Genomic DNA, 217,980 nt, shown 5'->3' on the forward strand with positions numbered 1-217,980 from the left:
ATTTTTTAAAAAATTAGCTGAGTGTGGTGGCGCACACCTGTGGTCCCAACTATTCAGGAGGCAGAGGCAAGAGGATCACTTGGGTCCAGGAGGTCGAGGCTGCAGTGAGCTGTGACTGCACCACTGCACTCCAGACTGGGTGGCAGAGTGAGAAGTGAGACCCTGTCTCAAAACAAACAAACAAACAAAAGTAACAGAAACCCATTTGAACTGGCTTAAGCAAAAAAAAAAAAAAAGTGATTTATCAAGGGGAATCTGTGGTATGTCATGAAATCCAAGGAGGAGCTCAGCTGAAGAAGGCTCAGCAATCCACAACACTACCTCCTGAGAATGAGGGAAGGTAGGGGTGCTACACAGAACAGGCTTATATCAGGGCCTGGCACACAGTCGGTCCTTACATGTTGGCTGGTATGATTTCTAAGTGACTGGCACCCTACCCCAGTGTCTCTATCTGAAAAGCAAGGTTTCAGATCTAGATACAAAGAGATTTCACCACATTTGTGAACTTTATGTCTGCTCTGTTAGCATCCTTAGCATTTCTAATTAGCCAGCGGAATTTTCCAGGCATACTTAGGGATTTGTTCTATCTCATTTGTTTAATTTTTCCAGCCAGAGCCTAACTTCTTTCTGCCTTGCTCTGCGGCAGAAGCAGAGGCACTGGGGCTGGGCTGCAGACAGGAGCCTAGGGCCGGCGGGGTCCCCTTCTGCTCCCCTCTGCGGTCATGGAGCAATGCAGATGTGAGCCCATGCTCATCATTATCACCATCTCCGTGCTCACCTCACATCTCATCATCCCCATGGTTTCTGTCGAGTTCCTCAGGCTCTTCCTGGAGGTCCCCTGCTCTCTTTCTGCATGTAGCATCACCCGTATCTGTAGGTGGCTGCTTTCCAGGGACCTCAGGGCCATGTGCCACACACACAGCCACCTCGGTGGCAAAATATTTAATCAAGCCACCTGTGAGCCACACAAACAGACACAATGCACCGTGTGTCCAGCATAGCTTTGGAATCGGAAAAACCTGACTTTAAATCCTAACTCCATTGTTAACTAGTCCATGACAAAGCAAATCATGTACTATCCGTATTTTACCCCAACTTCTTATTTTGAAAAAAAAATTACATGAAAGTTACCATCTTACCCACTGTTAAGTGGACAGTTCTGTGGCATTAAGTACATTCGCATTATTGTGCAACCATCACTACCACCCATCTCCAGAACTCTCTCCACCTTGCAAAACTAAAACTCTACAGCCATTAAACCACTCCTCAGCCTCTCCTCCCTCCAGTTCCTGGCAGCCTCCATTCTATTCTCTCTTCTATGAATCTGACTACTCTAGGTTCTTCATACAAGTGGAGTAATTTAGTCTTTGTCCTTTCTTGACTGGCTTATTTCACTTACCATAATGTCCTCAGGGTTCATGATGTTGTAACCCATGCCAGAATTTCTTTCCTTTTTAAGTCTGAGTAATATTTCATTGTGTGCATATGCCACATTTTGAATTTTGAATGAATTTTATCCATTCATTCATTGTTGAGCACTTGGATTGGTTGCTTCCATGTTTTAGGTATTGTGAATAATGCTACTATGAACATGGGTGTACAAATATCTCTTTAAGACCCTGCTTTGAGAATATACCCAGAAGTAGGATTTTTGAATCATATAGTGGTTCTATTTTTCATTGTTTGAGAAACCTCCATACCGTTTTCCACAGCAGCTGCACCATTTTCCATTCCCACCAACACTGTACAAAGTTTCCAAGTTCTCCAAATGATCACCAACACTTGTTATTTTCTGTTTTTTGTGTTGTTTTGTTTTGTTTTGTTAGTAGTCATCCCAACAGGTGTGTGGTTTTATCTCATTATCATTTTTATTTGCATTCTTCTTATGATTAGAGGTATTGAACACTTTTCATGTGCTTATTGGCCATCTGTATATCTTCTTTAGTGAAATATCTATTCAAGTCCTTTAGATGTTTTTGCATTGAGTGTTGACTTTTTTGTTGTTGAGTTTTAGGAGTTCTCTATATATTTTGGATATTAATCCCTTATCAGGTATGTAATTTGCAAATATTTTCTCCCACTCTGTAAGTTGTCACTTTACAGTATTTATAGTATCTTTTGATGCACAAAAGTATTTAATGGTCATGAAGTCCAGTTTATTTATTTTTTTAACCTGTGCCTTTGGTGTTATACAAAGGAAATCATTAGCAAATCCAATATCATGAAGTTTTCCCTATGTTTTCTTATAAGAGTTTTATAGTAATAGCTCTTACGTTTAGGTCTTTGATTGATTTTGAGTTAATTTTTGTATATGATGTTAAGTAAGGCTGCAACATTATTCTTTTGCATGTGAATATCCAGTTTCCCCAGCACAGTTTGTTGAAAAGACTGCCCTTTCCCCATTGAATGGTCTTGACACCCTTGTTGAAATCATTCAACCATATATGACAAATCAACCAAAAATGGTTTATTGGGCTCTCTATTTCATTCCATCTGTCTATATGTCTCTCTTTATGCCACTGCCACACAGTTTTGATTAGTGTAGCTCTGTAATAAGTTTTGAAATCAGGGAGCATGTGTCCTCCAACTTTGTTCTTTTTCAAGATTTTCTTGGCTGTGGTATTTTTAGCTTTAATTTCACCATCTGCAAAATGGGGATGATATTTGCACCTGCCTCACTGGATCACGTGTGTGTGTGTGTGTGTGTGTGTGTATTAAATGAGGTAAGATGCGCAAAGCACTTAGCATTTTGCCTGGAATATAGTAAGTTATATATTTAAAATATTTAAAATTTCTATTAACATAAAATGATACAAAAATTCTTTAAGGATTTATTGCCTCTTCCAAACTGTGGAATTCCCACAACTGTGATGTATCTTTTGTGACACGTACATCTCTGAGAAGACTCATTTAGAATCTATTACTAAATACTAGGGTACATGTCAGCTTCCCTGTGTTTACTGGTCCCATCTCAGCATGAACAACTCTAGACTAGGGAAGTCACACCAGTGTTCAAACCAAGCTTTGCCACATCATAACCAAACCCCAGGATGAGACAGTCTCTCTGTGCTTTTGGTTTTTTAATATTTTTTAAATGGGCATAATAATACTTTCTTCAGAGTCTTTTAGGGTGGGGGCAGGTGAGGGTGAGTTTATGTAATGTGTATGGAAAGCCTTAGCTCTGCACCTTGCACAGTCAGCACAAAATAAATTCCTCCTGCCTGCCCATCTCTCCCTGTCCCCTTTCAATTCTGCTTCAGACAGCTTGTTTCATAGCTTTTCTGCATCTCCCATGAAAGAGGCGCATGCCACGGTCTCTGACATGAGAGAATTCACTATCTCTTTAAGGAAACAAGAATAACCTCCTAAAACAGAAGCAAAACAACCCCACATCCTGCCCTTGAGGAAGCGCCACGTCCCTAAGGGTTTGAGGAGTTGACCACTGGTTCAGCAGTCACCAGGCCCTGCTCAGCCAGGCATCTGAAGACCATGGTGTTCTATGTTCTAAAACACGTCCCAAGGGCTCATTTACATATTCATCAGGAAGTAGCAATTGAGGGTCTGCCACCCAGATTTGGACCCACCTGTCCCCCTGTCTCATACGAAGGCAGATCAGCACAAAAATACAATCCAGAATGATGAGTGCAGTGGGGTTAGAGCTGGATCTAACACCAGCCTCCATCTGCTTCTGTTTCCTGAGCTTCTTCAAGGAAAAAAAAAAAAAAAAAAGCTAGAAACACAGAATTTTCTCTCTCTCTCCTTTTTTTTTTTTTTTTTTTTTAGGCATCTGGTCCTGGCTGGAGTGCAGTGGCAAGATCTTGGCTCGCTGCAACCTCCATCTCCTGGGTTCGAGCAATTCTCCTGCCTCAGCCTCCCTAGTAGCAGAGACTACAGGCATGCGCCACTATGTCCAGCTAATTTTTGTATTCTTGCAGAGACAGGGTTTCACCATGTTGGCGAGGCTGGTCTCAAACTCCTGACCTCAAGTGATCCACTCATCTCGGCCTCTCAAAGTGCTGGGATAACAGGCATGAGCCACCACGCCCAGCTGAAACACAGAATTTTCCTAGTGAGTTAGGTCCAAGTGACAGAGCAACCCACAAGTTTTCCAGGTACCGTGTTATTGTGTGGATGCCCCCAGCTTGAGGTGCAGATTGTCTGGGAAAGCCCTGAACCCTCTCCCCTCAGGCACGAGCATGAGGCTACCTGAGGAGGGACCGGAGAGGTGGGTCAGCAGTTCCCTCCTCTCTGCTGCCCAGAAGTTCGACAGGAAAAACAACATCCTAAGGCACCAGCAGTCGTGCAAGAACAAAGCTTCCAGCCCAAGGTTCTTCGCACTTCCTCTTCCCTTGCTCCACCTAAGTCTTCGTCTCTGTGAAGTGATGTGCAGTTGCTGTGCTGGGAAACAAATCTCCTGACTCTGACATAAAAGGACGTGTTTTGTGCCTTGCTTAGTTTCAAAGGTGAAGTCAATAAAACATCGATGATGCTGGCACCATGGACAGGAATAATGCCCCCAGGGCCCCTTCTAATTATTGGCTGTAAAATTTTGTATTCCGCCTTGAAAGAATGTGAACAGTTACTCTGTTAAATTAATGGGAAAACTGTCCAAAGTATGAGATAATTAATAGTTTATCTTCTATAATATTCTATAATACAAGACAATGAGATGATTTAAAAAAAAAAACTTCAAATTTTAAAAAATAACGGCAAATGTCCTCACCATGGAGGTTCATGAACCGGGCGTCCTTGTTCACCTCCACGGCGGTGAGATTCATTATTCCCTGGGACTGTGACACAAGGTCCTCCCAGGACATGCTGGTACCAGAGAGGAAGCCAGGAAAACAGAAAGAGCAGGGAAGAGTTCATTTCGGGAGGAAAAAATACAGCCTGGAAGCATTTATTAAAACCTGGGCTTTATGTTATTCAAAATTTGAGAGGAGAAAAGATATTTACAGACTCTGCAGCAACTATATTTTTCATCAGACACCTCAAAGTATTATTCAGATGTTTCAGATGTACTGAGGTATCAAAATTCTCAAAGATATAATTTTTTTACTCACCAAACATGAAACAATGTCTATTGATCATTCAGAAATTTTGAGGACACACAAGGACTATGGGTTTACAACAAAATATGGAGACTACAACTTATAAATTGCTAGTAAAACACAGTCTCTCTCTCTCTCTCTCACACACACACACACATATGCGCAAACACACAGAACCCACAACCCATGCCAACACCACTGCCCCTTAAAAGATGTTTAATCCATGTTCTTAACCACGTTATACAGTTTCACAAACTTGGTCACAGCTCTGAATAATGGAAATAACTCCAATAACCTTTGGAAGCTTTAGATAATTCTGCAAAACATGGCGGGACTTTAACTCTAGTAAGCGCAGGACAGCTCTGGCTCTGTTCTTTTACTACTTACATGGCAGCTTCCACCCAACCAGGATGCCACACATGGCCCATCCAATCACCCCAGCACACGTGGCGGTGAACTTGGTCTTCCTGACAAAGAGAGGCAGCCAGCTCACAGAGCAGCAGAGTGTGACCCAGTCGGGGACCCAGGGCATGCTCATTCTGCCCTTGGGAAGATGGCCAGGCCCCTTCCTGTATCTCAGCTGCTTCTCTCAGACCCTAGGTTGATGATTCCGCATCTGAGTTGCTGCTTGGGTAAAAAGAGTAGGATTGTGGGGGCATACGGACCACACCATCAGATATGGGCAACAAATATCTTAAAATGAAAAAGCAGTTTGTGACCTCATGGAGTGTGGATTCATTTCTGCATAATGCTTGTGTGTGTGTGTATTATACTCTAGTATATCTGTATATTTAGAATAAATATACAGATCTGTATATTTAGAATAAATTCTGGAGGAATATTACCAAAATGTAATTAATGGTTATGGCTTTGAGGCACAATTTTAGGATGCTTTAAGTTTTTGTTTTACTTTGATATTTAATTTTTTAATGAGCATGCATTAGTTCTGAAGAAAAAATGTTTTTAAAAAATTTTAAAGAGCAAGTATGCAAAATAAGAAGTTCAAACACATCATTTTTACATATGATCAGACGTGGTTTTATTAATGGCAAAGCGAGTTACTAAAAATAAGATTTGCCCAAAGAAGCAGAAATGAGGCCCTGTGTGTTTCCTGCCATCCCATCTTTTACTCCAAAATGAATAAAGGATAGTTCATAGGATCCCAATGTTTAAGGATGCTAATTTTTCTTTAGCTTTGACCTGAAGTTATTTATTTAATGAATGAGAAGAACTAATACATTTAATGTGGAAAATCTGATCACAATTTATACATGATTTTTTGTTTTTGTGAGTTCAACACTGGACTCTCATTTTTCTGTTCTTTTTTCATGTAATATTCCATAAACGGTTGTATTCTACCATGTCATTCAATGTCAGATCATAAGCATTTTCCCACATTGTCACAAAGTCTTCAGAGACATTTTAACAGCTGTGTAATAAACAACTGTGTCTTGGGTGATTTGGCCACTTGCTTATCATTGGCCTTTTAGGTCTTTCATCAGCTATTAGAAATAATCATTTATTCCTCAACTCATTCATCCACAAATCCAACGAATACCTCTTCAGCACTTGCTCTGCCCGAGGCCCTGTGCTAAGCACTGGGGGATCATCCAACACAGTCTCCCTAGCTGAGGACAAATGTTAACCAACCAGCAGCTGCACCGTCGCACACCGAATTGACTGCTTTGACGAAGAAGCAGAGTTTGAGGAGAAGTTAGACCTTGAGAACCTGGCTGTTAGAGGATAAACTGTGTGCATCCTCCCAAACTCATAGGGTGAAGTCCTAACCCCCAGCACCTGACAGTGGAATTGGACTTGTAAGTAGGGTCATGGCAGATTGACTCAGTTAAATGAGGTCATCAGGGCAGGCCCTAATCCAATAAGACTGGTGTCCTTATAAAAGGGGGAAATTTGGACACACACAGAAAGAAAGCCGTGTGGACGTGAAGTTGGCCTTCTAAAAGCCCAGGAGAGTAGCTGGGAATAGATCCTTCCCTCAGAGCCTCAGAAGGAACCACCACTGCTGACACCTTGACCTTGGACTTTCAGCCTCTGGAACTGGGAGAAAACTCGTACCTGTTGTTGGTGCCACCCGGTCTGTGGGGCTTGGTTTTGGCAATCGTAGAATGAGGCTTCTCTGGGGAAGTGACATTAGGCTGTGATCTGGATGATGAGGGGGAGTCACTAGAAGAGAAAAGGGAGTGATGTGTGCCCAAAGGAGGCAAGGGTCTAAGTCATCGAGGGACAGTAGGCACATGAAGGATGTTGGGTATCATTCTATGGTCAATGAGCTGGAAAGTGACTTGATCAGCGTGGCCTTTTGTATTCAGAGTTCAACAAAACATGAAAGAAGTCACTCTTGCTTTTTTGAGAAGAAAAGCACCTAATACAGAGAATTATCTGCTCACAAGTCATTAGATGGGCTGGAGGAGCAGGTCATGGCCTGGGTCTTGAGGAGGAATTCGCAGAGTGTCACTGCAGAGCTCACTCACCAGGGGAGCCGTTACCTCTACTTCAGTGAGGAAGCTGGGGAATCAGAAGATGAGCTGCACCTGCTGGCCTCAGAACACAACGTACAGGCAGCAGTCCAGTGTCCACAGGCCACAGCTGCAACTACAACTGCAGAGCTACACTGCACCTGCTAAACACATACCTGCTGGAGCTACGTCTGCCAGACCCACACCTGCTGAAGCCACACCTCCTAGACCCACGTCTACTGGAGCCAAACTCGTTAGACCAACACCTGCTGGAGCCACGACCCCTAGACCCACACCTGCTGGACCCAGCTGCAGAAGTGAACACCTGCCCCCTGCCACCACTCTCCCTGCCTCACTCTGCACTAGCTCAGGTCACCTACATTTGACTTAAGCAGAGCCTAAGTTGGAATCTACATTTCATGGAGTCTAGGAAATACAGTCCTCACCTTTCCAGCTTCTGCAGGAGAGAAAGGCACACTGGGAGGAGGTTGGAAAAGATGTTGAATACACCAAAGTACTGCATCCTCTTCAAAAGATCACTTTGGTTTTTCTATGGAAACTGTGTCAGAGGAAGCAAAGGTGGAGGAGGGAGTCTGGGTAGAAGACAGCTGCAATAGTCCAAGTGAGAGATGGTGGTTGGTCAGGCTGAAAGGGCAGAAGGGAGATGGAGTTGAGAGATTAAAGCTTACATCCTGAAAGTAACATTCAAAGTCCTTGCTCGGGTCTCCCAGGCCCTAGGAGACTCCTCTCCTACCTCCTCTGGCCTCATCTCACTCTTCCCTGTGAGCTCCAGCCACATTCACCCTCTCCTGTTATTTGAAACACACAGGCTTATTCCTATTTTAGAGCTTTTGCCCAAGCTGTTTCCCCAACCTTGGCTGCACTGCCTGGAAACTTTTGCATGACTGATTCCTTCTTATCAAATCCCAGATTAAATGTTACATCCTCAAAGAGACCTCCCCTGACCACAAAATTTAAAGTAACCTCCAGCAAGTCTATACATCACACTGCCTGGTTTTTTAAGAGCACTGTATACTAAGTGATATTATCTTATTTGCCCTCCAAGCAGAGACCCCATATGTCTGTTCATCTCTTTGTCTTCTGAGCCTAGATGAGTGCCTGGCACACAGTAGACACTCAGCAAACATTCACAGATGGCTACAGGGTGTGGGAGGTGAGAGACGAGGTGCTGAAGATGACACTCAAGTTGCTGGGCTAGACAACTGTGTGGATGATGAGGCCACAGAAATTCCATGGAAAAATGGGGACAAATAGTGTTTGGAGAGGACAGGAATAAGGGATTTAAGTTTTTGACAAGTTAAGTTTGAAATACCTGTGCGGTAGTTGGAATAACGGCCCCCAAAGATGTCCCCCTCCTACTCTCCGGAACCTGTGAATATGTCACCTTACATGGCAAAGGGGATTCTGCAGATGTGATTGAGTTTAGGTCCTTGACATGGGGCATTATCCAGGTGAGCCCAATGTAATCACAGAGTCCTTATATGAGGAGGCAGGAAACTCAGAAATAGAGAAAAGAGACGTGATGGAAGCAGGGTTGGGAGTGATGAGAGGAAGGGGCCACAAGCCAACAAATGTGGGCAGCTGCTGTCTCCTGTGTCTTTCCCAAAGCCTCAGAATCCTCCTCAAGTTAGTTGTGTCCGGGGACATGTGCCCAGGGATGCATGTCCATATCATAGCTGCAAGGGAAGCTCCATGACTTCCTGGCATTTCTCTGCCTCTATTTTGGGAGCAGCCTCTATTTTGGGAGCAGCCTCTCCCAGCCTGGAAGAGGCGTTCCCATACATCCTGTGCACAGGTCCTGCTGTAGCCTCAGTATTTTTCTTACCTGTTCACATGAGCTTTATAGAGTAAGGATACTAACTCTTCATCTGTCATCGTGTGGCAAGTATTGTTTCATTTTTTGCTTTTTCATTTTCTTTATGCCTTTTCTGCTTTTCTGGTTTTTGCCTTTTCTGCTTTTAAGGTGTTGAATGGACTCAGTGATTCCTTAGAAGATGAAAAAAAGCTCGTCCGCTCCTCCTCCTCTCAGAAAACCCTGAGAAAAATCCACCTCAGGACAGGATGGGCACCTGTGCTGCGCTATACGGTACCATCCCATACTAGCGCACGACTCTACAGGATCCGTTACTATTCTCCAAGGTCTTAATGGCTTGAGCCCATCTGGGGCAGGAGACTCAACCTCAGCTCTTGAGACGCTACTCAGGGGGAGGAACGTGGTGTTGAGAAGGACAAGAGCTCATCAGAAGGCGGAGTACTCTGCTCTGGGGCTCAGCCCTTCCCAGTTGCCTTCTCCGCACCACCCAAGGGGATCTGCCCTCACTTCACATAGCTTTGACTTTTATGGCTATGGCTTGAATCCTTCATACAGTGTTTATTCTGCCTCCGAAGTATCTGAAGGACCTTCGCATATGCCTGGTCACCTCCACAGTCTGGAAGCTCTTGGGAATAAGGATCACATCTTCTCCCTTGGGATTTCTCAACCACCTAACATCTATGAGGCTCTCCTGCAGCAGCCCTTTCGCTACTGCAGTAAAATCTCATGATCACCTCCCCTGCAACACATGCACACACACACGCACACGCAAACACACACAGGCACACACACGCACACACACACGCACACACACACACACATATGCATGCATGTTCTTTAATCTTTCAGTTGTCAGGACCTGGATGTGGGATCCAAGGGCTCTCCCCTACACCTAACCCCCTTTCAGGGCCAGACAATTCCCACGGCCCTTTCAGAACTGGCTCAGAACATAAACCCCGCCTTTCGGGCCCACTTCTGTTCCCTGGTCCTCAACCAGCACAAGATGCTTTCTTCTGTTCATCTGTCATTTTTGGCCTGTCTGAACTTTGAATGTTTGTGATTCCAGAATATTGGATGCCTGCCCGATCAATCTCAGATTTCAAATCAAAACCCATTTTTAAATGCTTCATCACAGTTATTCCACTTCTAAACCCAAGCTTTCCCAGGTCCTTTGACATGGGAGGTGGTAACTTTTCTTAAGGGACACCGAAAAACAGCATCTTTGAATTCCCTAAGGGGAGATCTTGACATATAAAAGGTGCTTGTTCTTTATCACGTGGTTGTTTGCAGTTAGGCCTTTGGTTAAATTTTTGAGGGTTGTTTAACAATAACCAATTACAAAAGATAAATGAGGTTAGCACTGTTATATAAAAGGACAAGTCTCACACAGAACTGGAATCCTCTACTGTAATCTGCTTTTCTGAGCCCTGGATTCAAAGATCTGAAAGTCTTGTGGCTCCCATCATGAGAATGGGGTGTTCCAAGGCAGTCAGCCCAGCTGGTCCCATCTCAGTGAGCCGCCACCACCAATGCACTGGCTCACCAAACTCCGCCTCCTCCCCATCACCCCACCTCCTCATTAAACCAGCACCTCACCTGCACCATCGTGTCTCCTCAAGGCAGACCTGTCTCCTCTGCCCCATTCCCACCAATCGTGCCTCAGTTCCATCTCTTCTTGTCCCACTGAGATTACGATAAAGGGGCCCTGTCTCTCTTTGTCTCTCTGTCTCTGTCAATCTCTCTCTCTCTCTCTCTCTCTCTCTCTCTCTCTCTCTCTCTCTCATCTGTGTGTGTTGTTCCTGGTGGATTGCTCTATAACACAAACCTGCTTCACATCCTCAGGAGCCCCCTAAGCACCTTCAGGATGCAAGGCTGATCCAGGGACCCCACTGGCCTCTGCCCACCCTCCCAGGTCCCCACCTCACAAACAGCTCACAGGATGTACACGACTCGCTCCTGTTGGAGCCACACCAGCAACTCCCTCTGCTTGTGTTTTAAAATATAGGTCATATTATTTTTCAGGTATGGTGAAGCCAATAGATCAGGAGACAACTGCTACTGAAAAGATAGCTGTGACAGATCCCGGCGGGGTGGAGATTGGGCACGCCACGCCACACAGGAAGCACCGGGGTTGCCTGGTGGCAGAGGCAGCAGGGAATACGTGGGCCAAGAGCCTTTCCTGTGGTTTCCATGGGAAGGAATGGGTGAGGGGGAGTGAGCAGGCTCAGGATTGGCTGGCTTGAGTGATTGCAGTGAGCTCTAGGGCACAGGCGCTGTCCCCAGCTGCTCGGTGCCTGGCTCTGGGGTGATCAGGGCAGGGGACTAAGGCCCTGGAATGGGAAAGCTCACACTAGCTCCTGGCCGCATCATTTGCTTTCTCTAGGAATCAGCTAACCCTGGTAGGAGCAGTCCCTTCCAGGTCAGCAAGTCCCCAGATGTCAAAGCATCCAATACGGAGATTAGAAAACATAGTTCACACAGCCTAGAGCATCTTTCCTTCGGCCCTGGCAAAAGGTGGGCAGAGTGGCACAGCGGAGGCTCGGGCGGCTCCCATGGCAGGCCAGCTAGGTACCCTCTCTGAACCTTGGTTCCCCTTCTATAGAGGAGGTCATGAGACAAGAGGAGGGGGAAGTGCCCAGCACAGTGCTTGGCACATGGCACTGAGTGAGTGCCAGTGTCCCCCCTTCCACCTGCGTCCTTCTGAGAAACAGCTGAGCTGCTCCTTCCCTGGGGATGTGCTTCTGCCCCTCGGTCTGGGTTCTTTGCTCCCCTCAGGCCCGGCGCTTGCCTCTGTTGCAGATTGAATGTGGCTGTGTGTCTGTCTATCTCCCCCACTGGACAAGGAGAGGGCAGGAACAGGTCATCCAGATCTGAATCCCAAGGGCCCATCACAGAGCCTGGCTCCTGGTTAAAGAGGCTTGCTCAGCTAACATTTGCAAATTTTCACTGTCTCCCAAAAGAATGTTACCTGTGGGCCCCCCTGGGGACAGGCCTCCTCTTTCCCCCCACCCCCACCCCCCGGGGCCTCCCTACTTTCCTCTGCGGGAAGTCACACCAAGCCATTAGCAGCGCGCCGCCTCCCGGGGCGGCACCAGCTGGAGAGGCCGCCTTTCAGCTCAGGAATTGATTTCCCAAGCACACCCCAGCATGTGTGCACACCAGAGACGCCTGGAGTGCTCCTGCTAAGGAGGAAAGCCGCCGTGCCGCACCTGCTGGGAAACGAGGACCTTTCTTGTCACCTCTGCCTCCCCTAGCAGCATCCCAGGCGCAGACCTGGACAGCTGGCTCCCGCACCTGCCCTGGGAGTGCTCCCGGCAGCAACGGCCCATGCTTTTCCAGGCTGAAGCCAACCAGGTTTCACTGAAGATCTCAGTGCATAGAAACGGATGGCATAGCACCTAGCAAGGAAGAACTACCCCATTTTTAATAACTGCTTAATGAGAAAGTGCCATTAACTGCACATAGTCTCCGTTGGTTTAACCAGCCGAGTGCCGAGTGCTGAGTGCCGAGCGCTGAGTGCCGAGCGCTGAGTGCCGCCCAGCCCCGCCCTCCTTAGGCTTGCTTACCACTCCTCCCTGCCCCTCACCCCATGGCCAGCGCCTGGGCTGCTCTGGGGGCATTCACAGGTGGGCTCCGGTTATGGAGAAGGCTGGTGCGGGGCTTCCAGCTCCAGGGACTTGTAGTTGTGGGGTCTTCTCTTTGCCACAGATTCCCTCCTCTGCTGTTGTGGGGCTTGTGACATTTATTCATGGGAAAGAGAGAGGAGATAGGAGGAGGTGGGGAGGGGACCGTGCAGCTGCTTCTGAAATGTGTGCTCTCTGGAGGGCGAGGAGCTGGGACGGAGGGAGAGACAGCTGCCGAGACAGCAGGCGTTCTAATTCCCTGATCCCACACCTGGCTTCCCGCCACATCAGTGCCTCCGATGCCTGGAGCCCTCGTGGGGGAGGCCACGGCAGCAAGGAGCAGGTTGGCAAAGCGACATTCATTCTGTCTTCTAAAAACACTCGTTCAGCTCTTTACATGGGCTGGACAGTGAGGATACAAAGAGCAAAAATAGATTTTCCTCACTGCACTTGGGTGCTAGCTGAAGAGTCAAATAAGTAATGATGCAAATAAAATGTGACACAGCATGCCTGATTCAACCTGGAGGGGACAGGGAGGCTTCCTGATGGAGGTGATGCCTTACCTCAGTCTTGAAGGAGACATGCGTTAGCCACATGAAAAAGAGAGGAAGGAGAGAACTGACCATCCAAAGGAACAAGACAAAAGGATACTGCATAACAAGAAAACTACTATACCTACGCCAAATATTTACAAAGCTTAGTCTGTAGATCCAAAGCAAGTCACATCAATTATATTAAGGTGCTCCCCAATGCAAAAAACAGAACGCCCAGCTAAATGTCACTCAAACTGGTGCTTTTCAAACTTCAGTGTGCACGCGAATCACCAGGAATCTTGATGAAGTAAAGACTCTGATTGGGAAGACCAGGGGTGGGGCCTGAGATTTTGCACGAGTTTGTTAGAAATGCAGAATCTAATTAATAACATAATTGGCCAGTACAACTGATGATACGACTGATGTGAGCTGTGGACCACACTTTGGGAAGCAAGGATCAAACATCAAGAAGTCTGATCTCTGGCCTGGCGTGGTGGCTCACGCCTGTAATCCCAGCATTTTGGGAAGCCTAGGTGGGTGGATCACCTTAGATCAGGAGTTTGAGACCACCCTGGCCAACATGGTGAAACCCCGTCTCTACTAAAAATACAAAAATTAGCCATATGGTGGAGCGCACCTGTGATCCCAGCTACTCAGGAGGCTGAGGCAAGACAAATGCTTGAACCAGGGAAGAGGACATTGCAGTGAGCTGAGATCACACCACTGCACTCCAGCCTGGGTGACAGAGTGAGAATTTGTCTCCAAAATAAATAAATAAATAAATAAATAAAGTCTGTTCGAGACCAGCCTGGCCAACATGGTGAAACCCTGACTTGAACCCCTGACCTCAAGGGATCTGCCCACCTTGGCCTCCCAAAGTGCTAGGATTGCAGGCGTGAGCCACCACACCTGGTCTCAATAATATTATTTAAAATCTTCAGGTTAAACATGTTTAGCAAGAGTACTTCAGAGGTGATACACGGCCTCGCATCAGCAGGTACATAATATCAGGTTGCCCCTGTTTCAGTGATGCTGTGTTTTGATAACTTGGTAAAGTGGTGACTGCCAAAACTTTCCATTATAAAAATGCATTTTTCCTTTTGCAATTAGTGAGCAATTTACAGGGTGATACATTGGCATCATACAAATATCCTCTTCTTTTCACCACGTGGTTTATAGCTGGGTCAGTAAAGTATTTTTGTAAAGTTCCAGATACTAGATAATTTAGGCTTTGTGGCCCATTGTCATCTCTAGCTCAGTCGCTCAAAGCTGCCATTGTAGCACAAACACAGTCATGGACAATTCGTAAATGAGTGAGCATGGCTGTGTTCCAGTAAAACCTATTTATGACACTGAAATCTGAATTTTATATAAATATCACATGTCATGAAATATTGTGCTCCTTTTGATTTTTTCAAGTATTTGAAAATATTTTTAAAAATTTAGCTTATGGAATATACAAAAACAGGCAATGGGCTAGATTTGACTAGTGGGCTATAGCTTGTAACCTCCTGGTTTATAGAATCATTTATGATACTTGCCTGAATCAATGTTTTATTGAGGTTTGCAAAATGGTAATTTTCTAATTCTACCAATCTCTCCATATATATTAGCTGACATTCTTCTGTAAAGAGTTGTTCTCATCAATTAGGAAAAAGCTGCACTTTCTCCTTAAAAGGCAAGGTAAATGTCTGATTTTTTCTCTTTAATTGCAAAATTTCAGAGACAAATTAGCATAACTCATATCTCATTATGGTAGATGATATTTTCTGTCTTTCTCTCTCAATAAAACTATGGATCCATGGATTTTTATTTAATTATTTGTAGTCAATTATAGTCACTTTAATGCTTGAATTGTCCCAAGTATGGCCAGTAGGAGACCCGTCAAGTTGGCTCTGTGTCTTTTATTTTATTTTATTTTATTTTGAGACAGTCACCCAGGCTGGAGTGCAGTGGCGCAATCTCAGCTCACTGCAACTTCCACCTCCCAAGTTCAAGCGATCCTCCACCTCAGCCTCCCGAGTAGCTGGAATTACAGGCATGTGCCACCAGGCCTGACTAATTTTTGTATTTTTGGTAGAGATGGGGTTTCACCATGTAGGCCAGGCTGGTCTCAAACTCCTGGCCCGTCTCAGCCTCCCAAAGTGCTGGGATTATAGGCATAAGCCACTACACTGGCTGGCTCTGTCTTTTTCATGCAGCCCATTGATCTCTGATAGCTTCCTTGCTTTTTGGCCCATGAAACCAGAATCATTTTATACTTTCTCTGGCTAGATCTGGAGACAGTCATTTCTCCAAAAGCCCTGGTTCCTAGGTGAGGAACAATATTACACTTACTATACAAAATCGCTGACATTCAGCCATCTTTGACATACAAAAATAGTAATCTTTGTAGTAATGTTTCAACCTAAAACAAGAAACCAAGGCCCAGATTCTAAGCATGCTCCTTACCACAGTCATGTCACTATGTCTAGCTCTTTCAGTGGATGGAGCTAGGAAATACAAGTTTTCTATTTTTATTTATTTTTGAGATAGAGTCTCACTCTGTTGCCCAGGCTGAAGTGCAGTGGTGTGATCTCGGCTCACTTCAACCTCCACCTCCTGGGTTGAGTGATTCTCATGCCTCAGTCTCCCAAGTAGCTGGGACTATAGGCCACTACACCTGGCTAATTTTTTAATTTTTTGTAGAGCCAGGATCTCACTGTGTTGTCCAGGCTGGTCTTGAACTCCTGAACTCAAGTGATCCACCAGCCTTGGTCTCCCAAAGTGCTGGGATTATAGGTATGAGCCACTGCGACCAGCTGGAAATACGTTTGTTTTTTTTTTTAAATCATGCTTGACATCAGTATTATCAACTCAACATGAGAGGTTTGTTTTCTTCTTTAATGTTATATTTATATCTCGCTTTTCTTACCTTGAAAACCCTGGTTCATATTATATCAACAAATTTACCTATTTATTTTATCTTACAATATACGTTCATCTCAAAATTACTATAATATTACTACAATTAATAAAACTGAACAGGCCAGGCGCGGTGGCTCACACCTGTAATGGTAATCCTAGCACTTTGGGAGGCTGAGGCGGGTGGATCATGAGGTCAGGAGATCGAGACCATCCCGGCTAACATGGTGAAACACCATCTCTACTAAAAATACAAAAAATTATCCAGGCGTGGTGGCAGACGCCTGTAGTCCCAGCTACTCGGGAGGCTGAGGCAGGAGAATGGCATGAACACGGGAGGCAGAGCTTGCAGTAAGCCGAGATCACGCCACTGCACCCCAGCCTGGGCGACAGAGCAAGACTCCATCTCAAAAAAAAAAAAAAAAAAAAACTGAACAAGATTAAAAATTTCTTTGCTGTTATTTTTGATCTTAGGATATATCCCACAGTCGCGGTTTTTGTTTTGTTTTGTTTTGCTCAAAGTCACTTGAAATAAATCTTTTTATCTGTGCAGTTATGTTTGTAGCTGGATTTGGAGGTGGGAGAGGAATTCTACATACTCACTCTGAAATTTATATGAAAGAATAAGGGTGTGCAAGTAGCAAGTTACATTTGAAAACGAAGAGAGAGACAGAGAGCATATTAATATATCAGATTTTCCAGTTACCGTTACTGTGTAAAGAATTACCCAAAGGCTTTCCTGTGTGAAATACAAGGTGGAAAAGTTCAGTTTTATTCATCAATGGCTTATGATAAAGACATGTCTGATAGGCAGACAAGTCAGCTTGTTTGTTTCAAAGGGTAGATAGGAGATAATTATTTTATCATATGAAATGTTGGAGGGGAAGTGATAGGAAAGTTTGCCTTATCACACAATCCTCCTAACAATTTGATGAGGTAGGTACATTTATCTCTAGTTTACAGAAGGAGAAACTGGGAGAGATTAAGGACCTTGATCACAATTCAGACTCTTGGCCTGGCTGATTCCAGTGCCAAATAATGTATATTTTACCCCAAACAAGGCAATCTACATACCTGCATTGACCGTTCAACGCATTGACCTTTCAACCGGCCCCACTCTGCTGTCAGGTGCACTGGGCTGTGAGCTGAACTAGGCATGCTCAGGGGCTAGGCTGTTACCCCTCAGGGCTTCTGTGTCTCTCTAGTCATGCTGTGTACTGGGGTCCACCAGCTTGACAAGCAGCAAGCAGAAATGAATGCACCACGCAGCAAACCCACATTGGTCTCTCTGTAGTTAAAGGACCCAGGAACCCAGAGAACAACCACCTGCACTTGTGCCTGGGAGGAAGGTGGCTGATGAGTGACAAGGTACAGCTGAGCCAGTTTCCCCGGTGGAGAGGAGGACAGGAGTAATCACTGCCCCATCTGGGGGAAATGCAGCATTTCCAGCCATGAGGTACCAGCCTCACTCAGACTTTAAGGCTGAAGGAGAGTGAAGTGAATGGAGGTGGAAACACACTAGAGGAAATTTTGCTTTCTGTCTTCTCTTAGCTGAGAAGGTACTAGCTGCTGGCTTTCCTACTGCAATTGATGTATGACTATACAATGCTTTGACTGAATTTTTTTAATGCACACACCAAACATGTGTTCACTCAATACACATGTATTGTGAGTCTACTCCCTGTTAGTCAAAAGAGAAAAAAACATTACCCGAAACAGTGGTGATGAACTCCCATGTTCATTGCAACCATATTCACAATAGCCAAGATATGGAATCGGCCTATGTTCATGAATGAGTAGGTAAAGGAATTTTTATATACATATAATAGAATACTACTCAGCCATGAAAAAGAATGGAATCCTATCATTTGTGACAAAAAAGATGAACCCAAAGGACACTATGCTAAGTGAAATAAGCCAGACATGGAAAGACAAATACTGCATAATCTCACTTATATGTGGAAACCTTTTTTTTAAAAAAAAATCAAATATATAGAAGCAGAGAGTAGAATGGCGGTTACCAGGAATGGGGGAATCGGCAAGAAGCAGGTCAAAGAATCCTAAGTTATAGCTATGTAGGATGAGTCAGTCTAGAGGTCTAAAGCACAGCGTGAGGACTATGGTTAATTTGCATTGTAGACTGAAAATTTGCAGAGAGAAGATTTTAGGTACTCTTACTACCAACAAAAAAAGGTAACTATGTGATAGATATGTTAATTGCTTGACTGTAATCACTTCAATGTGCATTTTAAACATCATATCGTACAACTTAAATTTATACAATAAAAAGATAGAGGGCAAAAATGGTAAATAAATAGGTGAAAGGCTCCTCAAAATCTTGAAACAGGCTCAAACTCCCCTGTTCCCATCCCTTCCCCACACCTCATGAGTCACTCAGGGCCATGTGGCAAGATTACTAAGCCTAATTAAGTAATGCAGCTGACAAACCATTTCCAAATACAAATGTGACGTACGTGTTCCTAAAAATTCCACACACCACAAAATCACTCGGTAAGCAGCATGGGGCTTCTGGGAGTAAATGGGGTTGGGGGAAAAACTCTAACCATCACCAGCAACATATTAAAAATGAATGAAGACAGTAGCACAGTTTTGCACATGTTACATGGTTAAGAAATACAAAAATACTACAATGCATATGGCACTGTACCTTGAAAAAGGCTGCAGTTTGCTTGTAGAGGTGGGCTGGGAAGCACTGGGGATGGTGTCCCATTGTAAACGGTGGGAGGAGCATGATCTGAACTCATACAGAAAGTTGTAATACCTGCATGGATGGATGGGGCTTATTGCTGTTGGTTTGCGTTGGTGCCGAACATCACAGGGGATCAATCTTTTACACCCTTAAATCCTAGAGCATGCTTTCCTGCCTTTGAGATGTAGGTCCTTTGAGACATGTGTTTATTAAAAAGTTTAAAACGGCCGGGTGTGGTGGCTCACACCTGTAATCTCAGCACTTTGGGAGGCCGAGGCGGGCAGATCACTTGAGGTCAGGAGTTCAAGACCAGCTGGGCCAACATGGTGAAACCCCATCTCTACTAAAAATACAAAAATTAGCCAGGTGTTGTGGCAGGCGCCTGTAATCCCAGCTGCTCAGGAGGCTGAGGCAGGAGAATCGCTTGAACCAGGGAGGCGGAGGTTGCAGTGAGCTGAGATTGTGCCACTGCACTCCAGCCTGGACAAGAGTGAAACTCTGTCTCAAAGAAAAAAAAAAAAAACAAAAGGAAAAGGAAAAGTTGAAAATGTGATCAAATATATAGACATCTTAATTAACTTCTGCATCACTTCTAGAAATTCATTTGGACTTTCTCATCTACACTTATGGCTTTGGAAATTGCAGCAATGCTTAGAACCACTAAACCAGTCATTCCCAGTACTGAGAGGAGTCGGTTCTGTAGGATTTGGCAGCTTCCATTTAAGGTCTTCACATAGAGATAATGCTTTCTTCATTAAACTCATTGTTTGGCATTTTGAACTAGGAGGATTAGATGTGTTTGGGATATTGAATGACTGGGTTTTTAATATAGAAAAGCTCATATTTGCAAAAGCATAGCAAAACATAGCCTTCCGGGATAATGCACGAGGTGAACCGAGGTAGCTGGTAAATGTTTGAGGTGTGCATTGTGCGCGTGTCTTAGCACATCAGAGCCTAATGCCAGGGAGTTGACAGGAGCTTGAAAAATGCTCCTTAATATAAAAAGAACACGATAAAAATATTGAAGACTGCATTACTGGTATCTGGATTCCATTCTTTTCCATGAAACTAAAGATTCTTCTAAAGTCATATTCAATTGCAGCCCTAATAGTTACCACCTCAACAATGCTAGGATGTCAAGACAAAATCGCAGTGGCTCCAGATAAAAACCACCCGCCCAGGATGGAATACAGCATTTGGGAAATGCTGGCTGGTTTGTGCGGTAGCCACACATAGAGGCTGAGAGCTCCATCATCCACCACCACACCGCGGGCGCACAGATGGCGGCCACGCTCCCAGCTTTTCTCTCACAGCTTTCTTGCGCCAAGGACAGCACCTGCTGCCCTCAGAGTGCACCAGGCCAGAGTGCAAGGCTGCCGACCTCTTCTTCCATGAGGAGCCTTCCTCGCTGACTCACTTCCCATAACCAGCCCCTCTCATAAGAAAGCACTTCCAAACGGCCATTTGAATTAGGGCAGTTCTACACACTGCCCATTTGAGGATAGAGAAAAAAGTCAGTGTGGATGGATTGGTCTCCAGAGTCCCATGATGGTCACAGCAGCAAGGAGGGCAACAGAGAGGAAGACAGAGCAAGAGGGAGAGTAGCACTGCCCTAGGGAGAGAGTCGGAGACATCGGGAGAGGGCAGAGAGGGAGAACCCACGCGCACCGAGTGCGCTCTGCATGCTGGCCCGCTCCCCTCCCAGCACTGGGAGCCTCCCCCACGGGCCCTGCGCCCTGGCCGGGAAAGCCTGGGAAACACAAGTGAGGGGATTGGGCAGATGAGGGACGGATTCCAGGACCTCAGCAAAGTGGGCTAGGCCCGAACTGTGTGTGGGAGTCTCCTTCCTACCCCAGGCCCCCCAGCGAGGCTCCACAGAGAGGGGACTTGAGGAGGTGGAAACAAGGTGGGCCCTTCCTCACCTCCGCCACTCTGCTCCCCAATTTCAGAATTCACAGATCTGCCGCTTTGGGCGGCCTGGGGGCCGTCAGTACGAAATCCCCCTGGGTGCCCCCGCCAGCTCCAGGACCTGCTGGAAGGAGCCAGGGGGAGCCTGCGGGAAGAGGCCCAAACAGAGCAAAATCACTTGGCAATACAAGCGCCTGATGACCAGATAGGGCTGGCCACTCACCTCCACACCATGCCGCGGGGCACTAAACGGTCCTTACAGACATTATGGAGCAGGGGGAGGGTTTTGTTTTGTTTTGTTTGTTTTTGTGCTTGTTTTTTGAGACACAGTCTGCTCTGTTGGCCAGGCTGGTGTGCAGTGGCAAGATCTCAGCGCACTGCAACCTCTGTCTCCTGGGCTCAAGCAATTCTCCTGCCTCAGCCTCCCGAGTAGCTGGGATTACAGGCATGTGCCCCCACGCCCAGCTAATTTTTGTATTTTTAGTAGAGACGGGTTTTCACCATGTTGGCCAGGCCAGTCTCAAACTCCTGACCTCAGGTGATTCGCCCCCCTCGGCCTCCCAAATTGCTGGGATTACAGGCGTGAGCCACCAATCCCGGCTGGGAGGTTTTATGATGTAACATTTAGAAGTCAAGATATAAAATCATATTATAGTCACATTCGCACATAAATATAAACAAGAAAAGTAGTTTTCTTTGTGTAGTGACTTTTTAAAAATGTGTATTCTATAATTTACATGTGATCTGTATGATAAATAATAAAAATTTTAATATCTATATATTAACTATTAAAATATATACCTCAAAATGATTAGAAAAAAATATAAAATGTAAACAATGGCTGCCTCTGGATAGGAGAGTTAAAGGTATTTTTTATTTCTTGCTGTATAATCTTCATTTTTCAAATTTTCTAAAATAATATTAATAACAACAATAATATTAATAGCAACCTCCCATTCAACATTTGCTATGTGCCAACCACTATCTAAACACTTAAATTACAGTAATTAATTCTAACCAAACAATCACCCTAAAAGGTGTTCACTAAAAAAAAAATCACAAGACTGGGGCCAGGCTCGGTGGCTCACGCTTGTAATCCCAGCACTTTAGGAGGCCGAGGTGGGCAGATTGCCTGATTTCAGGAGTTCAAGACCAGCGTGGGCAACACAGTGAAATCCCGTCTCTATTAAAATACAAAAAAGTAGCCGGGTGTGGTGGCATGCACCTGTATTCCCAGCTACTCGGGAGGCTGAGGCAGGAGAATCGCTTGAACCTGGGAGGCAGAGGTTGCAGCAAAGTCTTGTGCTCTCACAAAGTCAGCACACAAAAATCAGCTGTATTTCTATACACCATCAGTGAAAAATCAAAAAAAAATAGGAAAGCAAGTTGAATCCCATCAGCATCTAAAAGAATTAAATGGGGGCCAGGTGCAGTGGTTCATGCCTGTAATCACAGCACTTTGGGAGGCTGAGGCAGGCTGATCACTTGAGGCCAGGAGTTTGAGACCAGCCTGGCCAACATGGTGAAACCCTGTCTCTACTGAAAATACAAAAATTAGCTGGGTATGGTGATGTGCGCCTGTAGTCCCAGCTACTTGGGTGGCTGAGGCACAAGAATCGCTTGAACCCAGGAGGTGGAGGTTGCAGTGCGCAGCCTCCCTAAACTGGCCAGAATCAGTCCACAGTCAGTGATCTTCTCAGGAGAAAGTTACAGAAGTTAGTCTCTTGTCCAATCAAAGCTGTAGTTATGGCTGGTGGCACAGGGGCTGAGGGTCAGTTTGTCAGCATCTGATGACTGGTAGGCTGAAAATTGTTTTATTATTGCTTATCTCAAGACCAGCACTTGTTTAGCTGCTAGAGAAAAATAAAACCCTTGTGGCAGCAAGGGCATAGTTTATTGCTGAAGCGCAGGCGTGTGTGACTTAACCCTTGCCTGGCATGGCTTTAGGTCTTATTTATAGTCTGGTATCTTATTGCCACCATCTGTTCTGTCAGCTTTATGATCTCTACTTTAACATGAATGCCCGTCAGTTGTGTCTAAACTGCAAAAGGGAGCAGGTATAATGAGGCGTGTCTGACCTCTCATCCCATCATGACTGGGAACTCAGTTTTCAAGCTTTTTCTGGGGTCCCCTTGGCTAAGACGGGGGGTCTGTTCAGCCAGTGCGGGGAGTGAGAGGGCTTAGGATTTTATGTTTAGTTTACAAAGGTAAGGGTGCTCAGATCCCCATTTCAGAGTTGAGGAAACAAGAGTATGGAAAAGTGAAGTAACTTGCCCAGTGTCACAGACCAGTAAAGTGGCTGAGTCTATTCTTTTTTAAAAAACTAGTAACCAATTTATTAAAATAGTTGACTTAAGCATCTGCAATGATGGCATCCACCTCAACTCCTGGCTCAATATTAATGGAAGTAATCTGCTTAACAATCTCAGAAAGGCTCTGCAAGTCAATGAGTCGCTTGTGGATTCTCATCCAAAAACAATCCCACGTCTTAGAACCTTCATCACAAGGAGTTTTTCTTATAGTGATTCTCAAAGTCTTGGTAGGCATCCGAACCAGTCCTTTCACTTTGGGATTCTTTTCCTTTGCTCCTCTGACCAAGTCAGCACACATCTTCTCCAGGGATTTTATGTGGCGGCCCATTAGAGTGATTAGAATTCAGTGAATCACCACCTCCAGCTCCATGGGTGATTTTCTGGGTCTTTAAAAGCCATGGCTGCAGCGTGGCCCCTGACGGACTCATTCCTTGGTGAGAGCCAACAGTGGTGAATTGGGAGCAGAAGCGGGCGGACCACAGCTCCACAGCACCTGCCACCGTGTCTTCCTCAAAAAGCTATTCTTAAGATTTTTTAGGGCTGGGTGCAGTGGCTCACGCCCGTAATCCCAGCACTTTGGGAGGCAGAGGCGGGTGGATCACGAGGTCAGGAGATCGAGACCATCCTGGCTAACATGGTGAAACCCCGCCTCTACTAAAAATACAAAAAATTAGCCAGGCGTGGTGGCAGGCGCCTGTAGTCCCAGCTACTCGGGAGGCTGAGACAGGAGAATGGCGTGAACCCAAGAGGCAGCACTTGCAGTGAGCCGAGATCGTGCCACTGCACTCTAGCCTGAGCGACAGAGCGAAACTCTGTCTTAAAAAAAAAAAAGATTTAAAAATAAATATTTAAAATAAGATGTGGGTGTGAGGGTTGGTCATGATGATTAACTGTGAAGGTCAAGTCTCTGCCCACCAGGCTGTTTCCATCAACCACGCTCAGATGAGTGGCCTTGGGCAAGTTATTTAACCTCTCTGAGACCTGTTTCATAATCTGTAAAAATCACAAGAAAACCAACATTGGGTTGTTGGGGAGATTAAACGAAGTAAAGCTCTTCTCCCAGTGCCTGTTTCAAAGTGAACTCCGGGTGAATGGCAGCTACAGGGTAGTACTATTGCCCTTGTCATGCTGTGACCTCTGCTGCAGTGGTGAGGTTTGGGGAGCGTGTGGCATTCACCGGGTGAGTTGGGAACACCATTGCATGAGCAGAAGTTGGCAAACTACTAGGTGAAACTTAGCTGTGGCTTGTTTTGTAAATAAAGTTTTCCTGGAACACAGCCAGGCCCATTGGTTTATGTACGGTCGGTCGATGGCTGCTTTTGCACCAAACAGCAGTGGAGTGGTTGTGACAGAGGCCGTATGGCCCGCAAAGCCTAAAATATTTACTATCTGTCCCTTTACTGAAAATATCTGCCAACCCTGCAAATACAGTGGCCAGACCAGGCTTCACCTGAAACACGAAGGAGACCAGGGTGGTCAGCACTCCGCAGACCATTCCAAAGAAGCACCGGTTTCCCTAGGTCCTGGAAAATTCCCCTCCCCCACGATCTCCTCCAGGATTCCTCTGGCTGCCTGCGGTGCAGCAGGGCCTTTCTTTCTTTTTCTTTTCTTTTCTCCTTCTTTCTTCTTCCTTCCTTCCTTCCTTCCTTCTTTCTTTCTTTCTTTCTTTTTCTTTCTTTCTTTCATTCTTCCTTTCTTTCTTTCTTTTTTGACAGAGTTCTGCTCTTGTTGCCCAGGCTGGAGAGCAATGGTGCAATCTTGGCTCACCACAACCCCTGCCTCCTGGATTAAAGCGATTCTCCTGCCTCAGCCTCCTGAGTAGCTGGGATTACAGGCATGCACCACCACGCCTGGCTAATTTTTTGTATTTTTTTTAGTAGAGATGGGGTTTCTCCATGTTGGTCAGGCTGGTCTCGACCCCCTGACCCCAGGTGATCTGCCCACCTTGGCCTCCCAAAGTGCTGGGATTACAGGCGTGAGCCACCATGTCCGGCCAGCAGGGCCTTCCTTTCTAACAGACTCTGGCTCAAGACTCTCTTCCTCACCAAGGTTTTCCAAGCACCCCTCAAATCCCACTACCTTCCACCTGTCCCATTCCCCAAATTCTGGAGGCACCACTTCCACCGGCACACCCAGTATCTCAAAAATACCTACAAACCTGAAAGCACAGAAGAAAACCTTCCCAGGTAAGCAGTCATGTTGCACCTGTATACACCTGTGCACAGCTGAAGGCTGAGGGAAGCGTGAGAATGTGGGTCAATCTGCCAAGCAGGAAACAACCAGAAAGCTACTATTGACAGAGTGTGGCTGTCCGGGCCAAGCTTTTCTAACACAAAAGCCATCAAGCATAGCAGCAGTAAGGAAAAAAAGGCAGAGAGAAAAGAGGAAAGTTGGCCAGCCACGGTGGTTCATGCTTGTAATTCCAGCAGTTTGGGAGGCCAAGGCGGGCAGATCACCTGAGGTCAGGAGTTCGAGACCAGCCTGGCCAACATGGTGAAACCCCGTCCGTCTCTACTAAAAATACAAAAAAATTAGCAGGGCATGGTGGCAGGTGCCTGTAATCCCAGCTACTTGGGAGGCTGAGGCAGGAGAATCGCTCGTACCCGGGAGGCGGAGGTTGCAGTGAGCTGAGACTATGCCATAGCAAAACTCCATAAAAAAAAGAAAGAAAGAAAAGAGGAAAGCAATAATTAAGCATGTCACGGAGAGAGGTGCCTGGCAGGTGTGGCCAGCAAGGTCAGACGCAATGGGAGCAGCAGTCGGGGGCAGAGAGCAGGGCTGTGACAGTGCTGAGCGCGCTGAGTGAGGCCAGAGTGGAGGGAACTGATGCAAGGGAAAGTGAGGTGGCGGAGAGGAAGGAGGGCAGCCACGGCTCAGTGCAGGGCAAGCAGCCCTCCCGAGGCCTGAAGGGATTCATGGAGAAGATGTGAGGGCACGAGGCAAAGTTGCTTTTTGTATTCTAGAATAATTCAAAGGAAATCTGAAATCTGAAATCAGTTTTAGAAAGGTGTTCATAAAAATGTTTAATGTCATCTAAAACAGGGGTCCCAGCCCCAGGGCCACAGACTGGGTGGAGCATGGCCTGTTAGGAACCGGGCTACCCAGAAAGACGTGAGGGGCCTGTGAGCTAGAGAGCTAGGGAAGCTTCTTCTGTATTTACAGCGGCTCCCCATCGCTTGCATCACTGCCTGAACTCCGCCTCCTGTCAGATCAGCCACATCATTAGATTCTCACAGGAGCGTGAACCCTATTGTGGACTACACATGTGAGGGATCTAGGTTGCAAGGGATCTAGGTGTGCGCTCCTTATGAGAATCTAATGCCCGATGATCTGAGGTGGAACAGTTTCATCCCAAAACCGTCTCCCACCCCTGTTCCCCAGACCCTGGAAAAAATGTCTTTCATGAAACCGGTCCCTGCTTCCAAAAAGGTTGGGGACTGCTGATCTAAAGTGAATCCAGCCGGGTGCAGTGGCTCAGGCTTATAATCCCAGCTACTAGGGAGGCTGAGGCAGGAGAATCGCTTGAACCCAGGGGGTGGAGGTTTCAGTGAGCAAATATCACGCCACTGCACTCCAGCCTGGGTGACAGAGTGAGACTCCGTCTAAAACAAAAAACAAAAACAAAAACAAAAAACAAAATTAAACTCAATCCAGGACAGGCATTTCCTCTCCTGGGAATGATTTTTCCTTTCCTGGATCTGCCTGATGACGCTTGCGTTAAGCTCCCTCTGGAAACTTCCCTGACTCTTCTAGCGAGTGGAGTTTAACTCCATTCTAGCATGGACCACACTAGTTACAATGATGCGTTTTTGTGTTTTTCTCCTTAACTAGATCAATGCTCCCTAGCTGGAAACCAAGGGGCTGCATCCTACTCCTCATGGCCTCGCTAGGTAAGACTGTGTTGGCTGCGTGACCTGTGATGAAGCTGAGGCTCAGAGAGGTGCTTAGGTTCCCAAGAGCACCCTGCTGGGAACTAAAGGGGCCTGGACGCAAACCCAGGATGATCCCAGGACTTGAGCTCATTCCACTCCTTTGTGCTGCTACCAAAATATGTTTAAAGAAAGTGCTTAGTATATTAAATGCTGGTGAATAAATAAATGAAGGGATGGGTGGGTGAGTGGATAAAGCCATGTCTTTGTAAAGCCCTTCTTTGTTCATTGTCATCGGGCTGTATGGTTTAGTGGAAGGGACCCCACCCATTCCACCATCAATTATCTAACTAAATTTATTAATATGGCCTCTGGGCCTCAGTGCCTTCATCTTTGAGAGGAGCAATAACACCGACCTCACAGGTCAGGGGTGAAGGTCAAGTGTGATAATTTAATTGAAAGCATTCTGTAAATTGTAAGGCCAGGTGAGGTGGCTCACTCCCGTAATCCCAACACTTTGCGGGGCCGAGGTGAGCGGATCACTTGAAGTCAGGAGTTTGAGACCAGCCTGGCCAACATGGTGAAACCCCATCTCTACTAATAATACAAAAATTAGCCAGGCATGGTGGCGGGCACCTGTAATCCCAGCTACTCGGGAGGCTGAGGCAGGAGAATCGCTTGAACCTGGGAGGCAGAGGTTGCAGTGAGCCGAGATCGCAGCACTGCGCTCCAGCCTGGGTGACAGAGTGAGACTCTGTCTCAAAAAAATAAAATAAAATAATAAAATAAAATAAAATAAATAAGAACATGATCTATAAATCGTAAACTATAAAGTGCAAAATAAATACACAGTCATATTAAGGCCAATGATTATTGTGAATTCTTTTCATGACATCTGAGCCATTCATCCATTTACTCATTCTTAAACGTCTATTAGGCTTTTGGCATTAGGGACACAAGAGTGTAGTTTCTGCCCTCAAGGAGCTCGCACTCTGATGAGAGAGACAGGAAAGCTAACAGGCAATTATAACACAGCTGGCATGTGCTAACAGGAATCAGATAAGAATGAGTTCTTGCATTTTAGATGTGTGGAAACCTAAGTTCTCCCTTTTGCCAACCATAGTTCCCGGCTTTGTACTCAGTAGGTGCTCTACCCAATGGCTCTGGTCACCTCAGGCCAGGCTAAAGGTTCAGGGCATTTGGACATCTAGGAGCTGTGAGGAGGCAGCCCCCGGCCAGCTCTACAGATAGCACCTGCAGTGGTGAGTCAGTAGCTGCCACGTAGGCCTGGCCTGGCTCTGTGCACAGTGCCATGGGCTCTGCCTGTCACAGCAGCAGTGCTTAGGGAGGATTCATTTTGTCAGCCGGAGACGCAGTTGGTGAGGGGTCTGCACGGGAAAGCAGTGAACACATCCTCTTACACCGAGGTCCTGTTTACACTTCAATCTCCACTCTCCCTGGCTGCTCTGAGCTGAGCTCTCTTGCCCTGGGCCCTGACCAGCACTTGTCAGGAGGGGAGGGAGTGTGTTTGAACATCCACAGATGTGTTTACATTTTGGAGACATTTACCAGCAGAAACAAGCCTCGGTACTCTGCCCAAGTTCCATGCGTTGACAGTAGCAACCACACAAATGTTGCTTTCAAAGGGCTTATTATTCCTGGTGATTATAATACTAACAGTGGCAGCCCTCTTGTTTGAGGCACATCCTACATCTTAGGGCCAAAGATAAGGCCACAACCCCATGAACCAAGTGTTACTATCATCCTGACTCAACAGATAAACAAACAGACTTGGAATGATTAATTACATTACTTCCCTGAAGACACACAGTAGGAGGTAGAGCTGGGGTTTTTTTAGTTTGTTTTCTTGAGACAGAGTCTTGTTCTGTCACCAGGCTAGAGTGCAGTGGCACGATCATAGCTCACTGAAGCCTCCAACTCTGGGCTCAAGCAATCCTCCCTCATTTTTAAAATTTATGTCTATTTTTTTGTAGAGATGAGGTCTTGCTCTGTTGCCCAGGCTGGTCTCTAACTCCTGGCCTCAAGTGATTCTCCCGCCTCAGCCTCCCAAAGTATTGGGATTATAGGCGAGAGCTACTCTGCCTGGCCAAAACTGGGCTTTGATGCCATAGCCGGTGGGTTTAATCCACCTTCTATGTCAACGCCAGACCTTGTCCTTTATAAGCTAATTAGTCACAGTGATGCACCTGTTGCGTGCTGCACCCTCTGTCTAGAATGCTCTCCCTCCAATATCTGCATAGCTCCCTCTGGTGCCCTACCTGAAAGAGCACCTCTCGTCTAGCCTCCTTTGTCCCTTTTCATGCTTTACTTTTATTCACAGAACTTACCCTTAGCTGACATCACATTATGTATCTATTATTTGTTTATTTTCAGTCTCTCCGTTAGACTATAAAGTCCTCGGGGGTGAGGGCTTTGTTTTGTTCACTGCTGAATCTCCAGCACCTACAAAATAGGGCCTGGGGCCCAGAAGGTGCTGCAAAAAGATTGGATGACTAAAAGGATACATTTCATGCTAATGTGAATCATGCAAAGTTGAGATGGTGCCACATAAAACATGAATAAAGCCTCACTTGGTTTGCAAAATCTGATAATTCAATGTTTCCAGGTTGTAAGAATTCATCAAAATCACACCATTTCAAAGCTGGTGGGAAGGTGATTATAAGTAGTGCATATGCTGTTATCCAAGGTGGCCCCGTTTTAGCTGAAATCCCTGGGCTTATCTCACCCTGAGCCAGGCTGTGCTTGAACCTCAGAAGCCCTTAGAGCAATCTGGATGATGAGTGTGCTATTATTTTATCATTCACTAACATTATAATTTAAAGTATTTTCAGAACCTATAAAAATGTCATCCAAGTATTCACTATGTGCAAGTGGTATAAACTTTGCTTGGAATCATTAACTTTGGAGCAGAAATTAGATGTGACCAAATATGCTATAAAAGAAGAACTTGAAACCTCACCCTGTTAATTTTGGAAAGAGGACTCTGCAAACTCTAAGGCAAAATATGCAATAATGGTTAAAGACGTATGTGTTTTAAGAAATCATTGCCTTGATACTTTGTGCTTATTTCTATGTTTTAATTTACTTCGTATATAATATGAATTCTGAGAGTCAAACATCACCTCTAGAACATGACCACCTTGTACTACAGGGTTCGAGGCCCTCCCTTGTTTGCAGTTTCTGACTCTCCCCATAGCAGGTTTGCTGCTGGAGGGTAAACCCAGCCCAGACAGTCATAAGGGAGGTTCTCTGGCCGGTCAGCCCAGAGATCCAGAGGGCTGCTCCCCAGTCATCCATTGCCAGCCCCTCGCCTTGTGTTTATTCTCACCTTGGCTACTGGGGCTCCCATCAGCTACCCAGACTAAGCTCAGCAGACCTCTTGGGCAAAGACCTGCCCTTATGCAAATAAATGTCTATCCTACACAACAGAACCATACATCAGGCTGGAAGTGCTGAATAGACCACGTCTTCTTCCTTTGTTCTGAAACTGCCAGCCATGGGCTTGTGCTAACCTTTAGCTACCTCTTTTAACATAGAACAAACTGCCGCCCGATATGGAACAGCAGCTGACACAAATGCTAACTTCCCCTACCATCTGGGGCCTCGGCAGAGGTCTGCGTTGAAGAAACCAAAGTTAGGTTTGAAACCTCGAGACGGGTCTGTTCTGTGTTCACCAGAAGGCCACGGGTCCTGATGCCTGTTCTCCCTCCTTCTGTAAGTCCTGGGGTGGTCCTGGAAGATTTCATCTACCACTTGGGTGGCCCATCTCACAGGCTGCCCCAGAGCTCTTTACCCCCTTTCTTCTCAGCTGCGGACATCACAAGCAGACCCAGGCCCCTGGCTCATCACCCCGAGCTCTGGCAATTCTGGAACTTTAACTCTGTCATTCCAGCAACAGCCACTATACTTGCTCTTTGACAGCTCCGAGATGGCCAGTCCCTTAGTCAGTCTGGACTCCTCCCTGTATTTCCTACCGTCCTGTGCAGCCTAAACCATTGCTGTGCCATCATTTAAACCATACTTGCTCCAGCACCCTTGATCCTGCTGTATCCTCCCTGCAAACCTGCCCTGCTAAACCGGGACTCAGAATAGAGTCAGCTCTCTGCCTTATGTTCACACACACATGCACACCCAGGTTGCTTAAACTATCAGAGAATGTCTCCCTAGCATGGGTTTGGTGCCACCACCAATCCATGGCCTCCAGCTACAAGTGGCCCTCGCACTGCCTGGAAGTTCTCCTCCCCATCAACAGTCACTTCTAATTCTCTCAGAAGTTATTTCATGGCCGGGCACGGTGGCTCACGCCTGTAATCCTAGCACTTTGGGAGGCCGAGGCGGACAGATCACCTGAGGTCAGGAGTTCAAGACCAGCCTGGCCAACTTGGTGAAACCCCATCTCTACTAAAAAAATACAAAATGTATCCGGGCACAGTGGTGCATGCCTGTAATCCCAGCTACTCGGGAGGCTGAGGCTGGAGAATCGCTTGGACCCGGGAGGCGGAGGTTGCAGTGAGCCAAGATCTTGCCACTGCACTCCAGCCTGGGTGACAGAGCGAGACTCTGTCCAAAAAAAAAAGTGATTTCGCACAGTCTTAAATCTTCTTCTGAGCCCTTTCCTACCAGTTCTCCCCGCCAACTCTGCACCCCCAGCTCCTGTTCTGAACTTGTCTGCATTTCCACCCATCCTTGCAACTCCTCTTCTAACAGTGGACAGGGTCCCTCCTCCTGCCCAGCTCCACGCTTCCACCCACATGGAGGATCCCACCCCTCGCCTCCCTTCTTCACAGTGGTAACAGACTGAATAACAGCCCCCAGGACTGCAGGTCCGAATCGCGGGAAACTTTAAATGTTACCTTAGTTGGAGAAAAGTTCTTTGCAGGTGTGTGATCAAGTTAAGGACCTTGCAATAAGGAGATCATCCTGGGTTATCCAGTGGGCCCTAAATGTCATCACAAGCATCCTTATAAGAAGGAGGTTACCAGATGTAGTGGTGCGTACCTGTAGTCCTCAGGTACCTCCACTCAGGAGGCTGAGGCAGGAGAATCGCTTGAGTCCAGGAGTTCGAGACCAGCCTGGGCAACGCAGCAAAATCCTGTCTCTAAAAAAAGAAAAAGTGAGGTACAGGGAGCGTTAACAGGAAGAGGAGAAGGTGATGTGGCCACAGAGGCAGCCCTTCAGAGGGAGTGCAGCCAACCAACACCTCGATTGCAGACTTCTGGCCTCCAGAACTGCAAGCAAAGACGTTTCTGCTGTTTTGTGGTCATTTGTTACAACAGCCACAAGAAACTAATGCAGCACATTCATTTCACCAAGAATCCATCCTCCTCTACACTTCAGTCTCCCCTATGATATCTTTTCTCTGCCACCTTTTAAATGTGGTCAAATCTCCCATTGTTAATAACAATGAAAGCAGTAACAGCTTTAATCGATCACTGCTTTTACTTCCCCTGCCTCTGGCTCCCCCGACAAGCTCTCCAATCCCTGCCTCAGTGCCAAGCTCATCAACAGCTATGCCCACCTTCACTGCCTTCATGCCCGTCTGCCCATGACTCATGGTCCTCTGCAAGACCACCCATCCTCACCTGCCACAAGTGACCATGGTACTGCTGAAACAAGGGACACTTTCCATCCTTTTCATACTGTTTGTCTTGGCAACAAAAGAATCAAGTTTTAATCAACTCTAATCTAACAGCCCAGGAGCTCCTGAAGACAAGAATTACTTCCCATTCACGGTTGCATTCCCAGGGCTTTGCCTACTGCTGGGCATGGGGTACTTTCTGAGTGCTCACTGTCCTCAGGGTCATGGTTCTAGTAGTGGGAAATGCAGAGAAGAAATGTGGTGTTGTCTGAGCACAGTCTGCATCAGGGCACTGGAGCACAGAGGCCTTGCACCCCAAATGTGTGGGACGGAGGGCAGGAGAGGCTTCAGGTGCCTTCAAAGACCTGGCAGTCAGAGACAGTGCAGAGTACTGAAGAAAGCCAGGTAGGGTACTATGAAGCATGGTCAGGAGCTGAGAGGTGGGCAGAAGGACTGTCGGGAATAGTGGGAGCTGAGGGAGGGAGGCTCTGTCCATACTGAGCACTTACAGTATCCCAGCTGGGGCCCAACCCTGAATTCAAAGACAATGACATGCAGACTCTGCCAACCAGCAGAGCACAGACTAGGCCATGATGCAGGTGCAGACAGGAGGTGAGGGAGAGGTCAAAGGCACCTAAGGGGACCTTAAAGTGCAGGAATATTTGGCAGGTGTTCCAGGACTTCCAAGAAAGCAAAGTCTCCAAGCAAACGAGAGTCTCCTCTTGATAGTTTGTCTGAGAGTAACAGAGTGAAAAAGACGAAAACAGTCATGAAAAAGATGTTGGGTGGAGTTGTGGAGCAATCACCTGCCTTGAGCCAGAAATACCAGGGCTAACTGTGTAGCATGGAGCCTTGGCAGAATTCTTTAGGCTCAGATTTCCTTAGCCATAAAAAGGATCTGCTTGATTAGGAGTAAGCCTCATGTGCAAAGAGCCTGATTCTGAAAAGAAACACATTGAGGGGAGCTGTTACAAGAGTCGTGGAGACACTAGAGTTCTGCTTCTGCGTAGCTCAAAAGGGATGATGAACACTCCACGAACTCATCAACTTCAAACTTAAAAAGTATCCAATGTCAATGCCTCCTTGGCATTATTTCCAACAAAGACGTGCTCAACTTGCTTAGTCACATAGGTAAGAACTCAGAAGAAATCCCAAGCAGACAGTAGACGTTTGGACTGTGGGCATTTTCCCTTTTATCCCTAGAGTTCCTCTCAAAATTAAAGAAAGAATTTCAGTCTTATATATGCCTCGTGGAGTTGTGTCACTCTGATTAGCACCAATATGCATCACAGCCATTTTTAATGTGATAATTTAGCTGTGGGCAGTGTCTTGCACTTAATAATGCTTAATAAGGGTTTTTGGGGAAAGGAGGGTATGCTCCACACACTACATTTTGGAAGTAGATGCCTACTAGAGCTGGTGCTCCTGCATTTCTGAAAAAGCAGGAACTGCTGCTGCTGATGCAGGGTTATGCCACAGACAGCCATCCTGGAGGTGAGCACTGGCACCTCCCCGGGGTCCTTCCACACCTGCCTTGTGTCCCAGGTGAAGCCCATGGCTCGTGGAGGAAAACCTAGTTCTATGTCCCTGGGAAAACAACATAAGGAATGAGATGAAATGTTCTACTTAATTGGCCTATGAACTCTCACAACCTGTTTTTCTGTTCTTTTCTTTTTTATAAGCGTCTGTCAAAACTGTCTCCGGCTGTCACCACCAGCAGCCGTCAGGCCTGGACATGCCTTCCAACACTCCCACTACCCTGTTTATAAACGTTCCTGCAAACTGGTCTCGGGTCACCCTAAAAGCTAAAACAGGTTGTTGTTTTATGTCAGCCTGAAGGAATTTAGAGACTTTATCTACAAATTCAAGACAGAATAAAGCCTAGGGCTAACTGTTAACCTGTCACATAAAAAGAGACATCCAGGTTTATTCTCTTCCCTAATAATTCTACCCTTCAAATATCAGTCAGTGACAGTAAGGGGAAGGATGGAGAGAGAGGGAATAAAGACACAGTGGACACAGTGAAAGGGAATCCAGGTCCTTGGGTGGAGATGTGGTTTTGAAGTTGGGTCTGTAAGCTTAGGAGGAGTATCTGTTTACTCCCTTCTTTCTCAAAGTTAGTTTACTGAACCTACAAGAATTGGGACCGGAGTACAGATGACCTACTTGAGGTAGTGCATTTGAGGGGTTTAGGCTCCATACTAGATTTAAGATAAGTGATGATTAAAAGCAGCCAATAACAGTAAGACAGTATTGGCTGATCTCACACTGAGCAAACATATTACCTAAGGGGCAACAATGATTCAATTGACCGGGTTTCTCATTAAAAAACCACGAGAGCAAAAAGGGGATGTGTATATCTTCAAAGCGCTGAAAGAAAAAACAGTGTCAACCTACGATTCTATATTTACTGAAAATATCCATCAGTAAGACATTAAAATAAAGACATTCTCAGATAAAGAAAAAACAAGAGAATTCATTGCCAGCAGACATGTTCTAGAACAATTGCTAAAGGGAGTTCAGCAGACAGAAGGGAAGTGATTCCACAAGGAAGCCTGAAACATCAGGAATGAAGGGAGCAACAGAAATGGTACATATCAAGGTCAATATCAGAGACTTTGCTTTTCCTGTTGAGTTATTTAACCCATATTTGACAGTTAAAAGACAAAATTATAACATTGTCTGATGGAATTTTCAATGTATATAGATGTAAGACAAGAGTAATAAGAGGCGTGGGGTGGTAAAGATTCCAATATGGTGGTAAGATTTCCACACTCCACTTAAGTGGTAAAATACTGATTTTAAGTAAACTGTGAGAAGTTAAGCCTCTACATTGTAATCCCTAGAGCAATAAGTAAAAACTGCACAAGGAGATAAATAATAATTAAAAGGACTAAAAATAATTAAATAACCTAGCAAAAGGCAGGAATGAGGAAACAGAAGAATGAAACAAGAATGAGAAAAGAAATAGAATACGAATAATAAAATGGTAGGACTAAATCTAAAATACCACTAATTACATTAAATATAAATATTCTATATTATGATATTAGTAAAAATAAAAAGATGAAAAGAGATATGTTCTACAAACACAAACCAAAGAAAGCTAAGTGTCAATATCAGAGTAGACTTCACAGCAAAGAAAATAGTCAGAAATAAAGAAAAACTATGTAATGATAAAAGGGTCAGTTAATCAAGAAGCCAAAACAATCCTATATGTGTAGGCACCTAAAAATAGAGCTTCAAAATACAAGAAGCATGCCAGGTGGGAGGACCACTTGAGCCCAGGAGTTACAGACCAGCCTAGGCAATACAGCAAGTCCCCTTCTCTGCAAAAAATTAAAAAATTAGCCAGGTATGGTGGTACACGCCTATAGCCCTCGCTACTTGGGAGGCTGAGGGAGGAGGATCCCTTGAGTCCAGCAGCTCAGGCTGCAGTGAGCTATGATTGTACCACTGTACTCCAGCCTGGGCAACAGAGCAAGACCTCATCTCTTTAAAAAAATAAAATAAAATAAAATAATAATAAAAGCAAAAACTGGCAAAACTAAATGGAAAAATAAACCAATCTGCAAATCTAGTTAGATTTTCCACAGTCATCTCTTGTTCATAAATAGAATTAGTAGAAAACCAGCTGGGATGTAGATGAACTAAACAATCCATACATCAACTGTATCCAATTGACATTTATAAAATAGTATACAAAACGACAGCAAATTATAACTACTTTTAAAGTGCAAATGTAACATTCACCAAGATAGATTATGTACTAGATCATAAAACAAACCTTAACAGAAGTAAAAGAATTAAAATCATACCAAGTATGGAATATAATGGAATTAAACTATAAATAACAGAAAGATAACAGAACAATCTCCAAATTCGTGAAAATGAAGCAACACATTTCTAAATAATGGTTCAAAAAAGAAGTTTCAGGGGGAATTAGAAAGTATTTTGAATTGAAACAACATGAAAATACAGCATATCAAAATGGGTGGGGAGGCCGGGCGTGGTGGCTCATGCCTGTAATCCCAGTACTTTGGGAGGCCGAGGCAGGCTGATCACCTGATGTCAGGAGTTCGAGACCACCTTGGCCAACATGGTGAAACCCTGTCTCTACTAAAAATACAAAAATTAGCTGGGCATGGTGGCATGCACCTGTAATCCCAGCTACTTGGGAGGCTGAGACAGGAGGATTGCTTGAACCCAGGAGGCGGAGGTTGCAGTGAGGTGAGATCACACCACTGCACCCCAGCCTAGGTGACAGAGCAAGACTCCATCTCAAAAAAAAAAAAAAAAAAAGTGTGGGATGCAGCTAAAGCAGTGTTGAGCATTGAAATGCTTAGACTAGAAGAGAAGAAAGTTCTCAACAAAATAATCTAAGCTGAACCCTTAAGAAACTAGAAAAAGAGAGGAAAATAAACCCAAAGCAAGAAGAAGGGAGGAAACAGAAAAACAATATGCTTATAAATGTAGAAGAAAATCAACAATATTCAACATCCATTCGTGATAACAACTCTCAACAAACTAGGAACAGAAAGAAATTAGCTCAGCCTTATACAGAGTATCTACAAAAATCCTACAACTAACATCATCTAAAGGAAAAACTGAATGCTTGCCTCCTAAGGTGGCAAATAGGCAAGGACCTCACCTTCCCTGCTCCTATTTAATATCACACTAGAAATCCTAGTCAGTGCAATAACGCAAGAACAAAAAACAGAAAGGAAGAAACAAAACAGTCATCCTTCAAAGACAACATGGAAATCCCAAGGAATTTTTAAAATAAAATAAAAAATTTAAAGCCTCCTAGAACCAATAAGTAAATTCAGAAATATCAGAGGCTACATGGTCAACACACAGAAATCAAGCATATTTCCCTATACCAATAATGGACAATGAAAAACCAAAATTATGAAAAACACCATTTGTCATAGCTTCCCCCAAAATGAAATAATTAATATTACCATATTTAGTAAATAAAAGTGTAAGATACCCCATTAAATTCAAAATTCAGATAAAGAATGACTAATTTTTTAGTGTAAGCATGTCCCAAGTATTGCATGGGACATACTTATTCTAAAAAAAATTACTCATTTTTTTTTCTTTTTAATTGAGATTGAGTCTCACCATTTTGTCCAGGCTGGGCTCAAAGAAGATCTAAGGAGATGAAAGAAAAACAGTCATGCTTATGAACTAGAAGACACAGCATAGTAGAGTTGTCATTCTCCCAAAATTGATGTATAAATTTTATACAATTCCAGTAGATACATTCCAGCAGACTTTTAAAAATAGATATAGACAAGCTGATTTTAAAATATATCTGGGAAAGCAAGGGAACTAAAATAGCTAAAGCAATGTTGAAAAAGAAGAATGAAGTTGGAGGAATCACGCTGCCTGATTCAAAGACTTATAAAGCTACAGTAAACACACAATCCAGTCATGGTGAAGGGACAGACACATAGATCAATGGAACAGAAGAGAGCATTCAGAAACAGACCCACATAAATGGCCAACTGACTTTTTTAAAAGGTGCGAAAGCAATTCAGTGGAGAAGGCAATCTTTTCAGCAAACAGAACAGTAGGCCATCCATATGCAAAATAAATGAACCTTGACCTACACTTCATACTTTACACAAAAATTAACTCAAAAATGATGAGGATCATTCCATGGGAACCATTCCATGGTGACTATTATGGCCTACCAATTATAACTTTATATATTCTGGTTCTTGAATTATATACATCCTAAAAGTCAACCATCAAGAAAATGGCCGAGTAACGTGAATGAAAAGATATTTACTCTGTGTGTTCAAGTTTGTAGTTTGTTCATTCATTTGTTAAAACACTTTCTGAATGCCTATTATGGGTTAGGTAGAAGAATAAGACACAATCTGTACCCCCAAATTTTCCTACAGATGTCTTGCCATGAGGCATTGCCCATCTGAACACTAAGAGAGCACAGAGGGGTTTCAAGACCAGAGGGATCACCAAGACCTTAGAGTCAGACAACCTAGAGAAATAACACAGCTCTGTCTTGTCCAGGTCAGAATATTAAACCCAGTAACAACAACAACAAATACAGAAATATTCATTTGGTGATATTTATTCAATAAATATGTATTGGGCCAAGCTGTGTCCTAGGTGCTATGGATACAGTTATGAGCAAGACAAAGTACATATCTTAAGGGTTTACATTCTGGGGCAGGGGCAGGTGGGGCAATCCAGAGAGAGACAAACATTGGCCCATAATTAATAAAGAAATCAAACGGGGAAGATAGAGAGGGACTGAGGCAGGAGACTGGAAGGAAACTAAGCAGTGTGGTAAGGTAAGGCACCTCTTATCTTACCAGTGTGTGATGGTAAAGTCCTGAGGCTCAAGGCCTGGGGTGGCCAAATGGAAAAAATGCCAAATGCAAAAAAATAATGAAAAACAAAACAAAAACCAGGCACAAATAGAAGAAATGCCAGTTCAGCCAGCTTGGAGTCAGTATAGCACGGGGAACTAAGCCCATTTCCTGCAGTGTAACGGGTAAGAAAAATTGAGCACTTGCCTTTCTGACCAGAGAGAAGAGACCCCATTTTAGCAGTGTGATGCAATGTAGAGACAAAAATGGTTGAAAGATTTTTTAAAATAACCACAGCAGTGGAGGTAAAAGCCTTAACTTTAGGGTCAGAGGAAGTCCGAGGTGCCCAGGGCACATCCCTGCTGTGATGACCCTAGGATGTGAGTAGGACTCATGGTGCTGGGTGCAGAGGACCAGAAAGGGGATCTTATTTCATTCTTATTTATTTTTTATTTTTATCTTCATTTTTTTTTAAGAGACAGGTGTTTTGCTCTGTCACCCAGGCTAGAATGCAATGGCACGATCGTAGCTCACTGGAGCCCCAAACTCTTGGGCTCAAGTAAATTATTCTGCTTCAGCCTCCCAAGTAGCTGGGACCACAGATGTGCGCCATCACAGATGGCTAATGTTTTAAAATTTTTTTGTAAAGACGAGGTCTCGCTATGTTGCCCAGGCTGGTCTTGAACTTGTGGCCTCAAATGATGCTCCCACCTCCGCCTTCCAAAGTGCTGAGATTACAGGTGTAAGCCACTGTGTCTAGCCTTCAGGGAGGGAATCTTTAGCTTTCTGCATCTGGATGGCAGTCCCCATGGATGGCATCCCCATCAGCAGGGGCTGAATGGACGGTGGATGAGAATCACTCATGGTCATATGTATTATGCTTGGTTCTCTGTGTCTTCAAGTTTGTAGTTTGTTCATTCATTTGTTCAAACGCTTGCTGAGCACCTATTATGGCTTAGGTAGATGAATAAGATGCAATCTGTGCCCTCAAGGATGTTATTAGGCTTATGACAATGTGACACAAATTCTGTTATCACAGACATGGGGTTACAGGAGCAAGGAGAAGTGAAGAGTGCTCCGAGACACCAGCACTGTGGAAGGGTGCATTATTCAGGGTTATCCAGAGAAATAACCCATAGATTATATATAAATACATATATAAAGAGATTTATTATAAGGAATTGGCTCACACAGTCGTGAAGACTGAAGTCCCAAGATCTGCCATCAGGAAGCTGGAGACCCAGTTCCAGTCTGAGTCCAAAGGCCTGAAAAGCAAGAGAGCTGATGGTGTAAGTTCTAGTCCAAGTTCGACAGCGGGAGACTGCGGTTCCAGCTCCAGAAGAGTCCGGCAGAGAGGGTAAATTCTCCTTTCCCTCGCCTGGTGTTCTATTCAGGCCGGCAGCAGATTGGCCGAGGCCCACACACCCACTGGGGAGGGCCATCTGCCTTGCTCCACCCACCCATTCAAATGCTCCTGGTCCAAAAGCACCCTCATAGACAAACCTAGGATATGTGGGCACTCCGCGCCCCAGTCAAGCTGACACCTAAAATTCAGCCTCACGAGTGGGCAGGAAGAGGAGCATCTGTAAAGCAAACTGGGAAGGAGCGGCTGGGGGAAGAGAGGGAGAATCAGGAGGAGGTGTCGTGAGGAAAGGGAGAGAGGGGAGCGCTGCAGCCAGGAAGGAGTGGCCGCTCTCGAATCCTCCGAGAAGGCGAGCGGGACAGGGACAGAGGCGGACGCTGGGTTCAGTTATGAGCTGATGGGTGACCGGGCCGTGCTGATGGGGGCAGAATGCAAATGGCAGCGGGCTGTGAAGTGGACGCACCCAAGTTCTTGCTAGAAATTTAGTGGCACAGGAAGGAAGCACAGAGAAGAGGGAGGAAGCCCCCCAGGAAGAGAGCTTTTGTCTGTTTCTTTTTCACGGGAGACGTGAGACAGTAAGTGCTGATGGGAGGACCCGATGGGGAATAAGAAAAGCTGGAGCAGAGAGAGGAGAAGGGCCCCTCAGTATGCCCAAGCCTGGGACAGGCAGGGCCACCTTTGCCTTCCTCACGATTTAGAAAGGGGAAAGAATAGAGAGAAACACAGGGGAAGCTGTGGGATTTGATAGTGGGAGCCCAAGGACATTCTTGTCTGGCCAATTGTCATTGTCCCTGTGTCCCACATGAACCAGGACAGCTCCCACACTGGCGCCACTTCCCAGCAGTGCGATGTCAGGCAAGCAAGCAATTCAGCCTCTCTCTGCCTCTGTTTCTCCAGCTCAAATATGGAGCTAATGATACCAACCTCAGCGGGTCCTTGTGAGGATTAGTTGAAATGCTGAATTTAAGAATGTTTGCTACTGCATCTAGTAATTATTATCGTTAGCACTATTATTAGTTTAATTATCCTTCCTTGTTAAGAATCAATTATAAACCATTCTTTCAGTCTTCCTGTTTTTTTTTTCTTTTGTAGAACCAAAAAAGGCATGGAAAATCTTTCCCGGTTGTCATCGCCTCAGCCTGGAGGGTCAGCTAGTGCCTGTCCATCCCTGCAGGGCAGCTGCCTCTCACTAGGAGGAGAATGCTGGGTTTTGCACCTGGGAAGTCTCAGAAGGTGGGACATTCGTTGGCTAAGTAGAAAGCTGAGCAGATCTCAGCTCTCTCTCTGTTGAGTGCCCAAGCACACATAGAACTACACACGTGGTATCTCAGCAGTAAGGCCTGACAGCAAGGCAAGGGGGGACAGGCGGGAGGTGAGTCATGATCCTGCGTGTGCGTTGGTGCTCATTCTGACCCGCGCACCGAGATGGAAGCTGTGACACAGGAGGCTGTGTCAGCGCCATCCCAGCTCTGCAAGTACATCCAAATTCCAGGTTCCCGCCTCACCTCTCTGGTCTACCTAAGAGTTCACAGCGCAGTTGCAGTGCTCTGGGTTCCTGCCTGCTTCATGGTACCAGCCCATGCCCTTCTGTGATCCACACGCGTCCGGGACCTCATGCCCAGCCCCCAAGACATCCAGTGCAGAGGCACAGCCAATGAATCACCCTGCTGTCATACCTGCCTTCCCATTTTCAAAGATCCTTTTCTAAAAATACTATCAATGAATGCACTGTGGCATGGAAACAGAAGACAGCCGACTTAAAAACTGAATCTCCGGGCTTGGAACTTCCCCTAAATCATATTCTGGCAAAACATCTACAAAGCCCAAACACATTCTTGACCTTTGAAGAAAATGTCAGTGTGGAGCAAAGGCCTGTGTTCTGACCCCACCCAGCTACAAGAATTTCCTCCCTCCTGCCCGCACATCTTCAAAGAGTCCCTGAGATTCCAGGCTGGTTGCTACTTCCCCAGGGGAGCATTGCATGCATCTTTTCCATGTCCTGGAGGTCCAGAGGGGCTTTATAAAGTGGCCCCAACCCAGCAGCATCTGGGGCTGTGCTCCTGTTCTGTGCTCTAGGGGAAATGGAAGCAGGAGTCAGATTTGTCTTGGAGGATTCCTGTTCATCAGCAGGAGTTCTGAGTTACATGCCGAAAAGCAGACTACATTTTTTGCATTGCAGAGTGCTTCTGAAAAACACCATTCTAGAAAGGGGGATCATACATCCCAGTTTGCCTAAGACAGTTCTGGTTTACAGCTGTTATTCCTGTATACGTATTAATAGCACCTCTTTTACTCTCAAAAGCATCCCACTTTGGCAATAAAATTCCACTTCCCAGTCCTAGTCTTCCCATGACTGGATGGTGGCTGTTAAAGCCTTGGCCTCTAGAAGCGCCCCGGCAACTGGCACTTAGCTTATCTCTGAATTGTCTGCCGGAGTGAAGCTTAATTAAGATCTTGTTAGTTTGGGGAGAAAGAATCAAGGACATTTGGCAGCACATCCCTCACTTTATGTCACCCCTAAGTGAGATCCCCAGCCAGCTTCAGGGGGGCATTTTCCTGTCACCAGCCTTCTTGGTTCTCAGGAGCAGAGTTATCCTGTAGCAAGAAATGTTCACATCAGAGGTTTCCGACTTGCACAGAGAAGAGTCCGAGGAAGTGGGGAGACCTCCCTTGCTCACCCTCCCCTACTAACTGGCCAAAGCCTTCCTGGCCACCGCAGGACCTCAGAGTGCATCTCTGGCCTTTCAAACACAGTGTTATCTACTGTCCATAAACAGCGACCAAGAAACTCAAAAAGAAGAACCAGAACAGCCCAATGCCTGCACAGAGCAGTGCTCAATTAATACTTGTTGACTGATTGACTAATACATACATGAATGAAAGAACAACAAAATTGACAAATATCTGGCCCTCTGTGTGAGCTGAGAGGAAGCACATCATTCTAACACAGCACCTGAGAGCATTCTCACACCCAGAGCTCAAGGAAAATCAACACGCAAGGAAAAAATTCAGGGAGGGAGGCACCAGCCACCAACTCCCCTGGGGTGGCGGGTGAGCATGTGGAGAGGCCACAGCTGTGCACAGCTGGGTCTCTGTTGCTCAGCTTCTGGGAACCGGCAGGTGCACGTGGCTGTCCTCAAGGTTTTGCTCCACCTCCTGTGCCTCATTCCAGTTCCCTTGAGGGAGAGAACTGAGGACACTTCTGTATCCCTGAGCCTGGAGGAATTATAATAAGATGCCATCTCCGAAGAGAAGGGAGAGGGGCCAAGACCTCACTGGGGAGCAACCTTGCTCCTCTCTCCAACCTTCTATGGCTCACACTTACCAACTTTGCTCTTCTGTGGTCTCTTTTTCCCAAGATCCTGTTACAAATACAACATAGGCTTAAAAGCAAAAGGCATTAGCAGAGATCATTTGGGTCACTTCTTAATGATACGAAGATACCATTTGGTGAGTTTTCTACACGGGGCTCTTGCTCAGTGTTGGCAGTGCACAGTGCTCTTAGGGACATTTTTGAATGTAAGCCAAAAGTGTTTTTGAATATGCTCAATTCACCAAAAGATATAATTTTATGTATTAATAACATAGCTTCAAAATATATAAAGCAAAAAAATGACAAAACTAAAATGATAAATAGACAAACCCATGAAGATTTGGACAACCCAATTTATCCCTTTGGAAAAGAGTGGCATTATGTTTAAAATTATGGATATGGAAATCCAGAACTTCCAATTCTAGGTGCAGACTATAGAGAAACTTGAGCACGTGTGCACAGTGACTCACCCTCAGAAATATTCATCACAGCCTTGTCCACTGCTAACAACCCATTCCACAGCCAATTTTCCATTTACAGGGAAGTGAATAAGTAGTTGTGGCAGATTCATACAAGAAAATGCTATACCGCAATGAAAACTCAGTGAACTTAAGCCACACATATAGATGCATCTCAAAAAGCAATGTTGAAGGAAAGAAGCAAGATAAAAGCACCCAGGCCGGGCACGGTGGCTCACGCCTGTAATCCCAACACTTTGGGAGGCCAAGGTGGGTGGATTATTTGAGGTCAGGAGTTCGAGATCAGCCTGGCCAACATGGTGAAACCCCACCTCTACTAAAAATACAAAAATTAGCCAGGCATGGTGGCGGGCGTCTATAATCCCAGCTTCTCAGGAGTCTGAGGCAGGAGAATTGCTTGAACCCAGGAGGTGGACGTTATAATGAGCCAAGATTGCGCCACTGCACTCCAGCCTGGGAGACAGAGTGAGACTCCATCTCAAAAAAAAAAAAAAAAAAAAAAAAAAAAAAAGAATCCATAGAGTATGATTCCGTTTCTATAGAGCTGAAAAACAGCCAAAGCTAAAGTGCATTGTTTAAGAATACATACATAAGCGATCAGACTATAAAGGAAAGAAAAGAGATGACCATCCTAAAAGCTAGGAGGATGATGACTCTGCAAGGAGGAAGGGTTTGGCCGGGGAGACACACCCAGGGGCTTCCAGGGTGCAAGTTCTAGTCTAGTTCCTGACCTAAGGAGTATTACCCAGGTGTCCACATCATAATTCTTCATTCAACTGGACACACACTTTTACGCAAGTTTATGTATGTGAGGCGTATTTACCAATAAAAACAATGTTATCAAAAATGTGGGAAAGGCTGGGGCCAACGGGGTCGAGTGCCCCTGGCTGGGACTGTCCTGCCCAGAGAAGCTCTGCCTCTCTTCTCTCCCTCCACCTGCTGAGAGGCAAGGGAGCCTCCGGTCTCCCCATCTATGGGGGTCTCCCCTACCCCCAGGTGGTCTAGGTAGCAGCTGGTCCAGACCTGCCATGTCTCAGGTCCTGGGGTGAAGGCTCCCAGCCCCTGGCTCTTCCTGGTGGGCAGCTTCTTCCCAGATAGGCTTTTCCTCCCACGGAAAGATGTATGCGTGGGCTTGGGGGAACAGCCACGTGACTTGGTCCTGGGCCCCCAGCCTGCCCAATAAAGAGGCATTCTCAACACGGTCCACATTAGCTTATCAGGATCCAAAGCAGACATTTGCCTTGACCTCCATGTCTTGAGGACATCAAGGGGAGAGAGGGCTGTAACAGGGCAAGATTCAGACACTCAGGCTCTTCAACCCTGTGGCATTGTCTGTTCCCAAAGCCCAGTCCCAAAGGTGGAGGCAAACAGGGCAAAATATTAGAGCCAGGCCTTTGGGGTAAAATCCCCCGACCATGCTCCTTCCATTCCTCAGCCAGAACTATTTGGTCCCTAAAAGTGAGCTGGAGCTGAGGCATTTCCCGTCCACCCGGGGGTCCCAGCCATGTTCCTAGGCTTCCAGGAAACACTTTTTCTCCAGATAGATTGCTGACACCTGTACATAAAATAGACTCCCATAAACAGGCATTTTCCAAAAGCTTTTAAACCGCAGAGCGTTTACTTAAAGCCTGAGAAAATAAGCCTTAGGCTCATTTTCCTCCAACAAGGAGCTCAGCTGCTGCATTCTCCAACAGTGACTGCCAAAATTGGGCAGGAGAGGCCCAGGGCGCAGGCCCGTGCTCCCTGACGCTCCGCAGGCCCGACCACAGGCTCCCCAGAGCTCCCTGGCCCGAGTCAGGTCTGCCCCAGAGACTAACAAAAAGCAGGCTTCGGCCAGGCGCGGTGGCTGATGCCTGTAACCCTAGCACTTTGGGAGCTACTCAGGAGGCTGCGGCAGAAAAATTGCTTGAACCCGGGAGGCGGAGCTTGCGGTGAGCCAAGATCGCACCACCGCACTCCAGCCTGGGCGACAGAGCGAGACGCCGTCTCCAAAAAAAAAAAAAAAAAAAAAAAAAAAAAAAAAAAAAAAAAAAAAAAAAAAATCTCCTTACTCTGCTCTCCTCACTAGAGGGAAAAGAAAGCCACAGGGCAGAAGACAGGAAGGAGACAGCGCCCAACACTTCTCAGGTCGGGAAAATGGCTTTTAACAGTGAAATCAAGCTCTGCTTTCTCTTGTGGAAGTAAATGGAGCTAACTCCACCTTCAACTTCCGTGTAGGAGAGGTGGCCAGGCCTGTGTCCAGCGGGGTGCAGCTAGCTGGGCCCAACAGCGGGGAGGCGGGTCCCTCTCCCCAGTCACAACTAGGGCCTCCCTCCTCCCTGATAACATCCTCCCTGCGCCCCATTTCGTCCCTCCTGCCTTTCCATTCCAGCTACTGCAAAGGGCGAGGACTGTGGGTCTCACCTCCTTTCCTTCCCGCCTCCTCCAGCCCTGCAGCCTCCTTCTGTCTGCATGGTCCTTGGAAGCTTCTGCCTCCAGGGCACCTTTTGGGGTTGGATGCTCCCACCCACACTCCGCACCTGGACAGTCTCCCACTGTCCTTTCCAGGAAGTCCTGGACCCTACACTGGTCCTTCTCTGTTCCCTTTGTGACTTTTTGCTTCCACTCTTGCCCCGCTCCAGTCAGTTCTCCATACAGCATCCTGGGTGACCTTTGAAAATAAAACAGACCTGACCTGGCCAGTCTCCTCCGCAGAACACCCCAGGGCTCTCCATGGCTTTCAGGATGACAGCCAAAGTCCTCGCCAGGATCCCCAAGGCCTGAGCCATCTGCCCTGCAGTCTCCCTGCTCTCAACCCTGCTCTTGACCTCCCATCGGCCCCTCCAGGCAGGCTGCCCCCTGGCTCTTCCTGAAATGCATCAGCCCAGGCCCAACTCGGGGCTTCCCCTCAGAGGTCCTTCTGCCCCATATCTCGGCCTAGCTCCCCAGCCCTCACTTGATTTCCATCTCTGCTCCAATGCTTCCTCTTTAGAGAGATGCTCACCACATCAGCCTCTTCACCCATCACTGTCTCTCCACCTACCTGCACAGGGCATCCACGTGCATGATGCAATGTATCACATATGACAGAGTACATATTTGTCTGCTGCGGGCTCCTTCCCTAGAATGGAAATCCTAAGAGGGCAGGGGCCTTGTTGGTTTCATTCATTTCTGCATTCCCAGAACGTAGAATACCAACACATAGCAGACACCCAATAAAATAGGCATCGGATGAATGAATCAATGATAAAAAAATTATATAAATAGTTTAAACATTTTATTTTAACTTAAAACACACATATGGAAATTCACTTGCCAGTATTTTGAGTGGGGCCAAAGCCTTTCTTTGAGTGTGGTGCCTCCACTAGGGAGCTTGCCCCCTTTTTTGCATAAATTCCACCTAGAAAGCATTCGCCACAATTTCAAATGTTAATGTCTTTTTTTTTTTTTTTTTTTTTTTTGAGATGGAGTCTCACTCTGTCGACCAGGCTGGAGCTCAGTGGCATGATCTTGGCTCACTGCAACTTCCACCTCCTGGGTTCAAGCGATTCTCCTGCCTCAGCCTCCCGAGTAGCTGGGACTGCAGGCACGCACCACTACACCTGGCTAATTTTTGTGTTTTTAGTAGAGACGGGGTTTCACCATGTCTCGAACTCCTGACCTTAGGTGATCCACACACCTCAGTCTCCCAAAGTGCTGGGATTACAGGCATGAACCACTGCCAAATGTAAATTTCTTTTCTTTTCTTTTCTTTTCTTTTTTTTTTTTTTGAGATGGAGTCTCACTCTGTCGCCCAGGCTGGAGTGCAGTGGCACGATCTCGGCTCACTGCAACCTCCACCTCCTGGGTTCAAGTGATTCTCCTGCCTCAGCCTCCTGAGTAGCTGGTACTACAGGCACGCACCACTACACCTGGCTAATTTTTGTATTTTTGGTAAAGACGGGGTTTCACCATGTCTCAAACTCCTGACCTTAGGTGATCCGCACACCTCAGCCTGGCAAAGTGCTGGGATTACAGGCATGACGGCATGAACCACTGCCAAATGCTAATTTCTTTTTTCTTTTTCTTTTCTTTTTTTTTTTTTTTTTTTTTTTGAGATGGAGTCTCGCTCTGTTGCCCAGGCTGGAGTGCAGTGGCACAATCTCGGCCCACTACAACCTCTGCCTCCCGGGTTCAAGCGATTCTTCTGCCTCAGCCTCCCGAGTAGTTGGGATCACAGGTACGCGCCACCACACCCGGCTAATTTTTGTATTTTTAGTAGAGATGGGGTTTCACCATATTGGCCAGGCTGGTTTCGAACTCCTGATCTTGTGATCCGTCTGCCTTAGTCTCCCAAAGTGCTGGGATTACAGGCGTGAGCCACCGTGCCCAGCCCAAATGTTAATTTCTTTAAAGAAGCATCATAAGATCTTAAAGACTCATGAAAAGCAATTTCAGCACAGAGGCCTTCCTTATTTTCATTATATTCCCCTAATCTTCCGTACACTTAATTGAAAGCAAATGTTTAAGTCAATTTGCCCTTAGTGAGTCTTTCTAAATCATTCAACTTAGTTTTCAAGAAACAACTTTCTTTTTGTGCTCATTATATTGGTTTACATAATTTGCTTACATAATCTGTAATTAAATGACTGAATCACAATAACATGTATTACAGGCATAAGCTGATGTAGGGACAAACACCACTCAACTCAAAAGCGTGCAGCTGAGCAGGAAAACTGCCTGTGGTCACCGGGCCATGGGGATCTGCTGGCACATTTGCTCCATGAGTCAGCTTAGAAGAGGTTGGATGACAGAGCTGGTTCTGTAGTATGCAAATCCTGGATACAGGCACATGCTCATTCTGATGCGGACTGGCATGCCACCCACAGAAAAGAATAGGAAAAGCAAAATTAGAGCGCGAAATGCGACAAGGATCCAAACAAGAAATTTCCCTCAGCCTTTCCCAGCCAAGGAAAATTCCTGCATGAGAAGGAACTGAAGTAAATATAAGGAAGGAAGGAACTGAAGTAAATATAAGGAAGGAAGGAACTGAAGTAAATATAAGGAGGGAAGGAACTGAAGTAAATATAAGGAGGGAAGGAACTGAAGTAAATATAAGGAAGGAACTGAGTAAATATAAGGAAGGAAGGAACTGAAGTAAATATAAGGAAGGAACTGAAGTAAATATAAGGAAGGAAGGAACTGAAGTAAATATAAGAGCCACAGTGAATGTCGGGTTTCTAGACATAGAATTGGCCTGTATCATTAGTAAGCTGAACTTGGTTTTCATTTTTTTTTTTTTCTGTCCCCCAGGCTGGAGTGCAGTGGCATGATCTCGGCTCACTGCAACCTCCGCCTCCTGGGTTCAGGCAGTTTTCCTGCCTCAGCCTCCCAAGTAGCTGAGATTACAGGCATGCACCACCACACCCGGGTAATTTTTGTATTTTTAGTAGAGATGGGGTTTCGCCATGTTGCAGAGGCTGGGCTGGAACTGCTGACCTCAGGTGATCCGCCCACCTTGGCCTCCCAAAGTGCTGGGATTACAGGTGTGAGCCACCACGCCTGGCCTGGTTTTCATTCTTGAGTAAGAATGACTGTAATGTCATTCTCAATTTCTCTGTGGTCCTTTCAATCCTGCACAAATTAATACCTCCAGGTATTTTTACAAACAGGCTTCTGAACCCAGAGTGAGTCCTCACTTTTAATTCTTGTTTTCCTGACTTAGTAACTTTATCCAGCCCAGGTGTCACCATCATGGGTTCTTCTGTTCATTTGTCCATCAGACCCCCATGGAAAACATTGGCCCACCTGTGGATCTCAACAACGCTCCCTCCTGTCTCTCAAGGACACCCTCTTCTAAGGTCTTCACTGCTGGGGTCCTGACCTTCACACACACATTTGCCACAGGGCATTGTCATTGTCATCATCATCCTCCCTCCGTCCCTCCCAGATGCACGGGCTCCAGAAGCCCGGCAACTCCTCCCTGCTGCACCCTGGTCAGACAGGCAAGGGCGGGATCAGGTCGCAGGTGCTAAAGGCAAAGCCAAATGTTCATGATCCTGCAGACATTTTAGTTACAGCCTTCAAGGCCACAATGCCCCCTGGAACGAAACAGGTGACGGTCAAGGCCAAGTCCCTTCCTCTTGGGCATGCACATGAAAACTTGTGACACCTGCCTTTCATCCAAGCCCAGCTAAGGCTCACAGCACCCCGCTTTCTGGCACACTAGCAAGTTGTTTTGTAAGATGCAGATTTGGGCGGGGCCTATTGTTTGGACTCACAGTATGGGATCCATTTCTAAATGGCCTGATGATAGCAGAACCACAAAACCAAGAGTGAAGGGATCACTGGAAAGCGTCAATCACTCTAAGGGGGAAAAGGTTTTCCAGGCCTGAGAGTTGTGGCTGACTTGAATGAAGCTCCTGACATGACATAACGTGACCGTGGTGGGCAGAAAGGGGGACGGACAGGGAGACCCGGAGCACATGGAAAGGGTTGCCCTAGCAGCAAAACCCGGATCTGCCCATGTGGACTCCGTTCATGGGTGAGAAAGGACCCCCATGGGAGCAAAGGAGCACCCAGCCTGCCTGAAGGCACACCCCCTTTATGGGCCGTCAAACCAGATGCCAGATAACATGCAAACCATACAACCACTTCCTCTGCTCTGTCATTGTGATCATCTTCCTTTGGAGTCTGCTTTAAGAGAGAATATGCTGTTCAGGCCAATGCAAATACTTAGTCTGTGGGACAGCTATATTTTTCATGATAAATTACCAAGATGACACTCACTCTCAGCATGAATTACCTCGAGGGCTCTGATGAGATGCTTTCTGGACTGGGCAGTGCAAAAGCCAGACCCCAGACCTTTGTAACCCCCACCCCCAGGGTAAATACCTCTGCGAGACTTCATGAAGGCTGGCCAGCTAGTCCCAGCTGAGGATCCGCGGCAGTGCTGCTCAGCCCTGGCTGTGCACAACATCCGTGCGTAAGAGGATGTGGACACCCAGCCTCACCCCAGCCCAGTTAAAATCAGAGTCTTTAAGAAGTGAGCCGGAACAACAGCTTTTCTTAAAAGCTTCCCAGAAGATTCTAGTGAGCAGCAAAAGTCGAGAACCATGGGCTTAGTGTACCTAACTGATGGAGCCCTCAGATGCTGGAACCTATGTGAACAGTCTTCGGTTTTGTATTAGGCTAATAAGCACTTGTAACATTATTAGTTACCATATACTGAGGGCCTAATATGTGCTAAGCACTGTTATATACTTTCACATTCAGTATGTGAAGACATAAAAACAACTCTGTACAGTGGCTATTGTTACCCCATTTCAAAATGTTTTATTTTAAGAAAACAGGCTCAGAAAGATTAAGTAACTTGAAACAAAATTTGCACAGCTGATTAAGCAGAGAAACTAGTATCTAAATCCAGCCTCCGATTCCAAAAGTCTAAGCTTTTCCATTATGTGTGTTGTCTTTTAGCCTTTAATAATTGCAGAAACTATGAGTGAGATGTTGGGATCAGTACTACATCTTCCTAAACTTTCATCCGTAGGAAATCCGGATTGGGAAGCCTGCTCCTCCAGAGGCTATCAGCGTGTGGACACCTGCCTGTGCTTAAGAGGTCCAATCATTTATTATCGTAATCTAATTTTGTAGAACATCAAACTAGAGAATAATTTCGGGCTAAATTGCATTTGTGTTTTAATCAAGAGGCCGACGTTATTGATTATGTAATAAGGCATTCTCTCTGTTTATTTTCATCCTTAAGAAAACAATAACTTCTTCATTAAACTCACTCTGACCCTATTTTGGAGACTTATTGCTGTGCCTGAATCCGACAAGACTCATGCATAGAAAAGCAGAATTAGATGCATAAAATACCAAGAGAGAGAGAGAACCTCTAATTGCAAAAGTAACTCCTGAGGTACAAAGAATCTACGGCATCACCCCGAAAGCACTTGCGGGGAGAAGCCTCCTCTCCTCACACCCCCAAGTGGATGACCCTGTGACTGAGTCATTAGAGGGCTGGCCAAGCGAGCTCCTGATTCCATCACTGCTGGAGACTGAAGAGCTTGGCTGAATTATCCAGACACGCTTCGTGTGGAACCCTGTGAAAGTCCTACATTGCTTATGAAGTTACCATCCTGTTATAAACTGAAGAAGGAGCCCTCAGCAGTCAATGATGAACAGTGTTGAGGGAAGGTGTCATCTGTCATATCAGTGCAGTGAGAGTCCTCATAAAAACACAGCTGGACATTTTCCTCAGCTTTACAAATCATCTTTCCATTTTGGTGCTCTTGGGGTTCTCCTCCACTGAACCTTGAAATGCTATTCCCTAGGAGCAATTGAGAAATCCAATGTTTAGCACTGTTTTTTAAGTGTCATAGGAGGTTCATAAAGATGTGTTGAGTTAAAGAGATGGGGGAAGGAAGTGCTATAACCTCAGCACCTCGGTAGGGACTTTTTATACCTTCAGTGCATTCATCTTACATAAATCTCACAATTCCCAAACAAGGAAATTGAGCTCCAGAGGGTACACAGCTAATAAGTGATGTGGCCAATTTTCAATTCAGCTCTAACCTCAGCCTCATATGATTTCTCTGTACCACTTAAGAGTATCCCAAGAGAGGACCTCTTGTCTCTCCATAATGACAGGCCCAACCTTCGACCACTCCTCTCCCCGTGTAAGGTCTTGGGTTTGGCCCCTCCAGAGTCAATTTGACATTCAGCAAATATCCGTTCTGTTTTAGGGCACTGTGCCACATATCTCTGGGGCTGCCAGAGATATGCCCCAGTGTGGCCCGCCCTCAAGGAGGCTGAGCTCCATAGAGCAGCCCGGCTAGCCAAGCGCCAAGCCCAGCAGATCATGGGCGAGGGAAGAAAGCAACAGCTGCATCTCTGACATGACAGAGAGGCCTCGAAGTATGCATAGAACCTAAATACATGGAAACGAGGGCAGGGAAATGGCACGCTCTAAGGCTCGGCAAGCAGAAGAGCTTGGGCAGTCTGTGCAGGCTCTACACTCCGAGCCTGCGTTCTCCTGGGTCCAGATCCTAGCTTCACCACTTTGTTAACAAGTAAGTTAACCCCTCCACACCTCTATGGCCTCATCCATGAAATAAGAACCAATTCGGTCTAACTGCAAGGTGCAGGCCCTTTCCTCTATACCACTTACGAAAGCCTGGAGTTAAGGTGTACCCACAAGAGAGCGCACTGTTGTTGTGAGGGTAAGACGAGATCATTCACGTTCAGTGACAAGCCTGATTCCTGGCACTCAGAAAGCTCTCCATCAATATGCTATTATTTTGACTATTTGGGGGTACATCAAGCAGTCCAATTTGACCGGAGGATAGAACATGTGTAGAAGTAACTGCCCATCTCCAGCACGTAGCATGTCACTTGGTACATGTTGGGCGCTCGCTGTAACACAGTCACTTAACCTCTGGAGGAAGGGTTAAGTGAGACGATGCACTCGAAAGCATCTGGTATGATGCCTGGCACGTGGCGGGTGGTCAGTAAATGCTCTGTGAATCTGAGTTCCTCTAGGGTCAACCCCAAGCCTTCTAGTCTTTTGGAAGCAAGACAGTACAAGTTTAGTGTTTCCCAAACTGGAATCTAACAAACATGTATATTCCCTGGGATGCTACTAGTGTTCCATAGCAATAACAACAAAAATCAGTGCCTAAATATACTCCCTTCCAAAACATAATACCAGTAATCCAAGAAAACACTCAACATGCCTACATAGTCATCCTTATTACTTTTCAATAAAGTGAGTTAAGACATGAAAAATCATAGCAGATAAAATAGTATGGTCCCAAGAACAGAATCAGACAGACCGATAAAACTGAAGAGAGGGCTGGGTGCGGTGGCTCACGCCTGTAATCCCAGCACTTTGGGAGGCCGAGGCGGGCAGATCACCTGAGGTTGGGAGTTCAAGACCAGCCTGACCAACATGGAGAAACCCCATCTCTACTAAAAAAAAATACAAAATTAGCCGGGCATGGTGGCACGTGCCTGTAATCTCAGCTACTCAGGAGGCTGAGGCAGGAGAATCACTTGAACCCAGGAGGCAAAGGTTGCGGTGAGCTGAGATCACACCATTGCACTCCAGCCTGAGCAACAAGAGCAAAACTCCATCTAAAAAAAAAATAAAAACAAACAAAACAAACAAACTGAAGAGAGGGCCCCGTCGTTACAAATCATATGGGATTTCAGTACATGACAGAGATAGCATTTCACACCAGTGGGGGAGAGGTTTTATTTGATGAATGACATTGGAACAACTGGCTAGCTGTTTGATTTCCTCTTTCACTCCTTTCATCAAATTTTCTGTGAGGTGCACACAAAACAGATGTAATAATTTTTAAGTCACTTAAAAAACAAACCCAATGACTATTCAATTTTGCATTCAACAAAAAACTCGCGATGTTGAAGTCATAGAAGTAAAGCGACTCGTGTTTGGGATTCCCACTGAAGCAGCCCCCGCCTCATTCTCCACCTCCAACTCATTCCCACTTCAGGACTTCTCCACCTCCAACTCATTCCCACTTCAGGACTTCTCCACCTCCAACTCATTCCCACTTCAGGACTTCTCCACCTCCAACTCATTCCCACTTCAGGACTTCTCCACCTCCAACTCATTCCCACTTCAGGGCTTGTGCACTTGCACCCCTGTGCCCAGGACAATCCCCGCCTAGCTCCTGCACGCTCACGCTTTCTCATTCTGCAAGTCCCACCCAAGGGTTGCCTCTTCAGAGAGGCCTTCCCTGGTCACCCAGTCTATAGCAGGCCTCCCCAGCATGGCCATCCTAGCACGTGGCCTTGTTCATTCCCTTCATACCTACCACGCCACCTAGTAAATTCATCATTTGCCCCAGTAGGTCAGTTCCATGAGGGCAGGTGTCTCATTCCCTTCCTTATTGCCTGCAATAATGCTGAGCACAAATTAGGTGCCCAATAAATATTTATTCAATGAATCAATGAATTAATGGCCTTCTTATTTTAAATATCTGCCCTGAACGTGACACTCTTTTTCAAGGAAGCTGACATTTTTTTTCTTTTAACCACAATAGAAGGCTCACGGATAATTCTGTTTTATTTTCAAATATCTACCCACCTGTGCTTGGTTTCTATCTTTTTTTTTTTTTTTTTTTTTGAGACGAAGTCTAGCTCTGTCGCCCAGGCTGGAGTGCAGTGGTGCGATCTTGGCTCACTGCAACCTCCGCCTCCCAGGTTCAAACAATTCTCCTGCTTCAGCCTCCCAAGTAGCTGGGATTACAGGCACCCGCCACTACGCCTGGCTAATTTTTGTATTTTTCATAGACATGGGGTTTCACTGTGTTGTCCAGGCTGGTCTCAAACTCCTGACCTCGCGATTTGCCCACCTCAGCCTCCCAAAGTGCTGAGATTACAAGCGTGAGCCACCACACCCGGCCATTTATATCTTAAGTTAAAAAAATTTTGCTGGAGCACTACATTCATGTCTCTTTGGAAATGCACTGATTTGTAACTTCAGCAACTAATATGTTGGCTGATTCTATTTAATACTTCGACACCAAAAGATGACAGAGATTGCTTCCAAACCGCACTTTCTTTACTGACTCTCATGTATCCCTAACCTGCCAGTCCCACATTCAGGAGTTCATGGTGAAAGCCACAGGCAAGGGAGCCTCCCAACCAGTGTTCTGTCTAGAAAAGTTGCAGTGCTCATGTGTGCATGCGTGCACGTGTGTGTGTGTATTGCTTACTATATGCAAGGTAATGCACCCTCTCCCTGCTTCTATTTTCTGTGCCCATTGCAGCATCAGACCCAGGGACACTTACCTGCAGGTAGAATAATGGCATATGACCGTGAAACATCCTTACACAATGTGACCAAGGCCAGCATCTAAACCTGCTCCCAACACCTTTGACTGGTGGCACCTCCACAGCCTGGAATCCCTTCCCCGGTCTTTACTTCTTTCCTCAGTGCATTCTGTCCTGGCCCTTTTTATAACAGATATGCCCGAAAAGCTTTTACTAAATAAATATCCTCACGTGCTCTTTAGATCACAGGTCTCCTCCACGAGGTCCACTAGAGAAGAAATGTGGCACTGAGTGTGGCAGCAGCAATCTTTCTTCCAGGCCACCTGTTCTTGCAGTGACCCTGACATCCCTTCCACCATGTCATGGCATACTTGTCCTTGGGTCTGGGCAGACCTTTGGGGCTGCCTTGACCAACCTACTGTGACAGATGTACTGCTATGTGACTTTGGAGGGGAGATCATAAAAGTGCCTTGCGCTTCTGCCTTGCTCATGCAGGATTCCAGCCGCCATACTGTGAGGAAGCCCAAGTTATCCCATGTGGACAGATCACATGGAGAGGTATGTGTGAGACCACAGGCATAGGTAGTCTAGCCAACAGCTCAGACGAGATCCCAGCTGACAACCCACATCAACCTTCAGATGACCTGGACCCTAGCTATCGGGCTGTTCCCAGCCTTCGAGTCTTCTTACTTGGGGCCATGGATATTGAGGAGCGGAGACAAGCTGTTCCTGCTGTGTCCTGAACCAGAAAATTTATGAACATAGTAAAATGGTTATCATACACCATTAAATTTTAGTTTTTTAGGCAGCAATATTATGTGGAAAAATGATTTCAGTTCACAATCCCAGTTCCTAATTTCAAGATGCAGTCTAGATGTCCTATGAAACATCATGCTTTTATTTTTTTCTTTTAAATATTTATTTTTATTTTTCCATAAGTTATTGGGGTACAGGTGGTATTTGGTTATATAAGTTCTTCAGTGGTGATTTGTGAGATTTTGGTGTACCCATCACCCAAGCAGTATACACTGCATCATATTTGTAGTCTTTTATCCCTTGGCCTCTCCCACTCTTCCCCACAAGTCCCCAAAGTCCATTGTATCATTCTTATGCCTTTGTGCCCTCATAGCTTAGCTCCCACATATCGGTGAGAACATAGGACATTTGGTTTTCCATTCCTGAGTTACTTCACTTAGAATAATAGTCTCCAATCTCATCCAGGTCACTGCAAATGCTGTTAATTCATTCCTTTTTATGGCTGAGTAGTATTCCATCATATATATGGATATATATGGATGAGATTGGAGACTATTATTCCAAGTGAAGTAACTCAGGAATGGAAAACCAAATGTCCTATATTCTCACTGATACATGGGAGCTAAGCTATGAGGACACAAAGGCATAAGAATGATACAATGGGCTTTGAGGACTTGTGGGGAAGAGTGAGAGGGAGCAAGGGATAAAAGACTACAAATATGGTGCAGTGTATACTGCTTGGGTGATGGGTACACCAAAATATATATATATATGATGGATATATATATATATATGATGGATATATATATATATATGATGGATATATATATATATATATGATGGATATATATATATGATGGATATATATATGATGGATATATATATGATGGATATATATATGATGGATATATATATATGATGGATATATATATATGATGGATATATATATGTGTGTGTGTGTATATGACGGATATATATGTGTATATATATGATGGATTATATATATGTATATACATGTTGGAGATATATATATGGAGATATATATATATATACACATACACACATATATATGGATATATATATACACACATATATATATATATGGATATATGGAATAAACCATAGCCATGGGCTATTATACATTTTCCCCTCCAAAATTAAGGTATCAAGTTAATCCCCAATGTGGCAGTATCGAGAGGTGGGGCCTTTTAAGAGGTGATCAGATCATGAGAGCTCTGCCCTCACGAAAGGGTTAATCCATTCATGGGTTAATGGGTTATCACAGGAGTGGGACTGGTGGCTTAGTAAGAAGAGGAAGAGCGACCTGAGCTAGCATGTGAGCACCCACAGCCCCCCACCAAGTAAGTGCCCCTCACCAGGTGGTGCCCTTTGCTGCCTCAGGACCTGAGTCCCTGCCAGCAAGAAGGCTCTCACCAGAGGTACCCCCTTGACCTTGGACTTCCCAGCCTCCAGCCCCGTAAGAAACAAATTTCATTTCTTACAAATTACCCCTTTCAGATATTCTATTCTAAGGAATAGAAAATGGACTCATATGTCCACCAAATAAATAACCAATGTATGGAAAATTATACATCCATTAAGATGGATTCTAATGACATGGGGATGTAGTCATGCATTTACTTAATGTATTTTCCCCGAGCAACCCTCCATGTATGAGGAAAAAAAGCACAGTGGCTTTGGGAGTCAGAGGGCTTCCTGGGGCTGATTAGGAGGGAGCGGCTCACTGCTACATGGCTGGAACACACAGGACAGATGGAGGGAATGCAAATAAGAAGGCTTGCATTTCCTCCACACAAAAGTGATTTTTAAAAGGCAGCAAATTTAGAAAATCTGAAAAAGAAAAAAAAAATGATTAGGAGGAAACCTCATCACCTCCCCAACCAGCAAGAATCCCCAGAGATAATGTGTGTGGAAGAAGGAGGTGCTGGCAGTGGGGCCAGACTTCCCACCCGAGTGGGATGGGTTTGAGCCCTTTCTATGCATATGTCACAGGCCTGGTGCTTTCATCAGGACGGAGGGCTGGGGACACCCGGACACACACACTCGAGGGAAATTTACCAGCATGTCAGCACTGGCTGTCTGAGTTAATTACAGTTGCATTTTTTTTCTTTATATCTTGTGTGTTCTAAATTATCTCTAATGAGATGTTTCTACCACACCAGGGAGAAAAAAGCAATGACAGGGACTGTAAAATAAAATTTAAATACCAGACCCTACAAACATGGAATGTGCAAAGGGCTGCAACTCCCTGCCTTCCCTCCCTTCACTTGCTCCCTGCTCCCCTTCCCAGGCAGCTCCTGGAAGGAGTGGTCAGCCCAGCCCTCCATTTCCTCTTGCCCACGCAGTCACATCTCTGCAATCTAGCTTGCGCTTCGCACCCCCACCCCCAGATCAACTGTGACCTCATTGTCAAATCCAAGGGACATGTTTTTATCCTTATCCTGCGTGGCTGTCCATCATCTGACCCTGTGGGCTACTCTCTTCCGGGTCTCTCCCTGCTGCCTTTTCTGTCTGCCTTGTGGGTTTCCTACTTGCACCTCCTCCGTGTTCCCCAGGACACCATCAGGGCCCCCTGTACACCTTAATCTACACACACTTCCTCTTCTAAATTAATGGTTTCAAATAGCAATGCCACACTAATGACTCCCAAGCCCATGGTTAGCGCTGCCCTCCCTGAACTCTTGCTCCACGTGTCTAACCACCTGCTGGGCATCTCCAGCAGGAGATAAGCTGAAGCTTGAGACATAAGCTGAAACCTGAAGGATGGCTGGGTTTTGAAACTAAGAAGTTGGGGTGGGGTGGGAGTGCTCCAGGCAGGAGAAATGACACGTGCACATGTTCAGTGGGGAGAAGGCTCACGCACATTGCCTTCCAGGGACTCAATCCAGCAGGAGCTCACTAAGTTCAAGATCAAACATTACCATTCCCCAATAGGAATTCATCCTCCCCTGTTCTCTAGGTGTAGGTGCTATTAACTAGTCACCCAAGCCAGAAATGAGAAGTCCAGTTACCCACTCGTTCATGTATTCATTTGCTATTCCTTAGGCACATGCAGACAAGATGCACACATTGCTCACAGCCCTGCCCTCACAATGCGGAATCCACTGAGGTAGGGAGGCTGTCTGCTGGTGGTGGTGTGAGGTCATGAGCTGGCAGCCGGGTCAACAGGCAGTCACATCTCAGTGTGGAGGTGCTGGGACGGAGGAAGTGCTGGGGCTGTGGAAACACTCAGGAGGGAATCAGGAAAGACTTCCTGAGGTGGCGACATAAGCTGAAACCTGAAGGATGGCTGGGTTTTCAAAGTAAGAAGTTGGGGTGGGGTGGGAGCTTTCCAGGCAGGAGAAATGACACATGCACATGGTTTAGCAGGGAGAGGGCTCATGCACAATGCATTCCAGGGACTGAGTCAGTATGGCAGATGCCCAGATTGTAGACAGGGTGAGGGTGTGTGTGCCTGAGAGAGACGAGACAGAGAGACCAAGAGACAGAGTGACAGAGGTGTTTAGGAGCTGAGCTCTCAGGGACCTGGTTAAAGAAAATGGATTTTGCTCAGAGGAACATGGAGTCACTGCAGTGTCTTAAGCCAGAGAGTTCTTTCAGCATCTATTCAATAAATGTGTACACTTTAAAAAGAGCCCTCAAATTTCACTGTGAGAATGTGTTTGTAAAGGCCAAGCCTGCAGGCAGAAAGGTTGAGCAGGAGGCCCAGGTGACTAGCCTCACCAGGGCAATGGACGAGAGGTAAGACAGGTTCAGGAGAGTTTGCAGAGCCAGTCCTACTAACAGAACTTGCTCAATGTCTGAATGTCTGTGCAGGAGGAAGATGAAGGACTGAAGGAAGGTTTCCAGCCAATGACAGGTGCACATGGGTGGATGATGGCACCGTGCAGGGTGAGGGAAGCTGCAGGAAGGTCAGTGTTGGGGCAGGAAGTAGGTAGAGCAAGTTGAGTCTGGGGTGTCTGTGTCATAACTGGGTAAAACTGCACAGGGGACACAGCTGGAGACACAGGCCTGGGACCTGGGAGATCTGGGCTAGAGATAAAGGTTTGGTAGGCACTGTTATCCGATGATAACTGAAGCCATGGGAGCAGACATGGTTGTTTCAGAAGAGTCTAAACAAAGCAAACTGCCTAGAACAGAGCCCTGCAGAACATCAACTTTTGTGGTTAAGAGCAGACTCCCTCCTGCTTACTTCCATGGCAAACTCTCCACCACGCCCTAGACTGCCCTCAGTACCTGGAGTCCCGAGCCCCCACCTCCAACCCCAGTGCCTTCACCTTGTCCAGGTTCCTGTCCCTTCTCAATGGGATTCCTACTACCTTCTCAGGGGTCTTTCTCTTCCAGTCAGGCTCTCCTCTCCAATCTACCTCCTCCGCTGCCACTGAAATGACCTTACCAAAATGTCATCGTGAGAAATCAGTCATTAACATTCCTCAAAAGTTCCCTATGTCCATTTTAGGAAAATCCAGACTCCTTACCTGGATAAAAAGGGCCCTTGGGGATTAGAATCCTCCTTTTCTCGCCAAATATTGCCAAGTGTACTGCAGCCACATGAAAGCTGTACTTCCCAGACGTGTGATGCTTGTGTGTGCCACCATGCCTTCTCATGGACTGTTTTCTTGAAACCCAGAATGCCGCCCGCCTCCACCCTATCTTTGATCTAAATAACCCTGACTTCTTGGAAGCTCAGTTCACGTGCTATTTCCCCTGAGGCCTTTTCTGCTCAGTAATATGATTTAGATGCCTTTTCCCGGTGTTCCTGCATCATCTTATTTATGCTCCCATTATGGCTCTCAACACTTTGTATCCCTGCAACTCATTACTGATTTGTGTTTCCTTCACCAAACTGCATATACAAAATCTCACTCAACTTGCTGTTCTTGGTAATTGAATGCAGTAGGCACTCAATAAATATGTGCTGAATGAACAGATAATTACTAACATTTACGGAGCACTTTCAACTAAATGCTCACTCATGGAATCCTCCTAACACTGAGCTAAGCAGGCATCCATAACGCTCTCTGTTTCATAGATAAGGACACTGAGGCGCGGGTGCCCAGGATAACACCCGGAGTGGGGCTGGGGCATGAAGGTGATCTGCCTCTAGAACCTGCACTCCTAACCACAGCAGGCTTCCTCTGGTAACTCCTTTCTCTGAACCCAAAGGACATTTTACATAGATTTTGTCTAGCCTTTAACAACAAAAACTCCTCTTCTACATCGGAAAGCGCCATGAGAATGGAAATTGCCTTAGGCATCTTTACATTCCTTGCAACAACTGATAACGATGCTCTTCACATAACGCATGTTCAATAAATATCTGGGTAATTACAGTTGGGTTTTAGCATATTTCTAGATGACACTATTTGGGGAATTATTGCCACAAACTGTGTGAGGTTAAGTTTCTCAGTTGAGTTTCACGTCTTTCAAGATGGTATTACTTTAGCCATTTTACAAATGGGAAATGTGGGCTTAGGAGGGCTATGCAACTTGTTCAAGGTCATGAGGCTGTGAAGAGCTGGCTCACTGCCTACTTAAAGTGTGTATGCTTAGCTCAACATACAAAGGAGAAGGCATGGCCCGGCACAGTGGCTCACACCTGTAATCCCAGCGCTTTGGGAGGCTGAGGCTGAAGGATCACTTGAGGCCAGGAGTTTGAGACCCATCTGGGCAACACAGCGAGACCGCATCTCTACAAAAAATTTGAAAATTAGCCAGGCATCATGGCATGTCTGTAGTTCCAGCTACTCAGGAGGCTGAGAGGCAGGACGATCACTTGAGCTTAGGAATTTGAGGTTGCAGTGAACCATGATCACACCACTGCACTGCAGCCTGGGCGACAGAGCAAGTCCCTGTCTCTAAGGAAAAAAAAAAAAAATTAAAAAATTAAATCAAATATAACAAAAGGAATGGCAGTAAACATGATCACCCAGATGCAGTAGCTCAATGCCTGTAGTCCCAGCACTTTGGAAGGCCAAGGCAGGCGAATCGCTTGAGCCCGGGAGTTCAAGACCAGCCTGGGTAACAAAGTGAGACCCCATCTCTACAAAAAATAAAATAATTAGCCAGGTATGGTGGCAGTTGCCTGTAGTCCTAGCTACTCAGGAGGCTAAGGTGGGAGAATTGCTTAAGCCCCGAAGGTCAAGGCTGCAGTAAGCCATGATTGCACCACTGCAGTCCAGCCTGGGTGACAGAGTGAGACTCTGCCTCAAAAACAGAACAGTAATAATAATAATAATAAACACCTTATGGTCAACAAGTGATCACCAGTCCAGATCTAGATTGGTGCTGGGAAGGATGCCAACAGACCTGTGTCAGAGAAAGTGACACTGCCACAGATAACTCTTGACGACAGAATTTCCTTAGAGAGCCTGGTAGCAAACCTAACCCCAAGGGGCTATCGCACCAGATGAGGCTGAAAGGCTGCACTCGAGTCATCTTACCTCCTGTTTGCCTGAAACATCTGCATCTATGACAGAGAGCAACATCCAGGTCAATTCCATTTGCTATTAGGCTGGCTTTAACCTATCTAGCAGTCAGTTCACTTCACAAAACTCTCCAAACATGTGCAAATTGCCAAGCAAATGAATTTTTTTTCTTGTCCTAAACCCTTTCAAGGGTTTTTAAGATGTGTCTTTCCATAAGTGAAAAGGAAATGTTTTATGCTAGATCAAATGATACAGATGCAACTAGTTTCTGGCAGAAATTTTCAATAGCCACTCACCAGCACTCTTCAACATGAGGCTGTTAGTTTGGTTTTACCAGTGTGTCCTCAATTATCAAATGCCTCAGAATCACTATAGACTTTATAACACAGTTTGTGAGCACACCAAAAACAGAGTCTAATTAAGAATCCTAATAGCCATTTCAACTCCACCTAATCTCAAATCCTAATAACTAAGTTTTGCACATGTGGGATGTGGGATAGGCTAATAGGTATACCCTGGGCATGTGAATTCCAATTATTCTCATTCCATTACAGCTCCCAGAACTGCTGAGCAAGGTCAATTTATTAAAAGCGAATGCTGGTAAACTGTGGTACATCCATACCATGAAACACTCATGCCCCCAAAGCTGGTTCTCTTCCTAGATTCTCAGCAAAAGCCTCCTCCATTGACCTAGCTGTGCAAGCCAGGGAAGCGCAGGCATCCTCCCCTAGGACTCCCTCCCATGGTTAAGGCTTGTCACCTTCTGAACTCTGCTCCACACCCAGCAGTATCTTCTACAAGGACTCATCTCCCAACCCCTGCACACTGTGGCACAGGATCCTAAACCTCATCTCGATTTGTAACTTCACACGCGGAAAGGTAAATTAATGGAATTTCAAATCAGTTCTAATCAATAGTTTAATAGGTAGTAAAATACAGAGTACAAATAATGTGTAGAAATCCAGATACTGCGATGCCCCTACTTTGTGTTCATGATAGGAATTTGTTTTTTGCAGAAAATTTAAAAATACATGTGTTCAACAAACCAATTTAATCAAAATGCAACAACTGATGATTTAGGGAATGATAAACATATGTAGTATTGGGAAAATAAGTCAGATGCTTATTTGCAGCTGTTTTCTGAGGTTTCCATTACATCTAATGGAATAATAATCTATTGTATCTAACGGAATAATAATCTATTCCATTGACATGAAATTTTATGTCTACTTTCCTCCTCATTCTATCATTTTTCCTTCTTAAATGTAAAACTTCAATAGGTTATAAATAACTAGCATCCAGTAAAAGTCCACCCACAAAAACATTCATTTTTGTAGCCTAAGAATATTGTTTGGAAAATGGTTTCTAACTGAAGGAAAAAGCTACCAGAAAAAAAAAAAAAAAAGTTCCAGCAACTAGTTTAAAAACAACACAATCATTGCATTTCTCATCTCAAAATGTGCAGACAGTATATTACTGTCTTGTTTCTGGGCCTGACAGTGGATACAGACTTTGTAATGACATGGCGAATACAGTGGTATCAAAATTCTATTTTATTCTCTGTAATCTTGCTTACGAATGACCCAGTGTGCACTTCAAAGATTGATGATTAAAGATAGCACAGTCATGCAAGGTGAATAGACCATCTCTCAGTTACTTTTTAATGTAAAGTCTTCTATCAAGCTAGTCACGATTCAGAGGCTCCTCAGTCTGAAGAACCTGAATCTTCAAAGGAAGGTGTTTTGAGAGATGGTGGGAAGTGTTTTATTAATGCAGCATAGACTTACCCAACACCAGTAATGTCACTTTGACACCACCCCGCCTGCTCACACTGAAGGTGATATAAACTTGACTGCCACTCTAAAATCTTCAGACTGGTGTTTTGTTCAACCCACCTCTGTTCTAGTCAGGAACTGGTGATGGGATAGTTGCCATCCTAATGACCAGTGGCAATGTAAACTCTCCCTATAGTGTGTTACAGCACTCTAGGTCCAGCTATTTTAAAGGACAAAGGACAGCATAATGCAGAACTAAATATGAGCCCTGGAATAGAAAATATGGGCCCAGGTCCAAAACGCCAGCGTTTTGGGAGGCCCAGGCAGGTGGATCACGTGGTCAGGAGTTCGAGACCAGCCTGGCCAACATGGTGAAACCCTGTCTCTACTAAAAATACAAAAATGAGCCAGGCGCCTGTAATCCCAGCTACTCGGGAGGCTGAGACAGAATTGCTTGAATCCGGGAGGCAGAGGTTGCAGTGAGCCAAGATCATGCCACTGTAGTCCAATCTAGGTGACACAGAGCAAGACTCCATCTCGAAAAAAAAAAAAAAAAAAAAAAAATATATATATATATATGCTCAGGCACTAGCTTGGCCATTTACCAGTGACCTTGGGTAAGTTCCCCAGTCTTAGCTGCCTCACCTGGGAAGAAGCTTAAGGTTATCCTGCGCAACCTTCTAGCCCAGGGGTGTCCAATATTTTGGCGTCCCTGAGCCACACTGGAAGGACTGTCTTGGGCCACACATAAAATACACTAACAATAGCTGATGAGCTAAAAATTTTTTTAAAAGGTTCATGTATAAATCTCATAATGTTTTCAGAAAGTTGATGAATTTGTGTTGGGCCACATGCGGCCTACAGTCCATGGGCCGCGGGTTGCACAAGCTTGTTCCAGCCAGTGTTAAGAACCCCACCTATGAACAGTCTAATGACGTACGTTTGACACTTTATTTCTTAGTATGTCAGCTCCTCTCCCTGCTGAACAACCAGGAAGCTCTTACTTGTACTCAGTATGTGGCTCTCTGTCCTTTTCAATGCAGTCCCAATTCAACCCTAGAAGCAAAACATCCCCTAGACAGCAGCTCTTCAAACGATGTATGAGAAGACAGGTGCTACACCCCGTGTAAGTTTTCCCTGAGCAATCCTGAAATGATTTGGTTTTCTGACAACTCTCCCCATGTCAGATCAACTCTGGCTTGGCAGAGACCTTACAGGAACACGCTAGAGAACTCCAGACGAATTGCATCCCACGGAATTCTAATCACCAAAACCCAGCTGATCAGAATCACCGGGGAACTTCTGAAAACTAGTTTTCTCATCTGCAGTGGATCAAAATCTTCAGGGATCAATCTCAGGAATCAAAACATTCTACTAATCATCCAGATTTGATCAAATCAATATAGCGGCACTACTTAAGACAGTTTGGCTAATGGAAAGCAAGCAGGAGGTATGAGCTTTCCTCAGTTATGTTTTATACCACAGTTTAATTATATGACAAATTGTTGAGAACAGGTTTTTTTCTTTTTTGAAATATGGTCTCACTCTGTCATCCAAGCTGGGTTGCAGTGGTGTGATAATAGCTCACTACAGTCTCAACCTCCTGGGCTCAAGCCTCCAAGTAGCTGAGACTACTGGTGCACACCACCACACCTGGCTAATTTTTTGTATTTTCTAGAGACAAGGTCTCCCTGTGTTGCCCAGGCTGGTCTCGAACTCCTGGGCTTAAGCAATCCTCTTGCCTTGGCCTCCCAAAGTGCTGGGAATACAGGCATGGGCCACCACGCCTGGCCAGAACAGATGATTTTTAAAGGATCCAGTTATTTAGATGCATTATAACAGATGTATATGATACAAAATAGAGTAAAATCTTTTTCTCAGGAGTTGGGGCTCTACAGTGGCTGCCTGAGTGAGAATTCCTCAAGAGTAATTTAGGGCCTTTCCTTAGGGAAAGGAAAGGGGAAAATTTAGTTTGATGGAGTCTTAGAAATTCTATTACCCAATAGTATCATAAGTTAATATTCTTAAATTGCAATTATACTTAGTATTTCCAGTCCCTTTGACTGCTGTTGATTTCCAGATTCCCATTTTGGGCTGGACAATCTGACTGCATCCCTGTGATTTCACCAATACTTTCCTACTCTGCATTCCTCCACCTACCCTGTAGAGTTGTATAAATATGTCCATTTATACAGCTGATTTTTCTAGGTTTCCTTTGATTCATTCTCATATGACAAATTCCTCAAGAGCAAAAACTAGGCCTTCATCTTTCTTAATAATGACTTACAGTAAGGATGGAAGTACTGGTTATTGCTAAAAAATCTTTTGATAGTCTCAAACTCTTTCAAAAAGTTGAAGAGGGTGGAACATTTCCTAACTCATTCTATGACAGCAGCATTACCCACACCAAAGCCTGACAAAGACACTACAAGAAATAAAAATTACAGACCAAAGTCTCTGATCAATATTGATGGAAAAATTGTCAACAAAATACTAGCAAGCTGAATTCAGCAGCGTACTAAAAGTATTATGCACAATAACCGAGTGGATTTATCCCTGGAGTACAAGGATAGTTTCACATATGAAAAACACTATAATATATCACACTGATAAGATAAAAAAAACATGTGATCTACTGGGCGCAGTGGCTCACGCCTGTAATCCCAGCACTTTGGGAGGCCGAGGTGGGTGGATCACGAGGTCAGGATATCGAGACCATCTTGGCTAACATGGTGAAACCCCGTCTCTATTGAAAATACAAAAAATTAGCCAGGCGTGGTGGCGGGTGCCTGTAGTCCCAGCTACTCGGGAGGCTGAGGCAGGAGAATGGTGTGAACCCGGGAGGTGGAGCTTGCAGTGAGCCAAGATCACGCCACTGCACTCCAGCCTGGGTGACAGAGCAGGACTCCGTCTCAAAAAAAAAAAAAAAAAAAAAGGGATCATCTCAATTGATACAGAAAATTTGACAAAATTCAATACCCTTGATTTAAAAAAAAGCCACACCCAAATTGAAATAGCAACATGATAAAGGCCATATATTAAATACCCACAGATAGTATCGTACTATGATAAAATACTAAAAGCTTCTCCTCTAAAACAAGAACAAGACAAGAATGCCTACTTCCACCACTTCTATTCAATGTAGTATTGAAAGTTCTAGCTAGAGCAATTAGGCAAAACAAGTAAATAAAGGTCATCCAAATTTGAAAACAGGCCGGGCGCAATGGCTCACGTCTGTAATCCCAGCACTTTGGGAGGCTGAGGAGGGTGGATCACCTGAGGTCAGGAGTTCGAGACCAGCGTGGGCAACATGGTCAAACCCCATCTCTACTAAAAATACAAAAATCAGACGGGCATGGGGGCGGGCATCTGTAGGCCCAGCTACTAGGGAGGCTGAGGCAGGAGAATCGCTTGAACCTGGGAGGTGGAGGTTGCAGTGAGCTGAGATCATGCCACTGCACTCCAGCCTGGGCAACAGAGTGAGACTCCGTCTCAAAAAAAAAAAAAAAAGTTTGAAAACAAAGAATTATCTGTTAGCAAATGGCATGATCTTATATGTAGAAAACCTTAAAGATTCCACACCAAAAAAAAACTAATAAAGCTAATAATTCAGCAAAGTTGCAGGACACAAAACCAACAAGCATCAGTTGCATTTCTATACACAATGAACAATCCTAAGAGGAAATTAAGAAAATAATCCCATTTATAATAGATCAATAATAAAATACTTAAAAAGACCTGTATGATAAAAACAACAAAAGGTTGGTCAAAGAACTTAAAAACCTAAATAAATGGAAAGACATCAGTGTTCATAGATTAGACTTAAAATTGTTAAGTCAATTTAATCTTTGAAAATCCCATCGACAATTTTTGCATAAACAGAAAAACCTAAGGTTCACATGAAACTCTGAGGGGCCTTAAGTAGCCAAAACGATCTTGAAAAAGAACAAAGTTGGAAGACTCATACTTCCTTACTTCAAAACTTACTACAAAGCTACATTAATCAAAACAGTGTGGTACTGGCTAAGCTCAGATATACAGACAAATGGGACAAAAGAGAGTCCTAAAATAAACCCTAGCATACATGGCCAACTGATTTTGGCACCTCGTTCAGTGGGAAAAGGACAGTCTTTTCAGTAAGTGGTGCTGGGAACACTGGGTAGCTACATGCAAAAGAATGAAGTTGACCCTTACATCACATACTAAAATTAACTCAAAATGGATCAAAGACCTAAATGTAAGAGCTAAAATAATACTCTTAGAAGAAAACACAGGGCAAAAGTTTCATGACATTGGATTTGGTGATGCTTTCTTAGATATACCAAAAGTAAAGACAACAAAAGAAAAATTAGGCCAGGTGAGGAGGCTCACACCTGTAATCCCAGCACTTTGGGAGGCCGAAGTGGGAGGATTGCTTGAGCCCAGGAGGTGAGAGCAGCCTGGGTAACATAGTGACAGCCCCACCTCTACAAAATATTTAAAAATTAGCTAGGTGTGGTGGCCTATAATCCCAGGTACTTGAGAGGTTGAGGCAGGAGGAGCACTTGAGTCCAGAAATTTGAGATTGTAGTGAGCCACTGTGATTGTGCTACTGCAGCCTGGGTGGGAGTGGGACCCTGGGGGGAAGGGAGGAAGGGAGGGAGGAAGGGAGGGAGAGGAGGAAGGGAAGGAAGAGGAGGAAGGGAAGAAAGGAAAGGAAGGGAAGGAGAAAGAAAAAAGGAGGAAGGGAAGAAAGGAAAGGAAGGGAAGGAGAAAGAAAAAAGACAGACTGGACTGCACCAAAATTTAAAATTTAAAACTGTGTATCAAAGGATACTACCTATAAGACAGTGAAAAAACAAACCACAGAAAGGGAGAAAATATTTGCGAACTGTACATATAAGGGGATATCCAGAATTTATAAAGAACTCCTACTACTCGACAGAAAAAAAAGCAAACAACTGGACAAAGAACTTGAACAGCCATTTCCTCAAAGATACACAAATGGCCAATAAGCACATGAAAATATACTTAACATGACAAGGCATTAGGGAAATGCAAATCAAATCACAAAGAGATACCACTTGCATACTTATTAGCATAGCTATTATAAAAAAAACTCAGAAAATAATAAGCATTGGCAAGAATGTAAAAAAACTGGAACACTGGTACATTGCTAGTGGGAATGCATAACGGTACAGCCGCTGTGGAGAACAATATAGCTGTTCCTCAAAAAGTTCTTTATAGAATTCCACGATTCAGCAATTCCTAGATCTATACCCAGAAAACCTGAAATCTGGGGCTCGAACAGATACTTGCACACCAATGTTCACAGCAGCGTTAGTCACAACTGCCAAAAGGTGGAAAAGACCCAAATGTCCGTTAATGGATGAATGTATAAACAAAATGTTGTATATACATAAATGAAGTCTTATTCAGCCTTACAAAGAAAGGAAATTATGGCACATGCCACAACATGGATGCACCTTGAAAATAAGTGAAATGACACAAGAGGACAAATAGTGATTATTCCACCTCTATGAGGCACCTAGAGCAAGTTCATCAAGATAAAAAGCAGAATGCAGGTTCACAGAGGCCGCGGGGAAGGGAAGTATGGGGAGTGACCATTTAATGGGTACAGAGTTCTTGTTTGGGACAATGAAAAGAATTCTGGAAATGGACGGCAGTGGTATCTGCACATGGAGAATGTACTCAGTGTCACTTAATTGGACACTTAAAAATGGCTAAAATAGTAATTTTTAGTTTTGTTTTTTTTTTTTTTGTTTTTTTTTTTTACCACAACAACAAAAATCTTTTGGTAAGGATAGCCACGGTTAGGAGCCTGGACACTGGAGTTATACCTACTTGAAACCTGGACCTGCTACTTTCCAGCTGACTGGCTCTAAGAAAGTTACTTAACCTCTAAAGAACCTTAGATTCTTCCTTTGTAAAATGAGGATGTCACTGTCTCACAGATGTGGTTAAGATTAACATTAAAAGAAGTAAAATATCGAGTACAGGGGCGATCACATAGCAGGCTATCACCCAAAAGCGATGGGTTGTTACTTCAGTAGCTCTGCAGACAGAAAACAGATGCAGTTATTATAGAAAACACATGAATGAAGAGAGATGGGGAAAGCCTTGACATGTTAACAGGCACAGGTACCGCTAACAGGGAATCATGAAAAAAGGTGTGTGGCAAGGGACTCTCAGCTTTTCAATAGTTCACGAAAACTTTTAGGTATACAGGATTTCATTTACTACAAGTTCAATATGAAGTGTGTGATACAGACGCTTAGAAAAGAGAATGTGATCGTAGGTCCCAACTGACAGTATAGTTCACCTGTCACTGTGCTTGTTCTAGGAACACTCTTTCAGAGACATGAATGAAAAACAGTGCTTCCAGAATAGGGCTCCCAGGAAGGATGAAGTCTCTGAAAGCCATCTAATACAAAGATCAGCCTTGAGATCAGAAGCACACTGGGAGAATGAAGGATGGGCTGAAAATAATGGCAACATAAATAACAACTCAAGTTACTCAATAATGGAACAGGCTTCCAGCACTCAAGTGCAGGTTGACTGACCACTTGTGAAAACAGATTTTACAGGAGCAATTACTACACAGGAAAGGAGGAGGAGCAGGAGAAACAGTGATCTTTAAGGTATTTTACCTATTTTACCCTCTAAGATTCTATGACTCTCAATGTTCAAATTTAAACTTTGAACTTTTCAGACATGCTATCACAGAAAGGTGACACAAGCTACTATGTGCTAAATAAATGCAGGCACATGTAGAATGTTGTTTTACACACATGCAATTCTGTTCTAGGGAAAATCTCTTTGGATACAGAAGTAGGAGCTTGGGCAAAAGCAGTAACACAGTTTCCAAAGTGTCTACTTCTAATCTGTAAATACATTTTAGGCAAAAAGGAAAAAACACACTTGAAACCCACAGGCACAAATAAACCAACTTTAATAGATATTATTTTGTATTTATATAGTGCCTTCTTCAAGAACCTTAAATGCTTTACAGACATTATCTCTAATTAATCCCCACAACAACCCTGTGAGGTAGGTATTACTCCCATTTTACAAGACAGGGAGACTGAAGCACAGAGAGGTTAAGTGACTTGCCCAAGGTCACACAGTTAAATTCACTGAAGAGCCAGGACATGAGCGCTTTAGCCTCCCAGCTCCCAGCCAAATACCTCATGATAGAATCTTTAATAAAAAGTGTTTTTAAAGAAAGTATCAAGAGTAGTTATGTTATGAAAATGAGGTCTTTCTACTGCCATCAAGGAAAGAAAAAACCCTATACTGATGGTTAGAGGCCCCAAGACCCACATAATACAACATTTCCCTCTTTCCCTGTTCCCAAGCCTCCTGGTTCCTGTCTTAAATAATCTTTTAAAGGTAAAATTTCCAAGACAGAAGCCATGTGACTTAAGAAGTGGGACTTAATTTAGAATATTTACTTTTAGTTACAATAATTTATAGAAATTTTTATTCCAATATACAAAATATGGGACAGCCATCCCAACAATCATGTACATAGTTACACGGCAATCAGCCACCACTTACAACTTACACCAGCCCCGCATTTTAATCACAGTCAACCAACATACAACCTCACGATGCTTTCTTCATGGGTCACTTTTCTTACTTACTATACCTGTATTTTTCCCCCAACCCTGACCCTATACGTTTTAAAAGTACATTTAGTTTCTGATAAACTTCAAAACATTTTACTTAGATCCAGCTGCATTAAGAAGAAAAAGTAAATGTAAAACTGTCACCCCACAATCCCTCCCCTGACAAATCATACTATGAAGTACGGTGTAGATGTGAACAAGTATGTGATTACCAGGAACTCAACACATACACTAGAACTTGCTTTAATATGAAATTTAACTTGGCTTTTACGGCATGTTTTTTTTTAATGCAAAAATGTAAAAACAAACACAACATAGTATTTCAATGCTGTACCTTTATGCAAATGACTTCATCTATCTTTCTTAAACATGTTGATATAGCTAATGTTAAAACTGACACAGCTTCACTTTCCTCTTTTTCTCTGTACCGAAAGCTGCAGAAATACAGCTTTAATTCCAAGACAATTTGGTTTAAGCCTTCAAAATAAAAAGAGTGCATCCACTTCCACTGCCCTGACTTTCCCCACACTGTTGATTGTGATTCTCTGTGGCATGTTGGTAGATCAGGCTGGCTTATATATAATTTGTACAAAACACCTCTAGCCAGGGTAAGGCTTTAGGAACTATCTTAAAAAGAAACTTGTCAAAATACTTTTTGATATTTTGTACAAATACTAAATATTATAATTTTCTCCCAGAACATCTGTTTAAGCAGCCCAATTAAGTGACTCTGTTAAAGGTCTGCTTATGGAAAAAATAGGTGAAGTCATTTCCTGAGCCAAAAGATACAGATAATAAATGTTAATAATAGCAGCAGACTAAAAAATTCCTTTTTGTTGTTTTCCATAGTCAACAGTTTTAGCAAAAGGACTTTAGAAAATGACAATTTTTTTTAAATTTACTGCCTGAAAAGAGTTTAATAAAGAACATCCAAGGCCTGATTGCTATTATTCTGAATATAATTTTCAATAATTTTCTGCAAGTTACATTTGGCTACTGTCAGACAACTTACTGATGCATGGAAAAACGTCCAAAAAAACTGCAATCGTTTACATATATTTTATGTTACATATATTACTTCTTAAAACCCCCAACAGAATGAAGTCTTAGCAAACACAGATTTTAATTTCTGAACACCCTTCCAGTAAGATTTGTAAAGGTGGGGGGAAGGGAAGGAAGGACTTGTCTTTTGTATTCCCGGTCTACTTGATTAAAATTTAATCTTTGAAGGGTTTGTTTAGCTCACTATCCAGGCTGCTAGGGTTATGATGAACATTATGACTTCTTTCCAGGGTAAAAAATGGCATCTGAAAATAACATAAATGCTATGACATGATTTTCCCAAGCATGATCTCAACTTGAAACATTAGAATACTTAAGAATTCTAAAGATTGGTATACCACCACTGCACCAGAATTTTTAATTATTCCAACAACTACAGGAATTTTTAAAATAGTTTTTTAATTTTATGAAATTAAAGCTGAAGAAAATAACTGATTTAGAAACCATAATAAAAGGACAAATATTTAGCCAGAGATATCAGTTCCTCCTGAAAAAGGATATTTATCTCCTCTCACTGCAGTTTTTCTCAAGGTATCTTAACTGATTTCAGATAGAAATTAAAATTCACCTTAAAAATAGAAACAAACAAAAGGACAACTTAAACTGACATTAACTAATAAAAATATGTTCAAATTTACTGACAGAATCATGGGCACTTCATATAATACTTAGACTCTACCAGTTTTAAGTAAAATAAATAAGGAAAAAATTATAATTACAAAGCCAGTCTTTCCCCTTGGGGAAACAAAAAGCCACTTTTGACCAATTGCTCCCTACATATACATATACTGTATATTATTATAAGCTTCTTCAGAGAAGCAAAACATCTTTGTCTTCCCGACACTGGATTATCTAGCATGTTAGTTTTTACATCAGGAAGGCAACTGCAAGTGTTGGGCCCAAAAGTATTTCTGGTTTACTCTTGAAAAGACCACTGAATATGCTTCTATACATACTGAACCAGGCAAATTTATGCAGTGTGTTCAACATCATCTCCTTATCAATACGGCACAGATTCCGATTCTTTCTACTGCACCCCCAAGGAATTCAAAGCATTATTGGTGCAATTAATAAAGAGAAAATGCGTGCCAATGACTGGAAGGCTGTTTTAAAAGAGGAGCTGGTATCTCTGATTTCACCTCCTTGTTGTATGGAACTGTACAGACAGCATGATACCTGAGCAAATAAATCAACTACCATGATCGGAAGGGCTTGTCAATCCATCGTCTTTGCTTTATCGTGTGCAAAGTGTGCTACTGCCCCCTGAGCTTCCTGCATTTCTCTTTTCTTGAAAAATCAGTGCTTGATCCTTTCCAAAATAACCAGAGAAGAAATGAGGCAGAAAGTGTCTCTTCATCACGGTTCCCTCTCAGTCCCGAGACTGATAGAAAAGGATGTAACCAGACTCAGAGTTCTTTGAGATATCTGATGTCAACCCGTAGAATTCTTCAATAGCTTGTGCATCTATTTTCTGTGAGGTAAAATGTAAACATTAGTACATAAATGAGCTCTGTACAGCCAGAATGGCTTAAATTTAAAAGACTGACAATACCAAGTATTTGGTGAAAATGTGGGGAAAATGGAACTCTCACACACAGCTGGCAGGGCACACCAAAAAAATGTTTATAAATACCTATCTTCTAAAGCTGAACATACAACTACCCTTTGATCCAGCAATTCTACTTCTAGGTACAGGATGAATTATATGAAACCACTAATAACTATTTTGGACCAACAAAATGGTAACTTCTAGGCTGGGCACACTGACTCACGCCTGTAATCCCAGTACTGTGGGAGGCCAAGGCGGGCAGATCACCTGGGGTCAGAAGTTCGAGACCAGCCTGACCAACGTGGAGAAACCCCATCTCTATTAAAAATACAAAATTAGCTAGGCGTGTTGGCGCATGCCTGTAATCCCAGCTACTCGGGAGGCTGAGGCAGGAGAATCGCTTGAACCCAGGAGGTGGAGGTGGTGGTGAGCCGAGATCGCACCCTTGCACTCCAGCCTAGGTAACAAGACTGTCTCCCAAAACAACAAAAAGGCAACTTCTAGTGGTCCAACCTAACATATATCCAAGAAAAATGAGTGTATACGTCCAGCAAAAGGCTTATAAAAGATGACCAATGCATTTTAATTCACAATAGTCATTAACTGACAAAAAGTCAAATTTCTAACTTGGTATATTCATACAGTAGAAAATGACAAAGCAGTGAAAAAGAACTACTATTACCGCAGGCAACAAGAATGCATCTCACAAATATATCAATGAGTGAATAAAGTCTGACACAAAAGAAATCATGCTATGTGAGTCCATTTATATTCAAGCCTAGGCAAAATTAATCATAATGATAGAAGTCCAAATAGCAGGCTCCAGGAGGGTAGAGGTGAGGAAAGCTGTAAGTTCTGACCAGAAGGAGGAACAAGGGGGCCTGCTGCGGTGTTGAAAATGAATTGTATCTTGACCTGGATGGTAGTTACAAATGTGAGTGTGTGAGTATGGCCATGTGTGTGTGACATGGGGGGACACATGTATAAAAATTCATCAAATTCAGATTTGTATACTTTACTGTATGTATGTTACATGGCTTAATTTTTTTTTTTTAAAGCCAGGTCTGTTGTTGAAAGCTTTCCCTTGTTTTATTCTTTTTTTTTTTTTTGAGACGGAGTTCACTCTTATTGCCCAGGCTGGAGTGCAATGGCACGATCTCGGCTCACCACAACCTCCGCCTCCCGGGTTCAAGCGCTTCTCCTGCCTCAGCCTCCCGAGTAGCTGGGATTACAGGCATGCGCCACCATGCCCGGCTAATTTTGTATTTTTAGGAGAGACAGGGTTTCTCCATATTGGTCAGGCTGGTCTCAAACTCCCGACCTCAGGTGATCCGCCCGCCTCAGCCTCCCCAAGTGCTGGGATTACAGGCGTGAGCCACCGCACCTGGCCTCCCTTGTTTTATTCTAGGTGTGTAAAGGTTAGGTGACCACTCAACTGCTGGGCTTGGACGTTGCAGAGTAAGAAGTAGGAATTAGACTACAATCTATAGACCCAGACATTTGTCTCATATCATCACCAGTCATATATAAATGAAAAACTATGAGAAAAAAGTGAAAAGCAACATATGCATACAACTTTCAAAAATAAGAAATTAAGAAACTACTTACTTCTACAATGTCGTCATCAAACAACAACCAAAAATCATGACTCTTAACTATTGCAATATAATGGCCTCGATTGGGACCACTAAAACAAACGAAGAAGAAGTTAATTCAATATATTTATTAATATTACTCTTTCATGCTCTAAATTTTGTTTTATAAAGAAACAGAAACAGATAAATAGCAGTAAAAAAGAACTGCTTCTTTTTTATACCCCTTACCTATTCTTGCCAAAAGAGATAAAGCTACACTGAGTTGAACTGGTCATCAATTTTAAAATCAAATAATTAGTACTCTAAGAGATATATCAGTATTCTTTTCACATACAGCTATATTACTGAAATTTTTTACTGTCTTTGTAATAATTTTCAATTTTGCTTCTATAATAAAAGACATATTTTTCTATCATTTTATAAGGGAGGGGATCACAGCAGAACATGCTGAGTTGGACTATAAAACAATGCATATAGAATTATTTCTAAGTCTCACTCCCTTGGTAATGGTTTTTTTCTTGAGGAAAGATCCAATATGATGCTTGAAACAGGCAAGGATATCAAATCCTTGGTTCCAAAATCAAGCCTGAACTTCATAAAATGTCTTTAAAAGCAAATGACCTTTGCTCAATGGTAAGTCATTATTAAGTACCTAATTCTTAATACCATTATAACTATGACTATGATTGCCCCTGCATCTCATTTCAAACAAATCTGGAATATATAAATGTAGATATACATAAAAATAAAAGAAGCATAATTCCTTTTCTTTATAAAAGGATATGACAAAGGTTTTAACCTCTTCCAGTTTAAGTATGGTTCATTATAAAGGCTCATATAATTATATTTATTAAATTGTAATTCTATAATTAATACAGAAGTTAAAATCCTTTTCAACACAAATTATTCTTTATGGTGAACACTATTTTAAAAGTAGTGACCAGATATTAGAATAAGCCACCTACTATAATATCTTATGTTTCTCAGATCATTTGATCCTGTAGGTGAGATAAATATCTTTGACAGAATGACACCAACAAAAATACTTTTTTTTTTTTAACTATGGAGGATGACACATCAAAACTTTTTCTTAAAAAAGCATTTAATGCTTTAAGTCTATTTCTGTATTTATTTAGGCTCATCTAAAGGGTCTTGTGTGTTATGGGGAGAGGGTCAGAAATGAAAACAAAATTATAAAAGGTGAAATAAAGAAAAATCAAAGAAAGGTTGCAGAACACAGGGTGGAAGGAAAGGAGGTGGGTGGGGTAAGGACTGGTAAATTGAAAAAAGTTAGGCGGCTTTTTCCTTTGGCAAAGAACTAGTTTGAGGAACAGTAGACAAAAGTTAATTTCATAAACTAAAAATGAAATGAGAGATGAAGGGCTGAACTTCCACCTAAGGAAGTTGTTTCTTAGGCATCTGATTTCTGGACATTAAACACACTCAGTTGAGTAGATACAAATGCGTAAGGTATGCAAATAACTATTGATTGCTGTGGAGATTAAAGAGATACCAACAACTGCTTGCCCAAATACCCCTTCAGTACAATAGATAACTACTCCAAAAACATAATCCAAGGAAGAATATGATATAAAAGTAGAGCCACAGGAGAGACCTCATCCAGCAAGACAGGAGGTAGAAGGGAGAGAGGGATGGGAAATCACGAAATGGTGCCCAGTTTTGACATGGGCTTGAAGGGTAATACTTAAGTCAACAAACATTTGCTAGAAGTCTCTTCTAGGCTGGGCACCGGGGACAGAGAAGGAGCAAGCTGAACTGGAACTGACATGCTGATAATGAGGCTGCGCACACCCTCCACACTTTCATATGAAGCAAATCTACAAATAAGTCTGATAAATAAAATACACAATGGAAAAAGATTCTAAAATATGATTAGTCTTTTATTAGTGAGCAAATTATTTTCTGTTTTAAAAAGCACCTGTTCTCATAAGGGAAGTAGACATACATCCTAAGAGAGTACATAAAGCACTAAGACAGGGCTAGCAATGCACGTCTAGTATTTATGTGAAGACAATGGAGCAGCACCACATGGAGACTGAGGCTGGGCAGAAGAGCGTCAAGGAAGACTTCCAGAGCGGAGGGGCAGGAAGGCATGAGGCAATGAGAGTGAGACAGGAGAAAGAGTAAGACCCTGGGGTGGGGGCGGGATACCAAAGACCTGCTGTGCAGAACTCCATCAGGAGAGAGTTCCCAGTGAAGGCAGACCACCAGGGCTGTGAGGAAAGTCAATAAACATCTCTCTGCAATTTTCTGCAACAATTCTGACAGTAGGGATTCAGACAGCTGGCAAGAGGATTTTACAGTGCTTGTGAGAACATGCTTTAAATAACTGACTGTGGAGTTCAAGTTGGGAGAAGCAAGTGAGGCCAAAGAAAAGGTTAAAAAGGGAAAGGGTCAAGAGACTTAAGGATTTAAGGCTGGGGAAAGAGTTGGGTTAATTTTAAAAGGGGAGAGTGGGGAGGGGACCCCTCCCCAATGAGTCAGGCATCTCAGCTCAGTATATTGTGAGTAGAGCAATTCTAAAAATCTAGCATGATTTAAGTAGAGTAGGACTGTCACTAAATTTGAAGAGGCTAATCGGTGTGAGAAAGTAAATATTATAAAGCTAAGATGTGAGAAGGTAATATTACATTTTTGTTAATAGAACAGTAGCAGTAGCTAAGCGATTTACATCTCCCTTTGAATCCTAACAAAGCAATGTGGTAATTAGTATTATTTACATTTTCTAGAAGAGAAAACTGAAGGCTTTTCAGGAAGCTATGCATAACGTTACACTGCCCACAATTGGCAGAAATGGTACTGAGATCCAAGTTTCTCTCACTCTGAAAACCCGGTCTGAATCACTACACCAAGGTTCTTTAAGTAATCTTGACACTGCTTCACTCCTTTAAGATGTGATCACTCTTAATTTAGAAGTAGAAGAAAGATTCTTGCTGAGGATAAAAGACGGGACCCAAGGCTGACCCAGGCAATGGAGGAAGAAGACGATTATTAAAGAGCATTTGCTCCCTCCAGATTGTCCTTAAAAATTCTCATCAGAGGCCGGGCGCGGTGGCTCACGCGTGTAATCCCAGCACTTTGGGAGGCCGAGGCGGGCAGATCACGAGGTCAGGAGATTAAGACCATCCTGGCTAACATGGTGAAACCCCGTCTCTACTAAAAATACAAAAAATTAGCCGGGCGTGGTGGTGGGTGCCTGTAGTCTCAGCTACTCGGGAGGCAGAGGCAGGAGAATGGCGTGAACCCGGGAGGCGGAGCTTGCACTGAGCCGAGATGGCGCCACTGCACTCCAGCCTGGGCCACAGAGCAAGACTCCATCTCAAAAAGAAAAAAAAAAAATTCTAATCAGAGAGCTGGGAGGAGGGCTGAAGATGAGAAAGCTGTAACTTTTTTTATTTGGATAAAACATGCTGTTAGTACAAGTTTCCCAAAACCAAGGGGAAAATGATGAGTGCCTGCTTTAAAATTATTAAAGGAAATTCTAAGCAGTCAATGAAGACAGTTATGTTCCAAATACAAGTTTTGATTATGTGATGCTCTTGCAGTTTGAGAATTTTCTGAGGTATTTAATAAGGCCAATTATAGGTATGTACGTTCATACAGAGAAGATGTGTATACCATGTTGGAAAAGAAGATGAGAAGAAGACAGAAAGCAAAATTGGCTAATAAGAAATGATAAATACACACACAGGTAAAATCAAAAAATGAATCTTTGAAGATTATTTCCAATGCCATTTTAAAATGCTTTTTACAACCATTGATATGCTGAACATACGCAATTAAACTCAGAAGTGATTTATTTTAACCAACAACCCTCTATACACACACCCCAAAAAAGGAAAAGAAAAACTAACAGATCTCAAAGTTCTAGGAAATCAGATATAGTACTTGTAGAGTAATAAATAATAAAAATAAAAACAATATATTTTAACATATAAAATTTTTAAGAAATGATAAAACATAAAGCTAAAACTCCATTTTGAAATAAAATTATCTTGAGAGAATACAGAATTTCTAAAAGTTCTATATATGAATAATTCATGAACATCTTGAATGTACCCTGCTCTTCTAACCTAGGAATTCCACTACTATGTCCCCGGAGTTGCAATTACCTTCCACAGTGAACCACAACAGCAACAAGGTCGTACATTCTGTCTGGATTGGTGGCATCACCTGAAGTGTTAAACAGACGAAGTTCTAAAGGAAAAACTACCCGGTAAGAGAGTTTTGTATATCGATGAAGTTGATCCATATATTTAAATCTCTTCAGGTGTAGAGCTAGAATCATGGGCAGTTTTTTAACTTTCATCCTATTAAAAATAAAAATGAAAACAAAATTTCATAAAAGATATCCACCATGTCCTTGAATTATCAAACTTTACGATATCCAATGAACAGATAGACAATGGTCAGTTTTAATAGCCCAGCAATGCCCAGTTTTGCACATTTCTATCAATTATTTTTATACTGACAAAACAACATTCTGAACATCTTAATATGACCCCACCCTACCCATCATTGTCACACCACATAATTTGACACAGCACTCAATATGGCTCCAAAACAGATGGAATGGCGTTAGTCCTTGGTTAAGGAATCTGTATTTTTCAAACACACGTCTCTTATAATAAGGCTAAATGCACGGGGTGCTCAAGAGTGGTAGAGGGAAGGCCAGGCGCGGTGGCTCACGCCTGTAATCCCAACACTTTGGGAGGCCGAGGCAGGTGGATCACCTGAGGTCATGAGTTCAAGACCAGCCTGGCTAACATGGTGAAACCCTGTCTCTACTAAAAATACAAAAAATAGCCGGGCATAGTGGCAGGCGCCCATAGTCCCAGCTACTCGGGAAGCTGGGGCAGGAGAATCGCTTGAACCCAGGAGGCGGAGGTTGCAGTGAGCTGAGATCACGCCACTGCACTCCAGCCTGGGTGACAGAGCAAGGCTCCGTCTCAAAAAAAAAAAAAAAAAAGAGTGGTAGAGGGAAAACAAGTTTCTTGAAACTGACAATTCCTTTGGACTTGGGTAGACTGAAATCTATTTTTTCTATCAATCTATATGATGCAGGTACAGACTGACAATAGGAGACTAAAACAATAAAAGCACTAAAGACCAATCAAGGTGCTTGTCAGAGACAAGAAATAACTCCATATTAAGAAAAATGACAATGTATATCCTAGAAAGGGAGTAAAATAACCTGGAAACTTAGGAGTTAAGTTTTTAACTGTGAAACACAGGCTGTTCTTCATGTTCTAAACAATCTTTATTATGCCTTTAAATGCCATTTCTCCCTGAGAGTGCCTTTGTACTCCTACTTCACCTAAAAATCTATTCTTCTTTTAATGGCTCAGCTCAAATGTCACACCCTCTGGCACAAATACACCTGCTCTCTTCAATCCTCCATCAGCACCTTACAGGTTCACTTTATATATGTCAAGCTTATTACATGGTAACAATTTTAGGTGATTATGGTTCTTTTCTTCTAGGCCCTGAACTCTTGGCAGCTAGAAAGCATTCCCTTCATTTTTATTTCCCCACTATCTAGCAACATGCCTGACATATGATAGATGCCAAATGCTGCAGAACTGAATTTTAAATGGGTCTGGTGAAGCAAAATACTCCTCACAATTTAAAGAAGTGATATATGGTAAGCCACTGCCTCTAATAAGTGAAAAAAAAAATCATTTTATAACATTATACTAAATCTGCATTCTACACTTCTTAAATATGGTGGATAGCTTATTATTCCTAAATTACTTACTAGTGAATGAACTTGGCCTTTTGGAAACATTAGCCAAAGTAAAGGTAAACACCTAGTCACTCCTAGAAAGCAATCCACCAATATAAATTAGGAGCCTTTATGGCCTTTGTCTCAGTAATCCTATTTCTGGAAATACAATTAAATGTATAATCTCAAAAACATCCCTTATGAGAATAATCTCCTATTAGAGTTCTTTTACATTGTAAAAAATCCCAACTATTCAGCAACAGGAAATGTGGAAATAAATTAGAATTCAAACATAACCGAGTGTTGTACAACTTAAATAAAACAATGCTGATGAAAGTTTCTAGGTGACATAAGAAAATACTTAAGAAGTCAGGATATAAAATTATACATAAAATATAATTCAACTATGAAACATCAGACCTTTTATTAAACCCACATAGAGTTACTGAAAAGAAATCTTTACAAAACAACAAGGTATCCTTTGAGAATTTCCAATGGATGGTAGATGCAAAAGAAGAATTTTCTGAGCATAAAATGAGTGTCAGTGCACTATTAATAAATGGCAGTCAGGTAAGATTAGGAGGAGGAAAGAGAATGAACATGGCCCGATGGTTAGGGAAAATGTGCTTTTAGAAATTACACAAGGGGAGGAGTCCAAATGCAGAAAAGAGAAAATATCTCAATAATAGCAGATACAATATGTTTAATAAGATAACACATGAAGAATATGAATCCTATTTGCCAAAGATCCTCCCAGAGGAGAAGTGCTGGCTACCACAAAGAAACCAACTACCCATGGAATTGTCAAGCAAAAATATGTGTGGAGCCATATTTTAAAGATGATGAGAGACTAGCTTACAAAATTTCCCTCATATTGAAATGGCTCCAAAAAAAAGCAGAAAACTGCTTGAACATACGTGTAAGGAGTCTGAAACTCATTATGTAGATTTTGCAGCAGAAGGAAGAAAAAAGAAGTTGATTTCCTGCTCAAAACACTAAGGTCACCAAAACACCAAAGAATTTATAGGATTCTGGCTTTCCTTCCATTCAAACTTGTGGGGAGGGAGGTTACATTAGGGAGGTCTTGATCACTGTCATTGTTTTAAAAAAAAAAGTGGTCTTAGAACATAATGTTTTCTACAAAAGACAAACATTTTGAAGGAAAAACAGGAGGACAGAGAACATTTTTTTCCTTTTAAGTTTGAATAAACACTGATTTTTAAAAAATCTTCTGTAAACAGATATAAATTAATTTTCTATTTAAATTTATTTTTTTAATGACATTTACTGACCACATAACCAACTACTTAAAATTTGGATGAATTTCTATTATTCACTTGGCCCTCCATATTGGGAGTTCCACATCCACAGATTCAACCAGCCATGAATTGAAAATATTCAAAAAATAAATAAGTAAAAAAAATTTTTAAAAAGACAAAAATAATACCATTTAAAAAAATACAGTGTAACAACTACTTATATACCATTTACATTGTATTAGGTACCAAAGTACATAGGAGGATGTGCATAGGTCATATGCAAATGCTATGCCATTTTATATCAGGGACTTGAGCAACCATGCATTTTGCTCTATGTGAGGGTCCTGGAACCAACTGATACGGAGCATAACTGTATGCATTTTCTTGCTTTTACATCTTTAAAATGACAAACTGCATCCATGTTGTATTCTAACATAACAGGGGGTTGCCTTTCTTGATAATGTCTAGTTATAATTTAAAACTATTCAAAAAAGAAAGAAGGATGGGAAAAGACATACCATGTAAACACTAATCCTAAGTAAACTGGCTATACTAATGTCAGACAAAGCATACAAGATAAGGAGTCTTACCAGAAATAAAGAATACTTCATAATAATGAAGGTCAATTAACTAAGAGAACATAACAATCTTAAAAGCATGTGCTCCAAAATTTGAAAGAATTATAGAAATAGACAAGTGCATAATCAGAATTGGAATCTTTAACAGACTTCTCTCACTAACAAAAAAAATCAGTAAGGATAGGAAAATATGAACACCCTAACTATGGACTTAATTGACATTTATGGAATACTCAACCTCAAACTGCACTATACACATTCTTCTCAAGTTCAACCGAAACATTCACTAATGTACTGGACAATAAAGAAGTCTCGATAAATTTCAAAGATGAAATCAGAGTATGTCCTCTGATAAAAAAAAAAACTAGAAAATCCCCCCAGATATGGAAACTAAGCAACACATTTCCAAATAAGCCATAGGACAAACAGAACATCACAAGGGAAATTAGAATATATTTTTAAATGGATGATTATTATGAGACTACAACATCCTCTCATTTTAGGTCCTGTTCCCTAGAGCAGACCCTGAGACAGAAAGTCCCAGGCCTGTGATTTAATGTCGTGCTCCCTGTGTGGGGCGGGGGGGAGTGGGGGGAGAGGGAAGGAAACCAGGTAAGGATTCAATCTCAAGCAAAATCCCAGGAAGAGTGGCTTCAGCTCAGTGTCAGAGAACCCCAGAGTCTAAATTTCACCTCAGATTTCTCTTGACCACAAGGTAGCTGGGGTTTTATATGCTCTTTAGCACCTGTCAGTGACTGGTCAAAGACTTGGAATTTGAACCAAACTCCAGAAACTCCCTTCTCCAGTAGCCCAAGGGGGAGTCCTTCCCAGAGCCATCAGGTGCTAAGTATTCCAAAGGACTAGGGGAGGAGCTGGAGGAAGGACTGACATTGCCTGCAACCACCCTCAACCGGAATACCAACTACCCAGCCGCAGGCAAGCAACACCACTATGGGATGGAATGCAGACCCTGGAATCCAGTGGAATCTGAACTGTTTTTCTCAATAGTCAGAAACGTTTTTTAAAGTAAATTTCCTATTTTTATAAATTGTGTGAGCCAGAGTTCTTTAGATGGAATCTGATCCAGAGGACACTATTTGCAAGCTCTGCCACAGATGAATGCAATACCCCAGCCACAGGCACTTAAGAACTTACCAACATCCTGTCAGCAGAGAAGTCCTGACCACACAGAAAAGCTTAATAATTGTACAGACATTCAGTTCCAAGGACTGAATTCCATGCCCTTTTAAAATGTACCATCAACAAGGATTAATTGTGACACATTACAATGAGGGGGTCAGGGCAAATAGAATGCTTTATGTGAGAAAGACACTAAGGTGACTCAGTGAGATATAAGCAATGAGAGGACATTTAGGCAGCAGAACCTGAACTCCAGCATGTGTTAAAATGGGGGATGGGTCACAGGCACAAATGAGGCTCATGACATACCCCAACATGTATATAAAACATAGTACTGAGTGATGGACATCTGGAGATCCAGGTAGGCATGCAGGCAGGGAGGCAGGAGGCATCAACTTCTCAACAGATGGAAGGACCCACCCAACTCAGATTCCAGAAGACTTGCATGGGGGTGTGTGTGCCAACAGGTGGTTGCAGATGCTGACTACAGCAAAGCAAATCCCTATTGCTGATATGATTTTGACATGATACTACACAAGTTACCATTACTGGAACTGGCTACAGGGGAATAAGATATGGATCTAGTTAGGAAAATGAAGCAAAAGGTAGGGCCTTCATCTCACAAACAGGAAGCCATTCAATCATTAAATCTAGGGCAGATACTCAGAGATGGACTGTGGCCATGACAATGTGATGCTGAGTCACCTGGCCATGCATGGATCTTCTTCAATACCTGGTAAGAACAGGACTGGTCCCAGAAGTGGGGTCAGGCACACACGGAATAAAGGGAGAGTAAAGAGACTTGAGAGAGGAAAGATGAGAAGGCAAGGAGCTTAGCTCCCAGCGTACTGTCACTAATCATTGGATCCCACAGAGTAGTGACAGAAATACAGGCATATCTTGGACACGCAGCAAGTTCAGTTCCAGGCCACCGCAATAAAGTGAGGACCGCAATAAAGTGAAGACCGCAATAAAGCAAGTCATACACATTTTTGGTTTCCCAGTGCATATAAAGGTTATGCTTATACTATACTGTAGTGTATTATGTAACAGCATTATGTCTGAAAAAAGTCCATATCTTAATTTAAAAATAGTTTATTGCTTAAAAAATGATCATCTGAGCCTTCAGTGAATCATAATCTTTCTGCTGGTGGAGGGTCTTGCCTCAAGGATGATGACTGCTGACTGATCAGGATGGTGGTTGCTGAAGGTCGGGGTGGCTGAGGCAATTTTTTTTTTTTTTTTTTTTTTGAGACGGAGTCTTGCTCTGTCGCCCAGGCTGGAGTGCAGTGGCGCGATCTTGGCTCACTGCAAGATCCAGGCTGAGGCAATTTCTCAAAATAAGACAAGAATGTCTGCCACATCAACTGGCTTTTCCTTTCACAGATTTCTCTGTAGCATGTGATGCTGTTTGACAGCATTTTATCCACAGAACTTCTTTCAAAATTGAGTCAATCCTCTCAAACCCTGACGCTGCTATCAACTAAGGTTATGTAATATTCTAAATCCTTTGTTGCCATTTCAACAATGTTCACAGCATGTTAACCAGGAGTAGATTCCATCTCAACAAACCACATTCTTTGATCTTCCATAAGAAGCAACTTCTCATTCATTCAAGTTTGATCATGAGATTGCAGCAATTCAGTCAGATCGTCAGGATCCTCTTCTAATTCTTGTTCTCTTGCTGTTTCCACCACATCTACAGTGACTTCCTCCACTGAAGTTCGAATCCCTCAAAGTCATCAATGAGGGTTGGAATGAACTTCTTCCAAACTGTTTTTAATGTTAATATTTTAACCTCCTCCCATGAATCACAAATATTCTAATGGCACCCAGAATGGTGAATCCTTTCCAGAGGGGTTTCAATTTACTTTGCTCAGATCCATCAGAGGAATCTCAATCTATGGCAGCTGTAGACTTAAAAAATATTAAATAATAACAATTGAAAGTCAAAATAACTCATTGATTCATGGGCTGCAGAATGGATCTTATGTTAGCAGGCATGAAAACAACATTAATCTCTTTGTGCGTCTCCATCAGAGCTCTTGGGTGATCACATGTATTGTCAATAAGCAGTAATATTTTGAAAGAAATCTTTGTTTCTGAGTGATAGGTCTCAACAGTGAGCTTAAAATATTCAGTAAATTATGCTATAAACAGGTGTGCTGTCATCCAGGCTTTGTTTCTTTTCTACAGCACAGGCAGGGTAGATTCAGCGTAATTCTTAAGAACTCAAGGATTTTAGGGATGGTAAATGAATACTGGCTTCAACTTAAAAGTCACCAGCTGCATTAACCGCTAACCAGAGAATCAGCCTGTCCTTTGAAGCTGGGCGCTCACTTCTCTCTAGCTATGACAGTCCTAAACACCCTCTTTTTCCAATAGAAGACTGTTTCCTCTATATTGAAAATCTGTTGTTTAGTGTAGCCACCATCAGCAACTATTTTAGCTAGACAATCTAGATAACTTACTGCTGCTTCACCTTGTACTTTTATCTCATGGAGACAGCTTCTTTCCTTAAAACCTCATGAACCCACCCCTGCTAGCTTCAAAATTTTCTTCTGCAGCTTCCTTACCTCTCTCAGCCTTCATAGAACTGAAGACAGGCCCTGGTTTTAGATTAGGCTTTGGCTTAAGGGAATGTTGTGGCTAGTTTGATCTTCTAACCAGGCCACTCAAACTTCTCCATTTGGCAATAAGGCTGTTTTGCTTTCTTATCATTTGTGGGTTCACTAGAGTAGCTCTTTTAATTCTCTTCAAATACTTTTTCTTTGCACTCCTAACTTGGCTGTTTGGTGCAAGAGGCCTAGCTTTCAGCCTATCTTGGCTTTCAACGTGCCCTATTCATTAAGCTTAATCATTTCTAGCTTTTCACTTAAAGTGAGAGACATGTAAATATTTCTTTTCACTTGAACCCTTAGAAGCCATTGTAAGGTTATTAATTGGCCTAATTTCAATATTGTTGTGTCTTAGGGAATAAAGAGGCCTGAGAGAGAGGTAGGAGGGGGAAAACGTCAGGTGGGTGGAGCAGTCAGAACGCACAACATTTAAGTTCATCATCTTTTTCTTTTTGAGACAGAGTTTCACTCTTGTTGCCCAGGCTGGAGTGCAATGGCGTGATCTCGGCTCACCGCAACCTCCGCCTCCCAGGTTCAAGTGATGCTCCTGCCTCAGCCTCCCGAGTTGCTGGGATTATAGGCATGCGCCACCACGTCCAGCTAATTTTGTATTTTTAGTAGAGATGGGGTTTCACCATGTTGGTCAGGCTGGTCTCAAACTCCTGACCTCAGGTGATCTGCCCACCTTGGCCTCCCAAAGTGCTGGGATTACAGGTGTGAGTCACTGCACCTGGCTAAGTTCATCATCTTAAATGGGTGCAGTTCATGGTGCTCCCAAGACAGTTACCATAGCAACATCAACGATAACTGATCATGTATCACCGTAACAATATAATAATGAAAAAGTTTGAAATAGTGCAAGAATTACCAAAAATGTGACAGAGACAGGAAATGTGCACACATGCTGTTGGAAAAATGGCACTGATAGACTTGCTCAACAGAGGGTTGCCACAAACCTTCAATCTGTAAAAACCACAGGGTCTGCAAGGTGCTGTGAAGTGAAATGCAATGTTCTGTTCTCTAAGACCTGAGCCTCAGCCTCCCCCTTGCCCCCATGCCAGCAGCCAGGGACAGGAAAACAACAACTGAAACAGCCATCAATCCTTTCTCATTACAGTTCCCCAGGGCGATCACTCTCCTCTCACCTATATGCTTTAACCTCCCATGGGATAAACGTATATGACCATTAGAGTGACATTTCCCACACTGCTATCTTTCCTGAACTGCACTATTTACAGAGTTCAATAGGCATGCTATATAAATGGAGTCTATGTGCAAGTAAATTCTGGAAAAAGCTGGATAAAGTTTCCTTTATTTTGTGAGTCTTCAGGAGCATGAATATTTAGATAAAATATTATAAAGCAAATTCATTTGATCATAAAATACTAATTTTGTGGCACATCATTAACATTCCCAAAAATTATTCTTCAGTGTTCTCGGGATGAACCTTTTTGGGAGAATATATATATATATATATTTTTTTGAGATGAAGTCTCACTCTTGTCACCCAGGCTGGAGTGCAATGGCGCAATCTCGGCTCACTGCAACCTCTGCCTCCCAGGTTCAAGTGATTCTCCTGCCTCAGCCTCCCAAGTAGCTGAGATTACAGGCGCCTGCCACCATGCCTGGCTAAATTTTGTATTTTTAGTAGAGACAGGGTTTCACCATGTTGGCCAGGCTGGTCTCAAACTAGGTTATACATTTTGTTATCTTTTTAACTACAAAAAAAATATGCACTTGAAGTCTGTCACTCATAAATCCATGTTTGCATACACACACACACACACACACACACACACACACACACACACACACACACAAATTCCTGTCTGGGTGTGGTGGCTCATGCCTGTAATCCCAGCACTTTGGGAGGCCAAGGCAGGCAGATCACAAGGTCAAAAGATTGAGACCATCCTGGCCAACATGGTGTAACCCCGTCTCTACTAAAAATACAAAAATTAGCTGGGCATGGTGGCGCACACCTGTAGTCCCAGCTACTCAGGAGGCTGAGGCAGGAGAATCGCTTGAACCCGGGAGCTGGAGGTTGCAGTGAGCCAAGATCATGCCACTGCACTCCAGCCTGGAGAGACAGTGAGATGAAAAAAAAAAAAAAAAAAAAGAGTTCTATAGTTTTAGGTCTTAAATCCATTTTGAGCTAATTTTTTGTAGATGACATAAGGTAAGGGTTCAACTTTATTCTTTTTCGTGTGGATATTCAGTTTTCCCAAAACCATTTGCTAAAGACATTATCCTTTTCCCACTATGTATTCATTCTTAGCACCCTTGATGAAGATCAGTTGCCTGTATATGTATGGTTTTATTTCTGGGTCATTTTGTTCCACTGGTCTATATATGTCTTTAGGCCAGTACCATACTATTTTAATTACTTTAGCTTTGTAATATACTTTGAAATCAGAAGTTTAATGCCTCCAGCTTTGTTCTTTTCTCTCAAGATTATTCAACTATTTAGGGTCTTCTGTGATTCCATGTGGATTTTTGGATGTTTTTTTCTATTTCTGCAGAAAATGCCATAGGAATTTTGATAGGGACTGCACTGAATCTCTAGGTTGCTTTGGGTAGTATGGACATTTTAACAATATTAAGTCTTCCATCCATGAATACAGGATGTGTTTCTATTTATTTGTGTCTTAATTTCTTTCAGTAACATCTTATAATTTTCAATATACAAGTCTTCTGCCATGTAAGTTTATTCCTAAGTATTTTATTGTTTCTAATAGTATTATAAATGGAATGTTTTCTTTTTTCTTTCTTTCTTTCTTTCTTTTTTTTTTGAGATGGAGTCTCGCTCTGTTGCCCAGGCTGGAGTGCAGTGGCGCCATCTCAGCTCACTGCAACCTCTGCCTCCCTGCCTCCCAGGTTCAAGCAATTCTCTTGCCTTAGCCTCCAGAGTAGCTGGGATTACAGATGTGTGCCACCACGCCTGGCTAATTTTTGTATTTTCAGTAGAGACGGGGTTTTAGCATATTGGCCAGGCTGGTCTTGAACTCCTGACCTCAGGTGATCTGCCCACCTTGGCCTCCCAAAGTGCTGGGATTACAGGCGTGAGCCACCGCATCTGGCCGTCAAATTGATTTTTGGTTTTTTACTAAGAACTATGGTCTGTATACTCAACACAAGCTTATCCTATTATTCCAAGACGGAGAACTATAAACTTTCAGAAGTGAATTCATCCAAGTAAAGGTCAAAAATATTAAATGAATTGCTCAATATCACACCATAAATTAACAGGTTGATACTAGATCCTAATGAGAAATATGTAACTTCTGTAAAGTTGTCTTTCCAGAAACTTATGCATAATTTATCCTACAAAGTGTCCAAAAATATGTGGGGAATATGTGTATATACACACAAAACTGTTCATCAAATCACTGTTTATAACAGTGTAAAAAATCTAAATTGTTGGATTTAGACAACTGGTAGATACATGGTACTATGGTATGTTCATACAAAAAAAATATACTATGCAGCAGGCGTGGTATCTAGCTCCTGTAATTCCAGCTACACCAGAGGCTGAGGCAGGAGGACTGCTTGAGGCCAGGAGATCTAGATGAGCCTAGGCAACATAGCAAGAGCCCGTCTATAAAAAATAAAATTCAATAAATTATTCAGGCACGGTGGCACACATCTGTAGTCCCAGCTACACAGAAGGCTGAGGTAGGAGGATCATTTAAGCCCAGGAGTCTGAGGCTACAGTGAGCTAAGATCGCACCACTGGACTCCAGCCTGGGTGACAGAGAGAGATCTTTTGTCTCTTTAAAAAAAAAAAAAAAAAAAAAAAATATATATATATATATATATATGCGCACATATACATATATTTTATATATATGCACATATACATATACATACACATATATATAATTACACACACACACACACACACACACACAATGCAGCACCTCCTAAGAAGGATATAAAAATATTTTTTCATTAACATGGTTGCAATTTTTTAAGTGAAAAAGTTTCGAACTTGTACATAAAGTTTGATAGCATTTTAGGGACTATGTGTGTATATACATACACACTTTAAAAATCTAAGATATACACAAAAATGTTAACATTTTATAGCTTTTATAGTGATTCTCGATTTACATTTATCCGTATTTTCTAATTTAATTACAAAGAATATACATTCTTCATGTATTTTCTAATACATTAAAATTTCATGTCTTTAAAACAAAGAGCTCGATTTTACAGACAATTCTCAATTACTCACATGTGATTACTTGTATAACCATCATTCTAGGGAAAGGGTGGCTTTTGCTCACAGATGGGCCTTCCTCCATATAGTCAGTAAAGTCTGAAAGTTGTATTTCTCTTAGCTACATTTAGTCCCTGACTCTTACTTATCCAACGGTCTTAGGTACTTTCTAAGGCATTTTCAGGATGAATGTAATGCTTTAGCCCCTATCCCTCTGACTAAACTTCTTTGAGGTGCTCCCCATCATATGCACTAATGGACAGAAACAGTGAGTAATCTGTTTTGATTCCGTGGTCCATTACCAAAAACACTTTCCTTCCTAGGAAATGTCTGTGTCCAAAACAAAAATATAATCACTTAAAAATCTGAGCTCTTCCCCTCCCTTAATGAACAACTCAATTCAACTATTTGATGGGGCCAAATAACACAGACATCTGTACAGGCAGGAGAGGGGGAAGTCAAAGCAGAGGGGAAGGGGCTGTGTGTGTGTGTGTGTGTGTGTGCGTGTGTGAGAGTGTGTGTGTGTTTATGCATGTGTGTGCATACAGGGAGCGGGGGCAGGAAGGCAGAGAGAATAAGCTGGGTTAACAAAAGGTGCACCGACCAAATAAGTAAATATAGTGGGGAGGGATGTGTGTGTGTGTGTGTGTGTGTGTGTGTGTGCGCGCACGCTCGTGTGCATGCAGGGAGCGGGGGCAGGAAGGCAGAGAGAATAAGCTGGGTTACCTAAAGGTGCAATGACCAAATAAGTAAATCTAGTAAGGATAATAGCAGCCAACTGTACTGTCAGAAAAAGGAATTACAAATACTGTGGTGGTGGCTACAAGATTATCACTGTGTATTCACGGTTTTCAGTACAGATAAAGAGATCAATAGACGTAGAAGAGAAATAAATGCAGATGTGAAAAGTGTGTGTGTATTTATAAATACTCATCTATCCTCTAGCTCTGCTCACTAAGCGGGCTCAGGAACAATGACATCCCAATAGCAACGAGCACAACTGTACAAGGTCCTAGTTTATTGTTTTCCCCTAAGAGAAACCAGGGCTCCTTGGAGAAATGGCTTGTTCCAGAGTAGGGGCAAAGAAAGAGCAAAATGAGCCTGAACAGCTTGAGTCAGAAAGGAAAGAAATACTGGAGAATGACTGGGCACATCAAGAAGAGAGGAGCCAGCTTGGAGGAACTCCCCCTGGCCAGACTGGAGATAATGTGAGCATGGAAGTAAGAATGCTAATGGATAACAATCCACTGAATAAAACAGGAACCTTTGGGTCCACTGTAAGATTTTAAAAGTGAATAAAATGAAAGTTCAATGAAGAATGAAATATTTACAATCTCAAAATGCTTCCACATAAAATACTTCTAAATTACAATGAGAAAAAATAAAGATTAAGTGAAGAACTCTGTAAAACATCTGGGGAACATTCACTCAAATGTTCAATAACAGCCAAGAACAGTAATGGGAGGTTCAGAAAAGGATTCACATGGCCTCAAACTATCCTTAGAAAGGCCTGCTTGCGGCCGGGCGCAGTGGCTCACGCCTGTAATCCCAGCTCTCTGGGAGGCCGAGGCAGGCGGATCACGATGTCAGGAGATCAAGACCATCCCAACACAGTGAAACCCCGTCTCTACTAAAAATACAAAAAATTAGCCGGGCGTGGTGGCGGGCGCCTGTAGTCCCAGCTACTCGGGAGGCTGAGGCAGGAGAATGGCGTGAATCCGGGAAGGCGGAGCTTGCAGTGAGCCGAGATCGCACCACTGCACTCCAGCCTGGGCGACAGAGCGAGACTCCGTCTCAAAAAAAAAAAAAAAAAAAAAAATGGCGTGCTTGCATGGATGGTCCTTTTTAGCATCTGGAAACTTGGATTTTGGACATGTTCCCACCATTTGCCAAATAATAAGTGTCTCGCTGTGCCTAAATTGTTTGAACAAACAAGACAGTTTATGCTGAACTCTTGCTTTCTTTCTGGGAGTCTGGAATTTGGGGGCATGGTAGGCAGAGGGTACCTACATGACTAGCCCCAAATAAAAACTCAGGGCACTCAGTCTGTAATGAGCTTCCTGTGTTGTCACAATTCAATGTGGGAAGAATTAATAGTCTTTTGTGACTCCACTGGGGCACTGACTTCTGGGTGCTTGCCTGGCTTTCTCTTTGCTGACTGTGTTTTGTATCCCGTCCCTGTAATAAATCTTAGCTGTGAGCACGCTTGGATGTTGAGCACTGTGAGTCCTTCTAGGAAATCACCTGTCCTAGAAGTGATCTTGGGGATACTCCAACACATGGCACAAATCAAGTCACATATGCTACTTAACAGGACATGATGAGAAAAACACTGTAAGATTCCTGTCCAAGATACATAACCTGAATCTAATCACAGGAAAACGAGACAAACTCCAATAAGGGACATTCTACAAAATAACTAACTTATGATTATCAAAAGTCAAGAATCATTAATGTCAAGAAAGGACTGAGAATCTTTTCCAAATTGAAAAAGACTAAAGAGACCGAATGCTAAATGTAATGTGGGATTCTGGACAGAATCCTTCTTCTATAAAGGACATTACCGGTACATCCTGTGATACCAAAATAAGGTTTGCAGTAACAGTAGCATGTCAGTGTTACTTTCTGGATTTGGATGGATGTGCACACATAGGAAAACGTCCCTGTTGCTGGGAAATACCTATTAAAGTGCCGGGGCCATGAGGTACATATCAGTAACTTATTTTCAAATGGTTTAGGGTAAAAAAGCTTTCTTGGTCTATTCATGCAACTTTTCTGAGTTTGAGACTGTTTCAAAATAAGAAGTAACGATGATGATGATGTTTATTATTCCATTTATTGATACCAAACCAGTCTTACAATAACATGCTAAGAGAATGTACAACATCCTATGTAGGAAAAGCAGAAACTGGGGGTGTGGGGGATGGGCAATGGGGAGTGCTATCTCCCTCAACCCTCTTCACCAAGAAAAAAGTTTACATCATCAGGAAAGCCTCAAAGCCAAATATTTTAACTGTACTGGTTTATGATGATTAAATAATCGCTAGACATAGGAAATCACTTCAGGGTACACAGTTTTTGTAAAATAAACATTGAGTAGAATATCATTTACCTAGTAATACTTAATGAACATTAACTGTTAGTGATAGAATTAAGAATTTTTACTCAATGTAAATTTTCCTAGATTGTTTTTCTAAGCCCACCTCCAACATCAATTACAAAAAATAAAATCACTTAAAAATCCATAAAGCTCTAAAATTACCGTTTGTGTGCTTCCTGTTTGCTGCGACACTCTTCACAGTAATACTTGTATTCACTGCACAGAGTTTCTGTGTTGCTGAAACCCCTGTGTGAAATTCAAAACAAATTTATTTTGTAGATACCAGGAAATCATGTATCTTAAAAAATATTCCAGACTAAAAATAATTATTAAATTTCAAACTAAATAATTCTACATATACCTTAAGCAGTGAGTAATTGATGTATTTTGTTCCACGTCAACAGAAAGGTCTAAAAAATCTTCATCTTTGCTGCTTATCTGTAAAAACAGTGAATTGTCTTTGATTTTTTCAAATACTAGTAAACCACAGTTCCCAATTAACAGAATTAAATGCCATTCTATTATTATCAGTAAGTAAACAATTCTTTTCCCTCAAGTTCAAAAGAGAACTACTTAATTTGGATTATCCAAAAGGACACTGAATAAATAACCCCTACCAGATGTATAAATAAAACACCAAAGTACACTTTTGACTGACTCTCACTGGCAAAGGCTAGTATGATGTGAGAGTTCATGACTTTCCAAAGTCTTTGTGTTATTTTAAAGCATGAAATAAACTGTACCATATACACTGATTCTTAAAAAAACATAGGCCAAGACTGAATAAAAATGCTTCACACAGGACAGGATATCTGTATTGTCATTAAAAAAAAAATTTAGCCCAAAATGTTAAATTACATTCTTCATTTGTGACTGACTTTATTTCTCCTAAAAATTTAATATAAAGTTTTGTTTGATTTATGGGTAAATAATCTTCTTATAAAGTTATCACTTGCTCATGTGAACTGGAATAGGACAGAACTTTAGACATAAATCTTCCTAGCTATTTCCTTCAGCAAGTCCATCCTGAAGGTACGTGTGCAACAGGAGATACGTCTGACTCAGCAACCTGTGCCTCTCCACTCAGTTAAGCAAATGCTTTCCCATTTTAATACATCAAAATTATTATTAGCACATAGAGTTGTTCATCGAACAACTCAGTAAGTTGTCATACAACATGTGACTATACAAAGTATGTATTTATGCAAATATACGTAAACCAAGGTACTGTGCATAGTGTATTTTATAGACAGTTGAAGGGAGTTCCAATGGTGATTTTGACTTTCCCTGACTTCAACATTAAGCTAACCATAGGACCGAAACCCCTTCTGTAAGATGCCATTCCACTGTACGATGGAAGATACAGCAACACTACAAGATAACTGACCTGAGTCTCAAAAAGTCTGGTGAAAAAGAAGAGGGAACACAGACAACTCAGAGAGAAAAAAAGAGGACATGATATGTTTAAGGAAAACACATCAATTTTGTAGAAAAGTGGGTAGGGTGACAAGAGATAGTATGGCAGAGGTAGGCTAGCCAGATCAGGCCGGAATTTACATGTAAGCTACAGAGAAGTAAAAGTTACACAGTCTGGTGTTTCTCAAAATCAATTTTGTATTCCTCAAAATGAAGTCCTCAGACACTGCCTCAGGGGTCTTCATTTGAAATGTTCCTTTTATGATCATGTAAAAACCTAGACACAAGGATGCTCTAGATCACCTGGGTGCATGAGTTACTACGTTTATATTTGCGATTGAGTTGGTGCCAAGCGGTCATCAAGTAGGACAGTATTCCACTTTTCAAAGTGGTTGTAAAGACATCTGGCTGCTATTGGACTAATATGTCCTAATGTCATGTCATGCACAATATGGGGAGATCCCAGTCTAAAACTCAGGGAAGAAGTCTAGGGTGGAGATCTGGAGTTGAGACTCATCAGCACATGTGATAATAAAATGGAACATGATCATGATCCTCCCAATTCAGAGTGAGAAGCAACCGACAATGAAACCCTGGGGAACACCCACATTTAAAGAATGGAAAAAGAGAAGCCAAGGAATGAGACTGAAAAGGAACCCTCATAGAGAACACCAGAAAAGGGTGTTATAGACACCAGCTTCCTACCACCTGAGACATTACCAATTGCATTTCTAAAATACAAGCATGAGCTCCTCCAGGAAGCTGGTCCTTTACCTGTCCAAATCCTTCCCACTCCCACCTGGGTTAGGTCTACTATTCTCTGGCTGGCATGGCATCCTGTGCATACACATACGATAACACACTGTACTGGAACTGCCTGAACACTGCTTTGCCAGTCTTCATTACCATAGGAGTATCTTGTGATCAGAGGCTTATGTCTTACTCATCTTCTACCATCTTCTACCTGGCATAGTTGGTGCTTAGCACCCCCCAAAATGAATACTTAAATATAAATCTAACAAAACACGCATGGTATTGATATGAGGAAGAACTACCAAACTCCAATGAAAGATAGCAAAAAAAGTGGTAAATAAGGGGAGACAGTGCATGTACTTAGATAAGAAGACTCAACTTTGTCAAGATATCATTTTTTTCCCAACTTCATCTATAGGTTCAGCAAAATCCTTATCAAAATCCCAGCAAGTTATTTTGTGGATATCGACGAACTTGATTCTAAAGTTTACATGGAGAGGCAAAAGACCCAGAATAGCCAACAAAATATTGAAGAAGAACAAAGTCAGAGGACTGAGACTACCTGACTTTAAGACTTACTCTAAAGCTACGGTAATCAAGACAGTGTGGTAGTGGGGAAAGAACAGATATACGGACCAACAGGACAGAAGACAGTGACCAGAAATACACTCACACAAATAAGAGTCAACTCATCTTTGACAAAGGAGCAAAGGCAATTCAACAGAGAAAGAATTGTCTTTTAAACAAATGATGCTGGAGCAGATGGACATCCACATGCAAAAAAATTAACCCAGAATAAACTTTCTAATACCTTATACAGAAATTAACTCAAAAAGGATCATAGACTTAAATATAAAATGAAAAACTATATAATTCCTAGATAACATAGGAGAAATTCTAAGGGACCTTTAGTTTATGGATGACTTTTTAGATACAACACCAAAAGTATAATGCATGAAAGAAAAAGTTGGACTTTATTAAAATTAAAAACTGATAATTAAAACATTAAAAACTTCTGCTCTGCCAGCCAGGCCCGGTGGCTCACGCCTGTAATTCCAGCACTTTAGGAGGCCAAGGTGGGTGGATCACTTGAGGTCGGGAGTTCAAGACCAGCCTGACCAACATGGAGAAACCCTGTCTCTATTAAAATTACAAAATTAGCCGGGCGTGGTGGCGCGTGCCTGTAATCCTGGCTACTAGGGAGGCTGACACAAGAGAACCACTTGAACCCAGGAGGCAGAGGTTGCGGTGAGCCACTGCGCTCCAGCCTGGGCAACGAGAGCGAAACTCCATCTCAAAAAAAAAAAACTTCCACTCTGCCAAAAACAGTGTTAAAAGAATGAAAAACAAGTCACGGACTGGGAGAAAATATTTGCCAAAGACCCACCTGATTATGAACTAGTAGCCAAAATTATACCCGAAAAAAAAAACCCACTTAAAATTCGACAATACTCAAAGAAAAACAGCCTGATTAAAAAATGGACAAAAGATCTGGACACATCACTAAAGAGATATAGATGATAAATAAGCAGACAAAAAGATGATCAACATCATATGTCATTAGGGCCTTGCAAATTAACATGAGATAACACTACACACTTATTAGAATGGCCAAAATCCAACTGACAACACCAAATGTCAGCAAGGATGTGGAGAAACAAGAACTCTCATTCACTGCTGGTAAGAAGGAAAAATCGTACAGCCACTGTGGAAGACAGAATGTTGGTTTCTTATCAAACTAAGTATACTCTTACCATACAATCCAGTGATCCTGCTCCTTGATATTTACACAAAGGAAGTAAAAACTCACATCCACACAAAAACCTGCACACAAATGTTTATAGCAGCTTTATTCATAATTGGCAAAACTTGGAAGCAACCAAGACGTCCTTCAGTAAGTGAATGAACTTTAAAAACTGCAGCACATCCTTACAGTGGAAATGTTGCTCAGCCAAAAATAAAGGAAATAAGTTATCAAGCCTTAAAAAGACATGGAAGAACCTTAAATGCATATTGCTAAGTGGAAGAAGCTAATCCAAACAGGCTGCATACTATATGATTTCAACTACACAATATTCTGGAAAAGGCAAAACTATGGAGACTTTACAGGACTCTTAGCTTTCTTGCTTGTGGACCCTATTTTCCAATGTTATTAAAAACTAGCAGCACAACTGTCACAGTAAAGATGAGATCAGGCAAAATCATAAATGCATGCTAAATCTTGGGTGAGATTTTGATGAGGAGGGAGGTATTTGTGTCTCCCCACAGACTGCCTACTAATTGCAAGGGGATTTAAAAAAAAAAAAAAAAGTCATCATAAAGTGGAGAAACTGGCCCAGCACGGTGGATCATGTCTGTAATCCCAACACTCTGGGAGGCTGAGGCAGGTGGGTTACTTGAGGGCAGGAGTTCAAGACCAGCCTGGGTAACACAGCAAGACTCTGTCTCAAAAAAGTTTAAAAACTAGCTGGGGGTGATGGCATGCACTGTAGTCCTAGTTACTCAGAAGGCTGAGGCAGGAGGATCACTTGAGCCCAGGAGTCTTGGGGCTATAATGATCTATAACAGTGTCACTGCACTAAAGCCTGGGCGACAGAGCAAGAACCTGTCTCCAAATAAATAAATCAAATGGAGAAACACCACCACCTTGACTGGGTGATCAAAAATTAATTTCACCAATGAGAGGCAGATGGATATTGTGTGCCTACAGACGTGATGCCCCGAGAAAAACACAACATGAATGATATATTATTATTAGCCATGAATGCATAACCTGCATCTAGTTAGGAAGAAACATCAGAGAAACTAAATATGAGAACATCTGATTTTAAAAAGGTGAGGGAGGCATATTCTCAAAAAAAAAAAGACCATGTAAATGTTTCAGGTTAAAGAAGGCTAAAGAAACAACTAAATGCAATGTCCCCCTCTAAATTGGATTCTGTACTGAATAGGGAAAATGCTATAAAGAACATGACTGGCCGGGCATAATGGCTCACACCTGTAATCCCAGAACTTTGAGAGGCCAAGGTGGAAAGACTGCTTGAGCCCAGGAGTTCAAGACCAGCCTGAGCAACACAGTAAGACCCCTGTCTCTACAAAAAATAAAAATTTAAAAATTAGCTGGGTGTGGTGGCACGTGCTCGTGGTCCTTGCTACTTATGAGGCTTAGATGGAAGGATTGCTTGAGCCCAGGAAGTCGAGGCTACAGTGAGCTGAGATTGGGCCACTGCACTCCAGCCTGGGTGTAACAATTTTCAAGCTTCATCTTTACAAAGTGTCCAGCAAGTGGGATTTTTTCCCCTCCTTGAGGGTACACTGTATGCTTTAGTTTTTATCCCAACAATGGATACTAAAGGTAATCGTAGAAAAAGGAAAAACGAATTAATATGCCTCCCTGATCTGTATGATCCTATGAGATTATGTCATAAGACATAATTTCCACAACATGGTTCTATGGCCTCCTAAACTGAAAGAAAATCAAACAGTTCAAGCTACAGTAAGTATCTTTCTATCACCTCAGGTATTCATTGTCAATAAGCAACATTACATTAAGAATACAGACAGATTCCTTTTAACTGAAAAATACATCTTTAACTCCTATACCTAAGAATTACAACTTTCAAGTTCATCTTCCATTCTGTCTTTCTCAAAGAACAACCTTTAACATAGTAATTCAATTTTTCTCTATACAAAATTGTATGATATACTTACAGTTTCACAAGTAAGACATCTGGTTTCATTAGTTAATGTTCCCTGAAAAATCTCATGAACCCACGTTGGGTCTGGTGTGCTGTTATTATTTTCATTATCAATATTACCATTAGGTAAACGACCATTTTGTTTTTCCTGCTTTCTCTCTTCTTGTAAAATATCAGCAATTGTATTTAGTAGGTAATTTAAGAATTCATGGGCATCTTGTTGCATGTAGTTGTCAAAAAGCTCTGAAAATAAAAACATTATATTAGAGAATTATTTCAGAATTCATAACTTCATAAAAAACCAATTTATAAAAGAATATCTAGTATTGGATCAGAACTAAAATATAAATGCACAATGTTTTTGTAATGTATAACAAATAACTTTCGCATCTAAAACTTTTATCTGTATTTGGGGAAAATGTAAAATTAATTAAAATCTTGTTTAAAAATACTACTAATTGATCCTGAGAAAAGGGCAAAACCTATCCTTATATATTGGCATAACAGATACTGAGAATTTAAGAAGAAATTGCTTATTAGCTTACCTGACTTATTATTTCACAAATATTTCAACTTGGCAAGCTTTAAAGCAGAAGTTGGACAACCATTTGCCAATGCCAAGCCAACTGCTTTAGACCCACAAAGTTTATCAAAAATAAATTACTGAACCATACATCCCAGGGATTCTGATTTAGTTGATAAGGGGTAAGCCCAGAACGTGGGGCTTTTCAAAGCTCCTCCAACTAACTCTGATGTAGAGTCAGGTTTAAGAATCATGTTATCAAGAATTATCTATATAATCCAGATAATCTCAAGTCCCTTCCAAATGTGAGACTTTATAATTCCACAAAACGTTCCCTGCAGTTACACAAATGAGTAAATATAACTGAAATATTGGTGGTGCTAACATCAAGCGTGCTTTACCCTGTGCTTGGCAATATACAACTCTACCATAGAACAGTAAGGACTTTAGAGGCAGTATCTCATTTGATCCCCAACAACCATGTAATATTGTTATTAACTTTATTTGTAAACATGAAAATGGGACGAGACAGAGTACAGTCACACTGCCAAGAAATGGCAGAGCCAGGATTCAAACTGGGCAGCCTGACTCCACCATGCCACACACAAAGTAATGCCCAGTATAAGCCCACACACAAGAACATACATGAATTGGTCAATAAAATGCATTGAGAAAAATTACCTATTTAGGACATTTTATTTTTAGATCCTCAATGTACATTTAATAAGTTCCAGAAAGATTTTACATTTTAAAAATGAATGCATACAAATTTAGAAAAAAATTTAGGGAAAGTCTAAGATAAAACAAATTAACAATTACATTTTAGAAGAGATACAGATATGACTACATAAAATTAAGTTCTATGTATTAGAAATCTTTAAAAAAGTTTTAAAAAAAGTGAAACCTGAAAATTATTAACATTTTCAACATATAAAAGCAAATCTCATATAAAAGAAAACCAAACTGGACAATCTTATAAATGGCAATCAATTTATAAGAAAAAAACAATCAAAAGGCTAAAAAACATGAGAAAATGTTCAATCCCATAGTAAGTTTAAAAAAAAAAAAAAAGCAGGCCAAGCGCAGTGGCTCATGCCTATAATCCAGCACTCTGGGAGGCCAAGGCAGGTGGATCACCTGAGGTAAAGAGTTTGAGACCAGCCTGGCCAACATGGTGAAAGTCCGTCTCTACTAAATACAAAAAATTCACTGGGCATGGTGGCACATGCCTGTAATCCCAGCTACTTGGGAAGCTGAGGCAGAAGAATCGCTTGAACCCGGGAGGTAGAGGTTGCAGTGAGCCGAGATTGCGCCATTGCACTCCAGCCTGGGCAACAAGAGCAAAACTCCATCTCAAAAACAACAACAACAAAACAGAATACCATCTTTCTTTGCAAAGTCATTGTAAAAACAGAAAGGGAATGAGTGAAGCTTTTTATGGGGGTAGGAGGGCACAGCTGCTAGAGCAAGGCTGTCTGGGTTGGTGCTATGGTTCTACTTCTAACTGCACGCGTGGCATAGGCAACTTATTCAAGCTCCCTGTTCCATAATTCCTCATCTGAAAAATGGGGCTCACAGCAGTACCTGTACCTCACAAGGCTGGGAGGAAGATTAAAAGTGCTTAGAATACAACAATAGGTTTTGTATTCTGTTCAACAACAACCACAGTAACAATATTGGCAATATCACTACATGTTGAATATCCTTTATCTAAAATGCTTGGGACCAGCAGTGGTTGGGACTTCAGACTGCTTCAGATTTGAGAATATTTTCATACACATAATGAGATATTTTGGGGATGTGACTCAAATCTAAACATGAAATTCATTTGTTTCATATACACCTTATAGCCTGGAGGTAACTTTATATAGTACTTTTTTTTTTTTTTTTTTGAGATGGAGTTTTGCTCTTGTTGCCCAGGATGGAGTGCAACTTCATATAGTATTTTTAAAAACTTTGTGCAGGGAAGTAAATTTGTGTACACTGAACCATCAGAAAGTAAAGTTGTTACTACCTCAGCCACCCCATGTGGCATCATGCAGCTCAAAAAGTTTCAGATTTCTGGATTACGGATGCTCAACCTATATAATTGTTGTTGCTACTGAACAGAATACAAAACACATCAAAGACTGACTATGTAAAAACTATGAACTTCTGTATGGCAAAGTCAACATAAATGAAGACAAGTGACGAACAAGGATAATTATTTGCATATTAATATCCAGACTATGTAAAGGTTTAATATACAGAATATTTAAAAAAAAACCCTTTACAAAACAAGAAAAAAAATTTTAAAAACTGGCAAAGGAAAATAGCCAATTCAGAGTAGAAATACAAATGCCTAAATAATACATGACAAGGGACTGGGAAATAACAATTAAAACAATGACAAAATATCATTTTGCCCATCACTTTGGCAAAATAAAAATTGACTTAGTTTCCATCCAGTGTTAGCTTGAGTATGGAGAAATGGACATTCTCAACTGTTGCTGCTGGGAGTATAAACTGGTATGGCACGTTGTAAAGGCAATTTTGGTAACAGATTTAAAATAATGCAACCTAGTTCTCCCAGGTATCGATGCCAGGTAAGTATCTGTGCATGTACCAAAACAAGCATAAATACGGCTGCTTATTTATAACAGCAGAAGTCTGAAAATATCCTAAATGTTTATCAACAGGAGAATGATTTATTTAAATTATGCTATAATTTTGTTAGGGAATGCTGGGCAACGGTTAAAATGGAAACAGTTCCATTGAATTAACATGGCAAAACTTCCAAAACAGAAAGTGAAACAAGGATGCTGAACACATGTGGATCCCACTCATGAAAAACAAACAACCGGCTGGAAGCAGTGGCTCATGTCTGTAATCCCAGCACTTTGTGAGTCTGAGGGGGGCAGATCACCTGAGGTCAGGAGTTCAAGACCAGCCTGACCAACATGGTGAAACCCCATCTCCACTAAAAATAGTTCCCATAAAATGTAACTGTGGCTTCCTATTTGGACATATATATTTAAGTGCATAGAAAAGGGTTTTTGGTAGCATCAAGGTATTTCAAAGGAAGACGAGATTGAGGAGCTGGGGAGGAAGCAGAGAGCACTCAGGGAAACTTCTAGGTTTGTTTGGTACTGAAATGTTATTGTAAGAATGTATGCATGTATTATTTGCATGCTTAAAAATAACATAGAGCTTTCCATACAAAAAGTCCACTTCCTCGCTCCCTGTCACTGCCTGTTACACATTCCTTTATTTTTTTAAGAGATGGGGGTCTCGCTATGTTGTCCAGGCTGATCTTGAACTCCTAGGCTCAAGCAATCTGCCTGTCTATTGCATATTCTTCATAAACAATTACTTCCCAAACCCTTTCAATTTTTAAAGTTCATTTCCTGCATGTCTAGTCTGTTCCATTTCCATTTAAATCTACCTAGTTCAAGTCACCTCCCTTCACTTAACCCACTAAGTCTCCTTTCCTTCAGTTTCACACTGCAAATAGACAAGTTTAATTTATAGACCCTGAATCTTTCTCCCTAGGAATTTTCCCTGATATCTCTTGCATTACATGGTAAAATTCACAATAATTTTTTTTCACGTTCATTATTTAGTTATTTTCATATATCCAAATCCATTCCACAAATTTGGGTCTCAAATCAAATACAATAATATTAAGAATGCAACTGAAGCCACAGTTCACTTCTCTGCTGTAAGTTTAGCCTGAGGGACCCATTAGCCTTTAGCAAAATCCCCATGTTATGTTTAAAAACAATAAAAGTCATGAGTTCTAAGAGCTCCGTACTAGCCTACATGGACTTAACAACTAATCTTGAATTTGGTACACTGTGTGTGGGTTTTTGTCCACAAGAGATAGTAGATCTAAAGCACTGGGACACCATTCCCCTCTCCCTGCTCAGAGTAGAAGTCTATGCAACCTCTCTCAACACTGAGACAGCCTGCAACTCAAAAATCTTCTCAGCAGTCCACTCCATCCCTCCGAGGCCGGGCCAAGTCATGCATAGAACCTTGCGTGGTTCCACCAATTGGAAAAGTCTAGACCACAGCTAAGCTAACTGAAGCAAATTATCTAACCTTGCCCTTCAATGCAATAATCCTCCGTCCCTGAAAATAATAACCATTTCCCCTCTCAGCCTCAATCTCCTATCCTCTACTACTCTCATTTGCTTATTGCACCTTATTTCCTTTCTCATCCTTGGGATTTTCTTTGTTCCCAACCCTTTCTAAGTTGCTCATTCTAGGTCCTCCATTCTGTTCTAAACAAACTCCCTCGCCTTATCAACCTTTGGCATTTTCTAGTTTCCTACTGCTACTTGCTCTCAATCACAAAAGTGCCCAAGATACAGCCATACTATGACCCTCAACCCTCCTCTCTCTGAGGTCATCTCCCTCCTCCTCATCCACTGATGGCCTGATTCAGTTTCTCTCTCCACTTTGCCTCCTGCACCAACCTTGACATGTCAGTGTCTAGGCAGCTTCCTGACGTGCATGCACCTCAATCCCGTACAATTCAAGAACCTTTATCTCTCACTCACCCACCCATTTCCGGGTCACAAATCTGGAACCACCCACCTCAAACAGGTCCACTAAGGCAAGGAGTGGAAGATAATTATGCTAAAGTTGAGTTGAGGGGCTGAAGAAAAGTTGGAAACCAACTGGAAAAGTCCTAGAGGAATCTAAAAAGAAGAATAATCAGGGAGAACTAGTAAAAAGATTTTATAAACACTGCTGAGGACCTAGTTAAGGTTAGAGATGAATAATTCCCTACAGCGGCTAACTACATATTGGCTTGATGCCACAATCTGAAGTAGCCTAATTTCTCCCTGTTGAAAAGAATTTTAGCATATACATGTTTTTCAAAATAATTACTTTTTAAGCAAAAATGTGCAAATGTTTTTGCTTTTTAAAAATGTACATCTTTTTCTGGATGCTCTTTTAACACAGAGCAATGATTTCATATTCACAAAAATACCTCCAATGACTTGAATGCTCTGGAAATGAGAGGCAAAGTAAACCAAAAAAATAATCTTTAAACTTTTGTTGAAATATTTCTAAGATTATTTGTAGTCCATTTTCCTTAGAGTATACTGAATATGCCAGAATTTTGCTGTATGTGAAAGCAGCCATTATAGTTTTAAAAGCGTCAACCAGGACTGTATAAACATCAAAATAACACTGATGAATGACCTCAGGACAATCCCTGTGAACTGTATTATATTTAATTTTTAAAACCCTGGTTTTCTTATGGTTTGCTTTCTTCTTTGCTAAGTAGCATGATGGGAAAGGTGGACTTCAAACTTGCTTTGGAAGTTAAACAATTTCATTCATTCATTCACTCATTCAATAAATATTTAGTAAGCACCTACTATGTGCCAGGAACTGGATTATGTGCTGGGAATACAATGGTGAGCAAAAACAAATGGGTTCCCTCCGTCATGGAACTGACAGTCTAGTGGGAGAGACAGACAATTTCATTATTAAATAAATGTATGATTATAAACTACTATAGTCCTGATATAGCTGCAACAATAATGCAAAAAAAAATGAAAAACACTGCTTAAAAATAGGTTATGTTCTCCTCATAATTCAGAAATAGCTATAAGCTCTCATTACACAAAATACCATTTATGCTCTTTTGGAGAAAAAGAATTGTTTGAAATAAACATAAGAAATTATTTACTCAAATATATTTAACAGGTATTATTTGTGAACAACTAAAATTTCCTCACTTGAGGGAGACCAAGACTTAAATTTATCTGTTTTTGTATCTCTCCACGGCACATGAAACGCTGCTTGTCCATGCAGGTTCCTTAAGAACAAGGACCCTTTCTATCTCATCCCTAGGACTGACAACCGTGCCTGCCACATAATGAGATGTATTTCCCATTTTTTAATGAATGAATGAATGAATGAATGAATGAATGGACAATAGGGATTGAAACAACTAAGATGATGACAGAAAAGTAGATCTGCCCCCAAACAATAACTGAAATGACTGACACTGCTAAGGTTCAGTGAGTCAGAGCACACAACTACAGATGCCAGCTGATGTGGCCCTCAGGCCCACCTAAAATGATCCCAAACAGTCCAGTTGAGGGTCAACTCTAGCTAACACAATCAGATCACCATCCTATGTTGTATTTCTTCCAAAATAATAGTAGATCACCCACAGGCAGTACCTGTAAAGAGAGGACTCCATTTCCTACCTGGGTACTGCAACAGCCTCCAGGCTGGTCTCCTGCCTCTACTCTCATGCTGCCCAGGCCCACCCAGCAGCCAAAGGGTCTTCTCAAACAAATCAGAACGTATCACCCACCTGCTCAGAACCCTCTCGTGGTTTCCCATGGCTTTCCAAATAAAACCCAAGCTTTAGGCCCCTGTTCTTCTGACTTTATCTTCATCTTATTCCACTCTTGCCATGCTAATTTTCTTTCCATCCTTCAAGCACTCAGGCAACCTGCACTTTCTTCCTACTGATGGTAACATTTTTGCCTCAGATCTTAAAATGATGTCTTCAAATTTCTGATCTAACATTACCTAATCAGGGACATTTCCCAATGACTGACATATGAACTAGCAACTCCCTCATCCTCTGTCCCCTTTCCCAGTCTTCTTTTTTTCGTGACAGTGACACATTACATCACACAATTGATGGCTGTCTGCTTCCCCACGAGGGTGTCAGGTACCTGAAGGCATATTTCTGTATCATCAGTTCCTAAACAGTGTCTGGCACACAACAGGAAATATATCTATCATGATTAGTCTACTCAAACACTCAGCTAGCATCCATCCCATCAGCAGGTAACATGCATGGAGCCACTGTTGCTGTACTCTATGCAGGAGCACTGTGCAACAGTCCTCTTATGCTATGATTAGGTAACATGAGTTAAAACTGTAAAAACAAAAATTCATTAATAAATAGAAATTAAAATCAGTTCTTTCCAGGACCATCAAAAAGATTAGTAACATAAAGCAATGGTGGTTAAAACAATATGGGGCTAATATCTATTGAGAATAAAATTTTTAACATAGTATGGCAGGAAATTAATTTAGTAAGAACCATCTACCAGTGAAAGTCAGTGGAAATACTGAAATGAGTAACATACTTTCCAAAGATTTAAAACAAACAAAATCTCAGAAGGAAAGATATGCAATGAATAATATATTAAATCCTCTTTGATTTGTATATTCTTCTCTACACAATTCTCAAGGGAAAATTCAAAAGCCAAAAATATATTTCAAAACATATTTGCAAATGTCAGCAACATCAAATAATAAAAATGCTTTTCTATTAAAAAAATGGCTTTTCTATTAAGCATTATTTCTGAAGTTTAGAAAAATGAAGCAAAACTTATGAGAAGATGGGCTTAGAATATTTATTCTAGAATCAGTCTCTTTCAAAGAAGTATTTAAGAACTCTATTGTGTTACCAATTCAATCTGCCTAAATACAAAAAGAATTAGTAACTATTGAACTATCAAAAAAAAAAATAATAATAATAATAATAATAAGGCCAGACACAGTGGCTCATGCCTGTAATCCAACACTTTGGGAGACTGAGGTGGGTCATTTGAGGCCAGGAGTTCAAGACTAGTCTGGGCAACATAATGAGACCCCATCTCTACCAAAAAAAAAAAAAAAAAGAGAGAGAGACAGAGAGAGAAAGAGATGAAAAAAGAAAAAAAGCCCATTTGGAAAAAATAACGAACACTGTAAAAATACCCCAGGTTTGACAAACAAACATATAAAGCCATAAGTATGTAACTGTATTTTACCTCTGTTCAGCATGAGGGTCAATCTAACTAAGATAACATCATTGTATAAAGAGCCCATGTGATAGGTTAATAAGGCCAAGAGAAATGTACTATTAAATGAAAAGGGAAATAATGTATGCTCTGTATGAGCTGCATACTTCTGAACTCTTTTTTTTTAGAGACAGGGTCTTGCTCTGTTACCCAAGCTGGAGAGTGGCGCAATCAGGGCTCACTGCAGCTTCAACCTCCTGGGCTCAAGCGATCCTGCCACCTTAGCCTTCCAAGTAGCTGGGACTACAGATGTGCACCACCACATCCGATTAATTTTTAAAATTTTTTGTGAGACAAGGTCTTGCTTTGCTGCTGAGGCTAGTCTCAAACTCTTGGGCTCAAGCAGTCCACCTACCTTGGCCTCCCAAAGTGCTGGGATTATAGGTGTGAGCCACCGTGTCCAGTCACTGAACATTTTTAAAATACTAATAAAGTCACTGAGAAAGGGTGCCATGTTCAATTACCAAATACATAAATTTTCCACAAGGACAAAACTTTTAAAGTTTTGTACAGACACACACAAAAAGACTGAGAAGACTTAACTGCTCAATCCACATTTGAGCATTAAGGTTATATTTGATTTTCTAAAAAAACAAGATAAACAGATCTATAATCTAATAAAGTACATACGTTTAGCTTTCATTAGGGGAAACAAGATGTATTTTTATGAGCAATTAATCAAATTATTCTACATGTGTATGTGGGGAAAATGAACAAATCTTCAACAAACGTATCAAATTCAAGAATAATAGCCTATAGCCTATTTCTGGGTCATCTTATATTTCAGCGAACTAGATATGATCCAGGCTTACCTCAATTCACTGTGTACAGTGTCAACTGACTAATTTAAAGGCAGGATTACGCAATAGGGTATTTAATAATCCATCTTAATGACTTCCCAAATCCTGCTTGTGAGCGTCTACTTAATAGGTAACAAATCAACTAAAAATGCCATTCAATTTTCTTTCTACAATGATTAAAATGCCTACATTAAACAAAAGCCAGAATTCTACATGTTATCTAAATTCCATTTGAATTTTTGAGGCAGTGTCCCACATTAGATAGAACACTGGGCTTACATATCAGGGAGAAGTAAGTTTGTATACCAGCTCCACCACTTACTAACTCTGTGGGACCTTGGACGAATTAACCTCTCTGAGCCTCAGTTATTTCATAGGGTGATAATGTCCAACTTATTGGCATGTGAAAATTAAATGAACAATATTTCAAAAAAGAAAAGGGAGGTGGGGCTTACTCAGTAACTATTTTAAAAAGGGGTTGGGGGATTAAAACTTATCTACCCTAAGCCAAAAGGTCTTTTCTAGCTCCTTCCCCGGAGTGTGGCTCCTGGCAAGCCTTTTTTAGGTTTTGATTTTTCACGGCTAAAATGGGGGAAATGACATGCTCTCTATCTAAGGCTACTGCAAGGATCCAATGAGTTAACACACATGAAAGCATTATGAAAACAAATGCATAAGCATGCAAAAAAAAAGAAACAAAAACCCTTCATTCTTGACAGAAAAGCCAAGCAAGCAAAAAGAGAAACTGTGATTTCTCATTTGCTGCCACACAGAATTTTATCACTGTATAACGCAATGCAAACATTAACCGTATCTTGTATTAATTACTGTAAGACTATCTCCTTCACTAAACGAGTGCCTCTTTGAAGAAAGGCGTGTCATCCTTGTTTCTTCAACAGCTAACATGTTATCAGGCATACAGATGATGCTCAGTAAGTGCTGGAATTATGGCACACTATATTTAACCTTCCTAGTATGTCATTAATACAGTGGGAAGTAGAATTACCATTTTCTTTCCGTAATCTTGTGATGAACTTCTTAGGGGGTATTACTCCAACCTTTTTCTTCTGAGTGGCTATGCTATGGAAGAGATCTGCTAAGCATGTAAGAAGGCTCTCCTTTTTCCTAGGTTGACTCTTATACGCAAGAACTTTTTCCCGAAATGGACGACAAAAATAAAGTGCTTGAAGAACTGAATTGCAGTAGCAGGTATTCCCAAACTGCAACAGAAAAAAAAAAGTTTTGTTAAATTTAGGGCAACACATTTTCAAGAGAGAAATTCCCGGTATATGGTTGAGAACAGAAAGAGATGACAATCGGTTACTACTGTTACTATAACACTGACTGCATTATATTATACATTTTAAAATACAACTCTCAAAAATTCTTTGGAAATCACAAAAGTAAAGTTTTCTATCAGGTTCTTAGGTACATCCAAATTAAAACACACAAAAACAAAAAATAAAAAAAACAAGATCCCCTGAAACGTTACATGAAAAAGTCACCAGTATGACAGTCTAGCAACCACTGAAATGCCAAGTCACAGTATTCATGATGTATTGGAAAGACATCAAATCCTTAACTATGAATTTCTCTCTTACCAGCCATGTCATTGGGGTATGTCACTACATCTTACTGAACTCTACTCCTCTCCACTCTAGTAATTGGGGCGAGACGGGGGAGGGGGCGGGCGGGGAAATAAACCTACTTTATAAAGTAAATGACACACAGTTTCATAAATATGTATTGCCTTCCTTTTCCCTTCCATTAATAAACACTGGCTCTAAAAGCTATAAAACAGCTAAAAGTCAGTCATGAAGATTTGGGGAGCACTATGAAACTATAAAAAAGGAATGAGGATAATTCTCATATTTCTACTATGGGGTGAAATCAAGTATATACAGTATTAGGTTAAAAAGGCTAGGCAGAGAAAAATGTTTAAGATTGGGTGATATCAAATGTATGTCCATAGACCATTTATTTTTTTTAAAAAAATGAGGAAGGATAAACAAAAAGCTAACAAAAATGTTTATAGGAGAAGAGGAAAAATAATGGAGAGATGGATAAAAATGAGACTTCTCTGAAAGAATGTTGTTATAAAACATTTACTTTGTACCCCCTATCTTTTCTAAAATAAAAAAGAAATGTCTAAAATTAAAAACAAAAATAAACAAAACCTAAATGTATATGGATTTAATGGTAGAAATAAAGAGAAATTAATTATTTCAGGTGACTTAAAGAATGTTTACCATACATGCCTAATGAGATATAGTCTAATCATTTTAAAAAACAAAAACAGCAACAACAAAAAATCTACTGGCCAGACGCAGTGGCTCACACCTGTAATCCCAGCACTTTGGGAGGCCGAGGCAGGCGGATCACTTGAGGTTAGAAGTTCGAGACCAACTTGATCAACATGGTGAAACCCCATCTCTACTAAAAATACAAAAATTAGCTAGGCATGATGACACATGCCTGTGATTCCAACTACTCAGGAGGCTGAGGTATGAGAATCGCTTGAACCTGGGAGGCGGAGGCTGCAGTGAGCCAAGATCGCACCACTGCACTCCGGCTTGGATGACAAAGTGAGACTCTGTCTCAAAAACAAACAAACAAAAAAAACAAATTTATTGATATTGTTATTTTGAAACTATTGTAGCTATATCATAGGACAAAGCAAACAAGGAATTATGTTAATACCCTTAGGAACCAAAATTTTTAATGTAAAGGAAAAAAAGATGCTATAATAAAAATCAGAAAAATAAAAGCCTTGTAAACTTCAGTTAGAAATATCAACATAAACTTATAACTCTGAAAATGTATGTCTGTGTGCATGCATGCATGTTTGTGTGTACGTGTTTTCAAATTCTGTCCACTGAAAAGGTGTGGCAGCAACAAGTTTCTCCTATACCCAGATTGTGTTCTCTAAACACCCTTTTCCCATCCAAAAGAACTCGGACACCTTGAAGATATGGCTGATACAAGATCTGCGATAAGAAATGTACAATGTGCCTTCTCAAAAGAAGACATTTATGCAGCCAAAAGACACATGAAAAAATGCTCATCATCACTGGCCATCAGAGAAATGCAAATCAAAACCACAATGAGATACCATCTCACACCAGTTGGAATGGCAATCATTAAAAAGTCAGGAAACAACAGGTGCTGGAGAGGATGTGGAGAAATAGGAACACTTTTACACTGTTGGTGGGACTGTAAACTAGTTCAACCATTGTGGAAGTCAGTGTGGTGATTCCTCAGGGATCTAGAACTAGAAATACCATTTGACCCAGCCATCCCATTACTGGGTATATACCCAAAGGACTACAAATCATGCTGCTATAAAGACACATGCACACATATGTTTATTGCGGCACTATTCACAATAGCAAAGACTTGGAACCAACCCAAATGTCCAACAATGATAGACTGGATTAAGAAAATGTGGCACATATACACCATGGAATACTATGCAGCCATAAAAAATGATGAGTTCATGTCCTTTGTAGGGACATGGATGAAATTGGAAATCATCATTCTCAGGAAACTATCGCAAGGACAAAAAACCAAACACCGCATGTTCTTACTCATAGATGGGAATTGAACAATGAGAACACATGGACAAAGGAAGGGGAACATCACACTCTGAGGACTGTTGTGGGGTGGGGGGAGAGGGGAGGGATAGCATTAGGAGATATACCTAATGCTAAATGAGGAGTTAATGGGTGCAGCACACCAGCATGGCACATGTATACATATGTAGCTAACCTGCACATTGTGCACATGTACCCTAAAACTTAAAGCATAAAAAAAAAAAAAGAAATGTACAATGTGCAAGATTAGCCTGGGATATCTTAAATATAAGTGTCAACTTTAATACAAAAGGATTACTGCAATGGACCAAAACACACCAACTATACAAAAATTCATAAATTTAAAATGACATTTTAGGCTGGGTACAATGGCTCATGCCTGTAATCCCAGCACTTTGGGAGGCCAAGGCAGGTGGATCAGTTGCGGTCAGGAGTTTAAGACTAGCCTGGCCAACATGGTGAAACCCTGTCTCTAACTGAAATTACAAAAATTAGCCGGGTGTGGTGGCACGCACCTATAATCCCAGCTACTCAGGAAGCTGGGGTGGTAGAGGCAGAGGTTGCAGTGAGCCAAGATGGTACCACTGTACTCGGGCTTGGGCGACAGAATGAGACTTTCTCCACAAAAAAAGATACATATGTGTGTGTGTGTGTATATACACATAATGACATTTTTTTAAAAAGCAGCCCTCTTTAGTCTCCATTGACAATTGCAAACTAATATATAAAAGGAAAAACATTCAAGATTCATCTTGCCTTTCTTATAAGAACCATATTTCAGGGGCACTAAACAGTTGATGAAGGAAGTTTCTGTTTATAAAATAAGTCCAGTGAATAAAATCAGAAGAAATGGTTGTAAATAATGGATTAAGCAATAATTATCAATGGATGCTCAAAGCATTAGGTTAAAAGTTGATGGGGATGTTTAAAACAGAGTGAACAGACCTAAACACCCCAGCGATTTCAGCATTGCTCAAGTGAACAACTGAATATTGTGTGTCTTTTAATATATCTTACCTCCTATGAAGTATTCTTGCCTTAAGCAAAATCACTAAACTTTAATCAAGTCTCTACGTGTAACTACTAATTTACAAGACAGTCAACAGTCAGGCAATGAAAGAGACAATACCACAAAGAAGGAAAAGGCCAAGTTTGAAATGGGAATAGTCTCTAGGACAGATGACCTAGTTTCTCCACAAATTGATGACTTGAAAAAAGGTTGAAAAGGACTCAAGAGACACAACAATCAAATTGCAAATGTAAATGCTGGAGTTTACTTAGATCCTGATTTACAAACCAACTATAAAAAGTCATCTTTGGCTGGGCGCAGTGGCTCAAGCCTGTAATCCCAGCACTTTGGGAGGCCGAGGTGGGTGGATTAAGGTCAGGAGCTCAAGACCAGCCTGGCCAACATGGTGAAACCCCGTCTCTACTAAAAATACAAAAACTAGCCGGGCGTTTTACTCCTGTAATCCCAGCTACTCGGGAGGCTGAGACAGGAGAATCGCTGGAACACGGGAGGCTGAGGTTGCAGTGAGCCGAGATGGTGCCGCCATTGCACTCCAGCCTGGGCGACACAGTGAGACTCTGTCTCCAAAAAAAAAAAAAAGTCATCTTTGAGACAAAAGAAGATACTTGAATCAATCCAATACCACTGCATTGGATGATATTAAGAAATTGTTGACTTTGTTAGGTGTGATCATTAGGTGATCATATTTTTTAAAACGTTCCTGCCACTTTGAGACATGTAATTAAACGTGTCCCATTTATGGCCAAAATGCCATGATGACTAGGATTTCCTTTTCCAGGTAAAAAAAAAAAAAAAAAAAGGATAAGTGGAAGAGAAGGAAAATATTGGTAATTGTTCAAGCTAGGTTGATGGGTTCATAGTGATTCATTATATTTACCTCTCCTACTCTAGCTTTTCAAAGGAGGTGTTTAATCTTTGAGGTAAATTGTATAATCATGTCATTATGTGTCACAATCATTGCAAATAAAGGACCTAACCAGATAAGTTCATAGGGAAGACAGACACTAGGCAGAGCCAATAATTTGAGGGGATAAAACAAAGCTCTGCTATGTTCAATCTCCTAATTGTCTGAATATGTTTCTTTTTTTCCACAGAGATTAAACAAATAAGATCCCTCTGCCCCACTGAAACAGGAGTTACCAACTTTTTGAAGAGGCTTGTGAGATCCAACCCCTCTCCAGCTGAGGACCTGAGACCTAGTGAGGACAATGACTTCTCATATCTACACTGCTAGTAGGAGACAAGCACTGGTTTCAGAAAAAGAGGCGCTTAAGCTTAAGAGGTATGTGATTAAAGCGTACTGATATCAATGATCATAAATGTAACTACAGATACACTTCAATGAACCCTACCCAGGGGTTAAGTACAACTGAATGTTACTAAGATTAATTTACCCAGTATCCAGTATAAATCTGTCTTTAAAATTGTATTTGTACTACAATCTAATCAAGCTAACGACCAACAAATCTGGTTATATCAATTGAAGAGAAGATACAATCTCCATATTTTGGAATAGGCAACAGGGGAATTGAACAACTTCCACCGAGCAGGGAGATGAAAGCAAAAGAGATCATCTCCAAGTATACCAGAAATATTATGATAATGAGGATTGACCTATCTATAAAAAATATGAGAAGCAAATAGGATAGGCTAAAAAACTAGAGGGAGTCTCTATTTTGTAGACTACTGGAAGTCAGGCTCACACTTCTGTCCAACATGACTTGCTCATCTTCTGAATATAAAGCAACAGTAATATTATAATCAATTCTCTGAGGCCTGCCATTAGTCTTCTTTTATTTACTTTCATCAATCCCATTAAAGAAAAATTAAAAGGTTGAAAATACTACTCTTTCTCCAGAATAAGCTGACTTTCAATCTTTTTAATAATTTTGAAACTTTTCCTTCAATTTTCTTGATTTTTAATATTAACTTTCATTCAAGGTCCTAAGACCTAAAAATTATCTTTCAAGAGTAGAGCCTTCATGCAAAAGGTTTTCTGGGATGATTTTCTCTATATTCTTGTTTGTGAATGCTCAATTTCTTAAAAAACAAAAAAACATTGCTTTAGTGCTGAAATCTATGCTGTGTTATCTCAGCTGGTTTTGAAAATCAAAGGTAGGTTTAAATTAGGGAGAAGAAATTTTAAAAGTTGCCACCCTACTCGAGGTCTTATCATTGATTTTTTGATTGCTTAGTGAATACAATCTCATTCTTGCTTTCAAAGAGCTTTCTCTAATGCCTTCTTCTCCAAACCTTAACAAACATCCCACCGCAAGTATTTTTTATATACCTACTACTAAGACCATTTTGAGCGCACATCCCTTACACATTTATAAATTATACATACTATGTATATTAAAAATGTAAAGGAATGCAATTAAGAAAATGCACATTTTAGATGTTTGTCTTATTTATTACACACTATTATTTTCATGAAAAATTATTAGTCTTAAGTGAGAGCAATGAGATTGAGTATTTTTGTAAAGGCTTTAGATTTTAAAACAGCAATTTGATAGTCTGTGATGTTCAGTTATTTGGATATGTGGTTTTAATGGCTATCAAAACTGAAAAAGATACCTTCCTAAAGATACATAGGTGCAAGGGAATGAGAGTCTCACTACCTACCTTTACTTTTTAAATCATGGTATCCAATTTGTAGTCTTATCTACCAAATTAGTTTGAATACATTTAGGAAATGCCTGCCTTGAGAGCCCCACAGCACAGTAATGAAGCACATAAGATCTGAAACCAAACTGTCTAGGTTCAAGTCTGGTTCCACTATCTGACCTTGGGAAATTACTAAACTGTTGTTTACCAGTTTCTTCACCTGCAAAAAGGGGGTAATACAGCACCTACCTCTTAGAATTTCTTAAATAATTAAATGAATCATCACATAAAACACTCAGAACAGTTACTGGCCCTTCATCATTTCATAGCTACTTTTTTTTTTTTTTTCCTGAGACAGTGTCTTACTGTCACCCAGGCTGGGGTGCAGTGGTATGATCATGGCTCACTGCAGCCTCAACCTCCTGGACTCAAGATCCTCCCACCTCAGTCTGTGGAGTAACTGGGACCTCAGGCACTCAGGCATGCAAAATGCTCCCAGCATTTTTTTTTTTTTAAGAGACAGGGTCTCACTCTGTTGCCCAGGCTGGTCTCAGATTTCTGGGCTCAAAGCAATCCTCTCGTCTTGGCCTCCCAAAGTGCTGGGATTAAAAGCATGAGCCACTGTGGCCAGCCAATAATAACTTTTAAAACAACCTTTTAAGTTAACTAAAATTCAATCATATAATTCTCTAAAACTACATTTAAATTATAATAGATCTGCCACAGCAGAAACAAATGAGAGAGATGATGCCATCAACCCTTTGACATCATGGAACTTGAAATAACATACAACCATATCATATACAGATAGAGTATAGGCACCAGTCTCATCCATATGTTAAGAATAATGCTTAGTCTACCATTTTTAGATAAAAATAAACATCAGAAATGCTAATATTTTCTTCCTATTCCCAATGGATCATCTTACACACTTCATTTGGAGACTACTAGTTTTAACCACCATAATGTCAATAGCATTACTTTGTTTAAATACTGAGGCTAGGCACAATGGCTCATGCCTGTAATCCCAGCACTTTGGGAGGCTGAGGCAGGAGGATCGCTTGAGACCAGGGATTCAACACCAGCATGGGCAATATAGTGAGACCCCATCTCTACAAAAACCTTAAAAAATTAGCTGAGCATGGTGGTGTGCACCTGTAGTCCCAGCTACTCAGGAGGTAAAGGCAGGAGGACGGCTTGAGCCAAGAAGGTGAAGCTGCAGTGAGCCAGGGAGGCGAAACTGCAGTGAGCCATGATCACTCACTGCACTCCAGCCTGGGTGACAGAGCAAGACCCTTTCTCAAAACAAAAACAAAAACAAACAAACAAACAAACAAAAAACCCAGACAAATAAAAAATAAAAATGTTGAAAAGGAACCGTTTTTGAAGAAGCACAACTTCTTCCCTGTCCCCCATGCTGGGCCTGGGTGATGGTGCCTGTTCTGTGAACATGCTAAGATGTTCTAAGGGAATGCCCTCTTGCACCAACCAGTTCTTGTTTAGGTGACATTTTAGAACATTGTATTTCCACATCCCCCTACCCACCACGCTTCTTACTCCAGCAGAGTAGACCAGACATTGAGTACCTCACCCAGAAGTCATCTTTTCATACTCCAATGGACGTCAGTTCCTCACCCTATGTTCTTACTCCACTGCCCCATGCTTCCTTGTAGGAACTGCTTTCTCTTCTCTATGCAAATTACTGTCGTGTTATCAATCAAAGCCCTTTTACAGCCCCTAAAACAGGGCTGGACGCTTGGTACAGTCTAGGCAGAGGACCTGGGCCAGAGCTCTTTTCCCAGGTTTGATATGGATATTTTCTGGACTCTCCAACAATGTAAACCTCAAGTAACCTATGGCCATCAGATGAGGAGAAACTGAATGAGAATGAAATCAATACAAAAGAAAAGAGAACCAAGAGACATTTGCCTAATGAACTTTATAACCCAAAAATGGAAAGTTTCATTTTTATTTATTTCTATAATGGACCCTGCTCCAACTAATGACTAGTAGCAATTCAGGTTAAATAGCTTTTTATATGACAGATTAGAAATGCAATCATAATTTTATAATAAAGATTCTGAAGGGAAAGCACATTTCTTTTTTTGTTATTTTTAAAACAAACAACCTAAAACCTTAGAAGACAGGAAAAGCATATTTCACAGTACCCTCACAAATGGACTTACTGAGGCCAGGCTACTTGTGTGTTGAGGCCTACCTGTATTAGAAAATTAATAAAGAACCATACAATAAAACAATGAAAAAAAAGCTATTCAAAAAAATGCACAGACTATATTACAAGTAAGAAAGATACACTAAATTGTGGTTTAAATCACTCTCTATCAGCTCTACTAAAATAAGTACTAACCAGCTACAATATAAAAGGAAAAAAGGCAATTTATCAGGTTAAAACAACTTGTTATCTAAGAATTTTGCTGACTATCTAACAGCTGGCCTGTAAGTGGGATACTTTACAGCAAAAGAAAGCTTCCAAAGGCTCCTTTCCCCATCCAAAGGTCCTCAAGCTACACTAGTATTTCTCCTCTCTACTTCCAATAATATCAGGAATAGCATTGTATCTACAGGAGATAAGCTGAGAGGAAATCCTCATTCTATGTATTATACAAATTATAGTGACAGGTAATTAAGAGTAAGCTGCCATAAGAGCCATTATCTGTGACAATATTCTTCTGAGACAAAAATATCTGCAACTGAAAGTAACAGAAAACAGGTTGTCATTAAAGCACTAAGAGCAACTACTCTGTTTAATTTTCTGCTAGGTTAATCTGTGGGTATTTTCCTCCTCTCCATTTTTAAAAAAAAAAAAAAAACAAACTTGAGCAATATAGCAAGATCCCATCTCTACAAATAAATTTTTTAAAAATTAGACAGGCATGGTGGTGTGTGCCTGTGGTCCCAGCTACTCGGGAGGCTAAGGCAGGATTGCCTGAGCCCAGGAGGTGAAGGCTGCAGTGAGCTGTGATGGCACCACCACACTCCAGCCTGCTGCATGGAATTAACCACTCTACTAGCTCTGCTGCATCTACTCTGACCACAGTTTTATTTCTGAGCATAATTCACAATGTTCACCAACCTTTAATAGTTGGAGCTGTGGCCCCTGTAGATATGTTAATTTTATATATAATAACAAGACACAGAGACCAGAAGCTTATATTTCTACTGATCAAATGAATCTCTCCAGGGGATAAAGACAAAGCGTCCTCTGATGGTCTCTTAGTAAGTTTCTCTCCTGCTTGTCTTAATTTTATTGTTGAGAATTCTAACTGAAATGCTGTTTTTTAAATTAGAATATAAGGCTAAATTCCAGAAAAAAATAAGTGAGAGGAGTAATGAGTAGCCTGTTCTGGAGAGAGAGAAAGGTAAGGGAGTGCTGATTCTTTGTTATAGGTTTTATGCATAGTGCACAGAGACATTCCCAAAGCACAGGGAATCACACACATCACTTCAACCGCTTTCCTCAAATCCATGAGAAACCCATCTAATATGTCCTATGTAGGGACTAATATTTAGAGTCCACCAATCTGTTCAATATAACTTACTGTGTTACCTATTTTATCAATATATGCATTTTAAAACACCTGCCATGGATTCACCTAATAGTACAGTACAACAGTATAAAATAAACTACCACAACAATTATATAGCACAAGTTTGTGATACTCCCCAGTGACTCAGAACAGGTAACATTCAGGTAAAACTTCTCAAATTTTCCCAAAGTTTTAAAAACGTGTAATTACTAGAATTACCTCCATAAGAACTGGGATGTGCTTTTTCCCCACATTTCACACTTTTATATCTCTAGCACTGGTACAATGAGAGAAGTAAATTGTCAAATACCCCACAGACACATGGAGGCATTTGCACAGCTAAATGTATACTTGTACATTTGTACCATTTAATCAAGTAAATCATTCTCAAAGAATCAAGAGATCACTTAGACTAGGCTATATATTAATACTAAATTTTGGCTATGAGAAATTTCTGACAAAATAGGGATGATCAGATTGACAAGTTAGAAACTATCTATCTCCAAGATTTTAAGATGTCAGGCAACTGGCTGGGTGTGGTGGCTCACGCCTCTAATCCCAGCACTTTAGGAGGCTGAGGTTGGCGGATCATGAGGTCAGGAGATCGAGACCATCCTGGCTAACACGGTGAAACCCTGTCTCTACTAAAAATACAAAAAATTAGTCAGGCATGGTGGCAGGCGCCTGTAGTCCCAGCTACTCGGGAGGCTGAGGCAGGAGAATGGCGTGAACCCGGGAGGCAGACGTTGCAGTGAGCCGAGATCGCGCCACTGCACTCCAGCCTGGGCGACAGAGCAAGACGCTGTCTCAAAAAAAAAAAAAAAAAAAAAAGATGTCAGGCAACTTTGTTTCCCTTCCCTTAAAGATCATTTCAAAATTCCCAATCAAGTCTCTTAGCATTTAATTCTATTAATAGAAAAGAACAATTTTCCTTTAATAACTTATGGAATGCATTCATCGTTTTTAAAACTGCTTCCGAACATGATTCTAAAAGCGTATCAATGGATACTTACATTGACTAATCCAAAATAGTGCTCATTGACCGGAAACTGTTCTGGACCAATCTCTTTCTCTAATGCCGAAGCATTGGCGCCCTATAAAATGAAAAACAAAAATCTTAGTATTTATAGTAGTCATGCACCACATAATGACACTTCAGTCAATGACAGGCCGCAACATGATGGTCCTATCACATTACGATGGAGCTGCCCTACACAGGTGCGTCTTTATCCTTTACACCGTATTTTTAGCTGTACCTTTCTTACGTTTAGATATGTTCAGATGCACACTTATTCCTGTGTTACGATTGCCTAGAAAATACAGGAACATGCTGTATAGGTTTGTGGCCTTCGAGCAACAGGCTCTACCATCTAGCCTAGGTGTGCAGTAGGCTCTACCACCTAGGTTTATGTAAGAACGCTCTGATGTTCGCATGCACAATGACGAAATGGCCTAACGATACATTTCTCACACCATATCCCCATCGTTACACATGATCGTATTTTCATAATATTGTCACAATTACACAGGTGTTACAGAGACACCCTGTAAAAAAAACTATCTGTGATCCCTATTGCTACCTAACACAAAGAAAAGAAAAAGGAGAAAAGAAAGAATGATATTGAAGAGTAAAGGCTTTTGATAATGACTAAAAATTCGTTTATAGGAACTTTCTTCTCACAGAACCAAAGCCTGGATCAAGGAATTACATTCATAACATGTTCTTTTTTTCTAAGTAATGAATGAAATTTCCTGCTGTATCATGTACTCTAACAGGAGTGTAATCTGATAGCACACATCTCTCAGAGCTGAAGTTCTGTGAAACTAAATATAAATATGCACATGCTCAGTGGCCTAGGAATTCTGAAGTATAAACCTGAAATTCTTACACAGAACTGAAGTTGACAAGAATGTTTACTGCAGTATCATTTATGATTGCAGCTGACAGCAGTCTAGATGGGCCATTGTTAGGGAAATAGATACATAAAATGTGACAGCATACTACATAGGAGAGCCAGAATAAATAAACTAGGTTTACACACAGAAACATGAGTATCTCAAAAACACAATGTTAAATGAAAAAAAGAAAAATTAGATTAACATAAAACACCAACGTGTGTGTGTGTTTAATAGCACACGGAAAGCAGACCGAAGAATGTATATTAAATATACTATATACCTGAGTGAGTGCTGGAAGAGGGATGGACCATGGAATTGGGAATGGGGCAAAGGAGAAAAAACAAAATTCAAGAAACAAGGACCTCGCACAGACAATCATAGCGTGTCACAGTTTCAAGAACGTGATCAACTCAATTCTGTGCACCTGTGGTCCCCGACGACCATGTGAAAGGGAGGGGGAGAAATGTGGCCCTGAGCACCATGGTGGGGGATGACACACAAGCAGATACAACTAAACAGATTCTAAAATGTAGTTTGAAAGGGAAATAAAAGCAATTCTGTTAATATAACTCTGAATATGTTTACCTTGAAAATTCCCGGGAAAACATACTAGATAAATATAACTGCCGGGACATTGCTCAAAAAATATCAAAATGTCACAGTGAAGAGCTGCAGAGACAACATGCCTCTTCAGCTACACTGGGCATATGGTCAACAACGCACCAGTACTCAGAATCCCACACCTGCTGCTTCCTTTCCGCATGAGACTCCTAAATCTGGGAAGCCCAGAACCTTTGTTAGACATGCATCTTCAATTTCCTGACAGCTCTAGGCTGAAAAGGGGACTGATAAAGGCACATGGTGAGTTGGCAGTCAAGTTCCACCAAAACAAGACGTTTCTTCTATTATCTTCCAGCCAACCAGCACTTCTATATACATGATACTGTCTTTATTTTTTTGACTTGGGAATCAATTTTAAGTTTTATATAAAACCTTAATACCATCACTAGTTAATAGATATCATTTATTTCTAAATTTGGATAGCAATATGTCATAACAATACCAAATTCAATTATTACAGCAACTTCACAATCCACTAAAAATTGATGGGAATATTGCAAGCCCTACTACCCCTCACCCTGCCAGCTCAAGTACTTTGTCACAGAAGTCCCTGACATATGTTGAAAATAACCAACAAACCCAGGTTTTTACCACCTGTTGTAAAAATTCAAACTGATACTGGCTTATTCAAATGAGTATAATCCTTTCCCCCGACCAAAACAGAAGAAAAGGTGCCATCAACCAAAATACAACCTCAAATACTTACCCATCTAGAACAATAAAATACCAGTCCATACACCTTAGGAAGGCATTTCTGGCCTTTAAGACACACTAAGAACAAGGTAACAGGTGAAGGTTATCTCTCTACTGTTAGCCGAATCACATGCCACTCGCCTTGTATTCTAACCACCCCACATGTCCACCTGTCACCATATGTACCACATACTTTCATGCCTGCTTAGTAAGCTCTTCTCCCACTCCCTTGTCCTCACAGTAGTTTCAACTATGGGTCAGGTATTGTCTCTCTCTGCCTCAGTTTCCCAACTGTTAAAGAAAAATGTTAGCAACTACTTTATAGGGTGACTATAACAGAATTTTAACTTTTCTAAGGCAGCTGGTGGCGCCTGGCACACAAGCAGGTGTCCAATAAATGTTGGTCCTCTTCTTACCCTTCCCTTCAAACAAAAAGAAAATAAACTAGTCACAGTAATACATCTTTTCTGCTCCGTGCAAAAGCTAAGAAATGACAAGAGAAAAATCAGAAGACAAAACAAGACAGCTATAATACAAAAAAATAGATACTCTCCTTAGTTTGGCAGACAAGAGCCAATTCCATGAAGCGGCCCCCAGAGGTATCATCACTGTACTCCCCCACACGGCCTAACAACAAAGCAGAACCATAATCCAATTCAGAAGTCTGAGGACAGCAGGCCAAGAGGAGTAAGGTGGAAAGAGCTGTAGATCATCATCGTTTAACCCTTCTGGATTTAAGAATCTTCACTTGCAAAATAAAAGGGGTCAGAATCCTCAGTGATTTTCAAAACTCCCAGTTCCAAATTTATCTGTTGGGTTTTCAAGTAAGGCTTTACATGAACTAAGATTTTCATGGCTAAAACTATTCAGAAAATTAAAAGATTATGTGATTTCTAAAATCCCTTCTCACTCAACATTCTATCGTTTCCGATCACTTTCATGAATGCTTCTGAAGACATTACTGTTTTAACACAAAACTCCAGGGAAGTCTAAGACAACCAATATATGCCAAGCCCACAATTCAACAGCTTGAAGAATGATGGCTAGGACAGACTGACGGTAGCAGATCGAAATGAGAAGTACAAAGAAAGAAGAGCACTCACCTTATTACAGTTCTAAAGTAAGGCATAGCACCATAAACTATGCCTTCCTGTGGTAATGACACTGCGCAGCAGATTCTGCAGATGCAGGAGAAGCATGCTTATTGCATGCATTCAAGGTTTTCCTTAACAGAAATGATCAGGGTACACTCCTCTCTCTAGCCTAACGCTAACTAAAAAGGCAAAAGATTATACTAAGCAACTGGTTTCTGCTAAGTTGTTTTTAAATTTAACAGTGTTTTCAACACCAAAGTTAGATATAACTGGTGAAAAACCAACTGGAAAGTCAAAATTTTACTGTATGATTGTTACCATCTTTAAGACATTCCTGAAGGATTTTGTTGAAGGCTGACAAATTCTATTACATCACATAATGGTCACATAATCACCCAAAAATTTAAAGTGAGCCTAGAAAAAGTAAACATTCAATAATAATAGCTCCATTCCCACATTTGAGAAGTACGACCCTATCAAAACTAACAATAGCTTTTATGAAATCAGTGATTCTTTACTGGGATAAAGAGAAGGCGTGATGGTGAGTTAAGTTCTGCTCCAGGCCAGGCACAGTAGCTCACGCCTGTAATCCCAACACTTTGAGACGATGAGGCAGGTGGATCTCCTAAGATCAGGAGTTCGAGACCAGCCTGGCCAACATGGTGAAACCCCATCTCTATTAAAAATACAAAAAATTAGTCAGGGGTGGTCGTGGGCGCCTGTAATTCCAGCTATTCAGGAGGCTGAGGCTGCAGTGAGTCAAGATTGCGCCACTGCACTCCAGCCTAGGCAACAAGAGCAAAACTCCATCTAAAAAAAAAAAAAAAAGTTCTGCTCTGGAGCCTTCATAGGTATCAGAATTAATTTATTTTTGTCTGAGCACATGACATACACAAATGGAAGAAGACATTTTTTTCTGACTTCTGTCCCCATTTTTGTAACTTAGGCAAAAGATTAGACTTAGTACCCTTACTATAGAATTCATCATGAAGAAGTAATGAGATACTCAGGCCCTTCTGATGAAAACAACCAAAAGATGGGTGAAATTTAAAAAATAATAATTAACTGAGCTAGTGATAAAATAATCTGCAGAAATCAAAAAACAAAAGTGATGGGGGAACTACGAGAGATAAGCAAACACCAAAGACTTCCCACTGCTGGTATTTCCTGACCCTAGTGACCTTTAAATTCTCTTCTAACAGCTGAATGGAACGGTATGCAGGAAACAGATGCTAAAACTTAGGGTCCACTCAAGACAGGGAGGACAACAGGAGAGATGAGCATGAAGCCGAGATCTCTAAAGGGTTTCTCTTCAATGCATAAGGGAACCAGTAATAATCCCATACCACAAGAAACAGCAAGATAACTTGCTTGACTTGTCCTTGGCACTTAGGAGTAGAGACAGGGAGAAAGGAGAAACATCTTCCCAAAATTCATAACCATAACTAGGCCCTCGTAAAAGTCTGTGACCCAAATTTCCACTGACTATGTGATCTTAAAAAAAAAAAAAAAACCTCAGTAGAGAATTCAAAGAAATCCTAAATTGAGAGTGCCCTCCTTCCACCTCTTCCACTCCACAAAAGGCAGAATTACAAATTCGCTCTGGAATGAGACAAATTCAATCCACCCACGAAGAATTCCTACAAATACAAGCCAAGAGATTTGAGTTCATAAGTCAAAAATTACAAAAACACACAGGAAAAGAAAGCCCCATGAATAAGAGCCCCATGAAGAAATGCAGACAGCAGAATGAAACTCAAGAAGATATTAAGGCAGGCGTGGTGGCTCATGCTTGTAATCCCAGCACTTTGGGAGGCCGAGGCAGGTGGATCACGAGGTCAGGAAATCGAGACCATCCTGGCTAACACGGTGAAACCCCGTCTCTACTAAAAATACAAAAAATTAGGTGGGCATGGTGGCAGGCACCTGTAGTCCCAGCTACTCAGGAGGCTGAAGCAGGAGAATGGCGCGAACCTGGGAGGCAGAGCTTGCAGTGAGCCGAGATCATGCCACTGCACTCCAGCCTGGGAGACAGAGCGAGACTCTGTCTCAAAAAAAAAAATTAAATACCAGAATTAACAGACACAGGATGTAAAACAAATGTCTCATATGTGTCAAGAAATGGCAATGAATTGATTATAAGAACAAAGATGAGACTCTAAGCAGACTTTTAAAAAGAACTAAATACAACTTCAAAATATAAAAGTTGGAAAAGCTGAAGTAAAAACTCAATGGTGTGGCCAGGCATGGTGGCTCGTGCCTGTAATCCCAGCACTTTGGGGAGGCTAAGGCAGGTGGACTCAGGAGTTCAAGACCAACCTGGGCAACATGGCGAAACCCCGTGATATGGTTTGGCTCTGTGTCCCCACACAAATCTCACCTTGAACTGTACTTCCATAGGAACCTGGTAAGAAATAATTTGAATCATCAGGGTGGTTCCCCCATACTGTTCTCGTGGTAGTGAATACGTTTCATGAGAACTGGTTTTAACTGGGGTTTCTGTTTTTGCATCTTTCTCTTGCCACCGCCCTGTAAGAAGTGCCTTTCACCTCCTCCCATGATTCTGAGCCCTCCCCAGCCATGTGGAACTGTAAGTCCAACTAAAACTCTTTTTCTTCACGGTCTTGGGTACATCTTTATTGGCAGTGTGGAAACGGACTAATACACCCCATCTTTACCGAAAATACAAAAAACTAGCCAGGCATGGTGGCATGCACCTGTAGTCCCAACTACTTGGGAGACTGAGATGCAAGGTTCACATGAGCCTGGGAAGTGGAAGCTGCAGTGAGCCGGGAGTGTGCCACTACACCCCAGCCTGGATGACAGAGTGAGACCCCATCTCAAAATAAATAAATAAATAAATAAATATTTAAGTAAAAAAATTTTAATGGGTGTGCTTAAGAACTAAACAAGGTTAATATCAGATAGTACTTTTTAGCCAATATTCCTGTCAATGTAAGGTTATTAATGAAAACTCAAGTTTCGTTAAAAACAGGAAACGTGGCCAGGCGCGGTGGCTCATGTCTGTAATCCCAGCACTTTGGGAGGCCGAGGCAGGCAGATCAAGAGGTCAGGAGATTGAGACCATCCTGGCTAACATGGTGAAACCCCGTCTCTACTAAAAATACAAAAAAATTAGCCAGGCCTGGTGGCAGGCGCCTAGTCCCAGCTACTTGGGAGGCTGAGGCAGGAGAATGGCGTGAACCTGGGAGGCGGAGCTTGCAGTGAGCCGAGATCGCACCACTGCACTCCAGCCTGGATGACAGAGTGAGAGTCCATCTCAAAAAAAAAAAAAAATATTTTACAGAGAAGATTTCATGGGAGAATGGATTCATTACAGAACTGCTGTAGAGAGACCATGGTATACTACAAGTATCATTGAACTAGCAAAGCTACAGACTTGAGTCTGGTCTTGGCCATGACATTAAATTATAAATGACCTGTAACAAATCATTCTTTCCAGACCTCAGTTTCCTCAGATGTAAAACTTCTGTCTATAGTACCTTCCATCCCCACATTTTTAGCAACATATGAATTTATCAGCTCTTCCAATTTCATTAAAACATTAAATATACAATGTTGGATAGTCTATTAAAAGTCAAACATTAACAAAGTCCTGAATGAGTTAGGAAATAGCATCATATCCTCAACAATAGCCATCCAATACTAAGAATTTGTAGGCTGATATAGTTTGGCTGTGTCCCCACCCAAATCTCATCTTGAATTGTAGCTCTCATAATTCCCACGTGTCGTGGCAGAGACCCAGTAGGAGGTAACTGAATCAAAGGCATGGGTCTTCCCATGCTCTTCTTGTGATAGTGAATAAGTCTCATGAGATCTGATGATTTTACAAAGGGCAGTTCCCCTGCACACGCTCTCTTGCCTGCCGCCATGTAAGACATGCCTTTGCTGATCTTCTGCATTCCACTATGATTTTGAGGCCTCCCCAGCCATGTGGAAATGAGAGTCCATTAAACCTCTTTTTCTTTATAAATTACCCAGTCTCAGGTATTTCTTCACAACAGTATGAAAATGGACTAATACATAGGCAATGGGGCAAGTATCTCCTTTAACTTACCTAGTATGAATTCTTGAAAAGATGAGGTCTTGTCCTTTTCACACCCAGAAATCACCATCCAAGTGAAATAATAATAGGTTGAAATTACAAAGATACCTTTGACCTATTATTTTGATAATATAAAAGTAACTATATATTAAATGTGTGAGCAACCCAAAAATATCTGCAAATAGGAAAAAAATAATCTGGGAGATGGCTATCCTGCAATTAAATAATTTTTACATAGTCAATCATGGAAAACATACAACTAACTACCTTTCACTCCTTTCACTCTGCCATTATGAAAAAGATAAAAATCACACAAAAGTAAACTAACAACCAGGAATGTTTTCAAGAAAACAATTCAATCTGGAATTAATGTAATTCCTTAACTTAAAAATCTCCTGGCCCACAATATCTACATCTAAAACCAGATTATGGCTAAAAAATGGTGTCTATGAGGATATGTCATTTTGAAAAGTTATATTCAGTATATACTATTTTATAAAGTAGAGAACAATACACCTTACCAAGAAATTAAAAATGATGAAAACATAAAAGAATGTGCATCTATCATTTGGAAAATGTATTTAAATAGCCAAACTATTAGTTTCCACACAACTTTAATATAAATAAAGAGAAAATTCAATACACTGTTCCAGTTTCATGTTTCAAGTCATATTTTAGAATGCAGCATGTATCATTTTAAGTTAGATCAGGTCAGTACACAAAGGAGAACCGCCAAATCAGGCAGGAAAAGCTTCCCAGAGGTGGGAAAAGCACGTGACCTGGTAAAATAAGAAAAGTTCTGGAGGCACAGGAAGCAGCCCATGTGACGGTGTGAAGGTATAAACACAACAAAGAAGTGAATGTGAGCTGTAAAAAGATGAATCCAAAGTATAAAGGTGAAACAAGTTCATCTCATAAATGAGAAAGGGCGAAGAGTCAAAGAGAAGGCTTAACCCTCATACCTGTTCTAGAAAACACCATGTGCCCAGAAACTGAATCAAAGGCAATGAGAATATTTATGACAAAACACATTATACAATGAGTTTGAGGAATCATAAAAAGAGTATCAAAGTAGTAGGCCTTGGGTTATGTGAAATTCAGTATCTGACTACCTGTGTTCTCTCTAGCCCTGTGCTAGTAACTGGAGAACATGACTTTTAAAGTGTGACACCCATTAGTGAGTGGTGAGGTCTTTGCAGTGGACCACTACCATCTTCTTTTTCAGTAAAACAGATCAGACACACATCTTTATTAGGAGTAAACAAAGTCTTCTGAAACTTTTGTTTCAATATGTAAGTATGTATGTATGTATTGGGTTTCATATTATTTATCACTCTAAGTTGAAATTTTTTAAATTTTATATACAAAAGCATAAGAAAAATTTCAAAATCATAATTCAACTGGGGAGTAGAGAGTGAATAAAAATTAGCTTTTCATGATTACATATAAATAAAAATCCATTTAAAAATAAATTTAAAGATGTAGAGATAAGAGAATAAGTGTCAAAACTATGTCACAACACAGGATGTACTATAGCAAGTCTGGACAGGAACAACACTGAGTGCTGGAGAACTTGGAAAGGCTTCACAAACAGATGGAACTGAGAGTTGCTTCCAAGATGGCCGAATAGGAACAGCTCCGGTCTACAGCTCCCTGCGAGATCGATGCAGAAGGCGGGTGATTTCTGCATTTCCATCTGAGGTACCTGGTTCATCTCATTGGGACTGGCTGGACAGTGGGTACAGTCCACGGAGGGTGAGCGGAAGCAGGGTGGGGCGTCCCCTCACCCGGGAAGCGCAAGGGGTCAAGGGATTTCCCTTTCCTAGCCAAGTGAAGCTGTGAGTGACTGTACCTGGAGGAAGGGTACACTACTGCCCAAATACTGTGCTTTTCTGACGGTCTTTGCAACCGGCAGACCAGGAGACTCCCTCCCGTGCCTGGCTTATGGGTCCCACGCCCAGGGAGCCTTGCTCGCTGCTAGCACAGCAGTTTGAGATTGACCTGGGACGCTGGAGCTTGGCAGGGGGAGGGGCGTCCGCCATTGCTGAGGCTTGAGTAGGTGGTTCTGTGCTTACAGCATAAAGCAGCAGGGAAGCTTGAACTGGGCGGAGCCCACCACAGCTCAGCAAGGCCTACTGCCTCTCTAGATTCCACCTCTGGGGGCAGGGCATATCTGAACAAAAGGCAGCAGACAGCTTCTGCAGACGTAAACGTCCCTGCCTGACAGGTCTAAGAGACCAGTGGTTCTCCCAGCATGGTGTTTCGAGCTCTGATAACAGACAGACTGCCTCCTCAAGTGGGTCCCTGACTGGGAGTGCAGCCTGACTGGGAGACACCTCCCAGTAGGGGCCGACAGACACCTCATACAGGCTGGTGCCCCCTGGGACAAAGCTTCCAGAGGAAGGATCAGGCAGCAATATTTGCTGTTCTGCAGCCTCTGCTGGTGATACCCAGGCAAACAGGGTCTGGAGTGGACCTCCAGCAAACTCCAACAGACCTGCAGCTGAGGGGCCTGTGAGAAGGAAAACAAACAAACAGAAAGGAATAGCACAAACAGATGGAACTAAACAAGCCAGGCTTTGACTCTTTCTTTAGGGGTATTTTCATTATAGCTTTTCATGTTGGTACAATGAAAACCCTGAACTACAAAGAGTAGGCATTTAAACGTTCCAACCGCAGGCTGGGCAGGGGACTGGGTGACAGCCTTCAAACCAGGAGGCTGCATTCGTGTCCCCATTCTAATATAAACTAAACTACTGAGCCACTGCAATAAAACACTGCCTCAGTTTTCTCATCAGCAAGACAGGAGACCAGATTTGTAGCACCTATTGCAAACCCAAAATGCTACAATTCTAAAATAGCAGCACTACTGTAGAGTTACCAAAGTTTAAATTTAGAACAAATATTTGTTCTAAACATTTGAGCTCCAAATTACTAATCTGCAAAAAAGGGCAAACAAGACTTGCAACATGGCTTGTTTCTGTGAAAAATGTATAGAAGATGTTCAGAACAATGCCTGGCACAACAGGCACAAAGCAAACTTCCTTTGCCCATCTTCCTCCATCCCAACTACAATGCCATCTATTACTCCTTCCTTCAGATGAGTCTTTCAAAAAACACAGTCCTGACACAATTTCTGTGGCTGGGAGGGAAAGTATCTGGGGGTTCTGCACTGATCTGCAGTCATCCTAAGAGTCTTGGTCTATACTTCCTCCTCTAGTGGCCTCCTCTATGTTAAAACAAAAAACAAGCTTTTGATCTGTAAATGTTCACAATGAGACAATGAGCTACTGAAAGAAATCTCATAGTTTTTAACTATCCCATCAAAGTTAAAATGTGCACCATAAAAAGTAGAAGGGTCTAGACCTAAAACTGGCATTGCACCATTGTGGTACACATGGCAGAAGCTTGCAAAAGGCTTAAAATCAGAAATCGGCACAAAGCAAAGTGACCCTCAGTAAGATATATGGTACCAATGACATAAAAGGGAACAGAGAGGTTCAGCTGCCAACACTAATGGAGAAGTCAGAACATGTTGCTAAGTCTGAGAGAAATGAAATATTGTACAACCAGTTATCAAGCTCTAATAATCACATGATCAAAGGGCCTTTGCCTCTATTCCTATCACAGGTCTTCTGAAAACCATTTGTTCCATTGCAGGAAGAAAGAGAAACAATATAATTTTGCCGTCCAGTAGTGTTTATGTTTGTGTATACATCCCATTCTCCCACCTACCCTCCATATCCCTCCTAAAAATCTTCAACCTGATAGGGAAGATTTCTGGCAAGTTCTCAAAAACTGAATTTCTTCCCAGAAGAAATTAAAAGTAGTTTACTTTCTCCTTCAACTGCCACCACAGAAGCACATATGTAACATATTAAACATCTAAATTTCTCATCTCTTCAGAAAAAATCCAATTCTATGATTAATCACTGCGCAAGTAACTGCAAATTTAAATTTACTCAGAGGACTCCACTTATGTAATAAAAAACAAGTTACATATCTGAATCAATATTATAATTCACTGCTAAATAACTAAGCCAAAACCAACAGGCATGTAATTTTAACTTTCAAAAGTTCAAACGTCCACTAGAAACTCAATGTTCCTATTAGACATGTCAAAAAGCACAGTATTCCGATTATTTTATTCAGTATTTTCAATGAAAAGTTTCACCACATAATTCATGGCTAAATGTGTTATAGAGAATATTTAGAGAGAACAAAAGAAGATTCGGATTTACCTTAAGTCTTTTAACTCAGTCAAGATATGGAAATATAAGATCACTGGATGCCAAAAAAATAAACGAACGAAAAACAAGCTTTTGATCTGTAAATGTTCACAATGAGACAATGAGCTAATGAAAGAAATCTCATTACTTCATCTCTGTTAGAAGTAACAGTAGTAATAATACTGGCTTTTCCAAGAACCACTCTGTCAAGCCTTCACATTTGGCTTAACAATAACATCAAAAGGAAAATTCTCAAATATGACCAAACTCAGCATAAGAACATACTTGAGTGCACGATGAAACTTTACAGATCCTACTTTCCTAACAATACAAAAAACTTTCAAAAAATTAATAAAATACTCTCATGGATAGCTAACATTTAAAACATAACTATATCTGAACTCCGTAACTGGCACCTTACCTAAGGCAAAAAGGGTGGGCAAGATGTGTTTTTTCAGCATCTTCACATTGTCTTCAATGCAGGGATTCACCCACTTTGGTGAACAAATTACAAGAATGTTTCATCAAGCTCTTTCTACCATATTCTTGATAATTTCTATATCTATTCCACCAAATAATGTTTCAGCTCTATAAAAAGCAAGGATCCCTGGATTGCCACCCTGCGTACCCTTCAGACACCTGACTTGGATAACAGATTTCTGTGATTATGCTCAGTGAGAAAACCTGTGTTGATGCTTTTCCACTTATAAAAACATGAACGCTTCTATTTTTCCCAGCACCTATGTTACAGTATAATAAAGTATCTGTAAAGTACCTACCACTCCTGAGAAGAAAATCACTATATAAATACAAGGTATTATTAAGTTCAAGTGAAACCAAAATCAACAAATTACATTATGGACTGACTTAGTTTAATAGTAACGGAGTTCATACTCCAGATTCCATATGCAGACTCTGACTCACCCTAATAAAAAGCAAATTATCATCAAACTTACATAGTTTTATCAAATACTCGGAATATTCCATACACTTCAAATAAAAAAAAGTACTCATATTGTGAACTATCTAGAAAGAGTTCTTCATTCTTACCACAATAAGAAAGTGACCTGTAGCTCTTTCCGTGTCACTGAGACAACAGGAATATTATATTAAACCACAGTTAAGTGGAAAGAACAAAGCAGCATCTCTGCCAGTCCTGTTTTCTAGACCTCGATTCCCCTGACCTATAAAATGTGGTTCTCTCTTACCATTTTCCAGCTATAAAACTGTGGAAGAACTGAAAACAACTTTTAAGTTCTGCAAAAATAAAAACCATTCTTAGTAACCACACCATCAACAGCTCATAAAATGACAGTGTCACTCTAAAGCTATGCGTAGGCCAGGTGCAGTGGTTCATGCCCATAATACCAGCACTTTGGGAAGTCAGAGCAGGAGGACTGCTTAAGGCCCGGAGTTCTAGAGAAGGCTGGGCAACATAGCAAGACTCTGTCTCTACAGAGGATGTTGTGGAGCACGCCTGTAGTCCCAGCTGTTCGGGAGGCTGAGGCAGGAGGATCATTAAGCCCAGGAGTTCGAGGCTGCAGTGAACTATGACCTGGGCGACAGAGTGAGACCCTATCTCTTAATAATAATAATAGCAAATAAAAATAAATGTATGCATAATTTTTGTGAAGGATGTTAGAGAAATGCTGCAAAGAACTTTATTCCATTAATGTAGTTTCGGTCTTTTCAACAACAAGAAAGCACCACTCTTTGATAAATGGTGGGGAAGTAGAAAAGAACTGGCTGCCAACTGGCATGAAGCACGGTCACATCCAAAACATACGAGTGGAGTGACCAACATGAAAAATGGCAGAGTAGAAAGCTCCCAGGGTTAGTCCTTCCACCAAAACCATTAAGCTGAAAAATACATCAGAATCAACTATTCTGAACCTTAGAACCTAATCAGACATTAAACACCCAGGGCAGTAGTTGATGAAGGGAGAAGAGAGCACAGCATGCAAACCAGCTACTATTCCCTACTCCTCAGCATCCCCAGAGGCGGGCACAGGACCACCTCCTAGAGCAGCTGCCTAGTAACAGGGCTGGCAGCGGGAACCTTGCCCTCAACAATTTAGGATTGTGCATTTTGCTCAGTTCTGGCAGTAGCCTGGGGAAACAGCACAGATTCTTGCTTTTGTTTCTGTCCCCTTAGGCTGCAACCTTTCTTGTTTTTTTCCCTTTATTGAGGGGGATGGGGATCCAGACATTATACTAAATCTCTATCAAGTCATAGCTGTCCAGAGATAGTAAGACAGAAACTTCAGTGACCACACACAACAAGGAATACAGACTTTGCAAAACTGGTTTAGAAAAGTCATTATACAAATGGATGACTGCAAGCCTCAAAAAAGCAATCACTGAGGAGGTGGAGAATCTGATTTTCAGAGTCACCACATTACAACATTCAAACTGTTCAGTTCTCACACACACACAAAAAAAATCACAAAACATGCCAAAAAAAAAAAAAAAGGAAAATATGGTGTATTTGCAGGAAAAAAGAATTTGACAGAAACCATCCCTGAGGAATTCCAGACACTGGAATGACTAGTCAAAGGTATTATTAAATCAATCGTATCAACGGTATCACACTGGGGTCCCAAAACAAGAGCTGAGCACGCTTACTTCCCCACGACTAACGTGGTTTTTTCAGTGAGTCACTTGTTGAAATCTCAAATTTCCTGGATGAGAACCATTTCTGCAGGGATCAAATGAGGTCAAATCACAAGTCCAAAAAGATTACACAAGTATCACAAGTCCAAAAGATTAGCTAATTCTTGAAGGCAACAACATTTAAATTCCACCACTTTGCTTCAGCAAGCCGTGACGCTTAAAAACAAGGGTGTCAGAAAAATTCTGGATGAAAAGATCAGTTCATGAAAGTAAGGAAGGAATAGTGTTGTGCAGCTATAGAAATAACAAGAGCTGAATGACACTCAAAGTTTATGTGTGGCATTTTCAAAATGCAGTAAAATTCATTTTTTAAAATAAGCACAGATTTACATATGTTAAACACAATTTGAATACAAATTCAGAATGCAGGAAGCAGTCAATATGGGAACTTGAGTGTGGGTACATTACAAAGAAGAAAGGTAAGAACTGGTAAGAGACACTTTAGCCATAGCAGGCCAGAAGGCTGCACAGGTGTGAAACCCTCCTGGTGAGAGGGTGAGCAGTGAGCTCCACCACCACTTCTCAAACCACGTGACTCTGGGTGAGTCACTTTCTCAGTCTTAGTTTCCTCACCATATCATACAGGAAAATACCTACTCTGCCTACCTCGGGGTTACAGAAATCAAATAGTGAATGTGAAAGTGCTGTAAAACGTAAAGCATTATGTAAAGGTATGACTAGAAACATGAGTCATTTGGATTTTTCTAAGTAATCATTTTACCAAAGTGAGCAACGTGATGGAAACTTGCCCCAGTAGAGTGAAGTACCTTGTTCAAGTACACTTGGTTTTGAAAGCCACTATGTAAATGGAAAAGAGACCACTCTTTAACCTATGTAAAAGTCTGAGGTTAGCTTCCTATGGACAGTTAAAATATCAGAACAAGCACCAAATCCCTTTCATATGCTTTGTATAAAACCTTTTATTTTATAAGTACTCTAAGTTCACAATCTAAAAATAATTCAAACTGTAAAGAGGGTGTAAAACTCAAAGTATTATTCACCACTCCCTCTCTTAAGGTTCATTTCCCTGGAGACAATACCCATTAACGGTTTTAGTTCTTAATAATGATTATCATAACTTTAAATAATATATTGCATGCCTCAGTCAACAGCTCTTAATTCTGTGCTTTTGCAAGAAGAGAAATTGACACACACACTACCTCCCAACTCTCCTTCCACAGGCCACCTCCTAATTTTTATTACGTGTCACTGGGTAGAGTATTGTTCTAGTGCTTCTACTGGTTCTACATCTAAATCTTTAGCTAGATTTACCAATTCTCATATAGCACGTAAGAAATCCGGGCTATGAAACAAAAGGAAATAAGCACATTCACCTTTCCTGCTATCCCTCATTTCCTCCACCTCCCAGCCACTTACTCATATATTCAGGGATTATAACATTTACATTAGCTTCTATAATTATATCTTCCATGCTTTATCTTTGGTGTATTCAAAAAGCAATTAACTAGAAAGAGTAGATACTTGAAGGGTAGCTAATGTGTGCAAAGGAGATTGGCTTATGAAGTAGAGAGGGGCCAGTAGAAATGTTAGTAACTTCAAACAAGAAAATTTTAGTTACACATGTTAAAAAATGTATAGGTTACTAGCAAAACATAAAATATCATTCCAATAAAAAGCAGTACAGGAAGGCAAAAAAAAAGAAAAGAAAAAGAAAAAGCAAAGGAACAGAAATATAGCCCTCACTCATTAAATTACTGCCCCTCGAAGGAGACTCTTCCATGTTCCAATCTCTTGGTTGTCCTCAAGTGTCTGGAAATCCCTGGTTGGCTGTACGGCTTTGTGAATGAAAGATGGTTAGTGTAAGTATCTCAAGAGGGTTTCCTCTGCATTTGCGTAGGTCTGGCTGTCCTAAAAGATCGTTGGTTTCAAGTTCTATGTGTGTGAGGAGCTGGTGGGCACGTTAACAAGAAGAGCAGTACTCAGAATAGGAATGTCCTTGTCCTGTGTCTGCTGTAAAAACCAAAGTGCTATGTATGAGCTCTTCTCTGCTCTCTCCACTCTCACGCACTCCTCAGACAAAAGATCACCCACTTTCTGGCAAGACCATGACTCTAGCCTTATCCTAAAGGTGAAAGCCTGGCAAACCAGCCACTCTGAAGGGGACAGAAAGGAGGCTCCATTGAGCCAGCTATTCTGAATGAACTTCTTTAATTACCATGGTGATGGCAACACAGCCATGCTCCTACTATGAACTGTTGATTCCAAACTCAAGCTTCCACCAGGGCTCTCTCAAGAAGCCCAGGGTCAGCTGTTAACTAACACTTATTAATTATTCTCTCTCCTGCTGTAACTTTTTCTACTAGCTGTTGTCTCTCTAATCCTATTTACTATCTTGCAATCCTCTAGGAATCCTCAAAAATATCTGATCTATTAATAACACAGTCTATCCTCTAGCTCTATTCCAGTTCAATAAACTTAACGCAAACACCACACTCACCACACTCACATGACATCTTTCTGTTATTTCTATAAAAATTTTAGAATGGGTGTGCACATGCTTAGACTGATCTCAGGATCCTTTATAACATAGTTTAACAAGAATAGTATTACTTCAAAGTAGTCTACTCTTCCCAGAATATAAATTATCATCTAAATTACGTAAAAAGCTTTGCTAGTAAACATCTACAATACCATCCTGGCTAACATGGTGAAACCCCGTCTCCACTAAAAAATACAAAAATTAGCCGGGTGTGGTGGCGGGCACCTGCAGTCCCAGCTACCGGTGGGGCTGAGGTAGGAGAATGGCATGAACCTGGGAGGGCGGAGCTTGCAGTGAGCCAATATCGCGCCACTGCGCTCCAGCCTGCGACAGAGCAAGACTCTGTCTCAAAAAAAAAAAAAAAAAAAAATTCTACAATAATGGGAGAAATACCTGGAGCTAAATCAATCTGATCGGAAACTCTCAGCCCATACCAAAGCAGGTTTCATTCAGACCACTATTTCACTAATAATCACCAACAGTTTTCTTAAATACTACATATAGAAATGTAAAAAAAAATTATATTCAGAAAAATGTCCTAATTTTATTCTAATTTATAAAGCAATATTTGGGGCTGGGAGTGGTGGCTTGTGCCTGTAATCCCAACCCTTTGGGAGGTCAAGGCAATAGGATCACGTGAGCCCAGGAACTTGAGACCAGCCTGGGCAACACAGTGAAATCCCATCTCTAAATAAATAAAATAAAAACATCAGCTGGGCATGCCCATTAGGTGGTACATGCCTGTAGTCCTAGCTACTTGAGAGCCTGAGGCAGGAGGATGGCTTCAGCCCAGGAGTTCAAGGCTGCAGTGAGCTATGATCAGGCCACTGCACTCCAGCCTGGGTCACAGAGCCAGACCCTGTGAAAAATAAATGTTTAATTAGTCACACATTATGACTGAAATGTGTGACTGCCCTATAAATGAAAAAGACTAAAGAAGCTCTCTCTATAGGGTTACTAACAACTTATAGGACAGAATTTGGAGAAAGGTAGCATAAAAGAAAGCGTTTTGATCAAAAGCAGTTCAATTTCTAAAATTTCTCTATCACATTTGGCTTGCCATATAAGCTCATTCTCTATTATATTCTGAAAAGAGACACAGAAAAAAAGAGGAGAATAAGTCAGCAACTGAGAGGGTGGAAAAATAAAATTTCAATGAGTTTCAAGGTAAGAAAACATACTTTGCCATGCCCACATAAAAGGTAAGCTGTCTCCCAAATCTGTCAGAAAAGAGAAGAGTTACTTTCTAATCAGGTCCCCTAAAGTCTTCCATATTACAAAATATACTCTCTCAATTACTTCATTTTGAACAACAAAGGGTTGTCCAAGGAACTCTCATGAGCCTAAAAAAACCTCAAATAAACAATTATGAGTGCCATTAAAGAAGAACTTGAACAGTTTATTAATTATGCCTAGAGATTTGATGTCATGATTGTACAAGATAGACGTCATAATAGATAAGCCATCTTCAATCAGTTTTATAAAAAGACTAGGTCAGTAATTAATGATCTATTAAGTGGGGATATTAGCTAACAAAAAAAATTGTCAATATTATAGAAATGGAAATGCTATCCCAAGCCATACTCACTGACACCATCAAAAATGAATTTTAAAGTGCCGTAAACAGACGTACACTTAAATGAAAGTAGACATGTTCTAACTAAATGTTTCACAGATGCTGAAGATATCTATGAACAGTTCAAATAAAAATATATCCTAAAACAAGGCCAGGTGCTGTGGCTCATGACTGCAATCCCAGCACTTTGGGAGGACGAGGTGGGCAAATCCCTTGAGCCCAGAAGTTTGAGACCAGCCTGGGTAACATGGTGAAAGCCCATTTCTACTAAGAAAAATACAAAAATTAGCTGGCATGGTGGAGTGCGTCTGTAGTCCCAGCTACTCAGGAAGCTGAGGTGGAAAAATCAATAGCTGAAGGCAGAGGTTGCAGTGAGCCGAGACCACAAAACCTGGGCAATAAAGCAAGCCTGTCTCAGATAAATAAATAATCATAAAATGAAAACATTTAGAATTTATTTTGTTTGATCTCAAATCTCTATCGTAACAACATTTATAAATTTTTTAAGTAAACTTTTAATTATATCTCAATCCCTAAACATTTATATACTCAAACGTTTAAGTATTGGGTCTATGGAGGCCGGGCATGCTGGCTCACGCCTATAATCCCAGCACTTTCGGAGGCCGAGGCAGATGGATTACTTGAGGCCAGGAGTTCGAGACCAGCCTGGCCAACATGGTGAAACTCCATCTCTGCAAAAAATCCAAAAAACTTAGCCGGGCATGGCAGCACACGCCTGTAATCCCAGCTACTAGGGAGGCTGAGACATGAAAATTGTTTGAACCAGGGTGGCAAAGGTTGCAGTATGCCGAGATTGCGCCACTGCACTCCAGCCTGGGTGACAGAGTGAGACTCTGTCTCAAAAAAATAAATTAAATAAATATTAGTCTAAAGAATATATAAATTACAAATCTGCTGCTATTATACATATGGGTATATAACCACATGTAAACACTTACTGCCAGAAGCTAGCTAGGGAGGGGAGAAGGCAGCAAAGAAGGAAAACATGCTTTTCTTTACTTTCCAAGTTGAAGTTTAAAATATCCCATCCCAAAACACATGAACTTTGTTTTAACAGGGCTCATTTTACATAAAATTCAGGCAGCACCATGGGTTCTGCTGTAGGATTCTCAAATGATTCCTGCCCTGAGATCAAAATATTATTTTAAACAGACCCCAATTTTCTGTCACACTGCTGAGAGTGGGAGAGTTAGGTGATTACAATAAAGTAAACCGCTTTCCATGTTCTGTTTAACCCACTGCCTTCCTTTCAAAACAAACTGTGACCGTTAGAGAAGCACCAAAACTTCAAGGCTCCTAAGTCCAAGTCTACAACAAGAAGAAAACAGACCTTAATAAAGACCCTTGGCGGGGCGCGGTGCTCACGCCTGTAATTACCCAGCACTTTGGGAGGCAGGTGGATCACCTGAGGTCAGGAATTCGAGACCAGCCTGGCCAACATGGCGAAACCCCATCTCTACTAAAAATACAAAAATCAGCCGGGCATGGTGGCGCATGCCTGTAATCCCAGCTACTCAGGAGGCTGAAGCAGGAGAATCGCTTGAACCGGGGAGGCGGAGGTTGCAGGGAACCAAGATCATGCCACTGCACTCCAGTCTGGGCAACAAGAATGAAAGCCCGCCTCAAATAAACAAATACATACATACATACATACCCTTTAGGTAATTCAAAAAAGTGAAATTCTTCTTCAATGGAGAGAATAGATAGGTAATTATCCTAGGTTAGTTTGTAGAGTCAACTCACGTTAAATTAGAGAAGACAGACTTTTCTGACTTCTAAGTGTATACCTATGTTTAGCTTTCCAAATATGTACTGACTACCCACAAGGCACCACTAGGCTAAAACTTGATATATGCATTATATGGTCCATATGCTCAGGGAGCATTCAGTATAAAAAAAGGAAAACCTAGATCAAACATATTAAAAAGGTAAAAATACAATATTTAAGTAATAAAATGATATTTGGGATTTGCCCCTAAAGAATCTGGGAAGGTTTAAGTTAGAGGGAGTAAAAAAGACACAACATTGGTCAAGAGGTGTTTTTTGCGTTAACTAAAGCATGATAGGTGCTTGGGGGTACATAATACTATTTTGTCTACTTCAATATACATTTAAGTTTTCCCATAATAAAAAAACACTAGATATGGTTAAAGCAAAATACATGATTAACTGCCAAATAAGTGACAAAGATATTGAACAAAGATAGTGAACAAACTGCATTTGTTCAGAAAGAGACACCCCTTCACATTAGGTGATGTGTGCCAGTAGTCTTCCATATTACAAAATATATTCCCTCAATTCCTTCATTTTGAACAAAGGGTTGTCCAAGGAAGCCTCATGAGCCTAAAACAACCTCAAGTAAACAATAATTCTAGGTGTCATTAAAGAAGAACCTGAACACTTTAATTATGTTTAGAGATAGGTCATGATTATACATGATAGATGTCATAATAAATCAGCCATCTTCAATCCGCTTTATAAAAAGACTCAGTTATCAATGATCTATTAAGTGGGGATATTAGTAAACAAAAAAAATCAATTGTCAATATTATAGAAATGGATATGCTATCCCAAGCCACAGTACTCACTGTGCTCACCATCAAAAATGAATTTTAAAGTGCTGTAAATAGATAGATGTATACTTAAATGAAAGTAGACATGTTCTAACAAACTATACTAGATTTCACAAAAATAATCATAAGTAAGATACCACACTGATTAAACCTCAGTCAGAGACTTCTCACTGATAAGCTATTGTGAATGCAGTGCTGTGGTGGGCAGAAATTAAAGTGTTCCCCCGATCTCAGCCTGCTAGTATCCATGCCTTTGTATAATTGCCTCCCCTGGAATATGGGCAGGACCTGTGAATTGCTTCTAACCAGTAGAAAATGACGGAAGAGATGGGATGTCACTTCTGTGACTATGTGACATAATGTAAGACTCCATACTGCTAGCAGACTTGCTCCCTGACTCCCTCATTGGCTTGGAAGGAGCAAGCTGCCGCGCTGAGAGGACTTATGGAGAGGGCCACATGGCGAGGAACCGTAGGCGGCCTCTCAGCACTGAGGGCAGCTGCCAACTAGGAACCAGAAAAAGCCTAGAGCCTTCACTTAGTCTTAACAGCTGCAAGAAAACATTCAGCCAGCACCCTAAGTGAGCTTGAAAGCAGATCCATTACCAACTGCAACTGCAGATGTGACCTGAGCCCTGGCCAGCACACTGAGTACAGCCTTGCAGAGGGCACGGCTTACCTACAACAGAAACTGTTATATAACATGAGTTCACTTCAGCTGCTCAATTTGTGATAATTTGTTACACAGCACAGAAGAATACTGCTACCATCCATTTAACTATAAACTTTTGCTCCTATATGGCAAACATACTCCGAAAGGCTCAGGGAGCTGAGAGGCCGAAGAAAGAGGCTAACAAATCCAGTTTCTCAGAAAGAAAAATTTAACAAAGATGTATGAACAAGTCTATTAAAGGCCTGAAAATTCCAGGAAAGGCTCAGATGGTAAATTTATGAACAGAAGCAATGTCTTGGGCAGCTGAGAGATGGTGTATCCCCTGTATCGCCCTCCAGAAAACACCTTTTATAGAGCAAGCTTTTAGGGCAAACACATGAGCAGCTTGACATGCCTCAGACTTTCTTAGGAAACCTGTGACCACTGGAGAGGTTAGATAAGCACCTCCATGAGGCATTATCAATGCTACAGGCATTGTTTTTGACTTTGCTGCGGGAAAGCCTTGGTATGCAGGAGTCAAACACTGGTCATTATGACTGGTTTCACTTCAAGATGGTGTCACTCTTGCCATGTGACAGGCTGTTTACCTACAATTTTTTTCGTATTTTCAGTTTGAAAGTGCCACATTTGCTATGTTTCAGGTAGTGTTTGCCTTTTCAGTTATTCTACTATTACTCCCTTTGAGTTTAAAGAAATGTTAATTCTAGAATTCCAGGATACAACAGAGAAACCCATATTCACCCTGTAACAGAGTGACCATATGTCCCACTTTGCCAGAAAGTTTGCACCAGTTGTCATGGCATAATTAATAGCATGCCTTTCCATTCCCAAGGTGTCACAGTTTCAACGGTAAGGTGTATGATCATTCAGCCTTACAATCGCATCCTATATATTAACCAGTATCTTCCCAAGGAAGATTCTTATTCTTTTTACTTTGTTACACTTGCATCCATTTCTAATATCAGTAACATTTTGCTGGACTTTTCCCAGATTTATGATTTCTTTGGGAAACCAGTTCAACATACAGATCAAGATACCATACCTAACATGCAGACACACTTAACAGAGCTTTCTATGTATCGATTCATACCTTACCCTTCATCTGAGTAATTAATTTCTATAATGCTGATATACCCTATATTCCTACAACTGTAATTTTCCTACAGCTTACGCTACATACTAGCATCAAATTGTTTTTTAAAATAGTCACTCTTGGCTGGGTGTGGTGGCTTACGCCTGTAATGCCAGCACTTTGGAAGGCGGAGGCGGGAGGATCACCTGAGGTCAGGAGTTTGAGACCAGCCTGGGCAACATGGTGAAACCCCATCTCTACTAAAAATACAAAAATCAGCTGGGCATGGGGCTGTGCACCTGTGGTCCCGGCTACTCAGGAGGCTAAGGCAGGAGAATCGCTTGAACCTGGGAGGCGGAGGCTGCAGTGAGCCGAGATCGCGCCACTGCACTCCAGCCTGGGAGAAAGAGCAAGACTCCATCCCCCAGAAATAAAAATATAGTCACTCTTGTATAAACTGATAATGAAAATAGAGCTCTCCTATAGCAATTTCATACATGCAAGTCCCACCCTAAATTCTTTCATGTACAAATAAATGCAGGTGAAGTCACATACAAGTGCTAACATGTACTCACCTAGACTGATTCACATATTTATTTTAAAAACATTTTCTTATATGGCTTATGTGTGCCAGGAACTATGCTAAGGACAGGTGATACAAAGTTATGACTTATCCTTACAGAAAGGGAAACAGAGTTTCTGCCTTTGTTGTTCACAGACAATAAACAAGTGATAGTAAAAAAGATGTTCTAACATACTTGTTTCTCAAAAAGGTTCTACTAATTACCCTCTAACAGAGTAAAATAAAAATTAAAACTGCACTCCCTACCTGCAAAATACATTTCTATTGTACTTACATTAAAAATTACACTATGCAACATAAAAAGCTATTGACAAAGCTCATTTCAAGTTTCTCATCTAATGCAATTCTAATCCCCAAAATAGTTTTTTTTCCCTACGTGTTTTGAGTAGGGCAGAATAAACAAAAAGACATAAAACTCATGCAATGTCCCCTGAAAGCAAAGATGTTGTGTAGTGACTGGAGGGAGCGAAACAGTGGTTTCAGAAGTACTGATGACGTTCTATTTCTTAATATTGGAGCTAGTTGCATAGTACACGTGTAGTTTGTCTGAAAACTCATTGAAGTTTACATTTATGTGAAATTTTCATTTTCAATTCAGCACAGTTATGAAAACACACAGTCAAAACTTTTAGAATATGAAATCTTAAATCTACATCAATAAGGAATATTAAGCAAAGAAGTATTTTTTCATGCTTCTATGCCTACAGACACTATAGGGCACAATAACAATAGTGTAATAGTCTAGGTACCATTTATTAAGTGCCTAGGTTAGGCCAAGGACTCTACTAGGAACTTTATATACATCATGTACCCTCAAAATAACCTTAGAAGATACTATCCTAATTTTATAAGTAACAAAACTGAAGTCTTCTCTGTAAGTCAGCACTTCAAATCCTAAACAGAGCAGAAATTTGATTAATGCTATTCTTTCTTCATATATAAAGCAATTTTAGATATAATAAATTCAAAGATTTTAACTTAAAATTCCAGTTTTTCAAATTGCAAAATATTCATTTGCTCTAACAAGAGATTAGAGTTGACAATTATGTCCAAGTCAGCTGACAATGATTCTCCAACCAAAATGACACACTAAAATTAGAGTATTACTGAACTTCAGAAACGTCACACAAGAATCTCTCTAACGCCTTTTGTAGCTATTCCAATTAAAAAGATAGAAGATTCGAAGAAAAAAAAAACACTGAGGTTAATGTGATTTGAAATTTTCAGTGTGAAGTCACTTTTTTTTTTTTTTTTTTTTTTGAGATGGAGTCTTGCTCTGTCACCAGGCTGGAGCGCAGTGGCACAACCTCAGCTCATTGCAACAACCTCCTCCCAGGTTCAAGCAATTCTTCTGCCCCAGCCTCCCGAGTAGCTGGGACTACAGGTGCGCACCATCATGCCTGGCTAATTTTTGTATTTTTAGTGGAGACAGGTTTCACCATATTGGCCAGGTTGGTCTCAAACTCCTGACCTCAGGTGATCTGCCCACCTCAGCCTCCCAAAGTGTTGGGATTACAGGCGTGAGCCACCATGTCCGGCTGTGAAGTCACTTTTTAAAACATTTCCTTGCTATGTCCACTAAAAGGAACGTATGATTAAAAACCATGACACCTCTGTAGTAATGAGCACACATAGAATCGGCATCTTGGTTTCTAAATACCATTCTCCACTAAAAGAAATCAAGACACTTTAGAATGTAAGGCTGGAGAAAGGAAGATACAAGATGATTCTATTTTATACCAAGAAGTTAGAAAGTGCTCAAAGAATGATAAAAACATGACAAACAAACACAGGAGCCAGCTTGAAGCTATTGGTCCCATCAGGAACAATTTGGGTATCAAAATCAATAATAATAATGAGTCACATGAACAAAACAAAAGTCCATGCTACTCTAAAAAATAAATGAATAGACAGAAAGGAAGTATTTTTCTTGCAGTAGAATGCCAACTAAAACACAGAGAAGGAATGACAGTCCTACTACTAGTAGAGGTTGAGCATCCCTAATTTGAAAATCTGAACTCCAAAATGTTCCAAAATCTGACTTTTTGAGTGCTAACATAACACCACAACTGGAAAATTCCACACCTGATCTCAACTGATGAGTTGAAGTCAAAACACACTGAAAGAGGCTGGGCGTGGTAGCTCATGCCTGTAATCATGCACTTTGGGAGGCCAAAAAAAAATACAAAAATTAGTTGGGCGTGGTACATGATGGCGTGTGCCTGCAGTCCCAGCCACTTGCAAGGCTGAAGCAGGAGAATTGCTTGAACTCAGGAGGCAGAGGGTGCACTGAGCTGAGATCGTGCCACTACACTCCAGCCTGGGTGACAGAGCGAGACTCTGTCTCAAAAACACACACACAGACACACACACACGCAATGACAGTGAAGACAGTGAAAAGCCTGGCAGGCCAGTAGAAATGGTCTGCTAAAAAATGTATAACCTGAATCTAATCATGAAGAAACAGCAGCCAAACCCAAACTGAGGAACGGTATACCAAACAATTGACTTGTACTTCTCAAAAATGTCCAAGTCGATAAAGACGAAAAAAGGCGGAAGAATAATGATGAAAAGACACTAAAAATGTATGACAAATATAATGCATGATCATCTTTGATACTGGGCATTACTGAGATAACTGATTAAATTTTAAAAATATGCTGTGCATTAGATGACAGCATTGATGTTTTAAATTATACCATCTTTATGAAAGAGAATGTCCCTGTTACTGGGAAATGTGCACTTAAGTTTTTACGAATGTACACACAAATATACATTTGTCAAGCAACTTTAGCAAAACATAAGCAATCACTGGATTTGGGTAAAAGGTATTTGGGAACTTCTTGCATTATTCTTGCAATTTTTCTGTAAATTCAAGATTTATCAAAAAAATTACAGTAGTCAGTTTGGAGGGGCTTCCACTGGCAAAATCGAGACTAATTTGAACATCACCAAAAAGAATGACTGTAATTTATTATCAAAAAACTGTAACACTGAATAAATAAAAATCTATCGTGACACAAAAAAGAAGTGGAAGAGGCCAGGTGCAGTGGCTCTTGCCTGTAATCCAAGCACTTTGGGAGGCCGAGGCAGGCTGATCACGAGGTCAGGAGATCGAGACCATCCTGGCCGACATGGTGAAACCCCATCTCTACTAAAAACACAAAAATTAACTGGGCGTGGTGCCACACGCCTGTAGTCCCAGCTACTTGGGAGGCTGAGGCAGGAGAATCGCTTGAACTGGGGAGGCGGAGGTTGCAGTGAGCCAAGATCACGCCACTGCACTCTAGCCTGGCAACAGAGTGAGACTCCGTCTCAAAAAAAGAAAAAAAAAAAAAGAGTGAAAGAACAATAAAGTAGTAGTCAGCTTGGAGGGTTTCCAGTGGCAAAATCGAGAATAATTTTAACATCATCAAAAAGAATGATTGTAATTGATTATTATCAAACAACTAAACACTGAATAAATAAAAATCTATCATGACACAAAAAAGAAGTAGGAGAACAATAAAGGGGAAAAACTCATTTGCAGCATGGGTAGGGAGTATCACATTGATTCCTTATTCTGAAAACTGGCAACTAAAGACTTCATTATCTACTTTGTCTTTTCTGAAGAAACAACAGTTCAACACTAGTTAATGAGAAAAAGTTCTTCTTTACAGAGGAATGCCTACTAATAAACATGAAAAAAACAACAGAATTAGAAAAATACCATTTTGCAGGGCCCAATAAAATAACTGTAAGTGCCCTAATCATCAATGGGTGTGCTGGAGAAAAAGCTATTGGTCAACTGCCAAATCCCTCAGATTACATGGTAATCTGCAAAGTGAAATATTTCCCTTATGATGAAGACATTGGTGGTCTCCACTTGAATCAAATCATCAAATTCAGCATCACAGAGTGATACAACTGCCATCATGTTCCACATGATAACCTGCAATATGAAGAACACAGTATCACTTACAAATTATTCTTCCCCAAAAATGTTTACTCGCAGTCTAATCAAGCCTTTAGACCTAATTCCCACTTTATAGAAAATATAACGGATAGAAGAGCAAATTAAAAGACACCATAAGGAAATGTTCAGACAAATCCAGATAGTGTCATTCTGTGAGACAATCAGTCTTATCTGTTCAAAAAGTCAGAGGCAGTCCAGGTGCAGTAGCTCATGCCTATAATCCCAGCACTTTGGGAGGCCAAGTTGGAAGGATCACTTGAGGTCAGGAGTTCGAGACCAGCCTGGGCAACATGGGGAAACCCTGTCTCTACTAAGACTATGAAACTTAGCCAGGTGTGGTGGCACATGCCTATAGTCCCAGCCTCTCGGGAGGCTGAGGTGGGAGGATCACTTCAGCCTGGGAGCTGAAGTTGGAGCCGAGACTGCACCACTGCACTCCAGCCTGGGTGACAGAGTAAGACTCTGACTCCCAAAAAAAAAAAGTGTCAGCCAAGTGTGTGGCTCACACCTGTAACCCCAGTGCTTTGGGAGACCAAGGTGGAAGCATCACTTCAGCCCAGTTTGAGACCACCTGGGCAACACAGTGAGACCCCTACCTCTACAGAAAAATAAAGTATTAGCCAGGCATGGTGGTGCATACCTGTAATATTAGCTACTCAAGAGGCTGAGGCAGGATGTTCGCTTGAGCCCAGGAGGTCAAGACTGCAGTGAGCTATTAATATTATCATACCACTGCACTCTAACCTAGGCAACAGGGCAAGACTCTCTTTAAAAAAAAAAAAAAAAAAAAAGGTGGTAGGTCAACTTGAGACTGCTATATATTAAAAGAGACTAAAGATTAAGTATGAGAAATGTAAATACATTTAGCAAAGTAGATAAATTAAAATTTAAAAAGTAATAAAAGAGACTAAAGAGATGTAACAATCAAAAGCATAAACCTAGATGGAATGACTGTGGTTCAAAAAAACAAAACAGAAAGACCACAGAAAACTTTTTTTGGAAGTTTTGTTTTTTGTTGTTTTTTTTTTTTCCCCCAGAAATCGGGAGGAGCTGGACACAGTGGTTCCTGCCTGTAATCCCAGCACTTTGGGAGGTCGAAACAGGCAGATCCTTTAAGCCCAGGAGTTCGAGACCAGCCCGGGTAATAGGGCCAAATCCTGTCTCTACCAAAAAAAGAAAAAAAAAAAATCAGCCAGGCATGGCGGCATATGCCTGTAATCCCAGCTACTCAGAAGGCAGAGGTGGGAGAATCACCTAAGCCCAGGATGTCGAGGCTGCAGTGAGCCACGATCGCACCACTGCATTCCAGCCTGGGCTGGACCCTGCAGCAGAGTGAGACCCTGCAGCAGAGGGGACTTGAACACAAGTCTTGGGCTCTGTATCAAATGTAGCCATCCCACTCTTCACTGAACCTCCTCCTTTCCTTCCAAATCGCAGGTCTCCTCAACTATAGAAGTGTAAGGTATTTCCCAGTGAGTTTCCTTCTTGAAGAATGACAGGTGGCCAAAAACATGAAATTCTGGACCACGTTTTTCTCCATATGGCAATGGTAGCTCCTAAGAATCAACTTTTCTCCATAATGTTGAACTATAGTAACAATAGTGCTAAAACACACCTTACCCATTTGGCCAAGAAATTAAACATTGTTTCCATGGAACACGAATAACAAGCTCCCAACAACTGACTTTAAAAAATCATCTTTAGAAATCAATCAGTTAGGCTTCCTGCATAACCATTTTCTTCCAATGCCTGTTATTCCAGGTTAGTAGCTTTTCAGTTATAAAGATATTTAATAATAACCTAAACTCAAACTAGCTCCCACATTAACTTCAATCTAAATTACTATGCTGAAGGAGTTCATTTAGAATCTGCTCATCACTGTGAAATATCATGATCTCAGACTTAGTTCCCCTGCAATACTCATTTGTCACTTTTATAAAGTTGTTTATCTAGTTGTTTCATAAAGTTGTTTATCTAGTTGTCCTAAAGTCCCTTCTTTATCAACAAAAGTCTGTAACTCTATACCACAAAATTTTGTTATCAATAGAGAAAATGAGAAACAATGAAAAGAAATGTGTCTTGGTCCCCAAGAGGTTACAAAATGGAAGAAAAGCAAAAAAAATCTTGAGAGTACTAGCCCTTATAATTAATGAAATTGTCTACAGAATAATGTTAAGAAAATATTTAATGATCCAGATTTTGTTTTAAAAATCATGTTTGCCATAAACAAACTGAGGGCACACTCACAACAATACCAGTTACAGGTAATTATTAATGGGTTATAGGTGACTTTCAGTTTCTTCTTTACACCTTTTTACACATCACATTACACACTGACTATACTTCTTTTATAATCAATCAAACAGTAAAATTTCTTTAAAAGTACCTATGTAACTAGGCCATGGCTCACTCCTGTAATCCCAGCACTTTGGGAGGATAAGGTAGGTGGATCACTTAAGGTCAGGAGTTCGAGACCAGCCCAGCCAACATGGTGAAACCCTGTGTCTACTAAAAATACAAAAATTAGCCAGGTGTGGTGGTGGGCATCTATAGTCCCAGCTACTCGGGAGACTGAGGCAGGAGAATTACTTGAACCCGTGAGGCAGAGGTTGCAGTGAGCCAAGATCATGCCACTGCACTACAGTCTGGGCAATAAAGCCAGACTCTGTCTCAAAAAAAAGCACCTATGTAATAACGCACACGGCTAAAGGCTAGGGGTATAAGGTAGGGAGAGGAGTGAGCAGTTATGGAGAGGATAGAATCAAGCAATTAGTTAACTACACCCACTTCTAGGAAATGTCAGCCATTATAAGATTAATGCAAAATTAACTTGTAAGTTCCACCACTGCAGAGCTCCGATGTTGGCTTATAAGTAGGTTCAGAGTCAGTTAAAAAGATACCTAAAATGAACCAATTGCTACTCCCCTTGAAAAAGTATGATTCCCTAATTTCCTACCTTGTTTCAGAAGGCACTTAAGATGGCAATATTCCTTTAATTCATCCGTTATGCATTGAACTATGCACCCCCTCCTCTAAATAAAGATAAATTGAACTCCTAATCTTCAGTACTTCATAATGTAACCTTATTTAGAGATAGTCTTTACAAAGCTAATCAAGTTAAAATGAGGTCATGAAGGTAATTCCTAATCCAGTATGACTGGCATCCTGCTATTATAAAAAAGGGAAATTTGGACACAGACACAGGGAAGATGTGAAGAGACACAGGGAAAAGAGGGCCATCTACAAGCCAAGGAATGCCTGAGGCTGCCGGAAGCAAGTAGAGAAGCCTGGGGCAGATCCTTCTCCAGCACCTTCAGAGAGGGCATGGTCCTGGTGAGATGCTGATTTTGGACTTCTGGAATCCAGAATTGTAAGATGACCAATGTCTGCTGTTTAAGCCATTCAATTTACGGTATCTGTTAGGAAAGACCCTAGGAAACGAATACACCATGGTATAAACTCCACGCAGCCTACACCCTCAGAGCCACTGCCTTTTTAAAGAGCTAGCACTGCACAATTTTACATGTAGAATGATACCTAATCTAAGCAAAACACAACTCAGGAAAGGAATGCATATCGCCATTTTATTTTAGTTTGTTTCCAATTTAGTTACGAATGTCTTCTATGAGAATGCTTGTAATATTTAAGTATAGTAATATATTATCAGCTGAGACATAACAATTCTGGATAATCTAAAAATTCTAGCTAACAAAGTTGATACATTATAACTGAGGTGTCCAATTTTTAAAAAAATACTTAACTGAAACATATAGGCATTTAGCATAAACTAGAATTTAAGAATATATGTCATGTAAAAAAGAAAAACAAAGTGTATGTCATAAACACAAAAACATCAACAAATAAGACACTTGATAATAAAAATGCTGAAAGTCAAAGACAAAAAGACACAGCAAGAAAAGAGGATGCATCACTTATAAGGGAAACTCCAGTTGAGACGAAAGGCTGACTTCTAAGCAGAAACCTGGTAGCTATGAGTCAGTGGGGTAATATATTCAAAGCGCTCAAAGAAAGGAAAAAAAAAATTTTAAAAAACCGTCAACCAACAATGCTGAATCTGCCAATGCTTCCATCTAAATGTGAAATAAAGACTTTCCCATAAGGGCATGGTGGTTCACAACTGTAATCCCAGCACTTTGGGAGGCTGAGGACGGAGGATCACTGGAGCCCAGTAGTTCAAGACCAACTTAGGCAACACAGGGGGACACCATCTCTACAAAAAATTTAAAAATTAGCCAGGCGTGGTGGTGTGCACCTGTAGTCCCAAGCTGCTCAGGAGACTGAGGTGGGAGAACCACTTGGGCCCAAGAGGTTGAGGCTGCAGTGAGCTGTGACCGCACTACTGCACTCCAGACTGGGCAACAGAGCGAGACCTATCTCAAAAAAAAAAAAGACTTTTCTAAAACGAAAACCTAACAGAAGTTGTTCCTATGCTAACAGACATACCTTACAAGAAATACTAAAGAAAGTTGTTCAGGCTAGAAGCAAGTGTTCTCAAACAGCAAGTAAAGTCCACATGAAAAAACATACAAGAGTACCTGTAACAGCAATTGTTAATTATAAAGGACACTATAAATGTGTATTTTTTCTTTCTTCTCTTAATTGATTTAAAAAGCAACTGTATAAAACTATATATATATATTATAGGCCAGGCATGGTGACTCACGCCTGTAATGCCAGCACTTTGGGAGGCCGAGGCGGGCAGATCACGAGGTCAGGAGTTCGAGACCAGCCTGACCAACATAGCGAAACCCCGTCTCTACTAAAGATACAAAAACTAGCCAGGTGTGGTGGCAGGCGCCTGTAATCCCAGCTACTCAGGAGGCTGAGGCAGGAGAATTGCTTGAACCCGGGAGGCGGAGGTTGCAGTGAGCCCAGATCACACCACTGCACTCCAGCCAGGGTGACAGAGACTCAAAAAAAAAAAATTATATATATATATATAATATAAATAATAATAACAGCACAAAAGAGGTAGGTTGAAATGGGCTAACATAAAATAGCATATCAATTGAATTAAAAAACCAGAATCACAGAATCATCTTAATACACACACACACACACACAAAAATCAGGTGACAAAAATCCAACACCTTGTCATGATAAAAACATAGAAAAGAATTCCTCTCTGAATACAATAAAAATTGTATTTATGGGCCAGATACAATGGCTCATGTCTGTAATCCCAATGCTTTGGGACACTGAGGGGCGGATCATTTGAGCTCAGGAGTTCAAGACCAGCCTGGGCAACATGGTGAGAACCCATCTCCACCAAAAATACAAAACATTAGCCAGGCGTGGTGGCACACGCCTGTAGTCCCACCTACTCAGGGGACTGAAATGGAAGAATCACTTTCACCCAGAAGGCAGGGGTGTGGTAAGACAAGATCACAGCACTGCACTTCAGCCTGGGCAACAGAGCAATACCCTGTCTTAACAAAAGAAAAGATTGATTTACGGAATTAATAAAATAAAAGAGGAAAAGAGCTCCTCAATCTGACAAAACGCATCTATAAAAAACTCACAGCTAATATCTTACTTAATAGCGAAAACACTGGATGCTTTTCCTCTAAGATTAGGAAAAAGACAAGAAAATTCCCTCTTGTTAACTTCTACTCAATACTGTACCATAGGTTCTAGCCAGCAGTTAGAAAAACAGGCATCCAAATTTGAAAGGAAGAAGTAAACCTATCTTTATTTGTATGTAACATGATTTTATATAAAGAAAACCCTAAAGAATCCACTAAAAAATTACTACTAGAATAAACGAGTTCAGCAAGGTTGCGGGTTCTAAAATTAATACATAGCCATCAATTGTATTGATCTCATAAAACTATGGAGTAGAATAGTGGTTACTAGAGTAGAGGCTGCAGATGTGGGGGGTGGGAGGAGTAGCCAAGGGGTGGTTAATGAATACAAAATTACAGCTCGATAGGAGGAATAAGTTCTAGTGTTCTACAGCAACAGTCCCCAACCTTTTCGGCATCAGGAACCAGTTTTGTGGAAGACAATTTTTCCATGGACTAGTGGGGGATGGTTTCAGGATGAAACTGTTCTCAGATCACCAGGCATTAGATTCTCATAAGGAATGTGAACCTAGATCCCTCGCATGCGCGGTTCATAACAGGGTTCACACTCCTGAGAATCTAATGCCTTCTACTGATCTGACAAGAGGTGAAGCTCAGGCAGTAATGCTGCTCGCTGGACACTCACCTTCTGCTGTACAGCCCGGTTCCTAACAGGCCACAGATCAGGGGTTGGAGATCCCTGTTCTACAGCACTGCAGGGTGACTATAATTAACAACAATTTATTGTATACTTTCAAATAGATAGAGGAGCAGATTTTGAATATTCCCAACACAAAGAAATGATAAATGTTTGAAGTGATGGATATGCTAATTCCCCAATTTGATCATTACACATTGTATACCTGTATCAAAATATCACACTGTACCCCACAAATACATACAATTATGTCAATTAAAAATAATAAAGCAAAAAATTGTATTTATATATGCTTGTCCTGAACAATCTGAAAATGAAAATAAGACAACTCCATTCACAGTAGCATTCAAAATGATTTAAATAAGTAGGAATCAATTTAACAAAAAAAGAGAATGACATATAAAAGAAAAAAACATTTCAGAGTTTCAAAACTCTGAAAACTACAAAATATTACTAAAAGAAATTAAAGGAAATCTAAACACAGAGAAAAACATACCATGTTCACAGACTGGAAGACTTTAACACTTAAAATGGCAATACTCCACAAACTGATCTACAGGCTCCATGAGATCTCCATCAGAATCCCAGCTAATTTTATGGAAACTGACAAGCTGATTCTAAATTCATATGGAGGTCGGACCCAGTGGCTCACCTGTGTAATGATCACTTGAGTCCAGGAGAACGAGACTGCAATGAGCTATAACTGCAGTCATGACAGTGGTACTGGCAGACAGGCAAACATACAAATCAATGAATTAAAATTGAGGATCCAGAAACTCATACATCTCTGATCAACTGGTTTTCAACAAGAGTGCCAACTCCAAAAGACAGAGAAAGAATAGTCTTTTTAACAACTGGCGCTGGGACAAATGGATAGTCACGTGCAAAAGAATGAAGTTACCTTTACCTCAAACCATGTACAAAAAACTAACTCCAAACAGATCAAAGAAGTACATAAAAGAGCAACACCCAGAAAACTCTTAAACACTGGATTTGGCAAAGGATTGACACAGGATTTGGCAAAGGATTATAAAATATGACACCAAAAGCATGAACGACAAAAGAAAAAAATCAGGCCAGACGCTGTGGCTCACATCTGTAATCCCAGCACTTTGGGAGGCCGAGGTGGGCAGATCACTTGAGGCCAAGAGTTCAAGACCAGCCTGGTCAACATGGCAAAACCCCATCTCTACTAAAAATACAAAAAAATTAGCTGGGCATGGTAGCGCGCAATTGTAATCCCAGCTACTCGGGAGTCTGAGGCACAAGAATCATTTGAACACGGGAGGTGGAGGTTGCCGTGAGCCAAGATTCAGCGACAAAGCAAGATTCTGTCTCCCAAAAAAAAGGAAAAGAGAAAAAAAATTAGATAAATTAGACTTCATCAAAATCAAAATTAAATTTTGTGCTTCAAATGGCACCATCAAGAAAATGAATAGACAACCCATAGAATGGGAGGAAATATTAGCAAATAAGGTAACTAACAAGAAACTTGTATCCAGAATATACAAAGAACTCTTACACCAGGGCCAGGCAGGGTGGCTAATGCCTGTAATCCCAGTGCTTTCGGAGGACTAGGCAAGAGGATCCCGAGGGCCAGGAGTTCAAGACCAGCCTGGGCAAAACACAGCAAGAACCCATCTCTACAAAAAGTAAAAAATTAGCCAGGCATAGAGGCATGCACCTGTACTCCTAGCTACTCCAGAGGCTGAGGTGGGAGGATGACTTGAGACCAGGAGTTGCAAGGGATGATCATGTCACTACACTCCAGCCTGAGTAACACAGCAAGATCCTGTCTTGAAAAAACAAAAACAAAACAACAAAAAACTCACAACAATTAAAAGACAACTCAAAGAACAGCCAAAGAATGCGAATAGATATTTTTCCACAGAAGATACACAAATGGCCAATAAGTACCTAAAGAGGTGCTCAACATCATTACTCATCAGAGAAATGCAAATCAAAACCACAATGAAATGAGATACCACCTCACACCCAAAATGGAATGGCTACAGTCAGAAAGTCAGATAACAAGTACCAATGGGGATGCAGAGAAATGGGAACAGCCATACACTGTTGGCAGGAACATAAAATGGTCCATCTCTGGAAAACAGTCTGGTAGATCCTCAAAAGATTAAACCACAATTCCACTCCAAAGTACAGACACATGAGAAAACAAAACATATGTCCATAAAAAGCTTGCACCCCCAATGTTTACAATAGTATTATTCATAATACCCATAAGGTAGAAATGGCCCAAATGTCCATCAACGAACAAATAAACAAAATGTAGTATATCCACACAATGGAACAATATTTGTCCATTAAAAGCAATGCAGTACTGATACATGTTACAACATAAATGAACCTTGAAAACACGCAAAGTAAAAGCAGCCAGTCCCAAAGACCATATACTCTATGATTCCACATACCAAAGTCCAAAGCAGATAATTATATAAACACATAAAGTAAATCAGTGGTTGCCTAGGGCTGGAAGGGGGAGGGAAAGGAAAGAAGGAGGAGAAAAAGAATAGCTAAAGGGTATAAAGTATCGTTCAAGATGATTAAAACTGACTGTGGTGATAAATGCAAAACTCTAAAAGCCACTAAATTGTACACTTTAAATGAGTGAATTGCATGGTATGTGAATTATATCTCAATAAAGCTGTTTTAAGAAAAAAGAATATGTGCCGGGCGTGGTGGCTCCCGCTTGTAATCCCAGCACTTTGGGAGGCCGAGGCGGGTGGATCACGAGGTCAGGAGATAGAGACCATCCTGGTTAACACGGTGAAACCCCGTCTCTACTAAAAATACAAAAAATTAGCCAGGCGTGGTGGCGGGCGCCTGTAGTCCCAGCTACTCAGGAGGCTGAGGCAGGACAATGGCGTGAACCTGGGAGGCGGAGCTTGCAGTGAGTGGATATCGCACCACTGCACTCCAGCCTGGGTGACAGAGCGAGACTCCGTCTCAAAAAAAAAAAAAAAAAAGAAAGAAAGAAAAGAAAATAGAATATGTATGTCAACTTGGAGTCTTTTTTGATTAATTGTTTACATTCAACATTTAAAGCTTAGTGTCCTGGCCGGGCATGGTGGCTCACACCTGTAATCCCAGTACTCTGAGAGGCTGAGGCAGGCTGATCACCTAAGGTCAGGAGTTCAAGACTAGCCTGGCCAACATGGCGAAACCCTGTCTCTACTAAAAAATACAAAAATTAGCCAGGTGTGGTGGCAGGCACCTGTAATACCAGCTACTTGGGAGGCTGAGGCAGAGGTTGCAGTGAGCCAAGATCGTGCCACTGCACTCCAGCCTGGGCAACAGAGTGAGACTCCGTCTCAAAAAAAAATAAGTAAATAAATAAAGCTTAGTGTCCAAAACTCAAATTCACTTTTAAAGTCTTCAATTTTGTTTTTTAGATAAAACATATATACATATGCATACAAAAACATATAAAGTAATGAAATAGAAATATTTTCTAGTTTCAAATAGGTTCTATGAAATCTAGTAACAATAAACTCCAAAAATGGGAATGACAAGAGTGGAAACGTCACTTCCATAACAATAAAAAGCTGTGCTATCATCCATTAATCGGTACATTAGAGTTACAGATCCTTTTAGTACTTGAGAATGAAATGTTCAACCTTTCCCCTTCCACAAGTCACCCTCATGGAGCTCACACACCCACTTTTCTGATACTGTTCTGCTGGATGTGAATTTAAGTCTCATTTCCCCAAAAAGACGTATCTTCCTTAAAAGTAAGAACCACTCATACCTAACAGTTCACCTAGCATAGCCCATACACCAATATTTACTGGGTATTCTTTCCTGTCTTCCTTATCATCTCTTTTCTTAGCCTCTCTTGCTCTGTTGGTTTTCTTCAGACTTACAAGCAAAATGAGAAAAACGAAGTCTCTAGAAGTCCAGGCTCTATGTTTCATCCTATTTCTCGTAAGTTTACTGAGGTATCAAATCTAATTATGGCAGTCGTTTAATAACTGCAAAACAAAAATATTTAGAGATCTGGCAATCCTCAAATTAGAGCTTCTTCTGATACTATCTTTAACCATTAAAAATCTATTTCACATCCCACAGAAATATCCACATCTTTCCACTTTGCCTAAGAAAATGTGAGAGTTGCCCTTTTCTGCCCTTTCTTCCTTAGGAAGCACACAGCCTGAGGCCTTCTCTCTAAACCTCCAAGATTATCTTTTAATGAAGCCGAACCATCATTTAAATTACTATGCTGTAAATATAAAAGGTTCTGATGTAATCTTAACATCCTAAAATATATTTTACATATACTCTGTTGAGCAAGGGCATATAGCATAGGTTTTATTCATTTCATCCATTTTTGTAACCTCTCATGCTACCAAGCCTATATTTACTTACTTATCAAAAGTTGTAAAAGTATTGGTAGCTAATTTTCCTGAATGTTCCACTGCATCTTTACTTTTCTCCTGCTGAGACTGGTAGTGTGCTAACAGTACCTGAAGTAAAAATTCTCCTTCCGTTACTTCCAAAACTAGAACAGATAACCACGTCTTAATGTTCACTTAGTACAAAAGGTGTATGTTTACAAATCCACTCAACTTCTTTCCAATATTTCACCATAACCCAAAATTCATTAAAGGCATATCAGGAATTGATTTTCACCTCTAATACATTTTTTAAAGTTAAAAAAAAACGTGGACGCATTGTGGTAGTAGAAAAATAACTGCCTCCCTCAAAATGTCCACATCCTAATCCCCAGAACCTGTGAATTCAAGTTGCAGAAGGAATTAAGGTTGCTAAAATCAAACGACCTTGAGAGAGTATCCCAGATTACCCAGGTGAGCCCTATGTAATCACAAGGGTCTGGTAAGTGAAAGAGGGAAGCAGGACAGTCGCCGTCCGAGGGAGGTAATGAAAGAAAGACTGGCCAGTCATGGCTGGCTTTGAAGATGCTGCAGGGGCCAGGAGCCAAAAGGCAAGGGCAGCATCCAGGTGGCAAAGGCAAAGAAACAGTCCCTCCTGCAGCTCCAGGAAAGAACACAGCCCAGCCAGACCCACATAAACCTCTGACCTCCACAACTTTTTTTTTTTTCTGATGTCCACAACTTTTTTTTTTTTTTTTTTTTTTTTTTTTTTTTTGAGACGGAACCTCGCTCTGTCACCCAGACTGGAGTGCAGTGGCGCGATCTCGGCTCATTGCAACCTCCGCCTCCAAGGTTCAAGCAATTCTCCTGCCTCAGCCTCCCAAGTAGCTGGGACTACAGGCGCGTGCCACCATGCCCGGCTAATTTTTTGTATTTTTAGTAGAGACAGGGTTTCACCATGTTGGCCAAGATGGTCTTGATCTCCTGACCTCGTGATCTGCCCGCCTTGGCCTCCCAAGGTGCTGGGATCACAGGTGTGAGCCACTGCACCCAGCGACCTCCATAACTTTAGAATAATAAACTTGTGTGATTTTAAGCCACTAAACTTGTGGTAATATGTTACAGCCCCATTGGAAACTAATGCACACACAAATTGGTCCATTTTAAATATTACAAATAGAAATACAAATAAATGCACTCTAATATCCCTAAAATCTGAAAATTAAAGTAACTGTACCTGGTTAGTTCATCTAATTTTCAGAATCCTGTGCCTAAGAATTTGAAGTTGCTTTTGTAAAAGCACAGGAGTAGTAAATATATAACCCTGAGGCGGAACATATTAAAAAATGGAAAATAAAAGAAAAACTACTTTGTCAAGTTTTAGTGTATAATCAGTTAAATCTTATTAATTATAGTTCAGATGCAAAAATCTGTTAGAACTTCATGTGCTCATTCACTTGTAATATCACAAAATTAAGTCTAGATGCGGAAAAGGTTCAACTTAATTTGTAAACTTTAGCCTGCCTAAATGTATGACTTTCGGAATACAACTATGAAAATATTCTGAAAATGTAAAAAGTTTATTTCTATGTAGCTTCAAATATAACATAGATGTACATTCTCTTTCAATGTTTTTAAAAATATTTCTTAAAAAAAACCTATAGAAGCAGTTAAAACTGTATTCTGAAGCCCTAATGAAACACTGGATCTAGGCAATGATTATCAACAGTTGCTAAAAACCATGAGGTAAAAAGCTGCCAGCAGCTCCGTAACAGAAGAGTCATTCTGACAATGCCAGCCTCATCATTATAAAGAGACACGACATTCCACTGCAAACCAGAAGTACACATCACCTAAGTTTTTCCACCACCACTTGTACCTCAACTCCTGCAAGGAAAAAAAAAAAAAAAATCAAGGAATCTGGTTCAGGCCTCTTAATCTACCAGATTACAGAAAACACAAAGGATGGAAGAACATGTTAAACATCACAAAGGGGATGCAATCAGCAAAGTACAGAAAATGAAAAAAGCTATGTGACAATCTGATTTCCTCAAAAGATAAACTATAATAAAAAAGAAACAGGGATCCACATTTAAGAGATATAGTGACGAAACGCAACGATGATCATTATGGATCCAACTATAATCATTTGAGACAATCAGGTAATTTCAACAATGATTGGATATTTATGAGTATTAAGAAAGAAAGAGGCTGGGGGGGCAGTGGCTCACGCCTGTAATCCCAGCACTTTGGGAAGCCAAGACAGGCGGATCACCTGAGGTCAGAAGTTTGAGACCAGCCTGGCCAACATGGTGAAACCCCATCTCTACTAAACAAAATACAAAAATTAGCTGGGCATGGTGGCAGGCACCTGTAATCCCAGGTACTCAGGAGGCTAAGGCAGGAAGAATTGCTTGAACCTGGGAGGTGGAGGTTGCAGTGAGCCGAAATCACACCACTGCACTCCAGCCTGGGCGACAGAGCAAGATTCCGTCTCAAAAAAACAAAAGAGAGAGAGAGAAAAAATGATTTTATGGTTGTCTTTAGGGGGAAGAAGCATCTACACCTACATTAGTAACAGCATGATCCGGCGGCAAAAGCACTAGACTAAATACGGAGAGGTCTCAGGCAGAATCCTAAAATCAAATCACTGGAGTCTGAAATAATCTATTTGTTAATTTCCTTACCTGTAAAACAGACTACTCCTCTCTATGGGTCCATCTCATAGATTTCACAGTTTTTGTTTGGAAAAAATGAACTAATAATAACAAAGTAATCTGAAATGTAAATACTGACATTGGTGAAGTTTCTTCACAGCAGGTATGTTACAAAAATATATTCTGCGTAATAGTTATTTTCACTAATGTGGTAATCATGTTTTGTTGGTTTTTTATTTTCAATAAATTTTCTAGAAAACCACTTCTGATCCCTTTTTGCTTGATAAGTTTTACATACATTAAGCTAAAAAACAGAATGCTGTAGTTGAAATGGACCTAAGATCACAAAGAGGTGTATATAATCCCGTCATTATATAGAGGTGTACATAATTCCCCGTCATTACTTTGGGAAAAAGTGGATGTTCTAGGTATGATCTCTCCCACTTTCCTTTACCCGCTGTATCAGAAGTACTTTTCATTAGCTCATTTTTAGCAAAAATGAGTTCTGTAAGCTACAAATGTGATTTTTAACAACATATACATGCCTTTTTTTAAAAAAAATATAAGTTTATAGAAGATTTTTCCCTAAACCAATATGAACCCAATCAATTTAACAAGTTTGAGGACAAAATTACTGAAACATTAAATCATGTAAGTAATTTTAATCACTTAACCTTATTTCTCTCTTGTTATTTTAATTCACTTCTCACTTCCTCGCCAGGACCTTTGTCCTCTTCATTTTTCTCCAAGTTACCTTTCAAATTCCACCAAGCTTCCCTCCCCACCACTCCCAAAAGCCTTCCTTCTCCAACTGATGCAGGCCTCACTCCAAATACCAGTCTGTCTTCCCTGTACACATCAAAATACAGCTTATCAAGTTTGTATCAGTTTACATTATTATACACAAAGCTGGTCTCCCCAACTAGACTGCAAGCCCTTTGGAACTTAAACAGCTTTGAATCTCTAGGGTCTAGCACATAACCCAACTTAATGAATATTCCTTGACATTAATTGCAATGGACCTGATTGCGCCATTAGTTTTACTGGGTGAACTGTGTTCCCTAATAAAGGTACGTTTAAGTCTTAAGCCCCAATATCTCAGAATATGACCTTATTTTGAAATAGGGTCTTTACAGAAGTAATCAAGTTACAATGAAGTCATTAGGGTGGACCCTAATCCAGTGTGACTGGTGTCTGTGTAGAAAGGGAAAATTCGGACACAGGCATAGAAGGAAGACAAAATGGAGACAGAGACACAGGGAGAATGCCATGTGAAAAGATTGGAATGATGCATCCACTGCCAGAAAACCACCAGTAGCTAGGGTAGAAAATGGAAGAGAGTCTCCTCATAGCCCTCAGAGGGAACCAACCCTGTCGACATCCTGATTCTGGACTTCTAGCCTACAGAATTGTTAGGACGATAAATTTCTGTTACAGGCATGCACCACTTAATGACAGGGATACATTCTGAGAAATTGACTGTTAAGCAATTTCATCATGGTGCGTATGTCATAGAGTGTACTCACGCAAACCTAGATGGTACAGCCCACTACACACTTAGGCTATGTGGTCTAGCCTCTTGCTCCTAGGCCACAAACCTGTACAGCATATGACTGTACTGGATCCTGTAGGTAACTGTAACACAATGGTAAGTATTCATGTCTCTAAACACATCTAAACGTAGAAAAGGTACAGTAACAATACAGTATTATAATCCACACACAGTTTCTGGCACTTTGTTATGGCAGCCCTAGGAAACTAATAAAATTATTGTTTAATAAAATGAAAATGTGCAAACAGTATTATATAACCAAACCTTTCAATATGATAGACATTGAAGATCATGGGAAATTAAAATGCACACAAGAGTTTTGACATGGAATGAAACATGATGACAACCAAAAATATACACTGTTAGGTGAAAAAGCAAATAAACCTGCAGTTTTAAATTTTGGGGGGAGTGGGGGTGACACACACACAATACCTCATGTTTGTATATGCACAGGTAATGTCTGGCAATAAACACACACATATCCCAACTCTTTCTAGCAATTACTTCTTGGGAAAGGGCGGCCCCTCTTCCTTGTAAGAAATGAATTTTTTAAACTCACACAATTTTGCAGTTTTAAAAATAGTAAGTGGTTTGGTTTTTCTTAAACTTCTAAAATTGCAAAATTAAAAGAAACTACCATTTCTAAGGTAATCAGATATCACATTTTTCTTTAAGAGTATATACAGTTAAACCTGAATAATTTAATTCTTTTAAAATCCTCACTCTGGTAGTTCAAAAAACAATGTATCAATTACTAAATTACAAGGGCGTATCTACCACCCCATTTCTAAAAGTTACCATGACATTATATTTCAAAGTCCATATTAAACACAGGCTGTTCCTAAAAATGTCAGGAAGAAAATAAGATTTTTCAAACACCATTCCATTTGCATCAGGCATATAATTCTGGTGTTTTACAAGTGTTCTATCATTAAATTTCATTTCTCAACTAGGCCACACCTATTCAATCCAGCCTTCTCTATCAATATCCAGTAACATTTGCAGAGGGCCTTGTTAACTTGGATGTCAACCAAAAATGTACCCAAATATCCTAACTCTCTTTAACAGTCTGTTCTAGATTTATCATCTATACATTTATCTAAACTCAAACTTTCCTACACCTTTATTTTTTATCATTGTGAGATCTGAATCTGTGAAATGCCTAGCAATAGCATCACCAAGTAGCCACTCAATAAATGTCAGACTCCTATATAAGTTCCTTGGGAAAGCTAAAATTACAGATGTCACATTCAACTTTACAAGTCAGGGAAGATGACCTAAGTCATCATTAACATAAAATGGCAAGAACATCACGGTAGGCTATTAGCACTGAAATGGTATAATAACTACAACCCAGTTTCAGAGATGAAAAGGAAAGAAAGTAGACTATTAAAGCAACTAACATCTGGGATGAAAATGTGTAACAGAAGAGAAGCTTTAAGGACACAAGGAAGTAAAAACCTGAAAGAGCGGAATTGCGAACACTTGGCAGGAGGAGTAACCTGAGCAAAGGCAACTGTGCAGTCTTTAAAGAACGAAAATACCACCTTAAATACATACCATGTGTCAATTATACCTCAGTAAAGCTGGAAAAACTCAATAAAGAAAGAAACTAAACAGAGAACAAAAAAAGGTGACAGATTTCACTTGTATCTTTTTAGTTAAAAAGGGCAACATAATGTCTCCAACTAAGACAATGATACAAATATCCAAGCATTTTTATCTGGCTAAGGCTTGATGTGTATAGTGAGAAAACAACCAGAAGTAAAAGTTGCTTCCTTTTAGTTTTTCATTTGCCAAGTTAAGTGAAGGCCTCTGCTTTAACCAGTCACATGACAATGGCAGGTCCTTGTTCAGCAGGGTCCCCCGTGGAGGAGATATAAGCCTCCTCAAATTGAAAAAAAAAATGCAATAAAAACAAATGAAACTAACCAGTAAACTTTAAAAAAGTGAACTGTCTTTAAAAAAAAAAAAATGCAACACCAGACAATGAAAAGATTCTAATTTGCCTAGCAGAACCAAAAGCACAATATTTTTGGTTTTGTTTTTGGTCCGTTGTATCTAGTTTTTGAGCCTTTGATGTTTCAAATTTGTTCCAAATTTTGTCCACCTTTACATAAAAACCCTGAGCACATCAGTCTGAAGAAATTATCAGCTTTAAACCTCTAGGTCCATCAAACAACAAACAGTGAAACCACTTGATTCCTATTCCTCACCTGTTCTTAAAAGAACCAAAGCATCATGTTTCTTTTTTTTTTTTTTCCCCCTTCAACCTTAAGTTACAGGGTACATGTGCAGGATGTGCAGGTTTGTGACACAGGTAAACGTATCATGGTGGTTTGCTGCACAGCTCAACCCATCTCCCCGGGTTAAGCCCAGCATCCATCAGCTCTTCTTCCTGATGCTCTCCCTCCCGCCATCCTCCCCACAGGCCCCAGTGTGTAGCGTTCCCCTCCACAAAGCGTCATCTTTCAAGGCCGTTAAGTCTGAAACCTTCTAAACATTATATCCCGTTTTGTGGAAAAGAGAATCCCCCTGCTCTATTAAGATATACCTCCTAACGCAAACTTCAAAGTCCCAGCTACTACCCCCAAGGTACCACCTTAACCATCCTGCATATGAGTCTCTTCATTAAGCAAATTAAACAAACAGGGAACCTTTGCAACATCAGCAAAGAAAAATTGTGAAACAATATGCCAGAGAAACAGCAGAAATAATTTCTTCAAAGTTATAACGGCTAGATTTTTGGACTAAGATAATCACATACAAAGCAGAATAAATGTTCATCTACAGAATCTCAAATTATAAATGCATTTTCCATTCCAAAGAACAAAAGCCTTGTATTTTATTGTCTCCTTACCCCTACAACTTAAGTACTTTATGACTTATTTTACTTGTGCCCAGATGGGCTCTAATTTTGAAAGTCTCTTTTCAGGGATCCCTGAAAAACCCAGGTAGACCAATACTGTAGAAATAAAGGCAATTTACTCACTATAATTTTATACCTTTAAAAAAAAATGTTACTAATAGGGAATTGCAGTGTTTACTGCCATCAGAAGTTAACTACAGGCCAGGTGCAGTGGTTCACACGTGTAATTGCAGCATTTTGGGAGGCCAGCTACATCACTTGAGTTTGAGACCAGCCTGGGCAACATGGTGAAACCCTGTCTCTACAAAAAAAATTAATTAAAAAGAAAAAATAGCTGGGCATGGTAGTGTGTGCCTGTAGTCCCAGATACTTGGGAGGCTCAGGCAGGAGGATAGCTTGAGCCCGGGGGGCAGAGGTTTCAATGAGGCGAGACTGCACCACTGCACTCCAGCCTGGGCAACAGAGCAAGGCTCTGTCTCAAAAAATAAAAAAAAATAAAAAAAAATTAAAAAGCCACTCATTAACTGTACATTTTTAACATAGTAAAGATTTTAAGGGTAATCTAAAACTTTGCTTCATGGATCATTAAAATACTCATTTTCAAACTTTGAAATGACTACGCTTTGTCAAAGGTAACTTGTGAGCTCCGTTACAACTCCTACAGTCCACAGTATCTTAATGTGCTTTCCATCCTTTCCTTAAGAGGGCATGGAGTCTTACCAACAATGACCATGTAAGGGTGATGTTGATATGTATTTATAGTACAAAGGACGTTCACATGTGTCATCTCATCTGATCTAATGGGGAAATTATTATTCCATTTCATAACTGAAACCAGTTAAACGGCCTACCCAAGTGAAAATAATTAGTGAGGACTCAAAGTCACACACACACAGATATGCAGCCGAAAAGTCAGGAATAAAAATTCCCCAATCTCTTGTTTGAAAAGGAGTAATTTTGTCTCAACCATCAAACCTGCAACACATTGCCCTGTAGATGTCATAACGAGTTTGCATGTCTAGAAATTTGGACCCCATCCCTAGCTGCTGCAGGGCTGACTTTAAGCTTCCTTTTCCATTTTGTGAAAATGGGGCTAATACTACCTAACCTTTCCTAATTCTGAATGGATCTTCAAGATGACAGATAGAGAAAGACTAATAACAACAACAAAATAAAATTAATGCTTTTGAAATACCTCAAAAAAAATCTATTGTTAATTTTCTTAGTTGTGACAATACTATCGTGTTACTGTTAAAGAGATTGCCCTTTCATTTTAGGTAGGTTTCTTATTGAGCAATATTTTGTTTTTTATCCATTCTGATAGTTCCTTTAATACAATGAAAGTAAGTTTGAACCATTTGGATTATTATGATTAATGAACTAGAAGAGCTTATTTCTTCCACCTGTGTTTTCTGTCATTCTTTTTCATTTTGTTTTTCCTATTTTCCTTCCCTCAGAGTTTGAATGGTAACGTTTAAATGTCTGCTGCTACGGAAGCAAGAAAATTCACTCCCTGTGTGGGTGTGTATTTATCCTTAATTTTTTAACATGTATATACAATCCAAAATTTTCCAATAGTGGTTGTTTAGTTGGCTCTTAAACAAGGAGGCCCTTAACAAGTTTTAACAACCCACTGAACTGTCCTTGTACCCCATCCATCTTGTTTTGTTGTCATTTTCTCTTCTTAAAAAAAATACAAGCAAATTTTGAAAAATCAATGTAATTCAATTTACCAGCATATTTTTACCAACTCCATTGTTTCTTATATCCTCATGACTGTCCTCTGGACTTACATTTCCTCAGGCTAAACACACACTTTAATAATCATTTTAATGTGAATCAATACTTGGTAAACTCCTGGTACTTCTTTAAATATGCCCCCTTCCTACTCTCCAGCCTTACTGTTCACAAGACCCGCTTTCACGCCAAACCACCTACAGAGCCTAAGAGTAACACATTATCTATTTACATCTGGTATCCCATCCCTCCATGTCCACATAATAAAGGCCATTCATTTTGCAAAGTTCAACTCTCTTCTAAGAAGCTTTTTCCTGAAGCCCTCTTCTCTCTCCCAAAACCACCTTCTCTTTCACATATAATTACCATTACTTATACCAATAAGAAAAACATCTCATTGCATGCATTTGTTTTATACGTCCATCCTCTTCTACAATACTGTAAGTAGAGCTGGTTTTCAATCTTCTCATCAGGACACACAGAGAAAATAGTATATGTAAAGCCCACAAGAATACAGACATAGCCAGGTGCAGTGGCTCACACCTGTCATCCCAGCACCTTGGGAGGCCAAGGCAGGAGGATGGTTTAAATGTAGGAGACAGCCTGAGCAATAGAGCAAGACCTGTCTTAAAAAAAAAAAAAAAAAGAAAAAAAAAAAAGAAAAGAAGCTACAGGTAAGACAGGTATGTCTGCTCTCACCAGAAAGGGACTGGCTAAGGGTCTCCTATCAACCCAGATACCTCCAGGCTTCCCAGGGGTCAAGAGGACTACTTCCTCAGCACAACTATAACCCACTCAAGACACACTGAATGGGAAGTTCCATAAGACCAGAGTTTATCACAGTCGTCTTCATGTTCTCAGAACCTACATGCAGCACGATATAATGTAGGTCTCCATGAATCCTTCCTCAAAATACTTTAGAAAAAGCACTCTTTATCCCTACAAAAAGGAAAAAAAAAAAAATCACTAGCATCAGGTAGAGGCTTAGTAGGTCACTAAAATAAAAAGCACTAAAATAAAATCAAAGGCAACAGTACTCTAACTCTACTGAAAGATATTATGATTTAAACCACCCTTTACAAGTAGAGAATGTGTGGATGCTTCCTCTACCCATGAAGCATTTCAGTTAAGAACATCTGTCCATTATCACTGAAATAAACATCTACTTCTTGTTTTCAGTTGGAAATAAATTTTTATTGGTACGTAGCTTTGGACATGTGGCTCACTACAGATAAATAAAGCAAGCTTACACATCTCTTCTTTAGACATAACATACTGTTTAGAAGAAGCTAATGGTCCTTCTGAAAGAGAAGCAGCAGCAAAGCATAAGCCAAGGAACAGAGAGGGCTATACCACCTCACACAGTGGTGCTCTACATTAAATTTCTTATAGTTTACACTATCACAAAAGTCTTCGAGTTTTGCTGTGAGAAAGCAAAGACTTACTAGTTTTTCTTCCTAAATAAATGTATATAAACTGCCACTCTAACCTCCTAAAGCAAATTCTGCACATAAGATAGCAAATGGTCAAATGTTATATGTAAGTTTTTCAACAATACTGGGACTCCAATAGAGAGTTTTCAGTTCAGCAAGTGTAACTCTTCATAATACAACTCTTCACTTACTACTTTCTCCCAACACCTTTAAAGTATGGTGTAGATATGTAAATATCCCTCTTCTAGACTAGGAGATTGGGACTGTAGGTTTTAGACAAGATATCTAAGAGCAAGGTGGGTAAGTTCAATGTAAGCCAACAAGAGATGTTATTCCCTTGTTATGCTCCCTAAAGGATAGAGCATAAGGAAATTAAATATAATAATATGGCCTCAGTAAACAGAAAAATCTGAAAGAAAATAAGTCCTGAAGCTAACTTGAATGCACACACCTTGTTCTAGTAATGACAAAAAGCTGGTGTGCTTTTTTTTTTTTTTAGTATAAAATAAGGTAAGATAGATTTTTCTTCTAAAAGTATTAGATTGTTGCAAAAGTAATTGTGGTTTTTGCCATTCTCAACTTATCTAAACTTGTAAAATATGTTTGAGAATGTCACAAATTAGACCAGTTATTTTTGTTCCCAGATAAAAGAAATAAATTATTCTATGAACTATTCAAAATAGAGAAAGAAGACAATCTACATTCTCAGCTTTCATATTATGAATTAATCCACTCAATTTCAAAATAAATTAGTGCTTTCTCAGGGGTATATACTACTAATAAACTAACGTTTCTTATAATGAAAAGGAACTGACAATTGTATTTCACAAAACAAATTTCCATTTTGGTTAGTATATGTTGAGCTAACAGATTAATTAGTAGTGCCAATGAATACTTTTTACCACAGGGAGGGGAGCAAATCATGTTAAAGGGCAGTAACAGCCAACATGACACAGTGATTACCATGGGCCAGGTACTAGTCAACAACCCTATGAACTAGATGTTATTTTACTCTCACTTTACAGGTACAGAGAAGTAACTTGTCCAAGGTCATACTCATAACTAAAGAAATAAACATGGAACCTCAAAAAAATTCAAATCCCTTAATGGTACTGGCAAAGAAAAAAGTGTCAAAAATTAGCAAATAGCTTTGTGAATTATTAGGCTGTTGGTGACGAAAATGGTGGTATCAGTAACCTCCAGTTTTAAAGAAAGAAAAATGTATTTAGACTGTAAAAACTAGGGAACTAAGTGAAATTCTTGCTTAATTATGTCTGATTCTATGCTTTTTATGTTATCTAAAACATAATTAGAACTCCCAAGATGTTCTAGAAATGGGCTACAGAGCAAAAAAAATAATAATAATTTTTTAAAAAAGAGCTCCTAAAATGATGAAAATGATACCAATAATCATTTATAAACTACTAAAGGATCAGAATTTTAGACCTAGAAGGAGACAAGCATATAAGGAATATCTATTAAAGAGTATCTAGTCCAATCCCTTTATTTCACAGATGAGAAAAATTAACTCGAAGTTTTAAGAAACTTTCCCATATATACACATCTAAATGTCAAAATCTGGACTAGAATTTACCTTCTGGTCCAACTGCTCTTTTCATTATACCATGCTGTCAAATACATAACAAAATACCATATTAAGTTTCTGGAATAGAGCTGCTAAAAGAGAAACCAAAACAAAATTAGATTATTTAAATCTAAAAAGGTTTCTGGAAAGGAATTATACAAAGTATACAAATGCTTAAAAGATACTTCCTGAGACAATAAAAGTTTCAGAAGAGCTAGAATAAATATGAGTTTAAAGGCAGGAAGAAAGGAATTTGGTAAATGACAAAAAGGAGGCAGACTCAGTTTGGGGGGACTTGGTCAAAAGTCTAGAATCAAATAAGGCAACAAGAAATGTGACATCATCTCGCTGCAACTGGCCAACATGGATCATGGTAGGGCAGATAATTAACCTACTTTGAGACCTATTAGCCACTTATTAGCAAAAGGTGGAAAGAGAAAGTCACCAGAAGGTAAGCAAAGCCATATGATATAAAATAAGACCATAATATTTATACACATGCCACATAATTGAATATGGTATTTAAAACTAGAGTTTTCAAGCATATTAAAAATTTCAGATCATAACAAGTCTTATCTTTGTGATAACTAAGTGCCTAAGATTAGAATAAACCACCTCTTATAAAATTCCATTTCTGCTAACTATATCACTTTACCCTCTAATAATCATTAAACATATAACCTGTCAACGCCCTAGTACCCTACCACTATGCTTTATTGGGCTCATCTCACCACCTCATCATTTTATAACATTAAACTCATGTTCATCCTAAAATTGGGCAAATTTTAGGATGGGCATGAATGATGATAATGATAACATGATAATCATTCGTGGGTAAACAGTGTAAAACTATATCTAGGGAATACAACTCAAGTTTTTTAAAAAGTTAAATAAAATATGCTCTGGCCAGCCTGACCAACATGGAGAAACCCCATCTCTACTAAAAATACAAAAATTAGCTGGGCGTGGTGGCACATGCCTGTAATCCCAGCTACTCGGGAGGCTGAGGCAGGGGAATCACTTGAACCTGGGAGGTGGAGGTTGCGGTGAGCCAAGATTGCAGCATTGCACTCCAGCCTGGGCAACAAGAGTGAAACTCCGTCTCAAAAAAAAAATAAAATAAATAAATAAATAACATATCCTCTGGGAGGTAAAAATTGACCTTCCTTTTGCTTTCTTGGAGTTTTTATATTTTCCAGATTTTCTATGAGAATGTATCATTTTTAATGTCCAAAATGTATTTTAGACAAATTCAAAAGATGAGTGGGCTTAAATAAAACTTCTATTAATACTTCTTCTAAATGTTCTCTCTCCACCAAGCTCAAACATTCCTTTGACCAAACATTTATGTAATAGAAGATTCCTTATTTTTGAGGTTTTCTTATTTTTTTTAAAGGCTTAAGAAGCTTAAGTTTTGTTCCCTTCTTAAATTAACACAGCAAAATTAGATAAGTAAAACAATGGCAACTCACATTTGAATGCTCCTATCATAGAAGTACTATTTTACTAATAAAATATTAATTTACAAATAAATATTTTATTAATAAAAGAACTACATCCACCCTATTTCTTGAGAAGGAAAAAGAAATTTCATTATTTAATATAATATTCTTGTTATATGAAGAGGAGACTTTCACACACACACATTCCCAACAACGCATGGGCTCTGAGGTTTGCCCCAGCTTTCCTTTTTTTCAGTAGTAAGGATAAATTGCACTGACCACACATACCCTTACCTGGATCCCAGTGAGACTGAGCAGTAAGAAAAGGCAAACATTTTCCATGTATGTCCTTTCTAATTTATGTTTTTAAAAATCGTGTTATTAAAACAGAGCAAACAAAAAAGAAAAGACAGCCAGTTTCACCTGTGCCTTTCTTCAGCAAGTAAAGTTTACCATGCTCAGGGTGCTGTGCTAGGCACAGGCTTTCTCAGAAGAAAAGCCCGTGGGACTCTCCTAGCACCTACCTTTACCAGCTTTGGCCTCATTACCACCATGTTCTAATGGATCTAATCTCATGCCCTTGTAACCGAGGGTGGGCAAGCAGCCAGGCCAGTGCCACCCCATGATCTAACTCTACCCACCTCCTGCACCAACAACTTCTCCGTTGTCTGGTCCCCCTCCCAACAACGCCTTCCTAACCATGACTCCTACAACCCAAACAGGAAGAGACAATAATGATCAGAGGCAGAGCTAACATTTATGGAGCTAACAGTAAGTAGTGCCAGCTCCAAAGCAGGGGCTGTCCTGACCACTACTGCATGCCCATGACGGACCACCCGGATTAGCCACCTCAACTGCAAAACACAGCCTCTCTACATGTATTCTGTCACTTTTCCCGTTATTTCACACTTATTAAGTATAATATTAAATATCAGGTAGGCAGGTACTCCGTGCCAGGCCCTGAAGTCTGAAACTACTTCAAAGGCAAAATAAACACTATGTGATACTGAAAATGTATTATTTCATAGACAAATTAAAAACAGGTATTTCAAGAGGTACCCTTGAAAATGTACTCACTGCAATCTAAACATAATCACTCATTTGGTTCAGGCTATAATACTAACTTATGAAAAACAAGTTTTACTAATTTTCACATGTAAGCACAACACTAGTGATCTAAAATAAGACACAGCTGAAGAGAATTGTTTTTAACAGTTACTTAACCCAATTAAGGTATTGCAGATTTGCCCAGGTACGTTATTTTGACAAATGAAAAAATTATGTACACTTCAGTACTTATAGAATAAAATTTCAACTCATCCTAAATGTTTTCACAGCTGCTGATTCTGAGAAGTGTTCTGTTTAAGTCCAGCCCATCTTCTCTCCACCATTCCACACACACACAGCCACATCATCCCTGCTTCACCCGGCATACCAGGAGGAGGCAGGAAGGACTTTGGAAAACTTTTATACTGAATGCAGAACTTGGTACTCCAGATCAAACTGCAGAAGTAAATGATAATCCTTCCCCTTCAAGGCCCTCACAATTGAGTAAGAGTTCAAAGAAAAATTTACTGCACAGTAAGTATGATAAGTGCTACTGAGATTACAAAAATGCCATGAAACTGTATGAAGGGGATGGAGGGTCGGGTTGGACAGGGGTAGGATTATTCAAGTAAGGCTCCCTGCTTAAGAGACAGGCACACACACTCGCCAGACAAGAAGGATACGGGGTGTGGCAGGGAGGAGCGTTCCAAGCCTAGCAAAACAGCACCTACAAAGCCAAAGAGGTATCTTTGCTTTTCAATTTTGTGATTCTCAGAGGACAAATGGCAATTTTCTTTAAAGAATAAGACTGCAAATTACTTTGAGATATTCAGCACTATTTGGGGGTACATTCGAATGTATTCAAATATGAATACAGACACACCCAATTTTAATAGTACCTTTGGAACGATCTCATTTGGCCAGGCATTTTCTGTATTTGCCAACAATACACACGCCCCACATGTAATTAATGTATCTGGATGGAAGCCCTAGAAAGAGCTTCTGATTTGACATCCTTGGGATCAGAATCCCACTTACTAAGTGTGTGACCCTGGCAAATCCCTGTGTCTCACTGTCCTAATCTGATTACAGCATACATTTATTGTTTACCTGAATACTGTTTGTGTCCATGAGCAAGAATGTAAACACCAAGAAAACAGGGGCTGCCCTGACCAATACTGCATCCCCAGTACTCAGCGTCGCCTCTAGCACTTAGTGGCTGCTAAGTGTATACTTGATATACAGTACTTGAGTGAATGAACAGTCGGTAAAGAGTATCACACCACTCCTGAAATCTAGTCTTTGACAATGAACTATGACCCATACAATGTGTGTAGCTCAGCCATGTGGCAAAATTGTCACTGTAAAAGACCTAATTATCGCATTCCTTTTGAAATTGACTAAGATAATAATTGGCGTATCTAAAAATAATTAGCCCAAACAATTCTCCAAAATCATTTTAATATAGTCCATTTAATACAAATGCTTTCCTAAAATGTAAACTGTGAGAAAGAACAATCATCCAGTTGGGAAATGGAGTCTTCAATGATTCATCCTTCAATATGATTTCTTTAATACTGTCGATTTTATGTCCACCTGATTTCAGTCATTTTTTGTACTGTTCCTCAGCGTGTAGTAGAGAATCTGCTTTTTAAGGCATCTTTCAGATCTGATTCACCACTCCTTAAAGAAAAATATATACAATGTACCACCCTTAGATGGAAAATTTCTTGGGGATCTCCTATATGAAATCAGTTGCATAAATAGGGCCAGTGAGGCATGAAACACAAGATTTCAGAAGTCTCTAATAACAACCACTAGGCCCACGTTGCAAAGAACAACTTTTTTCGGTGATGACTCATAAATTATGATCCCTACATATAAGCTCATGAGGAACTAATGAAACGAATTTGTCTCATCATGTGGAAAACTGTGGTCCTTCTGGCCACGCACAAAACACCAAGTTTTAAACGCGCCCACGTTTTGCTTAATTCGGGACTTCCAGCGGGCATTAGCACTTTTCCCTTACAGTCTATTTAAACGCCCTAGGAAAACAAATACCATCGCCTTGGCAGGCGGTCCCCGCACAGACAGACCTAGCTCCAGCCACATACAGATGTGTCTGGTGGGCTGAAGTAAACAAATGACAGGAAAGCTAATGCTGCTTTTCAAGATTAACGTGCATTCCCAGAGACAAGACTGCCACCTGGACACACGGCTGGAAACGGGAGAGCTCGTGCCTCTCAGAGGAGAAAATGGAGAGAATTTCAACAGTACTTATTTAAAGTTTCCACCTTCACACACGCCCCTTTCCCCCAGCGCGGGGTCGGGGACTCGGCCCAGCCAGCGGCGCGAGGAAATCTGCACTTGACTTCCGTCCTCTCCCAGGCGGGAATGAGCGCTGCCCGCCCCGGCCGAGACCCTTCCTTCCTGCCCGCCGACCCCCACCCCTCCCGGGGACCCCTCCCGCTCGGCGCGCGACCAGAAGGAAATGGAGCCCGCGCGGCTCCGCGCCCCCTCCCCGACGACCCCGGCCCGGGGCCGCGCTCTGGCTCGCGCGCGCCCACCCCTCACCCCGGCACAGGCCGGGCGCGCCTCGGCCCTCGTCCCCGCGTCCCGAGCGGACCCCAGCAGTTCAGCCGGGGACTCCCGGAGGCCGGTGCCCGCCCGACGCCGCGTCTGGCACGGTCGCCCACTCACCGCTACCCTCGCGCCGCCCTGGCCCACCAGGCGGCGCCCCCTCCCCAGCCGCCTGGGCCGCTCACCCCCGCGCTCCCCGCCTGCGCGCCGTCCAACCGCCCCCGCCCGGGCCGCCCGGGCCGCCCAGCCCGCCCGCCCGCCCCGGCGCTAGGCCCCGCGAGCGGCCACTGGGAGAGGCGGGTCCAGCGCCGCCCGCCCGCCCGAGAGGTCCCGGCAGCCCCGGCCGCCCGCTCGCCGCCACCTACCATGGTACAGATGGAGGCGAATTTGGAGACTGTCATTAGGATTTCCATCCGGCCAGCGCCATCTTCCACCCAATCACAGCGGCGGCGGCGGGCGGGGGAGGAGGGGAGCCGGGCCGCCCGCTCGCACCGCAGCCCGCGGGCGGACCCCGAGCCGCCGCGGACCCAACCACCGAGCCCGCTGGGCCGCCGCTGCCGTCGTCGCCGCCGGCGCTCAGGCACTCCCGGCCTCGGGCCCCAGCCCCCGCCTGCCGGCCGCCGGCCCGCCCCCGGCTCCGCCCCGGCGCAGGGCGCAGCCGCTGCCTCCGGGCCCGCGCCTGCACGCGAAGCCGCCCTCCGCCCACCCCGCCCAGCGCACAGGGGAGCGGGCTCCGCCGAGGCCCTAATGCCCGGCCTGCCAGGCAGCGGCGCGGCCAGGCGGCGCAGCCCCGCCCACCCCTCGGCAACCCCTCCGCGGCCCTTGTGCGCGAGCCGGGGAACTCCGGTCCGTCCCCACCCCGCGCGCGGCAGAGGGCAGGACCGAAGGCGGGCGCCACCTCCTGCCCGCGTCCCTGCGGTCCTAGAGCCGGGGACCCAGAGACCCCCGCGTAGGAAGGGGTGCGGCGGGGAGGCGCGGGGGTGGCGGCGGCGATCTGGGAGAACCCTGGAGGGGACCAGCTGCGACACCCACCGCGGGCGAGGGGACGGCGAGCCCCCGCTGCCTAAACAGAAAACGGAGGCGATGATCTGGGTAACTACGGGCGGAGTGGGAGGAAACCTGCTCTGCACAGTTAAGATAACCCGGGTATGCGTCCCAAGCACTTGGTTTGTTTCTTTTTACGTATATTGGATGAATCACCGGAGTCAAACACAACTTAGAAAAAGACAAAATAATTAAACAAAAATGAAGAGGCAAAGAACAAATTACACATGTTTAACTCTTTGAATTAAGAAGAAAGATAAGTAATGGGGGAAGGAGAGGAGCGAAACCTGTTGGCCTGTTGGCGATAAATTTATAATAGGCTTCTAAATATCTGCACATTGAGCTGCAAAATAGGGAGGATCTCAAGCCAGCAGTGATGATGATATTACCAGAGACAGGAAGCCCGCAAGCAAGAAAAATGCCCTGTGAGAAATCCTTAGGCAGTGCTGGCTACTGGCATGGGTAGTTCCTCTTTCTCCTTTTATAAAATTCATATTTGCACCCTGTTCTTCATGCCTGGCAGCTCAGCTTTATTTTTTCCTATTTGAGAAAGTAGTTCAAGTGAGTAGAATAACTTCATAAATTATTATGTTAGAAAGCTTGTGATATTTTCTGATTGAACTCGTGATGGGGTACTTTTCTGGGTTCCCCTAATTCAGTGGGGTTGAGGATCTGAATTCAGGCAGAGCTGTAAAATCAGAAATGCCTCACCTCAAGGGTTCAAAGCACTCAAAAACAAAAAGCATTCAAACAAAATTTAAGTGAAAAATAGACTTCTGGTACATGAATACTGTTTCCATAGTGATTCCATTATAAGCTTGCTTGGGGGGGGAATGCAGATTGAATATAGCCAAGCCCCATGGTAGCCGGACTGGATCTCCAAGCGCCTGCCTCCATGGAAGCCAAGAGCCCTGATACCCCAGCCAGGGGCTTTCCTCTCTATACTTGCAAGCATCACCCACCTGAATTCTTTCTTGCTCTTTTCTACCCCCTGTTTGGACAAGGGTTTCTACATCTTAGACCTCTAGGGCCTACCTGGGCCTTGTCCGAGTGTCACCATGCCCATCTGTGTGCCCGTCCTGATAAATAGCTGTGGTCATCCTGTCCTTCCCACTTGCTGTTCTATTCCAGCAAACAGGTCTGATGTGCCAGAATTTTAGACCTGCCTCCATCCCGCTAACCACCCATATGCCTCCTTGTCCATTAATCCGAACATGTCACAGGAACAAAAGCCACTGGCTTTACATATAAGTTTATATAAGAACAAGGCCTTTCTAAAATGAATTTCTAGGCTGAGTATGGTGGCTCACACCTGTAATTCCAGCACTTTGGGAGGCCGAGGCAGGTGGATCACTTGAGGTCAGGAGTTGGAGACCAGCCTGGCCAACGTGGTGAAATCCCGTCTCTACTAAAATACAAAAATTAGCCAGGCGTAGCAGTGTACGCCTGTAATCCCAGCTACTCAGGAGGCTGAGGCATAAGAATAGATTGGATCCTGGAGGTGGAGATTGCAGTGAACTGGGATTGTGCCATTGCACCCCAGCCTGGGTGACAGAGTGAGACTCTCTCAAAAATAAATAAATAAATAAATTTCTAGGCTGGGCACAGTGGATCAGGCCTGTAATCCCAGCACTTTGGGAGGCTGAGGCAGGAGGATGGCTTCCAACTTCCTTGAGACCAGGGAGTTCAAGACCAGCCTGGGCAACATAGTGAGACCTTGTCTCTACTAAAAATAAAAATAAATACGTGGTGCATGGTGGCGCATACCTATAGTCCCAGCTACTTGTGAGGCGAAGTAAGAGGATAACTTAAGCCCGAGATATCCAGGTTGCAGTGAGCCATGATTGAACCACTGCACTGTAGCCTGAGCGACAGACTGAAACAGTATCTCAAAAATACAGCACAGTGGCTCTCGCCTGTTGTAATCCCAGCACTTTGGGAGGCCAAGGCGGGCGGATCACTTGAGGTCAGGAGTTTGAGACCAACCTGGCCAACATGGAGAAAGCCCATCTCTACTAAAACTACAAAAATTAGTTGGGCATGGTGGCGAGCACCTGTAATCCAAGCTACTAGGGAGGCTGAGGCAGGAGAGTCGCATGAACCTGGGAAAAACCAGTGAGCCGAGATCATGCTACTGCACTCCAGCTTGGGCGACAGAGTAAGATTCCGTCTCAAAAATTAAATTAAATTAAATTTTAAAAAGTAAAATGGATTTCTGATAGAATTATCTGGAGTCATGTCTAGTTGATGTTGGAGCCATCTAAATTCACAGGTAAAGTCATGAAACCTAATCACAGAGCCTCACAATGCCTTGTCTCCACAGCCTATGGTCGATTGGAGAGACACAAACATAAAAGAGACATTCTTGAATCTATGTGCTAGGTGTTGTACTGAGTGTTCTTTACCATATGTAATGCAGTTGGAGAATAAGTTTGGCTGAAACTCCACACTTTTGCACCCTGAGCTTGGAAAGGGTAATCTGGCTTTAGAACACAGCTTTACACAGCTGTGTAATCAGCTTTACAAAGAGCTTCCCTGTGCCTAGCAAAAGATGAGTTTGTGTACAACTGACTCCTTTTCGGCCTTCTTGAATATGCAAACTACAAAATATGCCCAGATGCCTCAGGGACCAGGCAAGTAAATGAACTATGTCCAACCTTAATCCATTTAGTCAGCACAGCATTTTATAATGTTTTCATTTGCATACTGTTACACAATCCTACACTCTCCAGTTCCTTACAGTCTGCCTCAAATTTTCCTTTACTCATTCTGTTCAACAGTTTAACACAAGTCACTTTATTATATAGTTCTGCTACCTCTTTTCTCCCTGAAGGCATGTGGGTTTATACCAGCTCACATAAATGATTCGTGAAGCTTTGCTTGTGATGGGTTGGGAAAGAAAGTGATGGGGAGTGGTCCAAGAAGGGGTGTAAACATTTTATCTAATCCTTGCAACAACCTAATGAAGCAGGTGTTACGATTATCCCCACGTTTAGATAAGGAAACCAAGGCACAGAGATAACTTTTCCAGGGTTGCACAACTAACTAGTAAGCAATGGAACCAAGGTTTGAACCTAGCTCCAGGAGCCACACCTGTGTCCACTCCACTACACTAGCTTTGTAAAAGTATTTTATTTTGATTCTGACAGGATGAGGTTGAGAGGCACGACTCCTTTCGGACTTGCATGAAGGTTTAAGCTACAAAAAAAAAATACTCAAATCGATATTTCTTTGTTTCACTTTCCTCATCTGGAAAATAAGGGTAATAATTATGTTACAACGATAAAACATGTTTCAAATAGTGCCTGGCGCTCAACACAAAATGGAAAGTTTAGAATGGACATTCAAAGTCAACATTTTAAAAGTTGGGGGGCCGTGCGCAGTGGCTCATGCCTGTAATCCCAGCACTTTGGGAGGCCGAGGCAGGCAGATCACGAGGTCAGGACATCAAGACCATCCTGGCTAACCCGGTGAAACCCCTTCTCTACTAAAAAATACAAAAAATTAGCCGGGCATGGTGGCGGGCGCCTGTAGTCCCAGCTACTCGGGAGGCTGAGGCAGGAGAATGGCGTGAACCTGGATGGCAGAGCTTGCAGTGAGCCAAGGTCGCGCCACTGCACTCCAGCCTGGGCAACCGAGCGAGACTCCGTCTCAAAAAAAAAAAAATTTAAAAAAAAAAAAAGTTGGGGTGGGCAAATACAGCCCTCGGGCTGCCAGCTTGCTCCTCCAGATTTAATGAGCCTCTGCTATGTGCCAGCCACCTGCTTAGTACTTCAGATACATATTCCAATGTAACCCTTACGATGACCTTACAGATCCATCATTTCATACTTATTTTACACACAGGGGAATATGACATTCATCATTGCACTAACCAGCACATACAGGGCCAGGATCCACACAAAGGCTCTGACTCTAAAACCTGTGGTCTCTCCGCTTCTTTACCCAACCTCTTAATAGTTGAAGGAATCAGTCGTCTTAGTGGCATTCATTAATATCACCCAGTCATCAAGCAGTAGATGTCAATCAAAACAGTAAATTTTTTATTGGCTTGAATCAACAAATCAGCGACTTTTCAGGCCTTTCCTTTCTTTTCTTTTTCTTTTTTTCTTTTCTTTCTTTTTTTTTTTGAGACGGATTAATTTTGGGATTACAGGCATGAGCCACCACACCCGGCTAATTTTGTATTTTTAGTAGAGACAGGGTTTCACCATGTTGGCCAGGCTGGTCTCGAACAGTGCTGACCTCCAAGCAACACGATACATTTCAAGGCTCCTCAAGCACTAACAGATATTCTGCCTGCTTCTCTGAATCTCTTCTTTGGGTTGGAGTTTCCCATTTTCTTTTCAGCATTTGCTCAGCTCTAATGAGAAAGTTTATCAGGGGAAAAAAAATAGCACAAGAAAAGGAAACATCCTCTGGACTCCGAGAAGCCTCCGGCATCTAGGTCTAACTTCCCCATTCCCAACTCTGATTTTCTTGATTTGTGCCCTTAGAGTTTTTCCTTTGGATACATCTTCCTTCATCTTGCCTTCTCTCTACTACCTACTTCTCAAATTTTTCAGAGTAGTTTTTCTATATGTTTTACCAGGGTTTAACCATTTGTTGGAGTTTGTATGGGAAACCTTTGGCTCTACCTTGTCATTTTGCTGTCACTTTCACATTCAGATTTGCATTTTAGCACCCACGGGGCCTCCTTGCCACTTGACCTTCATCAGCCTACCTAGGGTACCTAGGGAGAGGTAATGTGCCACGTTGGGGTTTCCTGAAATGTTCAAGCTGAATCCTCAGCTGATGAAATACACACAGTTTCTACTTCTTCTTTAAAAAAAAAAAAAAAAACTCTATTAAAATAGCTAAGCACAGCAATGTTAAACCAAATAAAAAATTCCAAAATATATTTAGCATGAAGAAACTCCTGTCATATACACAAGAAACTGTTAACGGTGATTTCCTGGAATGAGGAAGTAGGAACTAGGGGAGAAGGTGGAGGAGGGAATTTTTACTGTATACTTTTTTAGTTACACATGCGAATATACAACTATTTCAAAATTTCAGTAAATGGAGTATTTTTAAGACTTAAAAGACATATTTATGTGACATTATTTTTAAATTACTAGGGCACAGTTAACATTTTTTTTTCTTTTTAAAAGTAATGTATTGGCCAGGCCCACTGGTTCACACCTGTAATCCCAGCACTTTGGGAGGCCGAGGCTGGCAGATCACGAGGTCAGGAGTTCGAGACCAGCATGACCAATATGGTGAAACCCCATCTCTACTAAAAAATACAAAAATTAGCCGGGCATGGTGGCACGCGCCTGTAATCCCAGCTACTCAGAAGGCTGAGGCAGGAGAATCACTTGAACCCGGAAGGCAGAGGTTGCAGTGAGCCAAGATCACACCATTGCACTCCAGCCTGAGCAACAGAGCAAGGCTGTCTCAAAATAAAAATGTATTTTGAGCCTAGTTTAACTCTGATTCCTCTCTGCCTAAGTAGACCATACACTTGAACCCCCATGCTCCCTCCTTAGGGCTCTCTCGAGGTACTTATCTTCCACTTTCATTGGCTCTGACTGTCTTAGTAAAGAAAGAAAACAATCTCTTTATACATGAAGTAAAGGACAAGCATCTATTTGCCTGCTTCAAGAGGGCTGGCCTTGGGTTGTTCTTCCAGCACTATCAAAAGGAAGAGGTTATGGGGGAAGTGAGAGGTGGAAGAAGGGAAGTGAACCTCAAAATTTCTCACTGTTTTCATGTTCCTGCCTCTCCATCCTCAAGACCCAAAGAGAAAAGAGATGCAGTGGGCCCCAGTCTATCACGTGATCAGTGCCCTCACCTGCCCACTAGGCGGTTCTGTCGCTGCCTTTTTCCCAGCATGGGAAGAGCACTTGCTCCTCTAAGCTCCTCTCCATCTTAACCTTTTCTGGTTTGCTTGCTTATTTTTTAGAATAATTTACTTTGGCCTTTCCCAATTCCCTCTGGTCAAGTCTGCTAGGTATGTTGTGCACTTTTATTTCCTTTTTGTGTTTTTTAACAACAATTACACACAGGAGCAGATATATCTGCTTTCTGCCACAAACCTTGAGGATACACAAATGACAGATTTACGAGAATTTTTTTTAAAAGGTCTTCCAGGTAACAAGTAAATGCACATGTGTCTCTCCAAAGCTCCAACCAGGGCTGCTTCTCCAGCCAACCTGCCGCAGACTGGCACGCAATTCCCCCAGAGCCACTTCTTCCTCTCTTCTGTTGCTGGTAAACAGCAAGGAGTTTTGCATCTTAAGGATTCTATTGTTAATTGTTCCTGGGAAACAGGAAATAGACAATAAAATAATGAATATGGGAAAGTCAAAGTTTATAAAGCTCTGTAGTAGGGATAGTTGACCCTGAAATACTACAGGGTTTCAAGTTAAGACTTAGGGTGTCCGAAGGCTTGATTGACTCCCCCTGTACACACACACAAACACACATGCAAGATGTTCAGTTTGTGATTCTTTTTTCTTCTTTTCTTTCTTTCTTTCTTTTTTTTTTTTTTTTTGAGACTTAGTCTCACTCTGTCACCCAGGCTGGAGTGCACTGGTGCGATCTTGGCTAACTGCAACCTTCACCTCCCGGGTTCAAGCAATTCTCCTGCCTTAGCCTCCCAAGTAGCTGGGATTACAGGAGTGTACCACCACAGCCAGCTAATTTTTGTGTTTTTAGTAGAGATGGGGTTTCACCATGTTGGCCAGGCTGGTCTCGAACTCCAGACCTCAGGTGATCTGCCCGCCTCGGCCTCCCAAAGTACTGGGATTACAGGCATGAGCCACCATGCCCAGCCAGTTTGTGATTCTGAACAAGCTCTTAACTTTCTCAACTCCAGTTTCCTCATTATACAATGGTGAAGACCCCTACTTCATCATGTTGTTGAAAGGATTAAATATGATATTGTACATAAGTTCTCAGCACCAGACCAAGCCCACAAGGAGATAAAAGGAATGCACGGTTGTTCACCTGGAATCTTCACCTGTTCTTAACAGGACACTTCAGTCAAAATAGCTTGTGATTCCTTGACTCAAGAGGTAATGAATTTCCAACAGCCAAAAGGTGGAAACAACCCGCATGTCCATTGACAGAAGAATAGATAAACAAAATGTAATATAAACGTACAATGGATTATTATTCAGCCTTAACAATAAATGGTATTTCAACACATGCTACAACACGAATAAACCTTGAGGATGTTACGCTAAGTGAAATAAACCAGTCACAAAATGACAAATATTATATGATTCCATACAGTATTCCATGTGTATGAGGTACCTAGAGTAGTCAAATTCATAGAGCCAGAAAGGACAATGGCAGTTGCCAGGGACTTGGGAAGAAGGGCAGGGAGAGTTATGGTTTAATGGGCACAGTTTCAGTTTTCCAAGATGAAAAGAATTCTGGAGATGGATGGATGGTTGCACAACAGTGTAACTGTCCTTAATGCGGCTGGGCATGATGGCTCACTCTTGTAATCCCAGCACTTTGGGAGGACAAGGCAGGCAGATCACCTGAGGTCGGGAGTTCAAGACCAGCCTGACCAACATGAAGAAACCCCATCTCTACTAAAAACACAAAATTAGCTGGGTGTGGTGGCACATGCCTGTAATCCCAGCTACTCGGGAGGCTGAGGCAGGAGACTCACTTGAACCCAAGAGGTGGAGGTTGCAGTGATCCGAGATCACGCCACTGCACTCCAGCCTGGGCAACAAGAGCGAAACTCCGTCTCAAAAAAAAAAAAAAAATTCCTTAACGCTACTTAACTGTGCACTTAAAATGGTTACATAATAATAAAGCCTATTATATGAGTCTTCAGAGGAAGATAAGAGGCAGTTTGGTACAGGGGTTAGAAAGTTAAACTTGGGAAAGACCCTGACCCTTTCAGTTTGTCAGTTACTTCTTAAATCAGAGGTCAGTGTCTTGTAACAGTGTTGCATAAACACCAAAGCACAGTCAAAATTCAGGCTGACTATCCCTTATCCGAAATGCTTGGGACCAGGAGTGTCCTGGGTTTACGATTTTTTCCGGATTTGGGAATATTTGCATTATACTCACCGGTTGAGCATCCTAAACCTGAAAATCCCAAACCTGACATGCTCTGTGATCATTTCCTTTCAATGTCATGTCAACACTCAAAAAGTTTTGGATTTTGGAGCATTTTAATTTTCAGATTTTCTGATTAGGGACACTCAACCTGCAGTAGGCATCTTTAATAGATTTTTTGCAGAGTGTTTCCTAAATCACATTGCTAAGTGTTGTTATTCTTTTAAAATCTAAGCCTATCACACAAAAGCATGAAGTTAATATGTCCAAGCATGCTCCCTGGAAGCACTGATTGTCATAGTGAATGGTTAAATAAATGTCGATGCATCCACACAACTGAATATTATTCAAGCCTTCAAAAGATTAAGACAGGGCCAGGCTCGGTGGCTCACACCTATAATCCTAACACTTTGGGAGGCCTAGGCAGGAGGATCACTTGAGCCCAGGAGTTCCAGACCAGCTGGGTAACATAGTGAGAAACCCATCTCTAAGAAAAATAAAAATTACCCAGTCGTGGTGGCACACGCCTGTAGTCCCAGCTACTTGGGAAGCTGAGGAAGGAGGTTCACTTGAGCCCAGAAGGTCAAGTGAACAGTGATCACACCACTGCACTCTAGGTGGGGTGACTGGCAAGTCTCTATCTCAAAAAAAAAAAAAAAAAAAAATTAAGACAAGGGTGTATGTGTCCTTGCCCAAAAACATATCCACAATCTATTATTAAGTTAAAAAGAAAGAGCAAATTTCAAGATAAGATGTAAGAGAACAGGTATAATTTTATACCTAATATTTAGAAGATTATAAATTTAACTTGTGATTAATTCTGGGAAGTAGAGTTATAGAGGCTTTCCCTTTCTTCTTTGTGTACTTCATTTTTGTTTAACATTTCATATTGAAAATGTATTACTTTCATAATAAAAATAAAATAAAAAGAGTGTTTCAAGGTTATAAGCCCGGTAGCTTCTTGCTCTCTTTTCACATTGATAGAGTTGCCATTGATCTGATGGGAACTGGATGACATGGAAGCATTGTGAGGTTCTGTCTTTGCTCTTTAAGCCATCCACTGTGTTACAGGCATAACCAGGCCTTTGGAAATCATGTTGGCACCTCCCTGAGGTCCATTCATAACATTGCCATGAGCCCCCTCGCAAAATGATGAAGTATGGTCTAAATGAAGTGTCTCTTTGGAGGAATCTAGTCTTGGTTCTCTCACTTACCATCACTAGTGCCCTACTTAAAAATTTTCCAAGATATAGTGTGTAAAGAGTGTTATAAGACTGTTACATAAATTAGTGAAAACTCCCACATAAATTTCTTTGCTGGTGTATGTACCCAAAGCCTTAGAGAAAGGACAGCTGAGATAGGACAGCACAGAGTGGGTCCAGAGACAAGTCCTCAGTCATCAGACCTGAAGCTCAATTTTTCTATCAAGGAACACATTTGGTGCAAGGGAGACAGACTTACTCAAACAAAAACAAACAAAACAACAACAACAAAAACCTCACAAGGACCTATTAGGATGTCTATATATATATATATATATATGAAACTAACAAGCATTAGGAAAGATGTAGATAAATGTAGAGAAATTGCAACCATTTTCTCTACAATGTGGGGAAATTGCTGGTAGGAATATACAATGGTGCAGCCAATGGTAAAAAAAAAACAGTATGGCAGTTCTTAAGAAAGCATAAAATTACCATATGATTCTGCAATTCCACGTCTGGGTATATATCCAAAAGCAGTGAATCCAGGCAATCCAACAGATATTTGCACACTCATGTTCATAGTAGCATTATTCACAATAGTCAAAAGGTGGAAGCACCCAAGTGTCCAATGATGCATGAATGAATAAACCTAAAATGTGGTACACACATATATATGGAATATTACTCAGCCATAAAAAGGAATGAAGGCTGGGTGCAGTGGCCTATGCCTGTAGTCCTAGCTACTCAGGAGGCTGCTTGAGGTCAGGAAGTTGAGGCCAGCCTGGGCAACATAACAAGACCTATCTTTGAAAAAAAACAAAAGATGAAAAAAAAAGAAGTAAAATTGTGATACATGCTATGACGTGGATGAACATGGAGAACATTTTGTTAAGTGAAATAAACCAGACACAAAAGGACTAATGTATGATTTCACTTATATTAATATGAGATAGCTGGAATCGTCAAATTCATAAAAATAAAAAGTAATATAGAGATTATCAGAGAGGGAATAAGGGGGGGATAAGGGGAAGTTACTGTTTAATGGGTACAGCGTTTCTGTTGGGGATGATGAAAAAGTTGGGGTATAAATAATGGTGATAGATGCACCGCCTTGTGGATGTATTTAAAGCCACTGAATTATATGTTGACAGATGGCTAAAATGATAAATATGTGATTTTATCACAATCAAAAACTAAGAATCTAAAAAAAAAAAAAAACCCCTCACAAGGGACTTGAGGACAAAACAGAATGCCAATTTGTTAATTTACACTGATTTCCTTCCTCCTCCAGGTCCCCAGAGCACCATCACTTCTAAGACTGTGACCTGCTTACAGATCCACTCCTCTGCCCCCACAGTCCACATGTCCACCCTGGGGGCCATGGCTTATTGATTCTTCCATGTATCAGCCCAAGAATCCCCTGCTGCCTTCTGAATAAAGGGTGCAAATACACGAAGCCTGCTCACGAATCAACATAAAACTTGGCTTCCGATCCCGCTTCCCTGCCTGTCTGCTTCCACACTTTTCACTCACGGACTTTCCTGCTCCCCCGGGCACCTTGTCTCCTTTTCCATCTGTGCTGACCCTTTGGCTTAGTGACTCAGCTTTTGGATTGGCCACTTGGCTGGGCCCTTGGTCCCTGCAAAACTGAGTTTCCTGTATCTGTGCTCTGTCAACTCTGAGTCAGCCAAACAGCTGAGGTCATTCTCTACTTGTCACCACCGATGAGGACGGAGAGCCAACACCACCAGTCAGTCACCCAAGCTGGAAATTTAAGCATCATCATTTCTTCTTTTCCTTCCCAGCCCTCCCATCGCTGCTTGCAGGCCAGTGAGTTCCACCCCAGGAATGTTCCACCCCAGTGTATATATTTCCTTCTGAAGTCCCATCCCCATACTGCTTGAGATCGGGGCTCATAATTCCCCCAATAAACCACTGTCCAGCCTCCTGCCTCACCTCTATCTAGCCTCTAGTCTGTGCCTCCAGTTCTTTACACCCTGCCACAGTGACTGCAAGTCTGGTCCCAGTGCTGCCCTGCGGAGAAACCTCCACAGGTTCCCACTGCCAGGGGACCAAGTTGAAGCTCTTTGCGAGAACTGCGCCCTCTCGCTATGGCCAGCCCACCACTCCAGCTCAGCCCTCCTCCCACAGGCCACACTTGTTCAACACGCTGAACCTTTGCCTTTCCCAAGGGCTTCCACCATCCTTTAAATCTGCCCACATTGTTCCTTCTGCCAAGAGTGACCATGTGGTCTGGTTTGCCCAGAACAACCTGTTTACGCCTATTTTCTGGTGTAATTATTAATTAACCACCCTCCCCCTCCACCCGCCCAAGTGTCCTGGTTTGAACAAGTTACATGGTCAGATTACATTTGCCTTAATTCTTCACCTGGCAAATCTCTGCTCATCCTCCAAGATCCGCTTCAATGTCAGAAGCTCTGGGAAGCTTGGCCCAAGTGCTGACCTCTACTTCAGGACTACCTCAGACTGTTATGTATGACTTCATGATGGTGTTTACCAGCATGCACTGTTATGCAATCGTTTACATGTCTAGTCATCCCTACTAGACTTTTGGAGTCTTACATATGCTCAATTAATGTTTGCTGAGGAGGAATGAAAAACGAATCCATTAAGTAGTTACTAAGTAAGGGCCAGGTGCAGTGGCTCACGCCTATAATCCCAGAATTTTGGGAGGCTGAGGCAGGCAGGTCACTTGAGCTCAGGAGTTCGAGACCAGCGTGGCCAACATGGCAAAACTTCACCTCTACTAAAAATAAAAACATTAGCTGGGTGTGGTGGCTTGTGCCCGTAGTCCCAGCTACTAGGGAGGCTGAGTCAGGAGAATCACTTGAGCCCAGGAAGCAGAGGTTGCAGTGAGCCAAGCTCGTGCCACTGCACTCCAGCCTGCGTGACAGAGCAAAACTGTCTCCAAAAAAAAAAAAAAAAATTACTAAGTAAAAACTATGGCTAGGCATGGTAGCTCACACCTGCAATCCCAGCACTTTGGGAGGCTGAGGTGGGCAGATCGCCTGAGATCAGGAATTCAAGACCAGCCTGACCAGTATGGTGAAACCCTATCTCTACTAAAAATACAAAAATTAGCCAGGTGTGGTGGCTTGTGCCTGTAGTCCCAGTTACTTGGGAGGCTGAGACAAGAGAATCGCTTGAACACGGGAGATGGAGGTTGCAGTGAGCCGAGATTGTGCCACTACACTCCAGCCTGAGCAACAGAACAAGACTCCATCTCAACAAAAAAAAAAAAAAAAAAAAAAAAAAAAAAGGACTACGTGCCAGGCACTGTTCTAGGTTCTTGGCAAAACAGATAGACATCCACTCCCTCTTGGAGTTTCCATTTAAGTAGGGGAAAGAGACAGAAGTTAATTTCTGAACGATTCACTGTTGAGGGTACAGGTCGAGGATTTCCTTTGATTAAGCAGTCTTGCTCCTGGAGCTGGGGCTAGGACTCAGCTCCCCATAAGCCACAAGGCTATGTGAGGGAAGAGGGCCCCATCCTGGCCAAACAAGCATTCTGAGAGTAGGGAAGAAGCATGGGGCCAGGCAAGGTGGCTCGTGCCTGTAATCCCACAGCTTTGGGAGGCAAAGCTGGAGGATCCCTGGAGTCCAGGAGTTCGAGACCGGCCTGGGCAATGTAGCAAGACTCCATCCCTAGAAGGAATTTTAAAAATTAGCCAGGTGTGGTGGCGTGCCTGGAGTCCCAGCTACTCCAGAGGCTGAGGCAATAGGATCACTTGTTTACAGTTGTATATGCTCAACACCAGTGAACCTTGTCATGAAAACCCCTCCACCATTGCTGCTACCTAACTTTTGCTTTAAGCAACACAGATTTTTAGCTATCATGAAATCAAATCAGTAGAAAGTATACCCAGAGAGATTGCTATCCTTTAAATATTAAAAATTAAAACAAAAATCAGGCCAGGCATTGTGACTCACGCCTGTAATCCCAGCAGTTTGGGACACCAAGGTGGGCAGATCACCTGAGGTCAGGAGTTTGAGACTAGACTGGCCAACACGGCAAAACCCCATCTCTACTAAAAATACAAAAAAAAAAAAAAAAAATCAGCTGGGGCTGGGCGCGGTGGTTCATGCCTGGCCTGTAATCCCAGCACTTTGGGAGGTCAAGGTAGATGGATATAGTGAAACCCCATCTCTACTAAAAATACAAAAATTAGCTGGGCGTGGTGGTGCACGCCTGCAATCCCAGCTCCTTGGGAGGCTGAGGCAGAGAATCGCTTGAACCTGGGAGGCAGAGGTTGCAGTGAGCTGAGATCACGTCACTGGACTCCAGCCTGGGCAACAGAGCGAGACTCCATCTCAAAAAAAAATTAGCTGGGCGTGGTGGTGCACGCCTGTAATCCCTGCTACTCGGGGGGCTGAGGCAGGAGAATTGCTTGAACCTGGGAGGCAGAGGTTGCAGTGAGCCAAGATTGTGCCACTGCACTCCAGCCTGGGCAACAGAATGAGACTATGCCTCAAAAGAATTAAAAAAATAAAAAATAAAAACAGAAATCTAGAGAAAGGAGAATGGCAGTAGGGTCTGTTCTTTGGAGATAGTTTTGACAGAAACAAGACATCCAGGAACACTAATCTCATTGCTAGATTGCTTTAGGATTAAACCCTGCCCTGGAAAGCCCTAAATACCTTCCTCCTGGGTATATTATTAAGTCATCTGAGAAAGTCTCAATCCTATAACCAAAAGCACATCAAAGAAAATTTCTTCCTCTCACCATTTTTACCTTGAGAAATGATAGAGTAGCAAGTTTATGGATGAGAATATCAACTGGGCATTTTAATGGAAACTGGGCCAGAAAAAGATGGAATAATTCTTTTGTGCTCTTTCCTTTTAATGCTTGAGTCAAAGTAACCCATCTGGTTTTCTTCAATACTGGGTTCTGCGTTAGTGCTCCAGGGAGGCAGAACCCGTTCCATGGAAGTGATTCATTACCTGTGTTAACTTGAAGGGTGTCGCTCTTCATCTGCCTTCTCTTGTTCCATGGCACCACCGTAATTTAAATAATCTGCCTGCTTCCAGTACTGCAGCAGAGTTCTTCCTTCTGCTTCTTTCCTTTTTTCTTTCTCTTCTTTTCGTTTTTTTAACCTTTTATTATGGAAATTATCAAACATAAAAAAAATTCGAATTGTAAAATGAACCTAATCTATACATCATCCAGCTTTTCTACATAAAACTTATATATAGTAAAATGCATGCAAATAAATAAATAAATAGGCTGGGTGCAGTGACTCACACGTGTAATCCCAGCACTTTGGAAGGCCAAAGCAGGTAGATCACTTGAGGTCAGGAGTTTGAGACCAGCCTGGCCAATATGGTGAAACCCTGTCTTTACTAAAAACATAAAAATTAGCCAGTGTGGTGGTGTGCACCTGTAGTCCCTGCTACTTGGGAGGCTGAGACAGGAGAACCGCTTGAACCAGGGAGGCGGAGGTTGCAGTGAGCCGAAATTGCACCACTGCACTCCAGCCTGGGCGACAGAGCGAGATTATGTCTCAAAAGAATTAAATAATAAAATAAATAAAAAGGTTGGGCATGGTGGCTCACGCCTATAATCCCAGCACTTTGGGAGGCCACGGTGGGCAGATCACTTGAGGCCAGGAGTTCGAGACCAGCCTGGCCAACATAGAAACCCCATCTCTACTAAAAGTACAAAAATTAGCCAGGTGTGCTAGCAAGCGCCTGTAGTCCTAGCTACTCAGGAAGCTGAGGCAGAAGAATTGCTTGAACCCTGGAGGCAGAGGCCGCAGTGAGCCAAGATTGTGCCACTGTACTCCAGCCTGAGTAACAAAGCAAGACTTTGCCTCAAAAAAAAAAAAAAAGCAAAAAGCATGGATTTTTTGATAAATCTATATACCTGTTTAACTGTCACCCCCAATCAACACACAGAACATTTCCATCACCCCAGAAAGTTTCTTTGCCATCCCCCAGGTTTATCAGTTTTCAATACCTAGTCATGCTTGTTTCATCTAGACCAATACCCCACAATCCCCAGAATGATTTAGAAGCAAATTTACACATCAGATCATTTTCTCTGTAAATATTTTATTATGTTTCTCTGAAAGATAACCAAAATATTTTTATCACACTGAAATGAACAATATTTTTTCCACATTATTAAATATCCAGTCCCTGTGCACATTTCCCCAATTCTCTTTTAATAGATTTGTAATTGATTTATTCACCTTTGATCTATCTATTGATTTTGAAATCATTCCAGATTAACATTTCCATCCACCAACATGATCATGATTATCTTTTTTCTTTCTTTCGTTTTTTTAGATGGTGTCTTTTTTTTTTTTTTTTTTTTTTTGAGATGGAGTCTCACTTTGTCACCCAGGCTGGAGTGCAGTGGTGTGATTTCAGCTCACTACAATCTCTGCCTCCCGGGTTCAAGCAATTCGCATGCCTCAGCCTCCTCAGTAGGTGGGATTATAGGTGTGTGCCACCATGCCTAGCTAATTTTTTTTGTATTTTTAGTAGAGATGGGGTTTCACCACATTGGCCAGGGTGGTCTCAAACTCCTGAGCTCAGGTGATCCACCCGCCTTAGCCTCCCAAAGTGCTAGGATTACAGGCGTGAGCCACCGCGCCCAGCCACCACCATCATGATTATCTATTAATTGAGTACTTTTTAGTCTAACCCAACCATAATTCAATATAGCTGTCCAGTTTAAATTTCCGATATTGCTATTCATATGGCTTATCCTTCCACAAGAGTTAACTAGCTTTTGTATGAATAAACCTTGTTTCTCTGCCCCTGAGAATTTGATTATGCTGTCTCTTATCTCTACCCCGCCCTCAAACATTCATTAAATAAATATTTGTGCAACACCTACTAGGTTTCAGGGCCAACGCTAGTTTCTGGGCAATCAGTAGTGAACAAGATACACATAGTTCTTGCCCCGGGAAGGTTATGATACCCTCCCCTCTCTACCTGGTGGAATCCATTTACTTTAAGGTAAAGTTCAAATGTCACCTCCTCTGCCAAGTCAGCCTGATCTCTTCAGGCAGAAATCAGGCTTCTATAATATTCTCTCATTCTTTTAAGATTCCTGCTTCACTTCATTTGCACTACTCCTAGAAAACATACCACATGGCCAGGCACAGTGGCTCATACCTATAATCCCAGCACTTTTGGAGGCCAAGGCGTGTGGATTGCTTGAGCCCAGGAGTTAAAAACCAGCCCTGGCAGCATAGTGAGACCCTTCTCTACAAACAGACAGAAAAAAAAAAAGAAAGAAAGAAAACATACCTCAGAAAGAATTTGAACATAAGATCTGTAAAGAGACTTACTTCAACTTTGTGGTACCCTCAACAGCTAATGGAAACAGTGAATGAATGAATGAATATATAAGAGCAGTTATTAAAGAAAAAAACTACCCATCAGCTGCCAAACTTGACACAACAGTTTGAAAAAACATGTATTTGAAAATTCTCCAGTTGGTATAGGTGATTGCAATGCCCTGAGGAGATCGGGGGAGAAAAGCCCATTTATAAAGCAATTGGGAATTGGACTGTAGATTAAAAAGGACATACCTTGAGGTAGTTTTCTTCTTTTAGTTATCTTGTTCCATTATGGCATATTTCTGAACTTGGCACAGGGAATTAAAAAACCAATTTTTTGTAGTCAGAAATTCTTAAAAGTATTTCTGTGCTCTTATAAAAATTTGGAAATATAAAAAGAACAAAGAATCAGCCATAATTCACCACTCAGACAAAATCACTGTGACTATTTTGGCATATTTCCTTCCTGTCTTTTTTCTCTGCATATAGAAAACTGGAGAGCTGGATTTTTCAGTGGCACTGAGCATGAGTGGACCTACACAAGAATGTTTTGTTTTCCATATTAAGGTCATGTGGTCTCTGCCTGCTCTCTGGCCTACCTTTCCCCACTAATGACCTCTCTTTTTTCTCTTTTTCCTATTTTGTTCTAGCCCTTCCCTCACTAAACCTAGAGTTCTGGTCTTGTTACCATAATGTGAGTCTTCACTCAGATCTCTGGTTCCAATGTCATGTCCCTGACTGGGATACTGACCCTGTCACCTTAAATCCCTTCACCTCACCTACTTGGCTCTGAAACCAAGTTCATAGACCAGGCCAGACCTGACCTGTAATCTTTATTATATTTTTTCTTTGTTCCCCATAGCATTAAAAAGCTTTTGTAAATACAATTATTATTATTATTATTATTATTATTATTTTGAGATGGAACCTTGCTCTGTCACCCAGGCTGGAGTGCAGTGGCGTGATCTCAGCTCACTGCAAGCTTCATCTCCTGGGTTGACGCCATTCTCCTGCCTCAGCCTCCGGAGTAGCTGGGACTACATGTGCCCACCACCACGCCCAGCTAATTTTTTTGTATTTTTAGTAGAGATGGGGTTTCACCGTGTTAGCTAGGACGGTCTTGATCTCCTGACCTCGTGATCCGCCCGCCTCGGCCTCCCAAAGTGCTGGGATTACAGGCATAAGCCACCGCGCCCGGCCTTTTTTTTTTTTTTTAAACGGAGTCTCCCTCTGTCGCCAAGGCTGGAGTGCAGTGGTATGATCAAGATCACTGAAACCTCTGCCTCCCAGGTTCAAGTGATTCTCCTACCTGAGCTTCCCGAGTAGTTAGGATTAAAGGCATGCGCCACCAAGCCCAGCTAATTTTTGTATTTTTAGTAGAGATGGAGTTTCACCATGTTGGCCAGGCTGGTCTCAAACTCCTGACCTCAGGTGATCTACCCGCCTCAGCCTCCCAAAGTGCTGGGATGATAGGTGTGAGCCACCACACCCAGCCTGTAAATAGAAATTGAATGGCTGCATTTTATTCTTTTATGTTTGACCATAATTATCTTACCCATTCTAATATTGACCTTATGTTACTTTTAATTTGTCATTATTATAAATAGCATTGTGATGAATATGTTTGCAATTAATTCTTTAACTGTATATCAGATTATTTTCTTAAGTCAGATAACTACAAATAAAAGCATTGACATAAAATATGGCATTAAAATATTTAATACATATTGTTAAATTGACTTCTGGAGAGAGCATACAAACTTACACTCCCGCTGGAGAGTAGAGTGTGTCCATTTTGTTGCATTGTTGCCAATATTGTGTATTACTGTAAAAAAAGGGAACAAAAGGGAATTTAGGAATAGAAAGGAGCTTTCTCAATGTGATCAACAGTATCTATGAAAAATGTACAACTAGCAACATACTTCATGGTGACAGACCAATGCTCTTCCCCAAGATCAAGAGCAAAGAAGGATGTCCACTAATATCACTTCTATCAGACGGTGTATTATTTTTAAATATTTGCTCATATGAGCTATTTAAAACCACTCTGCATTTCAAATTGTATTTCTTTGCTTGGTTGCAACAGGAACCTTTCTTATGTTTATTAGCAATTGCCTTTCCTTTTTTGTGAATTATGTATCTGTCATCTTTGCCCAGGCTTCTGTTTTGCTTTTTTGTTTTGTTTTTTTTCCGAAATGGAGTCTTGCTCTGTCGCCAGGCTGGAGTGCAGTGGTGCTATCTCGTCTCACTGCAAACTCCACCTCCTGGGTTCAAGCGATTCTCCTGCCTCAGCCTCCCGAGTAGCTGGGACTACAGGCACCTGCCACCACACCCAGCTAATTTTTGTATTTTTCATAGAGATGGGGTTTCACCATGTTGGCCAGGATGGTCTTGATCTCTTGACCTCATGATCTGCCTGCCTCGGCCTCCCAAAGTGCTGGGATTGCAGGCGTAGCCACTGCACCTGGCCCAGGCTTCTGTTTTTGTCCTAGGGCTTTTTAAGTTATTTCTGTTGAGTTCTCTATATTTTCATCTTAAATATTTCCATGAATTTGTAGTATGTTTTTTTCTTTTTTGGATGCCATATTTTTGTCATAGAGTTTTTTGTGTGTATGTGATCAAAATCAGTTTGTTTCTTTTTAAGTTGTTTTTATGCTTAACTATGTCTTCTTATAGTGCTTCAAAGTACTGCAGAAACTATACTGCTTCCATATTCAAGAACTAGTTGAGTAGTTCATAGCCTATTATTTGGATAACCAATTTTTCTAGGAAAAGCAGTTCTTATATCCTGCAACTGGTGTTGTTTGTATTATTATAATGCATCAACAAGAAAAAAAAGCATCAGAGAATCTAATTTAGAATACTGGTTCAAAATCGTAACATGTAGGATTCATTCTAGGTTCTGAGTCATGTTTTCATCGCAAGACTCAGAAGAAAGGTAAGGTTGATATTCAAGAATTATACAGAGGCAACCTACAGAATGGCCTTTGTCCGATTTATGACAGAATTTTACAGGAAAGGGTAGCCTAATTTGCATCAGATGTTCACCATGCTTTCATAATTTTTTGATATGGAAATGGAAACTTGTCTTCTCCCATTCAAGAATAGCTAAAAAGTAGGGAGGACAAATAAGAACTGCTGTTTTCATGTGTCATTAATCAACTGATTATTAAATATATGTTGTTTTTTGTATTTTTAGTAGAGACGGGGTTTCTCCATGTTATCCAGGCTGGTCTCCAACCCCTGAGCTCAGGCAATCTGCCCACGTTGGCCTCCCAAAGTGCTAGGATTACAGTCATGAGCCACTGTGCCCAGTCCTGTTTATTAATTATATTGAGTATTGAATTTTCTAAAGGCTTTAGTCTAGAAAGGAATATATATATATATATATATATATATATATATTTTTTTTTTTTTTTTTGAGACAGGGTCTCTCTCTGTCACCCACGCTAGAATGCAGTGGCACAGCCTCAACTCACTGCAGCTTCAACCTCTGGGGCTGGAACAGTCCTCCTATCTCAGCCTTTCAAGTAGCTGGGACCACTAGCATGTGCCACCATGCTCAGCTAATTTTTGTTTATTTTTGTAGAGAGGGAGTCTGATATGGTTTGGCTGTGTCCCCACCCAACTCTCATCTTGAATTCCCTCATGTTGTGGGAGGGACCCTGTGGGAGGTAATTGAATCATGGGAGCAGGTCTTTCCCATGCTGTTCTTGTGACAGTGAATAAGTCCCATGAGATCTGATGGTTTTATAAAGGGGAGTTTCCCTGCACAAGCCGTCTCTTTGCCTGCCACATAAGATGTGACTTCCTCCTCCTTGCCTTCAGCCATGATTGTGAGGCTTCCCCAGCCACATGGAACTGTGAGTTCTCCATTAAACCACTTTCCTTGGTAAATTTCCAGTCTCCAGTATGTCTTTATCAGCAGCATGAAAACAGACTAATACAGGGTCTCACTCACTATGCTGCCCAAGCTGGTCTCAAACTCCTGGGCTCAAGAGATGTGCCCGCCTCGGCCTCCCAAAGTGCTTGGATTACAGGTGTGAGCCACTTCACCTGGCCTGTGATACATTTTAAACAAATTTTAGTCTGTTAGTTTATAAAAGTAACAGTTAAAAAAATCTTTTAATTATTTGACTTTACTTGTAGCTTAGCTCATCTCTAATTATTTCCAGGTACTAGCCTGGAGCTGAGAGATGACCTTATTTTTATACCTCATATTCTTTTGTCTCATAATGAGTTTGAATATGAGTCAATAAGACAAGATGTACCTCAGTGTCACCACTTTACAGAAGTAGTATCATTTATATACAATGAGTAAGATTTTTATGATACCAAAAAATTCTCAACATAAAACAACAGGAAAGTCCATATGAAACAATTTAGGAAAAATATTTAGACAAAAGTACAAAAAAGAGTCCTGGATTACTGAATTTCAAAAGGAAGTCATCTGGCCTGGCATGGTGGCTCATGCCTGTAACACCAGCACTTCGGGAGGCCAAGGTGGGTGGATCACTTGAGGTCAGGAGTTTGAGACCAGCCTGACCAACATGATGAAACCCCATCTCTACTAAAAATACAAAAATTAGCCAGGTGTGGTGGCATGTGCCTGTAATCCAGGTACTTGGGAGGCTGAGGCAGGAGAGTTGTTTGAACCTGGGAGGCGGAGGTTGAGCCCGGGAGCTGAAGGCAGGAGGGAACCCAGGAGGCGGTGAGCCGAGATCACACCACTGCACTCCAGCCTGGGCAAAAGAGTGAGACTGTCAAAAAAAAAAAAAAAAAAAAAAATAGAAGTCCCCTATCAATCACCATTTCAAAATCAGTGAAGAGAAAAGGGAACTGCAGAAGCCAGCAGCACTGAAAGGTGCCCGGGACAAGGCAAGGCTGCAGCACGATTCAAGCCCTTCGCCACTTCACCGACGTCACTCTCCCTACACTCAGGACTGGGCAGCCTTTCTAGAATCTGCTTTCTGTACAATGCAGTACCTGCACATAGCAGGGACTCAAGAGAGGTTCTATTATTAACACCTTCTCGGTAGGTTCTTGGGGAATAGAGTCAGTTTTCAAAGAGTTCCACAGTGTGGCACTCAAGACAGGGGGCTCTGGAGCCAGGCCGCCCAGATGCAAATCCTGGGTCTGCTATTTACCATCTCTGTGACCTCGAACATGTTACTTAACCTCTGAGTGTTGGTATACGCTCATTTAAAATGGAAATAATAATAGTTTCATAGGTTTATGTCAAGATTGAATGAGACAAGACATAAAAAGTACCGGGTATAGAATAAGCATCTGGTATACCTGAGCTAGTCACACACAGAGGAAAGTAAATTACCACCAGCTAGACATTTTCAATCTATAATAGCCTGTGCAAGTAAAACAAAGCAAAAAATAGAAACACTCTCTAAGGGCCATTGAATCAGTTAGGATTAGGTTTAGCTACGTGAAATAAACAAATAACCATCCCACCCCATGCCCACACACTCAGACACATACACACAAAAACCCCAGCAGTTTAGAAATACAGAAATTAGTTTCTCTCACACATAAAATAAGCCGGAAAGTAGGCAGCCCAAGATTGCACAATCACCTGGATTCAGGCTCCTTTCTCCCTCCTGCTCTGTCGGCTTCCTGGTCCTGGAAGTCTGCTTGGCTCCTACCATCTCATCTCCTTTTTCCAAGCAGTGAGGAGGAGGAAGGTGCAAAAATGAACCTACACCTTACCATTTAAAAACACTTCACAGACTGGCCTTTGTGGCTCACCCCTATAATTCCAGCACTTTGGGAAGCTGAGGCAGGAGAACTGATTGAGCCCGGGAGTTACTGAGACCAGGATGGGCAATGTAGGGAGACTCTGTGTCTACGAAAATTTTAAAAATTAGTTGGGCATGATGGCTGACAACTGTGGTCCCAGCTACTCAGGAGGCTGAGGCGGGAGGATCACTTGATCCCAGGAGGTTGAGGCTGCAGTGAGCTTTGATGGCACCACTGCACTCCAGCTTGAGCAGTAAAAGCAAGATTCTGTCTCCAAAATAAAGAAATAAATAAAAATATTTATCAGCTATTACATCCAACATTTCCATTAACATCCCATTGGCCAAAATTTGGTCTCATAGTCTTGTCTAGCAATCAGGAGGCTAGGAAATAGTCTTTATTCTGGGTGGGCGTGTGCCTAGCTAATAACTGGGGGTTCTAGCACAAACAAAGGAGAGAATGGATATTAGAGAGGAAAGGAGCATTCCATTCCCCAGCTGGGTGGATAACAAACTGCCTCTGAGCAAGAAACATAATGAAAATATTCAAACACAGGGAAGGCTGCCCCAAGATTGACTTATTTGTTTATTTATTTGTTAGGGTATAATTGTCAATGGTTTACTTATTGTGTCTTATAGAATCATAAGCTAGATTATGTCCTCAGCCCTCCTGGAAATGCTTGGCAGAGTGTGCGTCCCATTCAACCTCCACAGCGTAAAGGAAAGGGAAGGCACTTGGGGAGATTTCAAAGAAAAGCCACCAGGATGACTAATAGCTCAAAACAATAAGACCTAGGACGCACTGTTAAGGAATGAGTCAGCCAGGGAAAGAGATGGCTAGAGGGTGACTAAATAATGATCCCTTGCTATACAAAGGTCTCTGCACAGAGGAGGAGGGAGTAGGAGCAGGAGAAGAAGGAGGAAGATGACCAGGAGTATGGTCATCTCCACTAGGGGTTGAACGGAAGGAAACGGGAGCAGGAGTGACTTAAAGATACCTGAAAGGACAAATGTGCTGAAGGGGATGCTTGTCAAAATACAGGAGATGGTATAAACATATAGCACGTGGGGATTATACATTGGCATCTCTGACCACCGTGGTATTTGAATGTGCTCTTCACTAAAGCAAAGCTTGAGAGTTTGCGGGGAGGGAGGGGCATTCACAGGTGGAGGGAGGGTGAACGACCAGAACTCCTATGATTTCCTTCTCTGTGCCTCAGTTTCCCTCATGGAATAACCATGTGTTGGAGTTCAGAAAAGAGATCCTATATTGATTTGAAAGATACACTCTGGTTTTGCAGATGTACAGAAAATAATAACTAAACAATATCAGTATGTGGCAGAAGAGATCCTACCAGTAGAAAGGAATGCCCTTTCTGCATTTTAAGATCTCATTTTTTAAATTATAAAAGGAATATAATGGCTTTCCAGTCAAGGTGGCCCCATAAGATGCATGCCATCTGCTGCACACATTCAACAATGTCAAACTAATACACAAAGAGAAAACCAAAAAAGATATAGCATGGCTCAGAAACAAGACAATTATTTACATGGACCAGAAACAAGAGAGAGCTGAATGAGGCAGAAACTAGGACCAGGGGCCGTGGGTCTCAAACAGGCAGTGGTAGTTGAGAATCTGGCTTCTCTAGAGACCAAAGCCAGGAGCCTGTAGAAGCCAGGGGCTGCAGTAGAGCTCTCCTTCCTCCTCTCCCCCAGCGCCTGCTCCTCTCCCACTCCCCAGGGGTAACCACTCTCCCTTTTCAGCCCTCCTGAGAGCCACTCTGTAAGATGAGGACATGTGGCATCTACAGGGCTTCCCACCTCGCTTCTCCTTCCCTGATTTCTATTCAATTCTGCCACTGTCCTTACCTCTTCATTCTGTTAACTATGATTCTTTTGTGTTTTGTATATAGGTGCACTGCAGAAACGAGTAATATGACTAAACCCATAGAAAAGGGAACATATTCTATGTTATTAAATCTGCCATGATTTAATGGAATATTTTTCCAAATTCAATACATAGCTCAAAATCATGTCATATTTTAGTTAGCTTCGGTTTTTTCATTTGTTTTTTGGTTTTTGGGTTTTTTTTAAAAGACAGAGTCTCACTCTGTCACCCAAGCTGGAGTGCACTGGTGTGATCATGGCTTACTGCAGCCTCATCCTCCCGTGCTCAGGTGATCCTCTCACCTCAGCTTCCCGAGTAGCTGGGACTACAGGCATGCACCGCCATGCCCAGCTAGTTTTTGTATTTTCAGTAGAGACGGGGTTTCACCATGTTGCTCAGGCTGGTGTCAAATTCCTGAGCTCAAGCTATCTGCCCACCTCTGTAATCCCAGAACTTTTGGAGGCCGAGGTGAGCAGATGCCTTGAGACCAGGAGTTTGAGACCAGCCTGGGCAACACAGTGAGACCCCATCTCTACAAAAATTAAAATTAAAAAATTAGCTGAGCATGGTGGCACATGCCTGTAGTCCTAGCTACTCAGGAGGGTGAGGTAAGAGGATCACTTGAGCCCAGGACATCAAGGCTACCTTGAGCTATGATGGCACCAGAGCACTCCAGCCTGGGTGACAGAGCAAGACCCTGTCTCAAAAAAAAAAAAAAAAGATATTATTATTGCAGGCCCTTGACTTCCTGCTATAATATGAACTGATGACTTTCTTTCTTTCTTTTTTTTCTTTTTTTGAGATGGAGTCTTGTGCTGTTGCCCAGGCTAGAGTGCAGTGGTGTCTCAACCTCCGCCTCCAGGGTTCAAGTGATCCTCCTGCCTCAGCCTTGCGAGTAGCTAGGAATACAGATGCCTGCCACCACCACATGCAGCTAATTTTTTTGTACTTTTAGTAGAGACAGGGTTTTGCCATGTTGGCCAGGCTGGTCTTGAACTCCTGACCTCAGGTGATCCACCCACCTCAGCCTCCCAAAGTGCTGGGATGACACGTGTGAGCCACCGCATCTGGCCTTGAACTGATGACTTTCTAAGCCTGTTACACAAATTACAACTGAGCTTCCTTCTCAATGATTTCCTAGGTGACTGCCCTTGTTCTTGGGCTTCATGTCTCCCTCTTGGATTCCTGTTCTGATTGGAAGGAGCACATCCTCAGTTAATTTTTTCAGAAAAGGTATATGTAGAGATAAACTTTGTGAGTGCTTTTTATTTTATTCTCACAGCTGCCTATTTGACTGGATGTCAGTTTCTAGGTTAAAATCAGTTTTCCTTATGAATTTGGGGTCACTGTTTCGTTGTCTTTTAGCCATGTTGCTTTACATATATCTGATGCCAATTTGTTCTTCATTTCCACCTAAGAAACTTTGATTTCTTCTCTGCAAAACTTTAGGGTTTTCTTTTTTAAACTTGACATTCTGAAATCTCACCATAATATGTCTAAGTGTGATCCTCTTTTTTTCATTCATTGTATTTGGTACTATTGTCTTTTTCAATATGAACACTTGAATTTTTCTTCAGTTCAGGGAAATTATCTTTCATTTCTCTAAATGCTTTCTCTTCATTCACCATTCTCTCCTCCAGGAACTTCTATTAGATTGATAGTGAGTTCTCTCTGTTTTTTCACTTTCCCTCATTATGGCTCTGTATTTTGGGATATCTCTTTGTCCATATCTTTTAGATCACTACACAATCTTCTACTTCATTCAGTCCTTCTATTTTAAGTTTTCGTTTTGGCAATCATGATTCTAATTTTTGAGAATTTTTTTCATATTTTTTGAGTGTTCTTTTTTCGTGGCCATCTGTTTCTGTTCTTTTTTTCAGTAGATAAATCGCATGTCTTCTGGGGCTTAGCTTAGGAAGGTCTTTTTTTTTTAGTTCTATTTCTTGCATTATATGTCTCCCATTCTCTGAAGTAATGTATTCTATTGGCTCAAATTGGTCTTTCACAACATCAGCTTTTTAAAAAATGTCTTAAAGGCTGGGCATGATGGCTCACACCTGGTAATCCCAGCACTATGGAAGGCCAGGACGGGTAGATAGCTTTGAGCCCAGGAGTTCAAGACTAGACTGGGCAACATGGTAAAACCCTGTCTCTATAAAAAATACAAAAGAATTAGCTGGGTGTGGTGTTACGTGCCTGTAGTCCCAGCAACTTGGGAGGCTGGGGTGGGAGAATCTCTCGGGCCTGCTGCATTCCAGCCAGGGTGACAGAGAGAGACCCTGTCTCAAAAAAAAAAAAAAAGAAAAGAAAAAAAAAAAAGAATCTTTTTAAAGGTATCGACTTGACTGGATTAAAGAATATCTAGAGGACAGGTGCAGTGGCTCACACCTGTAATCCCAGCACTTTGGGAGGCCGAGGTGGGCGGATCACTGAGGTCGGGGGTTTGAGACCAGCCTGGCCAACATGGCAAAACACCATCTCTACTAAAAATACAAAAAAATTAGCTGGCGTGGTGGTGCACACCTGTAATCCCACCTACTCGGGAGGCTGAGGCAGGAGAATCACTTGAACACAGGAGGCAGAGGTTGTAGTGAGCCAAGATCACGCCACTGTACCCCAGCCTGGGTGACAGAGGGAGACTCAGTCTCGAAAAGAAAAAAAAAATAATAAAGGAATTGTGAAGGTGTTTCCAGAAGAGATTAGCATGTGAGTCTGAGTGGACTCAGTGGGCAAGACCAGCCTCAATAATGCAGGTGGGCACCATCCAATCAGCTGAGGTCCCAGATAGAATACAAACAGAAAAGCTGTATCGGTCTCTTTCTTTGGGAGCTGGGATATACTCTTCTTTTCCTGCCTTGAGCATCAGAACCCCAGGCCCTCTGGCCTTTGGACTCCAGGATGTACACCGATGGCCATCCAGGTTCTCAGGTTTACAGCCTCAGACTGGGAGTTACACTATCTGCTTCCCTGATTCTGAGGCTTTTGGACTTGGACTGAGCCATGCTACTGGAATCCCAGGGTGTCCAGCTTGCACATGGCCTGTTTTGGGACCTCTCAGCCTCCATAAATCAAGTGGGCCGATTCTTCTAGTAAATCTCCTCTCATGTATCTATTTAATACATATATATTATATGTACATATAGATATATTAGATACATATATATCTATTGGTTCTGTCTCTCTGGAGAACCCTAATACAGGAGCCAAGTGAGGTTGACATATTTATCACCCTGCCTTCTCTCGGCAGGGTTGCTGTGGGTTGGCTGCTCCAAAGGCAACACTTTCCAGCACCTCATTTACAGCTAATGACCTAGAAAATTCTTTCACTACCCCCCTTCTATATCAGGAAAAATAACTAAAAGCAGTTTGCCTTCGTGTGTCAAGGACAGCAATATATCTTAACTGTCCTGCCTCAGGGCTAAGTCAACCCCTGCTGTCATAATATAATATAGAGGAACCCTGTTTGTCTTGCTGTTCTACAGAAAGTCACATGGGTTCATTACATGGATGATATTATGCTAATTGGATCTAGTGAGCAGAAAGGAGCTTAGATCCACTGGTAAAACACATGCTTGCCAACAAGCTGGGAAATAATTCCCTGGGAAGTTCAGGGTCCTGATATACTGATGAAGTTCCTGAGAGTCCAGTGGTTTCTTGGAATATCTCCTTCTAAAGGGGAAGATTGGCCAGGCACAGTGGCTCATGCCTGTAATCCCAGCACTTTGGGAGGCCGAGGCAGGAGGATCGCTTGAGCCCAGGAGTTTTGAGACCAGCCTGGGCAACATAGTGAGACTCTATCTCTATGAAAAAAAAAAAAAAAATCCAGGCACAGTGGCATGCACCTGTAGTCCCAGCTACTCCTCAGGAGTCTGAGGTGAGAGGATTGCTTGAGCCTGGGGGCAAGGCTGCAGTGAGCTGTGATTGTGCCACTGCACTCCAACCTGGGTGACAGAGAGAGATCCCTGACTCAAAAAGAAAAAAAACAAACAAACATTAAAAGAAAAAGGGAGAGATCATGAGATCATGCTTACCCCTTGCCCCACCTGTCATGTAGGAGGCACAATGCTTAGTGGGTTTCTTTGGATTTTAAAGACAACATGAATCATACTTTGGTGTGTTCCTCTAATCTCATTACTGGATTATTCACCTGATAAGACTGACAGTTTTGAGTGGGCACAGAGTAGAAAGAGGTTCTGACAAGTCCAGGCTGCATCACAAGCAGACCCAATGGAGTGGAAGAATCTGTGGCAGACAGAGCTGCTATATGGGGACCCTAGCAAGACCCAGTGCAACCCGAGTAAAGCTGTGACCTCTTCTACTGACAACTGTTTTTCACCTGAAAAGCAGTTCCTGGACTTACAGGGCCCAGATACAGACTAGGCATCTGACTCTGGGTCACAAATGACTGTGTGATGTGAACTGCACCTGATGACCTGGGCCCACTCAGCAGTGTTCATTGTAAAATGTAAATGTACTCTAGTATCTTTTCCTCCCCCAGGACAAAGCTCATGACTGAGATCCTATAACAGAAGACAGATTAACAAGAGAAAAGCATACACATTTGTTTAACATATATTTTACATGACATGGGAATCTTCAGAAATGAAGATCAAAAAAAGCAAACAAAAGAAAAAACGGGAAAATGTGTATTTTCAGGAACACAGAAGTATAATTGGAGGACAAAAGGTCTAATCTAATGTCAATAAACTGGGGGGAACTTAGCAAGGGCTGTTTGTTCAGATTCTTCAAGGCATCTCTGTGTCTTCATTCTTTTCCTCCAGGCACAGGGCAGGACCCCTCTGGAATAAGGATCTTATAACTTATTTTCAGAAGAAACTCGGCCCAGGTTTTATGGCTCCTTTGGGGGACAAAGAGCAAGGAGGAATTCTTTCTAGTTTCTATGACCTCCTTCTACTGTTTCCTCAAATGCCAAGGTACCATATTTTCAGGTGGCATTTCCTGTACCACATCAGTGTGTATGAGATCAGGCTCTGGCAGATCTGGAAATGACACAGAAACTTCAGGAACACATGGTGGTCCAGGCTCCCGTGGTACCTTTCCCACTGTCTTATTGTTCCTCTCTCAACACATACCCATGGCCTTATGGGGAGTTCCCTGCCCCCACTAAATAGAGGAGGGAAAGGTGTGGGTCAGCTTTATTAATGGATCTTCATGGTAAGATGGAACCAGCCAGAAATGATGAGGTGTTGAACTATACCCCACCCAGGAATGGCCAGAAAGAGAGGGGTGAAAGACAATCTTTCCAGTGGGCTTCGGGCATTAGGTCTGGTTTATTTGCATGAAAGGGAAGATAGTCTGAGCAATGACCCTCTAATCCATGGTTAGTCATTGACAGATTCATCAGATTAGTCAGCAACTTGGGAAAGAGTAAACTGCATATTTGGTGACATGGAGGGCTGGGGGAGAGGTGTGTGGACTATGCACAGAATGTGAGGATGTTTTTATACCATGTAAATGTCCCCCACAGCATCCACTGTGAAGGAGCCTCTCATTAATCCTTTTGGTCATTGGGCTGCCCTAACAAAGTGCCACAGCCTGGATGGCATAAACAATAGACATGTATTTTCTTACAGATCCAGAGGCTGGAAGTCCAAGATCAGATGCCATCAGTGCTGGTTTCTTCTGAAGTCTCTCTTCCAGATTTGTAGACAGTTGCCCTCTCTTGTCCCCATGTGGCCTTTCCTCTGTGTGTGTGGAGAGGGAGAGCTCTCTGATGTTTCTTCCACTTCTTATAAGGACAGCGATCCTATGAGATTAGGCCTCAACCCTTATGATCTCAATTATCTCCTGTCTCCAAATACAGTCACATGGGGGAATTAGGGCTTCACTATATGAATTTGGGGGCCACAATTCTGTTTCTAACAATAATCATGTGGTCAAGATGATCCAATCTGTGGATATCTATCAGTCTCTTTCCCTCACTTCCCACGTACTTGCTTAATTGGCCCATGAACAAAGCACACATATGGCAGGGATGGACGCTATGCATGGGCTCAGTAGCACACTCTCACCAAGACTGATCTGGCCTCTGCCAGAACTCAATGTCCAATCGGCCACAGCAGATCAACACTAAGACCCTAAAATGGCACCGTTCCTTAAAGAGACCCAGCAAAGACATCTGATTGCAGGTAGATAACTTTGGATCCCTTTCATCAGGTAGGAGGCAGAATTAGCCTCACAGAGACAAATATTTGCTCCAAGTATGGATTTGCCTTTCCTGTCCCCAGTATGTCTGCCAGCACCAAAGTTCATGGACTTAAAGAATGTCTTGTCTATCCCAAATGGTGTCAAAACTCAAACATCTCCCTGCAAGGGATACACTTTTCAGAGGTGGCAATGTGACAGCGGGCTCATAACCATGGAATTCACTGGTTTTATCACGATTCATTCCCTAGAAAAATATGGATTAATTGGGCCAGGCGCGGTGGCTCATGCCTGTAATCCCAGCACTTTGGGAGGCCGAGGCGGGCAGATCACAAGGTCAGGAGTTTGAGACCAGCCTGGCCAATATGGTGAAACCCCATCTCTACTAAAAATACAAAAATTAGCTAGGCATGGTGGCATGCACCTGTAGTCCCAGCTACCTGAGAGGCTGAGGCAGAAGAATCGCTTGAACCTGGGAGACAGAGGTTGCAGTGAAACAAGATCGAGCCACTGCACTCCAGCCTGGGTGACAGAGTGAGACGCCATCTAAATAAATAAATAAATAAATGGATTAATTGGATGGTGGAATGGCCTGCTGAAGACACAGACACAGTGACAGCTGAGGGGCAATGCCTGGCAGGGTGGGGTGCTTTCCTATAAGATGCAGTAACTGCCTCAAACCAGCAGCAGCCCAGGATGCCACCTCCCCCGTAATCAGATTGCATCAGCCTGGGAACCGAGGGGTGGAGGCAGGAGTGGTTCTTCGCACTATTACACTAATTCACCATGGAAAGAATTCTTGCTTTTTGTTTGACCTTGGGCTCAGTGGCTGACCTAGAAGAAATACTTCCATCAAGGAACACAAAGTAACATCCAATTGGAAGTTGAAACTGAGTGTGACCCTAAGCCATCTGAGCCTCCTCATGCTGCTAAACCAAAAGGCAGAGAAAGCAGTCACTGTATTGGCTGTCTCCATTGACTAGAAGGAAATTCCTTTGCAGCTACCCGACAGGAGAGACTCATCCAAGAGATTCACTGAGGCATCTCTTATTCTAGCAGTCGGTGGAAAGTGGTGCAACCCAGAGAGGCAGGTTCACCGAGGACTCAGATCACAGATGAAGGTATGGATCACCCTGCCAAGTAACAAACCCCACTCAGCCCGAAGGAGGTAATGGGTGGTGGAAGAAGGAAGCTATGATTATCAGCGTGGCCTCCATGACTTGTTCCAGAAATGTGCTCAGTCAGAGTTACATTTCATTGTAATTATTTTAATTGCCCCCTCACTCCAGTCTCCTTGAATCTCCCCCTCCTTCATACCTTCAATGATGGGCACTGGCAATGGCTACCATTTTAGACTCGAGGTTAGACTATGACTGAATTGAAGTCATCATGCAATGGTACAGCAGTTAATAGGAATTTTGTGGGTGCCCTCTGCTGGGAACATAAGTATTTCACCTGGCAAAAGGATAAGGGTGAATGCTTGAGGGGATCCCATACTGGATAACTTCCATTTGCCCCATCTAGCTGTCTTCAGACCAGGGAGGCAGACCTGTATGGACCGCAGCAATGGGCTCTCTTGCCCTCTGCATTCTGGTTAGATTCAGCCAATAGAAAACATGGGCAGGAGATCAAAGGATGGAGAAAAACGAAGTTGAGGTCACTATTTCCAATTCCTCCCTTGCTGGGTCACTACGGATTGACTGTGTCCTCTACTAAAAGCTTTTCCCTGGGTTTTGGTGACCATTCTCTCCATTTGCCCCTCCACCATTCCGTTATTAACTTGGGTATACCACACCATTCCCTGTTACTTTCACAGAACCCTGCCTACACTTTTGTAATAGTACCTTTGGGGTTTTCTGTTTTTCTTTTTTTTGAGACAAGGTCTCACTCTGTCACCCAGGCTGGAGTGCAGTGGCATGATCACAGCTCACTGCAGCCTGGAACTCCTGGGCTCAAGTGATCCTCCTGCCTCAGCCTCCGAAAGTGCCGGGATTACAGGCGTAAGCAATGCACATGGCCTATAATATTGTTAAACTGCCCTTGATTACCCAGTTTGAAGGCATCATCTGCTTCCTGCCAGGAACGTGCCAGATACAACCAGGGCCTGTGCATGGCCCTGGGGTTAAAAAAATAAAGAAGACCTGGTTCTCAACCTCAAGGAATTTGTGCATCTTATAGTTGAAACAATTACGTAGAGAGATACATAATTCAAATGACATGTAACAAAATGCATAACAGGGGTATATGTGAGGCATGCTGTTCTACCAAGGAGAAAGTGATCAGCTGTGCTTCCAGATGGGGGTGGGCACGGGGGAACAGGATCACTGTCCCCCGCTCCAAGATGAAAGATTTCAACTGGGTCTTAACAGATAAGTGGAAAGTTAGGAATGCCTCCTCTACACATCCTCACAAATTAGTTGGTTCTTTGATTCACCCAGGTGGCAGAAATGCCTCCAGCAATGTCTTCAGTGTGACAGGACTAAAGGAGAGGGAGTTCAGAGAAGAGACATGTTCCACACCACTCTAAGAGAGAGGCAGATGTCAAGAACAGAGGCTGTGAGGAGGTGAGGCAAAGAGCAGCTTCCCTGCCATTTTCTACACTATCCTGCCCCACAATGATGATCTCAACTCCCATTGTATATCCTAGTTGCACTCAGACCTGGGCAACCTCAACATGCAGACCCCTTCCTGAAGGCAGCATAATTCTTAACCCCTACTAAGGAGGAATGACACAATGGGCTAACATTTAATAAGTTTATTATATCCTTACCAGACGAACAATCTATGCGGAATAGAGGGGACAAAGGAACATGTTAAATAACACCATAAAGTTATAATCAGCAAAATCTAAACTGTGGGAAGCCCTACAGTATCAACTGGTTTATCCCAAAAATAAATTGCAAGGGAAGCAAATGGTTTTGAAGAAACCCAAAGATTAAAAGAGGTCTAAAAGGGCCATGTGCAGTGGCTCATGCCTGTAATCTCTGCCCTTTGGGAGGCAGAGGCAGGCGGATCACTTGAGCTCAGGAGTTCGAGACCAGCCTGTGCAACAACATGGTGAAACCTCATCTCTACAACAAATACAAAAATTAGCCAGGTACGGTGGCATGCGCCTGTAACCCCAGCTACTCGGGAGGCTGAGGCAGAAGAATCACTTAAACCTGGGAGGTGGAGGTTGCAGTGAACTGAGATCGCACCATTGCACTCAAGCCTGGGCAACAAGAGTGAAACTCCATCTCAGAAAAAAAAAAAATAATAATAATAATGGCTAAGCCCTTCCTCCAGAGATTCTGATTCAATTAAACTGGGCTTTGGGTATCACTTTTTAAAGTTTTCCAGATAATGCTAATGATTTCTTAGAGGAATATTTTTAGGACCAAGTGACACAGTCAATTATTTCCAATTAATTAATGATGCATTTGAATCAACCATTCAATCATGTATTCATTTATTCAGTTTTCAACTCTATTGACTGAATGTTCTATTTCAGAAAAATTATGTCTATGAACTTTCCATTTTTTAAATAGTTTTTACCATCTCCTAAAAATGTTTACCTTTTTTTTCCGCTGGATTTTCATTGGTTAACTACATAATGAAATTAAACTCTGAACAGCATCTTTCCCACAAATTTCACACTAAGCGCTTTTTCTAGAACTAGACAATAGCAAAGAAGAACAAAATTAAATAGTCTAGACAAGGAAGAAAAAAATCTATTTTCAGTTTATATTTTATTAGCAGTAGCTTGTCAGTCAGATGATATGTTAAAATTACCCAGAATAAAAAAGGAATGAGGCCAGGTGCGGTGGCTCTCGCCTTTGGGAGGCCAAGGTGGGAGGATCACTTGAGGTCAGGAGTTCAAGACTAGCCTGGCCAACATGGTGAAACCCCGTCTCTACTAAAGATACAAAAATTAGCCAGGCGTGGTGGCAGACACCTGTAATCCCAGCTACTCAGGAGGCTGAGGCAGGAAAATCACTTGAACCCGGAAAGTGGAGGTTGCAGTGAGCCAAGATCGTGCCACTGCACTCTAGCCTGGGTGACAGAGCAAGATTTCTCTTAAAAAAAAAAATCAGTAGTTTTTTGAAACCCTTTTTTATTTCTCCTTAAGCACTCTGCCAAATAATTATCCATATAATTAAAATTCTAGGTGACTTCAGCAGTGGGCCAGAGACGTAGACCTTTGTATCCAATGCTTTCAGAAAAGAAGGTAGAATACAAAGTTTCAATCTTGCTATGAATGCCTTTATGAATTTCTTTTATGCACATGTGCAAAAGTTGTTGTAGGATATATATTAGTGAAATTTCTGGGTTACAGAGTATGTGAATGTTTAATTATCCTAGACTCCCAGCCAAATCTAATGGGATCTGGCCTAGAGGCTGCACTTTTATGGAGTGATATAAGATCCATCTCTCCCACTCTCTCCTTTGGACAGATATCAGTGAAAATCGCAGAGTAGAGAGCTCCAAAACATTATGTCTCCACAAAAGCAATGAAAAGCTTGCAAAAATTATCACAATGAACTTTTTCAGAACTTTAGAATCCAATAAAAAAGTTACAACAACCAGGGGAAAGCTTAATGATAAAAAAAAAAAAAGCTGAGTGTCAGTAACAGAGCTTTGTGAATTTTAACTTACCTGGTTACTGTCCGCAACTTCCCAACTCAGCTGCAGACTTGAAAACTGAAGCCCATTTTCCTGCTGCAGGTTGCTGGTAACAGAGGGAACAATACAGACCTTATTCTCAAAGAATTAAAGAATTGTGGTTCTGTGTTTTGACCCATATGGTAGCTTCCTGAAGGATCTGCTCAAGGGCTTACCTGTATTTTACCTGTCTTGGAGCTTCCCCAGAGTTGAGGCTACTTCCAGGGTGGTGTTTGTCAAACAAATTTAAAGGCAAATGTATTAGCTATTGCCACCTGTAGCAAAGGATAACAGCTGCACAAGCAATAGAAAAAACAAAAAGCCTGGGAAAAAAGAGGCTGGAGAAGGACATACTTCAACAAAGAAGGGCTTTGAAAAGCTCTCATGTTACTATGGATTGAATGTTTGTCCCTTTCAAAACTCATGTTGAAACTGAGTCCCCAGTATGGCAATATTGACAGGTCAGGCCTTTAAGAGGTGATTGGGTCCTGAGGGCAGAGGCCTCATGGGTTAATCTATTCATGGATTAATGGGTTGATGGATTAAAGAGTTACTAGCACAGGAGTGGGACTGGTGGCTTTATAAGAAGAGGAAGAGACACCTGAGCTAGCACGCTCATTTCCTTCGCCATGTGATGCCGTGCACCACCTTGGAACTCTGAAGAAAATCTTACCAGCATGAAGGCTGTCATCGGAATGAAGGCTCTCACCAGATGTGGTGCCTTGAAGTTGGACTTCTCAACCTCCATCACTGTAAGAAATAAATTTCTTTTCCTTATAAATTACCCAGTTTCAGGTATTCTGTTACTAGCAACAGAAAATGAATTAAAACACATGTATCCCAGGGAACTGGGCCAGGTGCAATGGCTCACGCCTATAATCCCAGCACTTTGGAAGGTCAAGGAGGGCTGGTCAGGAGTTTGAGACCAGCCTGGCCAACATGGCAAAACCCTGTGTCTACAAAAAATACAAAAATTAGCCTGGCATGGTGGCATATGCCTATAATCCCAGCTACTTGGGAGGCTGAGAGAATTGCTTGAACCTGGGAGGCAGAGGTTGCAGTGAGCCAAGATTGTGCCACTGTACTCCAGCCTAGGCAACAGAATGAGACTTCATCTCAAAATAAATAAATAAATATATAAACAAAATTTAAAAAAATACAAAATACAAAAATTAGGTGGGTATGGTGGCACACGCCTGTAATCCCAGCTACTCAGAAGGCTGAGGCATGAGAATCACTTGAACCTGGGAGGCAGAGGTTGCAGTGAGCTGAGATCACACCACTGCACTCCAGCCTGGGTGACAGAGTGACACTTTGTATCAAAAACAAAAACAAAAAAAAAAAAAGAGAGAGAGTTTTAAAAGAGGAGGAGAAAGAGAAAGGGGCAGAGACAATATTTGAAGAATTAATGGCCAAAACTTCTCAAATGTAATGAAAGACATGACTCTTCACACCCAAGAAGCTCAACAAATTTCAAGTATAGAGAACCAGACAGAGACGCATTATAACCAAGCTGTCAAAAGCCAAAGAGAGCATCTTGAAAGCAGCAAGAGAGAGGCAACTCATTATTTACAAGAAATTCTAAATAAAATTAACAATTGATTCCTCATTAGAAACTATGAAAGCCACAGTTAGTGGATGACACATTTAAAGTACTGAAAGAGAAAAAATGTCAACCAAAAAAAAAAATTCTTTCTTTTGAGACAGGGGAGTATAGACTGGAGTGCAGTGGCATGATTTCAACTCACTGCAACCTCCGCTTCCAAGGCTCAAGTGACTCTCCAGCCTCAGCCTCGTGAGTAGCAGGGACTACAGGCACAAGCCACCAATGCCGGGCTAATTTTTGTATTTTTTGTAGAGTTGGGATTTTGTCATGTTGCCCAGGTTGGTCTTGAACTCCTGAGCTCAAAACAATCCTCCCCCCTCAGCCTCCCAAAGTGCTGGGATTACAAGCATGAGCCAGCAAGCCTGGCCAAAAAATTTTATCTGGCAAAACTATATTCAGTAATGAAGTAGAAATTAAGACACTCCCAGATTAACAAAAACTGGAGAAATTTGTCACTAGTAGACCAGCCCTACAGGAAATGCTAAAAGGAGTCCTTCAGGCTGACATGAAAGGCAATATACAGTAACTTGCGGCCATGTGAAGAAAGAACTTCAGTAAAGGTATTACAACTACATAGGTAAAGGTATTATAACTACAAAAAACAGTATTACTATATTTTTGCTTTATAACTCCTTGTTTTTTATATGATTTAAAAGACAAGTGCATAAACAATAGTTATAAATATATGTTAATCAGCACACGATGCATGAAGATGTAGTTTGCAGCAATAGCAACATAAAGGAGGGATGGAGCTATGTAAGAGCAAAGTTCTGTATGCTATTTAAACTAACCTGGTATAAATTCAAACTTGATTGTTATAAATTATAATGTTAACTGTAATCCTCAGGGTAATCACTAAGAAAATAACTAAAAAATATAAAGTAGAGTCAGGCAGCAGTGCCTGTAGTCCCAGTTACTTGGGAGGCTGAGGCGGGAGGATCCTTTGAGGCCAGGATTTGAGCAGTTAGCTTTGATCACACCTGTGAATAGCCACTTCACTCTGGCTGGGCAAGAAAGTGAACCCCCACCTCTAAAACATAGAGATAAAGCTACATGACCTTGGATCTGGCAACAGTTTTTTAGTTTGACATAAAAACCTCAAGCAACAAAAGAAAAAATAGATAAAATTGTCTGGGAATGGTGGCTCATGCCTGTAATCCCAGCAATTTAGGAGGCCAACTTAGGGCGATCACTTGAGGTCAGGTGTTCTAGACCAGCCTGGCCAACACGGTGAAACCCCGTCTCTACTAAAAATACAAAAATTAGCCAGGAGTGGTGGTGCACGCTTGTATCCCAGCTACTCAGGAGGCTGAGGCAGGAGAATTGCTTGAACTTGGGAGGCGGAGGTTGCAGTGAGCCAAGCTTGTGCCGCTGCACTCCAGCCTGGGTGATAGAGCAAAACTTCGTCTCAAAATAAAAAAAAAAAAAAGGAAGGAAGAAAAAGTAGATAAATTGAGCTTCATCAAAATAAAAACTTTTGTGCATCTAAAGACCCTATCAAGAAAGTGAAAAGACAACCTACGGAATAGGAGAAATTATTGGCAAATCATGTATCTGCTAAGTCTAGTATCTATAATACATGAAGAACCCTTATAATTCAACAAGAAAAAAGACAAGCAAGCCAAATAAAAAATAGGCAAGGGATATGAATAGTTCTTCAAATAAGATATTCTAATGGCCAATAAACACATAAAAATATGCTCATCATTCATCACAAGGGAGATGCAAATCAAAATCACAAGATATCATTTTATACCTATTAGGATGGTTATAATTTTCTGCTGTTGTTTTTTGTGTTTTTGTTTTTGATGATGGTTTTATTTTATTTTATTTTTTTTGAGACAGAATCTTGCTCTATCGCCCAGGCTGGAGTGCAGTGGCGTGATCTCAGTTCACTGCAACCTCTGCCTCCCGGGTTCTAGAGATTCTCCTGCCTCAGTCTCCCGAGTAGTTGGGACTACAGGCATGTGTCACCATGCCCAGCTAATTTTTTGAATTTTTAGTAGAGACAGGGTGTTAGCCAAGATGGTTTCGGTCTCCTGACCTCATGATCCACCTGCCTCTGCCTCCCAAAGTGCTGGGATTATAGGCATGAACTACCATGCCCAGTCAAAAACATTTTTTTTTGAGACAGGGTCTTGCTCTGTTGCCCAGGCTGGAGTGCAGTGCCATGATCACAGCTCACTGCAGCCTTGACCTCCTGGGCTCAGGAGGGTGATCCTGCCATCTCAGACACCCAGGTATCTGGAACTACAGGTATGCACTGCGATGCCTAGATATTTTGGATTTTTTGTACAGATGGGGTTTCTCCATATTGCCCGGGCTGGTCTTGAACTCCTAGGTTCAAGTGATCCACCTGCCTCAGCCTCCCAAAGCTCTGGGATTACAGGCATAAGCCATGAGCCATTGTGCCCAGACTAAAACATTTTTTAAACCAGAAAATAAGTGTTGGCAAGGATGGAGAAAACTGCAACTCTTGTACATTGCTGATGAGAATGTAAAATGGTGCAGCTGCTGTGGAAAACAGTTTGGTGGTTCCTCAAAAAGTTAAACAAAGAATTACACACAAGAGTTAGCAATTCCGCTCCTAGGTGTTTACCCAAAAGAATTGAAAATAGGAACTCAAACTCAAAAATACTAAGAATATTGTCATATTCTGTCATAATACTAAGAATATTGTCATATTCTTAGCAGTATTATTCACAATAGCCAAAATGTAGAAATAACCCAAATGCCCATTAACTGATAAGTGGATAAATAAAAGTAGTATGTCCATATAATGGAATATTATTCAGCCATAACAAGAGTTAAAATTCAGCTGGGTGCAGTGTCTCATGTCTGTAATCCTGGAAGGCTGAGGCAGGTAGATCACTTGAGCCCAGGAGTTCGAGACCAGCCTGGGCAACATGGCGAAACCCTGTCTCTACAAAAATATACAAAAATTAGCCAGGCCTGGTGGTGCATATCTGTAGTCCCAGCTACTCGGGAAGCTGATGTGGAAGGATTGCTTGAACCTGGGAGGCAGAGGCTGCAGTGAGTCAGAAGCTGCAGTGAGTCAGAAGCTGCAGTGAGCTGAGATTGCACTGAGAGGTGACAACGTGCTGGCAGCCCTTGCTCACTCTTGGCACCTCCTTGGCCTCGGCGTCCGCTCTGGCCACGCTTGAGGAGCCCATCAGCCCACCGCTGCACTGTGAGGGCCCCCCTTGGAGTCTGGCCAAAGCCAGAGCTGGCT

The 217,980-nt window shown here is 41.8% G+C and overlaps 1 protein-coding gene, 3 long non-coding RNA genes and 2 pseudogenes across 5 annotated transcripts, besides 18 other annotated features; 3 read left to right on the plus strand and 3 right to left on the minus strand.

The window, feature by feature from the left end:
• Window positions 3,178-3,447: an enhancer, noted in NCBI's record as "active region_7495". NCBI's record gives its function as "activates an Ori minimal core promoter by ATAC-STARR-seq in GM12878 lymphoblastoid cells {active_cell/tissue: GM12878}" and the evidence as "EXISTENCE:reporter gene assay evidence [ECO:0000049][PMID:35858748]".
• RPS20P32 (ribosomal protein S20 pseudogene 32) lies at window positions 23,359-23,870 on the minus strand (annotated as a pseudogene).
• Window positions 41,639-42,838: an enhancer, noted in NCBI's record as "CDK7 strongly-dependent group 2 enhancer chr13:27609934-27611133 (GRCh37/hg19 assembly coordinates)". NCBI's record gives its function as "activates an origin of replication core promoter dependent on BRD2, BRD4, P300/CBP, MED14 and CDK7 cofactors, with strong dependence on CDK7, by STARR-seq in HCT116 cells {active_cell/tissue: HCT116}" and the evidence as "EXISTENCE:reporter gene assay evidence [ECO:0000049][PMID:35650434]".
• LOC105370124 (uncharacterized) lies at window positions 51,588-67,991 on the minus strand. Its single transcript, XR_941767.3, has 2 exons — window positions 61,338-67,991; window positions 51,588-52,609 (listed from the first exon to the last, which is right to left on the minus strand). It is a non-coding gene; the product is annotated as an uncharacterized LOC105370124 (long non-coding RNA).
• A 4,006-nt stretch (window positions 67,992-71,997) lies between these two features.
• Window positions 71,998-177,653, minus strand: USP12 (ubiquitin specific peptidase 12). 2 transcript variants are annotated; one of them, NM_182488.4, is made up of 9 exons: window positions 177,434-177,653; window positions 122,358-122,438; window positions 111,573-111,786; window positions 101,443-101,672; window positions 95,924-96,000; window positions 95,725-95,808; window positions 81,033-81,230; window positions 76,913-76,991; window positions 71,998-75,226 (listed from the first exon to the last, which is right to left on the minus strand). In NM_182488.4, exons 1-9 carry the CDS (start codon window positions 177,479-177,481, stop codon window positions 75,125-75,127), a joined length of 1,113 nt encoding a protein of 370 aa, NP_872294.2. In that variant the 5' UTR covers window positions 177,482-177,653; the 3' UTR covers window positions 71,998-75,124. The 2 variants fall into 2 exon arrangements, with proteins under 2 accessions (NP_872294.2, XP_005266339.1); XM_005266282.3 differs by lacking the exon at window positions 76,913-76,991.
• Window positions 80,086-80,586: an enhancer, noted in NCBI's record as "H3K4me1 hESC enhancer chr13:27648381-27648881 (GRCh37/hg19 assembly coordinates)". NCBI's record gives its function as "activates a minimal SCP1, AML or CMV promoter by ChIP-STARR-seq in primed H9 embryonic stem cells {active_cell/tissue: H9 hESC(primed)}" and the evidence as "EXISTENCE:reporter gene assay evidence [ECO:0000049][PMID:30033119]".
• RBBP8P2 (RBBP8 pseudogene 2) lies at window positions 83,060-83,796 on the plus strand (annotated as a pseudogene).
• Window positions 124,371-124,490: an enhancer, noted in NCBI's record as "active region_7496". NCBI's record gives its function as "activates an Ori minimal core promoter by ATAC-STARR-seq in GM12878 lymphoblastoid cells {active_cell/tissue: GM12878}" and the evidence as "EXISTENCE:reporter gene assay evidence [ECO:0000049][PMID:35858748]".
• Window positions 131,375-174,977, plus strand: USP12-AS1 (USP12 antisense RNA 1). Its single transcript, NR_046547.1, has 3 exons — window positions 131,375-131,418; window positions 168,702-168,765; window positions 174,779-174,977. It is a non-coding gene; the product is annotated as a USP12 antisense RNA 1 (long non-coding RNA).
• Window positions 131,666-132,165: an enhancer, noted in NCBI's record as "H3K4me1 hESC enhancer chr13:27699961-27700460 (GRCh37/hg19 assembly coordinates)". NCBI's record gives its function as "activates a minimal SCP1, AML or CMV promoter by ChIP-STARR-seq in naive and primed H9 embryonic stem cells {active_cell/tissue: H9 hESC(naive and primed)}" and the evidence as "EXISTENCE:reporter gene assay evidence [ECO:0000049][PMID:30033119]".
• Window positions 136,913-136,982: an enhancer, noted in NCBI's record as "active region_7497". NCBI's record gives its function as "activates an Ori minimal core promoter by ATAC-STARR-seq in GM12878 lymphoblastoid cells {active_cell/tissue: GM12878}" and the evidence as "EXISTENCE:reporter gene assay evidence [ECO:0000049][PMID:35858748]".
• Window positions 137,013-137,062: a silencer, noted in NCBI's record as "silent region_5192". NCBI's record gives its function as "represses an Ori minimal core promoter by ATAC-STARR-seq in GM12878 lymphoblastoid cells {active_cell/tissue: GM12878}" and the evidence as "EXISTENCE:reporter gene assay evidence [ECO:0000049][PMID:35858748]".
• Window positions 153,584-153,773: an enhancer, noted in NCBI's record as "active region_7498". NCBI's record gives its function as "activates an Ori minimal core promoter by ATAC-STARR-seq in GM12878 lymphoblastoid cells {active_cell/tissue: GM12878}" and the evidence as "EXISTENCE:reporter gene assay evidence [ECO:0000049][PMID:35858748]".
• Window positions 176,630-176,739: an enhancer, noted in NCBI's record as "active region_7499". NCBI's record gives its function as "activates an Ori minimal core promoter by ATAC-STARR-seq in GM12878 lymphoblastoid cells {active_cell/tissue: GM12878}" and the evidence as "EXISTENCE:reporter gene assay evidence [ECO:0000049][PMID:35858748]".
• Window positions 176,980-177,029: a silencer, noted in NCBI's record as "silent region_5193". NCBI's record gives its function as "represses an Ori minimal core promoter by ATAC-STARR-seq in GM12878 lymphoblastoid cells {active_cell/tissue: GM12878}" and the evidence as "EXISTENCE:reporter gene assay evidence [ECO:0000049][PMID:35858748]".
• Window positions 177,060-177,129: a silencer, noted in NCBI's record as "silent region_5194". NCBI's record gives its function as "represses an Ori minimal core promoter by ATAC-STARR-seq in GM12878 lymphoblastoid cells {active_cell/tissue: GM12878}" and the evidence as "EXISTENCE:reporter gene assay evidence [ECO:0000049][PMID:35858748]".
• Window positions 177,200-177,289: a silencer, noted in NCBI's record as "silent region_5195". NCBI's record gives its function as "represses an Ori minimal core promoter by ATAC-STARR-seq in GM12878 lymphoblastoid cells {active_cell/tissue: GM12878}" and the evidence as "EXISTENCE:reporter gene assay evidence [ECO:0000049][PMID:35858748]".
• Window positions 177,350-177,399: a silencer, noted in NCBI's record as "silent region_5196". NCBI's record gives its function as "represses an Ori minimal core promoter by ATAC-STARR-seq in GM12878 lymphoblastoid cells {active_cell/tissue: GM12878}" and the evidence as "EXISTENCE:reporter gene assay evidence [ECO:0000049][PMID:35858748]".
• Window positions 177,540-178,179: a silencer, noted in NCBI's record as "silent region_5197". NCBI's record gives its function as "represses an Ori minimal core promoter by ATAC-STARR-seq in GM12878 lymphoblastoid cells {active_cell/tissue: GM12878}" and the evidence as "EXISTENCE:reporter gene assay evidence [ECO:0000049][PMID:35858748]".
• On the plus strand, window positions 178,101-189,345 carry USP12-DT (USP12 divergent transcript). The gene is made up of 2 exons (NR_046548.1): window positions 178,101-178,214; window positions 188,676-189,345. It is a non-coding gene; the product is annotated as a USP12 divergent transcript (long non-coding RNA).
• Window positions 178,240-178,429: an enhancer, noted in NCBI's record as "active region_7500". NCBI's record gives its function as "activates an Ori minimal core promoter by ATAC-STARR-seq in GM12878 lymphoblastoid cells {active_cell/tissue: GM12878}" and the evidence as "EXISTENCE:reporter gene assay evidence [ECO:0000049][PMID:35858748]".
• Window positions 184,208-184,708: an enhancer, noted in NCBI's record as "H3K4me1 hESC enhancer chr13:27752503-27753003 (GRCh37/hg19 assembly coordinates)". NCBI's record gives its function as "activates a minimal SCP1, AML or CMV promoter by ChIP-STARR-seq in naive H9 embryonic stem cells {active_cell/tissue: H9 hESC(naive)}" and the evidence as "EXISTENCE:reporter gene assay evidence [ECO:0000049][PMID:30033119]".
• Window positions 188,479-189,678: an enhancer, noted in NCBI's record as "P300/CBP strongly-dependent group 1 enhancer chr13:27756774-27757973 (GRCh37/hg19 assembly coordinates)". NCBI's record gives its function as "activates an origin of replication core promoter dependent on BRD2, BRD4, P300/CBP, MED14 and CDK7 cofactors, with strong dependence on P300/CBP, by STARR-seq in HCT116 cells {active_cell/tissue: HCT116}" and the evidence as "EXISTENCE:reporter gene assay evidence [ECO:0000049][PMID:35650434]".
• Window positions 200,655-201,854: an enhancer, noted in NCBI's record as "P300/CBP strongly-dependent group 1 enhancer chr13:27768950-27770149 (GRCh37/hg19 assembly coordinates)". NCBI's record gives its function as "activates an origin of replication core promoter dependent on BRD2, BRD4, P300/CBP, MED14 and CDK7 cofactors, with strong dependence on P300/CBP, by STARR-seq in HCT116 cells {active_cell/tissue: HCT116}" and the evidence as "EXISTENCE:reporter gene assay evidence [ECO:0000049][PMID:35650434]".

Source organism: Homo sapiens, chromosome 13, assembly GCF_000001405.40.
Source record: "Homo sapiens chromosome 13, GRCh38.p14 Primary Assembly".
NCBI classification, from domain to species: Eukaryota; Metazoa; Chordata; class Mammalia; order Primates; family Hominidae; genus Homo; species Homo sapiens.

Coding starts and splice junctions, on each gene's coding strand:
- USP12 (NM_182488.4), bottom strand. CDS start 177,481: ATGGAAATCCTAATGACAGTCTCCAAATTCGCCTCCATCTGTACCATG. Junction 76,992..81,032: donor GTTGTGGTTCACTGTGGAAG/GTAATTGCAACT, acceptor CGTTTGTTTTAG/TGGTCCCAATCGAGGCCATT. Junction 75,227..76,912: donor TTGATGACGACATTGTAGAA/GTAAGTAGTTTC, acceptor TTTACCTCACAG/AAAATAGATGCACAAGCTAT.